Source organism: Melospiza melodia, chromosome 9, assembly GCF_035770615.1.
Source record: "Melospiza melodia melodia isolate bMelMel2 chromosome 9, bMelMel2.pri, whole genome shotgun sequence".
In the NCBI taxonomy this organism is placed as follows: Eukaryota; Metazoa; Chordata; class Aves; order Passeriformes; family Passerellidae; genus Melospiza; species Melospiza melodia.
Genome location: NC_086202.1, coordinates 24833437 through 25069358, shown reverse-complemented (window position 1 = coordinate 25069358; position 235922 = coordinate 24833437). Strand labels below are relative to the sequence as shown.

At 40.4% G+C, this 235922-nt stretch overlaps 9 protein-coding genes and 1 long non-coding RNA gene across 17 annotated transcripts; 4 read left to right on the top strand and 6 right to left on the bottom strand.

The window, feature by feature from the left end:
• The first annotated feature begins 19726 nt into the window (after nucleotides 1-19726).
• LOC134422108 (rap1 GTPase-GDP dissociation stimulator 1-like) lies at nucleotides 19727-52569 on the top strand. Its single transcript, XM_063163925.1, is given in 14 exon segments — nucleotides 19727-19813; nucleotides 19816-19867; nucleotides 31516-31626; nucleotides 32483-32605; nucleotides 32740-32865; nucleotides 34442-34570; nucleotides 35695-35820; nucleotides 36548-36691; nucleotides 40711-40845; nucleotides 43553-43678; nucleotides 46718-46857; nucleotides 47737-47863; nucleotides 48861-48989; nucleotides 50192-52569. Coding segments are annotated over 14 exon segments (1689 nt in total). The 3' UTR covers nucleotides 50326-52569.
• TSPAN14 (tetraspanin 14) lies at nucleotides 52031-84111 on the bottom strand. Its single transcript, XM_063163924.1, has 9 exons — nucleotides 84000-84111; nucleotides 70003-70100; nucleotides 63318-63368; nucleotides 59424-59570; nucleotides 58446-58616; nucleotides 57753-57878; nucleotides 56496-56540; nucleotides 55859-55978; nucleotides 52031-55648 (listed from the first exon to the last, which is right to left on the bottom strand). Exons 2-9 carry the CDS (start codon nucleotides 70081-70083, stop codon nucleotides 55577-55579), a joined length of 813 nt encoding a protein of 270 aa, XP_063019994.1. The 5' UTR covers nucleotides 70084-70100; nucleotides 84000-84111; the 3' UTR covers nucleotides 52031-55576.
• Nucleotides 84112-89700: 5589 nt separating this feature from the next.
• On the bottom strand, nucleotides 89701-100058 carry PRXL2A (peroxiredoxin like 2A). 4 transcript variants are annotated; one of them, XM_063163921.1, is made up of 6 exons: nucleotides 99985-100058; nucleotides 93720-93899; nucleotides 93259-93350; nucleotides 91282-91422; nucleotides 90340-90504; nucleotides 89701-90180 (listed from the first exon to the last, which is right to left on the bottom strand). In XM_063163921.1, the coding sequence occupies exons 2-6, from the start codon at nucleotides 93895-93897 to the stop codon at nucleotides 90082-90084; spliced, it is 675 nt and encodes a 224-aa protein (XP_063019991.1). In that variant the 5' UTR covers nucleotides 93898-93899; nucleotides 99985-100058; the 3' UTR covers nucleotides 89701-90081. The 4 variants fall into 4 exon arrangements, with proteins under 4 accessions (XP_063019991.1, XP_063019992.1, XP_063019993.1 ...); XM_063163922.1 differs by lacking the exon at nucleotides 99985-100058 and adding an exon at nucleotides 99920-99973; XM_063163923.1 differs by lacking the exon at nucleotides 99985-100058 and adding an exon at nucleotides 99887-99908.
• A 7034-nt stretch (nucleotides 100059-107092) lies between these two features.
• EXOSC3 (exosome component 3) lies at nucleotides 107093-110044 on the bottom strand. Its single transcript, XM_063163913.1, has 4 exons — nucleotides 109778-110044; nucleotides 109526-109675; nucleotides 108821-108972; nucleotides 107093-107390 (listed from the first exon to the last, which is right to left on the bottom strand). Exons 1-4 carry the CDS (start codon nucleotides 110042-110044, stop codon nucleotides 107189-107191), a joined length of 771 nt encoding a protein of 256 aa, XP_063019983.1. The 3' UTR covers nucleotides 107093-107188.
• Nucleotides 109537-116284, top strand: LOC134422105 (DPY30 domain-containing protein 1-like). Of its 5 annotated transcripts, none has more exons than XM_063163919.1 (7): nucleotides 109537-109700; nucleotides 112172-112258; nucleotides 112373-112528; nucleotides 112648-112755; nucleotides 114160-114228; nucleotides 115125-115175; nucleotides 115828-116284. In XM_063163919.1, exons 3-7 carry the CDS (start codon nucleotides 112382-112384, stop codon nucleotides 115900-115902), a joined length of 450 nt encoding a protein of 149 aa, XP_063019989.1. In that variant the 5' UTR covers nucleotides 109537-109700; nucleotides 112172-112258; nucleotides 112373-112381; the 3' UTR covers nucleotides 115903-116284. The 5 variants fall into 5 exon arrangements, with proteins under 5 accessions (XP_063019989.1, XP_063019986.1, XP_063019984.1 ...); XM_063163916.1 differs by having other exon boundaries at nucleotides 109540-109700; nucleotides 112376-112528; XM_063163918.1 differs by lacking the exon at nucleotides 109537-109700 and adding an exon at nucleotides 111430-111604 and having other exon boundaries at nucleotides 112376-112528.
• A 13567-nt stretch (nucleotides 116285-129851) lies between these two features.
• On the top strand, nucleotides 129852-146591 carry MAT1A (methionine adenosyltransferase 1A). The gene is made up of 9 exons (XM_063163912.1): nucleotides 129852-130209; nucleotides 136652-136729; nucleotides 137225-137347; nucleotides 139040-139152; nucleotides 140711-140854; nucleotides 141519-141737; nucleotides 144719-144901; nucleotides 145423-145556; nucleotides 145835-146591. The coding sequence occupies exons 1-9, from the start codon at nucleotides 130116-130118 to the stop codon at nucleotides 145935-145937; spliced, it is 1191 nt and encodes a 396-aa protein (XP_063019982.1). The 5' UTR covers nucleotides 129852-130115; the 3' UTR covers nucleotides 145938-146591.
• A 1828-nt stretch (nucleotides 146592-148419) lies between these two features.
• LOC134422102 (uncharacterized) lies at nucleotides 148420-152325 on the top strand. The gene is made up of 6 exons (XM_063163911.1): nucleotides 148420-148637; nucleotides 148944-149023; nucleotides 149432-149546; nucleotides 150209-150315; nucleotides 150533-150647; nucleotides 151489-152325. The coding sequence occupies exons 1-6, from the start codon at nucleotides 148574-148576 to the stop codon at nucleotides 151674-151676; spliced, it is 669 nt and encodes a 222-aa protein (XP_063019981.1). The 5' UTR covers nucleotides 148420-148573; the 3' UTR covers nucleotides 151677-152325.
• A 12751-nt stretch (nucleotides 152326-165076) lies between these two features.
• Nucleotides 165077-167207, bottom strand: SFTPD (surfactant protein D). Its single transcript, XM_063162856.1, has 3 exons — nucleotides 166974-167207; nucleotides 166265-166342; nucleotides 165077-165565 (listed from the first exon to the last, which is right to left on the bottom strand). The coding sequence occupies exons 1-3, from the start codon at nucleotides 167128-167130 to the stop codon at nucleotides 165189-165191; spliced, it is 612 nt and encodes a 203-aa protein (XP_063018926.1). The 5' UTR covers nucleotides 167131-167207; the 3' UTR covers nucleotides 165077-165188.
• A 4845-nt stretch (nucleotides 167208-172052) lies between these two features.
• On the bottom strand, nucleotides 172053-200237 carry LOC134422267 (uncharacterized). Its single transcript, XM_063164257.1, has 14 exons — nucleotides 200115-200237; nucleotides 198665-198769; nucleotides 195332-195431; nucleotides 193939-194189; nucleotides 193511-193651; nucleotides 190003-190162; nucleotides 188749-188786; nucleotides 187960-188043; nucleotides 185854-185908; nucleotides 181505-181682; nucleotides 174900-174987; nucleotides 174417-174545; nucleotides 173334-173405; nucleotides 172053-172613 (listed from the first exon to the last, which is right to left on the bottom strand). Exons 5-14 carry the CDS (start codon nucleotides 193566-193568, stop codon nucleotides 172237-172239), a joined length of 1239 nt encoding a protein of 412 aa, XP_063020327.1. The 5' UTR covers nucleotides 193569-193651; nucleotides 193939-194189; nucleotides 195332-195431; nucleotides 198665-198769; nucleotides 200115-200237; the 3' UTR covers nucleotides 172053-172236.
• Nucleotides 200238-208830: 8593 nt separating this feature from the next.
• LOC134421674 (uncharacterized) lies at nucleotides 208831-221849 on the bottom strand. Its single transcript, XR_010028658.1, has 4 exons — nucleotides 221689-221849; nucleotides 217403-217470; nucleotides 211536-211595; nucleotides 208831-208911 (listed from the first exon to the last, which is right to left on the bottom strand). It is a non-coding gene; the product is annotated as an uncharacterized LOC134421674 (long non-coding RNA).
• Nucleotides 221850-235922: the final 14073 nt, after the last annotated feature.

Below are 235922 nucleotides of genomic sequence, written 5' to 3'. Positions count from 1 at the left end.
TTTTCTTATCTCATCCTCCAAATGTAGGGACAGGTGTCAAGTGAATGTAAGAAAAATGAACAGAAAAGGCTACGGAAAAAACATAAAATGAAAAGGCTGGGAAAAAAGAGTAAAAGGCATTTGAGTGCTCCTGACTGCAAGCCAGTAAAAATAAGGGATTCTTGATTGAACCCAGCAGCTTTGCTCCCTTGAGCAGAAGGAAATTCAACATAGAGAGTCTCAGAGTTTCAGGTCAAGCAGTTCCCTTCAGCAGCAATACACTCCCAAGGGCATGAGCGTTGCCCAGGGGTTTGAAGTGATGTCATGGTTAAAGGTATCACCTACACCAACAATATCCATGTCACTTTGGGAACCGATCTCCCCTGATAAGAGAGGAGTTTGCATATTATTTCTCAGTCTAGCCTGTTAACTAGTCTCAACAGAGTAAAGCATGTTAGAGGTCATAGTTACCTGGTGTTGACAAATACTGTCATGCAGTAAACTGACTAAAATGCTTCTAAAATTAAAGCAGATGTTACAAAAGCCACAAGAATCTTTTTATCGCTTAATAAATAAATCAATATGAATTAAAACAAGACCAAGTTCTCAGCAATTCACGCAGGCTATGCAAGCCCTGATGTTAATTCATTTTCCACTTGGTGACAGGAGAAAGTTACAATGCTGCTCTTCCAGGAGATTATAGCTCTTCACTATGTCGCAGTTTTATCAAAAACAGCAAAAATAATATTTCAGCACTAGGCCCAACAGCCACTTGATTATGTAAAAAACCCAAACCAAACCAAAGCAAATACACTAGAAAGCAAACCCTCTGGATTCAGGAGCCTGTTTCCACTGGGCAGGGGCTCAGCTCCTCTGGGGAGGGAGGGCACGCTGTGGGAGGGGGCTGCTTTGTGAGACAAACCAAAGTGTGGCCACTAAAAGGCACAACAAAACACAGGCTGAGCCACATCCCACTGCTTGATTTTTATACAACAAGGAAGAGAAAGAGCAGGTCTATGTTTTCTCACGAGAAACCTGCTTTACAGATAAGGAGCTATCAAAGCCCTGTATGACTTCCAAGACCTCATATTCGAAAACATCTTGCTAATGCACCCATGCCCTTCATTTGAGGAATGTAAAATACTATTGCCCTAATTTAGATGGAAAATCAAACTGATAGAAACCAAAATTCTGATGAAGCCATTTTATCACCTGGAACCACAATGCCAAATATGCTGGAATGAGGCCTTCAGCTGAAACAGGATTTCAGAACCTGTCATGTATGGGCTGTAAGGAGTGTAGTCCACATGCTGCTCTGAAATTCAGGATTGGTCCTATGGACAGATTTTGTCTCCTAAAACAAAATGCTTTTATTATTACTATTATTTTTTAAGAAATTCAGCTTGGAAAGAAAAAACCTAGAGTAAGAAAGATTTTGTTGTGCTTCTCTATTTTACTTAGGTATAGAAAGGGGAGACCCTGAGGGGGTTGGCTTTTTTTTCTTTGCTTCTATTCAATTATATTAGAGCTGTGCCTCCACATTTTGGCACTAATTGAAAAAGACTCACTTTTGCAAAGGCTTCAGGGCAAGCACTTTCACTGTTTTACTCATTTGTCATCATTCTTTATTTTATTTTCCTTGACTTCACAGACCAGAAATTAAATCCTGATCAGAAGCTATCATGGTGCAGAAAACAAACTCTTCATCACGGATTATGTGTATCTGAGCATGACAAGTAGCACCCTCTCTGAACAGCATTCAGCTGCAGAAGCAGCTCGGGATGGAGATATAAGACAGAATGCAAACAAATAGGCAATGTTCAATGTTGAACATTGTAATGTTCAATGAGCAACCACACAAGAAAAACAGCAAGAGCAAGTAGATGAAATGACACTTCACGAATAACCCATTGCCTGAAGATTATTCAACTAAAATATTTGAAGATGGTAACCAAATGATCAAGTAGAAATCATCTGTGTGAGAATTTTTTTTTTTAACAAAGTAAAAAGTCACATGTGGAAGAGTTATCATCTAATCACAGCAGCAAACCTGATCAACTTCCTTCTCATAGATTCTCTTTGGGTTGCAACAATCCCAAAATAAAAAACTGGAAATATAAAGGAGAAGAAAGATAAAAAAACTTGCCACTTGATGTAAGCCAACATCCAACAGAAGTAGAAACAAACATCATAACTTTTGCCATTAATTTTTAACCTATTAGACACTGATTCTCATTGTAGTTCATGTTTCCACAAATATTCCAAATACATAGATGGAATTATCACAAAGAAATTATCATGATCTCTCCTGACTGCTCAGAAAATTAAGCAAATCTATGAAATCCAAAATAACCTTGAGGAAACACCAAATCTACTGTAACTCTTTCTATTTCTAGGATTAGCTCGTATTTTGCAAAGTGATGAGCTTTGCATCTCCAACCCATGTAGAGTCAAAAAACTCGGGGATAGGAAATAACTCAGGCAAAACAAAATATAAACATTTTATTGCAAAATAATTATTCTCTCTCCCATTCCTTTCCCAGGCCAAATTAATATATAGATAAATTAATGACTGAGGAGAGCAGGGAAATTTATATTAAGGATGCCTGTTTCCTGATTTTGGCCATCCCTCATCTTTCCACCCTTCTGAGAAGTATTTTGAGTAGTTTAGGAGGACAATGAACTCTCCATTGCTTTTCCACCTTGGTTACCCCTAGTTCCATGGCCCAAGCCAAGCTAAAATCATTACAGAAACATCACAACTCAACAGCCTAAGCACAAAATAAAAGTGGCTATTAATGGAATTCTTTGTTGGCAGTTATTACCTTACAATAAGTGCCACAAAACTTGATGCTCTAATTAGTAGCAGTCTCTGCAAGGAGCCCAGAGGTGTTTAAAATTTAAGCTTGGAGTTTCCTTTCATCTTAAATGGCATCTTCTGGGACTAGACACATTCTGCCCCACCTCTGGTGTAGCATCTTTCTGGCTAAGCACTTCTCAACATTGCCACTAGAATCATCTGTTGGGGGAAGGGGAGGGAGGGAGAGGAAAAGGTACAGAAAAACATTTTCATTTCATTTTTTAAGGGGAAGTCCTTTATTGACTAAGGGCTGCAAATCTCTTCATCCATTTTCCTCTGAGCATGTGCACCTTCCATTCCCTGAACTGAACAGCTCACTGGCAATGCTGATTATTGCTGAGCCAGGAGAGCAGCATTTGTGTTTTATGACACAGCCATATAATCTAGTCACGTAATTTACATAAAAATATTGTGCTATAACCTACACATTACAGAGGAAGAGAGGGCAGTAATGCATCTCTCTCCTTAAAGATTTATGTCATTAAGAAAACATTAATTTTAAAAAATATTTTCTTAATATGATTAAGAAAAAAAAACAGTAAAGAAAAAGATGTGGCAGTCATGTTTTCCAGACTCTGAACTTCATGGTCTTAATCAATTTCTTGTTGTTTATGTCTTAAAATTTTTAATTTTTTAGGAGGAAGGAGCATGCAGTATCCTAATTTTTCAAGTCCTGCTGTGTCAGCATCAGAAGAAGAACAGTAGAACCTGGAACAGAATGGTGCAGGAGGGAGCTGACCATGCAAAGAGGAAAGGTAAAATTAACATTTGGTTGAGGTCTCCAAAACCCTACAAATCTGTCACTACAAAAGCAAATGTGCTTTGGCATTCCCCACGAACTAGCCTTATGTCTGATTTGAAGTTGCTGTTAATTAAAAGCTAGAAAAAACCAAAAACCAATCGAGAGCCATCCCTTCCCCACCTCCTCTATCACAGATGGGCACAAGAAAACCTGCCTGGTTTTCCTCCGTTTCCATAGTCAAGTCTATGGCTCCCTCTAAGGGCTGAAATGAGTTTCTCAGCAGCACAATCTGCAGCTGGGTCAGAATGATTGCTTTCCTGAAGCTGCTATTCCATTACAAAGCACCACATAAAGCAAAGATGAGTGTATGTTTTTCCAGACCTTCCTCTTCAATAGAGCTCCAGCATCAGTAAATCAGACTGCAGTATGTTTTGGAACATGGGCAGGCTTTGCATGCTCATCATCTTCTCTGTACTCATTTAAGATTGCTGTTTCTGCAAGGCACTATGTTAACGACAAAGAAAAGGAAAATTTAAAAAATTAAGATATGCATAGCAAAATAAGAATTAAATAGATAGATTAAAACCTCATCTTAACAAAATTAAATGCAGCAAGAGTGCTACAAACCAATCCACGAGAAAATACATCTTGTACTGTCAGTCTTACAGCTGCAAGTAAAACGATGCTAACAGGGGATTTGAATAGTGCAGTGAAGATTTACAGTGGCAGGAGTCTCATCAGGTAGATGGGTTTTGCTTGGTTTTATTTTAATTCAAATCTGTTATTCCTCAGTTCCACACAGAAATCAGACAATCACAGTTATAGAGAGCACTGACCGTAAGGAAAGAAAAGGGATGGGCACTAACTCAGGGAAAACAGTATTTGCAGTCCAGGGCTGCAGAGAGCAGAGCCATCTGTCATTACTCCAGTCTCCCAAGGTTAGTTTTGTACTCTACAACACCACCTGCCCTTCAGAAGAAGTCCCATCAGTGATTATTTTTGCCTGGCACTGTGGCAATCCTACCCAGCAAGATTACTTTAGGGCTATGCCTTTGTGTTCCGTGCCACAGCTGTCACACACACAATTACACTGGAGCCTGTGATGCCTTCAAGGTTCAGCACAATTTATTAGAGATTTGGGAACCTGAGTGGAAAGGACAGTCCTTTTGATTTTTCTGCAATTTTATAATAGATAGTCCAAATTCTGACCTGCATTACAAAGGTCTGACAAGTATGTAGAACAATATGTACTTGATGTTTATTGCTACTAATACACTAACAACAGCAAGACAACAACAAAGAGCTGGCAAGTCCCATCATAATTTTTCAAATGAAGAATAAAGCATCCACTATTAAAATAATTCAGAATGATAGTGAGTGAAGTAAATCAAACAGGAAAAAAAAGCCAAGGTTCCTTGACAGAGTTGATCTGAGAAAACATGGTAAAAAGGCTACAACCAGTGTTCCCTAAGTCAGCCACTGAAGAGAGACACTTTGCAGAGGAAGGGCAGAAGATGATGACAGAACACTCCCACACACTGCAGTTAACTAGAACAGAGTTCTTGGTACTTCACCATCCTCTCCCTGGGATTGTGCTGTCTAATTCAATTGGAGTATATCTCATTGACAAAACAGTAATCAAGCTCTTCAGGTTGGGCTTTCAGCTACAAACAGGGTATACTTGGTTGGCAGGCAGCAGGCTCAACCTGGGAAGCAATTACAGCTCACTGAGTGTCTGCAGGGATCTAACCTTATCAGATTAAAAGGCACACTGCTAGCAGCCTCCAAGAACTTCCTTTGTTTAAAAAGATATGCAGAATGCACTGCCTCCTGCTCTGCTATTTACGCTTCCTTGCTCACATCAGGACATTATATTGCACTGTATGGAACACAGCCTGTTCTTACACTGCACACTGCAGGCCAGCTTTGTGCTGGCTAAGTACAAAACACATCAGCCCATCTGTTTCTCAGCAGAAGTCTCCAATGGAGACTGAAGGAGGCCCTCCATGACCCTTCAAAGCAAATGGTTGCATTTCAACTCTGGAGTGATAGGCTTTTCTTAAGGGTCTATACACCTTTTCTTTTTATTGATTTACCTTTATCTGATCTTTATAATGATCTGTTAACCAAGGAGGAAACTAAGTGCAGACAGCTGCCTGAAGAATATTGCTGTGGTCTGCTCTTCTTTCCCTGCCCCTCAGCACACACCTTCCCAGACCCAGCTGTCTGCATAGCAACAGCACACTTATCTTCAAGAAGGAATTCAGCATTCTCCTCCATATGAATTACTTGCTTTGTACATCCACAAAGCCCAAAGAGACCTTTGAATTCCATGACCTAATTGCTACATGAAATTATTCCAGCATTTGGTATGTTTTCAGTCAAGTTCATTACAATGAGCTACCCAAGAGATATCGTGCTCTACATTATGCGAGTTTCTCCTCTCAGATATATATTAACTTATGATAATGCTCAGTAAGTTCACTTTTTTCCATCTCACCATAAGTGCATCAGAACATATCATATAAGAGCTAATTTTCTTTAATATACTCCCTGGTACCATTCAGCTGCATTTTACATATTGCAACAGTTGTAGCATATCAACTTCACATCATATCAGACACTGCATTATGGCAGCTGAATTGATTACTTGTGTAATTGAAGGGCACCAATAGGAAAAATTTTAATCATTAGGTGGCTCATCAGCTTTATATACAAAATATCTTGCTTTAGTGGTACCATGCAAGTGACTTACTCTCAGACCATAGCATTTTAAGCCACTTCTTATTCTTGTCATTTTTGTTTGCAGTACAATCCTACAAGTTTACAAAAGGAAGAGCATAAACGGAATGCTGACTGTAAAGGATTTCTTTTGACTATCAGACTCCTGTTTGCAAGACCTAGTAAAAATCCAGCTAGACAAAAGTAGTTTTGATTCTGATGGGAGTTTTTGTGGGTCAGTTTTTGTTCTGTTGCTCTTTTTTTAAATTGTAACATTTCACCGTAAGAAGCCAGCCTTTTCTTTGTTTTCAAGGGCGAGATGGAAAAGTCCACAAACACTTATATTGTTCTATTATATTATTGTTCTATATATTGTACTATTATATTGTTCTTTTATTTTCAGCTTCACTTGCTGTCCACCTCCTAAGGTAGCAAAACCTCTGCTGCAAAAAAGTGCCTAACTTGCTGCTGCAGATCACATTCAGCACTTTCCACGTCCTGACACTGAGGTGCTGTTCAAAAGTTTAAAAAGCAGCACCTAAAGGATTTTGAAAATCCTTCCCTTTTACTTGAAGTCTTATTAAGACCTTCTCCACTGCTGTCACATACCATAGAACAAAGAGCAGCTCAGGACATTCATGAAACTTACTTGATTTTTATTTTTTTTTTGAACTTTAATCATCTTCACAGTTTCAAACCACAAAACCTGGATTAAGCCTACTGGCTCATTTTCACAATACAAGCCTGCATAGCTTTGGCATTCATGTCTTTGCTCCATTCACCTGACAGAAAATACCATTTTCAAAGCTATTTGCAAAATTATGACAGATCCAAGTTTCACAATAGGGATGTGTCCCTATCAATCCCTTATGGCAGACTTTTGAAGTAAGAGCAGCTCTATTTCATTCTCTCTGCCCTTGTCATATCCTCAGTCGTGAGAGTCACCTCCTCATTCTTTTCCAACAGTACCATGCACTACACTTCTCCAGGCTTTTATTTTCTAAGTTTCTTCTTGTTTATATTTTTATGTTGCTTCCTGCACTAAGCCTCTGCCCACACCCAGTAGCTCCTGCCTGAGGATGACCAGCTCAAGAAATTTCATCCCTGCTCCTCTCATTGCCACAGAGGACTGCAGTGTTTTCATGGCATCCCAACTTTTCCCTCTCCTAACACAAAGATGAGCCCCTCTACAATCCCTGTGACCCAAATATGCAGAGGCAATAAATGCCATTATATTAAATATATTATACAGTATGACCACAAAATGACTAAATATAAATATTTATGACTAAATACTCAGAGTTAATTGAGGAATTTCTTCCTACAGAAACTCTTGCTTTAACTGACACTACCATACAAGCTAGCTCATGCAAAGAGACATTACATGAATTGGGTAAATATTCTAGCCACTCCTCAGTAACAACAAATTCAAGAAGGTTATGTCTACTGCTTCAGGTCTTTCTATCCTTTTAGTAAGTCATCTTAAGCCACCTTCATGCCCTCAGTTAAAAAAAAAAAAGTATGATTTCTAATTGACAAACAAGCATCACGTTCATGTGCTCATCTTAAGTACCTCCTTATTTTACCACGGTGCAATGAGCAAGCTGCCCAGGGGGCAGATGATGTACCCCTACTACTGTTTTGTATTTTTCTACTCTCTTATTGCTATCCACATGGATCATCAGCAGTGGGGATCTCTCCAATTGCCTGCAAAGCATTAGAAGACAGAACCTGCTGTCAGCTGCCCTCAGAAATCTGCAGTAGGGTTCAGATCCAGCCACCAAAGTATGCTCTGGTCACAGGGCTGTAATGGTTAGAGTTTCCAGGTGAAAGCCACTCCCAAGTGGCTGCAGCTGCCCATAGATCCACTTCTATCACAGCTGGAATAACCTTGAAGTTTGTTAGCACAGCACTGATTCAGCTCCTGTGATATTTTAGAGTTCTGCTATCTCATACCAAGCTTTAATCACCACACTCCACACCAGCGTCTGCCTTCCGGACAGGCCCTGTCATCTCTTCCACAGAGCCCTCAGCCCGACTGCACAACTCAAGAGCTCTGAGTCCTGCTCCTCTCACACCAGCAGAAGCCTTGAGCACTGCTCTGCTCCAAACTCCAGAGCAGCTCACTGTTCTTCATCCTCAGCCTCCTCTCAGTGCTCTCCTCACACACCCAAAGCCAGGCCAGGCTGGCATACCATGCCATGGCTGCTGTCAGCATGGCCTGAGAGCCAGCTCTCCATGCCATGGCCACTGTCAATGCAACCCAAGGCCCAGCTCTCTGTGCCATGGCTACTGTTGATGCGACCTGAGGCTCTCCGTGCCATGGCCGCTCTGTGCAGCCCAAGGCCCAGCTCTCTGTGCCATGGCTGCTGTTGATGTAGCCTGAGGCTCTCCGTGCCATGGCCGCTCTGTGCAGCCCAAGGCCCAGCTCTCCATGCCATCGCCACGGTCAGTGAGGCCTGAAGCTCTCCATGCCATGGCCGCTGTCCGAAAACCACAAAGCCCAGAGCTCCAGGCACACTGCAGTGACAACAAGCATGCCAAGGGGAAACAAAACCTGCCACAACGTGGCTTCCTCCATAGGTTTCTCCTTTGAAGCAGCCTTAGCCCTAGGCTCTGGTTTTAGTGCTCTGCCCAGGGTTAAGGTTAGGCCTAGGGTTAGGGTTGTGAAAACCCAAAGGCCCAGAGCTCCAGGCACACTGCAGCTGCAAAAGGCACCCCAAGGGGAACACAGAACTGAGCCCGAGCCCCAGCTCTCCGTGCTGCTCACAAACCTCCCAGAGAAGCTGGGCTGATGGTGCCCTGGAGGGTGCTGCTACCTCCCTGCTACCCCTGCAGGAAGAAAACATAACTTACTCCTCATGAGAGCCAGCAAGCGGGTCAGCTTCTGAAAGTAAAGGTGAGCTCAGGGAATTCATCTCACAGTCACCATAAACTGCACTGTGGCTCCAAGGGTGAACAATGGAGGAAGACCTGGTCCCTCTGATTTGACAGGTAAAATGTGATCAATTTAGTAGAGGTGGGAGTTTTTACATTCTCAGGAGTTTCAACTCACTCATCCAGTAGGTTATATCTTATGGATACAAGCAGTTCCTTTGATTAAATTGCACTGATAATCATCAGTCTCTCAGTGAGATGAGTCGTTCACTGACATGAAACAGTTTAGCGAGAACTTTTAATTTTTCACTACTGGCACCACAAATAATTCTTTGTAAACTAAATTAACCATCAATTCTGAGCACCAGGGTCCTCCAGTGAGCCACATGAAGCCACCCCATTTTCTCCTGTGAAATTCAGAAAGGTCACAGATCTGCTACATTCAGCCTTAAGAACAAACGCTACAGGGATAACTGGGTGAAGGTATAATGGCTTGTGATGATCAAAATGATCCAATAGTCCCTGCAGGTTTATTTACTATGAATCTATAAACTCACCCAAGAGTGACACAGACTGCTCCTAAGTGGAGCTGTCATCGAGCAGATCAAAGAAGTCAGCACTTAAAAAGTATAAATGCCAGAATGCACTGGAGCAATGCTGGACTTGAACTGAAAATTTTATTTTTAGTCTTTAATTTATTAATTAAAGTAATAATCCCTATAAGCATAATTATTATAGAAGAGAAAGCAGACTTTTATATCCCTCTCTAAATTTTATTGGAATTGCCTGCAGATTTGTCACCAGCAGAGATCCTACTTTGTTAGCCCAGCTGTCAAAGAAAATATAGACTGAAGCAAGCATCTAAGTTTATGCTGTATAGTCAACTTTAGTGAAATCAATGGGACTACCTAGACTGTGCAATATTAAAGAGCTTTGTAGGTCACTGAAGAAATGGGATCAGATGTTGCATTTTCCCTGAAAAAGCACAGTAACTACCAGGGACCATTATGTGATATGTGTGGAAGTAGGATAATGCAGGCCAAATTCTTATCCCAGAAATAACCCTTTGGAAGCCACAGGGAAGCTCACAAAATGAAGCAAACATTCGGCTGAAAGGCCAGAAAGCTACAAAGGCCCTCTAGAACAGGGGGATCATTTGGAGAAAAGAAGCATACAGGCAGGTGGGGGATTGTTTGGAGAAAAGATGGACACATGCAGGTCCCTTTGGGCCAAGGAAAAGCAGGTAGAGCACTCTAACAACCTTGAGGCTTCTCTAGGCTGCACAGGAGTTTGAACTGCCCCAACTCCACTCCTGGCCCTTCCCACAGACTCCAAAGCTAGGCAAAGAGTTTGGCTCAGCTAAACACAAAACTGGTCCTGATTATTATATTTTACTGAATTTTCTCCCTTTCTAATCAACCTCTCCTCCTACAATCCTTCAGAAATACTCAGAGACTGCATTTCATTGGTTGTTGTCGTTCCATTACAAAAATTCTACATTAAAACTTATTTTCTGGAAATAAAAGCCATTGTAGAGCAAGATGGTCAATACTTGCATTCTTTAGGAGGGATACTGCAGACATTCAGTATGTAGAACAGGGACTAAATATCTAGAAAAAAAAGATCAAGCTGCAGGAGGATGCAGATGGTTGATACAGGAAGTCAGTTTAAGGTCACAGCTCAATTTAAGGTCAGAGCTGACTTTAAAAAAAGAAGGAGAAACAAAAACTGTTACAGACTAAAAATAAAATAAACAGACTACACTGTTTCAATAAAGCAAGAGCCTCTATTTTAACCACTAATACTTCATTGTAATCTAGATCTTCAAACAGAAACTATGCTGGACAGGTGGAAATTGTGAAATTGCAATCAAATACAGATTTCCATGATGTTTGCCTCCCAGAAATTCATTAGGTTCTGGACTTATTATGATACATTTTCCATTGTGAACAAACATCCTTTTCTTAAATTCAGTAGCAGGTTGAACTCAAAGATGCCTCTCTGCAACTGGTATATCACTGTATCTTGCAGCTCTTATATATAACAAAATAGTTTGTACCTTTAATGTACCAAATGTGATCTCCTAGTGAGTAAAGATATTTTATGATTTTTTTTCTAAATATTCAATAAACAAAATTATATATAAAGATATTTACACACTCTATCACACAAGGATTGCAAAAAATAATATATGCAACTCCATTGTAAAGATCAATCCTAATTTCATAACTTTTTATATCTAATAATGTATTGTCATCACCAAAGTGGATGAGATGAAGAAAATTCACAACAATTTCAGAAGAACACGCTCAGTTCTGAGCATCATAAATAGTTGCACATATCCTTCCCTTGTCATTTCTCTTTCTAAGTTCATGTGTATCAGCAACAAGTCTTTTTTGTGGATTTTACAGGCTCTTCTATGCCCTACAAAGTCAGAATTTCAGGTAGTTTCAATCATTTATGGTTTTCTTAGGAAAGAAAAAAAAGGAAGCAATTGTTTTACCTTTCAAGCAATTTTATAATACTATGAGCAAAATGCATAAGACTTTTCTCTGAACAACAAGGGTGCTGGATTGCTTTGCTGCTCTTCAGAACAGGGAATTCTCCACTCAAATGATGAAGAGCATTTCATTTCAGGAATCTCTCACAAGGAACAAGTCTGGGTTTGTTTGGGTTCTCTGTATGTTCTGGGGTCCCTCCAAAGGTCAGCTGGAATGACCTTCCAATATCCCTAAGTGAGGACTCTGGTCATTTTTTACACAGCTGAGCTGTAGGACCCACCTGCTTCTTTCTCTTTGTATTACAATTTTCACTGCCTCAGGAGACAGAGAGCTGGAAATAGAGCAGCTCAAGTCAGAATTCATTCACTGGGCTTTGAATCTGTCTCTTGAGCCTCAGCATGTGCAACTGAAGGAGAACCAGCCTAAAAAAACCTCTAGCTATTAATGAAAACTATTGGAAGCAAGCCCTCAAATACTCAGAGGGCCTTAGAAAGAACTGACACCAAAAATTAATCTCAGCAGTGAAATTCCTCTGATCTCCATTATAAACTGAAAAAGAACAGCAGGATTTATATAACAATAGGTAATTAAAAAGTGGCATAGAAGATAGTGACTATTTCACTAATGTTAGTTCTTGCAGTGTTGCTTGAATTTTGCAGTCAAATACATGAGTTCTGTGAGCCTGACAGAGATAAAGCACAAATAACTGAATCTAATAGCTGCTTCTAAGCCTTATCCCTGAGCAATAAATGTACTAATTGCAGAAAGCAGGATCTAGCTTTCCTTTTGTGCTCAACATGTTGTCACACATGGATGGAAATAATTAGCATTTATCAGAAGGGTTTTCACTCAAAAAAGGTCAGTGAAAGCCTAAGTATTTTGGAGACAAATCAATAAACATTTCATTAAGAAAGGCTGGTTGGGGCTAGGTCTGTCTATGCCAGGGAGACATTCTTATTGCTCAGGCCCTAATACTAAAATCCTGGATGTACCTGAATGAATCCTCTTCTAAACCCACACTCAGCAGACTGTAGACAGAACAGAGGTGTGTGCAACACAGCCCATTCCCGAACCAGCTTTATGAGCCTAGCTGGGTATCTCTGCAGCCTTCTAATTGAAATACCAAGGTTTCAATTCCAGAGATGATACCCCAGCACAACTCTGGTTGTGGAAGCATAAAAATGAAGCTAAAATCTTCCAATGTAGAAGAAAATGAAATATCAAAACATCAAAAAACTTTTCTGAAACCAAGTTTCTGTTGTGTAGCCAGCCTCTATTGTGACACATGTTATGAAGCAAATTATCTTTTTACTGAACCAGACAGGAAGAATGAAAAATCTATAGCTAATTTAAAATCTGCCTGCTCCACACACTATCTAAAATATTTTCCAAATGCATAGTGGCAGAACAGTTCTCCTAAACAAGGGATTTGCTCATTTGCCCTCCAGATCATCATTGATACTCCCTTAACCATGGCTTAGTGTCTAAAAAAAGTTTATTAATTTTCTTTCACAAAGTTTCTTACCAAGGTCCTGAGGAAAAAAAACCCAGGATTTGAAAGTAAGTTACATGAAAGGACATGACATCTCTGAACCTCAACTAAATGAGGGAACCCATAGCAAAGTTCTCTTTTTCCCCCCTTTCTTTTTTCACAAGAGAGTTAACCTCTGACAGGCTAGGATTTCTAATTTTCTAACATTACAGTGAGAGAACCAAGGAATGGAAAATTGTCCTGTACTCATGATAATAAAGGCTTCCCAGGTAAAAGAGGGTGGCAATGGTCTGTAATTATACTGTCCTTTGGTCACACAGATCCCCAGCTCCTGCCCCACAGAGCAGAGCTCAGGAATGTGCACTGAGATTGCTTAGGCTTTACTGCCTTCATGCAATTCACAGATTTCTAATTCACCACAGGGACTCACTACCTAATTACTAAGGCCTCAGTGCTCCAGTGAGAAAGAAAAGTATTAGCTCTGCTTTAACCTCTATGACAAAAACCTGCAAAGACCAAAATCTTCACACACAGCATTCAGACACAGCTGTGCATGTGCAAGTCTGTGCCACAGCCTCTCAAGCAGCCTGAGGACTTCTGTGAGCAGCAGTCTCTGCACAAACCCACCCCACTGCCACAAACACACAGCAGCAGTGTCTGCACAAACCCACCCCACTGCCACAAACACACAGCAGCAGTGTCTGCACAAACCCACCCCACTGCCACAAACAGAGCAGCCTCTGCACAAACCCACCCCACTGCCACAAACACACAGCAGCAGCATCTGCACAAACCCACCCCACTGCCACAAACACACAGCAGCAGCCTCTGCACAAACCCACCCCACTGCCACAAACACACAGCAGCAGCCTCTGCACAAACCCACCCCACTGTCACAAACACACAGCAGCAGTGTCTGCACAAACCCACCCCACTGCCACAAACACACAGCAGCCTCTGCACAAACCCACCCCACTGTCACAAACACACAGCAGTGTCTGCACAAACCCACCCCACTGCCACAAACACAGAGCAGCCTCTGCACAAACCTACCCCACTGCCACAAACACAGAACAGCATCTGCACAAACCCACCCCACTGCCACAAACACACACCAGCCTCTGCACAAACCCACCCCACTGCCACAAACACAGAACAGCATCTGCACAAACCCACCCCACTGCCACAAACACACAGCAGCAGTGTCTGCACAAACCCACCCCACTGCCACAAACACACAGCAGCCTCTGCACAAACCCACCCCACTGCCACAAACACAGAACAGCATCTGCACAAACCCACCCCACTGCCACAAACACACAGCAGCAGCATCTGCACAAACCCACCCCACTGCCACAAACACACAGCAGCAGTATCTGCACAAACCCACCAGACTGCCACAAACACACAGCAGTGTCTGCACAAACCCACCCCACTGCCACAAACACACAGCAGCCTCTGCACAAACCCACCCCACTGCCACAAACACACAGCAGTGTCTGCACAAACCCACCCCACTGCCACAAACACAGAGCAGCCTCTGCACAAACCCACCCCACTGCCACAAACACACAGCAGCAGCATCTGCACAAACCCACCCCACTGCCACAAACACAGAGCAGCCTCAGCACAAACCCACCCCACTGCCACAAACACAGAGCAGCCTCAGCACAAACCCACCCCACTGCCACAAACACACAGCAGCAGCTGCATCACAGCAGAGGTGGCTGTTCGTCCACTAGGACTGAAGTGCAAGACTGGCAAAGTAGAAGTGAAACTCAAGAGGGTGAATGACCTCCTGGACTGAGCTCACAGAAACCACTTGTCCCAACAGCACTCCTTAAAATGTTGAAGAACTGAAGGATAGTCAGCCCAAATCCATTGCACACAGGACTCTTATTCCTCAGCACAGAGTGATTTGGCCATCCTCCTGAGAGTAATGGTGCTCATGCCTTGGAGCTAACCTGACTTTCTTCCATGACACTGGTCCAGCACCAAACAAGATTAAGAATAGTGTTTTGAAAACTCTGAGAAACATTAGCATGTGGGACTCATAAAAGTGACTCTCACAGAGTAGAAACCAGAGCATTGCAGCCTTACCAACAACTTGAATCATCACATGCAAGCTTCCAGACTAAAGCTAAATTCTGCCAGGATCACATCTATTCCTGTTAGTCCTTTCTTTGCTTTCCAGAAGCATCTCTTCATAATGAGGACTGAAATGACATCTTTTCTACCTTCCCCCTTTCCTTAGAAAGGGTAGCTTCTTTCTGGTTCCTAAAATCACAGACTTCAATTTCATCAAGTCTCTGACCATTACAAGGATCTCCAGATAAGCTTTGAAATGTGAGTCAAGGGAAAGGCAGGATATGGTGGTAGTTTTTCCCACAGCTGAAGATACTCAGGCTGACAGGCTTTTGATGCTTTCCATTTAGTATTTTTATTCTGTACTAAAAAACATAAAAATCTGTGGGTGTACGCATATTTTTAGTGCACCAGCACGAAACAAAACAGAAAGCAAGAACTGGTGCATAAAAACTGCAGTAGGGGAGAGCAGAGACAGACAGAACTATTGAAAAATAAATAGATTTGCAGGACACTTTATGGATGTACAGAAAAGGACACCTGAAGTGAGTGTCACTATAAATGCTGCTGCTTTTAATTAATTAGGAATACCAAGCTAAGCCAGTCTGAAGGTGAAAGAAGAGTGACAGTAGCAATTCATGCACTTATTGAACAAGCCTTTTTTCACCATCTGGAAATGTTCAATTTGGGAATATGACCATTAGGTATACCCCATTTAAAAAACCCTGACCAAACTGCCAGAACTCCAAACATGGTCCCTGGATATGCATAAATTCTGTCTCCAGTGAGTATATAGGGACCAGAATGCTACATGTTCATAGTGGCAATTTGCCCTGGATTTGGTGATATCTGTAGCCTACTCTAGCCTGGAGTTACTGGAGAATTTTAAAACACCAAAAAATACAGGAGAAACAGCATGCTCAGATCAAATCCAACATGCACAAGAACATGCAGAGTAAATCCAGTGCACAATAGAGGTGTGTGCTTCTTTTCAGGAAATCTTGGACAGAACTCTGGCTGTAATTACATGTTTTTACCTATAAAAATATATAGAGATTTTCATAATAAATCAGACATGTAAACTCAATAATGGCATTTGCTAACATGGATTCCCCACCAAAGTACTTCAGAGAAACCTGAATTGCAGAGAGCAATAAATGTCTGATGCCCTGCACACAGCTGCAGCAGCATGCAGGGAGGTACAGCCACACCTTTTGGAGTGCTGTGATGTTGGGCACTGCTCCCTGTGTCCCCATGAAAAGGATGGCACTTGCTGTGCATCTTAATGTGCTGCTGTAGATCAGCCTATTCCCAATTCATTCCCCAAAGCAGTTCACTGAAGCACGACCACAGGCTCCATCTTGCTTCTCCTCTCAGATATTCTCACCCTCTGCTCTAACTCCTCCACTCTCCCTTCTGTTCTGTTAGGTTTATTTTCATCACAGTTACAGAAGTTTCGTGCTGAGCAAGTGAAATGATAGTTCCTGTTCTAAAAATCTTTTGATGTTTCCCAAAATAACTTCATCTACCAGACCTGTGAACCAGACCAAAATACCCTTTCACTAGTATTCAAAGGCAGAGAAGATAAACAGTGCTATATAAATCAGATCATATTCCCCAGTGCAGAAATTCCTTTCCAATAAGTCTTTTCCTGGTATTTTACTGCTCAGATCAACACAGATACACACTGACCACTTTTTTCCTCCAGGGAAGAGGACAGTTTACTTGAAGCCACAATCAAATGAATCACATTTCCACCTTGTAAAAAATTAAAGCAGCAAATTAAGCTGCAGATGAGAGATACATCACACTGTAGAATATTAGATTAACTTAACTTGAAGCAATCCATCAGCTAAGAAAGGAAGAACGACTCATCCATTTATTCTAGATAATTTCTTTTGCTGAAAGGAAGGTTTTTCATTGATATCTGCAGAGAAAATAGTTCCTGCCCGCCTATCAGTCCTGGGATGTGTCTCCAAGAAGAGGCATAAATCCAGCTCAGGACCCCAAGTGGAGGCTCAGCTTTACCTCAGAAGCTGTGGAGGCACAGAGCCTGCCTGAGACCCAAGCACATTGTCCCTCTCAGCAGTGCTGACCAGTTAATGCTTCACCAGAGCTGAGCTTGTTCCTCACCTGAGGAGCAGGGACACTGCTGGTTCCTCTCACTGCCTCTGCCACTGACCCTCTACCAGGTTACTGATGAGATAGCTTTTGATTTTTCAGTTTGGTGTAAACCTTTCCAGTGCAAAAATTGGTCCGTGTGCATTTGTACAGCACCCAGCTCAATCAGTACCTGATGTTGGTAAGAACCTTGTGCAGTATCTCTTACAGAGATTTCCAGGATTATGTGCAAACAAAAAAAGCATTTTAGCTTGACAGGGCTGTTCTATAAATTTGGATTCCCAAACCATCTTATTTTGTCAATCTTTGAAACAGATTAGTTTGCATATAAAATCACAGTTCATTTGGCACAGCATTTCCATACCTGGCTGCTTGTCAGTGCTTTGTGCAGTGTTATGAACCTCTGTTCCCCCATTAGTATTCACTGCAGCAAGATGATGAACAACACTGAAGATGTGTTTATCTGATGTGATTTCTTACTTGTCTTCACCCATTTACTATATACCTCATTTTGTTTCCTTTGTTGTCTTCAGTCTTTTACCAAGGAAAACTGCTAATTTTTTTTTCATGATTACCATTTTCTGCATATCCATGAGCCTGATCCAGCTTCTTTGAAAAAATTCCTGTTGACTTCAGAACACCCTGGAACTGGCCTCTATGGAGAACGAATGTGTCTGGCATGCCTAATGCTGCAGTACCACCACCTACTCTTTCTCTCTGGTTCTTGTCTCTTGGGGCTTCACGCTTTGTCAGCTCCGCCAATAAAATGGTAACATTTACCCCCTTGCTTGCATTTCAGAAATACCCCAACCTCTGGCCATGCTGGCAGCATGTGGCAATCCTGCCTAAGCCTCAGCCTGCACTGTGACCTCAATAAACAGTGGTACCTTTGATACCCAAAAGCCAACAAGAACCAGCTCATCTTGTCTATCTCAGAACCAGCAGGAGGGTCTCATCATTTTGTGACATGCAGCTTAATCCATGACTGATCTTGGTCCCTTTTAAGCAGTGAAGCATACATGCTCTACTTCTCTATTATCTGTAAAAAGCATTTTTTTCCTGGATGTGACAATGCAAATGTAATGCAATACACTCAAGAATTTTCCCCATTACAGGCTGTAAGGTAGCAACCTTTACCTTAGGACTTTTATTTTCCAATTCATACACAACTTTGCAGGACATGTAATTTCAATTGGAAAAAACAAATTATGCCAGAAAGAATTCAGCTCATCCTCCCTCTCCCTAAGCCCAGCCAAAGGGACCAGCTTTTTAATTATCGAGCAAGAGCATCAGTAAAACATCTCCACCTCCTTCACAGGATCCTCAGGCTCCAAACTCATTATCAGATTGCTTTTTAAGAGTCAGCAAATTAAACTCCCTCCAGTGTTCTAATCACCACAGTGATTATAATTCCATGGTGCAGTGAAGTTTTAGGTCGCTACAGACTTGGAGCCAGTGTTACAACCACAGACTGCACCACACAGCCCCCACCAAGCAGCACCACACTGGGAAGCTCAATCTGCTTACTGGAACAATCTTTAAATAGTATTAACTGGCAGACAGCATTTCCTCTAGCTCAGACTGCAGCAACACTAGGGGGTTGTAATGCATCCCAAATAGAACACAGCACATGCTTCGTAAGCTGTCCTATAACTGGCTCTTATTTATTAGAGATTCAACTCCCATAAAGTGGGATTGGAAAGGCAACAGGAAGAAAAAAAACAACTGTATTTTTTTTCAAACCATTATGTTCAAACTATTGCTTCAAAACCAGCAATTTTTTGCCAACCATTTTTTTTAAAGCCATGTTTTTAATAACCATTTCAAAATGATAATTGAGAATATTTCAGAAGGCATTCACTTGATCAAAAAGAATAAGCCAGAGATGGTACCTTCAGACTCCAAAGATTCATTTACAGGAAAAGAAAAAATCCTCTTTTATATTTTAGTCACAGACTTGAAAGATGAATGTAAAGGGCTTGGACCATTTCTCAAACACTTAGTACCTCCCGGGTGAGGTCCAGGTATGGACAAAATTTGGCTAGAGAACACTCTTAAAACCGGCTGTAAGTAGATGCCAACAGTAATCTAGTCTCTTTTGGAACTCTGTCCTTTATTAGATTCAGTAACCACTCTGCTGAATGACAGCAAAAGGAAATTCACTAAAAATTGTTTTGGAGATCTTAAAGTATCTCTTCCCAGTGTGATAATTACTATGTTTCCATTTCTGTTAATGACATCTAAGAACTGGAAACAAAAGTAGTGGCGGAGGATTAAGTAATTATGGAGTATTAGATGCATTTGAAGAGCAGGGTCACAGAAAAAGGCAGGAGGAGGAAAGAGTGAGCATGCTGTGGGCTGCTCATCAGCTTGAAAGCTATAAAATATTCCCCATTACTCACAGCGTGGTAGCTGTAAAGGACACAGACTCACAGTACAGATCAGCTGCTCTTTGTTGTCCCCATTCTGGAGAGCTACAGCTTTTATGGGTAAGTAAAGCTCTTGTTAACTATAGATAGATACAATCTCTAGTCTGGGCTTAATTTTCTCTCATCTACAAATTGCAGATGTATGCGACAGAAATAGAAAACTAATTTAGGCTAGTTTAAATATACAAGTGTAGTTCTATGATAAATGCAATACTACAGGTGACCTAAAATTCTTGTGTCTTCTATTTCAAACAATACTTAACACTTGAAGTCACATGAAAATTAAGGCTGGTTTAAAGAAAACTAGTAAATTATAAGAATGGGAATGAAAAGGGAACTTAAAGCACTGGAAAATGATGACTTCTTATGAAAGTTAAGCATTTGAAAACTAGCTGAAATTCATTCCTCTGTATTGACAGTACAACATCCATCAAAGCAAATATGCTCACATGTGCCCCTGCATACATGCTGCACTCTGCCAAGCACTACTGGCAGCACTGGAGCTGCATTTAGGTGGTCCAGCCTTTGAATACACTTCTTTATGACTCAACCCTCAGCACAGGGAAAGCTGGAGTACAAGCCCTTAGCTCTGACCTTTCCATGTGAAAGGAAAATCTTTCATACTGGATTTAAAATATACCTTTGAGACTTTAATTTCCAGATCATTCCAAGGTATTGCCTAACTGGATCAAAGGGCTCAGCCTTCCACTTTCATTCATGTGATGAACTCACGTCACAGCTGGGTCTCGTGACATCAGCAGAACTAATCTTAGTAATACTCAATATGTTTAAGGGTGAAATAATCTCTCTTTAAGAGCAGTCTGACAACTGAGCTGCCATTTATAGTAGTTACCTTCCTAGTCAATTAAATGATTATTCAAGTCAAGCTAAACATTTCAGTAGTTTTGGGACACTGATAAAAAAAGCAGGTCAAAATTTAACGTAAAAGCACTTTAAATGTCAGAGAGATGGGCACAAAACATAAGTGGACTAAACTAGTACTAGACAATATTGCTTCTGGCTAAATGATCTAATGTACAGATCATTTCTATAGGACTGACTTCCTATTGCAATTCAGGTGGAGACAGCTGAGCCTGGGGGATTGTTTCTTCTACTGCTACATCATTTATGTCTACCTGTCCTACTTTCTGAATGTTCTGCTCAGAAGGCTTATCCTTTTGATATATTTGCTGGTCGTGGCTCAAAGTTTTTATGCCCACTTTTGTTCCTGCTCTTTCCTTCCAGCCTGATTTTACTCACACATCACTGTTTCTGCTGCCCAAGTCCAAAACTCTGGGCAGGATAATTTAAAAAATGACAAACAGAAACCCACACACTTTTAAGTACAGGTTTGTCAAACTTATCTTTAAAAAAAAAAAAAAAAAAAACAAAAAAACAAAACCAAACCATTAATTCCTGTAAAATCATATAACAATTTAGATCATTTTTAGGTGTAGGCTGTGCTACCTTCCTTACAACTAAAAACACTAAAGCCAGCCTGGAAAATATTATAAATTCCTTGTGTGTGCAGTTTTCAGCATTCCCCAGCACCTTGCCATTTGCTTCAACAGCATTATAAACACATAATACATCAATACCATAGGGAAAACCCACAGCTGCTGCTTTTAATACAAGTTGCTTTTCCTTCTCTATTTTAAAGCATTGTATCAGATGCACTTAAATAAATCAGAGTCAGCAAACTTATTGCTGTCTAGAACCTAATGAAAATGCAGCTACTCTTCTTCTTTAGAACTAGGAACAGACTGCACCAAAGGCAATAAAGCCATCCTGACCTGCCCAGGCGGCAGGAGGGCAGACAGGGCCCCAAAAGCAGTTTTGAACCAACTCCTCAAAGGCTCTCAGCCTCATTTCTGAGGTGCTTTGTGAAAGAAAGCTCTTGCACTTAAGGATGAGATTGTGTCTGAAGGCTCATACCTGGTACATGTCCATCTTTTCTGTTTCTAGGACTTGTTTGTACCACACAGTCTCCAACAATCTGGAGAAAAAAAAAAAAAAAAACAAAAAAAAAAACAATCCCCATCGTCTTGCTCTGTTGCAATCCCAGTAGCTTAATATCCATTTGCCTGAACTTATCATTCTTGTGCTTTGGGATCTCTCCACATGCATTTAAAAAAAACTAAATTAAGTAAAATACAGTGCTGCTTGGAAAGAGCTAAATTACCTTATTACCTTTTCACTATTCTAATATCAAAATCAAATTTTCAGGGGAAGCTGTTTTCTAATGGAGTTACAATTTAAATTAAATCTATACAGAAAAAGCACTTTAGTCAGGGCCCAGTCCAGGTAAGGACAGTGACAGTATATTGCTGTTTATAAACTGGAATGGGGACTTTGCTATGGTCCTTTGTAGTTAAGAGTACAAAACTATATCCTGTCAAGTCTAAAAACATTTGGGAATAAAAGCAGCTCAGCTTTACTGAAAGATCTGTAGAAACTCCTTCAAAAACACCAATTCCAGACAAGAAACACAAATATCCATTTAAAAGAAATTACCCCATGTTACAAATTAGAGAATATTTTAAGACTATTAGAAATATCAGAAGTATTTGGAATCAGTGCTGTTCAATGCAGATGTTGAATCTAGCATACCAAAACTATTTTATCCAAATAATTTTATCATTATTTAACTTATTTGTGCAAAAAAAAAAAAAAAGAGTAGACCAATAGGAAGAACTCTAGCCGCAAAGAAATTCAGCCAAGGCAAGCTCAGCAAAAGAATCTTAGGACTTACTCAGACACAGTCCCTCCCTCCCTTTATTAAATGTTTCTTTTTCTGAAAAGCTCCTCCCACCCACTTAACTAATTTTGATATTAATACAATTATTTAAATAATTTCTAATGATTGCAAGCATTTCTTCCAGACAAACAAAATTGAGAGAAACCTGCCAAGAATCTTAAACCAGATAGTTCTAGGTAATATCAGAAAAGCCTTGCACAGCATTATGTAAACAATGAATTTGTGCAGGAAAATCTTATTGCAACCTTCAATTCCCAGGCAACACCAACCCACTTGTGCAGTAGAGCTCAAATCTACTCACATAGCACAAGTAACCAGGTCAACATCATTAAAAATGTTGTTTCAAGTAATTAAATTAAGTTAATTAATTAATTAAATTAAAACAAACAAGAAATTAGCCAGCAAAAAAAAAAAAATTAAATCGGATTTTCAAAATTACTAAAACTCCTGTGTCCACCTGCATACACTTAAAATCTGATCCTTTTTGCACTGCTGGGAACAAGCATAAAAGTAACAGGATAGGTATTGAAAAAGTGTTGCACAAGTAAGCAGATTCTGCTGAGCAACTTGGGTTTGAAGCAGAGCTCTAAATTGTAGGTCACATCTTATAGAATTGTGTTACTTGCATTAAGCACCAACAGAGCTTATAAGGCCATAGCTTTTAAAATATGTGTCAGAACTGAGAATGAACTTTTTTTATGGCACAAAGTCTCTCATACTGCATAAAAATATCCAAACACACACACCCACTAAGCAAGAAAAAATATTCCTGACAGGTCCATTATGCAACCAACTTCAATCCTGTCTTCCAAGGATCCTCTTCACATCTCTCATTATGAAATAGGTCAAATGCACATGTCAGGATCAAAGTCATAATACTCAGCACTACAAAATTTCAGACAGTGCCACAAAATAATTTTACATTTAACAGAATTTAAGCAAATTCCCACTACTGTCCACTTTATTCTGGAGATGTCTGAGATCAATAAGGTACCTCACTCCATATCATGCAATGCCCATATCTTCAACAGTGCAGGAACAAAATCCTCCTCTCTCAATGGCTTTCTCCGGATCTTGACTGGAGTCAAACAAGCAATTAGCAAGAACAAGACAGGCACAAGTTGCAGACAAAATACACTTTTTAGGCATAGTACCAGAGAAGAAAAAGAGAAATGAAAGCCCTTTCCAGGCCTACAATATATCTTTGTACTATAGCTCTTCAAACAACATTTGTCACACACAAGAACAGACAAATGCTCAGGCCCATGAATTAACTTGCAGAGAAGCCATCATTAATTAAACCCTAGAAATTCAGGAATTTTAATCTGGACAGTGGAACCTTTGTGCTATGCCTGTTTAGATGGAGTCAAGGCACAAAAGGCCAATAATTGCATTTGCTTTGTTATTTCCCATCCTTCCCATAGGTCTCCTGGCTCTGGGTCCCTGGTGGGGCCTCCTTGCTCTGCCAGCATGTCCAACATCCACCTCCTCTCCCAGCAGATTGTTTAGCAGGCAGAGCTGAGGGCTGGGCTGGTGCGTTCATAGCAGAAAAAAGGCTTCTGCTTTTTCACAGCTGTTCTTTTGCTTGGCCAAAAAGCCCCTTGTAGGAGTTGTCAGCCAAAGGAAATTAGTGTTTTCTCTGCCATGGAGTCTAATTGGTTTTTTCTCCAATGACAGCTCTTCAAGCTAAATTTAGGGAGCCAGGAAAATTAGACTGAATGTTATTTGGCTGAGACTATGGCCCACTTCCCATACACACATGATAACCATAGGGAAGGGTTCCTTTAATTCACTGTATGGTGCAAAACTTAAGGTGTATATTAACTGCATCATCAAAGGTATCTTTTGAGACCAACATCACTCAACAAATGCAGAAAACTAGAACTCCAGTGAGCAAGGCAGAAATTTCATTCATTTCCATAAATGAAGACAATTTATCCCCAACTGTCACAATTTGATTGCTTATCTGCTCACATGTAGCTTTGCTGCTCTGACAATTTACTCCGCTTTCACAATGAAATCAACACCTCCTGGAACCAAACAACTGTGAAAGAAGTTCAACTTTGATTTAAGCCATCAAGTATCCTGACCCCTTGTTTATTAAAAAAACTTACTTGAAAATAGTACCCAAACACAAATTGTGCTGATGGTGCTGTACTCATTGCTTTTGAGCACAGCACATTTGTGGCTATTTCTGCAAGCATGACTTCCAGCCTTTGGCTCTGGAATTTCCTTATCTTACATAATAAATTGGAATATCTGGGAGCTCAGACTCAGTGAAGCTGGGGTATGTCCAACAGACCTATTCCCTAAGCACCAAGTCAGTTAAATTATCAGGCATGTAAAAAGGCACATACTGGTACACAAGTTTACACCACTGTGATACCTTTACACTAAAGTGAATTTTACCCCTATTCTCCATCCCTCAGAAAAGGAACAGGTTTAATGGAATACAATTAAGCAGCTTTTCATGCTCTTTAACACACACGTTCTCCCTGACTGCACTTGGCTGGCTTTATTTTGACTTATCTCACTGACCTTTTTTAGGTTATCATATTTTTCCTCTTATCTGCTTTCAGTCAGGGTTCTGCAGCCATTTTTCTTGTTGACTCCACAGGGCATAACATCAGCCACAAGCCAAGAGGATCTGCTGCTTTCCACCCACAGCTTTCCCCAGACACACTTTTTGCTGTACTTCCTCCTTGGTGGAATTCAATTACCCAAGAATAAAGCCAAAAGTTATAAAAATATAGAGTTGCTTCCCCCCTCCCAAACAATCTCAATTTCACAATCAATTGCCATTTTTTTTTCACCATCACAATCTATTAATTTGGGTTACCACAAGAATATCAGTATCTCCTTTTACCAGGGCCTCCTCTGAGCCTGCATTTCTCTACTAGTTTTCTGAAAACTTCTGTCCATCTCAGTTTCTACTTTACTGCTATGTGATTTCTTTACCTCATTTTCAAATTTAAAAAAGCCATGCATGACACCACATCAAAGAGAACTTTTGTGGCTGTCCTACCTGATTTGTGACAATTAAGAGAATTTTAGACATGGATTATAGAAAATTTTTTAAATCCTTGTGATTAATAGAGAACATTACTGTAAGTACTAGCCAGTCAGGCTTAAATTCCTGTCTTCATCAGCCCTTCCACCTATGACTCAGGCTAAACAGTGAAAATCTCCTTTAAAACCTGCTGCTTTCTCATGTTCTGTGAATACTAAAATGTTCAAAGGTCCAGCCGATGGGATCATAGGCTTTGAATACTTTAAGGAGCTCAGGATGGGCCGATGCAGTCCAGAAAGGCTGCAAAAGCAATAAGCAAAGGTTAGATTTTGGAGACAACACAGTGGCCTGTCCCCTGTTTTCCAGTTCTATGCAAGAAGTACTTTTAGAGCACATTTAAGTATTTGGCCATTAACATTGAGAAAAATTACCCATAGCCTAGACCAGAAGAAAAGAATATTGGGGAAAATATGGGCCTTTTCAGATTCTGAAAGTGGGTGGAAGGAGATATTTCAATTCCCAGGTAATGACAGGGTTCCAGCCTTCAGTTCAAAGAAAAACTATACTCATACATTCCTACTCCTTTCCTCCTTGAAGAGAGCTGCTGAAGAATACAGAGGAACAAGAGTTAAAAACCAGCCAGGTCAGGACTTGTTCATAATTATATCCCTTTCATCCTCAGGATATTAGTTTTAAATTCTCTCCCCAGGTCCTTTTTAATCCTGTGATTTTTCTCCTACATCTCATCACCCGAGTGCAGCGACAAAGACACAAAATGTATCTTTTAACATGGCCATAAGTGGCTTTCCATGGAGACATAGATAATAGCTTATCTGATTTATAGGACAATTTCCTTGCCATGGGTTTGAAAGTCTGAAGAGATGGAGGATCTTTTCCTCCAATACTCTACTTCATGTACCAAGATAAGATAGCTCTATTGGAAAGAATGTAAGTCAGCCCAGTCCCAAAACAGTTGCATGACTTTCTAGAGATGAAATACAATAATTCACCACTGGAGAAATTAAAAAAAAATCTTGCCTTGGATTGAATTGTATCTTTCTCCTCCCTTCCCTGGTAACAAAATCAAAAGCAGCAGCTTCTGCTACCCTCGGTTACAGCAAAATGCTGTAATCATGGAGCTGCAGCACTCACAGCCAGCAGAAATGTGTTTGACCTTACAGGCTTTATTTGCTCTTAACACACACTCACCAGCCCTCCTGGACTTCTCCATCCCCAATTTACACCTTTATGTTTCATTTGAAACAAATTTAGTATCACATTTCCAGGCAAGGAGACCTGGAGCTTTATTTTGACTACTATACAGTAATACTTCTACTCAGCACACAGGTACATTTATTACCATAACTTCATTTAGGACATGCCACAACAAACCAGGAATTATTTTATCTATTTCAGGGAAGAGCATTAAAAAAATACTGTGAGAAAACGGAGACTTTCAGCTACATGATTTTGCGGGTTGCCACACAAACATGAATACAGGTCAACTATTATTTTTGCTTTAATTATATTGCTAGACAGACCTATCAGCTATTTTGCAGTATTATGAGTTGAAATTTAGTTTCTTCAGGCTACATCTTAGGCTTTTCAGCTATTCTTGAGCTGCAGAACTCTAGGAGCTTCTCAACCCTAACCCTCATCCCTCAGCTGTTACACAGGATACCTCAAAATAGAGACTTATGTTTCCTGCCCTGGTGATACAATAAATTTACCAAAAACTACATTCAAGAGAAGATGACAATTTAAACAAGAAAAAAAAATAATGAGTTATTTTCTCTCTATATCCAAAGTTATTTTGTGGCACTTATCTCTAGTCCATGTTCTGCAAGTTAAACTACAAACAAATTTAACATAAATACTTTAATGAATTTAAGTGTAATTAAACAACATGAAACTTCTACCAAAGAAGATCCCTGTGGAGTTGATGACTCTAAGTCAAGAAAGCATACCTGGGAAAGGGTATATAGTGTCTGCTTTTACTGTTCTTTAATCATCTATTACCAGAGACATTAGACAAGCTAAATAGACCTCTATTGTGAGTAACTTCATCTTTATACTCTGGAAAAACACATTATCTTGTTTTTCTGTTTTGAATAATGCTGATGATAATAATCCATGGAAGAACCCTCTAAAGTATACTAAAACTAAGTGACAGAACAATAAGTTCAGTATGTGAAATTACTGAAGGATGAGGCAGCAAAACACAAGGAATTTGACTGGATTAAGTTGTTTCAAGCCCTCAAATTGGCTCATACTGACCTCACACTGCTCAAGACCCAAATAACAATAAGTAATACCATGAGGAACATTTATGTTGAAGTATAGAATCTATACTTCCTCTAGAAAAAAAGAGAAAATCATTTCTACACATGTGAGCAGCTATAAAAAGGAAAATAATCAGAAGGCTTTGCTGTTTCAGAAGGGGCAAAATCAGATGCTGAAAGCGAGAGATGTATGGGATTCTCTCACTCCCTGAGGACTTTATAGGTCAAAACTAGCACTGGGAATTGACACAGCAGTGGTTCAAGGGATTCAAAGGGTTCACTTCAGAAACCTCCTGAAGTTGCTGTGCTATAGCACGTTTTCGGCACTATTGCCTCTGCTCACATCAGGATGAAAAAAAGCCAACTCCCACAGCAAAAGCCTGGTTCCTATGTCTCTTACTCAGTATCTTATGTACAGATTTATGTGTGAATTAATAATCTGTGCCTTCAGCTCAGGAAAAAGGCCTTTTGTACCTCAGTCTCAAGAGATTTCTAAACTCAGGCCCTGCAGGCAAAGAGTGCCCATTTCCCTCTCTCCTACAGTGAGTCACTACAGCTGATGAGAGATATTCTAGCAGAAATGCTGACTCAAGAGAACGCTCCATGTTCCTTCAGAAGATGTTTATTCTGCTAAAAGCCTCCTCAGGGGCCAGGGGGCGGGCAGTGCCTGCTGTGTGACCAGCTGGCTGGCCTGGCTGGCACCCTCCCAGCCTGGCTCCCTGCCACGCAGCCCCGGCTGGCCAAGAACCACTGCTGCAAAAACCTGAAACAAATCCTTCTGGTTTGCCTCTAGCTCCACTGTGCCAACAAGCTATTCCAGCACGGGATGAAACAAGATGTCAGCACCCCAGAATTTTTCACAAAGTAGAAATACCCTTTTCTGGTCAGTTTTAGTCACAAGCTGTATATGTTGTACTGCTTTTTCACATAAATAACTGCGTTAAGTGTCTGCTTCACTGCCCCTGCAGAAGCATTGATTTAAACACAAGGAGTATTGAGGAATCAGTCCCAAGCTGGTTATGTTAATCAAGTTTTTATGAATAACAAGCATGATAAAATTCTGAATCCCTGAGAAAAGGGTTCAGTATTTTAATACTGTTATAGTTAAATGCTGCTTTCTGTGAGCCTTTCAGAAGTAACTCTTCAGTCAGCTACTGCTCATAATACTCATTTTAAAGTACTACAGACTGAAATCAGAGGGGTGTTGTACAAGGACTTTGTCATCATGCATATGGTGCTATTCAACTATCTATTCCCTGGAGAAATGACAAAGCATCCAGATTTATAGTTAGCACTGTACTGACCCAATGAGACACCAGTATAGACTGTCCCCTGTTATTTGTAAAACAACCTCCTCCAACTTAAGAAATCCTGCCTTTCCATAGCTTTATAGATCCTAATTAGAAACATTTTAGAAACGTATTTGCAAACATCGCTATTGCTCTAATCAGAGAACACAGTACTAGGAGTCAAGTGCCAACACATTTTGGGTCTCGATAAGATGATAGCAGAATTCAGTAGATAATTCAGTCTCACAGGTTTCTAATTTATTTCATGTTGCTCAACCAGGAGCCCACTCCCACTAGATCTTTAAGATCAAACCTGATTCAACTGCCATGTTGCTCAGGTGGTTTGGGCTTTTTTTCTGTTTTTTTTTTGTTTTGTTTTTTTTTTTTTTGCGTAAAAAAGCTGCATTCTACTGTACTTCATTTACACAAAATGATTTATTCAGCAAATTTTGGCAAGTGAGCTGGACCTGATGAATTCAGCTATTTTTCTGGAGATGGCAGCTTCTTTAAAGCACAAAAGTAAATATTTTTTTAAGTAACTGCTTTTAATTTTTTAAACCAAATAATTTCTCCTCCTAATAGGCAGTAACAGCTTTTAATTATGTTCTACTTCAACTCCCTTTACCTCATCCTCTTTTCAAAACAGCTCAGGACACTTCTGATCCTCAGAGGTAAATTCCTGTATGCAGTGAATTCATGTGCTTTCATTTAAAAAAATCTCACATGAATTAATGGATAGATGAGGGACAGAGTGAGTTCATCAAACAAAAACAAGTGATCAATTATTAATCCTCATAAAATAATTTCTGAGGCATGATTGATGAGTCAGCATTTTCAATGAAAGCATTTGTAAAGCAGAAATGCTATTTTACTACAGTTTTGTTAACATTCTACATTATATCCTAAATATTAACTGCTTAAGACATCAGATTTCCAGCAATATTTCTTACATTAATTGCAGCCACTTTAGGTCTTTTTGTTTTAGTAAGCAGATGGAGGAATCTTCATATTAAAAGGACAGAAAATTCCTAACAAAACAATAAAATAAATGGTAACCAACTGTCAGAACTGGATGCTATACTACAGAGCTTATAAGAGATTAAAAGATGATTCATTACATCATTAACTGTGACATGCAGAGCAGCACTGAGATCAACAACAGCATTAATGAAGATGGAAGCAGTAAAAGTGGGCTGAATTTACAAAAACACTTCCAAGGAATGTGGGAAATTAAAACGCAGAAGTTTGATCTCTGCACAGGTAAATTGTAGGATTATAGTAAAGCACAGAGATGCAAAACACAGACATCATGAAAAAGGATATGCTCTCTGACTTTCATGGAGGTGAACTTCCACAACCTGTTTCAACCTGCCTCTGAACATATTTTTAAGGAGCCAGTAAAAAGGTCAATCAAGGAGAAATTGTTAATGCATTTCAATTTCTACAAACCTTTCAATAACCTTTATCTAAGTTATCTTGGGATATGAGAGATGATTATTTGATGAAGTCTGAAGAGCTGAATAAAGGCTGCTTTTACAAGAGAAAGGCAAAATTATTAGAGGTTACCTTTGCTGGAACCTGTGAAATTCAATATATGCATAAATGACCTAGAAATAGCAGATTTTCTGTAAATACTAAGCATATAGACAGAGGAATTACAAAGGAGGACTACAATCAAAATCCATCTGATTATGACAGACATGGAAGATTTAATAGTGAAGGATAATTCCTTTCTCTTACAACAGCAACTCAAAGGACATGAACTTTGACCTTTTTGATAAATATTTTAAAACAAAGGGAAGTATCTTCATCTTACAACAGTGAAACTGTGTGATGTGGAGATAAAAATTATGATTTATATAGGTAAAAAAAAATCCAAACAAAAGTTCATCAACATCTATTAGATATATATTGGTGTAAATACTAGGTATGTTTACCTAGTAAAGGCCAGAGTTGCCAGAAACAAAGGGAGAAGTAATTTACCCCATCTGTTTCTTGCATCCTTTCAGGGGCTGCTACTGGCCACTGCCACAGTAGATAGCTGAGCTGTCTTTATGATAAACAGGTATTTAGAAATGACAGGCTTGATGTGGGTCCTGTAATTATTCCTCTCTCCTCCCCACCTCAAACTCTGCCACAGTTATTATACAATAATTTCTGTTTGCAGATAGAGTTTATCCCTGCACAAGAGCTGTCTGAGAAGCGACCCCACCTTTGACCTCATGCTCTTGGAATAAATGAGCATATTTAGATCTTTACCCCACAGGAAATTTTTTTATATTAAGACATTAGCACTGAAAAGAACTACCACAAGGAACCCAGTATTTTCCATGCTGGCTCACCAAAGTTTTCTATCCCATTCTATTTAGAAACCCTGAATAAGCACCTGGAATACCTTGGGCTTTGTGGAGACGACACAGAAGCTGAAGATCAGACCCTTGAAAGTTTGAATGGGATTCTCCTGGCTATTACTGAAGATAGTTAAGTATCACTCTGGATCACCAATTAACCATTTGCACAATTCAAAAGAACTCATGGCAGGTTTTGTTTATTGTGATATTCTCTATTTCAAGAAGTGATTGCTGCTGGAACTAGAGCTTTCCTCAGGCTGTGTTGCTTTCTTTTCTCTCTGTATAAAACTCACAAAATTACCTGTGACCAGATAAAGTTTCTGGTCACTAAAATACCAAAAGCTCCAGAGAAATTCCAAGTTTAATATTCTATTTATTACAAACTCCTAGGATTAATTTAGAGTGACCCTATCAGGTCAGGCATTTTAAAAGCAGTTTCTAGTCTACTTATACAAGAGTCCCTTAAGCCCTTGCACATTGTCCTAAAATGACATAAACCCTGCATTTATTTGAGTCTCCTGGCAGATGGTGATTTACTATCTTCAGGCCAGCTGGCCATATTTTTGATGAAAAAAGGCTGAGGGAATTGTCTGTTCTAATTGCTAGTCTAATAAAAGATATTGTGCCTACCTACAGAATTAATTGCTAGGCCATGCCTCAGGAATAGCATCTTAATCCCTGACTTCCCATGCCTTATGCAGGCATCCTTTTATAGTCAGAGAAGATGAAACTGTTTTCTTCTCTGCCTGGCCACCCCCTGCTTCAATTCAGCATGAAGCAGAGTAATCAGCTGGAACCACACTTGCTGCAATTCAAGCAGATGACTGTGCCCATACATTCAGACTCAGACAGCCTTTAAGGACCTTGTTAAATTGGAAGCTTGGATCCCACAGATAGCTACTCAGAACTCTAGGAAACAAAGGAACATGTGAATAAAACAGCTGCAAACCTACTGCAGGTACTGCTAACACTCTTATCACTGCAGAGCAGAGGTCCTTCCACCTACTCAGAGGGAGTGGGATCTTCCCAACTTTGGCAAAAATCCTGAAGGGCAATCCACGATGTGCAGTGAAAGCAGCCCACGTGCTCTCAGAGATAGCCAAAAATGGTAAGTCATGCTCAAATATTACTGCGAGGCATCTTACAGCACATTAGCTTCATCTTTTCACTCTTTAACTTTGTTTCACAGCTACCAGCTGTTGCTATTGCAATTGTTTCATTCCCTCTCTCTTACCTACACAGAGGAAATGAAGATACCATGTATTGAAGCAGATTTGGTTCTAGCACTGATACCTTTGCTGGAGAGCACAGACCAAGAGATGCTGCTGCACGCTGGGAGGGCCATCGGCCGCATCTGTTACGATAACCGTAGGTATCCTCTGAAGGGAACCTGCTCTTCCCTGCCTCTAAGGCATCATTTTACAAGGCATTGCAACATGGAACTCATAATAACTTCATCAGACCTGAGCACATCGTGCACCTCAGCCTCCAGTTAGGCATGCCATTCACAGAGCTCACAGACACCTGGCTGAATGCACCCCAAGCACTGCCTGAACTCTGGGATTCCCCCCTACAATTTTGACTTCAAGTGGCACATCTCTGTTAGAACTGCTTTGAAATCACAAGAGGAGCAGAGCCTCACACATATCTTCACCAATTTTGCACAGTTGCCTTGGGTCCAAATCCTGAATGGCTTGGACTTCTTCCAAAGTAATAAGAACATCTATAAAGCAAAGCACTTGTTTAAAAAGTGTGATAGTAAAAAAGAGATTAAAAAATACTGAGTTATTTATCTATGCAAGGAATAGTCTTCTCTGAGAACCACTGCTTGCATGCAGGAGATCTTTGTGCTCCAAATTCCCTGGATACCACCTTGCTAGCTGGGCTCAAAAGTTCAACAATTTTCATTTACTTGCCCAAAACAGTTTAAGATTTTTTTATCTTTATCTCCCAGACTGCCCAAAATATTTACTGTATACTGAAAGTAATATGGAAATTCTCACGCAGTATCTCATACCCATTACTCTCTCCCTTCAACCTATTTTCTCTAATCCTTCTGGTGTGGATTTGTACAACTTCACTTAGAAATTGGTGGGTTTGCCTCCATCAGCATTCATATGGAATCCAAACATATTAGGTACCTGGAATAGATTCCACTAAGCTCCCTGCAAGTTACGTGTATTTGTCAGGGAATGACACAATAGTTTAAAAGAGCTGTTCCCTAAAATTCCATTCCCAGCTCATGTAACTCCTGTGCACAGCACTGCTGCAGCATATGGCCATGCTGCACATCTGCTTCCCTTCTGGCAGAGCACAGGCCCAGCACAGATTTGCCAAGATGATTGTGACATGCTTTAATAAATCCTATTACTAACACTGCAATAAATGCACCAAAGAGAAGAAAAATTAACTTCACCAATTCCTTATTTGAATTCAAATTGCCTGTGCTGCAATAGCACCAGAGCCTTCCTGGTGTCTGCCATGCACTCTGTCACCCAAGCAGCAGCCCAGCTCTCAGCAAGACACTGCTGCAAAACCAGTGCTATTGTGCTGTTAAGCAACCATCACTGTCCAATTTTGCATCTTACACTTCTTGGCACCCTCAAAATCATTTCAGGTATTAACCTTTCATTAATTACAAAACAAGCTACAAACAGAAAGGAAACAGTTATCAAGGTTTTCCTCAGCAAGCCCACGTGGATGGAGATAGTGGCTTGATACCTTTAGTCAAAGTCAAACCAGGATGTTTAGCAAAAATCTGTCCCAAACTTGCATTTCCTCCACACTCATATCAGCCTGGAGGCACCACCAAAAGCTCTACAAATTCTAACAGTGTGAGAAAGAACCGGAGTACCTTGGTGCTAAGCATCTCAGTTGTACCCTTTCCACTGATTTCATCAGTTCCTGATTTAGCCACCTCTAACACCTTTGATTCACTGACCAGGCAGCCTTCAGGAAGAGCTGGTGAAGGTTGGAGTGATCCCATCACTAGTCCGAATATTAACTGACTATGCAGAGAGTGAACCCCTCGTCCACGTTGCTCTGTTGGCCTTGTACAATCTGGCAGACCTTGGTAAGTAAGGTATTCTTTAAAGGTTTTTTAAGTTTCTGCATGTTAGAGCAAAATATCTCCACACTGTCACTGCCTTTTCATGCCCACAGCTTTGTGGGCTTTGTTTGTTTTCTCCTTTGTTTTTGGGGTGGGGTAGGGCTGGTGTTTGGGCTTTGTTTTTAAAACATTACTGATATCTAATGAGAAACTGGCCACAGTATCTGGATTGGAGAAATAACTACTCTTTTATGGAGTCCTCGCAATTACTTATATTACATTAAAACAATTAAGTTTAACAGCCAGCTTTTGACCCAAATGAAGAGATGGCATAACTTCACATGATAAATTGTCAGTTTCAATTACTTTAGATTTGGTACATTAAAAGCTTGTTTATTAAAATTTAATTTCTATTTAATAATTAAATTTCTATACCATACTCAAACAGCTTCCATTTTCATTTACACAATTTTGGAAGCAAGAGCATCTCCCGTAATTTAAAATATATTTGCCCTATTTTACCCAAGTTGTGAGTACTAATGGAAGAAAAAGACCAAGTACAAAGTTATTACCACTCTCTATATATGGTCTGGCTAAAATTTCATCTACTTCTTCCAGCATTTAGGGGGGATATGCAGGGAAGGGGACATGATATCACACTGTCACATTATTCTCTAAGGAGGTCTGTCCTTGTTATACCTGTTATATCATTTAATACCATATTCAATTGAAATGTATTCTATGTCAAACAGTGGCAAGCTTTGCTAACATACATTTTGCAGATATGCCAGCAAGGCTAGAATCACCTAATCAAGGCAAAAAATATACTGCTACAGCAAACTGACATGTGCCAATTGTTCTATTAAATAATCATACTACAGATGAACTTGTACGAGTCAGTGAAATTTAGCCAGGATAGATTTGACACCTGTGAGGTCTACAGAAATTACACAGAAAGAGCTAAAAAAACTTGTGGGGGAGAAGGGGTAGAGTTCTGCTGTCTCAGTGCTGTCCAAAGAAACAGAAGAGTCTACAAGAACAGGAAAAGCCTTCAAAGACAGTGTCTAATCACTTCAGATCGTAGGGAGATATCTTTAAACATTTAATCAAAAAAAAAAATTTAAATCCTGACTTTATCACATACACAGATTCAGCCAAGGAAGCCCTAAGCATGACAAAAGTTGCTGAACAACTGGTGAAGCAGCTGAGGAGAGCAGAGAGCCATGAGAGGTTAGAAATTGTCTTTGAAGTCCTGCAAGCACTTGCAGAAAATGGTAAGCTCCTTTTGGTCTGGGTGGAACAAGGGGAGACTGGGTATTGTACTGTTTTAAGCTCTGGGTCCCAAGTTTGCCATGGGATCCTGCTAACACAACCAGCAACCCTTTCAGGAGAAATAAGTCCCAAGAACACGCGAGAACCAGGCCCAAACAACATGTGAACAGGTGAGAAAACAAAGAAAGGGAGAGAGGACCATTCCACTGCATTTCAGTACATCCAAAAGACAGCTGATTCACACTTACTTACATGGTGGCCAAGAGGAAAGCAGCAACACAGAAGATTTTTTTCATTTTAAAGATCAGAACGACCAGTACAAGTACCAGTTCAATCCCTGTTTGGGCCACTTAATGTTGGACTCACTGCTCCTTACGGATCCCTTCCAGCTCAGAATATTCTGAGACTCTGTGAAGATGGATAATCTAAGCAGCAGCACAACCAGCACTGACACTGCTCCACTAAAAATACCTAGATATCTGGCACAGATTTTAAAGGCATGAGAACTCATGACTGGCAACACAAGACATGTCAAAGACCAATGCAGAAAGCTTTGCTCATTGTGCCTTGGTGTTATCCTAACTCCAGAAAGCTGTTACAAACAAAACCAAACCAGTGACTGCACCTGAAAAACAACTGGCTAAAGTTCAAAGCTTCAGCTTTCTAGTTTGAAATGCCTCCACAAAGAGCCAAAAACCTGTTAATGTGCTTTTACTGTGATCTCCACAGATGCTCTGAAAGTGCAGTTGGTGGATGCAGGTGTGCCAGAGGCGCTGTCTGACATCCTGCTGAGGCTCCAAGGCAGTTCCCAAGCTGAAGACACATGCATTGTGAAGGCTGCATCAGATCTCATTGTCTCTCTGCTCCTTGGAGGTAAAAAGGGGAGGAATACTACAGGCCAGGAACATAAAGAATCAACATCCAAAAGTCCCTGTAGCAGAAGAGTTTCTGTTTCTGTTGGTTTCTTTTACTTAAACAGGGACCTACTCACAATCCCTTTTATCATCCTTGCGGGAATTCTTCTGAGGCATGACACTTTCCATTTCTATAGCCCATAGCCCAGTGCTTGTGCCTAGCAGCAACTTAGGTTATATTACCGCTATGCTGTATTTTGGGCAATATGGATTAAAAAATAAAATATCAAAAACTGGCCACTTGACTGCATGCCACTCTCAACACCAAGGCAAACAACATCATAAAGGTCTTAAATTATTAACCTTAACAACAAACTAAGTCTGACAGAACAGCTCAGTTTGGGAGCTAATTATAATCAGATATGAGATATTCCTATTTCTCATAACACAAATAAGTACATAGAGCAGGATTTTGCTAAGGGCTGTGGCATCATCTCTTAGAACACAGATACTTGCACCACATCGAGACACTTGCAGGTACCAAGACACAGGCAAGCCTTATTGCTAATTTTACAAAAGAAATTCTAAGATTGGTTATTCTCTATCCTTGAAAGATGGAAAGCTACTGTTTGTGAGTGCAGAGAAACCCAACACTATCAGATTTCACTACTCCCTGGTACTGAAATAATTACTTTCTGTTCTGCAGACTAGAGACTTGGATACTTTTAAGTTACAGATGCTACTGATACTATAATAAATGTGGGGGGGGCATAATTGTAAAGAAAGGGGTGATCAAGTATGCAAGCCTTTGCAATTTTATTTTTTTTTTTCTGAACCACACTTTATTAGAGAGAAGACTCTGAAAATACTTAATGGCAAATATATTTGATAGAAATAAAAAATACAAAAAAACCCCAACACCACTCCAAAAAAAAAACCTACCAAAAATCCACAAAAACACAAGAAAAACCTCCAAACAAAAAGCCCAAACTAAAAAATCCACAGAGTTGCTGCTGTTTTATGTTTTAAATCACTTTAAGGAAGGGAGGGTTACTCAGACATTGAGATGGGAAGAAATCTCAAGATAAGCCCTTTTATCTTTCAATTCCTATTATAGAAAGCAATGAGCCTTTATACTCTGCAGAGAGAAAGAGATTCTTCTGAGCAGACCCCTGGAAAGCATGCTGTGCTCTATCAGTCAGCAAAAGTTGCCCCTCCCACACTTCCTGTCCTATCTCACTGATAGCTACTGTACTGGCTTCAAACTCAATTAACAAAATTGCTCAACTTTCTGCACTAATAGGTGCTTAATCATTAGAAAAAACTCCCTCACATCTGAATGCTGGGGTTTGGTTTGGTTTTTTTTTTTTTAAAGCAAACTATCATCCACACATCTCTTCACCTCCACCTCACAACCTTTGTAGAGCCCCTTTCTTCCTTGCCTCATCCCTTGCTCTGAATCAGCCATTGTGCATCAGGGCTCTCCAAAGGCCACAGAAGTGCCCCCAGTGCCTTGAACTGGCTATTTCAATTTACTCAGCTCAATGGCTTGCTTTGTCACTCACTCTTCTCCCCCCATCTTCCCCACAACAGCATGAGATGTTTCATATGGAAGAAGTGAATAATCCCTCTCATGCCTCAGTGTGTGCCACTGATGTATGCACAGCTTTTAATCTGAGAGAAAAAAAATCCTATGGAAATCTGTTCTCAGCATCAAATGACTTCCAGGCAGTGAAAAGATGACAGACAGCTTTTGCAGCTATGAAAGTGACTGTTCCTATCAGACTTTAACTATGAGCCATTAAATTGAATGTTCTGCTGCTATCCAAGCAAAAACTCCATAGGAGAGAAAAGCAATTTGGAGCTTTGTGACAATCAAAGCAAGGCAACCACTAAGGGGCTCTGCCTATTTGCACTTTACTACATGAGAGGAAAAAAATAAAATGTTCTGACCTTCTTCAGTTTGAGAGGTGGGGGGGAGGAGAGAAATTAAGTTCAATTAAGGTTAGTGTATATGAAGATCAAAATATTTTCCCTGTAGAATTTTATCAGACCAAATGAGGTGACCTATTTCTATGGAACCTGTTTTTAAAGGGGACTGGGCAATTTTCCTCATATACTCTGATCTCCAAAGATTAGGACTAGGCAAGAGAACTTTGCTTGAATGACAAGCAAAACCATCAGAATGTCTGCATAAAAAGGTATCAAAAGATTTCTGTGTGAGTAGAATCCTAACTATTTCACAGACTGACAGTTCCCTCATGAAAATTTCCAACTCCATTTTACAAGCATTTGATAAATTCTGATCTAACATATGTAAGAATACAGAGGAAAAACAGGCTACTAAGTGAAATATTGAGATTAAAAGAATCATAGGCACTAATTCAAAAGACAACAGAAGTGTCTATGACTTTGAGGTGGAAATAACATCCAAACCAGTAGAAATGTTAAAATTACTAAGGCCCTTTTTACATGCTATACATACAAAAATTAAAAGTTGGTACACCTCAGTCTGTAAATTCAGTTAGAACCATGAGAAGTACTGTTGCATACAACAAGAGAAATTACAAAAGAAAGGCCTTATAAAATCCGGCCTTGCTCTGCTGAATTATCACCTAAGCCTCTAAGTTCCCATAAGAAAGAATCAGAGGAATGAGAAGCTGTTAGCAAAACTAACTGTTCTGGTAAGAGAACCATTTGCACCTGCCAAAAACAAAGAGTCTGTCCCATGAGAATCCACAAAGGAAATATGTAAACACCTGGGTAAAGAGAGAGTCTTATACATACACACACACAGGCATTTTCTAACTAATTAACTGAGGGGAAAGAAAGTCATGAACCAATTAGACTTATACATGAGCTCTTGAAAACTGTACCAAAACAAGCTGTAACATTTGGCTTTTCTGCATGAAGAAACTGAGTCCCATCTGCTTATTCTTGCAGCAAAGTACTAGAGCTACTTTTGGCCAGACCATGTATTTGCATGAGACATGTACAGTTCCATGGATAACATTTTATTCCAGGTGAATGTCTTTCTATTTAGTGTTCACACTGTTTTGCCATTTTTAACAAACAGCTTTCACAAGGTAAAAGCACACAATAAGGAGATGTTCACATATGTCAGGTATATACTTCTCTTGAGGCATAAACTGCATAAAGCAAAATACAAAAAGTTATTTTCCAAATGGCATGTTCAAAAAACTTCCTTCAGAAAGGATGTCATCTGCAGCGCAGAGGGCTTCCTTTTGCTCTTTGGCCGAACCTTCTCATTTCCCAACAAGGTGAGTTAAGCAGCTTCTGAAAACAAAGCTGCCACCTGTACAGAGCAAGTTCTCAGACAGGAGGAGAGATCCAGAAATGCACTGACAAAATACTGCAGAGCATTGCTGGGCAAAAGTGGTAGTTGTTTCGGAATGTACAAATCTGCTCTTTCACTGGGATTTAATAAACCAGATCTCTCCAGGTCAACTCATTTTCCGAACTTCATGTGAGTGCACCACAAATAGATTTCTCATTTCAGAAAATGGGTTTCTCAAAAGAGGCAAGAAAAATCTAGCTCTAATTCTTTCAAGGAGTCATTAATGACAATTTATTTCATGGAAAACAGCAGTACAGAACTAGTAATCAGATTTACCATTGGTGGGTAAGATCCCTGGTTTCACAATAGTGTCTTAAATCAGTAGAATAGCAAAATTAAAAGAGCATTAAAACTGTCCTGGTGAGAAATGGAAAATGCCACTGGTATTCTACTACATGTATAATGGGAAATGCAGCAGCACTGAGGGAAAGAAAGGGACTGGGGAACCTATGACAGTGATTGTCCCTTAAAAGCTCTCCACTGGAGTGTCTCAGCATCAGTTTACAGGTAGCTGATGTTCACTTCTCTATAGAGAGCTGAAGGTTGCAAAACACAATGCAAAAGCCATAGTCTTGATCATAGCAAGACATGACAATAGTCAAGGTGAGACTCCCTGAATTCTGCATTTGCATCACTGTGTTTCTTACTTCTCTCACCTGCTTGGTTCTGCCTCTCTCCAGATGGGAACTGCCTGCGGCTGTTCCAGCTGGGGGTGATCCACCAGCTGCTGGACCTGCTGGAGAAACACGTGCGGAGCGGGGACGCCTCTGTCCAACAGGCTGCGCTCAGCGCCCTGCAGAGCCTCGCTGTTCCAGGTGCACAGCTGGCACCCCTGACCCCCCCACTGCCACCCTCTGCACACACAGGGCATCCCTGGTGCCCAGCTGACACCCCTGACTCCCCCACTGCCACCCTCTGCACACATGGAGCATCCCTGGTGCACAGCTGACACCCCTGACTCCCCCACTGCCACCCTCTGCACACACAGGGCATCCCTGGTGCACAGCTGACACCCCTGACTCCCCCACTGCCACCCTCTGCACACACAGGGCATCCCTGCTGCCCAGCTGCACACCCCTGACTCCCCCACTGGCACCCTCTGCACACACAGGGCATCCCTGGTGCCCAGCTGACACCCCTGACTCACCCCACTGCCACCCTTCATACACAAAGGGCATCCCTGCAGACCTGGCCCATCACCAGGGCCAGTCCCTTGTGGTTTGAGGGACAACTGACCTTCCCCCCTCCCCTGCAGAAACATATATTGGAATAATTCACCAGGAATTCCTTGCCATAAAAACATTTTATGAAAAATCTTTTCCTTAGGATTTTTTCTCCTGACAAGCTGAGAGGCCACAGGAACAAAATGTAAACAATGATTATCTACTGCTGTGGAATGCAACAGGTGCATCTGTGATTGGTCTCATGGGGTTGTTTCTAACTAATGGCCAATCACAGTCAGCTGGCTCAGATTTTGTGAGAGTCACAAGCTTTTGTTATCATTCCATTCCACTTCTATTCTTTGCAAGTCTTCTGATTAAATCCTTTCTTCTATTCTTTTAGTATAGTTTTAACATAATATATATCATAAAATACTAAACCAGACTTCTCAAACACAAAGTCAGATCCTCACCTCTTCACTCTTCCTGGGACCCCTGTGAACACTACCACAATTCCTCATCTACATAAAGAGTTTAAATATTATAAAGTGTAATCTCATTACCTGCTGCTGAAGTAGTTTCATTAGTTTCATATTAATAGCACATAGCAGCTCAAGAAAAAAAAAATAAAATCAGAACAGGATTCACAGCCCAAAGTACAGAGAATGGGGTGGAGACACCTGGCAGGGATGTCTAAGTTTCTCTTCTATAAAGCTAATATTCATATTATACAGAACCAGTAAATCTTAATGTTCTTTGAAGTTGGATTTTAAAAGGCTCAACTCAATTGTAAAATACCAGTATATAGTGGATTTTTTCACCCCCCAATGAAGGGGAGAGAATGATGCATCTGACTCCATCTTATCAGAAGGCTAATTAATTACTTTATTATACTATATTATTCTATATTATATCTAAACTGAATCTGCCAAGCAATAAACTGTACTCCACTGCACAGCACCCATTGACTGTCAGCCAACAGTCCCGACATACACACACACATACTTGGCCCTGATAGGCAAAGGAAACAAAACAACATCACTTTGGGTAAACAATCCCCATATTGCATTCTACTTTTGCACAAGCACAGGCACAGCAAATGAGATAAGCATTGCTTTTCCTTTCCCTGAGGTTCAGAGAATGTGAATCTCAGAAATATTCTTGGGAAGATTGCCTGGCTTTTCTCTGTGAGGAGAAATGTGGCTACACCAACATACAGCATTTTGATTGTCTCTTCTGTTCAAGTTATAACAAACCATTTTAGATGTTTCCAAGTGTGTGGACACATAAAATGCTCTCCCTATAATATACTTTTCATTATTAATTCATAAAAATATCTGTAATTTATCTGTAATATCTGCTAGGTATTCTTTAACAAAAACACTTCTAGAAACACAAACTCTATCACTTTCAACAATATAATCTGCTACCTGAAAAAGAAAAACAAAAGACACTGAGTGCAAATCCATAAACATGAATTAAATATGGGTGAACACTTGGAAATAGACATAGAAAACTCTTCAATTCAAGCATTGATCTTAAAAGATAGCAGATGCTTATAAAAAATTAAAAAGTCAGTATGATCTAGTAAAAGGAGTCAGTCTGTGCCACTGAGGAACAAGAACATTAAGAGCAAGTTACCTAATAGGCTGTGCTTTTCAATTTGCCCAATAAAAGGATGAGGGATACAACAGTTAATCCCCTCATTTCACTGTCCAATCTTCCTCACCACTCCCCCAAAAATATATGCAGAAGATAGAAAAAAAATTGCTCTGAAGGAAGCAGCTTTTGGTGGCACAGTTAAGCAGTATTAAGACTCCTTGCAGACAAGCTTCTGTTATTACAAGGGATTTACTGCACCAAGCACTCGAGCAAAGACGCAAAAATGAGAGGAAAGCACAGAAACAAAGGCATGAACAACAGGGCATCAGTGAGCTCAAATACTAAAAGAAAATAATTTTCCAGGAATTGTGGCTGAGTAAATCACTTCTGCCCCCCAGTTCACTTAAAGTGAGCTAGCACAAGAGGCTTCCTCCAGCGAATGCACAAGTGGATGGATAATCTATTACAACTAGAAAAGGGAAGAGAAACAACAATGCTGTGCTTTATGTACTTTGTTCTAGGCAGGGCTAAGACCAAAAGTGACCAAAACTACCCAAGAGCAGTTCCTATGAAAGCTTTAGCCCAAAAGAGAAATCCAAGTAATCAGGTAGCCCTGACCTAATTTCTGAGCTCACTAACAAGTTGGACTTTTCACCAGAATCCTAGCACAGCACACAATTCAGAACAGTTGTCATCTCTACATTTTCAGATGTTTGTGCCATTACTGAGCCTCACTGAACCCCTCTCTCCCATTTTGTAGTTGTCAGCAAGGTTCAGATGCTGGAGGAAGGCGTTGCCGAGCGGATCGAGGCGCTGCTGAGGTCAGAGAGCCCTCCTGTGCAGTTCAAACTCCTGGGGACACTACGCACACTAGCAGACGGCCAAGGTAGGCACCTGCCAGTGCTCACTGACATCAGCCCCAAGCTCCCTCCTCCCTGCCCTGCCAAACAGGCTGTGCCAGACTGCAGGCTGAGTGTCCTGCTAACCCAGTTCCACTCCATCTGCAGAGCTTCCAGCAGAGATTATTGCCAGAGGCTGCATGCTTTCCAGACTGCCCCAGTCAGCCTCAGAGTGGTTGAGAAATAAACCACATGGAACAAATCTACAGCAGTCAGTGAGAACAGGCAAAGGCCTAAAAAGATGATATTTTTCACCAGAAATAGAGCAGCAAGGCATGAGTCTGATGAAAAAGAGACAGGTTTTAATGTCAAATCACAGGACAGCAAATCAATAAAGAACTAGAGAATACAAAAGGAATAAAGGGAGCTGGAGTGGAATAAGGCAGAAGAAATTAATTTCTACCAGTCTTTCTATATATGTTGCCAGTTTTATCTTGCTCATGTGGCTCAAATGTTGAATTTATTTTCATGTTAATGTATTAGATTATCTACTTGTACTTCACTCAGTTTAACACAGAGGGGGTTATGCAAAACTAACAATAATCTTTCTGTGCACATCATTGTGCATATTTCTCAAAATGCAATGTTGGAATTACATTAAGATATACTTCAATATCTTAATTAATCCTTAGGCTTACTTAGCTCTTACCAGACAGTGACACAAAACAAGTGTGCAGTTTGGTATGGTCTTTCCCATTGCCAGAGCAGCTGCTCTAGAGCACTAATCAGTACTGATTCCTTGATATGCAGGAATAACATAAGTTAAAACTAGAATAGTTAGAATAGACCATTTTGTGATGGGAAGTCATAACTGACATAGGACAATTACAGACATACTTCATTAGTTATAAGGAAGAGGATAAAACCTCACAATGCTAGATTCCATGCTGCACTCCATTGCACTACTGCAGACACCACTTAATACGAGAATTATTTGCATCATTTATCAAATTAACATGAATGATAGAAAATTTCAATTTAGTCCTTCTATTAATTTGCACTACTTCCAGTCCAGTGAAAAGCTGCTCTCACTTACATTTCACTGTGGTAGGAAATGAACACTGCAAGACACATAGAAACCTAGCATCTTCTTGTTCTGAGGCTTTGAAGAAGTCATTGTAAGGTCATTTCTCCAAAGTTATATCTCAATTGTGACAAGGCATTTAACATTTAAAATTGAGACATCACAGTAACATAGATCTAAATTATCAAACACTAAATTATCTCTTTAAATTTTATTTACCAGCCCTAATACAAAGTCAGAATTTGGCACAAGGTACAACTTCTGAATCTGAAACAAATTAATTATCAAAATGCAAAGTAGAATAAAATATGTAGGAGATTCAATGTTTATCCATTCCCACCTATGAACACAAAATTCTCCCACTTTTAATTACCTTCTATTCTGTTTACCCATGAGCTAACATTGCCTTTAATTAACTCAGCCTGAAACTCTTATGAACACATATCTACTAAGAAGTCCACACTAAATTAGTTAATTGCCTTATCTAGGATAAATTCATTACTCTGACTATCAGCAGGCATGCTGAGGCTTACAGACTAGAAGAGGCAGGTTTCTTCCTAACCACAGAAAACTGCAGGCAGATCTGTCAGCTTCATTACTCTAAAGAGATGTTAACTCCTGCTTCTTCCACCATTCGGCTTCAGAGGAGCAGAATAATTTGTGCACTTCAGTAGCCAAAGGACTTTCAGCACAACTCAAAGTTCAACCTTATAAAATGACAAATTTGAATAAATTGTAAGTTAAAAGGTCTTCCTGTTAAGAGTAACTAACTGGAGTTTATCTCAAAGAGCTCTATTGCCTGTCAAACTGAGTAAAGAACCTGCCTCTGCCACAAATGTCTTAAACTGGTTCCATCCTCCAGCCTCTTACTTCACCTTCCTGTACTAAGCTGGATTACTGTGATCTCTGCAGACTAACAAGGAACATCTGACTAGAAACAAGAGTCTTGTGTTACAGGAGACAACATGCAGGTGGCTCTGCAATGCCCAGTAACTCTTGTCTCAAAACCAAGTATGCCAGCTAGGCTACCAGCTCCCACATTCCTTGTGGGATTTTGAAATGTGGATTGTTCCTTAGCATACTGGACAAATTAAAAAGCAAGTGTGTGTACTTCCCCATCTCCCTCCCCCCAAAACAGACAGAGCATGGGCTGACTTACAGCTTCTGGAAAATATCCAGAGCCATCATGGGTTTACTGACACTGACCTTCTGGTGCGTGCTCCATCTGATTCTACCAGCCTGTCTCAAAAGAAATGCAGTGCATGGAGAAAGGGGCAGGTAAAGGAACAGGAGCAGGGTGATGCCTCTATCAAACCTATCCCTTCTGTTACAGATGTTCAGATAATTAGAGTTCCACTTCCTAGGACAAGTTATCTAGTGAGGTTTTTTCAAATGTCAACCACAGACACTAGTATTTCTAGCAAGTCTTGAGATAGGGTTCCTGAAACGCAGGGAAATGCAAATTAAAAGGCTCTTCCACAGTAAGGGGAAGTTCTGATAATGCCTTATACATGGTTCAACACACATTCTTAAGACTCAGGTCATCCAATTACTGACATGCTGCCATTCTGTACTAAGCCTTGGCTTCCCACACTACCAACAGTAATGAATTATCACTGAAACAGCATGAACAGGCTCCTCAGATTTGTGCAGGGCTCAAAGTGCAAGTGCCAAAAGCCAGGTGGGAAAGGAATGGGCCTCCTGAAGTATCAAAACAGAATATTTGTTTTCAAAGACAGAAAGCCGCTTATTCTAAGTCCAACTTCAGCAGCCCCTTTAAAATGATAGATCTATTGACACAGCTTATTTTGTCCTTCCCCCGCATGATTCCTTTGGAAAATATTTCCAAGATCTTTTAAAAGCAGCTCAGTGCTTCAATTAGAGTTCTTGAAGGCTGCTGAGCACAGGTCCACCGCCCCACTTACTCTACATTGGCATTCCTGTGGCAGACAGACTGAGGGCTCTGATTTTGAATGCCTCTTGGTGATGCTCTTCTCCGCAGCGGATGCAGCTGAGCTCCTGGGGCAGGACCCGCTGCTGCTCGACCGGCTGGTGCAGTGGTGCAGCGGCAGCGACCACAGCGGCATCTGCGGGGAGGCCAACCGGCTGCTGGCATCCATCCTGCACCACAACAGATCCCAGGTACCAGAACCCTGCTCTGACACGTTTCCACCTCACCCTTCTCAAGTGTTCTTCAAGCTTGTAGGCAGAGCTAGGGATTAAACAGCACACGCAGCCCTATAATGAAAGCCAGGAAGGTTCACAGTGAGAACCTCTCCGTTCTGCCTCAATACCAGTAAGGGGGAGACCCAAGCACTCCATAAGCACAGACACCTCACAGAATGAGCACCATGGCCACTGACTGTCACTTGTCAACACTGACCCTGCTCCAGTAAGGCTTGACAAATGGTAATGAGCAGGTAAAGTTTTCTATGGTCATAAATACATGGCAATATTTCAAATTAAAATGGTAAAAGTAACCCAGAGCTGTCCTAAATGTCAGTCCTCAGGAAAATCCAAAGAGCCCATTTATCCGTGATGGATGAATCTGGCATGATCTTTACGTGCTGGCATTTTCAAACAGACTTCTTTTTTGTAAATTGTGCTATTACACACAAGCATCCCAGCCATGCTTTACTATGAGGTAGTGACTAAAAAAGTAGATACTCTCTGCACAGGCTTTGATAAAGCAAAACTAATCCTTGCTAGTTTGATGGCTTGAAATGGAAGAGTGGAATAAGGACAAATTGAAATGAAACAGAATATATATTTATCTTACAGATATACATCTATAGTTAATTCTAAGTATTGATATTCCAGGTATATTAGACCAGCTCTAAGCAGACATGTATGATCAGTGCCAAAAGCAATGTTGTCCCTAGCCTTTGAATATTGTCAGTTTGCACTGCAGCAAACAGAATTTCCCTCTATTCAGAAGCTGAAGGGTGCAATCTCATTTCCCTCTTCATTCTACTCCATTCCTATATTAGATTTCCATCTGCTTTACCTTTGCTTTCACAGGAAGTGGTCAAAGCCATCCAGGCAGCACAAGGAGTGAAGCATCTGGTTTCCATGACAACAAGTGAACAAGCTGCCATGCAGAATGAGGCTCTGAAAGCCTTGGCAATAGCATCTGCCATTGATTTAGGTATTTTTCCCCTAAAATCTGTGCAAGATCCTTAATTATTAAGAAATACTGTCATGCTGTTAATTCTAGGTAACATGTACGAAAAAGCACATTTCTTGTCTAGATTTAGCTCTTCAGCATGAAATAAAGGTTGTCACCATTCAGATCATAAAATCAATAGGCTTTGGGAATGGCCTGAAGGATTTTTTACATTAAGGATAGAGTCAAATTATCATGCTGTGTGGACAGGCACTATTTGAGTAGCATAATATGATGCTAGAAACCTAGAAAAAAAGGGGAAAGTGAAGGTGATGGAGATTAAAAAAGATGATAAAGGTCAAATGAAGGACAAATAATATACTCAAATGGACAATGAAGACTAAGTAGCAGAAATAATCTTCAAACAGACATGAGGAAAGAACAAAGATGCATAAATAAAAAGGCATTGTAGAAGCTGCAAATAAAACAAGTGAAAAAATGGTAAAGATTCAAACGACTTTTCCTGAGCTAATTTTCAGAGTCAGGTACAAATGTTTTCAGGCTTTTCCTGTATAACTTGAAAATAGGTCTGAATTTATTACAATAAAGAGACACCACAGAAACCTACGTACCTAAAAAGGTAAACTGAAAAGAAAAATAACCTTAAAATTTGCAATTTTCTTTACCAACACATAAGACTGAAGAGCCCATTTTAGTGCTTGTCTATCATTAAAACTCTCAAACTCATTTAGGCAACCTTTCTAGCACTGAACATTGCAGGTTTTAATTTACTGCAAGGTTAATTATATACAGTCAATAGTAGACTGTTCCTGTCTTCAAGAATAAGGCCAGTAAAGAAATTCTGTACAGAAAGGAGCATAGAAATTCTTCAGTGCAGAAGAGATGCTCAAGACATTCCTGTATAGCCAGTTTGAAATTAAGCCAGTGCAGAACTTTCTTTAAAAAAGGAAACATATTCACTTTATAGTTTCTTTTCAGATAACAGCTCAGGGTTACCATTTCTTTGCTTATTTTTCAGATACTCTTGAAGAATCTTTTAAAGAATCACAGCTAGTTCAGAGCTTACACAAACTTCTACGAGATGACAACACAAGTCCTGAGGTGAAATACAATTCAATGGGCCTTTTGTGCAGACTTCTTAATTCAGGTAACCTCATTTTACGTTGTCTGTGACAGAAGGGTGAATATTTGTGAAGAAGACATGTAGGTTTTGTTACCAAAATATGCTGCCTGCAATGCTCTAGTGAATGAGAAAAGGATATTAGAGGTTCATTCTGTATTGATCACCAAAAATCAGAGTCAAGTAGTCTCCTTCTCTGCGAAAAGCTGATTAAACCATTAGTTGAATAAAATAAAACAGAGAGGAAGGCTTCATTCCTCTCAGTGGCATAACCAAGTCTCAAAATAGCAAAACTAGTCCTGGAGTAAAAGCATCTTTGTCCAACTTCACCATGCACAAATACCTGGCAGACCCAGAGCATTTCTGTGTCCAAAGAGTCTGTACCATGCTCATAGGCAGGCAGACATTTGCTCTGCCCGTGCTGTGAGCAAACCAGAAGCTGAGATAAAGCAGCCATTTTAGCAAAGCTGCCTTCACACAGAGACTTTGAGTAAAGCATCTGAAGGGCACCATTTCAGTTTCACTCCATGGTCAGGGAAAACTTCAAATGCTTCCAGCAGGATTGGACTATCCCAGATGTGTAGCACTAAACGAAAACAAATCACCTTGAAACCAAGAATCCAAAAATCTTGTAGCAGTTTCTCACATCTTAACACAAAAATTACACAAATTCAAAATAACAATTTTACTTGGGCAAGGATGGATCACAAGGTGAACTGCCTTTTAAGTCCTGTATTGATAGACAAGCTGGATTTGCAGTATTCTCTATTTTATCCCTGTAGCCATACAGATATTGGAATAAGGATAAAGAACTTGCAGCTTTCAGTGCTACTTTGAAGTACTGACATAACAGATACAATCTATAGGACTTTTTCCTAGAGATGTATATACTTAGCATTTTATAGACTAACTGTAAGGCTAAGAGCTGAGTCTAACTAATATGGAATGGTAGCAAAAAGCAGACAGGCAAAAAAGTGCCAGAAATTGTCCTGTATTAGAATTTCAAAATCTCCTTTTATATTCTAATTAGTTCTTAGATTTCAAGTAAAAGGAAAAAACTTTAATCTGGCCAATACTTCTAATGGCTGAAAGGGTATCTACTGAAACAAATGTTTTAATTGAAGCAGCTTATTACAAACAGCAAGTACTCCAAACTTTTATCTTACGATTGTTGGGAGCCACTACACCATGGCAGGTAACTAAAAGTCATCATTCCATCTCCCATTCAGGTGATCTGAGACAAGAAATAGAAGAGGACAAGATCAAAGACACCCTCGAGCAGCTCTGCAGTCACAGCAATGCAGACGTGGTCAAGGGAGCCATCACTACATTACAGGTTCTGAGAGGAGACACACCCCACTGATGTCCCTTCTCCCACAAGGCAGGGCAGCTCTGCTGCTGAGGCACACACCACCAGCTCTGCAACCCTTGCATTTGTCATGCTGCTGCAGAACCAGCACTGCTGAAGCCCAGGTGCAGCTCCTGCTTTGAAAGCTGTGTATAAAAACCTCCTCATTAGCACATCTCTTTGGCCTGATACTTGCACCACTGCTGCTCCTCACTGAGCCACTACACACAGCAGCAGGAAAAAGTCCTGTCAAGCAAATGGGGTTAAGAAACAGGACAGACATCAGGCAATTACCACTTGTTATACATTTTTCAGTGGCTTGGTCTTGTGAGATTAGGATACACACTTGCAATTTTTCTTGTATCAATGGGACTATAAAATAATTATATAAAAGCCTTAAGCTTTTATCATGCAACCTGAAAACATGTATTAGATTAAAGCTGTAGCTTAAACAATGCAAAGGGATAACTGGCACAAATTCAACATCTGCACATTGTGAATGACACTGTGAGCCCAACTGTTAGGTGGACATGTCAAAACCAAAACTGTCTTTAAGTTACCTCTCCCTCCAATCTCCAATTGTAAAGCCCATCTCTGAAACTGTACCTGCTGCTGTCACAAGTTATATTCCTAAATACTTCAGGCTACAGTCCTGTCCTGACTTCAGAGTTGCACCTACTGGGATGAGACTCTGCAGAAGCAAAGTTTACAAGAAAGCAGAGTCAGTGAACACACAGTGCTTGGACAAGCCAGTCAGAAATTACAAGTGGGCAGGGGTGAGGATGTAGAGGCAGCCAGCATTCCACTACCACCCATAAGAGAACCTGGGTTTAACTTTAGATAATGGAAAAACAGAAATGTAGTAAAACAAATGTCTCTGAACATTTCTGTGGAATCCTTTTGTGATTAAAAAGGTCACTAGATGAGAAGGTAACAGATTTATTCCACAACTTGTTCTTATGGGAAATTTTTGAAGCAGTTGAAGGTACATTGCAGTCATGCTGCCCAGACCTAAAAGATCAAATTCAAAACAATGAAGTGGTAGAGACTGAAAAGCTTGGGAGCAATTACTTTTTTTTTTAGCCAGCAGAAAAGCTATTGGGAAAAAATAAACAAGTACTGATCTTCAGAAACCTATTATAAAGCAGACTGTATTTAGAAGTCAACAAGGCTTCATGTTCTCAGTTTCAGAACAACTGGCTTGTGTCTGCAAACAAACACAACAACTTTGTTCCTGAAAAAGCTTTTCCACTTGCAAAACCCAGTAGCACTACTTAGCCCATGACACTCATCACCAAATATCACTCTCAGGAGTGGCCTTGAGAAAGGGAATTTCATAAAACCACCCAAGAGAAGTGACACTTGTTGAGTAACACATAAGCAAGTTTTGATCACATAATAGGAGAAAAGAAAAACAGCACTGTTAACTTTTTTTGATGTCCAGAGATTGAATAGTTAACTCTACACCATTCTGCAGCTCTTCACTTGTTCATGGCTTCCCATTAAAAATGCAGAGAAAAACATCAGTCTCATCTATTATTCAACAACTTGAACTGAAAAGAAAAAAATATAAATAATTAGTTTCAGCAAAATACAAAAATAAGCACCCCTGGACTTCCACCATTTCTGGATTACCCACAAACTGCAGCCTCAGCAGCCAGTCTAAACCTTCAAGAGTGAAATATTAGTGACTGTAAGCAACAAATCTCAGGAATCAAACTCCAGGAGTAGAAAATATTGAATTTTATTTAATCAAATTTAAGGCTTGAGAAAAAAATATATTGAAAGTCACTCAGAAAAGCCATCTCAGAAGAGGAGACAAGAGCTCCCCTCCCAGTGGCTGAACAATGTTCAAGCTGCATGACAATGCACAGGCAGTAAGGGGAAGAAAGAGGGAAGGATGGGATGGGGATACAAAACCCAAGGCAGTTCTACACCTAAATCAATGGCCACATCCAGCTCCATGGACTGGGAGCACAAGGTCTGTCCACATGGCACTGCATGAGCTCACCAAAGCTAAAGATCTCTTGGGAAGAAACATTCAGGCTTTCACAAGGCAACCCAAGGTCCTTTGGTCACTGCACTTTTTTCAGTGCTTATATTCATCCTCCTCTTCATGTACAGGGAAACTGGGTCCAAATGCAGTTATATCAATAACACCAGAGGCAGCTGCACTGTCAAACACACTGACACATACATACATTGCTTAACGGAAATACGTTGTGCTCATTTCTGAGAAATAAAAGATAACACATTGAAGTTTGCTTCTCTTAGTCCAGTTCTTCAAGTCTGGCCTCTTTTGACATCTTCATGAAAAACCTTGGTTCCACTGTAGTGTTGGTGAACTTGTTCCAAATGCACCCGCTGAAATCTCAACATCAACAATGTATCAGACCTCTCCTTGAGATCACTGAATTAATTTTCCTTTGAGGCTTCAGAGGCAGGCTCACACCCAGCTGCTTTTGCTGACAAGACTTTTTTTAGACCATAACCTAAATCTTTAGCCATGAAGTCACTGCAGGTCCACAGAGAAGGTGCTAAATAAAACTAAGCAGAAAGTGTTCCCATTACAAGTCTGAAATTACACCAGCCACCTATGGGTGTACTTCAGCACACAGAGGGCCAAAATAACCTAGAGCCCCAGGATTTAAAAAATTATACTGAATAAGCACAGAGAAGTTTATCCACAGTGGCAAAAAAGGCAACTCACTCCATAAATTTAAAGGTCCTCAAATAAGTTGAACTTCTCTCAAATTCAGTTCCAAATAACTGAAACATTGATATAAAAGCTGGTGTTAATATGGCCAAAGCCATTAAGAATGAACTGTGGAAATACAATACTTCAGTTAAATTCTGGTTTACATACAAACAGTGCTTCAAAAAAACCCAAGTATTAATTAGTCTTCAGGTAACCTGGCAAGATTTGCAGACCCTGGAATCCTGATCTGTAATGCTGGCTCTTGTCAGCAGCTGGTTTCAGTGCATGAGCTCCACAGCCATCTTTGACTCCAGAAGGATTTTTACCAAATCGCTGGAATTCCTTCCTAGCATTAGGAGCTGGCTGTGTCAGAAACTGGCAAAGGGAAATGTACTCCCTAGCTGGTGTTTTCAATGACTAAAAACTTCCAGATAGGAATCTGCCTCCTCCAGTTTTACATACATCAGATTATCACACACAACCTTAACCAAGTTAATTGGCTGATGAGGTGTTACAAAGTTTCAAGCACCAGAATTTAAAGCACAGTTTGCTGGCCACTGCTCTGCTGCTTACCAAGTTGTAAATCGTAGTACAATCACACAATTTTGGCTGCTCCTCGTGGATCAGATTCAACTAACAGGTAACACAGACCTCAAATTCATGGCTTTACAGAAGAAATGCCTCTTGCTCTCCCCTCAGTGATCTACTGCTATTGTTTCCTCGTTGTATACCAAATTTCAAAAGTCACAGTGTACTTCCAGCCATTTTACTTTCAGGTCTTCAGATGAGTTAATAGCAGACTATTCTCTGCTACTGTAAGGAAATCAGCCATGCTTAGACAAGCTTCCTTTTCCTGTTGTGTCTCAATCACTGGCCAGAAAAAGAACTATGAAAGCTGAAGTACACATGAGCACCGTCTGAAGTGCTTCAAGATTACAAGCTAGAAGGATGTCTGGACAATCCACCAGACAAAGATTCTTACTGTTGATCAACTTTTGCCAGTGAAATGTTTGTTAATACATGCATAATAGAAAAAAGAATATATTTAAAAGCTTGGCTTCCAAAGAAAGCCATATACTTTAGAAAGACAAGTATTAAATCCTTCAGGCACACTACATATAGTAAAATATCATTATAAAAATAGATAGTTTTCTAAAATTTACACTGTGTTAGGCACTGTAAGTGAACCTGCTCTCCCTGAAAACCCTGGTGTCACTGGAAGCAGTAAATGATGTTAGTTATACGGCCCACAGTAAGACTGATAGCTACTTCCAAAAACACTTCAGCCACAGACTTTCACCTTACAGCTAAGGATACAACACCAAAGTCTTACAGAAGACACTGGAACTCCTACTGACCTACAGATCCATCCACAACCCCCACAAAGGGAGGACTGGAAGAAGAGTTTACTTTTCTCTTGATTAAAATGAAAACCCTGACATAAGAAGGACTAGTTCAGCTTCATGTAGAAAATGACTGAAGAAATTATTCTGCTTCACTGCATTTTGATTCACACTTGAACCACGAACCAGGCAGAACTGATGGCTCAATAGCTTTATACAAGACTTTAAAATTCAACAACTTTATAATATTTTGCTAAATCTGTACTTCCCTATTTAAAAACCTATTCCAGTAAGGATTAACACTGAATTTGTAAGTCTTTCATCAGTCCTGGTAGTGGCACTTAAGACTTGTGAAGATCAACATAGCAGTTGTGACGGAAACTAGAGGAATAACAAAAGCCATCAACAGCTAGCACAGCATGCTTGCTACCTACTGAAACAAGCTGTATTCTGAAGTGTATGCAGGCAGCACTTTTTAAAGCTATTACTGATCATTGAAAGGATAAGCATTTTTAAAGAGGTTTTTCTTCTATAAATAAAGAATATTTACATTTTTCTCAGACAGGAAACAGCATCAGGGTTTACACCCTCTTGCCTGAAATGGAGATTTCTAAGACTTAATGCTACAGATAGTCAGATTTTTCCCATCCTGGGAGCTGGCTTGCATTTTTCAGAATAGCGTGGAATTTGCACAACCTAAAATCAACTAAAGATCTAGACATTTTGTGACTGTTTTTCCCAATTTCCAATTATGGTTGCTGGGTATGTTGCCAAAAACATCTGGATAAGTCTACTGGAGAGATTAACATGATTGCAAGGTTCTGAAGAAATCAGCATTTGACAAGATTACATTTTAAGACAGAAGACAGGAGTGAAGACAGAACAATCTCCTTAGCAATCCTTCAAGGAGAGGGTTTACAGCAGTTTGATGGCTCCTTCCTACAGTCTTAAAAATCTGCTCTGCCAATGTCTTGGGAAATTCCATTTCTTCCTCAGAGACCAACGCTGGTGCGCTGAGTTGTCTTGCCAGAAAAAAGGTAGACAGCAGGTGTTTAGTGATTGTTTTTTGTAACAGCTTCTAACAAAAACCATGAGCAGGAAAAAAAAAATCCACATAAGGCTTTTAATAACAGGAGTATTTCATGGTCTGTGCATTTCTTCTGCCTTGGTGTCCAATCAATCATCTTAACATACACTGTCTTGCAACGTGGGTCTGCTTTCATATTCAGAAGGCATTACTTGCCTTTACAGCTTCAATATCAGAAATCAATGTCCTGGCTAGGAAAATCCCAAAAATCTAAAAAGATAAAAAATACACCATTTTGTGAGATAAAACACTTGTAATGCACCTCTGCAAGATGTTTGTTGGCAGGTTCAGATATTTCATAGCCAAGATCATCCATCAAAGCATAGCTATTACTAAAAGATAATAAAGGTAACTGAATCCTGCAGGTCTTTATCTGCAAACATGATGATTTTCCAAAGAATCAAAACAATAACAACTAACCTGGAGCAGTGAGATAGCTATGAAGACACCTGCAACAATGTAGATATTTCGGGGTAACCAAGCTTCAAGTGCATGGATACATCCTTTGACAAAAATCTGATCATCCCATTGACTTTTGCTCTAATGGTAGAAAGGAAGAATAAGAACATTACTTTTCTGCTCAAGTTTACTATAAGATCAATCACATGATCTAGCTAGGCTAATGTTTTGTCACTTTTGCTGTAAAGTTTTTAACCACACTTCAAAAATACACATGTGAATCAGGGAATGTCAGACATTGATATTTGCATCTTCCTTGTTAGAAACACAGCAGAATTAGCAGACGATAGATGGTCAAATTAGCAAAAAACAGATAAGCAGATTCAGACTGTTACAACTGGTAATTGAAATGCACACTTGAAATCCAAGTCCTATCCCTTCTTGAAACCCCTTCCCCTCACCTGTTCCAAATTTGTTTTCTCTCCCCTTCCACAGTAGAAGGTTACTTTAAACAAAGGACAATGTCTACCCTGCTCTACCTGTAGTATGATGCAGCACAGGTATTAGCTCCTAGAATTTTGAGCTGACACATTTATCTGCAATCCCACCGGTTTTAGTCTTGTCTATGCAGGCACAGAACATGACACACATCCCTTACCTTCTTTCTGATATCATAGCCACACTGTGTATTCACAACTTTTTGCTGCAAAGCAAAAGAGATTTCAAATAAACAAATCAATTTACTTGTGCTCACTCCTGTTCACAGTAAGTTTTTCTATCTTTTATAGACATAAACAAATCAATTGTCAGAGCCAAACATTTTTAAAAGCATTTTTAGCAAGAACAAGCAAAGCCCAAGCAGAACAGAAGAAAACTAATGACAAAGCAAAGGTGTGTACCACAGATGATGATATCAGATGATATCCTGCACCAGAAATCTCAGCTGCTTCTATCACTTAGCATTCAACTAGCAACGTTTTAACATGAAAACTGCACTGCCAGCACACAGATGAGACATGTGCATTTACAAAACTGATAGTAAGTTTTATTGAAATAATAATAGAATCTCATATTAAACAGACTTAAGCATCCTTCTGCCTCCTTAAATATAGCACCAGCAACAGAGAAATGTGCAGTTGAACAGTACTGCTCCAAACTAAGCTAGACAATAATTACTGGGGAATCTGAATATGGCCCTGACAAAGGCTCTCCTCAGCCGATTTCCAATACAATCAGAAGCTTTTCTGGTATTAAATATAACTTAGCAATGGCTCTCTCAGCACAAGGATTGCTGGATGAATTTTAAGCTCCAAGTATTCCCAGTGATACCATAGAGCACTATAAGTTAGCCCCTACCTCCACATTTTGGCATCTACTGCAAGGCTTAAAAGTTTCACAAAGTTTAGTAAAACAAGTTAACCAAGAAGCACCTAAGCCTTGCCAAAACCAAGGACTGACTCAGAAGCTTTAAACTTCATACATGAGTACTCCACTAATTACTGACAAAGCAGCAAATGGAGTTACTCCTGCCTGTCCGGCAAAGGGGTGGTGAAACATTAATTCCATTTGGGGTAAACACACTCTTAGAGGTCTCAGCTCTTTACAAGCCTGAAAAAGGCCCGGGATCCAAGGAAACAACACACTGGGAATAAAAAAAAGCCAGCCACCAGTGCTTCAAATCCAAACCATACCAAAACGGCTTGAATTCCTGGTGACAACACATTTTCAGTTAACAGGTCGCCACATTTGGACTCTAAAAAGAATGCAACAGAAACACAAAAAAAAAGTCTGTCTGCACAAAAGTAATTTTTGGTCATTTAGGACACCTCAAAGCCCTTCAACACCTTATTCAGGAAGTACTTCCTGTGATAACTTGACAATCTCAGGGCAACAACAAAGCCAGGAAACAACTTACAGCAGGATCAGGTATACAACAGGAAAAAGGAACTCCGCACTTCTCACGACTTTTGCTTTCACTCTTGCAGTCAAAGTAGATGTTGAAATCCCAGTCTTCTGGACCTTGGGCACCACAGCAATGGTTCTGCAGCAGATAAACACATTCCAGAAGCTTGTTCAGTGGATAAATTATCTCTAAAATACCTCCAAACAGTGTTTGCTTACAAATCTTCACTATCCCTAAGTCAGTGCAGAATCAATGACAACAGCAAAATGAATAGACGTGAAATCAAAGCTCTGTGAAATCAAAGCAATACATCTGGAATATTGCTCCTGGAAACAGATGTCAGCATGTCAAGAAAAATCATAAAAATTATCACTTTAGATGTAATTGTCATACAATCAGTTCCATAGCAAAATTTTTTAAGAGAAAGCTTTTTCTTAGGAAGCAAGGGAAAGGGGAGGGGAGCAAGTGACAAAGGTGAAAGACAGATGCATCCCTGAGAGAGCTTCCACAGCAGACATCAGAACAAGCCTGGATCTCAGGGTACCTTCCCTCCCTGCTGCTTTCAATATAGAAGGAAGGAAACCAGCACATCTGTAACACAGTACTATTAGCTACAAATTATTATAATTCTATTTAAAAAAAGAAAAACTTTAAAATCTATATTCTCCTAGAAGGCATCAAAGAAGTGACAGGACATGAACTTACGATTCTCTGTAGTGAATCAATGATGTTCTGGAGGTCAATGTCGTCTCGGTAGGATTTAATGTTATTCTCAAAGAATTCTTTTACCCTGTCCCTCACCCAGTCCTGGAACAGGAAGGCCATAACTGCTACTGCCAGCTCCAACAGGAATATAAACACAATTGTTCCACAGAACTGTAAAAAACAAAAGTCCTAAATTAGAAAATAATTAATTCATTTTGAATGCATCCCTATACCACCAGAAACAGACACAGAATTGGGGGGGTTCTAATTTTGATCCAGTACAGACACTGAGCACAGTGAGTATACAAGGTAAAGAAACCCCAAGAGGCAGAGTTATCCTTTTCTTTTTGTCACCTGAACTTGACAGTAAAAAGACCATCAGACAGTCATTATTCAGAGCAACCAAAACAATAATAAATGAGAATTGGTAAAACACGGGGCTAAAGAAGTCTTGATTACCTCTTGGATTGTTTCTAATTTTATAATTTTTTTTTTCAATTTTTTGTCTAGCTTAGCTGTTTTCAGCTCTAAAGCAAAGAAGAAGCCTCAGTATAAAAAGAACCGTTTAAGAAATTTTACATCACTCTCTGAAGTCTCAAAGTTTTGCCAACATGTACAAGAAACTTTAAAGTTTTTAAGAGATTTTGTTGCATTATATTATACTCTCTCAGTGATTCCTAACTGACTAAGCATATTCCATAACAACACAATATCAGATTGATATACTTACTATAACATCACTGCAGAGCAGAACAAATTAAAAAAAGGCAGGGAAGAACATGTTCCACAAAGAGGAGAATAGATAAGCTGGAACCACCCTGCTTTCAATGCCATTACTCAGAGGTTTATCAAGGCAGGAAGTTTACCATATATTTTGCCACAAACCAAATTCTATCATTAATTGTGTTTACTCCCAGTTATTCATTATCTGCAGCTTTCACACACACAACAATTCCCTCATGTAATGATGTTACTTACAAACTTCAGCAGGCAGATGTTTTCTCTCAGTGCTCCCACACAACCAGCAAATCCCAAAGTAAACATCACTATGCCCACCACCAAGACAAGCACCACTGGGTCCAGACCGTGAAGACCAGTCACCTTTGTCAGATCAGACAATACACCCTGCAAGAAAAAACCAGAACAGAATGTGACCACTGTAAGCATCTCATTCACTCAGCATTCCTTCTGGATGATTTCCACATGATTCCCAATGAACTGGTTGCAAACCCTTGAACTTTCCAACAGTGACACCAACAAAACTGTCTTGTTGTGAAATGGCCATTGACATTACCAGTTCTCTTCACCCCAGTGGAGGAAGTATTAAAGTTATAGCTAGCAATACTTTTAGTAAGTCAGTTTCTTGGGCTACATCCTCCTACATCTACTTGCCAAACAAAATTCCACAAGATGGTGCCAAAAGCTCAATTCTACCACTGACTGTTCATTTAGTTTCCAGGTAAAAGAATTAATGTTTTATATCAACTTGAAATGCATCAATCACAAGGGCACTCCAATATCATGGCCTAAAAAATATATGAAGAAAACTTTTCCAATCCTAATGTTTAAGTGGGAGAAAGGGAAAGACATTCTAAGGACAAAGCACCTTATGGATAACATTTGAAAGAGGGAAATCTTTTTTTTTGTTTTCAAGGGAAGCATATTTTTCCTCTCTTTTGGTTACAATCCTTCTAGTGCCAGAGAGTCTTACTAGTGCTACTCCAAACTCTTTCAGAAATATAACAGTATAGCCTAAACGCTCCCCTTTGACCCCTGATATTCTTACACAAAAAGCAGTTATCTGTTCTCTATATTTGCAATTTGCCTAACATAGAAGCAACATTTTCTTTTTTGTTAACTATCCAGAAACCACCCATCTTGACTATAATCTTTGCTATGAAGTCTGTGTGCTATATTGCTAAATCTATGTGAACGCAATGCTAACACAGTGAAAACCTTCCTTTTACTTTCTAGATTAGGTTTAAAAAAGTTATTACAACAGCTACCATTAAAATTCCATCAAATACACAGGATTAGAAATAGCAGGATTCTCAGGGTATGTGGAAGAATAAGATGGAACCTGCAGAAGACAGAAGGGACAAACTCTTCATGAGAATGATTTGTAGGGACACCCAGGCAGCCCTACAGTAGTCTGAGTGTTCATCATACAACCATCAACAATACACAGAACATTTTAGTAAGTAAATATTTTCACTTTTGAAACAAAGAAATAAAAAATCATCACATGCTCACTATTTCTTTTTCTTTATAGAGTATATTCTCAAGCTAACCATGTTTAGTGTATGAGAAAAATACCAGAGACACTTGGAATAGGCTGCCGAATTCTTTCAATAAAATGCAAATTAACATCTTTCTACCAGGTATACATTCTAGAATAAAGTGCAAAGGATATACATCCCAAGACAAGACCTTGGAAAAATCTCTATCACTTCTTATTCAACTGCTTACTTAACAAAATAAAATCTACAGCATTAGAAGAAAATGTGCCCTTGGAGGAACTCCATCAGCTGAGGACATTGATTAACAGTACTGCAGTGTTCCACAAGACTCCATCTTCTTTCATAGCATGTTCCTTAACAGATTCTGTCAGAGCTGTTAATTTGGCAACAGCAAGACACAGTTGTTTATAACAAAACTGGCTGATGGGATGAAAAGGAAAAAAATTAATTAAACTGAAGGACTCAGAATTGCCTTGCAACAGCTGGTGACTAACAGCTGAAACAGACTATTACAAAATGGTCCTAGTTTGTTGATAATGTTTTACCAGTCACACACTTTCATTTTTAAAAACTGTTACACCTAACAGCTTCCAAACTTGGTCTTGGAAATTCTAACAAAAACTGTTTTCCTGATAAGAGGGCTCAGTGTTATTCATCTTGTTTCTACCAACACTTTACAATAATTCACTCTTTGTGACTTTTGCAGTATCTGTTGTTTGACAGATACTGACTCTTAAAATTTTATGGAAGTTAACTTTTATGTGCCTGTTCAGAATAACCAAAGTCAGTTACAAAATCATAAGGATAGGCCAATTAGATACACCAGTTAGAGAGACTGGATCTTAAACAACAGGAGTCACAATGGTAACACTCTCCCACGTAGTATTTTCAACACTTCCCACAAATCAGCAGTCTCATTTCAGCACATTACCAGCCAAAAGAGAAGCACAGGATTTATACCCAGAGAACAAGACTGCTGAGGAATTAATCTGTACTCCTAATGCACAAAGAAGAGAGACAAAGTCAGAGAAATGAAATGGACCTAATGTACTTCATGTTGTGGTAAGAGACAGGATGTTCAGAACTCTTCCACCACCTGTAGTTTATCTTTGGGTTTACCACTGCAGCTCAGTTTCTGCAAAGTTTTTCTCTTACTTCCCATCTATTGTTCACCAAGATGCTTATCTGTGAAATACAGGCACGATTGGCTGAAGAATGGCACTGCTCTGAAAGACTGAAAACAGCACAGAACTGACATAAAAATAACCAACAGATTTCATGAACCATTCAGAAGTTCAAAAGCACAGGAAAGGCTTTGAAGCATTTATTTGCAAGATAGCACAGAGAACAGAAAGAACTCAGGAAAAGTTCAAAAAAGAAAGACAGAAAGAGTCTGCCTTTGCCTTTTAGTCCCTTCAGTGTACCATAAAGTCAATTTGGTAAATGGAGACATTAGTCTCCAGCCACACAGATCCTATGTGCTTGTATAAAAAAAAAAATAGAAGAATGAACATTACAGAACATAAATTCAAGGCAAGTTTAACATCCTCCTTAAAGGGTTGGAAACAAAATTCTTTTGTACCAACAAAATAGGAGGCAAATAAATTTGTGTGCCAAGATAGGTTTTCATATAGCAATGACAGCAGTAATCTAGTTATGAGAATGTGTGCAAGCACATGGGGAGCAGGGAGGAGGAGAATAAATACCTCAGAATTAAAAGTACCGTAAAACTCACTTCCAAAAAGCAGAGGACTCAGAACCCCTCTGCATGTAGACAGCTGCTGTTTGGAACCACTTCAATCAAGGAAAAGTGAACATATGATGGTAATTGAAGTCTTACTAGTTTGTGGCACAACTGAACAGGGAGGGCACCTGCCTTCCACTCCTGCCTGAGATGCAGATCAGTGAATCTGGAAATGGTCACTTTCTCTTAGTGCTTGGATTCATTAACTCATACTTTTACAGCCATTCAGTGGGGGAACCATTCATTGCCATACCTGTATCATTCTGTTCTCTTGCAACAGGAGAACTAATGTGTGTAACATGTGTTACACATGTGTTTAACTTCCTTCAGCTGAGGAAGTCTCTTAGCTACAAGAAACCTTTACTAAAAATAAGAGTTATTCAGCTACATCATGTTCCCCAGCGTTGTTCCTCTACAGGGAAACAATCACTTAAGCACTCCTTGGGGAATAAAGTGGACAAAAGATGGCCAACAGATAGGGAGCATCTTTCTCAAGTATTTCAAAGATACACATTTAGATTTAGTGGTGTTTTTTAACATATAAGGACAGCTCATACCCCTCACAAATATTTGTTTGTAATGAAAGGAGGTGAGTGGAGAAATACAGATTTTAGAAAACATGCTTTTGAAAGAGAACCTGTTCATAAAGGCTAAATTCTCCCCAGCATCCTGCTCTTACAAGTTCATAAGAAAGCTCTGAATGACAAGGGTCACAGCTTAAATCCTGATCAAGGACAAGAAGTAAATTCCAACTAAACTCAGTTTAGATTATTTGAACATGCTCCTGAGTTGTGCTACATTTAACTTCTGCTGCTTCCTGAGGAAGTAGTTTTACTGGAGCAGGAGGAGGCAGCCACTGAAATAAGACCAGTCATCTCTTATCCTTACCTTTTCACTCCATGCCCACAGACCAGCTGCAAGGAAGGCCACTCCAGCTAGCTAAAATTAAAAACAAAAATTAGATGTAATAATCAACGACATTATCAAAAAAACTTAGCTAGTAGCACTACTGCTCAAATATAACAAATACTGCCTCTAATTTGAGACAACAGTAATGGGATCTCACTCCCTATGAGTCCATCTCTTATAAAAATATTTGAAGGGCATTTATTCCACAACATTTATACATTTTATAAATTACTTTTTTAAAAGTATTTTAATTTGATTCTTCATGATTACTGGAGAAGCACATTACTCAAGAAGAAGAGACAGTTAACAGACAGCCCCACAGAGCAGCATGCAAATGGGAGTAACCCTTATCCCAAGGACCTGCTATAAAGTGTCTGCCTGCCCACTAATGAAGATGTCAGAATATTTAATGCATTTTGAGGTTGTTCCCTATTTAGTCACTTAATAGTCACCAATATTATGGCCATGACAGTAGCTTTGCCTGCTCCTTGTGACTTCAGTGCCAAGGCTCTCTATATTAGCCTCTCCTCTGATTGGACACAGGTTGTCTTCTGAACCCTTACTTTGTTTAAGCCCATGTGAATCAAGCTGGATTCATGGTCCATTTTATTACCTTCCATAAACACCAAATCTAACAATAAACCCACCACTAATTCATATGCTTGTATAATTAATACTGTTGAATTACAGTCACTCAAAAGAAGCAAGAGTTACTTGTTCTAATATTTTATTCCCTTTCTTCAATGCTCAGGCAACTTGTTTTTAATACCCAATTTCAACAATCAAACTAAAATGACCTCTTATAATTTTCCTGTCTATGCAGGAATTATTATATGCCATAATCTGGATTAAGCAACCAAAACCACCACTGACACATGGAGCTAGAACTGAACAAAGCAGTACTAAATTAATTGCCAGAAGCAATAGCACAATGAGTACTCACCTTGGACTCTGAATCAGCTAAGAACATCTAAAGTGATCATTTGGATCAAAACATAACTTGAAAAATACTATCAAAAACCACATCAATATAAACAGAATATTGACCCAGATCAACCCTAGATCTTAACCCAGTGATGTTCAGATCAAAAAAAAAGGAGGGGAAATAGTCAGTAATCAAACTTATATGTCATTAAGTTGCACCGTGCATGTAATTGATGCATCCTTCATCCTTTTCACTCCAAATGCTCCAGGAATGCAGGGAGACAGATGAAGACAGCTGGTATAATTTGCAGTAATCAAGGTAAATTATACAGACAGCTGGATCTTTGGAAATTTTTTCTACAGAAAACAAGGTGGAAAAAAATTACTGGGAAGAACATATTCCACTCTCTGTATACAAATTAAGGGTACTAGAATACTAATATTGTGCTATTGAATTTATAAATAGGGTGACCTCTTCAGACTGTCTGCCTTCTTATAATTACCTTCTTAATTAAATTTTAACGAATTTTTGATTAAGTAGATTTTTCACTAGCATGCATTATTTTCACCTTTGAACATGAACTTCGCTCTCATGTTTTTATAAAACATTCAGTTTCAAGAAAATATACTACTTTTGCAAATTTATTTCCATAAGCATATGTGTGAACTAGCTACAAGTAAAATAGAGTTTATCAGAAGAAAAATAAACTTAATCTCATTAAAACAATGTGGATAAATCTAAACTTAATTCAGCTAAGACAACCAACTCAAAAATTTCACTAGAAGCAACCGAACCAGACACATTAAAAAATACTTTTGCAGAAATCTAGTAAAGTATGAGGTACTTGCACAAGAAACAAAGCCATCAGCATTGACAGGTGCAATGACCAAAACAAGCAATCTGCAACAATGTAAAATAGTAGTGAAATGAAAAATGAAAATAAATCCTTTTGTTTCAAAGACTATGCCTAAGATACTTTAAAGTATCTCACTGAAAGCCACTGTAAAAGCAGACCATGCTGATCAAACTAGCTCAGGAGCTGGTGTGATTGAGCATGCCCAGAGTTCTACAGGAAAATCCCCTCTCTAACACACCTGCACAGGGGCACCCAAGGGATGGCTGCAAGGCAGGCAGGGAACTGATCCTGCCTAAACTAAAGGCCAGGTTTTAACCTCCTCCAGCTCACTGAGATAAATGGCTGAGTGAATGGGACAAGAGGCAGCTGAGAAGAAGCAAGGAAAACCAAAACTGTTCCCAGGGTGAGAGTAGGCTAGTCAGCTATTTCAAAAAGCACAGCATTTTGCAATCTGCCTTTCACCAGAATCTGAACAACATGTAAACAAGAACAAACTGGATTTCCCAATTCACTGCTGCGCTGCAGAGCCCTTCAAGACATTTACTCCATGAAAGATTTGATGGAAACATACACAAAGCAGCTCAATTGTGCCCAGAAACTGAAACACTCTTTACCAGCATTTGCTTATTTCCTGCTTTAGAACTGATAAATCCACTTTTTAAACATATTGCATCAAACTGTAGGCACTGCTCAGATGTACAATACTGATGTCAACTGAGCGACACCGTGCCCAAATCATCACTTTTAAGCATCACCCATTTACCCATTCCCAATCACACTTTGAATTCCTATGATTCCTACGACTGTGCTGCCAGAATCACACTACCAACTGAGCAAAGAAGGCTAATCTGTTTCTCAGATGTAGGCAGCTCTTGCAACACAAAGTGATTGTGGGTCAGTCTGTCCCTAGGTCTGATGAGAAGCAATAGGAATTGCATGCAGTTTTTGTGCATTCTCACAGAGAATCCATTTCCCACTCCCTGGATAATCCTATTTTACACTGCAGCTCCACCCATGCTAGAGCAATCAGCAGCCTGCAGCCCTTCCTTCCTATCCTTTACTCTTCAGAGACTCTTCCTCTCAGGGCCAGGAAACCACCTGCTGGTGCATTCTCTCCTCTTCCTGGCACAGCATTGCTGTTACAGAAGTTCCTGGAAAACAACATACACTGGAAAAGCCAAGAAAATCTTATGCTAACCTGGGTCTTCTCTTATTTTTCAAAGAGACAAACTCAGAATTCTTTTCCAGACCTGAAGAGAATTTTTGACCTTCCTCACCACGTGCAGGGCAAAATGCCAAATCTCCTATAGGATGAGTGACAAGTTCTGGTTTTGCCTCCAATAACACTTAAGAGTCACAAACAGCTACTGACCTTTAGAAGATAAACCCAGGTGATGGGAGCTAAAAGCTATTTTACCCTTCTCTCTCAATTCATGTGAGAGACAGTGAGCTCATATACAACATAAAAGGCTTTGGCAGAGCACACGTGCAATCCTTCACTTCACTGAACCAGCCATGGCCCAGTGAGGTGCAAATCTACCCCAAAAAACACCCTTTCCACTGGAGGCAAAGCAGCAAGCACCAGAGCTCTCACAGAAGAGCTCACTCAATTGCAGAACGACTCAGAACAGAAAGGTGCCAAAACCAAGCTCCTCATTTGGCATTGTTGCAATCTTTAAATTGCACCATGACAAATGAAGTGATTTGACAAAAAACCCCAAAAAACAAAAAGCTTGCAAGCATAAAAAGGTCCGGGCTTCTTATCTCGCTCTCTGCAGGGATATCTTAATGGCTGCAGCACTGCCTTATCACCACTCATTAACAAGAGTGTATTTGGACAGGCCAAGTCTTGTGAGCATGCCTAAAAAGCAGGATGGAAACAAAGTAATCACACATGAAAATCAGGCCTAGGCAGAGCCTTCCTCTGGCCTCCATTCCCTTTCTTAAAATAATAGAGAAGTGGTATTACAAGCCAGCAGTGCACAACTAAAAGCCAGAACTTTCTATTCCCAAGTCACTCACCTGAAAAAAAGAGACTTCCAAAGAATGAAGATTTACAGATTTCTAAAGGGTGATTACACTGAGCTTGCTTTTGTTAGTCATATTTGCCCTCCCGGAGTTCAATATTTTGTTTAATCCCAACCTATGTGAACTGCATCCGAAGCATGACACAAATTGCAGTAACCATGTGGAAGGGGCTAGCAGTGGGCCTGTTAGCTAAAGGAGCGAGAAGAAAGAAGAAGAAGAAGCTGATAAGGAGCTTTCTCCAAGGCCGTAACCAAGGAGATCGAGAGAAGGAAGGTAAGAACATTCTGCAGCTGGATGAAGCATTTTTAGAAAGTTAGGTGGAGTCAGAGTAACTTTTCACCAATGGCATGGTATTGAATTATTGCGGCCAACAGCTAAGGTAGAGGAAGGGTAAACAACTGTAAAATGTATAAAAGATCAGCCATTTTCATTAATAAACTGTTGCCAAGTGTTACCAACTGAGACTGCTTGTGGTCTCTGCTTTATGTCGTGACCACCTCGACTGCGACACCCTCCTGGAGTTCAATATTTTGTTTAATCCCAATCTATGTGAACTGCATCTGAAGCATGACACAAATTACAGTAACCATATCCAGTGAAAAGTCTAAAACTTCTGGGAATTACTACATCAGCACATGCTTTAAAGTTTATACAGTCAATGATATCTTTAGAGCTACAATGGGAAAGTCAACATTTACCTTTGATAAGGATGACAGAAGAACAAATGCAAATATTTTCCCGCAACTATTTATTATTACCTGGTGCATCAACACAGGAGAGCTCTAACAGCTTATATGGCCAAAAGGCCCTCTGACATCCAGCTAAATCCATCCCTCATCCACCTCTAGAGCAGCCAGGCTCACTAACAAATGCTCACAAAAAAGTTCCCAGAAGCACCTGTCCTGCAACCCAAGGAAAGTGAATCAAAACTAACATTCCCTCTTTAAATGCTACTTGTGGATTACGGTTACATTTCCCCTTCTGGTAGTCCTTTGGTTTTTTTAAGAAAATTGACTCTGTTTCACAAATGGTGAATTTGCAGTCATTCCAGACAGCAAGATTTCACAGGCTCCTGAATCTTTGTGTCAGCTAAATGATTCATGGATTGCCTATAGGGGTGTCTACCTTCAACATTTACATAGCTTGTTCTACAACTAAAGGTGCCAAAAATCCTATCCAAAGAGCTGTAGCTGCACATCATTTACTAGGTCAGCCTGATAACGTCAACAGAAGCATCAGATCCTTTTGTTGAGGAAGCTACCAGGACTACAAGTACCTGCTCAGAAAGCTAATTCCTCCAGCCAACAGATCAGCTGGAACACACAGGTACTATTATCAATTCTCCTCAAGGTTTTGGCATCTCTGTAAAAGTTTTTCTCTAAAGAACAGAAAAATCTTTAGATCTTCATCATTCATCTCAAGAGAACATAGTTTTTAAATAGTGAAAAAATGTAGTGACTGTGGAAAAGAAAAAGATACAAAAGTTATTCTTGTGAAAAAACAGAGGCAGAAAAACAGGGGAGGAAGACTGTCAAGAATTTTTCTTACAGAGAAGACAAAAAATTTCAGTTTAAAAGATTGTCAGAAACAGTCACTCATAGACCCCACTTCATGAGACACTCACTAGAAAAAAGTAGAGGTCTAGAGGAATCCTAATATTTTCATGAACAAGAGTGTTGATTTTCACATATCCCACCACGAACTTCTGAAGAGCATCCACACAGTTATGAAGTGATTTCTCTGAAAACCAGAACAGTTTGACAAGCATCACTTCTCGCTGTGCCACACTCCACCACGGGTACATGGGAATTGCACAACACAGAAGAAAAGGAACTGCAGAGCTGGTGGCTTGTAAACACAATTTCTGACCTGTTGAAAGCATCCTCAATTGAAAAACCGAAAATATCATGCCTAATGAACACTTGTACTATGCAATATTGTAGCAAATCAACCCCTAATGGAACAAAAGTTTCTGCAAATCTTTTCTGCCCAGGTATCCACAGGAGGGTAACTCCCCTGTGGTTTAATGCTACAGTATCACGCTGGAGCATTGCACTAGTAAACAAAAGGTGGCGACAGTGGCAAGAAGTTCTGAGGTTATCAGCAACTTTACTGCTAGCACTGGACATGTCACTGTATCTGCACTTTTCCAGGACTACATATGCCTTTCCATGACTGCAGTTCTAGGACTTCAGGTGCAAACTTGTGTTAACCTGAATTTGACCTGAAAGTTCTCCAAAAGGAACTACTGAGTTTGTCTGAATTGCTTCCTCATCTTCCCCTCACAGGCATCTTAACTCTTTCTGGTGCAACATTATGCTCTAACCTTTAAAGGCCTTTCTTTTCCAAGGCAGGTGCTTCATTAACCTCTAAATCCACTTATGTATTGTTGTACCTTCTCACACTGACAATTCTAATCATTATAGGCAGATTAGTCCATAGCTGAGTATTTCAAGACTGTATCAGACAATTCAGCAGCCCACAGAGCATGACATGTGCTGCCAGCTGTTGACACATCCCTGAGGAAGCTCCTTTCTTCTCTTCTGCATAGTGTATTTACAGCTACACCACCCAACAATGATCAAAGATGATCTGAAAGGAAACATTACAAGAGGATTCTTTAAATAGGGAAACAACTTAACGTGGATAATATGGATACTGAGTCCTCACACTTTCAATAACAATTTATTTCTCATAAGGGATAAGCTTCTTCAATTACACAACACCTGGGGCATACTATACATCAGTTTCCTGCTTTAACACAACTATTTCAGCTTGTTCTCTTGACCAGAGTAATGAAGTTAATAAAACTTAGCTAAGCCTCAGCTATTTCAGCCTCTACATTCTGTACTCACCCAAAAGACAATGTTGTAGCTGAAGAGCAAGTATTTGTACCAACAGCTGACTTCTGCATTAGAATATCGGTAATAGTGCATCTTCTATGGCACAGCCTCTGCACAGAAGAGAAAGAATGACAGGATTAGGAAAAGATTTCGTGAATAAGTGTTTCTTCCCCAGTCTCTCTTGCCCTGTTGAGAAAGAGAGTACAGTAATCTGTACCATATGCCATCAAAAGGCATTTTCAAAGTCAGCTCACACTTCCACTGACCCTACATTTCCTTTCAGTATCTTTTGCTTAATAATCTTATCTTTAAGCACTCTAATGTTTTAACAGGGCAGGCACACCCACAAAGGAAACTCACTATACAGTTAGCCTAGGAAGATCAACATAAGCAAGGTGACACTCATCTGCCTTCTCACTCCTTCAAAACCATTTTACTTCTGCAAAAGGCTGCTTGGACTCATCCACAAACCCTGAGCATTGTACATCCAGCAATCTAAAGATATCCAAAGTGGTTACCTGGAATCTCTCAGACTCTCTGGACTGCTAAATACAAAAGGTAATTGTACCCAGCTCTTCCATATGTGCATGTTCCTTTACCACACCATCTCCTGTAAGAGGTTTTATTGTCAAGAACCAAAGTCCCACCATTTAAAACCCTCTGCTCTGTGGAGTTTGGTTTGCTTCCTTACACACACTAGAGAGATAAGGTTCAACCACAACTCTTGCTCAAGTATTTCAGACAACTACAGCTGTTCAGAGAATCATAACTAAACCACCTCTGCAGAAATGCCACGCATAAGAAAAACAGAACAAGCTGTGAATTCAGAGCAGGAATAAGCACTTGCACAGCCCTCACATTCTGGACAGCTGAGTGCTGCCTAAGACAGATGAGCAGCATTTCAATCCTCCACTTCCTTGAGGTAAATGTCAGTAAAAGGTTTGCAAAGGCAAGGAAACAAGAATGCAGAATTTTCAAACACCTCCTAACTAAAAAAACATCCTGCGCCACACTGGTCATTCACAGGCAGTGTGCAAAAATCAAGCCTATCCAGTAAAGTCTGAAATCCAGACCGTGGAATGGACAAGTGAACTGCACCACATCCACAGCTATAAGAAGGTAAACTAGGTTTTTTGGGGTTGTTTGGTTTTGGAGTTTCTTTTCCTAGAAAGGAATCTGCACCTCAGTATAAAACACTCCCACTTACAAAAGAAACAGAAGTTGGCTTTGAGAATCCCATCCAGTACAGACTAGTGTCAATTCATATTTCAGCTTGCTATTTCTAGAGTTCAGATGTTGATTTCCATATAACTTTAACCAAACACTGAAAACAGGTTTTCTTCCTTCACCTTATAACTTCTAATGTGCACAGTCCATTTATAGCAAAAAACATTTAATTTTCATTAAAGCAAAGGAAATTGCCCTTTTTGGCAGTATGGGCAGTGACTGGAAAGGACCTTCCTCCATTTGGCCAGCTGTACCACATAAAATGAGTTTTGTAATTTAGTTACTGACCTTTGCAACCCATCCAATGTTACAGACAAAATTTAGGAACCTTTACAACTGTTATGACTCATAGCAAAGAACTCTTGCTTAAGCACCATCCTCTTGCTTATCTAAGTCCACAACTGTGATTATAAGAAAAGGAACAAAGACTGGTTTTCCCAACTTAATTTCAGTTTCTAGCTCCAAATGGCAATTTGTATGTCAACAATCAATATGCACACACTTGTCCAAGGCAGTCAGTCTGATGTGCCTGGGCAAGAGAGGAAAGGGAGGGTACAAGAACAGATTCCCACTAATCTGAGCAGGGTGCAAGGCTCATTTGCATGAGTGCAATCCCATTTTGCAGCAGTACACTGGCTGCCAGTGCAAATACATTCCCCAGAGGCTGACACACTGAGGCCTCCATCACTGCTGTGCCACCTCCCTCTGAAAATCAGGAACCTCGTAGGAGACAGGAGCAGCAACTGCAAAATGCACATAAGGGGCATTGCTTTTGATGCTGCTACATCTACAAAAGAGAAAGCAGCAGGTTGCATTTAGCTAGCACATCATTAAATTCCACAAAAATAAGGTTCTGCTAGACAAAGAGGCTTAAAATATAACCTGAGGCAAAAAGGCAAGCACATCACTTCACAACCTTAAGTACAAATATCTGAAGACTTACTTTTTGTTAGGTTACCCTCCCTGGCACTGGACTTACATGCAACTGTTCAGCCCCAGCTTCACTGAAACTATTCACAGCAATAAGAGGATTAAAAGTATCCTTATTGACAAGCACTAGTCCCACTCACCTCAATGTTTCCACCACCACCTTGCAAGACATTTCTCCATACTTCAAACAACTGCTAAAATGCCCCAGTCAACACCAAGCACAGTATTTTAGCAGAATGAAGGAGCAAAACACTTTTTCAACATACACATTTCTAAATGCTCAGAAATGATGGGGGGTGTATTACCAGCACCAGCAAGAGGCTGTTCTGTAACAGCACACAGCTCCTCAGACAGATATTAGCTTCCAAACCACTATCTTAAGAGCTGATTTGGCCTGCTCTGTGCTTACTTCCATCAGAACTCTTTTGGTGGCTCTTGACAGACCACTGAACACAGTATGGGTGCTATGGGAGTAGCATAACCAATGTGAAGTGCAGGTATGTGATTTTTTTTTTCCACTAACACTACAAACAAATGAAGCAGTCCACACAAGACTACACAGCCACCCTCCCCGTGTTTATACTAAGAGCAATCATGTTTCCTAACACAGAAGGCATCTGTAACCAGTCCAGAAATCTGCTTGTCAGTAATTCACTTTGTTCACAGCACAGGCTGCATAGCTATGGTTAGGCAATACTAAAAACACTTGGAAGATTAAAGCAGTATGTGGGCAGCACACACTAATAACGTTCTCTACTGTGTTTCAGACAAAGCAAGTCACATTGAGTCAGCTGACAGTTATCACCCACTCACAGCAACAGGAATTTCTAAAAATCAAATGCAGAGCCCTGCTGCTTTGGTAGAATATAATTTTGTCTTGGTGTTTACAGCTTTAGTGAGAGGGGGAAAAATGTAGTCATTCATCAAGAGGACACTGCCATTCCCAAAGCTTTTCAACACCCACAATTCCACTCTTACCTTCTAAATGCTACAGCAGTGATACTCCTAATCTATGCTCCTAACTCTCATAAAAAAGGATGTGAACTGTTAACTAATCTAATGTAGATATAGAGAGAAATCCTCATGGATAAGATGTTAAGTCTAGAACAACTGCAACAAAGTAATTTTCTAGATTTAGATCCAAAAATTATTTTAATCCTCCAGAGATGTTTACTTTACAAGACAAACCTAAGTCACACTAAAATTCCAAGTTCAGCCAATACTTCCACCATATAGAGTCCTGATCCCCTTCCCTGCCCCTCCTAAAACCCACAACCATTAATCAACCTATCCAGTGGAGCAAACATCCACACAGCAAACCACCAGCAAATCTTCAACTCAATCCTGTAATCTTGTACCACACACCAAGAAGTAAACAGGTTTAAGCCTTCAATCCACCTCGACAGAGCATGCACAAATGCCAGCGTGGGGGCAGGCAGGAGGTGGCAGAACAAGGGAGGGAAAGCAAAAGCTTTCCATGAGTGTGCCCATGGAAACACAGCACCCCTCCAGCGCCAGCCTGTACCAGCAGCACACCTGAATCCAACACACTGAAAGATGAGGGGAACGGGGCACAACTGAGGCCAGAGGAAAAAAAATAATGTCATTTGCCAAGCTGTTGGCTTCTCCACCACTGTTCATCAATGAAAAGCACCTGTACGAAGCTGGTGAAGCAAATGGATGCAGAATCATTTGCTGAGGAGCAAGAATTTTTAAAAACATCAAGAGATGTGCTTTGGTCTATGATTTGTTTTGATATGACTCAATTTCACTCTATCAAGATCAAATATATATCAAAAAGCATCAGTTCATTCAAGATATGGTGCCATTAAAAACAACTGCCATTCTTTGAAGGGTGCTCAATCATTAGGGGTTTTTTGTGAAGGTAAAAAGCAGCCTAATCCCTGGCAGGAAAAATTCAGAGATATTCTTAGGGCCTTCTAAAAATGGAACAACTAAGAGGCACCTATAGATTGCTCTTTCCACATCCTAGAGAGAAGCTGACCCCCAAAGGGGTGCTAATGTTCAGAGCAGTATCTGGATGCCAGCCATCAAATATTCACCTGAGGGGGCTGAGCTGGTACTGCCAAAAAGCAAAATACACTGACAGGATGTGATGCTCTTACAGGTTAATCTGGTCCTGGAAACAGACAGTCCTGCTGATGACTCAGGAGCTCCAAGCAAGCATGTGTCATTTTGAAATTTTGTCTCCAAGAAACTCAGACTAGGGCCTCAAAAAGAACAGACAAGCTTCTCTTAAGGAGCACAAGTATAGTTTATTTAGTTCTGCCACAGTTCAAATGGGCAGAGGAATATTTGCTCATTCTCAAAAGAAACCTGAGGATTAGTCAACAAAAAGGGTATTTTTTTTAACCTGAAAGACTTATGATGAAAGGCAAATTAATAGGCTATCCCTGTTTCACCAGAAAAATAATGGAAGTAACAAATCTCAGAACTCAATGGAATACATGGCCAAAGCCAGAAAGAATTCTTAAGACATCATCTTTTGGGACCCTTATTTTGTACTCTGCTGAAGACTCAAAGACCTCAAAGAATATTTCAAGCAGAAGTTGCTCCACTGTAAGCACTAAAAACCAATCCCTCAGGGAATAGCAAATCCCCAAACTATTGGGAAGGGTTTCGGGTTTCAGTGACCAGGGTTTAGTCTATTACTGCATCACAAACTACAACTTAGGAGAACTTGTCAGAAACACACACCAGTGTTTCCAAACCCCAAACAAGGAAGCAGTAATTCAAACGAGCTCCACTCCAGGTCTCTCTACCTCACACTCATCATGCTGCACTTTTGGCCAAGCCACCACTTGTGTGGTTGAGTTGCATCCAAAACACCATGTAAGTGCTCAGAACTCAGAAAAAGTGGACACTGCACAATTTTGGGAATAAGCTACATGGTCATCAAGAGCCTCTTCTGAACTCCCCACATGACTAACATCACCAATCCTTTGGCACAAAGGCTCTACACTGCTGTAATTCAAGGAGTTATTCATGTTATGATTCATGGAATATTTTCAGCTTGATTTCTTAAACCAACAATACTACACTAAAGACTTGCAATACTACACTAAAGACCTGCAAAAGACAAGCAGAATTCAGTACTGCTCCCACAGCAAGTCAAAAGCTGCAACAGAGGACAACAGCAGTTCTACCTATTTCACTTTTTGCTGTTCTTCATACAGAAGCTACAAAAGATACAGTTGGCTGGCCCTGCTTACATGTGAGGTATTTATTCCTACTCAGCAAAAAAAGCTGCTAATACCATTTTAAAGAAATCAGCAAAACAGAAGACGCTCCAAAGAGTCTATATTTTCATTTATACAAACCAATCAGAACGCCAGTCAATGACACTGTACAATGGAAGTCTTAACATTGTAAATTCAAACTACAAATATTTTTAGTTATTGACACTGAGGAGAGACACAACTCAATTATCCAGAGAATTTCAGTACATTTATGCTAGCTCTGCCCCACTGACCTCACTGAGGAAGTAACTGAACAGCTGAGGTGGTTTCTGCTTCACATGCAGAGGTGCTCTACAGAGGTATCAACTGAAAGGCAAGGATCTCTTACCCTAGCTCAATGAAAATCTGCTCAAAGTAGCTGAGTGCAAAGCATCTGCTCCACATTCTGACTTAAAGCAAGAGAGAGCACAGGAAACAGAGAGAAAAGGAAATGTTGCACATAAATTTCATGCAAAAGACAGCAATTTTGCAAACATAAGGAGAAGGCAGTAGAAGAGAGACAGATCCTTTTGCAAGATATCCATCTCTTCACTAATATTTAAGAAATGCAGAGAAGAGCAGGAGCACAGGATGTGGGGCCTTGACTGACCTAATCCTATTGGTTAAAGCTCTGGAGTTAAAACTCAGTTGGATTACCCCAAAATAAGTGAAAACAGCACTAGATACTATCACAACAGTTCAATAGATGCCTCATTAACATCTAAGAAAAGTTTAGAGAAATATTCTGTGCCTATGAAAGCTTTCTTTAATAAAGTTATTGGCCAGTTTCATCTGAATAGGACCTGGCCTGCGCTGAATTTATTCACTATACACAACAAGCCACAAGTCATGCTTTCCTTTTACTTCACAGCAAGTTCTAGTATTGGACAACACATAGAAGCCAGTTAGTCATTCTGAGCAAGAATTTATCCACCCCAGGCTGCAAAACCTGTCAGGACAAGTTAACCAGAATAATCTTAGCTGACCCAAACTTCTCAGCTGCTTTCCACTGCCTCTCATGAGAGCAGATACACACCAACTCTCTGTAACATCAACAATTGCAAGGCAAAACTCAAAAGTCTTAATTTAAAAGAAGCATGTAAGTTGATTTTTTTTTCCCTCCTTCTAACAGAAGGTTTTGGAAGCTTTACAAAGCAAATATCTTATCTGAGGAGCCAGAACTTCCACTCTGGTTAATATTTTTACTTCTGTTTAGTAATCCAAGAATAACAGAACCTATTTCATACACTCTGGCAGCTCCTTCCCATACCTCCACACAGACCAAAAGGTTTCAAGAACAGAATGGGTCCCTCCATTTGCGATATCATTTCATATCATAAAAAAGACAGGAAGCCACCACCTTTCTTTGCTGACAAATACACTTTCTTCAGAGAACATCCTATACTTTTATACATATTGTGACTTTTCACCACTTCCAGGAATGCCACTTGTTCAGTCTCCAGTTATATTTCAGTCTGAAAGAATATATCTTTATTTTCTCTTTTCATAAGAAAAAAACCCCTAGAGACTGATTATAGCAATATACAACAAAGAAGTGATGAGCATATAATTTGCTTTGGGTTTTGTGGTTTCTTTCCTTAAAAATGTTCCTTGCTTTGGATATAATGTGCAGTCTGTCTACATCCACACCATATTTCTTAGCCTTCACACTGAATATTCCTATATATAAATTTATATATATAATATATATATATTACATATAATAAAACAGATATTTATTTTAACAGTTTAAACCAGATCAAGGTATTTCTTAGTTTAAAAAAATTTAAAATTCCAGGGTTGAAATCTAATCTCCAGAAAAGAGCACGCTAAGTAAGGACTGCAATATCTGGATAATGCTAGCTACATTCATCACTCATTCTGTTTAAACAATGCTGACTCCATGTCACAGAAACAAGAAGTGGGGTTTAATCCACAAAACCTCCTTTTTTTTCCTCCCCTCCCACCTCAATTAGCAGGGCCTATGCTTTCAGCATCAGAGCAACACTCATTTCACACGAGGCACCAGGGAACGCTTCTTTTTGGGGAAAGGCATGGGGGGTTTGGGGACAATGCCCCCAAAGCTTCCTTTTGCTGCAGCTGCATTCATAACAGCCAGAACAGCCTCATTTCACTTGCCAAGGATGACAATCACCAGCTTCCAAGCCACAAGAGAAAATGGCTCTTTGTGGCCACGTAGGCAGCTCAACCACTGTGAAATTCATCTCTTTACCTCCTTTCTGGTAAAGAAACACACTCGTGAAACTTGCAAAACCCAACTAGAAGATGAACCCATAAGGCAGCACTGGAAAATCTTAAAGGCGTGACAAAACAGCCTTCACCAGTGTCTCACAATCCTAGCCACTTCAGCAGAGTCAGTCTCAGCCCAAACACACAGCAGCCATTAATGCCCCAGGAGCTCCAGCAAGGAGGCTTGCAGAGCACCCTGCACATGCTACCACACCACAGGGAAAAGATTAAAAAGACAAAAACCAATGCTGCTTCAGGACAAGCCCATGCTTGAACAGCTCCAGCCCTTCCCCCAAAGCCAGTGCTCTGGCAGGTCGTGAGAAAGGCTCGACTGTCTCGCCCAAAGTCTCTGCATCCGCCCCAGGGAAGGAGGAAAAACAGGCTTTCCACCTCTCAGGATGATGCCAAGAACAACACGTGCCATTTAGAGATCAGGGCAACAAAGGCTGTGAAGGGACACAGCCAGTGCTCCTTCCAACACAGACCTCAGTCTGCAACAGCTAATCACAAACACCAGCAGAATTAGTAGGTGCAGAGCTTGGACACAAACATTTCCTAACCTGTGCCTCCAGTAAAATGAGAAACACAGCTCCTGATGGAAAAAAATGTGACAACACAGGAAGCTGCCACCTGAATGGGCTGACAGTACACTGAGTGTGACTGGCTACACCAGCAGCACAGCTCAGATAAAACACCACCACAGAGCTGAACTGCACCCTCCCTTCTCACTTGCCCCAGCTGGACAGGCCCTGTGACAATGTTCACAGGGGTTTTCAGGATGAGAGAAGAGATGAAGATCTGATTTTATACTTCATAAGTCTTGATTTATTATTTTATTATATATATATTACATTAAAACTATACTAAAAAGAATAGAAGGAAAAGTTTTATCTCAGAAGGCTAGCTAAGGTAAGAATAGAATGGAATGAAAACAAAGGTCTGTGGCTCAGACAGAGAGAGAGCCAGCTCTGCCATGAGTGGTCACCAATTCTAAACATCTACACGAGACCAATCACAGATCTACCTATTGCATTCCACAGCAGCAGATAACTATTGCTTACATTTTGTTTCTGAGATTTCTTAGCTTCTCAGAAGGGAAAAAATCCTAAGAAAGGATTTTCACAAAGAGAGGTCTATGACATTCCCTTTCAGCTGAACCCTCTCCTGTTTTGCAGGAGCAGAGCGCTGCTATGACCACTCAGTCAAAATATCCTTGGCAAGCTCAGCATGATGGACACTTGGCAAAGAAAGCTGCCTTGCTGTATTCCAAGAGCCATCTCACCAACTGCTTTCCAAGAGTCATCTCACTAATTGCCTTCCATTAGTTTCAAGTCAGACAACTTTTTTGATGAACCTTCCTGCTCCACAGGCTCACCATGCAGCCAAACAAAGTAAACTCAGGGCAGGGTGGAAAGCTTTGCTGTTGTTACCCTTTATTAGGTGCACCTCCACCACTGCAGGCATATTTCACCCTCAAGAAGTCCCTCCCTGAGCCCCATCTAACAAACTGTTGAGGGAAAAGCAATATGCATCCAAAGAATCAGCTCCATACCCCAGCAGCCAGAAGGCTGCTGTCCCATAAAAACCAGAGTCCAAGCTCTCAGGTGTCTCCCTTCAAATCCGAGTTACTTGAGGATATTCCCTTTGTTTTCTATTCCAGAAGTTTCTGGATGGCAGCAAACTTATTTCAGCATCCATTCTATGCCCCAAAGCAAGAGTACGCAGCTTGCCAAGCTGAACAAATGAGGTTTTAAAAAATTTTAAAATTCACAGCGTTCAGCTGCCTCCAAATACTCTGTTTCATCCTGTAGCTGCAAGGGCAGCAACTCAAACACCTGACTTTGTTACCTTCAAGTCCATCAATTATTTAGACAAAGCTCCTTTCCAGAGAGACTCAAGTATCAATTATTTAGTCTTTGAGCAGGAAACAAAAACTGTTAAGAGAGGAAAACAGATTTCTGGAAAGGGCTGTTGGGACACTTGAACACATCTGAGGTTGTAGACAAACAACCTGCCTGAATCAGAAGGAGAATGCCAAAATAAAACAACCCCTAAAGCCAAAAGCTCACATGCACACACAGGCTCATCAAGTGCCAGAGCCAATTAGTGCCAAAGAGCCCCAACTACATCAGGGGGTTTCAGGACAGCTCTTCCCATGGAGGACCTTTATCAGTTTGGTATAAATGCCTGTTCTCTGGCCCAGGAGCACAAAATAAAGCCAAGGTTTTTTCTAACACCCCAGAAGCTCTTTTACAACACCAAGACAACATTCAACAAGGCTCACTACAAAGGTCAAGGGGAAGCAGAGCTCTGGGTTTATTATACCCTTGCCTTCCCACTCAGGTTCAGATTAAGGATGAAGACAGGCCTAAGATTTTCCGATTTTGCATAACTTCTAAAGACAATGACACAGCAAGAGCTCTCAGAGGAAGCACAGATAAAGCATTCACCTTAGATAAGAGCAGAAATTCTTCCACTCACACATATCACACATAAGCTGTGGTGGTACAATGAAAAGGACAAAACACTGTTGCTTGGCTCCAAAAGAGTTGAAGAAAGGCCAGAAACACTGGAGCAAAACAAGTGCTGATCCCTCCCCCCGCCAAACGGGGGTTGAGGCACACTTTGGATCAGAAAAGAAAATATACCTATTTTTAAACCCAGTTGAGAGCCCTGGGTTTGGATATAGTTCCTATTGTGGCCAGCACGTTTTATTTTCATTTGTTAAAGATTTTCTGCACAAGTGATAACAGAGTTCACATGTGAATAACCAAGCAGACTGGTTCTATCTGAGGGCTTCAGTTTCAAGGGTTATGTCAGATTGGTCAAAAAGCTTCACAAAAGCCTGGCCATTCAAGGCAGCTGTTTTAACATTTAAAACATCACAATCTCTTATGCAGTCAATTTTTAAGGGTCACCACTTTTGCAGGTGATCCTCAACACCTGCAATTTGCTATTATCTTCACCTATGACATTCCCAAAATAGAAGAATTTGCCCAACAATGATTTTTCAGCTGACTGACCATCTGAAAGCAGATTTTGTCCAGAATAAAGTTTTTTACAACACAAAAAGAAATTCAAATATGACATTCAACTATAGTTAAGTAGTTATATTGTACATATAAAATTAAGTCATCAGAACTTAGACATTTCAGCCCTTCCCCTTCGTTCTAGGTTGCTGAATCAAAACTCAGATTCCCGTATTCTTGGGAAGATCCAAACTGTTACTGTTTAAAACCACACATACCTAACCTTGATAAGCTTTAGTCTGACTATCTCTGACGTTGTTCTTAACCTTCATGAGCTACTGTTGAGTGCACATGAGCAAAGGAAAGGAAGGAGCATGTTCCTGTCCAAACTGCGCTGGGGGCTGAGGGCAGCATCAGTAGCTGCACCCAAGCCACCAACAGCAGAGCTTTGCAAGAGCCTTTAGGACTGGGCAATACCAGAGAGGAAGACACATGACCATCCTTTGGATCTAGAATATAACCTCTGCATCTAGAAATAACTTCTGCTTAATTCCCTTTTAGTAACAGCCTGCACCATTTGCTGTTTGAGGGTGTAATTTACTTTATCTGAGCTACTTCATCTTGAAGCAAAACGCAAACCACAGCACGTTCATGGATTTTGTGAATTGCAGCCCTCTTAGCCTTAGAAATGTACCACAGGTGGCAAAGTGTGAAAGTCTGTTCTACCAAAAAACAGGAAGTTTTGACACAGGAAGCCACAATGCAAAGCAACATGGCACAGAGAGCTCACAAGTGTGTCCAAAATCCACACATTTTTTCCATACCCTGCCCAGGTCAAATTTTTTGTAAAAGCAAAAAAATAAAGGGAGGATCTGTGGAACAGTTTTGACAATTGCTCTGTGAACTCCACTTCCCCTCACACACATCCCAATGAGAATTCTGAACTAACACAGGGACATCAAAACAAGAGTTTAATTTATTCACACTTATCAGTGCTCAAACTGTGCCACACCTAATCCACAATGAGAAACCTAACAGACTAAGAGAATCAATTTTAACAGTTCATCAGCAGAAAAATTCCTCTTTTTTCCAAACACCCATTTACAGGTAATGGCACATTAGTAGCCACCCAATAAAGCTTTATAAACTAAATAAAAATACCCTCTAAGATAAACAGAGGTCAGCCTCAAAACAATCCAATATTTCTCAGTTATTCATTAGAAACATACAATAAACTCATTCATCATCCAAATTCATAAGACACCATGCCAACAATTTTTTTGCTACACCCAAGGGCAATAAGTTATGCCTTGAATACCAAGGAAAGTATCCCAATTAAACAGCATCTTAAGGCTGAGAGCAAGGACTTTTTATGGTCCTTTCATTAAGTATTACAAGGCCTAAGGCCAGTAAAAGGCAGCCCAGAACACAGCCCCTTGCAGTGCTGTTAGCTGTGTTACCCATGGGAAGGCTCTGCACAGACACTCTCCAAGCACAACATCACACGTTTTCCATCTTTTCTGCCACCCTCCCATCCCCACAAGGTGGCAGGAAGGACAAGAAAGAGACTTTAAATAGCAAAGTTTGTCTACAATGCGCTAAATGTAAGACAAAGCCTGTGCCCAGAAACAAGAACAAGACTTAGATGGGTCTTCTCCTGATTCGGGGACTGGAGATAATGCTACAACACAAAGGGAGCTAACTGGATCAACTTACACTAAAAAAATAATCACACAGAGCACACACCACCCAGAAAATCAGCTTTCCATGATTGTGATTTAGACCCAGACTGCACCTTCAGCAAGTTCACCTAGGAACAAGAGTAACAAACATAAAACTAAATGCCAACTGTGAAACTGACTTGTTTTTACTTGTAACTTACATAGGTCTTTTTCAATATAAACACACTTACAAACTTTTGGAAAGCCATTCTAAAAATTCCTGTTTCAGTGGCATTATAGTTTTGAACAACACAACCTTCTAAGGACAGGCAACAACACTATATTCCATCCTCCAAGAAAAGAGCTAAAAGGATACAGATCACACCCTAAAAGTGCTTTCTTCCAGTGTCATCAACCAAAGGATAAAGAACACCATTCTACAAACACAAGTGTCCTGAATTCCTCTAAAAAACTCAAACACACAATCCAAATCAAAAGTTACAAAGCAGTTTGCACCACAGCTCGTTCCTACTTCACACCAACGACTAGACTTGAATTCCCACCCCATCCCTTCTCTCTGCACACAATTCTTCGGCCAAGCAGATAGCGCTAGCACCTCAACCTTCCACACCAAAAGCTTCCCCCGTTTACTGTGAGTACAAAGTGTCCCAGTACTGACGCCTTACTCCCTGCTGCAGACAGCCAGAAAAGAGATGGATCATCTCACCAGAGAGCACTTGGGAACAAGACACACCCTGTGCTTCCATTCTCTAGGAACTGCTCTCCTTCCATTTCATCCAGAGTTCTAGGTAACAAGGCTTGTGTCACTGTAACAAACAAAAACCCAACCAAACTAAAAAGCAGTGATGGAAGAATTCTATCTGGCCAGTTATTTTAAAATATCCTTCACACCTCCACCACCACCTGCCTGAAAGATCCACTAAAGAAAGGAAAAACAACCAAAACAAGTAGCTTCTTTTACAGCATGGGATAGGTTTCTTTGTGAGTTGTGTTTTTTTGTTTTTTTTTTTTTTTTTAATTCAGAATGTCTCAAAATGCTAAATCCACATAGTGCATGGAAGATAAAGCAAGAGCCAAAACAGAACTGAGCACGGAGCATCACCTCTGGTACGCCGCGCTCCACGGCCGGGTCTATTACAGGAGGCAGGAGGCTGAAAGGGGGGCAGAGAGGTCGATCACTACCACAGCCGACAGCCAATTAAAGTTAAAATATTTTTAAAATTAAGTTACGGGCCTCAATCCTTACACCCACTGCGCCGCTGCTCCCTGTACACAGCCTGGGCTCAGGGCAGGGTCTGGAAGCCGCCGGGGCGACGGCGGAGAACAGAGAGGGCAAACTCTGGCTGCAGCACTCCGAAAGGCCTGTTTCTGTAATTGTAATTTTTATTATTATTATTACTATTTTTCTCCCTCGTGGCACCTCAACGAGACACGCTAGCGCGAACTCCCAGGGGAAGCCTCGCCCGGCCTCTCGGGCTTCCTTTAATGGGAAGGACAATGGCAGGGGCTCGCCCCAGCCCCGCGCCGCCGGGAGGCTCGGGCAGCCGGGGCTGCTCCCGCCCGGCCCCGGGGATGCCGCAGGGAGCGCACTGCTCCGGGGAGAGGGGCAGAAATGCCGGAGCTCCAAATACTCGGGGAGAGCAAGGGGCGCTCCGGACGGCGCGACCCCCGGGGCAGAGAGCGGGCGGGTGCCCGGGCCGGGCAGCACTCACCGGGGCAGGAGCCCGCTCGCTAAGTTTCGCCGAGCTGGGCGGAGGGCGAGGCGGCGGTCGGCGCAGGTCCCTCGGCTAGTCCATGGGCACGGCGGCGCTGCCGGAGCCTCCTCCCCGCGTCAGCTCGGCCGGAGCGCCAGGCGTGCCGTGCCCGCCGGGCGTGCCCTTGCGCCGAGCCGCCCCGCCGCTCTCCCGCCGGGCCCGGCAGCGCGGAAATGAACGGCCCGGCCACGCCCGCTCCGCGCTCCACACAAAGGGGGCGTGCAGGAAGCCCGGCTCTGCCTCCGGGCCCCGCGGCTCCCGCCGGGACCGCCCGGCAGCGCCCCCCCGAACAGCCCCGGGGCCGGGCGGAGGCTGAGGGCGGATCCCGGCCCTGGCGGTCCCTCCCCCGCAGCCCTGCGAGCGCGGCCCCTCGGCGGGGCCCGCGGCTTTGTTGTCTCGGGCTCGTTCGTGGCCGGGTGACGGCGGCCCCCGCCCGGGCACTGCGTACGGGGCTCGGCCCGGCCCGGCCTCAGCCCGCGGGGCTCCGGAGCGGGAGCCGGCGTGTCGGAGACAGCACATGCCGAGCGATACTGCAGGCACGGCCGAGCCTACCTGGGGAGCCGGAAGGCGAAGGAAACATACATGAAATAAAATGATCCTGAAGAGTATTTTGAGTCTTCGGGCGTCCCAAGGTTTTTACACCTCCCGAGACAGACGCCGAGAAGAAAGGAGGGAGGGGAAGGGAGGGCTGAGCTGTTTAGAGCCGGGTAGTTAGCGGGTGATAGCTCCCACCTGAGGCAGGTGGGAAATGCTCCCCTGCAGTCTCGCTTGGCTCCTGACCTTCCGTTCCCTTTCCACACCTTGTGATCTCCCTTGACACAGCTAAACATTTCTGTCTTCAGTGCTTCGCTATGAAAATACATTTGTGGCAGGGAGGCAAAGCCAAGGGAGGTCGTGCAGCACCACTGTGTTCTTACAGGCTGCCTCATGTTGTCTACACTGTGTTCTTCACCTGCTCCAGCCCTTGGACTTGGAGGAATTCCTTATTCCCCCAGTCAGGAGCAAGGCTGCTTCTGCTCACAAAGACAGCAGCAATCTCACAGAAGCGAAAGGAACTGTTGAGCAATCAAATGGTGTGTGAGCCCAGCACTTCTCTAGTGTGCTAACTCTCCACTCATCAAAGCTGACAACCAAAAGTGGGGTGGAATTCATAGTAAATGCACAGTTCTCATCCAACCCCTTCTGATGTCTGACAAAGCAGATACACACCCGTCTGTCACCCACTCACCGCTCACACAATCAACATTGCTTCTCATTTTCCACACACAGTTGTTTAAATAAATGGGGGGTTTGGTTTGAGTTTTTGTTTGTTTGGGGGTTTTTTTAAAGGTAGGGAGAGTATTTACCAGCCTCCCCCAAGCTTGCTCAAGCCTTCTTAGAAACCAAAGCAAAATTGAACTGAGTGTTAAATATGGCAGAAGGTGCTAGAAGAACTACCTGAATTTTGAGCAGAATCTAAGAGGGGAAGGGAGCTCGGAGAGGTCACTGGATAATCAGATGGTAAGAAGAACTAGAAGAGATCCTTTCTCCATCTCAGAAGTACTGAAGTAATCTCACAGAGCACTGAGTCACGTCACCAGAAAGTCCAGAGCCAAGGCAGAAAGCTCTAGCATGCTGATTCTGTAAGAGACAGGAAGATGGTGCAATAGTAACTTCTAAGATTCAGTGGGGAAAATGGGAAATTTCAGGGAAATTCAGCAGCTTTAGGATGTAAGGACTGTGGAATTAGGAAGGGCATTTGTCGATAAAATAAGGTTCTCTTGCAATTTACTATTTGTAAAATGGTTAGTGTTAGCAGTTCACAGCATAGTTGAATTGACTGTGCTTGCTGTTAGCATGGAGCTGGTTCCAACAGCCTCTGTGTGTCCCATTTATTTGCCTTTGACATTATCTCTGCACAGTGCTTCACTGTGTTGCCAGGAAAATTGGAGTAAAAATCCCATCCATCACAGAAACCATTAACTAAGTGCTAGGGCAAATTGGAACACTTTTAAAAGACAGTCACTTCGGCAGTGAGAGGTGTAATAATCCTGCAGGAATGAAAATAGGAAATCTGATTTTTTAAGTGAATATGTGCAGGCCGATGTTCATGTGTGGTTTGTTAATCTTGTTTCCCTCTGACTACTACAAAACGTTTTCTATAAAAAATGAAATCTTCATGAGGAGTAGCTGGTGGAAAATAGCCTGACCAGAGCTGTTCACCACTGTGTATGTTCAACATTATCACCAAATACCATTTTTCAGTGTAAAAACAGTCTATTTATGGAGGGAGGCATCCAGAAATCAGAGTTACAGTTGGAATTGTCATGTGGTTTTGATAATTCTGAGGTTAAGAGAGAGGGCTGTGCAAGGAAACAAAGCCCACAGAAGCTGCTGAGAGACCTTAAGCAATTTCAAATACAAAGAAATCAGTCGCTGGATCTAAAAGAGAAAGCAGAAACATTGTAGGGAAAGCCTTTGTAACACGTTCGAGATCGATTAGAAGAGTAATAAATTAGGATGGAACTGGTCAGACACCCAGCGAAATTCGAGGGGATCAGGCTGAATCAGTGATTTGAGTTTGTCCTCATTGCCAGAGCGTTTCCCCACGTCCCCCTGCTGTCAGCGGCGGCTGTCGCAGCTCTCTCTGCTCCGGTCCCCCCGATCGGCCCCGGACAGTCCCTGCGACAAAGGAGAGGAAATCAGTACCACAAAACCGCAATGGGTTAAATGCTGTATCGCAGTGAGTCTGTTAACAATTTATTCCCTCCACTTAGAAATATCTAGACACCACAGACAGTGTCCGCCAATATAGTATATCCTTCCTCCAAGTTTTTGAAAGGAAAGTGTCCATACAAGTGAAAAGATGGCAGGAATAGGTGTCTGTTCCAACAGCTTCCTTCCAGCCGAATCGGACCCTGCAGCGGTGTGCTCCTGGAACCTGTTCAGCAAATCTTCCGCTGCAGAAACCCCTCGGGTTCCTCTCTCCCTGCGCTTCGGCTGGGTAGCAGTGACATCCAGCGGCGCGGAGAGAAACAGAAACTTGCTCGGGGCTTTTTGTTTTGGTTTGCTTTTTTTTTTTTTTTTTCCCTACCACGGTGCATCGCAGGAAACGCATCAGAAAATGGCAGGGATCCCTTGGCGTTCGCGTCTCGTTGTGGATGTTCGCGGATGGCAGCAAGGACAGGCTGTTTGACAGATGACGCGCACGGGGAAACAAAGATGCAGAGCCAAAAACATCCTCTGGGGCAGACAATCTTTCTAATGGCCCTAAAAAAAACCACTGCAAATAGGAAATGCAATTTGGGATCTCTAAAGTTCAAATAAAAAGCATTTTCCTATATTACACCTATATCAATGACTTCACAGCATTTTCATTCATGAAATATTTTCATTAAACCCAGTTATGTGCAGAAGAAAAGATAAATGAGCTGACAAACAAGGAAAAGTTGATTGAAAAAAAAATTACTACAGCAGAGTTGTGTATCTCAAGCCCTACCCTTGCACTTTGTGCGCTTTTCTACTGACCTGACCAATCTTCAACCTTAAAGGTGAAAACAAATAGAATATCATTCTGCATGGGTGCAAAATGCACATCTCAGAATAACAAACTTTTTTTTTTTTTTAGTTTTCAGCAACCAGCGCAGTGGTAAAGTATGATGTGATGTTTGATGTGCTGAGAAGTGACTTAGATTTTGGGTACATGCCAGGTTAAAAGAAAAAAAAAATCACAACATTAAATGCATACAAGGAACTGGGCCAGCAGAGGTAGCTGTTAGCACAATAAAATTAACAACTGTAATATTTTTTTTTCCAGTGGACATTCTGAATTCAGTCTGCAGTATTGGAAATTCACTTAGATATAATTTTTTCCTGCTTTACTATTTTGCTCTAATTTTAGTTATTTGGTTTAGCCCATTTACAATGGTAATTATCTGTTCCTAGTTCCTATGTTCCACCTATTGTCTATTATTCCCACTTTTATTTTGTCAGTGTGCGTTCAGAAAGGATGAGTCGACTCCAAGTAATCCCAAGGTTGTCTTAAAAAAAAAAAATCTGATTTATTGATACCAATTTTTCAGAACAATTTCAAATGTCATTTTGACCTTCTAGGGCTCCAGATTTTTACTTGATTTTTGAAAGACAGGGTAAGAATACTTTAAAATGCACATAAGCTTATATAACTCTCAGATCAAAAAGTGCACTAACTGTTTGTGGGAAATAATACTGTTTAGAGCAGGAAAATACTTTAGTCTGATGTGGTTTCTGTATTCATCCCTCTGGGGAATCTGCCAAAGCAGAGAACTTTCAGTTTCCATAAGTACTTTAATAAACTTATAAAGGCTTCATGGCTCTTTCTAAATCTGTTTTTACATTACAGGAACACTTCAGTATGTTGTAGTGTTAGTGATTTATACATTTGAGAGCCATTATCCTTCCAGATGCTGGACAGCATAGCTCCCTGCTTGTGTTTCCACTCCCTTTGGGTAGGCTGAGAGCAGGGCTGCAGCCCCATGTCATCATCCTTGTCATCATCTAAGGCTCCCTGCAGTCCCAGCTCTGACAGAGTGGGTGGAATTCAGTTGCTTGTACACAAAATTGTAAGGACATGCTTTGCAGATTCAGCAGGTTCTACAGGCACTTCACTTTATCTTCAGTTTACAGGAATTTATCTGGCTTCCATCCCATTCTCCAAGGACTGTTTATGCCTTTCACATTTCATGTTTATGTGAAATGCACAAACAGCCCTTGGGACAAGGCCTGAAACGCAGGTCTAAGATCAGTAGCTCCTTTGCTGGTCTTTGTGCAAGACCAATTCTCTGCCAATGGCAAAGCTTTCTATTTCCCATGAGAAAGAAAACTCAGAACTCTAGAGAAGCCAGAACACTCCTGCTAAAAGTCTTTGTTATTCATAGCCCCTTGCACACCAACTGCTTTTAGCACCTCTTGTGTTCCCTGCCCCTTGCACTCCCAGGTATCCATGTGCTGGCTGCAGACAAATGACACTTACACAATGCTTTCAACTTCTCAGGGCTTGTGTCAGCACACCATACCAGTACTGCCTTGCTGCAGGAAAACCCAGGAAAAGAATCCCTCGGGCACAATTCTTTATTTCATGGCTCCCTGCACCTGTCCATGGCTCCAAGGAGTGCCTTTATAGAGAAAGTTCATATCACAGAGTCAATTTGCTGCTGTACTCTTCAAATCCTGTTCCTTCCTTCATCCCCAAGTTTCAGCTGATAGCAGCATATATGAGTCCATTTCCTATTTAGTTTCCAAATGAAACATATGAATCACTCAAAATTCTCACTGCTAGTGCTGGTTCTGGGAACTGTGAAGAACAGACTCTGAAGAGCATAGAAAAGTTTTTTGCTAAAATCAGTTTTACCTGGACATAAATACTAAGGAAAAAAAAGTCAGAATTTCATCCATAAGGATGCAAATTTTTTAAAAAGAATCTTAAATACAAAAAGGAACCTGCCCTTGAGCCACAATTATCTTCCTTGCCGGGAATCATGTGGACTTAGAAGATCTACAACCAGTAGTGAACTAACAAGAAATTCACTGTGAGACATAGTGGCATGTCTTGAATGCAAAATCTGAGTTAGACTGACAGGGTGTAGTCTTCTAGAAATATAGATGTATTAATAAGTCAATGAAAAAGCAAAAACCAAAGGCATTTCATTTATGTAAAGTTTTATTATATTTTCCCCTCAGCTGGTGCTCCATTACTACAGCCTTAGAAGAGTTTTGTTTCCCTAGGTAGACAGGTTTTCAAGCGACTGTCTCTGACTGGGAACATCTAGGCTAGGTCAGATTTTAGACTCAGCCTTTCATTAATACAGCCAGATACAAAGGACCAGTGGAAATCCTGACCACCTGGAAGGCTGCAAGGGAACCAAAAACAACAAGAGGATTTTCATCATTTTCTATGTTTGAATAGAGAACCTTTCCTGTGCTTTGATCACTAAAGAGTTAAGCAATTACACCACACATTCAAGACATGGATACATTCTACATTTCAAGCTCTAATCAGAAACATGTGCAACTGTTTTTCCACTTATGAAGCTTGTGGTTTTATCTTCTCAGCAGCTTCAAGGACAGATGGAAGGCTGACTTTGTCTCCAAATTCTTTCTCACGATGCTCCAGTAAAACACCCTAATCAAAGACACAAGAGAGAAATTCAGACGTGTCTCCATGCAAAAGATCCACTGCCCAACCGAACAATTCCAGGAAACAAATTTCTGCTTTTATATATTTATTATTATTATTTTTATAATTATTTTTATAAAAAACCTCCTAGACAGCCTGCAGTACCTGTGTTCCTGCCCCAATCACATATACACCTCCCAGGGTGAATCCTTCTCCTTCCAGATTTCCACTATATCCACTTCTCCAAGCACGGATGAAATTTTGCCAAACTCCCAAGCGGAAGAAGCCGGACAACATCATTTTTCGTCTGCGTGGACCATAAAAGCCTTTCTGCAGGGGAACAGAAAAATATGTCAGCAAACAAAGGGAAAAGGACTTCTCATTCATGTGGATTTTAAGCTCATCCCAAAGTATTTAAGCCGCATGTACACCTACATCCCTACTGCTGACAAAAGCAGTGCTTTGTGATAAACATATTTTTTTGGTTGGTTGGTGGTTGGGGTTTTTTTAATTCAGTCTGATTCTCTCACATAGGCAGAGGAGAGAGAGAAAATAAAAGGATCCTCTAGTAGATTTTGAGTATTACATAGTCTTTTTTCTTCAGAACCCAAATGATTTTTAAATGTGTCTCCTGATTTAGGGAGAAAGCAGGGCGGTGGCTCTGTAGGACATGAGATTGGCAATCCAGCACGTGCTCTGGTGTACTGGAACAAGCCATATCACTGCAATCTGGCTCGTACATCATGAATTAATTATATGTGTCACCATCAAACCTTGATTCACACATCATAAACATCACCAGGCCACAGAGCCAGTGAAAAAAAAGAATAAATATTAACAGGCCATATTGTTTACCTGCTGAAGGGGAGGAATAATCCTGCCACAGCACCTTATCAGTGCATTGCTACACTGCAGTTTGTAAGCTCAGCAGGATATATAAATATAGAAAAACAAAGCCAATTAACTTCTTAAACTACAGTGCTACTAAATCCTTCTTCAATCAGACTACATTCTACTTATTACTACATTCTACTTATTTATACAAGCTCCTCCAAGAGGGCATTCATAGAGTTGTTTTTAGACAAAAGAACACCAGCTTCACTATACCTTTTCATCCAGAAAGATTTCTCCTTTGAAGTAATGCTGAAAATCCTCCACTTCAGTCCCTATCTTCTCTTTGACAACAGCATAGAGAGGGACACCCAGCTTGGACAGCTGGGGTTTCAGAGAGGAGAGCTCAGAAGCCTCCTAAGCAAAGGAAAAAACCCCAAACATTTCAGTCAATAAATAGAGGCTGGAAAGATTCACCTTGAATTTCAAGACCATCAGAAACACACAACTTCTAGCCTGAGGCACAAGCCAGAAACAGACCTGTAACATTTAAACTTGTTGTACTCCTAGGCAGCTCTTCATCAGATTTATTACAATTTTTCTTTGTTAAACATGGAGGAAGCAGATTCTTCTGAGTATTCACTGGATAAAACATATTTTTAATTTAAAGCTGCAGAGATACTTTGCCTATAATAGGGCTTTGATTATCTTCTGAAGTATTTGAGAATGGTAGAAATATAATGCCTGCACATCACTTTTTCAGAATTTTCAATCCTTTTTTCCAAGCTGACATCCATCATTTTCAGTCCTTCTGCAAAGTATTTTGAGGGGTTCTGTGCAAAAGCAGGCTATACAAGTTTGGAGTAAGTAATGAAGATACACTCTTCTTCCTAATTCCCCCAGTAAAAAAAAAAATCAGGGAATTTCTTCATAGACTTTCAGGATCTCAGAAGCAAACCTGCTTTTTCTGGTGTGTAAGAGTGTAAGGTGTTACCACTCATCTGCTGGGGTTTTTGGTCTCCTAAAGGAATCTAAATTCACACAGTTTATATAAAGATCCCTGAGATTTTGAACAGGGATCACTGAGCACTGAAAATGTTTGCTATCTCCCATGGAGAAAGGTCATTTTTACTGAACAGAACTCCCACATAAAAAATCAACTCCACACTTTGAAAACATGGTCACAGTTTGCATGATCACTCTCAGTCACCTCACTGAAATACCTTAACTGAAAGGCTAGCAGGATATCTAGAATTCACTGAGTACCAAGGAGCAAACAGGGATGAACAGAGAGGAAAATTTGAAACTTTCAGTAATATTACTGCTGCTAATAATAAACAATCACTCTGGGATTCCTGACTGAGTGTGTGAGAGTTACAGAGACAGGCACCAGAGTGCATTCTCCTCCTGCCTACGCTACACCTGTTCAGAGAGCAGAGCACTTGGACCTTCCACGAACTCTACACGCATTTAAACACTTACTACTGATGGGAGCAGATGCCTTAATGAAGAGGTTGCAATGTTAATTACTCCATGTTATAGAGCACTGAGTAACAACATAATAACTATTTTTCCCTATAGCTATGAGAAACATAATGTCCGAGGTGCAATGGCTGTTCCCAGGCACTGGGTACATTCAAATAGTGTTTTAGGTGTCTGCTTCCAAGGAGCTCCACCCAAGGAGCCTAATGTCAACTTAAGGATCAAAATTTGTTTTCCAACCCACCTTGTTATGGAACAGAAACTCCTTATCTTCAGAGTCTGTACCTTCCTGCCTCACATTTAGTACCCAGAACCAAGAGGTACTCCCTCTATGCACACCTCTTTTTTTGCAGATGAGCTTTATCTGATGGCTTTCTGCCAATCCAGTCTTGGGCTGTATTTGACCAGACACTACCTGGCCCACAGAGACTTATTTTGGACTACATATATAAAAATAGCTCATAAGACTCATTATCAACTGAATCTTGTGCAATCTCCCCTTCTAATTACCATGGGCTAGGTCCCTGGCAGATGTAAAATCACGTAACCATCACCTGCAGAAGGAAAAAGCTCAGGGCCTGGACCATACAAACCAGCTTCAAAGGAAACTAAGTATGCTGGTAGCTGGTGACCAGTTTTAACCATGAAACAAAACCTTTCAGATACTTTAGATGTATTTGATGACTGTGCTATTCATCCCCTCCCCTTATTTACAGACTGTCTATGCAAGCAGACCTCAACCCTTAATGAACTCCCAAGCCCAGCAAGTACCTCTCTGCACAAAAATCATCCAGGTCTTCGTACAGCCATGATCACTGCACCATTCTCCTTCCATAGTTCACGTGCTTTGAATGTCCTTTGTTCTGTTTGCACAGGAGAAACAACACCAACAATAATATCAGTCGGTCTTGTTTATAATAATTAATACTTTATGGACCAACACAAAGCACTGCAGAGAATTCCACATTCAAACACAATTCTAACAGAAAAAAAATTCTACATGTATAAGAGGAGATTATTGCATTATTGATTTTTAGAAGTGTGTCTTGTTTCATCCAGAAATAACGGTTTTGGTTGTTTTTCCTTCACCACAAGTATTGGATATCAAGGACACTCAACTACAAGTCACAACTAGGAAAGACTTGAAAAACTGCTTCCAACCCTGGCCTGAGAAAGGTTCTTATAAAAGCCCAATTGTTGAAGAATGTGATCTGAAATAGCCAGAATCTTACCTGATCCCAAAGTCTTTAGCTCTATCTCCTCTAAAAACTCCAATGTAGCCTTTTCTGGCTTGGACAAAAATAAGTCAGTGTTAGCAAGGACAATCCCTGTCACAGCTGCACCAATGGCTCCCAGGCCAACAGACCACATGCCCATGGTGAAGGCCCCCAGGTCAGGCAGGAAGGACATTTCTGGAAAGAGAAAGGAAGAACAGCTCTAAAACTGAACATCAATGATGCTAGAGGATGAGGAACTAAAACTCATGCAGGTATTTTTGGTTTAACGGAGATGATCTGTATATTTATTAATGTACTGAAAAGGGTTTTAAAAGACAGAGATTACATTCCAGTTCTGTGCCTGACCCACATCAAAACCAGATATTGACAAGATGGTCTTATCCTTCCCTGCCACCAGACAAAAATATCAATAATTAAGTGCTCAGACACAATGAGGAGAAAGATGATCAAGGTGTAATAAAGAGCCTCTAACAATATGACCTGTACATTAGCCAGTAACCTAAATTATTTCAGTAAGACAGCAGTTTCTTTCAAATAAAAGGGAAGGATTTGTAAATTAAATGTTTTACACACACTAATCTATATTAAACAGTGAAGTTTACAAATATACTATAGAAGACTTGGGAAAAAAAATCTAAACCTGCTCTATCTGGTTCATCACAACTGGTAACCTTTCACATTCCTTACAGTTCCCCACTGAGAACCAAAGCAGGCACAAAGCCAAACTTGGAGCTCATGCCTGCAGATAGAAAAATGTAGACTTGCAACCATTTTATTACCCAATGACTCTGCAAACATGCCTGGGACAGCACCTTATTCCTCTGTGCTAGCTCACTGCCACTCTTGCTAAAGCAGAAAGGACAGCAGGAACAAACAGCCTGCACTCACACACACCACTGGGAACCAACAGCATTGCAGGGGGAACCATCACATACAAATATTCCAGCATTAAAGTACAAACCCTGATGGTGGTGGCTCAAGTTAGAAGGTAATTCTGTTTAACCACCTTCCACAAGCCCCCACAGCCCAGTGCTGACCCTTGCAAGTGTTTCACAAGCCTGGAAAGGGCACCCACTGGGGCAGTATCAGTTAATGAGGATGCTGGAAATCACAACAGCCCTGCCTCACGGACAAAGTTCAAGATCCAGCTCTGTAATAACTGGTGCAAGAGTCACTGGAGTTTTGGCAGCACAAGAAGTCACTATGCACTTACATCTCAAGGGCTGTGTATTTGCACTCACACAACTGTAGCATTACATATCATGGAGAATCAAATTTTTTTCACAAAACCCCTATTTCCTATAGAATATTTTAGTAAATACTGCTGTCCATATATCCTTTTGTATGGATGAGGTACCCACCTCAATAAATGTAAGAAAATATTACTTTTTTGAATTGTGACTGCTAATAAACCAGACATACACACCACCTTTATGCCCACAGCTAGCTGCTGCCAGAATTCAGAAACAATTAGGAGTAGCTCCTCAATTTTGTGCTCAGAATTCTCTGTGAGAAACCCCCTTTCTATCCTTAAATCCAGCTCCAGAATCAAAATACTACTGATAAACAAATGCAACATTGGGAAACAAAAAGTAAAAAAAGAACACATTGTTCTTTTAACAGCATACTTGGTTTCAAGGGAGGCAGTATCATGGTATCTAAAAATGTAAGTGACCCATGATCCTGAGCAAGAAACAAGGCCAGTTTACACAAACATCATGCAGATAAGAGAACAGATCCCACCCTATCTCACCACTTGTTCCTAACCAAGGCAAAACTTCCTTGACTCCATCTGCTTTCTTTACATATGTCTTTCAAACATGAAGTCATGTTGTAAAGACATTTTTTTATATCTGCCTCTGACACCTATCAGAGACCATCCTGACCCCAGCCTTTGGAATTATGCAAATGTAACTCGAAATATATGTAATGCAGCAATATCCATATGTTAAGACTTAAAATCTCTGTAGCATGCTCAATTGGATAAAGCCCTGCTCCCTCCCAGAGTTGGATTACCCAATTATTTGGATTTCAATCTCATCAGGTCAAGAAGTGTGTTTTTTTTTTTTTTTTTTAATTTATAGTTACCGGCAGTGGAGGGGGAACCCAACTATTAAGGCCTTGTGCACATCATTTGTGTACAAAAATGTTACAAAATTTGTGGCAAGTGATTATTGAGTAGTTCTCACATAGCTTTTCATTTTTATTAGCATAAAGAGCATCTCTAAAAGTCAGCTTCCAATCAGTAGTCATTGATCCAGGAGATCATTAAGTGTAGTTGGACTCTTTGTCACTCTCCACACAGTAACAAAAAACCCAGCCTTACATATATGGGAAATTTTTGCTATTTATATAAATAGGAAAAAGGAAAATGCAGCTCTGCAGGGTGATACTTCAATTTCTCCCCTGCTAAGCAAATACCATAATGAGCCACTTTGAAAAATATGCATGGGAAGCAGCAGGCAGGATTATTAAACCATTTGCTAACGAGACAGGCTGAGCCCTGCCGCATCATGTCATTGAACCCCAAGTGCCGGGACTGACTGGAAAACAGCTCAGCACTTGCAGCTAGCAGCTCCATTTCTGGCAGGCTGCTGTTTATGAAGGCCATCTGAAGCTCCAAAGGACTTCACAACCCTCCCCCTCCCGCATTAAAATACAAACAGATCAGGATCCTAAACACAAGAAAGAAGACACAGGAAAGCATCCCACAAGCCATAAGCCACGAGAGGAGACGGGAGAGCATCCCGCAAGGGGTGCAGCACTCACCAGAACCCATGCAGGCTGCTGAGCGCCCCGCGGGAGCGCAGCCCCAGGAGCGGAGCCCGGCTGTGCTGCAGGGCTGGGCAGGGCTGGGCAGGGCTGGGCTGGGCTGGGGAGGAGCCCGCAGCTCTCCGGGACCGGCCCGGCCACTCCCGGTCTGGTCACTCCCCGCCCGGTCACACTCCGGGACCGGTCACTCCCCGCCCGGTCACACTCCGGGACCGGTCACTCCCTGCCCGGTCACTCCCGGTCTGGACACACTCCGGGACCGGTCACTCCCTGCCCGGTCACTCCCGGTCTGGACACACTCCGGGACCGGTCACTCCCGGTCTGGACACACTCCGGGACCGGTCACTCTCCCGGCCCGGTCACTCCCTGCCCAGTCACACTCCGGGACCGGTCACTCTCCCGGCCCCAGCACCGCTGCCCAACCCAGGGCAAGGCTCAGTTAAAGGGATCCCCACCGTTCATCCTCCTGGTTTGCTTTTTCTCTGAACACATGGTCAGCCTTTCCAAGGCACAGGGATTACAAAAAAGCCTTTCTGAAGCTGGGAACGCGGCACAAAACTTTTAGATCTGCATGCTAAACCACGCTGTTCTGTAGAGCTGGGCGTTTTTACAAGTAACTTTTCCCCTGCGTTTCAGCCTATTCTACATCTAATCCTTTTAAAAATGCACGCAGAATGCCAAAACAATACAAACAACTCTGGAAAAAATTAAAAAGTCATCACAATGGAAATCACAGTCATCACAAGTCATCACAATATTAGGAAAAAAATTATTAGTATAGCGGCTGTACCTCTATAGAGAATTACCCCAGTGTTTCTATAGTCAGTTACCTTTAGTGACAACATCCCTTTGCTAAAACACATCATTTTCTCTGAGACTATCGGATCTTCAACTTCTCAACTCTGTTAAAACTTCCAGAAAAAAAAAATGAACACTCCTCTTTAAACAGTACAGGCCAAAGAAAAAAAGGAAAAACATCTTTTTGTGTGTGTGTTTTCGTGGTGACCACAAGAGATCTACAAAATAACAGTGAGTTATTTTATGACCTGTCAGTTAACCAGAATTTGAACAAGCTTAACCTTATTAATCCTGTTTTAAGTGCTAGTGGAGGGTCTTCACTTTTGTCAAGACCACTTAAAACGTTGTTTTCTAGATGCCTCATTTCCCTCCCACCCACAACCAAAGAAAAAATTGTCATTCAAAGGACAGCTATCCTTAAACATTTATTTTAGGTATAAACAGGACCCATTGCAGCTGTGTCCCTCTGTTTTCAAGATGCCAGTAAGACTCAGAGTAGCAAACAGATTTCCCCACATACTTTTCCTAAAAAGAAAACTGTCTTGCAAGTTGGACAGCACTAGCAAATACTCTCTAGCCTCAAGTGGTTTTGACCATTGCATGTTCTTCCTTCCACCCCCACTCCAGCTTCCCCAAGCCGTTCCATATCAAGCCTAAAAATGCTTCAAAGCTTTGTCAGAACTTGCGTATCCCAAACAAGTTGAGCTGATTTTTTTATGAGACATTTCCCACCTCCCCCCCACCCCCCAAAAATGAGTCATGGTTACAAATAGCTTTGTAAGTTACCTCCTATAAAGAAAATTTACAATTCTCAATAACCTGGTAACATGCTCATCAAGATTTCACGAGCTTTTAAATACCATTAGGGATTGCAAAATACATCATCCTGACAGACCTTCAAACTTAGCCCTGCTTGAAGCAGGGATCTGACTGGAGAAACCTAGAAATACTCTTCCAACTTAAATTGGTCTGTAAACACCAAAATCAGTGCACAGAGAAGCCTCCTGGCATTTCTTGTGGCATAAATGTGATTTTCACAACACAAGGGATTATTTTTCTTTCTTTTTAGCATTGCAAAGCCCTAACAAACAGCATATTGTGTCAAGAACAACAATAATCTTTTTTAGGTTTTTCCCAGTTTGGGCATGGTTCACTACTGAATTTTGTGGCCGTAGCTGTAGAGAAAGTTGCTGTGTCAAGCAAACAAACCATACTCCTTCCATTGAAACAAGCCATAACTCCTTCCTTTGTGACCCCCATTCTTGGGCTGTTTTAAAGAAACCCAACATGTCAACAAGCCTCTTCTTTAGAGCAAGGAAGAGAAAAGAGCTCTGGCACATGGCTTTGGAAACCTTCCAGCTCTCTTGTATTGAGAGGGAACAGGCAGCTAGACACTGAATGGAAAACTTCAGATCTCTAATGAGTCAGTGAATGGATGCCATGAAGATGTGAGATATTTCATGGAGCACAGAACTGCAAAAAGTACCTGTCTGAAGATAATACAGGATGAACTCACAGCTTGGTCTGCTGGTGATGCAGAACAGGAAGGCTGCGCTCTGTGTCAGTCTGAACAGGTGGTGGAGGAAAGGGAAAACCAACAGACCCACTAATACAAGTCAGCATTTACTGAAAGCACAGCCGTGCTAGGCAGCAAGTGATCCCCCCTGTTCCCACACAGTGGATCCATGAATTCTAAGACCTGCAGATTCAAGGTTAAATAAAGATTTTCCCACCCTTTTGGGTTCTTAGGCCTTGCTTATATTTTCACTTTCTATATTTTAACTCTCACATTTCTCACACTATACAATTCATAACAGCAAAATTGCTAATACAAGCAAAGACACAAGAAAACAGACACGTTTCAACTGCACCCCATAAGGCAGAGGGGCTCTATAGATGAAGGAGGCTGTAACACTATACCCATCCAGTGCAGAATAATTCCCACACAACCTCGTTTCCCCTTGTCTGCTATGAACCAGCTTTCATGGGAACAGTGCCCCTCTGGTTATAAAAGAAAAGGCCGGGAGACCTCCAAGCTGGTCAAGCCAAGGTGGATTTCCCGAGCAGAGCGATTGCACCCAGAACCCAACCAGCGCATCGCTAATGAAATGAGAAACGAAGCTCTGTCCTTCACGGATCCTGCTGTGCGTACTCACACACAGGATAAGACTGCCTGGCAAGCAGGGATCTCTCAAAACGTCAAACCACGAGGGCAGGATTTCAAACCTCGGGATGGCGAGAGCCGCGGGGGTGCCCGGCCGCCCCTCGGTGCTCAGCGCTCGCCTCCCCGCCAGAGCGCTGCGGCCGCGACCCGGGGCCAGCGGGGAGGAGAGAGCAGCCCAGGGCAGGGACAGCCCGGCACAACGGGACCCGTAACCCCGCCACCCGCCGGACGCGCACCCTGCGGCCCCGCACTCACTGTCCCGCCCAAACCCGGTGCGCCGCACGCACACGCGGCCCCGCACTCACCGCGCACTCACACTCAGCCCGCACTCGCATCCCAGCCCCTGGGCCCCGCACTCACACTCACCCCGGCCTCTGGGCCCCGCAATCACACTCACTCCGCTCTCCGCACCCGCACTCACACTCACCCTGCCGTCCCCGGGCCCCGCAGTCACACTCACCCCGCGGTCCCCGGGCCCCGCACTCGCACTCACCCTGCGGTCCCGGGCCCCGCACTCACACTCACCCCGCGGTCCCCGGGCCCCGCACTCACAGCTCCGCCGCTCCCGGGCCGCCGCGGCCGGCACCGCCCCCGGCGCCCTCCGCGCACGCCCCGCTGCCAGGCGCGCTCGGTGCCCTTCGGCCCGCGGCTGTGGCCGGTGCGGCCAGCGGGATGAGCCCTGCGTTAGCGGCTGGAGAGGATGAAAGCCTTCTGCTGCCTCTCCGAACCCATTGTCCCCTCTCGGGGGCTACTGCAGCTTCTGGCTAAGCGAAGAAATGAAATACATTATGGGATACGGTGCTTAAATAGGCAAGGCAAAAAAAAGCACCCAACCCACAACGACCTGAGTCCAAGAATGTAGTGAGCTTATCATTCAACTAATCTGATTAATGGGGCACTTAAAATGTTTGCATATATATTGCATTCAAGAATATACTTGCTCAGATAAGCCAGCCAATAACATGTCACAACATCGTTTAACAAACATGCTCTTCAGATGCTTGTGGTCATTGGGCACTGCTCCAACCACAAACTCAGAGAACTTGTCTTCACTACATTGGGACTATTTCCTGAGATCTCCTCTTAACCCAGTAGCTAAAATCCCAAAAAACAACAACAACAAGGTAGTAGCAATGACAGAACAGTCTGGTCTGTCTGGTAACACAACAGTACCTCGGGAGAATGAACATAACCCACTTGATGCTACTGGCACATCTACATTCCATCAACCACTGTCTCACTGTTTTTCACCGTGTTCCAAACTTAACTAGACAAAATGGCCTTTCCTTATCACTCTGCTCCTACAGCAGAGCACAGCAGAGCCATGTGCTGCCAGTAAGCCACATGGAATAGCACGTTCTGCCAAACAGCCTATTGCACCATGTTGCAGTGCACACGTCAGAATGGCATGGGCTCAGGCAGTTGAAGGAAAAGATTTTGAGTCTTTTTGCCCAAAATTGTGGTAGTTATGCTTTTATCTACACACATTATTTTAGAAATAAATGGATTGTAAAAAGCACTAAAGCTTAGCAGCAGTAAAAAAATAACCTAAGCAAACCTCATGGCAGAAACAGCATTACCAGATTGCCTGAAAGAGATGGGGAATTTGGAAGGATTAAGGATTAATTTGTGGCTGCTTTTTTCCTGGGAAGTACATGAAACAATATCTCTGCTTTGTCTCCTTAATCAGTGTGGGTTGGTTCTCTGTCAACACCAAACATAATATGCTGAAGTGACTTTGTCATTTTTTAAAAATTTAATCAGCATTGAATCAGAATATCAGAATATATGTATCTGCCATGCTGACACTGCAATCTTTAGAAAAACATTATGAGCAAAAAAATGATTGGCAAATTTTGTCAGCCATCATTGCATAATTGAAACCCTAATTTCTGCCGGCTGTCAAGATTCCTTTCTTCTGAATTTGACTATGATTGTGGACCAAGCTGACAACATTTGGCAATGGCAGAATGGCAGCTCCATTATTTTTGTTTCCATGGTAAGTACACAAAATGAACTTTTTTCTTAATGATACTTCTGCACATTACACCTCTAACAGCCTGGTAGCTGGCCTGTCACAATTCTATGGTAGCCAATATTGCTGAGGAGCAAAAAAACCCACCTATCACAAAATGAAAATATCTATCTGTTCTTTCTCTGGGCAGGAGTCCATGACAAGGCACCAGGCGAGAGCAACAGGCAGTTCCTCTCTGAAGGGACTCCGATTTCATTTGTCTCTATTGTAAAAATGTTGCAAAAAATGCAGCAAAATCTGAGCCCACACATCTGGATTCCATCCAGGAATAGCCCCCTACCTCACAAAGCAGCAAAATCCTTTGAATGCATGCACACATCTAATAGACGCAGAATCCAAAGAAATATGGTGTCATGAAAATCTACTGGAATCTAACCTTCCTTACCCACACCTCCAGAAAAGCTTGCTTTCCTTGAAAAGCTACTGTATTGCATTAATGGAGTTACAGCAAAAATTACTTTGTCTTGATTAAAATATCTTTGCCTTCATTGCTTAAAAAAAGCCGTGAAATTCTGGCAGGAAAACAGGAATTTAACTCCTTTTGTTTTCTGGTTTTCCCTCTTAATAAAATCATATTAAGATTGATCTATTATAAGTTAAGTTTTTCCATGCACCTATTCACATGTTATTCATATATTTTTCCTCTTTAAAAAAGAGAGTAATAAACTCTTTAACACATACACACACACACTTCACAAAGCAAGAGACACCAATATTTAATCTTCAAGTTCCAAAGGTTTTGAACAGTGTTCTTAAAAAACACATTCAGCCTTTTACTTCCTGCCTTCATAATTCAGTTTTATAACAGTGAATGAGGAGAATCAGTCTGTAAACTGCTTGTACATCAGTTAATTAAATTTCCCTGGCATGCCTGTAAGTCAGAATACAGTGTATCAGTAGCTGTGCTAAAACATGATCTAGTATTACGAAACTTTCAATTCATGTACAGAATGACAAAGCTGTGCGTTATTTCAGGAGTTTTTTTCTTGTTGGATCATGCTTCTATGGATCAGCCTTAGACCAAGGGTATTGTTAGACAAATGGCTTATATTAAACAAACAGTCTTTTCTATGAAGAAACAGGAGATCTCCAAAGCAACAAGGAAAGCCAGTGGTGAGATCTAGGCCCCAGGTCTGTAAAAGGACTTCCAGACTTTCAATACCAAGCCAGTAAGATTAGATGTAGATATAAAAAAAAAATACAGCTTGAACTTTTCACCTATGTGCTACTAAAGGCAAAGCCACACAGATTCAGACTGATGTAGATCTCCAGAAGGCCAGGCAGAAGCTCTCTCTCGTTTGAAGGCTGTCCAGTGACATGTACCTGTGTAGGGGTGTTCTCAACCACATCCTGATTGTCAGGAAATAAACACACAGTCAGCCTAGACACAGAATCTCAGCTTAGCTCAGATCAGGGTGTTGAAGTCAGAAGAAACCAAAGGAAATACAGGTCTTTTGAAATTAGTTCATTCACATAAGCAGTTCACAGTGGGACACCAAGAAGGGATTGGTGCAATACCCTCCATCTGGTCAAGAACAGGAAGAAAGAATTAATAAGTCTTTTCAGTGGGTACACAGACTCTTGCAACAAATCTCTTTTGCAATAGCCTAATAAACACTGAATCACAGAAAAGCCTACCATTTACAAGACAAAAGATAACCAAGGCATCTGGAAAGTGCAGATGAGGTCACTGGTCCTCCCACTGTCCTTCAGTCTTTAAATATCCTTGTGTCAGGTAAGTGTAATTACTAAGTATAAGCAAAATGGAATCTGTAATTTGTCTGTCTCCTGTTTACTGCAGTGCTACAAATAAAGTTACTCTGATTTTTTAGTATTCTCATAGTAGGTAGGACACTGAAGACCAGTAAAACAAAGTTATATTTAATCACTGTTCAAGCCATTAGAATAGTGATCAAGCCTCAGGCTCTACAAGCAAAACCAGGCTCTTCAACATCTCAAATTACCCACAAAGATAGCACTAAAAAGTCAGAAACTGCACTTCTGCAAGATCAGGACATCAGAGCAAAACAAGTAATTTTGCAGTGATCCTAGTTCATCACCTGCAACTACTGTGTAGCTTCTATTAAAATCCAGGCACTCAGCATGTTTCCAGGCTATTTGTCTTACAAGTTACTGTGATAAAACTGGCATGTTTATTTTTTGCTATGGACTTCAAGAGTAGCTAAGCATCTTACAATCTACAGAAGTCATGAGTAAGGCCAAGAGTGCTTGTGTTATTGATGCAACTGAAGCACCCTACACTGTCTTTTGGACAACTTTCAGTCAAATAATGTATCTCACCAAGGTGGTTGTATGTAGCTAGAAAAACTGATGTAAACACTTCCCATGTAAGCATTGGAGGTGATCGGTTTTTAAGGTTTAAAACAACCTGTTGATTTAGCTGTTACTAGAAGCATTTGTCCAAGATCTAAGGCAGAAAACTGGGCTTCCCATAAAAAATTTGACCTTCTAGAGTAGAAGATGAGCTGTTCTTAATATTTAAAATCTGGGAGAAAAATTCCACAACCTCTTTTGCTAAAGAACATCCATGTGATAAACCCAAAATAACCCTGGTATTAGAAGTGCTGGTGCCAATGTGGGTCATTTTGACAGAACCTGGCTGGGAATCAAATACACATGCCAGCAAGCTCAGTTCCAGCTCCTGGTGGCAAGGTTGTAATGAGTAGTTAGGCACAGTAAACTTCTAATCTAGCAGAACTACAGCCACACTCTAACCATAGCCTTAGAGCTGAGCTCTTAATCCTCTTATTACACTGAGCTATTTGTCTGTGTAGCTTTCTTCTGCTAGAGGAAAACACAAATGTGTCACTTTCAAACTGAATTTCAACACTGCATTTCTGTATTTTGTGATAGTATTTGTTTTTTATACATCAACCTAGGAAGGACTACAAACTATGTATTTCATTTTCAATGCACAGTTTCTCTTTAACTCTTGGTGAACTTTCTTTTTGAGAGGTTATGCTCATCTCTCACGGGCATATAAACAATTTCCATGTTGACATCTACCATTTTTACATAACTTGATCACAACAGCTTGAAAGAAAAGCAATATAACAAAGTATCCAATGCACAATCATAGGGTATCTGAAATTAACAACTCTAAACAATGACTTAACCTGGTAAGGGTGAACATCATGGAGAAATGCAACAGAAAGATGTTCTACTTACCTAGCAAGGTACATTTCAAGCCCACAGCATCCCTTCTGCAAGTCCTATTTCTGAAAACATATGGGTTCATGTGCCTTTAATGGGAATGTGGGAGACTCCCAGCAGAACACAATTAAATCACCATCAGCCTTTCTTCCGAGCGCCAAATTACACTCCATAACCTTTCCTTGTGACTGGTTTAGTCACCAACATAGAATGAAAAGTTTGCAAAGATATTGTTTAGACTTTGCCTGAATGGCTGCTTTGTTAGATAAAGCCTGTCAAATTGTAATTGGTTTGAGGAATGTTGATAACGTTTTTTTTTGCTCAAGTTAAAAAACAGAAAACACAAATATAGTCTTCTGTTAGTAATATGTTTAAGTGTACTTTCTTTCAAGCATTTCTCCCCACACCCATTTTGTTCACATCCACTGAAATTTTTTTCCACTCTATAAACTGTCAAGCAAATTTAAGTATAGCACATAATTAAAATGGTTGTGTAGGGGGTAAAAGCCAGGAACTATTCTGTTAATTTTGCTAAATTAATAGCAAGCATAATTTTAATGCATTTTGTATCCTATTCTTGATTTAACTAAATTTGTATTTGGGTGACAAGTGGGTGAGAATGGACAGCATGCTGTGTGGTAGGAAATAGTGTGTAGATGGAGAACTGTCAAGGTTGCCATTTGTGTGCTGCACTACCAAGCCAGCATTTTAACAGGGGTTGTTCATTTGTATCTTGCAGGTTAAGCCTGGAACACAGGCTTTTGGGAAGGAAAGGAGTAAAGGGCAGTGGTAAGGCTAATGGCATTTCAAGCCACAGCTACCCAGGAAATGATCCATGTCATTGCCCATTCCTGTAGTTTTACTACTATGATCCAAGAACAATTCAGCAAAAAAAAGTTAGCACCCTGAGATAATTTGGCAAATGCTCTTCTGCCTATGCCAGCTATTGTTCCAGTAACAGACAACCTGCAGAGGCCCTGCTTAGCTGAAGTGGAAAAAGCTCTAGAGAAGAAGAGTTATGAAAATGTGATTAATTTACAGCTTCTCATGTGTAGTAAGAGAGACTACAGACCCAAAAGGTTTATGGGATATGCATGAAAGTCACTTCACCTGGGAGATGACAGGTGAAGAAAGATGACTAAAGACCTACCAAGCCCAATGAGCAATGCCCTAGATGCTAAATAGGGAGACAGTGAAATTCCCAAGAATTCTGAATTGTAGCCATTTGACTCACATGGAAACCATCAGTGTTGTGTTCTTGCTGAACCAGGGGAAGCCCTAGGTAAGCACATTACAGATGACTCAGAGGAGCTGGCTCTAGACTGAGGCAATTTCTAAAAGGCAGAGATGCCAAAGACAACCCTATCATCAAATGCCATAGGTTAAGCTTTGGATGAAATACAGAATAAACAGGAAAAATTATATTTCCACTTTAATTAAGATGGTATTCACACTCACTCTAATTAGTTAATTTTTAGTAATTTCCTTTAACTCTTGCTATTAAACTATTCAGCTCATTAAGAGCCACAGAACATCACAGATGTAAATGACTGCCTAAGAGCTGCAAGCAGTTCATTAGGTGCCTACAATCAAGCTTTTCTCCCAAAGGAAGAAGGCATCAGTAACTACCCTTCCATTAATCCAGGGTTCTCTTCCTCTCTCAAAACAGCAGCAAATGACTCACATGCTAAAATCCACTGAGAGCTTACCCTTCCCAGGACAGCATCTCCTCTACGTGCATCAAGGGACTGTTACACAAAGAAGCCAAAGTCTTTTTCAGAAATGCTGATTTTGTTAAATATTAGCAAAGCTCTATGGCATCTTTATGCTATTACTAAAGAAAACAGTGTCTTGAACCAAGAAACACATGGCTGTTATTGTGAAATCCTAATCACTATGTCCTTAATACTACCAAGGCAGGTCATCACTTAGGGAAAGTGACAATGTCCCTGTGTGAACATATTTTTTGCCTTATCTGATCATTTGCCTTAACCACCCTGTGACTGCTTCATGCTACACCTTGCAATTATTATCTGGTATTCTCTATTTGCTTTTGTATTCCCAAATTTCATAATATTTTAATTACTTCATGTCACTGTATAAATAGAGCACCCAACCAAAATTCATGACCTATGGAATACTTTTTGCTATGCCAAGTAAACATGGATGGTTTGCAATTTTAATAACTATAAAAACAAATATATGCAGCTCAAAAAATGACCAATTTTTTAAAGAAGATCTAGGTAGTTACGCTTCAAAATTCAGAGCTAATGAAAACTTATAGGGTCCATCTTCCCATTAGTCAGAAAATTCATGAACATAAATAGGGCTTCATAACCACAAAGGTGAGTCAAACTCCTTAAACAACACTAAATCAAGCTGAGTGGATAAAGAAGGGAAATGAAGAATGACCAAAGTCTAGTATTTAATTTAAAAAAAGGCTTTTAATATAAATCTGAATACAAAAATAACCAAAACACCCTACAATCATCACAAACAAATCTTCAAGGTTTTCTCCTATTAGTTCCCTGACAGTTTGGCAAGGGCTTGTTTTCTCTGTTGTGCAGTCATATGCTCACAGGCTTCCAAAATATTTACTACAATTAAAGTCTGTTGAACTGTTTTTGCTTTTACCCATATTCTTCCATTCATTCCCAGCACCATCTCAAATGGGTACAATTGTGACAACTCTTGAATTATTTCACATTTGGGAGCCAAGAGCCTGTGGACAAGAGCAAAAACAAAAACGTCAGAGGAAGGAGTGCCCACACTTACAAACACCACATTATTATTGACCAGTAACTCCAGCAGTCCTGCTATTGTGGGAGCTATTTAAGAAACAGTGAAAGATTATAAAGTTGCATATACATCCAAAACAGCAATACAGTATCAGATTTTCAAGGCTCCTGTCATATAAAATAGATGCACCTAAAAAGAAAACATCGTAATTTCAGTTTTTTTCTCATTAGATTCAGAAGCAACCCCTGAGTAGTTTAAAGTGAATTGATACTTTTACAACTATTCTATGAGTTAATAAATTCTAAAAGTACACTGTTTGACCAAATGACATTTTTGAAATGCTATTTATTTCACACCCCAGAAGTGTCTTTCAAAACAGGACTTCCCTTCTACTTCAGGAAACAGTATTAAGAGCAATAAACAGACTACTTCATTTTTATTAGATGACAGCATACTAAATACTGTAACGTGTCTAGGATTAAATCAAGACTGAACAAGTATTCACAAAAGCTAAAATCATATCAGGATTTAGCAGTTTACTTGTAACGTGCTGTTATTTTTTTACTTGCATACATTGAAAATTTGGAAAACAGAATGGCCGCAAAAAGCTTTTGTATCAGTTCACACTGACTTCTCATTGGACCTATAAATCAGACAATGACAGGAATGAAAAAGCTGCTCTGCAATGCCAGATTGCTTATCCAAAGAATGATAAAACAAACAAAGAGCTCCACCCACAAAGCAACAACAAAGTTTGACTATTGTTTATCCACATAACCTGGTATTCTTTGACAGTCACAAAAAAATTCTGTATCTACATCAGCATAAGCAACTCCAAAGTTCATGATACATTTAAAAGCTTATGAAACAGTTCCTGGACTAATATGTCAGTTTTAAACTAAAGATCCTACATTTTTAAAATCTGTATCTTTATTTCAGTGTTATTTATTTTTCTTTGGAAGTTAGAAAATAACGTGTACTGATGTGCAAAGATCCCTTTTGTCAGGGAAAGCTGTCAGCAAACATACACCTCTACTACCCCATGACACACAAAAAGGACAACAAGCCAAGTTTTGCCAAGTTTTAAACTCCAAGGCAATATGTACATACTTGAAACATTACCCTGAATGTTTGACTTCCCCAGGTCACTACTTTTATTTTCCATACTGCCTTGGCAACCACATCGCTTATTTTAAACAGGTGATGCAACACCATACAAAAGAGCTTCTAAGTCTCTTAAGAGGAAAAATAAACTTTCCTTCTAGATCAAGCCATACTCTATTCAGTAAATCTGGTTTCAATGCACTACAAGAATCACACAGGCTGGTTTACCAAACTGCCCACACCACTCAGAAGAAACAGCTATGGGAATCTTACACATGAGAGTGGCTACTTACATTTTTTAGTACTTACTTTCTTATTAGACCTAAGGAAACTTTAAAGAGGAAGCCATCTTGTCCAATTATTCCCATGCCACTTGACTTTCCACTGCTGTCTATACAGACCATCTCAGGTTCCATGTCTTTATTTGCTACAACGAACTGACCATAAATAAGATCTCCCACCTAAACAAAATAAGGTCAAAGAACAAAGGTGTAATCTCTTATAATGATTTAGTAGGACAACAATAAAAAGAAAAATCACACATGCCTGTTTGTTTTTTCTTTACAGCTCCTTTTACATTCTGGTAATGGCATTTCATCTGTGTGCAGAAACTGCGGCATGCATGTGCTACCCAACCATTCATAGCAGTGTTGTTAAAAGAAGACATACAACTAACAGTTTCTACCAGCATCACATATTTTAAAACTTTAACATCAGAGTGCCCTTTCAGATGCACCTTACTCATGAGCTGCATCTGCTCCTGGGAGCACTATGAGCAAACGAAGAGTGAAGCACCCAGCCAGCTGAGAGAGAGCAGAGCACGCCAGTTACAGTCCTCCTTAGAAACCCCAGAAAGGCGGCGGCCTAAAGGTGCAAAATCCGAGGAGGACCAAGGTGAAACCATCACAACCAGAGCTGCCCATCTCCTCTAACACGGGCTTATGAAAACACTTCCCCTAAGAAAAGCTACTGAAATGCAACACAAGCGCCACCCCCGGCTAACAGGGCACCCACCTGCACGTTCGGCCTGTTCCTCTTCGTGGCGCCTTCGAAGGCCAGGTAGGACAGGGAGGCCGGCTCGCTGCCGCCCACGTCCAGCCTGAACACGTCCCCCGCCTTGGCCGTCACGATCCCTATGACGTGGTCACCCTTCACCGGCACATACTGCAGCGGGAGAGGCGGACAGAAGGTCAGGGGAGCGCGGGCAGACGGGGGCTAACACACAAACACACACACACACACATATGGACACCGCCGCGCTCGTACCCGCTTCTGCTGCGAGTCCACCCAGTAGGCGCCGCCGCCCCCGGGCCGGTGCCGCAGCAGCCCGCACTTGGTCACCAGCAGCCCGGCCCCGCTGCGCCGCAGCCCCGGCCCGCACAGCAGCCGCCCCTGCGGCGCGGTGCCCGCGCTCAGCCGCAGCCGCTCGCCCTCCGCGTCCTCGTCGTAGTGCGCGGGGAGCAGCAGCAGGTCCCCGGGCAGCACCACCTGCCCCACGAGGGCCTCGGCCGCCGTGCCGCGCTCCGCCGCCATGGCCGCCATGGTGCACGGCCCCTCAGGCCGGGGAGGGCGGCTGCGCCTGCGGCCTGCACGCGGCGTTCGCGGGGAGCCAGCGACACCTCCCGGCCGGAACGGCCCGGACCGCCACAGCCGGGCCCGCTCGATCCCCGAGCTGCTGCAGCGGCTCCTCGCCCCTCACGGCACCTCCGGCAGCTGCCGGTCCGTCAGGGAGGCAGCCCGCCTTCCATTTCTGCCGGGGAGCGGCCAAGAGAATGTGAGTGCACTTAGGCGTTGGAATTAACATCATACAGAGGCAATTCTTCCAGCTGCAGTTGTTTGTAAGGTTTTTTTTAATACCCTATTAGAAGCTGACAGTAAAACATAGAGCTGGTCAAATCTGAGGTGAAAGACAGCCGGTGAGTTTTGCAGGGACCAGAAAAAATCGCATCTGTTGTGAAGGGAAACTGCTCACAGAGAGATAGCATTAAAACAGTCGGAAAGCATCACAGTGGGTCACCTGGTCCATCCTCCCTGTCCTAGAGCACATTGCACAGAACTGCATCCAGACAGCTTCCAATATCTCTAGATGAAGGGATTCCACAACCTCTCTGGGCAATCTGTTCCAGTATGGGGTCACCCGCACAAAGTTCTGCCTCCTATTTAAATGGAGCTTCCTATGCATCAATTTCTGCCCATTCAGTGGTGTCCTAGTGGTTGGCACCACAAAGCAGAGCCTGGCACCTCCCCTTTAGGTATTTATACATATTAATGAGGCCCCTATCAATCATCTCTTCTCAAGGCTGAACAGGCTCACCTGTCTCAGCTTTTCCTTGTAAGAGAGATGCCCGATCCCTTAATCATCTTCATAGCCCCGTGCTGGACCCGCTCCAGGATCTCCCTGTCTCTGACACTGGGGAGCCCAGACCCGGACACAGCACTCCAAGCAGAGCCTCAGCGGGGCTGAGCAGAGGGGCAGGATCACTTCCCTGGCCCTGCTGGCAATGCTCCTCCTAAGGCACCCCGGGATACCATTGGCCTTCTCGGCCACAAGCGCACTGCTGCAAAACCTTGCTGTCCTTCAGCCCCCCAGGTCCTTCTCCACAGAGCTGCTCTCCGGCAGATCACCCCAGCTCGCCCCGGTGGTGGGGCTATTCCTCCCCAGCTGCAGGACCCTGAATTTCAGGCTTTTCTCTGCCATTCCTCCAGCCTGTCGAGGTCTCTCTTAAGGGCGACAAAACCCTCTGAGGGCTCGGCCACTCCTGCCCGTTTTGTGCCATCGGTCACCTCTCCGAGCAGGCCCTCCACCCCTCCGTCAGCTCCGGCGGCCGGCGCTGTTGCGGAGCAACCCCGCGCCTTCGGGGCCGGGCCGGGCGGCAGGAGCGGGGCGGGCCCGGGGCTGCTGTCCCGGGGCTCTGGGAGCTGCTGCCGGCAAGGAGCCGGAGCGGGGCTGCTCTCCGAGGGAAGGCGAGCGGCCACAGCGCATCCCGCGGCACCAGAAGCAGGGCAGACACTACGGGCTGCCGAGGACTCTCTCGGAGCGTGAGGCGAGGCGGGGTAGCGGGCCAGGCCCTCCCAGGAGCCCCAACAGCCGGCGTAGGGATGGGGAGCGGGCCCGCCCGGCCTGCAGCCTAGGGGAAAGGGAGGGGCCAGCCCGGGCTTAAAGGGAGCCCGGAGCAGGGGACGTGGGCGGCCTCATTAGGGTCACCTGGGGCCGCTATGACAGCGGATAATGGGAATGGATTTGCTGTTGTGCTAAGTGTCCGGGCTCTCTGCCCCGGCATGGATTCAGCCCCCTTGACAGCAAAGAAAGGCTCGTGTTTACTTAAAAGCTTGTGTTTACTGGGCTGGTAAAGCGTGTGCACTGAGATCTGTGCCTTTCCTAACTGTGGAGTGACTGCTTTAGCTCCTTGCCTCGCATACACGTGTAAAAGATAACTCTGATAGATCAAACAAAAATCATCCCTTAATTGTCCTCAGAACTACTTGCCTGTTCTTTGAGTATCTGTGTAGAAGTTTTCTACGTCGTGTTGTGGTTTTCAGGGTTTGTGTTTTTTTATTGTTATCATACAGACCTAGAATTGGCAGCATGTTTTAAGTGGTTTATGAATTATACATGTCCAAACAGTAAGGTGGAGTTTAAACACTTTTTTTTTTCTGCAGTGATTGTTATAACTGACCTGTCCACTGGAGCTTTTAAGCACTAAACCACTGCCAAGCAACTTGTATGAATTGCAAGCTTAGTAAAAGGTAATGTCATAGTCAGTGTCACTGACTATGTGTCACTGCACTTTAAGCACAAATTCTTAAAGCCCCTAACTCAATTCTGACATTGATGTCTAATATCTGTCTGTTCATTGTCAGCAGATTTGGATGGAGTCTCAGTATCTGAAGCAATGCCTGGGAGATTGCTTGAAGAAAGGACTGGCAGAGGTTGTAGAGCATCGGCCAGCAGATCCAATAGAGTATCTTGCACACTGGATTTACAAATACAGAAGAAACTTAGATGAAGAAGAAAAGGTGGATCCAACTTAGGCAAAAAAAAAAAAAAAAGAAAAAGATTACTATAATATAATTGATGCTATTTAATATATATTCCATTTTTATATTTAATTGATTCTGTGTTACCTCTGAAATAGAGAATACTGGAGAGAGCTGAGCTGGAAGAAGAACGGGTGGCAGCCCAAGCAGAACTTGAAAGGTTAAAAATCGAGGAAGAGCAGCAGAAACTGGAGGAGCAACGGCAGGTTATTAATACTTAATAATAGATCATTCCAAGCAGCATATTGTGCTGTGGCATCTTGGGGCTCTAGGTATACTTCTAATAGCTGTATAATGATTTTGATAAAGGTGACATAAAGCAGGCATTTTAATTTCCCTTTTCTGATTAACTGAAGTTATTAGTCAGCACATGGGTAGGAAAAGTTACATATTATGCAGTAAAATGTTATTAAAAAGTGATGGCTGTTAAGTTAAAAGTCAGCCAGTTTAGGAGTTATGTGAGAAGTAACTGAAAGTACTGTTTGGGCTTATAATATGAAATTAATATAACATCTGTGTTTCTAGCCATTTTTTGTAAAGGAGTTATGTGAACCCAGGGTTGCCATGGTGATGTTGATGTGACCTGACTGGATTTTTTTTGTATGGATGACTTCCATGATGTTAAAATCAAATTTTAACTTATTTTAATAAGTTAAATTTTAATTTAAGCTTATTTTAAGAAGCTTAATTTTAAATTTATGCTGATCACATTAAGCCCAGCTCTAGTGTAAGATGCATTCATTTTATTTCACTTGCAGTTTTAAAATTTGGAGTTTAGTAATTTGCAAACCAAAAGTAATGTGCTTAAGGGTTTCATGAGTGATGTAAAATAGTAAATGAAAATAAAGAGAATGTGTCTAGAGATAATTCACTGAGAATTAAATAAATCATTTCACCTAAGCTATGGGAAAGATGTTGAACAATACTCACATTAGATGCATTTTTTTAACCTAACTCAGTTTTGTAGTCAAATACTGAGGTAAGTTTTGCATTTATCTACCAAAAAGAAATAGAAAATTATGACCATGTTTGTAACTGCTCACAAAATGCAAGAGCAAACAGTATTCTCTAAGGTTGTTGAATATAAATAGATTATGCAGTTTCTGAAGTTTTGATGTAATAAGACTTGTGTTCCCAATTAATAAACACTTCCTGTTTGATATTTCCAGTTGTAAATACTGAAAGTTGCTGATGGACATGATTAATGTTAATGACATTGCCTGCCAAATTTTTCTATAGGTTTGATTCTACATTGATTCCTCAGTGTATTCTAGGTACTACACAAAGCATCAAAGAACTTAATCCAGGAGATAACTAATACAAACTGGGAAAGAGCTTGTGTAATGAGACAGTATCTGAAGCGTGTACTAACTTCAGTTAACTGTTTTTTCTTCCTCTTGGTAGTAAAGCTTCTTTATCAAATACCTTTCTGAAACCTTTGAAAATGATGATAATGAAAGGATCTTGTTATGAGCATAACATAGAAATTATGTTTTATGCTTACTTTTTGTTTATTATTTCAATATAAAATACATTGTAAACAATGTGGTGGAAAAGATACATGTGAGGTTTTTTTCTTTCTAATTTGTCCTTTCTTGTACTGATTTCAGGCTGAGTTGGAGAAAGAACTTGCAGAGTTGGAAGCACAGAAAAAGGAAGCTGAAAGGCAGTTGCAGCAGGTAGATCAAGAAGTTTAAGCCAATGCTTAGTTGGTGGTTTGAAAATACCATTTATCAGCCATTTTTTCCAGATGCAGGCATCAATTACAAAACACAAAGCAGAAGTTTTGAACTAATACATAATTAAAGAAACAGGAGTGGAGATAGGGGGGAATGTTTAACACATGGCTTCTGCAGTCTGGGTTTTATACTTGAATTTTGGTCAGAGCAGAACAGAAATTTACTCCAAAAATCCAGCATAAGGTCAGCTTACCTGATGCTTCCACATTTCTTGATGGTATTTATTAGAAAGTTTTATAAAATAAGCATGTCTAATTGAAGTACCAATATAGTAATATTTTACAGGGGGTTAGCACAAAATCCATTTACTGTATCTGGAAAAAGAGCTGTGGTTTGGACTTGCAGTGCATCTGGATTCTGCTATCTTAGTGGTGCATGGGAATTTACACTAACAGAAGAGTGTCTATACAGATATCCATGTTTATGGTCTTTTAATGCTGCTTCAGTAAAAACATACAGGGATCATTGGCATGCTTATCTCCCTAAAGCTTTTAAAACTCTGTGGGGCACAGAGTATTTTAGAAATAACTAAGTTTTTAGAAAACTCTGCTAAAATACTGACAAAACATAATTGTTAGAAGATGAACATATGAAAGTGACAAAAAATAATATATAAAAACTTTAAATCGCTGTTAATTAAAAAAATCTATTTAAAAATAGGGCTAAGCATACCAAGACATATTCCCATACTACTAAACTTGTATAGCACTTATCTAAAGTGTTCTCTTTACATTGATACATAATGTCATTTTAACACACCTGAAATGTGATTTCATGGCATGGGACATTTGACATGAGCTGAAAACTGGTTTTCTTTACCACATGAAAATGAACAGGCAATAGCTGAAGTTACAGATGAACCTGAGGAGCCAGATGAGAGTGAACCTGTAAGTGTTTAGAAACAGATTATAAATTATTGATTCTTAAAAATTTGCTTTTCTGTGCTGACAATAGATTTATGAAAATTTAACTTATGACTGTTCTTAGGGTCAGCTTTTCACAGGTGTTTTTTCCACTGAGGTAAATCAGGTGTGTATGCAAGATCCCATATAGCCCCAGTTTTTATCATTTTCTGATAATTACATATTTTAAAATATTCTTGAGGCTTTGGGCATATTTTATGGGTTCTTTAATAAGAAAATTGTAAAACCAGAAGGGAAAATGAGTCTTAAGTGCCTGCTACTTTCTACATGTGCCAAGTTTTCATGCCTAAAGGTGTTAGATTCCATTGGCTTTTGGGGATGTTATTTCAGGTTTTACAGTGACATGTTTGCTACAAATTACAAACAGATTGATAAAATAAGGCATATATGCTTGTACTATTGATTCTGCCCTCAAAATCACAATGCATCATTCAAATTTGCTGGATTTTATAATAAAATGATGATATTAATTGTATTCATTCTATTGAATGGAAGAATACATGATTATACTGATAAATACCAACTTGTCTGCCATGGGCAGGTTTTTCTATTTTCCTTTTTACAAAGCTCAGTGAATGCTGGTAAGTGGTAGAATATTTTTGTTGTTGTTTTCCAGGGTCAAACAGACCTCCCAACAGTAATAGAAGAAGAAGAAGAAGAGGAAGAAGAAGAAGGAGAAGAAGAAAGTTAGAACTGACCTGAGAGCAGTAAATATATTTTCTACTCATTACTTGCTATCCTGAAGTGTAGTATCTTGATTTATGTGTTTTATAAATATAACTGATTTATGTAACTTTTTTCTGGTGTGTGTTTTCAAGGTCTTTCTATAAAGTCTGTTATTTCTGATATCTATTCTTCCTTTTTGTTCTTAAAGCATTGTAACTAGCGTGGCTGACTTATAGGAAGAAAATTGCAGCTGAAATGAAAGCAACAAATATATTTTCTACTTGTTGCGTATTGAAGTAACCATAATAAATAACAATATAACTAAAGTGTCAATATGATTTGAGGATGGATGCTACAATATGATAATTTGAATAAATGTTAAAAGAATAAAATATTACTGAAAATTATTTTCAAGAATTTGAATGGTTTCTGACAGAAAAAGGGAATGCTCTGCAGATTAGAAGATGGAGAGACTATTCTGGACTTCAAACTTGGTGCAAAAATCCAATCAGAATTCCCAAATGTATTTGAAAGAGGTAAATTTAACTCTGACTCAGTAGATACTAGAAGATCTTGTCTCCTAGAAGTCATGAGGTGATCTAGGTCTTTATCATTGGAAGATATATTTATTATTATATTTATTATTAGAACCTTTTTTGGGTATTGTGTGGTACTAGGTAAGCTGCAAGTGTCTGCATGTTAGTCTTGATTAATCAAGTTTTTAAGACTTTACTGCATTTTTCTTGAATTTGTAAATCAAGAAATTAAATATGTTCTCTACTAAATACCATCATTATTTCTAAAACTTTACTTCTAAAAATTTAGAAAAATATTTCATTTGATCCATGGTTATCTATAAAAATAAGTTAAATAATACTTAAAGATTGCATTTTTAAAAGAACAGATGTTTGTAATCTTGGTATAGGTTGTCAAGAATGTTCTATGTCTCTTTGTTATAAATGGAAAAACTTCAGCATCAAGAAATCCTGCTGTTCTTCTATAAAATGTGCCTTTGCATCTATGCCTTCTACTACAGCTTAGATGGTCGTGGCCAATATTGTGTAATGAAAATAGCTTTCATTAGAAAATCAGTGCATAGTTAATGCATTCACTGCATTCTTCAGTCTTGGGATGAAAGAGATTTTTCTGATAATTTCACTTCAATTTTTTTTAATAGTATTGCTGAGTCTAAGTGGTTTGCTGTCTTTGGCAAACTGTTAAAAATATCTGTACACCCAACAGACAAGGGTCAATCACATAATAAATGTTTTCCTGCTCTGAATAACTTGGCTTGATCATGTAGATCAGACTAAGAATAATCCTACAAAATTTTAAAAACATGAGCACTATTGATATTTCTATATATTAATATATTATTTTTTCCCTTAAAGTATCTCTATTAAAAAAAATCCTGTGCCCATCTTATTGCTACACTGCTTTTTGAATGCTGCTAACAACCATGTCTTATATGAGCATCCTTAAAGTCATTTACTGGGTATAAATACTTAGAAATGTTTCTGAAACTTTTGGAGTCATGAAAAGTAGAACTATTTCTTGTGTCTAGTCTAAGTGGTCAGGCTTTGCTATCTACAATAATTCTGATTGGTTTGCAGTTTCTGTGATAGTCAAAACTTTTCCAGTGACATGAATACACCCTTGTGGTTGATGTTCCAGATTTTGACACAGTTTACAATTATATTTGTTACAAACAGTTACAATGGAATCATTCAAGGACACACTGTGATACCACAGTTTTAATTACACCTGTTAACACTGAATACACAGCAGCCTCTTGTGCCAATCTCAAAGGGATGGAGTAAATAGATAAACAGATGGGATTTGTTTTTTAAACAACATCTATAACTGATTCATAATATTTAGATTAACACTTCCAAAAATTGGTAACTGATGTTCGTTTTCAACACTTAATGTCCAGCCATGTTGACCATGAAAATTTCAACCTTCATACAGCCTTCAGAAAGTAAGATACTATTTTAAAACATGCTAGAAATTAATTCTGATGACATGTTGCTTTCATTTTTTTATCCTTTAATCTGTTTGTATCTTTGTTTGATTTTGTTATATGTGTGTCCACTAGAGTGCATCCTAAATAAGCACACTGGAAGCTCTGTCAATTACAGCCTATGAAAACTGCAACTTCTGTTTGTCATTCTGTTTCAGCTTATTTTTAACTATGACTTTTTCTTTGTGATGCTGCAGTTCATATTCCTCACTTTATTTCAAGGAAGGAAGTTTTGGATGGAAACTTTTATCAGAAAATTACTAAGCAAGGGTCAAAACAAAATGGTAGATTCCAATTTACCTGTTTCTTTATTGTTAGGTACAGAAAACTTTTCTTGTTAAAATGTTATTTATAGGAATTCCCATTTTTTTCAGGATCTGATGTGCACAGACCTGGTGCATTACAGCTTTATAGGAATTCTTATCTTGGATATGTGACAAGAGGTAAACAGTTCTTGGCTCCATGCTTTCTTGAGGTGCAAACCTGCCTGTAGGTCACTTGAAAATGTAGTTCACAACAAAGATGACTTCTCCTTGGGTGTCTAAACCTGGAGGGAAATTAAGGCAGCTTAAAATAATTTTTGCCTTCTCTTTCTGAACTTACACCTTCTTTGGAATTTAGCAAGCTAGAGCCTGGAGGAGGATGGATTACTCTTTTAATTACTGCACATGATGTGATTTCAGAAGTGTTAGCACAATTTAACCGCTGCATAAAATGTAAAATTGTACATTTGAAAGAAAAAAAATAAGCAATTACATAAGGTAGCTTCATCTGCAGCTTACACTCCCTTTGAATAAATTTTTGTGAAATTTAGGAAAGAAGGATAAAATTCATAGACAGATGATGCAAACTATCACTGAAAATAAGGTTCTAAACACTGACAGAAAATTTATGAAATTGTCATTTTTCCTTTCTTCAGAGTAAGAGCAGTCTTGTTTAGGGTGAGCAGGCCATGTGCAGATCCTTCAGAGAGCATGCTGATAGTAACATGCCCATTCACAGCTGTTCTCATTCCTGCAATACTGAAGCACAAGGATGAAAACAGATATGAAGCCCAGAATAGGACAAAATGATCCAGATTAATTGTCACTCTGCTCACAGAGGTGAAAACAGCTCTGCAGTGTGAGAACCTTCTCCTGCATGGAGAAATGCATGTTGCAGAAAACACATTTATTTTAAAGTTATCTTTTAATGGAATAGGTTTTATTCAGTTTGCAGTCCCTTTTATGATGAATGATTTTCCTTCAGAGTCTAAAGGAACTAACTTATCTTTTTGTAAGATAAAGTTTTATACAGTAATTTGTTAATGGTAATGGGAGCCATATGAATTAGTGTGGATTAAATGTTAAATTGAATTTCTCTGAATTTTGCTAATACAGCTTACTCATATTTGAAGTCAGCTATTAATTGCTTTACTTCTTTGAAGAATTTCCTGTACTTAGGTTAGAAAAAGAGAAGTGTTGTCTATTGACTACAGCTAGAAATGAGAGTCTAAGCCTGTTATTTGCTGATAAGGACTGATATACATTTTAAAATATCTTGCCAGTGTATTTGTTTGCTTTTACAGTTTTGTTTTTGAGTTGTTGCTTTTTTGGAGTTTCTGTTTGGGTTTCCTTGTGGGGGAGTTGTTTGCTTGGTTTTATTACTTTTGTTTGTTTTCTGGTGCTGCCATTATAGACCTTCATGCAGTCGTGTTTTACACTTGAGTATTTGTTACAATTCATACAGTGCAAGAAGTTATACTATTGCAAGCATTTGTACAGGCATTGGGCTAATAGTAATGAAAGAAAGGCCAGGTAGAGGAAGGTGCCTTTTTTTTTGAGCTGGCACAGTGTAGGAGATTTTTAACAAGTTAAGCAGAAGACTCATTCTCAGAATTGGAGAGTTCTCAGATGTATATGCAACTTCAGTACTGTGGGTCTTCCCAGTTACTTGTACATCATAGAATCATTATCATTAACCAAAATTAGTGTTTAATTTAGATCAGAATTTTTGTAATCTACACTGTTTTTTATTTAAATACATTAGAAGATACTATATCATGAAAAATTACATGTATGAGAGGCTGTCTGAGATAGGTCATCCAAAATCAATGCCCAAAAATTCAAACCCTATTAATACATTTATACTGGGCATGTTTGTTTTAGCACCTGAAAGTAAATGCACATTCATACTGTCAGGTAATGGAATGAGCAGAGAAGTTTGCCATTTGGTCCTTGTTGATTAATCTTTCTTGAGTTATCTATTTCAAAGGCTGTATTGACATTTCTGTACTGCTACAGAAATATATGCTTCACTAAAAATTCCAGATTTCCCCCCATTACTTTCATCCATCACAATTTAAAACTTCAGTGTACTTTAAATGATGATATGAAGATTGGATTTGACTTAGAAATAAAAATTGATATTTAGGCATATTGCACCAAAGCTATCTGAATAATTTTAGCTTCTCTAAGGGTATGTAAAAGATTTAAGAATTTTTAAATTAACTTCCCAAGGGAATTCTGCCATTTTCTCCATGTAGTCACTCATGGATCTCAATAGAAGTTGATATAATAAAAATTTTGGGGTTTTCTTCCAAAAATTTTGGGAAAGTACTTGTGGAAAATGTGACTTTAGTTTGATGCAAGAACCAATTGGTGTTTAAGTTCAGTGAATTAGTTTGTTCAGTGGTTCCTTCACAGTTTAGATGTTGTCTAGTAGATGCCAGATAAAGAAATTGGCTTTTCCTTGTGGAGGAGGTGGATGTATGTTTGAACTTGATCAGTATTTTGGTTAGTCTGTTTTTCTTAATGAACTGAGTCATATTTTCAGCTCCATTATAGAGATGATTGTTATTATTTGGTTTCAAAAAAATTGAGGCAAACCCTTTTTTGGTGTACTGAAGATGCATTCCAGGGATCTCAGTCTTGGTCTCATTGAAGTTGCTGAAAAAGTTGTGGTTGAAACAAAAGAGGATTGAACTCTCAACTAACACAGACTTCTACTCCTGAGAAACCATCTCCTAGTTATTAAATTTTTAATGCACTTAATATTAAAACAAGAGAGAAATGATTGCCTCAAACTGTATCTGCAAGGCAGCACAGAAATAAAAAGAGCTTAATTGTGGGGAGGGTTGGAAAGAGGAAACATTCAGATAATAAATCATTTCCCTTTCAGCAGAGGGGCACTGCAGCTCTCTTTTGCTGTGTTTCTAGTCACATTCCTGGGAGTGTGTTAGGCTTCTCCAATCACACTGCCCAATTTCTGCTCCACCCCTTGGATGTCCTTTCTTGCAGAAATGACTGGCTGCACACAGACACACCTGTATTTGCTTCATTATCGTAAGCAATTGCGGTTTTGCCACTGATGTGTTTAGTAGATAAGTGAAAAAAATTCTGTTTATTTAGCTGATAATTGTAACCTGGGAAACAGGATCTGTTTGTTTGATTGTAAGCCAGGCTGCACTGAAAAGTTACCCTTAGGCCCTGACAGCTGAAGATTTCTAGGGCTGGGACTGGGGTGCAGTTCTGAGGCAGCTGTTCCTCAACATTTTTTCTGTGGGCATATGTGTCTAAGTGGAGCCTATAGCAAAAATGCACCAGTATTTTGTTTTTCACTTGAACTTGGGTTAAATGTTTTTGTATTTGCTTGTATTTTAAAACTATAGAGTCAGATTTATTGGTAAGAATCATGAACCCTATAAAAACTACCACTGATGATATACTAAAGGACTATACTGAAACACTGACTATTCTCTTATCTCAAAAGTTTGTGTTTATAGGCACCTGCCTCTTAGTATCTTTAGGATAAATGGTTTTGCCACTGCTCACATGTAGGTTGCTGTTAAGTGTAGCATGTTTTCCCCTTACCCTCCTTATGTGACTTCTCTAGGTTGTTTTTTTTTTAGCTATCACTTAAATTCTCAGCATAGTTACAGTGTGTGAATCTGTCTATGAATTTGCTCAGGCTTTGCATGGCACAAAAAGTCAGTAAATACAGCCAGACCTATGTATTTCTATTTCTATACATTTGGCTTGTGTCTTGACAGAGTAAAGTCAGGCTTCTTTATTTTGGTGCAGTTTCTTCAAAAGTCTCTCCAGCAGCTACAACTCTTTCATTATTTTGTGACTACAAGAAAGTCACCACTTTTGTGTGTGGTGAGCTCATGCAGCTGGCATCCATATACCAATATTCTTTTCCATATTCTTTAAATCAAAGGACCATCTAAGCTTTAGAGAAAGGTCCACTGAATTCTCTCAACTTTTCTTTGTTTGGTAGGACAAGTAAATTCCTAATTTAAGTTTAAAAAAAATTGCTTACAGTATTTCGTTGTTATAAACACCATAAAAATGAAACCCACAGATTTGAATAGGTTTGCATATTTGTACACTCAAAAATCTGTAAATTAATTTCATATTTTAGTTTCTAAGGAGATCAGGTCTGTGCTTACTGAATTTGCTGGCAGGAATCCAACCTGAGTCCTAGTAAAACACTCATGCCAACTGCGTGGGAATATCTGTATGTGTCTTAAAAATAATTACACATTGAAATGACCTGGCTGACCTTGCCTCTAAAGACTTGCAGAATCCCAGTGATGTGTTTTATGGTACTGCACAGGGGGAGAGGGAACAAACAAGAGCTGATTACCCACAACCTCTGACTGGTGCTCTTGGGATTCTAAGCCATTGGTAGCAATTGGGAAGAATTTAACAATTAAGCTGGAGTATAAACTTGCCATTAGTTTTCATTTTAGCCAAGATTTCTGAAAACACTGAAAAGATACCTTGGAGGAGTTGGCTTATGCCAGGTGCTGATTTCAATACCAATTTTCAAAAGCAGAATATGAGATGCTTCACTTCACTGGCTAAACCTTCTAATATGTATGAGTCAAATGTTTTTTCTTCTCAGGGTCAATAGGAGTAGTTGATAGGTTTTGATTGTAGCAGGTCTGCTCTGATCTCCGTTTTCTGGCTGATTTACCAAACTGTTGAGAGGCCAAAGGCAACACTGGTGTTTAATTACAAGCAACACAGATTATGGACGTAAAAAAGAAGCAGCAGCAGGAAACCTATAAGCTGTCAACCTCCTGTGAGGAAACAGGAAAGAATCCTCTGCATAGAAATCAAGTAATTGATGTGAATGTAGGAAATTTAGGTGCTCCTTAAATTTATTAATAGGAAAACCTGGAAGAGGGAAAAAAGAAGAATCGATGGGTAAGAAAATATTGGAGAAGAAAGATAGAGATATACCCTAAGATCAACTCTTTCACATGTTTAGCTATGAGCTGCTACCTGTGGGGAGTCTCTACACCTATGTAGGGTAGGGTTTAAGATGGTAAAGGGATTAGGTTTGTCCTTCTCTTTCCCTGCCTAGTAGAGCTGCAGGCTTCAGTTTCCACTTAAAGCACTAAAACTGTCTTCTTCCTTGAGATGATCTAGTGTGGCTGGTTTATTTTCTGGAGTTCTGAGATTTGTGCATAACTTGAATACTCTCCATTGCAAAAATGAAAAAGCTGTTGATCTTAAACCTTAAGAATAAAATTTTGAAGTTTATAGTCTTAATTCACATTGCAAACACTAATCATATTCAGGAGGTTTTTGGGGGGCTTTTTTTGTTCATTTGAATAATTTTTCATGTTTTAGTACAACAAGTAAGACGTAACATTCCAGGTACTGATATTTCTCATTGCTACAAGTGTTCTTGTTGCTAAGGATCAAAGCAAGATTGTAACACATTATAATTCTTGAGCTTTTTAGTTTGTTTCAGGGTAAAGGACTTGAAGAAAAAGAAAAGAGTGTCGTAATGACACTCTGAGAAGGCAACTATGTCTATAAGCATAAAGATCTTTTGGTGAGATCCATTTCCCATTCCATATTCTATTAACTGGAATCTAGAAACATTGATGTGTTGTGATTGCTGTGTGGATTTTTGTATAGTACTGTTTATATACTTGTGTTAGGTGATCCTGCATACCCTTCTTCCATTACTTAATGGATGTTTAGACAGATATCAAAGAGTAGCTTTGGCTTTGTTTTAGTTCAGACCTGCTTATCTGAAACTGCTAAATGACTAACTGCAGTGAAATCTGTCAGACATAGATAAAAGATAATAATCTTTGCTGGTTGTATTATATTTGCCCAGGTGAAATATGTGAAATTGCTACCTAAGTGGCAACCTTCCCAGTCTGGATCAGCTGTAGTAGCAAGGTCAGGTTGGAAGATTTCTGAAAGTTGTCACCAGTCAGTTGATTTAGTTTAGAGTGTCCTGCAGACCTCATAGCACCAGTAGAGCATTTGAGCTCTGTAGCAGTGACAGTGAGAGAATTTCTGAAAAGACTCTGAATAACCACAGATAGGAACCATGGCTAAAATGGATGTTGGATGTGTGCAGTATCTTTTTCTCCTGATAGCCATAAAAGTCTAATTCTTGAGATCACAACATTGTGTAGTTATTTATATTGCATTATTTTCAATAATGCAAAATGCATGTAAAATTATGCTATGCATTATTTACTAGATTAGTATTGAGTGTTTGAATAGGTGTTTGCCTGTATCAAGCAGTTCAAGTATGTAAATATTTTCATTGCAAGCATAGAAGAGTAGGAAAACATACGCTAGTAGGGTAGGAAACATACACTACTTCCCTATGTGTAGTGTATGTGAAACAGAATACTTATGAAGGGTTTTGGTCCAGAGAAGTAGCCACAGTTTTATACCAGATGAAGGAAAAGTATGTTCCTGCATTGTTTCAAGAAAAAGTAAAATGTGTCTGAATTTAACCTAACGTTCCTTGTCAGGAAGCCAGAATTAATGAATTCCACAACTGTTCTTGCAGATAGGTTTCTGAAATCTGACTTCATGCACTAAAGTCAATATTTGTTTCAAAGTCCAAAGACCACCTGTACTCTAAACATCTATGAAACACTGCAGCAGAAACTCTTGGGTAATAGATAAATGCATCAGTCTCTTTCCTAAGGTACTGAGGAAATCCTAATGGTTTGCACTGATAATGTCACAGGACACAGGAGCATCTGGAGCCCAAGCTGCTGGAAGCCAGCTGAGTTCCCCAACCAAGCTGAGATAAAGATCTATGGCTGTAATGGGGTTTAGTCTGGGCAGGTGAGCAGAGCTGTCATTCACAGCTAAGAGCCCTAACTACTCCCACAGAAAGAAACTGTGGCTGCTGTGGATCTCATGTGTGATCACACCCCGTGCAATTGAAATTAGGGCTTGTGCTTTGTTACATGTCAGATGACAGTCTTTCCCTAGCCAAAAAACTGACCATAGCAGCTGGAAAAAAACATCCAGTAAAATACATAGATGGCTTTTTGTAAGGTTTAAGGGAGATGATTTCTAATTGAAGACTCTTCCATACCTTCTAAGGCATCATTTTAATTACTAATGGGTAAATTTACTACATTTACTATGGTGGCTTATGATTAAAATGCTAAATATGTATGTTGTACACTGCTACATTTGCAAACTGAAACTTTTAATTGTGTGAGGTGAGTGTGGAACATGGCTCTATTTTTTCCTTTCTAGCCTCTCATCATTTGTGAAGGATACAAAGAACTTGTCATTCTGTTGTAATAGGCCTTCACATAAGTATGTAACACAAACAAAAGCTTGTGCATTGCTCTACAGAGCTTATAACTTAAACAGAAAAACTGCTGAAGACTAAAGGCAGAACTGATTATATGTCAGTGTGGTTTAATGCTGTTTAAATGAAGCAAGAGTAACCTTATCAGCAAATGGAAAACTTTAACTAATCTAGCTATTTTTGCACCATTTTTGTATGACAAGGGTTATTTATGAAAAATGATTACAAAAAAAGACTTTAATTTATTGTCATCTTGGGGTTGAGATTGCTAGTACTTTTATTAGGTGAATAAATAAAAAAATAATTTGTATTAATTTCTGCTAATTTTAAAGAAATAATGCTCCCAGTGTAATTAACACCAAAATATATTTTAACAAAAGCCCAATTTAACCCCAATGTAGATTTAATTATTTCCTAAGAAACTTAAAGTTGCCACTTCATGTATAAAGGCCTGGCACATATTACTTTATAAAATGGCCATGAACTACCTGTTCAAGTTAGTCCTGCTTTGAGCAGAAGGTTGGAGTAGAGACTGTCCAGCTTTAAATATTGTGATTCAGTGAGGCATTGGAATAGAGAGTTTGAGGTCAAACAGATGCAAAAAGGACAAGCACAGGGGAAAGAAGCAAAATTAATTATTTTTTCTGGTATTGGCTATAGAAAAACCTGGAAACACTTATTAGGAAATGGCAGGGATGGCAGTTGGGAGATGCAACAGAGGACCCCTCTGAAGCTGAAGTTACTGTGGAGTTAGATAGAGTGCACGCCAAGAAATTGCTCTGGCTGTAATTGGTATTTACTCAAAAAGTCATAAAAGCCTTCCAGAATGAAAGGGGTGAATCGCTCATGGTCATGTGCAGGAGGTCCCATTGTCCAGTCTGGAGAAGGTGAAAGGTGAGATGGAAGAATGAATGCTGGGTGATAGACACCCATCTCAGGGCACACTACCTTCTTTCCTGCTACAACCACAACCTTTTTTTTCTGCTCTGCACTATTTATTTTACCCTGAATGTTTATGGGCCAGTGAAATCTACACCTGCATGTTTGGGAGGCCTTGAGCCACTCTCATTTTCAGATAATACTAGATAGAGGCAAGAGTTTTGAAGCAGGTGGGAAGCAAATTTTGATTTCCCCATGTTCAAACTCTATTGCTTTGATCAGGTTTGTCATTCTTCATGCAAAGGAAATAAACACATATTAACCAATCTTCCTTATGTTAACTCTAAAAATAAACCAAAACAGTTACCTTCCCCTAACCAAAATGGCTAAGTCAAGGCTTTTCACCAACCAACCAACCAACCAAGAAGCCCTAGAGGATATTCCCATGAGGCTTGCAAAATTTATTGTTCATTTCCAATTGGAAAAAAAAAGATGGACTGCAGTAACTCCTTGAAAACACATTATTTGTATAATAGAAACTAGTAATAGTAAACAGCAAAAATGAATCTAGTATTAAAGTAGTTTTTGTAAACACCTGAAAAATTGTTTCCACAGGCATTAATTAGGAGTAAATTCCTTGCATGAAGTGAGAATAAAATGGCCAAGTAAGAAATTTAAACTATTAGCCTGTTAAACAGTTAACTTGGTAAAAATCAAATCTGAAGAAAAAGTGAGAGAACAAAACAGAAGTATTTAGGAAAACACTTTCCTACATGTTATTTGTATCCATGAAGTATTCCTGTATATTGCTACACTTGAACATGTTTTGGTTCTTTAATGTAGTGGAATTGTAATTTTAAGTTACTGTAGTAAAAGTGTGTGATCTCTACATATCAAGTCATTACCCTAAACATTTGAAAGCTGTGATAAGAGAGAGAAATTTCACAGCTTAAGAAATGGTTTCCCTATAACTGATACTAGTAATACAATAATGGGCAATACATGAATTATAAAGAGATTTCCAGAGAAACTTTATTAGGGCTCAGTCCAGGTGAGAATGGCAATAAAGTTAATAGAAAATTTGGAATCCTGTTACATTGAGTGCTGAGTCATTATCAATAAAATGGAATAAGGAAAAATGCTGATGTCAATCATTCTCTTAGTGTCATCCTTTTTCTTTATTTTCATAGACAGGAGTGCTATGCCAAAAAGACATGATGGTAAAGCACTATCTTACCTTTTTTCAAATATTTAAAAAGTCAAATTGTCTGGGAAGAGAAGCCAAATTAAACATTACATAATCCTACAATGCATTAGCATTGGTCATAGATGTCCTAGAAGAGAACATGCTGAGGTGCCTCATGACCATAAAGCAGATGTCCTGCTCTTGGTAGTAAAAGTACAGCTGGAAGAAACTCACATTGGAGGTGTTACACAAGTTAATGTGAAATGCAGCTTGGCAACATTTCTGGAGTACTAGTACCAGGGAGGCTTTTTAATGAAGGGTGACCCTCCAAAGGTCACAAGGACCAATGCATTTCACTACACAGCAGCAAGTACAAAAAGAACTGTAAAAGCAAAATATACAATGGTCCTGCAAACTCATTCCTCATGTATGTCAAATACTTGTGCTCTTCAGCATTTTTAGAGCTTGTGGGTTTTTTATTTTTACATGTGGTAAGAGAATTGTGTGAGTCCTGCATTCTCCTGAAGTGTTGCCTTAAACCCATGAATGCTGATTCCCAAACTACACTTTCTCTCCTTAAGCGGCATTGAAAACCAAGGAAAAGCAAAACCAGAAGCAAGAGATAGTAGAATTCACAGGCTAATGATAATCAGTCCTGTCTGCTTTTGTTGGATGATTGTAGAATCAGAAAGAAAACTCTTTAATACCCACAAAATCATTTTTTGTTTCATCCATTCCCATTTTGTCTTTTGGTGCCTCCATAAGGAAGAAGAAAATATTTGCATTTAAGAATGATTGCTTATCAATGATGCTATTTTACTTTAAAAGTTAATATAATTTTTGAATGTTACAGATTAACTAGGTTTAATATGGTTAGTTACTCTTTGGTCTTATTTGTTGTGGTTTTTTTTACAAATTCTATTTTTCTGCATGGTGTTAATGTGTAATTTATTCAGGCTGGGGTAGTATCTTCACATCAGTGGGGTGACCACAGTTTACTCCAGAGAAATCTGTGCCTCATAATGTGTATCTGATGTGTCAATTTGTGGGATTTAAGTGCAACCAGTGCTCATCATTCCATGAAATGAATTCTGTACAATAGAAAACCAAGGAAGAGTGTTTGAAACGAACGATTCCGTGTCGATGATTATGGGAGAGGGGCCAATGCTGCAGCAGATTCCTGATGAACATTCACAGGCATTGGTTATTGTTTTCAGGAATGTAGGCAGAAAGTGAAAATTCTAGTGAGTTCTTACATAAATATGTAGCAGTGAGAAATCTGAATCTAAGGAATCATCTTGGGGATTTTCTAATAATGATATTAATAATAATAGTAATAATAATGGCTGAGGGTTTGAAGTAAACTAAGTTTTTAAACTGAAGAGTGGTAAGAAATTAATTTTTTTAATAGACCAGTGCTTTGGTCAGAGATTGAGAATATAGTGGTTTCTGTAAAGGAAATAAGGAAAAGTACACTTACTTATAATGGTGCAGTAGTGGTGGGCATTTTGTGAATATGTCCCATGGATATGTTTACTTGTTTTTTATATACTTACTTAAAGACACGAATACCCACAAAATGCCCTCTGCCTTCATACCTGACATACCTTCAGCATATTCCAGACATGAGCCATTTGACTAGAAGAAATTCTCTGCAGCAGAACCCATCACTGAGCTCTGAGATTCAGCAGTTATTGTAATTATAAGGTTTATGGAATATAGTATGGGAATATGATACAAAAATATAATTAAAATTGACCCGTATCAATAGAAGAAAGGGCAGGGGAAAAGAAAAGCAAAGGCTGAAGGGTAAGCTCTGTGTAGCAGACTGTGAAGCAGCGTGGTGCTAGATCTTATCAGATGTTTTGTCTCAAATGTGCACGAAAAATGAATGAAAATTAAAAAAACAGTTCATGAGAGAATTCTAGTTTTCTAGAGATGAAAAAGTAAAAGGAAAGTAGGATTATATGATGCAAAGCAATCTTCTTCTAGTCCTTCGTTAGGAAAGACGTGAGTTTACACATTTTGTATATATCCCTGCAAAACCACAACACAGAGCTGGAAGCACACCATAGATCCCAGAATCAGGGGAGAGCCAAAGAGAAAAGCAGCTGACCTGAACTGTCACTAGCACTCCTGCCTTGCTTCATGCTCAGTGGAGCTGCTAAGATAACCAATCTTGCACAGGTTGAATCCAGAGTGTTTCCAAGAACTGAGTTAATTAGTGAAGTATCCTAAAGTTAACTAACTCCCCTGCCAAGAAATGGGCTCTTCCATTTTCCTCACATGATTATCTGGGCACTTTCACTTTTCCGTATATAGGAGCAGCCCAGGGACTGACAGATCAGGCTAGGTAGGGATACAGACTTCAGGCACATGCATACTCCTTGCATGCAGGCACGGATGCAAGCACATGCTGCTTTCACACACTGAAATTCAGGTTAGCCCAAGAGGTAATAAGTGAAGACAGCAATAGTCCTGCTGTTAGAGCCTTCTTGAACAGAAGGCACTGAAGGTAGAGCTCTCCAAGCCCCGTTTGTAGCAGCCCATCAGGAGCAGCATCAGAGCCATGAATGGGCCGGTGGATGGTTTATGTGATTACACGCTTGATGATGAGGGGGCTTTCATGTTCACATCGGAGTCCGTGGGAGAAGGACATCCAGGTAAGAAGCCAGCTCTGCTAAAAGTCTAAAAAGTGTAATATTTTCATTTGAGGTGTTTTAAAAGCCTAAAGAAGAATTCACCTGGTGTTAGTCTTACTAGAGAAGTTATTTGTAACAGTGTGCTTTTTCTACTTTATTTCTACTGGACTTTGTCCATACAGACTGTAGAACTGCTATAACTAGAGTGCTTCCAAGAGGAGTTCATGTGCTTTTTGCAGGGTGTGTGTTCAGCTGAGGCAGGCAGTAAGGTTTATGGGTGCTGTTCCTTCCTTTTCATCTAACTTTCTTTCAGTATTCCTGTGGAGACACTACTGTATCTCTGACAGGCTCAAGTTTCACATATGGGTAAGAATGCATAGCTTGCTTCTCGAGTTCCATATCTTTATGGGCCCTGTGAAACTGTCCTGCATATATGGAGTGGTCTAAGACTCTGACCCATGACAGGAATATCCCTAAGCAGCCTATATTGGAGCCTTTTTTTAGTGGTCCTAGCAGCTGTACATGGCAAAGCCACCAATTTGCCCCCCGCCTCTCACCCCTTTCCATCATCTGATGCAATATATGGAATTGCTTAAGCAAATAGTGGACAGTTATTTGCTAAACTTTATGTATGGTCAGCAGAGATTAGTTCAATTTTATTGAAAACAAATATTCATCCACCATAAACATACACCTTATGTCAACAACAACTGTTCCCTCAAGTGAGGCCAGGGGACAATGGGCTATTTGAGGTCCTGAAAAGTGTATTTGTTTTAGAAGCTGATTTGGTGGCCTGTGCTTTTTACTGTAATAAGGCTTTTCAGGTCTGTATTAATGTATGTGAGTGAATCATAGATGGGTAGGATGATTTTATAGCACAGGATAAAAAGGTCAGCAATGAGAACTATATGTCTATATTTTGATACTCTTCTAGATTAACTTATTACTGCAGATCAAATCCATGGCTGAGGCAATTGAGTACCTCTCCATCAATGTGAAGGCAACTACATCAGGTTAAACCAGTTGGGGTTCTTTCTGATGTAACACAGTCAGAAAATAACAGCCACATTTGTCCTTGGAACCTATGTCCCATGTCAAATTTATGTATACTTTCATCCAGTGTCTGAAGTGCTATGGAGTTTCATGGGAAAAATCACATAATACAGTGTGGTCATTTTACATGGATGATATTATTTCCAAAGACAACTGGTCACGATTTATGCTACTCTAATCATTATTTTTTAATCATCTTGGGGCATAAATAGGCAAGTCTCAGAGCAGAGAGAGTTCAACTGAGTCCCCAGATTCAACTGAGTCCCTTAGCTTCTTTCTTTTACCAGTCCTCTCTTTATCTCATTTCTTGTTTTAGCATTTGGCCAACTTTTTAGTTCTTATTCACATTCCCTCCTTTATTTCCAAACCCTCTATTGGGTTTAAGCCCCACGAATATAATTTTTCTCCTGTGCTGAAGTACAAGGCAGGCCCTTGAGAAACACAGTTACCACTTGGATATCCCTGCAGCTTCCCTCGCCTTGCAGAGCTTGCTGGGTCTCTGGGTGCTATGAGATACAAAGTACCAACCTGGGATGTTTATTTTAGAGTGAGTGGAAACTGAAATTTACCTGGGCGTTTTCAAGGCTGTGATGCTTTCTTAAACAGCCTACTTCTTCACTTAGGGTACTGAAAACCCCCGTGCCTATGGCAAAGGGAAGGTAGAGATTTTCCAGATCAAAGGAGGACAGGCTGGCAGTAACTCTGGGTTGTCTTGCAAATTCTTTTTCCTGAGCATCAGGATCTTAATCATCTCAGTGACAGCTCTGGCTCCTGACAGCAAATTGATCACCCCTGCATCTGGCCAAGGCCCCCTTTCCCCTCTGTGGTTTTGCACAAGAGGTGTAGACATGCCATTAGGATTTTATCACCCAGGAAAATCTTGGCTATTTCTTAAAATGAGGCCCAGTGCCTGAGGCTGCAGTTGGGCTTCTGATGTTATCTGTAGCAATAGAATTTTATTGTGAGTTTTGATTTCCTCTGTTTATACAAAATGGATAATTTGCGTGTTCTTGATTATTTCTCTTCCGTATGTGATAGTATAATTTTGCTAGAGGGCATTATGTGCAGTAAAGATCCTGAATCAGATCTTTGTCTGGTGGAAATTTGAGTTGTTCTGATTGTATTAGCTGAGTATTGACTGCTTTAATGGAGACCTTCTTAATGCACAAAGCAGGAGAAATAACATGCTTATTTATTTGAGTGTACAGAGAGCTGCCTTGTATCTGTGCAATGCCTAGAGCTGGGTGTCACTGAGAAGTCCAGATTCCACAGAAGCAAGTAATAGCTGTCAATAATTAACCTACAGGTATCACCTGTGCTCCCCAAAGACATCACAGAAGACTGTTTATGCCATCTTCTCCCTCCAGATCCTTCAAAATCCCCTGGGCATAACATTTGGGAATTCCTTTCAGATCTTTAATCATTTAGTGATGTAAATTCCAAACTTTCTGAAGACTTACACGACTTCCTCCTTTCAATATAATAATAAAAGCACACAGAGGCATGAAAAAAATAACTTTTTGGTTTTTTGTCTCTATTTTGTCACTGCTCCATTTTCCTACGTCCTGTAGTGTCTGTCATGCTGCACAGGTTTCGTGGTGCTTTGAAAAGCATTGTGTGTTTCTGTGCCCCATAATGTCCAACAGATGTCAAACCACCAAGGAGTAATTCCCTCGCCCAGCTGGAGTGGCTTCAGGTGGAACTGCCTGCAAACTGGCTGCCATTCAGTTTTCCAGAAAGCACTAAGGAATCTCTTTAAAAATATAAGACCAAACATCTTCTAAAAGTACCCTCAGGTTTTCAATCATATTAAAAGCATGTGTTTATCTTGTAGATGTTCACAGGGGAAAAAAAATCATGAAGGAAAAAACCCCCAGAAAATGCAGATCTGTCCAACACGTCTTATATCTAAGATTATATATACTTAATGATATGCATGATCCTTCAGTAAACTGCACTGAATAAGGAGAGCAGCTGTACATGATATTTGGACACTGCTAATATTGCAGTACCACTGCACTTATCAACTAGCACTCCTCAAGGGTTCTTTTAGATAGGAAAAATGTACAGCACAATGCCTGCATTTGAAGTCTTTCTAGTGAAAGTCTTTTGTAGGAAAGCTGATTTTTTGATGAAATGCTTATGATAAGTATCTGCATTTCTTCCATTTATTTTTTTTACCAGAAAACTAACAATGGCTCTGTTTGCCGTACTTTTAATATAAAAATTCACATTCTAGTTTATTTTTTTTTCTGTTGATAGAAATAACATATCATTAAAAATACTGAATTTAATGTTGATGATTATAGGTTTTGAAGAAAACCAACCTTGCAATTTCAAATGTTCAATGTTTATTATATTTACTACACCATCAAAGCCAGTAGTTTGGCTGTACCACTTTGTTGTATTTTGTGGAGTTTTCTTGAATAAAATTTTCAGGTTTTACTGCTGTTCATAGTTTATTTTTCCTCTGTGTGGTGAGTCTGTGAAACTGAATTCCTATGAAGGTTCTGAGAACTTTTGTTAGGCTCTTATATACTCTAATGTAACAAACTTATGTGTAACTATCTGGAAAACTCTGAAGTTTCTTCTGATTTTCAGAGATCACCTTTGTTGTTGAACACCTCCTTTACTTCCTGGTATTACAGCTGGGATTTTGAGTAGGCTTTATCATCAGCCTCCCCAGACTCATTTTATGGTTAGCAAGAGCTGTTCCATGGCTTGTTGGCATTTCTGCCATAAGGCTGGGCCTGTGGGATGACTGGATTTCACAAAAAGAGTCATGGCTGTCTAATATTTTTCTGCTCAGTCATTTTTGATACCTCTTTTGAATATTCATTTTACTGGATGGTAATTCATGACAGGAAAGTAAGCATGGACTGAATTCTGAACTATTAAAGGGTTTTTAAAAGATTATAGTGTCTCACCAGAGGTGTTTCCTTATGCTTTCTCTGTTTCTAAAAAAGAAGGGAAAATAAAAAGAAAAAAAAATTAATAGACAAGCCTCTCACACTTAGCAGATAATAAGAGAAATGGGCCAGCTGAGATGAGAAATTTAAATAACATAATGGAGGGTGCACAAAACCTGCTAAGCTTTGCTAAAAATAGAATGCCTGGTTTTATTTTACACCAGAGACCTTTACTAATAGACATGCCTTTAATGCATTAATCAGCCAATCATCCAGCTGGATTTCTCTTTCCTGTCTTGACAGACATATCTGTGTCTGGATTTGGATCTAGTTGCACTAGAACTGCTGGTTGTTGCACCAACAATCAGATATGACATGTATTATCCAACTGATTTGTCTCAGACTATTTTAATGTAAAGGTATGCTCCAAATTATTCTAATCTGTTATTTTAATTTATTAGTGTCTCACATAGATGTCAAAGATCAGAAGAGATCTCTAAAATGTAATCTGATCTGACCTTCATACACAGATAATAATATTTCATGCAAGAGCTCTTCAAACAAGCTAGTAAATGGTATTTGAAATTCATTCATACCTTTTAAAAAGATAATTCTATTTTCATGTAGACATTTGAAGGATAGGGAATCCTACATGCCTCTAGATGGTTTCGCTGGTTCTCACTCTTTTCAGATTCTCCTTTTTGAATCTTTATCTGTCTCTTGATTGATTTCATCCTGTAAGACAGACTTTTCTGATTTAGGGCATTTTTCTCATTCCGTCCTAAACCTTCCCACAGCTTCTTAACACCCTTTTGAGTGTTTTGGCAAGAATGTATATAACATCACAATGAGTGCCATGCAGGGAACTTAGGCATGTGGGACAGAAGCATCTAATGCAGGTGAGACATGCTTCATGTGGAGCAAGGGCAGCAATAAAGGTTCTTCACTGAAACTCTGGGAGCTGAAAAAATGACTACAAAGCAGTCCCAGTCACTACAGTTTGCTACTGGGTATTGGACCATTCTAACCCCAATTGCTCTGTTGTCTCATCCATAATGATTACATAATTACATATTGCAATATGCAATAAATTGCATATTGTTGTCAATATTTCTTGCTTTTATGCTTGAAAATGTGGATATATTTCCTTATAAAATTAAAACTTTGAAGAGAGCAAGCAAAGATACATTTTAATCACTCCTGCCACCTTTGTACCCAGGTTTGCTAAACAAGGTTCAGTTGGACATCTAATTAAATTGCAAGTCTGATTCCTGTTTGGTAATAATTGTCCCAAATTTAGTAATCCATGTACAATTCTTGCTAGGCTGAAAGTTCTAACGCAGTCTACATTTGCTAATTGTCTTTTGTGTTCATTCTTTTTGTGTTGAAGTGGTGAGATGGGAGTGAATATGGGAGATAAGAGTGTCAGAATCACATTAGTTCTCCAGTCCTTGATTTGTCCCTCTTAGCTAAATGTACACCTTCTTCACGAAAATAAGTGAGAATTTATTTTGACTTGAGCTTAAGTGTATTAAAAGCCTCTAATGACAGATTCTCCACAAAACATTGCTTTCCAACAGATTGAGTTGCACACAGCAAGGCAGGAGATTAATTTATTTTGCCACACAGCTTGTTCAGTGAAAATCTAAAAGCAATACTAGACCTTTTTTAAAAGAACAATAAAATTAAATTATATAAGAATATTTACCATTTTCACATGGAAAACCTTGCTATGGGTGCTGCCCTTTTGTGTCCATTAGATTAGCTAGATTATTTGATTAAGATTCAATATTTGTTTTAAAGATTAGAAAAGAAACAAAGAAAAAGATAAAATATTATTATGAAAAGCTTCAGCTGAAACATCTGTACTTGGTATGTGACTAAAAGTTTACCTCAGACAAACTCCATCTGGTAACCCCTTCTTTGCTGATGTGTGTGTATTCCCTGTGCTGCCTTAGGTGGGTTGCAGGGATTATTAGGAGGTGACATTGCCAGATGGTAGGAAGCAATGATAAAAAGCAACCCAAAACCCAGCCCTCCACTGAGCTGTGCATTATCTCTATTACTCTAGACACTTTCTCAGGCTTTACCACCAGTGTAGGTCAGGTACATTGCACCTTTCTGTTGAGATGATGGAAGTTGTGGTGGAACATCCCCATTCCATTAGAGCACCACTGCTTTGCAGAGCTGGTGGTCCTGGAGAAGGTGAAAGCTGCAAGTAAAACCTCTTAACCTCTCAGGTTATTCTGTGCATTAAACACTTGTTTCACATCTAAGTGCAGAAAACTACAGATGAAGTTCTAGTTAGTTTACACCGGTAGGTAAATGCCCCACTGTGTCTACTGAGTTTGCTGAAAGGATGTTTAACGTGTCTTTCTTTTTAGCTACCTTACATATGCCAGTAATAAGCAATAAAAGAATTCCTTTCTGAAAGTGATGCAAACAGTCCATGTTCTGTATGGAGTGCTGTGGTTTTGAATCACAGCTTTGATGTCTTGCAGATAAAATCTGTGATCAGATCAGCGATGCTGTGCTAGACGCCCACCTCAAACAGGACCCAAATGCCAAGGTTGCTTGTGGTGAGTTGTTTGCTGCTTTGCTTTAAGTCATCACACAATCACATTCTTTTTTTAGGATGTTTGCAAAGACCTAGCTCATTTCACCCTCAAAAAATGACATAAGAATTTCAGTTTTCAAAAGGAGAGATGAGAAGAAACAGTAAAAGTTATTGTAAAGATTGAAGAGCAAGCAGGCTGTAGAAGAGGAGGGCCATTGATTTTGTGTGTGGACTGAATTGTCCTGGAAGGAACAAGTTTGCATATCACTGAATCATGCCCAGTGTTACGATTTTCCCATTTGTAAATTGGACATGTTAGTTTTTTCCTTGCTTTTGGACAGACGGTGAATATGAAAAGAATTTTTTATAGATGGAGTTATAATGCTAAAAATATGGACAGAAAGGATTTATACTGTATACATCCAATAGATCTCTCAAAATCAACATCATCACAAACACAGTTCTTTGTCTTAGTGGCTGGCTTGTTCTGCTACTCTGCTCTCATCTCTCTTTTCAGAGACAGTATGCAAGACAGGAATGGTGCTGCTCTGTGGGGAGATCACTTCTCGTGCTATTGTGGATTACCAGCGAGTTGTCCGAGATGCAATTAGACATATTGGCTATGATGATTCAGCTAAAGGTTGGTGGAAAAACTCATGAAATTGTGGAAGAGCAAGCAATAGGCAACTGCAGACCAGGTCTGTCACCACTTCCATACAGGGGCTTTAACAAGCCTGACACAAAATGAGTATACTGTGGGAAAGCTGCTTACATGGTGCTACATGATACATTTTCTGGCTTTACCTCAGTAAATAAAAACCTTCTGTTAGTTATAACTGAATTTGGAGTAGGCAGACTATACTTTGAACTGTGGTATTTGGCCACAATAGTTAACTGCAACTTGAACCATAGAACATAGCACTCCTCCAAACTTGCAAGAACTTGACTCTTGGTTTTCATTTGGCAAGCTAGTTGTTGCACCTTGGTGCGAAAGAGAGAGAAGAAACTTAGTTCATTTCATTGAACTTTTGTATTTTTGTACTGCAGGAGCATTTAGAATTCCCAGATGTAAAGGTGGTTGTCACTGCAGGGTGTTTTGTCAGCTCTGAATATCTCCTTTTACACTGAGCAGTGTGTGGTCCATACCTAGATAGTGAGATATGAAAATGATACAAAAGACAAAATGTTCTGTGCACCAGACACATTTCACTTTCTGATTTGCATGTATCTGTTTATACAGTAGAAATATTCCAAGTATTCTGTTACAGTGAAGTGTATCTTTTAAGAGCTTTTGGTTTACAAGTTGTTTACTGCACTCCTTTGATTGCAATCAAATTTGCAGGAGGTTGTGATGGGAGAATATTACAGCAGCTCAGCTGCAGGTTGCCTGCACTGTCAAACAACAGCAATGCTTCCACAACACAGAGGCAAATCTAGGAAATAATAAATCTCCTTTTAACCCAAACTGCCAACAGTGATGAGGGCAGATTTGGCGACCCAGTAAAAAACAATTCTATTTTTTTTCCTTTTATTTTTTTTTCTTTAGCATAGCAAAAATTCAGTGAGGAAATAGCAATTATGTACAGAAATATAATTTTCTTCTCTACATAGCCTACCGAAAAGAGGGTGAGGAGCATTCAAGTGGATCATATGCATATGGACATGTATATATGTTGTACTGGCTGAACATGAGTTTGGTCAGCAGCTGTCAGTAGCTACTGTACTAGAAAATGTTGGATTTGGAGAGAAGCAAGTTACTATTAATATACCTAGGAACAGGTGGGAAATTTTGTCACAATCTTCTGTAAGTCTTTCAATTTCTTTTTAAAACCTTACTTTTGGTGTTCGAAAGCCATATAAGTTCCCATTTCCAGATTTGTTGTGAGACCTGAATCTGGTGTTTTTCTGTTTGTGGTTCATGCAAAGTCCCATGAGAGATTTAAGTACGGACACTGCTTTGTATGTATTACAAATAATGTGGAGAGAGCAGAGTCTTCACTCACTGAAAAACTCAGCTTCAGGGAATTCATGTACAGGGCTTCATTAGTATTCATTTGGGAGAGGCTCATAATCTGAATTGGCTTGGCACAGGGAGTCAGTGCAAGAAAAAATCACAAGTAACAAGCAAGAAAGGCAGCCCTGTATGATCCACCCCATCCAAAAAATGTTTCAAGTGTGATATTGACAAAAAATTTTACAAAAGAATAGCAGTTTGGTTTTGAGTTCTGAATATGGTATCCTTCAGAATAAAAATTTTGTCCTCTGGGTCCAGATTACTTTCCTTAATTGTGACAGAAAAAGTTAATTCACTGCTATTATTTTTCCTTAATAGGCTTTGACTACAAGACTTGTAATGTTTTAGTGGCACTGGAACAGCAGTCACCTGATATTGCCCAAGGTGTTCATCTACACAGGAATGAGGAGGATGTTGGTGCTGGAGATCAGGTACACATAGCATCACATCTAAAACATCAAAGCTGTTTCAATGGAAAAAGTTTACTCCATATTAATGCCCTCTTTTTTATGCCAAAAGCCATGTCAAAGTATTGCCACACTTTCCTTTACCCCAGAATAAACCCATAATTTTACTAAAACAGTTGGAGGTTCCTTGAGGGCAGACTTTTGTCTGGTGTTATTTTAGCACTCCAGGCAAATCAGTAGAGCCCTGGCAGTTTGTAGTAGCTAAGGAGGTTCTCTTTAGAACTCAGCAAAGGTTTTTTGCTGTATTTAATGTTTTTATTGTATAGTTTTAGGCTCATCAGACCATTCATCTTGCAGTCAGACTCGCCATATAATATGGAATAAACAAAGGATCTTTTCACATTCAAGGAGCTGTTGAGCAGCAAAACATTAGGTGATGTTTCACCTGCCCTTGGCATTAGTACAATAAAAACCAGAGTACATTTAATTCTCACTTATTCCCAGAGGCAGCTCTTGTAATAGGTGGTCCATGTAATTAAGGCTGTCCAAACTGAGTTTCTCTGAGCTAAAGAATGCATGTAGGCATTTATGGTGTGTTCTCAAGACAGAGATACTAGCATAAAAACTGCATAATGTGACTGATGCCATATGAGTTAATTCAACATTTACTAGTTATCATTAGAAGTAATATCTAGTTTATATGAGTGCTGTTGAGATCTGTAAGTGCAAGTATCAGAGTTCAGAAGCCAAGCTAATATCGTTAAAAAGTCCCTTGAGGACTAAATTAAAATTATTTTCTGCGGTCATGGGAACATAATACTACATAAGATGAAGAGATTTGACTTTCTTTGACACTTTGATGGCCTCACTTTCCATTTCATCCAAGTGCCTTCCTGTCTTTTTTTCCCCTTTTTCCCCCCCACAACATACACTGCATGAGGAAAAAGAAAATGCTGCTAATTCTATTTAGCAAACAATAATCTGATGCAGGGAACATGACAGAATAATAAAATTAATATATAACAGTATGAATATAATATATAACAGTAGAAGCTGCGACTCTAAGCATGTGGCATTGAAAAATCTGAGGCAGGTGCCTTAAACTGTTTGAAGGGTATGTCCTTCATGGAGTGCTCACACCCCATTCCACTGAAATTTCAGATGTGAGCTGCAGTAAGTATAAGTGTGTCTGTATTCATACATAAAAGTCTCTGGAACATTTCCAGGGTACTGAAAACATCTTCCCCATGACAGAATAGTCCTAAAATATTTTCTACAGTGGATTTTTTTTTTCTGTGAAAGAACCTATTGGTTTTTTTGCAGATATGTCTTCATTTTTGTTGAGGCTTCTAGCTCAACATGTAAGCCTTCAGGCTAGTGAAAAATTCTAGGAACATGGGAGCTTCTCATTACACTGTAACATGTTGGAGCCTGATCTGAGTTTTGGCTTCTTGCACTGTGATGTAAAACAGCAGGAAGTAAACCTGGAGGATGCTGCTGACTCTTTGCTTCAGATGAAATCTCATTGCCTTTGATTGTGGTGCCTTTAGCAGTGATTGAATTATGTTCTCTCCTCCTGCAGGGTTTGATGTTTGGCTATGCAACAGATGAGACAGAGGAATGCATGCCCCTGACGATTATTCTTGCTCACAAGCTGAACGCCAGGTTAGCAGAGCTGAGGCGCAGCGGGGAGCTCCCTTGGCTGAGGCCTGACTCTAAGACACAGGTAAACACTGCAGGGGATTGTCCACAACGTTGGAAACCAGCACCCTTTCTTTCCAGAAATACTGAAGGTTCTTTGAAAACAGCAGGTGATGTGTTTCAGCCTATCAGGATTAGTACAAAGAGCAGATAAAGCTTTTCCACTGCTTGTGACATTGACTCTTGGCTGTTGGAAAATGGTTAACTTGTCTCAGAGCACACCACCAATGTCCTGCCACTGAAGGGACATTTAACCCTTCAGAACTAAAGTGGTTTTTGCTTGTTGGAAAAGGGACATACAAAGGATTTATTTGAATTTAGGGGTTCAGGCTGACATGAAGATGCACTAAGAACATAAATTTCTGAGGCTTGAGAGTTTTGTAGGAAACCACACCTGAAAGACATATTTTGGATGATTTCATAGAGAATCAATGGGTTTTATTGAGTTGGATTTTTTCTATTTTTTTTCCTTTTATTTTTTTTTCTTTAGCATAGCAAAAATTCAGTGAGGAAATAGGATATAAGCTTCATTTTTTATACCTTGGCATCACTGTGAGCAGTGATCACTCTAACATCAGCACTGACATTTCGCTACAGTCTTTGGGATAGCCTGGGTGACATTTGATGGGTGCCACTAACACATTTGCAGCAGCTCTGTTGTTTGTTCCCTCTGTGCCTATGTCCCCCAGGTGACAGTCCAGTACATCCAGAAGAACGGGGCAGTGATCCCTGTGCGTGTTCACACCATCGTGATCTCGGTGCAGCACGACGAGGGCATTTCCCTGGAGAACATGCGCAGGACCCTCAAGGAACGCGTCATCCAGGTCGTCGTCCCTGCCAAATACTTGGATGACAAAACTGTTTATCACCTTCAGCCCAGCGGACGTTTTGTTATTGGAGGGCCTCAGGTTTGTGTTGTATTATTTTGGTGGTCTTATGAGGTTGCCTTTCACTGTATGTGTGTCTTCAATGCTCAGGTTTTAGCCTCTCTGTCCCAGGGTAAGGAGCAAGCTGCCCAGTGGAAGACTTTTGCTGCAGCTGGGTGTGGGAGAAGGGCTCAGGGTTTCACATGTCCTATGCCAAAGTAACCTTTGAGGGCCTGGTGATACTGTACATGTGTTGTGACTAGGCAGGCAAGTCTGCATTCAAACTTCCATTGCATGAAGAGTGTAGAGCCCAGTTCTGAATTTTCTCAAACCCTCTGGGAGCCAGCACTGAGTGAGACCTGCAGTCCTTCCTCATGGGAAGCACTTCTTACAGAGAGATGGACAAGAGATGCTTTACCTCTCTTGCTGTGAAACTGCTTTTCAGATCTGCATAGCTCTCACTGTTCTGTCTGACACCAGTAAGAGCAGAAGGTGTTCATTTTCATTCCTGAAAATCAGCCCAAATAAGGCTTCTTCTGGTGAGAAAAATAAATGTTCCTTTTACTTTTAGGCAGTGCAGGAGATGGGATTTATAATTTGATCCTGTTCTCACCAAAGTCAGGAAGAACTTCCACTATCTGTAGGATCAGCAGTTCTGAGATTAAGTTTTTGAAAACAAATTTACCATTATTAATGTTTTAATCTTCAGATGCCTTCAGAAATATCACAACAAAACTTCAAAACTCCTTCCTGAAATTAGGTTCAATTTTAAAACAAATCCAAGTAGACAGTGTTTTCCCTTTGTTTTACAAATTCATTCACTTACCAGAATTTTCTAGAATTATTTCTAAGGCACTCTTTTTTATATTAGTGCCATGCAACAGGTAGGAAGATGTTGAGACTTATCATTATAATTATTGATTCTACAAAAAAAATGTATTTTTATGCAGCTGAATGGGTTGTATCACTGTAATTTTGTGTATCATTGATATCCTAGACTATGCACAAAAGGAGAGTCAAACTTGAGCTGTAACTTGGAGTGAATGAACCAAGGCATCAATCATAGCTACATAGAAAAGAAGGCTACACACAGGAAAATTTTTATGTGTGCAGTGAAGTGCACCCATTAAAAATGTAAATCTTTCAGATGTGTACTGAACTGCATCCATTTTAAAATGTACTGTAGTTACAAGTGATAAGCCAGCCAGGTACCCCTTGCTACTCTTGCGCTGGAGCTGTGTTGCATATGTTTGCACATACAAACTGAGAAAAGTCTCAGTGTCGTTTTACAGCTGTTTAAACTTGGGCTGAGTTTACTCAGTATGGGTCAATCTGCCTATGTGTCCATGACCTTCCAACTGCTATCATCGCTTGTGCAATTTACAATGGCATTGCAGCATAGAAATAACTATTTCTCCTCTTGACTTTGCCAGCTTTAGCTTTCTGCTTATTTCTCAGAAGAGCTTTACTCAGTTTTATTTTTAACAAAGCTAGCTGCAGGAGGCTGTCTTACCCCCAGCTCAATTCATCTAAGGAAAATACAGATATTTCACTTGGGATTTTCATCTCATGTTTTTGAATGTGGTGGGACCTTGAATTCTGGCTATGGCAAAATGAGTAGGTTTGCTGCTGTCATCATTTTCCTATCAGCAGTACCTGCTGGTGTGATGAGGAAAGACCTTACAGCTCATCACAATGATGACTTCCCCACCCTTTACAAGTGCATTTCAGCACCTCTGAAACAAGGGGTGGGGGTTTTTTTGCCTTTCACATGTCCATTTATTCTTCCTCTCACTCAGTTCTGCAGTCAAGTCATGGTGGCATGCAAGTTGTTCTCATTGCAACTGTCTGCACCATCAAAAATTGAGGCTTGAGGCAAGCAGAAAAACTCAAGAACAGGATCCTTTAATGCATGCTCAGCTATCCAAAATCCAGATTCATGTCTCAGTGCTCTCTTAGCAGAATGGAAAAAACAGTGCCAAAAGTTCACTTCTGTGTATATGCAGTCTTTCTAAGAAAAACCTTGACTCCCCACTTGTGTTTGCCATGCAAACATTCCAGCAGTTGAATTTTAGTGACATGATGTTCTGAGGCAAAGAATTTCAAATCTGCCTGCACAGGTGGCAGCAGAATTTAAAATGTGAACATGTTTTCTTTCACACCAGAAAGCTTAAAGATTTGGTAAATTGCAGGGGTCAGATAGTCTGGTGCTGATTAGCTAACCCAGATCAAATGAAAGTATGAAGCACTTGTGAGGAGCAGTCAGGATAGCTGTAGGCCACTAGAATATTATCTGTGCTTCTTTATTTAATATTTTAGAATATTCATCTATAAGTATCTGTTCTTAGAAATAAGTAATCCTTTCTCGATTACCTATGACTGCCTAGTACTCCATACACATTGTGCACGGTTCAAATTAGACTACAAATATTTTGGGGTAGGAAATGCAGTTTTTAGTCCATATATGACACTCTCTGATACTGCAATGCTGGGTGCCACTGTCTATGTGACCATCTATAAGGTACCACTGACATACATTTGACTGTAAATAAAAAAAGAATCTACAATTTAATATTCACACAATTTGTGATTTTGACTAAAAGATATGAAATTTTTTTCATATTTTAAGCCGTGTGAAATCTCTCAATAGTTCCTTTATGGCGCACAGTTTTAGCAATATTCCATTCTAGGTTTGGACGCTTAGTAATTTCTAAACCGATGGTAATTTCTAAACCAAAGCTTCCATATTTCCAATTAAAACAGGCAGGGCATGCTGCAATTATCTGGGTGCAAGCCTGTTGGCTTGATTAACCAAACAAATTTGTGAATGGCTTATCTTGAGAAGCTGGCTTTAAAGAACACCTTCAGCCAGTGTTGTACCTTGGTGCGACAAGCTCATTCCTTCAGCCACCCCCAGCAATGCCCGTGTGGGGCAGCACACATTGCTGCAGCTCTCTGAGGGCGGGCATAGCCTTGTTTGGGAGTGAGTGGGAGTGACATGGAGCCCTTGTGTCCCTGCTCAGGGTGACGCCGGTGTCACGGGCAGGAAGATCATCGTGGACACGTACGGCGGCTGGGGCGCGCACGGCGGCGGCGCCTTCTCGGGCAAGGACTACACCAAGGTGGACAGGTCGGCCGCCTACGCCGCCCGCTGGGTGGCCAAGTCCCTGGTGAAAGCTGGGCTCTGCCGCCGTGTCCTGGTCCAGGTATGCTTTGCTGAGGGCGTTGCTGCTCTCAAACCATTTTCCCTCTCTAGATTCTCTTTGAATGCCCATGGTACGAGCCACCGTAGTAGAAGGGGTGTTGGTGATGGTTTTGTGGAGAAAGGAAGACTCGATGCTTTGTTCAAGCCCACTGTAATGTCACTAATAACCAGTTGGCTTCTTGAAACTGCAACTTTGCATTTAGCTTTTTGGCTATTTTTTGGCTATTTTTTGGTTATTTTATTGGCTATTTTTCTAGATATTTGTTGAGCCCTCAACCCTTTGACACTCAGTCATTGAAATGAGCATGAGGTGACTGGATAAAGAGGGAGAAAGTAATCCAGAGGCCTCTCATTTTCAAAGTCTTCTTTTTTCTACAAATACAGATAGTGCAAATATGAGAAGTGAAGGAGGAGCCTTAGTTTTCATAAGATGATTCATAAATTAATGCTTTCCTCTGCTGCCCACTGTTGCCCCAAGGTGCTGTGTTTATTGGCTGACTAAGGCACCTTTTTTCCCCACAGGTTTCTTATGCCATTGGGGTTGCTCATCCACTGTCTATTTCACTGTTCACTTATGGAACTTCCCAAAAAACAGAGAAAGAGCTGCTGGACATTGTGCACAAAAACTTTGATCTTCGTCCTGGAGTCATTGTCAGGTAAAGAAACACACAGAAAGGAAAATATCCCAGTAGTTGCATCCAATAAACGATTTCTTGCAAAATCTTCAGCTGTTACTGAAGGCCTTGTATAGTATATGGAAGTCAAATAAGACAGCTCTTGCATTCCAAGAACTTTAAGTTACTTTGCTCGGATAAAAAGGTATCTTTTGGTTTACCAAAGGAATTTAAAATTATTTCATCTTTTCCGTTTAATAGTAGTTATCATGAAGTATCTTAATATGAAAAATTTTTCCTTCTTTTTATTATACACACAGGGATCTGGATTTGAAAAAGCCCATTTACCAGAAGACTGCATGCTATGGTCACTTTGGAAGACAGGAATTCTCATGGGAAGTGCCTAAAAAACTTGTGTTTTAACATAAGTGACATGTCACCTTTTGAAACCAGAAAGGAAGACACTAATGATGAGGATGCTTCTGAAAATCAAATTTGACAGCTTTATATTCAACATAAGGAATTTTAGATTTTAAAAGGAAAGAAAGAAAAGTTTATTTTCTTGGGAATTGATTTTTTTTTAACCCTCAGTGTCTTTCATTACCTAAGATATAATGGACAGGGTCTGTTTTTTTTAATCAGCATAAGACAGCAAAATACAGTTTAACTGCTGCTCTGTTGGTTCTTTGGATAAAGACAAAGTGTGACTCAGGTACTCAAACCAAAAGCTGAACCTCAAACCTTTGATGGGCAAAGGTGAAGATGACTTTCCCAACTCTGACTAAGGATCAGCAGATCTGTTGCTTCTGATTAGACAATGGGAAATTCTGGGGTCCAATTTCCTTACTGGAGTTAGCAATGCATACAGCTGGGGGCTGCTTTCATGGGAGAAGGCTGAATAGCATCTAACAGTATCTTTGCCTCTTTTATAAAAGATGTTAACATATGTGTAATATTTAAATCACCTTCAGTGCATATGTGCTGTTACTGTTGCGTTTCAATCACTGTGTTTTTGAAACATAAGCGCTCTCCTACAACACAACAATCATAGAATAAAAAGCTTTTTCCTACCATGTATGTAAAGGTGTATCTTTTTCTATGTTGCTTTTTTTTTTTTTTAATGCTGCTGTAAAACGGTCCATCTGAACTCAGCTGCTTCTACTCTTGTAGGAATTTAGTTCACCAACATAATTGAATTTTTTTTTTAATTGTTATATGCATTTCCCTGTTAATAGGTGTATGATCACTCTTAAGTCCTTGTGATTAATGGAAACTCAGTGGAAAAGTATTAGATTTTTATTTGTAACTCTTAGGTTGTGGGATCACGTTTGTCTTCTGTGATAGTTTTGTTTGTCAGTAAGCCACAAAATCCTCCAATGCAAGGGCTTAATCCTCCAATCCTTAATCCTCCAATGCAAGGGTTGCCTGTGTATGGCCCAAAGAGGGACTTAATGCTTTCAGCTAGCCTTCTGAGAAATCGGGGCTGGACAAGTGCTGCCACCCCGTGTTTATCTCCTAAATAAATGTCTTCATGCAGCGCCTCCCGAACTGATGTGGTGGTGGAAAGGAAGTGCTTGTGATGAGCATTAAAGAATAAGCAGCCATTTATTCCTTTCAAGTACGTCACAAACACAATTTCTATCTAGTCAAGCCAGAGGTCTCTCCACTTTTATTAATTATGCTAATGTGCTCTGTGTTCTGTGTTAGTTGAGATAAACACGTTTGTGTGTACCTTCTGATCTCCCAAGGACTTACCACATTAATCAGTGGGCCTCCTTGGGTACCCACCTGGTACATTTTGGCAGGAAAGTATCTTAAAGACCACCTGCATCTTAGAGAATGAGTTGGCAAAGATTTCCTAGGGACCGCTTTCCTGGCTGCATATTGCTTATCTTCCAAGGAGTATGGAATATGTGTGTGCCAGCCTCAGCAAGGTAAGCTGTTTGGAGCTCCAGGTCATAATGTAGTACACTACAGCCAGCAAAAGTAAGTGAATTAAAAACTAATAAAAACAAATTAATAAAAAACAACAACAAAAAAATAGCTTAAAATTAATTAAGAAATAAAAAATTCGTTTCATACCGTGACATGAAAACAGAAGGTCTGTGCTCAACAACAAGAAACAGCTGCAGACAAAAGGAACAGTTCTGCTCAGGTGGCGACAATAACAACCATTAAAGGTTTGTTGGAGAGGAGGGGGGTGTGTGTGCCCAGCTGGTTGGCAGGAAGGTGAGGCTGTCCCAAAGCCTGGCAGTGTGTGCAGATGTGTGACAGGCTGTGACTCTGAACCCTGCATTTCACACAAGAGTCAGGCACACCTCTACGACAATTTGATTAATCTGCTAGTAAATGTGCAGGGTAGAAAAGGTGGAACCTTTGTGGCAATTTTGCTACCTATTCAGCTCTTCCCATAAATGGATTTAAGCACATAAGGTTCATGGCTTCATCAAAAAAAAAAAAAAAAAAAAAAAAAGAAAAAAAAGAAAAAAAAAAAAAAAGAAAAAAAAAAAAGAAAAGAAAAAAGAAATTAGCCAAACTCTGGATGCTGTAGGATACAGACCATAACCCATTGGTTCACATTTGATGTTCTGAGCTTTCTCTTGTAGCATGACATACAATTAAGGCATTATTATGTCTTCTTAATCAAAGTATGTGTTTGTGTGTGTGTGTGTGTGTGTGTGTGTGGCAAACACAGACAGATGGGAAGGTGGTGAGAGCCAGAGCATGCAAGAAAGTGCATACACTAAACATGTTTACAGTAACCAGTTCATCTGAACATTTCCCGGTGGAGCTGGCAGCAGCAGAGCCAGTGTGCCCCAGTGCCCCAACGAGGACGTGCCCTTGCCCTCCCCTGACTGTTCTGGCAAGCTCTCCTTGTGCTTCCCACAAGTGGGGCAGTGTGTGCCTCCCCCTAATCCTTGATCCAGCAGTGCTGGGCACTGAGCACAGGGTGAGCAGCTAGGCACACACAGGCACACAGCTCTGTGCCTGACTGCAGGCCTTTGGCTCTGGGGCACCACAAGCAACGAGTAATCACCCGTGGTCTCCTGCAGGGAGAAATGTTCGGCTTCTGCCTCCCCTGGAAAACACTGTTGGTTCTATGTTTAGCAGTTCTTCTTGCAGGTAAGATGGTCTTGAATATAACTAACAATTATTTAAATAGGGTTGTTTTAGAGAAATGAAGGGCCTGCTTGGGAAGCCAGCCCTGAGTGGCCCCAAACAGGCGCTCACATGGCTGTTTCCAACAAATCAATATTTGTACAGATTATTCAGAATTGAGCCGTGATCACCTCAGATATACAAGCTGTTACTAGGACTGTGGGATAGGATACAGGCAGGGTAGAAGGAGAGTTCCTCTGCACCAGTGGGATTTGGGGTTTGTTCATGTGTCATGACCTAGCTAAGTACCTGCTTCTGCTTGTCCTTTAGATTTTACCAAAATCCGAGCTTTTGCCGGTCAAAGTGAATGCAAAAGTACAACCATAGATGATGTGAATGGGTTTCTCAAGGTAAGAGGTTGGCTGACCCAGGGTCTGTTCTGCACCCACCTCCTGTGCTGATGGGCTCCTGCTGTGTCTGCCTGCCCTGGCTGGGCAAGCACAACTCGTGTACTGCTTTGGCAATGTACAAAGTACACGCTGGGGAGGGGAGGCACACACAAGAGCAGAAAAACATCAGTGTCATCTGACTTACCACAGCTTTGCTCCTGATACTGCTCGTCCAGAAAGTGTCCTTGTAGATATATTTTCCAGTTTGGCCCTGCTCCAGATACATAAAGTGGCTTGAACATAAACAGTGAGATAAATAACAGTAGCTACCTAGAAATACATGAGCTTCTTTATGTTCACAGATATGTTAATTCTAAGGCTCCAACGTTTTCCTTTTCAACTTAGACTTTTTCTCCCCTATCTCCACAGAAATTTTCAAAATGCATGCCTGAAATCATTGCCAAGGGTGAAAAAGCTTCAGTCAATTTCCTGGCATGGACACTGCAAGGAACTCTTGATCTGCTGCGCCCTGTTCAGGAGCAATGTGAGGCCCCTCCTGAACCAACCCCTTTCCCCTTTGCTGGGCGTTGAACAAAGGGGCAGAGCAGAAGCACAGAGGAAATTTTTTTCTACTACAGAATGAACCAAGAGTCTGCATTTCTTTAGGGGAGGAGGGGCAAAATATAAAAGATGTCTCAGCAAGAGGAAGCACTGGGGTTGGGGAGGCAGAGCAGCACAAACAGGGGGTCCTGCTGTCCCTGCAGCCCCAGCACTGGTGCTCAGCAGCAGCACAGTCGCAGGGCCAGCAGGGCAGGCTCTGCCCTCCAGCCAGAGCTTCTGTGCTGTCATGGAGCTGGCATGCCAGTCATATTTCTTCAAGAAATATTTGGATAGTTTTGGCTACAATAGCACTGAATGTCAGTGCTGTGAATGCAAATGCCACAGTGAGCTGCCTCTAAAGTGTAACTGGGGCTGATCCTGTAGTCATAGTGAAAGTGAGGGGAAAATTCAGTGGATGTGGCCAAAAAAAATAAAAGTGGGGGCATGAAAAAATGTTAAATAAAAAAAAGAACAGCTTGCTTTGATGATGCCAGCTGGTGGAGACAGGCCAATGAATTTACTTGGGAAGGGGAAGATTTTATGCCCATTTTCACTCTGGTGTTGTTTTCTTGCTCTCTTTCTTTTTTCTTTTTATCCACCAAAAAGTTTGCAAGCAGCTACCTCCATGCCCACGCCCAGTGGCCCCAAAAAACGGGGGGCTGGTGTGTGTGACCATTGACAACACTCAGTACTGCAAACCCATGTGCAACCAGGTAACATTCCTGCCTTATATAATGCTGCAACTATTCCTTCCTTTACAACTGCTTATTTGGTAAAACCTAATTTTCTTGCTATACTTGGTTTTATATCCCTCAGGGCTGGGAGAGGTTGTAGTGTTTGTGTTTACCTGCCCTGTTTCTTCCCCTTGCAGCTACCATGTCATGCCCTAAGACAGTGTTTGTTTATTTTCTCCCCTCCCTGTTTCCCAAGGGTTATGACTTCCAGTTCCTCAGGAGCAGCAGGCTGTATGAGGAGTGTGGCAATGCCACAGGCTTCTCCTGGACCACGCAGCTGCTTGGGGAAAAGGTGCTGGCAGTCTGCAGCCGTGAGTGCTCCTCAGATATATCTGTTCACACGAGGCTTCCTCACTTCTGTTCAAAAAAATAGGAGGAAGGAAAAGTTTCTCTTTTGGTGACAGCCTTCCCATGTGTGACATTGTGAGAGCCAGTGCTGAGCTGGCAAATTTATGAGCAAGAAAACACATTAGCTATAATACTCTCATGAAGGCACTGCTGTTTCATCTTGGGGTACCAAATGTGGCATTTATGCAAATGTTTGTGGGAGGATGGACCTGTTTTTTTAAAAAAACAGTGAATTGGTATCACCCTAACACAAACCCCATGTTGCACAAGGGTTGTGTGACCCACTGAACAGACAGCAATAGGACATAAAACTGCTTATCTTGCAACAATAGTTGAAGAATCTCAGCAAATTGGCCAACACCTGTATGTACACCCAATAAAGCCCAGCAGTTGGGCCCCAGCCAGCAGTGCTGCCATCTCCATGGCAGCTCTGTATGGGACTGTAAGACTGCTCCCATTGCATCCATTGCTCAATCTGTGACCCAAAGCAGGCTCTATGACTCTGTTGTTATTGCCTTAATTTAAAAACAAATGTGCATATAGATACACAAAAAGCCCACCCTACCTCTCCTATGCTTAATGGAAAGCATTTTACTGTTGACAGTGGCTAGCTGCTAGGGCAGTTGCTAGTTATTTTCCAAGGCTTAATAGAAGCAAGCATGCATCTGGGCACTTTTATTCCAAGCTGGAGACTTTAGTTTAGAAAATTGGAATGCCAGCACGTGAGCAAAGATCAGGACAAAGCTAAGTGAATTCAGCTGCTTATTTATTTATTTATTTATTTATATCTTTGATCTTTTCCAGCCTCTGAGGTGGCCATCAGTGGAGCTAAATCTGCCTATTTCCCCAGCAACAGCACCTGTGTGCACACGGCTGCCTTCCCTGAGGCTCAGGCAGAGCAGCTGAACACCTTCCTGCGGGAGCTGGCCGAGCGCGGCATCGACGGCTCCAGCCGGGACCTGGGGGCTGACTGTGTCACCTGTGGCTACTGACAGCAGCCTGGGCACAGCCAGCCTCTCGCAGCATCACAGAGCACTGAAATCACGGCTAGCACCTGTGAACACACAGCTTTTATTTTGTTTAAAGGTCTGGAGATCGTAGTCATGACCTCAGCTTTGGGTATGGATATACAGGCGAAATCTAATCCCGCAGCTCATGGCAAGACTGTCAAAGAGAGAAGACAACTTTTATGGCTTTAATTTGTCTAGCTGGAATTAAGCAAGATTTTTTAAACAGTTTATTAATAGATACCTTCCTATTGGCTTAAATTCTTCTGGATCTCGGCAGATAGTAACCCTGATTGTTGTCAGAAATTGTCCTGTGTCAGGGGTCCTCTTTACTGAGAAAAGGCCATACTTCCACTCACTTTTACAGCTGCCAGTTAATCACTATTATTGCTCTGATGACCATTACAGCTGTGTAAGTGACAAGAGTTCCTGGCTGTAGGGATATAAAACTTTATTCCTTTCTTGTTTGTCTGGGGCCTAGAGCAACAGCAGAAAACCTGTCCATTGTCCCCCAGGCACTAAGTGAAAGTGAAGATCAGAGGCAACTTATCACTGGAGATCCAGCTTATTTGTGGAGATGTAGCTACCAAACAGTATGCATGTGAATTATTGTGAAATATAAACAAGAAATGTAGATACTGCTTGCTTGGTTTTCAGTGGAATCTGTGCTTGAGGTAATATTTGAATTTTCTTCTGTTGAGCAAACAGTGAAGCTGTAGATCTGAAGACAGACTCATCTGTTTGTGTTTCCTTTCCCTTCTTTACCTTTCTCCTCTTTCTGTTGATCTCTCAGACACATAGTTTTGTGGTACATGATGTAAAATTGGCCTTTACCTCATTTATCAGATAAATGATTCAAATATATATATTTACATACTTATATTTCAGGCTCAGAATTGAGTCACTACAAGCAAAAAAACCCCATAAATAACCCCAGCTGCTTTAGGGCCCAGAGGCAGACAGTCATATGACAGTGAATGGAACAGATAATTACACCAGAAAAGGGATGAGTTGGCTGCTTTGGCTGCTTATAAACCATGTGGCAATAAATTAAGTCATTGTCTTGGAGACAAAAGTGCTGTAGTCTTAAAGAAAAACAATGAGTTTTGAGTCACTGGGTTTTGGTTTTATTTATTTATTTATGGCAAACAAATGATCTCTATCAAATGAAATTATAATGTTTTTAAGTCTTTCCAGCCAAATCATTATCAACCAATGCTCAGATAAAATATCTGGAGTACTTTTCAGTATCATTTTTCTACTGGTGCTAAACCCCATTTTTTTCCTCTCAATTTTGTTATTCTATTCTAATGACTTTCCAAACCAATCAACAAAAGAAAAGCCACTCATATTTTATTTCATGAGGAAATAAAACATGTAAACTAGCAGAAACTTTCATTTTTGGGTCATAAATCCTCATAGTGTCACACAGTGTGGAAGAATTAGGCTGGAAAGCTTTAATTATCACTTGTCATGAAACTGATATTAAGCTGGAGATTGGGTTGCTGGGGTGTTTTTCAAAAACTTGCAGAGAAGTTTTGTTCTATTCCCACCACCTGAGTTATTATTTATAATGAGACAGGGAGTTGACTCAATAAGCCAATATAACACAGTTAAAAACTAAAGTAAATTTAATCATGTTATTTCCCAGAGTACATTTGCATAATTTCATTCATGTAAATGGTTGCTGTGTGTTTGCATTAACTTCTTGTTGGTGTCTGGCCTGTCTGAGCATAGGACCATTCCTCATGCTCCTGCTCTAGCCCCAGGATGGGGTTTGTTCTGGCACTAGGGGGTTGAGGAAAGAGGAAAATTCATACAGAATGAAAGAACTTAATACCATTTTAAACCATTAAGTTTCCAGATCAAACAACAGAAGCAGGAGAGGCTTACTTCTTGAAACATTCTCTGAAATTTTATTTTTTTTTTAGGTTTTGCAATACAACCAGACTAAACCACTGCCTCCCCAGAGCATCTTACATGCTTTGGATAAATCCACCTGCACAAGTGTCAGTCAGCTAAAGGCTTACTATAGAGAGGGATATTAATTATTCCTGATATTAATTAAGGGAATACAGTGCTGCATTATCCTTACTTCTCTTTCAGTCCATTATAACACAAGAGAAGAACTCAGTGCAGAGGCTGAGCCAAGAGCAGTAATTACAAAACATGGAAGGCAAAGTGTGGAGAACTGCAGCTCATGGCCACAAAATCACACAGAAAACTCTTCTCACAGGAACTTAGCAGCAGCAGACTGGCAGAGGCAGTGCTCTGGGGCGGCTCACAGGTGGTGAGAGTGACCTGAGAGGTGCTGTCAGTGTGAGCCATGCTGCCAGGGCAGTGCTGGAGCAGGGCTGCTCACACGGAGCCCTGCAGCGAGATCTGTGGCACACGTCTCATCCTCCAGATCACCACCGCAGCTGGGGGCAGCAGCATCAGCACACTCATCACCAGCACTGCAGCAAAAATCACCAGCAGGATCTGCCACGGGGCCAGGATTGTTTCCACCATGATTTCCTCCATGTCAGGAGTCTGAAGCTGTAAAGCAAAAAATATGCTGCGTTATTTACTTGCAGATAGGAATTAATTCTGGATAGATGTGTTTGTTTCAGCCAGCATAGGGGGTGTCAGCCTCTTTGGCCTATTCCTTTCTCAGCCTAAAAAATAATCCCATTTCCTGGGCTGCAGACCCCAGAAGAGCTCCTGCTCTTTCTCTCTCTCTCTGTGCCCTCAGGATCCTCCATAGAGCATCAGCCTGCCTTTCCCCCTTGGCTCAGCTGCAGTTGTTGATGCTGGTGTAAGACACTCTGTCCACCCTAAAGCACTTTTCCTAACCCTTGGATAAGTCTTTTTCTTTACAATTTCGAGTTTTAAGGCCCTCCTCTCCCACTCAGAGCATCATTACACAAAATGATTACTGCACTGATATACAGCAAAACTAAAGCTGAAAAGAATATGATGGAAAGGAGAACTGGAAATTGAACTGCCATCAGAATGCATATTTCATCTTTTTCCATGTACAATGCTTTAGAAAGAGCAGGGTGCTTAGGAAGGAGTTAATGTGTGTTGATTCTGTTAAGTGCTAACAGGTGTGTCCTAGGGAATGCAGTTTCAATGCCATTCCTGCCACAGGACCCGCACACCTGAAAGTCATCAGGGTGACCAGTCCTGTTCCTGGACCCACACACCTGAAAGCTGTGCAGTGGGTGATTACATGAGGTGCCAGGGCCTGAAGAGGTTTTTTTCTCCAGTCCCTAGTGCCAGTAGTGAGGAGGTTTCCTGGGGGGCTGCAGTGCTGCCTGTGCCGTCGGCATTGGGACTGCAGCTCACCAGAGGTTTGTCTCCAAGCATGTGCTACTGGGGTTTTCTTACTAAATCCTGACCTTTATGCAAAGGTGAAGATGGAAACTGGGTTGATAGAGTATTTATGTCTAAGGAGAATAGAAAATTTGAATAATTTCCAGCAATTGTGTACGTGACAATGTTAAAATTGCCATTAGCTCAATTTTTTTTCTGTGGCTTGTAAGGAGAGTTTGTGTTACCAGTGTATGTCTAGTAACAAATCTTGGCGGATTGAGGCCATGATATCCTTAATGAAACCCAGCTATCCATCAGCAGATCTTGGATTAATTTCAAATCTTACAAGCACAGGAAAAGTTCAGAGGAGGCAGCTGGAGCTGCCCGGCTCAGGGCCTGGAGCACTTTCTCCCTTCTCCCCAGTGAAGCCACACAGCCATTGCAGGAGGGTGGCAGGAGCTGGGATGCTGCCCACAGACCCATTCCCTGCAGTGGGCTGTGCTCTGTGTCTGTTTCCTACAGAGCAGCTCCTTGATTTTGTGTGTGTTCATCTGCTCTGGCCTCTGGCTCTGCTGCTGTGGGCTGTGCTGCAGGGCCCTTCAGGCTGGGTGATATTCTCACTTTTCCTGTGGCAACTTTTGGTGTTATTCCTCTCTTCCCACTGGCTGCTGGGTGAAGATAGGTGTGAGGCTGTTTTTAATCTGGAGAGGGATTTTTTTTTTTTTTTTTTTTTGCTCAGGGAGTTTCCTTGTGCTGCTTCACTGCTGCCTTTAGCTGCTGCCCAGGGAATGTCACAGGTTGTGGGGTGTTAGTAAAGGTGTCTTAAGGAATGCAGTGCTCAGTGTAATTCCTGCCACAGGATCCACACACCTGAAAGCCATAAGGGCTGCAAGTCCTTTGCCAGAACCCACACACTCGAAAGCTGTATTAGCCTCCTGTCTGCTAATTTCAATGTCCTTGTTAGTTAACTCCTTTAAATATCTGAGTTTCTGAGTTGCTTTGTGGTATTTTTTCCTCCTTTTTCTCTCTAATCTTGTTTCCCCCTACCCGGCCAAATTACACAAATGGACATCTTGAGTTTGGAGAAGTAAGAGTAGGGAAAACCTTACAAACCCCCAGATATATTTATCTCACTATTGCATCTGGGAAGGGGGAACTGCACTTCCTCAATGTACAATGAAGACAAATGCAGAAGGCAGAAATACTATAAGAAAAAAAAAAAAAAAAGCTTATTTGCAGTCTACAGAAATGGTGTGAAGGTTCAAGCCAGCCCTGTGAATCTTACAGTAACTTTATCTATGGTAACTTGAGAAGTTCCCTTGAGCAAGATGCTTGTGGGAGGTGGTGGCCTCCCTGTCTGTAACTTGCTCTCACTTGAGATTTCTTTGAAAATGCATTGCATGGGCTGAAAGAGGAACTGGTATCTGAATTAGCAAGTATTTAAATTATAATTTATTTGCTTCCAAACTACAGAATTATTGCCTATCATATAATAATTTTTACTCTGTGCCTGGAAAGTCGCAGATCTGGTACTGCTGGCTAAACTCTGGGAACAGAAAAACAAGTTTTAAAACTTTGGGAGCCCAGTAAATTTGTAAATGCAGTCACCAAATGGGGGAAGGGATTGAAGTCTGCAAGGTCTCTTTTATATCAGTGAATATTCATATTTTCTTTTGTTTCTAGGAAGATATTCTGATTGGTAGCTAGAGCACTTAATGTCACTCAGACTTGTCTCTGTGAAATCAAGTGACAAGTTCTTACTTTGGTGGAGATGAATACAGTCGAATTGGATAAAAAACCACAATTAATATTACAAAACAATATAAAATTTGTATAAAATACAAAACAATATATCGGCAATATTAAAGATTATTAGTGATATCTTTATGCAATTTTAATATTTTATAATATTTCAGAAATTCTGCTAGATTCTGCTTTTAATGACATCAGATAAAACCACATGGGCTATATTGAATTTCCAGTGTCTTCTACAAGCAGGTGTAGAAGATTATGTGGGGAGGGGTTTATTACCTACACCTGAGAGCTGCTCAGTCACACACAAAGAAGGGCACAACCAGAGGTGTGAAACACTGCCCACCCTGCGGGGCTGTGACCACTCTCCTCCCAGGCACGCACTTATTCCAAAGGCAGAACAAGCTGAAAGAGGTAAACCAACAACAACAATGAGCTTGTGCCACTCAGTCAGTGATATAAATATTTGCCCTTCAAGTGGGGAGAACAAGTGCTCCTGGGTGCCCTGGGTGAGCTGCCAGCTTCCTGTTAGCACTCCAGGATAATCACCCAGGCTGGCTCTCTGAGGAGGTCACTGAGCTGTGCCCTGGAGCCCTGGGCAGCTGCAGGAGGGTGAATGCATTCCTCTGCCACCTCCCTGGCTCTGGGCTGCAAACACAGGCACCAAATGGTAGGAACGGGAAAAATTCTCACACCTGGGTGTCTGGCGCAGGGATGGACTCGAAAAGAGGGTGATGATCGAGAGATAACTACACTGCAAGTTGAAATTGTCACTTAGAACTCCTGTAAGAACCAGAAATCAAATTAATGAGTTTGGTACCTTAGAGAAAAGGCTGCTTTACAATTATGTAAAACCTTAGAAAGATCTAATAATGCTGCTTTGGCAGAGGTCCAAACCTTTTAAACAAAGAGTGTATAAAAACGCTCAGAATCATTAAAATATTAACAGAAATTTCACTGCATATGGTTGTTATAAATATCTCCCTCTACAAGTAACTAAACTATTAATGAAAATATTTCAGTAGTAATTTTTTAAAATATTTCAGCCTTTATAATACATGAAGCAGATTAGTCTGATTATTTTAAAGTCAAATCTGTATGTATTTATCTTTCAGTGAGTAAAGACGCTGCAGGCTACGAATCAAACTTAAAATCTCTTAATGTGAAAATCGAGTGCAGAAATTAAATGTATGAAACACTGAGGAAGATCTTTTAAAACAAAAATTATGATGAAGACAGACTATTTAATAGACAAAACTAGCATAGCAAACTGTTGTGATTAAACTGATCAAGGCCTTAGTTTCACCTCAATTCCAAAGGTAATTGTAATCAGGAGGCTACAATGAAAGTTAAAATGCAAGAGGAGTTTCTCGGTTGTTATTTAAATCACATTTTTCTGGACATATAAATTCAGATTTTTGTATTTTGTCTAAAAAGATGATTTTGTGCTTTCATAGATAACACATTGTGGCATATATCTGTTAAGTTTCTGATTCTTGAATGCACAGCAGTGAGGACATACCTACATCTGAGTCACAGACATTTCCTCTCCTGAAATATTTAGATTTTAAACACTTTTGAATAAACTTATACAAACTGGAGTTGTGCTTACTGTAAAAGAAGAATAAGGGATTGCCTTATGCAGTCCACTCACAGACATAATTCTAACCTTTTAGCAAACTATTTTGCACTTAAAATTAATTATGTGAATAGGAATATATATATATGTGACTACATTATTCTACTCTTCCCTGCCGACAACCATTTACCGGAATTAGAAATAATTTAGTTATCACCCTTTCTAAATAATTTAGTTATCCCCCTTACTTATATACTGTAAAGTATGCCCCCTTTCTATAGAAAGGCATCAAATCCTGAATTAGCAGGATTTTTTTTTGTCTTTCCCTGCTGGCAGCAGGCCCCTGGCTGTGTCCTGGGCACCCTTACCTGCTCAGTGCCCCCTGGGCTGTGTCCTGAGCACCCTTACCTGCTCAGTGTCCTGGGCTGTGTCCTGGGCACCCTCACCTGCTCAGTGTCCTGGGCACCCTCACCTGCTCAGTGCCCTGGTCACCCTTACCTGCTCAGTGCCCTGGCTGTGTCCTGGGCACCCTCACCTGCTCAGTGCCCCCTGGGCTGTGTCCTGGGCACCCTCACCTGCTCAGTGCCCCCTGGGCTGTGTCCTGGGCACCCTCACCTGCTCAGTGCCCCCTGGGCTGTGTCCTGGGCACCCTCACCTGCTCAGTGCCCCCTGGGCTGTGTCCTGGGCACCCTCACCTGCTCAGTGCCCCCTGGGCTGTGTCCTGGGCACCCTCACCTGCTCAGTGCCCCCTGGGCTGTGTCCTGGGCACCCTCACCTGCTCAGTGCCCTGACTGTGTCCTGGGCACCCTCACCTGCTCAGTGCCCCCTGGGCTGTGTCCTGGGCACCCTCACCTGCTCAGTGCCCTGGCTGTGTCCTGGGCACCCTCACCTGCTCAGTGCCCCCTGGGCTGTGTCCTGGGCACCCTCACCTGCTCAGTGCTCCCTGACTGTGTCCTGGGCACCCTCACCTGCTCAGTGCCCTGACTGTGTCCTGGGCACCCTTACCTGCTCAGTGCCCCCTGGGCTGTGTCCTGGGCACCCTCACCTGCTCAGTGCCCTGACTGTGTCCTGGGCACCCTCACCTGCTCAGTGCCCCCTGGGCTGTGTCCTGGGCACCCTTACCTGCACAGTGACCTGTGTCCTGGGCACCCTCACCTGCTCAGTGCCCTGTGTCCTGGGCACCCTTACCTGCTCAGTGCTCCCTGACTGTGTCCTGGGCACCCTCACCTGCTCAGTGCCCTGACTGTGTCCTGGGCACCCTCACCTGCTCAGTGCCCTGGCTGTGTCCTGGGCACCCTTACCTGCTCAGTGCCCCCTGGGCTGTGTCCAGGGCACCCTTACCTGCTCAGTGCCCTGTGCCTGGGCACCCTCACCTGCTCAGTGCCCCCTGGGCTGTGTCCTGGGCACCCTTACCTGCTCAGTGCCCTGTGTCCTGGGCACCCTCACCTGCTCAGTGCCCTGACTGTGTCCTGGGCACCCTCACCTGCTCAGTGCCCCCTGGGCTGTGTCCAGGGCACCCTCACCTGCTCAGTGCCCCCTGGCTGTGTCCAGGGCACCCTTACCTGCTCAGTGCCCCCTGGGCTGCGTCCTGGGCACCCTTACCTGCTCAGTGCTCCCTGACTGTGTCCTGGGCACCCTCACCTGCTCAGTGTCCTGGGCACCCTTACCTGCTCAGTGCTCCCTGACTGTGTCCTGGGCACCCTTACCTGCTCAGTGTCCTGGGCACCCTCACCTGCTCAGTGCCCGGGCTGTGTCCAGGGCACCCTCACCTGCTCAGTGTCCAGGGCACCCTTACCTGCTCAGTGCCCGGGCTGTGTCCAGGGCACCCTCACCTGCTCAGTGCCCCCTGGGCTGTGTCCAGGGCACCCTCACCTGCTCAGTGCCCTGGGCACCCTTACCTGCTCAGTGCCCCTCACTGCGCTGCCGGGGCTGCTCAGCTGGACAGGACAGACAGGGCAGGGCAGGACAGACAGGCTGCCGGGCTGTGCCGGCCCCAGGGCAGCCTGCAGGAGCGCAGGGCCGTGTTTGTGCCTCCATCGCCTCCCCCTGCGCTCTTAAAGCGGCACAAACCCGCCCGAGGCAGCCGCACTGCCTTGCCCGCTGTTTGCTCGGAACAGCCGAGCAAGAGCCGGCTCCTCACCCTGCGCAGCCTGCTGTAGGACACAGCCACTCAGTGAAAAATGAGAACCCGTTTTTCACCAGAAAACCACTTGGGCTTTCCTTGTAAATCCTCTTATTTGCTCACGAGTGAGTAATCTGATTAAGTAACTCATTCTGACTGATTATTGTGAACTACATGTGCAGCCTTCAGAGTATGAATGCTGATGCCCCTCAGTTTGTTGGCATTCACACACCCAACTCTCTTCCACCTATATATATATTCAACAGCCCACTTGCTACTTACCAGCTTAGCTTTACTTCAGTGTGAAAAATGTGTATTTGATGATTGGCTTTTTGCAAATATTAAAATGAATATTATATGTGTTGTGTTAGAAAGTAATGCTATGTTAATTATCTTAAGTAGTGTGTTAAATATAGTTACTGGGTTATTAAAAAAAGTTAAAATAGAAACTATGCTATGTAGGATACTTTTTTAAAAGAAAGGACGCCCAGCGAGATAGCAGCCACGGGACACCTAAATATTTCAGAGAAAAATAATTTATTGCCCTCTTATCAGAAGAAATTAACTTCTTCCCACCTCAAAGGTGCTGTTAGGATTCAGAGGAAGAAGCTGAAGATGACCAGACAAAATCCTGTATTTGAATGGAATTTATGCATCATGTATGAGGTGTAGGAATATGCAACAGGCAGTTTTTAAGTGTAAATCCTCTGTTAACGTGGGTCCTTTTTCAGGCTTGTGCCGCCCAGAAAAAGGTACCCAGACATCTATAACTCTTTGTCTCTATTGTCTCATATTGTCCTAATTCAAATTGTCCAAATTATTATTACTCTAATTGTATCACTATTTTTATAACCATTTTATTACTATTAAACTTTTAAAATTTTAAAAACAAGTGATTGGCATTTTTCACATTCCATATTAGAAAAACCAGAGCTATGCTCAGGCAAACCACAATCAATAGTACAAAACAATATAAAAATTTGTATAAAATACAAAACAATATATCTGAAATATTAAATATTGATTATTAGTGATATCTTTATACAATTTTTAGTATTTTATTAGGTAAGGAATTCCACTGGATTCTGCTATAAATGATATCAGATAAAACCACATGGACTATATTGAATTTCCAGTGTCTTCTACAAACAGATGTAGAAGATAAGTGTTTATGTGGGGAGGGGTTTTATTATCTACACCTGAAAGCTGCTCAGTCACACACAAAGATGCTACTGCTGCATTATTTATTACATAAAGTGCATGTAAGAACCTCTTCAGAGGCTTTGCTAAGCCAGCTCTGGCTCCTCTCCACGCTGCTGTGGCGGTGGCGCTGCACAGTCCCTGAGAAGTGGCCCTGCTGCCTGAACACACTGCTGCATCTGCCTTTTGCCTCTTGACAGGAGAAGATGTGAAGGCCAAGCTGCAGCCTGCCTTAAAAACTCAACAAGGAAATCTGTGGAGTGATCTGTGCTAGAGTGGATGCATCCAAAGGGATGCACAGAGCTTCAGATTGCAAGGATGTCCCTTGAGACCACAAAGCCACACAACCAGCAATAGGCTCTTCAGTTTCTTACAAAGCAGAGAAAAATATTAACTAGGGTATTTCCACAGAAAATAAAAGCTGTTAATAGTTCTCACAAGGGATATTTTCATAGATTCAAAACTATTTTCTGAACAATTCTTGGCAGGGGGAGGGGTGGAATAATTTCGTAGTATTTTCCACTATACAAGGCAGAATCAGAATCACTTTTCCCTGCAGAACTTGACAAGTGACTTCCACGTCTCTCAATATGTGACACTAATATTTCATCTTGCTAAAATCAAATTCCTTGCTAAGTTGCTTTCTGAGGAACCTGTTTATCCTGTTTTTTTACTAAGTCTTCAGATTAATACAATTTTAACTTCACTTAATCCTAGTGGTGGTACTAGTAGTCCTACAGTCAGAAGTGGGAAAGTGCATACCATGGACTGAAAATTGAACATCACAGAGTATGGCTTGTCAGCATGCTGGATGGTCCAGAATATCCACAAGTACTAGCAAATACAAGTCCAATAGTGGCAGTTTTTACAAGCACAACTAATATTTAGAGTTAGGATAGGGTGGATTAAGCTTTTAAAATAAATTCACAAATAATTCAGAAAACAGCTCTTGAAATAAATGCTTGCTAGCTTTGGAAAATCCTGTCTTCCTACAAATCAGAGGATGCTGTTCAGCCACCTCATTCAGATTTAGGAAATAAATTTGGCGCCCAAATGCTGAGCCAATCTGCTTTTCAGGCCAAGCCTGCTGTTTCCAGACCTGCCTGCTGTCAGGGCTGTTGGAGGTGGCAGCTTCAGGCAGGGTGACAAACATTTGCTTTGAGGTTCTGTGTCCTCATCCCAGTACCTACTGAAGGCAGCTGCTTTCTTTCACACCACCTGCAAATAGCTTTAATTTGAGATAACTCTGTGACCCCCAGGAGATTAGCAGAATAGAATAAAAAACTTACCATGGCATTAAATGTTTGCTGATGGTGGGCTGTGTGTCCAACTTCATTCTCAGGCTGATGTTAATCGCTGTACATTTCTTAAACTTTACTGGAATGTGATGAGTGGAAAATTACTACTTGAGGTGATGCTTGTGATCCTGTTTCCTTGTGCTCGTGGCAGAGTTAATTTCACAACTGGAGTCATGCAAGGCTGCAGACTGGGCAGGTGAGCTGATGGGTGCAGGCATACTCTGGTGAGCTGAAAAGTGTTTGTGAATAAAAACAGAGTTTGAAAGTGAAACAGAGCCATGCAGGCTCCTGAGTCCTCATTTCCCCTCTACATACCTGTTTCCACTGGGTTAACAGAGAAGTCTATCTGATATGGGATTCAGTAGTTTTTATTTTGGCAGTGCTGTCCAGAAATAAGTCATTTGTTAACACCTTGTAGCTCTCCTTACATGCCAAAGAGATGCATGGATAAAAAGGACTTTGCTCACAAAAGTTTTATCTTTGCATATATTGAGATTACTTTATAGCTCTTGGAAACAGGGTGCTATGTGTAAATACTGCTGGAGTGAATAACAGCCTACCTGTGGAGGGGAACCTCCTGCAGGCACCAGGCTGCTCAAGCAGAAAGGCATCTTGGTTTGACACCAACCTTGTTGCATTAATTTTCCTAATCCCTAAAAGACAAGCAGCTTGGTTTGCAGAGAACAACAGCAAGAATGATTCACAGGCCCTGACATCAAGCAGAGGGCTGAAAGGGGCCAGGAAGACCCATTCCTTGTCACACAGCATGTGCCCAAAATAATCCTGTAATGGAATTTAAGCCAGCGCAGGAATGTTGTGCATGGCAGGCTGCTGCTCTGGAATTACAGTGATTTGTACAGTTACAGGGTCCCAAGCAGCCTCTTTGCTGGCCCCCAGGTTCACATGAGCTGTGAGCACACCTTCCCTCCCCTGTTACCTTCCACACTTTGGCTGTTCTGTCTCCCTGTCATGCACAGGGGAGTGAGAGGAGCTGATCTGGCTCTAGAGCTGGATGTGTCCTTGCTCAGGTTTCTGTGACCAAGCTGAGACTAACACAGTGGGAATGAGTGTGGCTCATAGTCAGGAATTTGGCTTTATAAAGGCACCCCCAGATGCTCAGCCAGCCTTTGCACCATGCCATGGAGCTGATGAAGAGCCTTAGTTGCCTCATGTTGAAGTCAACTGCCCTGGAGAAAGGAAAAATCCAAATCAGACATCTCTGAGTATGCAGCTATGCTGCACAACTGTAAATCTAAACTTGGGGAATTATCACCTTCAGGAGATGAACAGACCCAAGCTGAGAAAGATTTCTCTTAATCCTTTAGCTTAAGCTGGATGGTGAGATGGTGAGCTGGATGAGACTGAGCAGCTTCTGCAATGAGTGCTCAGTCACTTGGCATCCTCCAACCCTGGCCCTGTGGGAATCCCAGTGAGGGTCTGACAAGCACCTTTGTGGTGCCCAAAATTAGTTATATCTGAATCTCATGACAATATAGCCTAAAAAAATTGGTCATGTCATGGCTCTGCTGACTTTCCCTAAATCACAATGGCCCAGTAATTTTCCTGCTGTCTCCTATGTGTTTTCTTCCACACACATCCCATGTGCCAGGGGACCTTGGTCTTCTTGTGCTCCTTGAGTCAGGAAAGGCATTAGGAATTCTGAACAGCTGGCTTCTGGTCACCACCTTTGAGCTGCATGAAGGCTAAAGCCCTGCTGACTTTGAAGTTTTCCCATGGGAAATGTAAGGAGGGTGGTTCTCTGCCACCCCAGCTGCACTGCTTGTGCTTTCTTTAGGGCACCTGTTGGGGGTGAGGGTGGCCAAAGCACTGTGGGCTGAGCAGAGAGTCTGAATGGGGAGTTTTGGTGAGAGAAACTTACAGAAAGGGATCAAAATACGCACAAGTAGAAGGTTCATGGGTAAAGGAGTACTGGAAGATCTTGTGGCTGCAAGTCACTTTAGATATGCAGCCAAGAACTCTAATTTTTGTTCTTGTAATAAGTCAGCAGGCTAACAACAGTAGGAACCCATAGGCAGCAGTATTAACACTGGGCAATGATTATCAAACAGACAAAATGGCCCTGCTTTCCTTATACAGTTTCCTCTTTATGGCTGGCATTTGTTTAAAAGACAAATCAGACAGGGAAAGAATGCATTTTATTTTTTCATGCTGCTTTATCTAAGTTCACTAGCTACAAAGGCGGACACAAGTGACAGGGAAGCACATTCCAGAGAGCAGCAAGGGAAGCACTAAAACTGGCAGACAATAAGGTGATTCTTGTTACACTTCTTGTCATTCCAAGTGCCATCAGTGTACATCTCCACACATTCCTCCTCCCCTTTGCCAGAAGGTTCATTTGGATACCAGTTAGTATAGCTGAGCTGAGCACCGTTCAGGAGCTGGAATCTTCCTGGAATAAGGGATTGTTTTATCCCCAGGTAGGCGTAGGTGTTAAAATATTTCACAAAGTACAGAATGGCATCATTCTCTCCAGGGCTCTTTGGAGTGGCAATAGAGCCTCCAGCCTCTTTACATTTTTCCACAGTACCATCAAAATCAGCTTTTTTTCCATTGGTAGCAAAGATTTTTCCTCCAGACTCTGTTATCATCTTGTTCAAGCGAAGGACTGCAAGAGGAGGGAGAAGCTGTTAAAAGTGTGCATTCTTGTGTGCTCATTTTGCTGTCAATTTTAGCTCCTGCTACTTTGCTCCATAACTTTAGATTAAACCCAGGAAAGGGTAAAGGAAAGGAGAACTTGAAATCAAAGAAATTTGAAAATGGAGAAGGGGGAAAAGGGAAGAAACACACAGATGATGAAACAGGAGAATCACATAAGAATTTGGAGGAGGAAAGGAAATGAGGAATCCTTTTATTTCTAAAAAAGCATATGATTTTATTTGAGACTCTCTATAAGACTCTGAGGTAGTTTGCAGCATACCAATGTTCTGGAGTGAGAGGAATCTTAGATTTGATCTGGTCTTGATTCTCTTAGTAGGTTTTTAGTGTTCTGTTTGTCTGTTGGGGCACGAAGTGTGCATGGAGCAGCTCTGCATAGGCAGGGATTTTAATATGCCACATCCCTGCCTTGCTTGCACTCATATTTCAGAGCTGTTACCCAGGTGTCTCCCACCAGATATGAAAATCTAATTCCCACTCCCCCACCCCCATTTGAAAGTTTTCACTCTGATATACCAGTGAAGAAGATATAAAAAGGAAGGCTATAAAACTGCAGAAAATTCTGCCTTCTTCCTAAGAAGCAATTTTTGCCCACCTGGTCTATCCCCACTAACCCAGGAGCAGCAGAAAGTAAAGGCAGATGAAATACCTCCTTCCAGTCTGGAAATCCGATATTCCAATTGATGGATGGGGTCCCCATGTTCATTGCCAGCCAGAGCTGTGAGATCTGTGAACAAAACCAGCTATTATGCACTTGGCTTTACAGTGTCAGTCGTGACTTTCAAATAAAGCATAGCTCATCATATGAAATTAATACGAACTTTTGAAATGTTTGCTTGACAAGTTTTAGCTTACTGCTGTGTTTTAAACAGGTGATATCTTCACACATTAATCTTTGTAAGGGTAGGGGATAAGTTCCTGGAAGTCACCTGCAGAGCACGGATGTGTATAGAAAACTGGAACTGGCAAACTGAGATAATTTTCTGTCTAAGTGACTGAGCGAATCCAGGCAAAACTCTGGCACCTGTGCAGTAGGTTTAGCTGATTTTTAACTGTGTCTGAAGGGACTGAATCCTTGATAGAATCCTTCAGGCTGTTCAAGCACTTGCTTATAGCTACAACCTAGGACTCAGCAACAAGTTTCTTGTCTATGGAAAATTCTAAACTTTTCTCTGTGAGTTGAACCACTGCGTCATTAAATAAAGATTTAAGCATCTTACTTCATATAAGGAAATTAATATTAAGTCCTGATTATTTTATTTCAAGTAGATCACATAGCAGATTATGGTAGATAGCATTGAGTTTTCAAAGCATAAAAATAGAACACAACAGATAAAAATGGAGATAACTTCACATACCTGGTATTTGTTGCTCTTCTGCACTGTTGCTCCTACCTCCAAACAAAGGCTTGAAAGGGAACGATGGAAGAAATCCTGCAAGTTTACCTTGAGCACACAATGGGAGCAGGAAAAAAGCTACTGCTAAGATTTTGTGCAGCTGTGGAGACAGCATCATTTAAAGCTGAAGGTAAACCAGACTGGTTTAGTCTCCAGGGTAGAGTCCTGCATTTAAATAAAAAAAAAAGAATTGTTTAGAATTTTTCTGAGTGTGAAGTCTTATGCATATTACACTTTGCCTGCAGGGACATGAATGTCATTCATGTAGTTGCAAAGTTATCCTATTTCAGACAATTAAGATATTTTCCCAAAAGACAGACTGCTAAGTCTACAAAAGTCTACAGAGCAAACACCCAAAAAATCCCTTCAAAGCTCTTTCCTGTACATCAGATACCATTATATGCCATTTTTCCCCATAAAATAGTTATAATTTCATTTTAAAGGAGAGCAATAGACACATGGCTGCTTTAGCAAGAGAATGTTTAAAACAAAGTGGGACATGCTGTCTTTGTGAATTGGTTTAAGAGCAAAACAACTGCTAATACTTATTCTTCTATTGCAGCATCCATTTTTTAACATCTCTTCCCCTCAGGTGACATGGTCTATAAAAAGAGGTGAAATTGTTACTAAAAATGTTGATACACACATTGAAATTTGAAAGTTTTGTGATACAGTTTAATAGATTCAACATAGTTGAAACAGCAACCTATCTAAAGATATGCAACTTACCTAGCAGCTCCAGTGTGAATTAAGAAAGACTCATTAAATGGTCCAATTTATAGGGCATGTAATTTGAGATTCATCTTCTTATCTACAGAGAGCACAAAGAATACATCATATGATATGAATTGGCATATAAATGGAAATTGAATGAACTTTTACTTGAATGATAGGGGCAATGTTTTCTTCAAGAGGCAAACATACTTAAAACATGAGGAAAGTATTTGAAGGTACTTTTGTAACTTGTAGAAACACTTTCACAAGTTTTAAAACACCAACCCTAGAACAGAACGAATTTCTCAATTCATATTTGAAATACCTAATGTTTCCACAGAGTGGGTGTGGAAATGTCACAGAAGATAAGCAATTAAAAGTTCACCTGAAATATAAAATGCACCAGGAACACCACCATCATTTTTTAACAGACCGAGGACTTACCAGTGATAATGACCAAAGTCTCATAACTAAACAGAATCTCACAATTGTAGCAGCAAAGGCAAATGACAAATCTGCAACACATGTAGAGGAGATAGCTGTAGAGACACATGCTGAAATAACTTACAGAATGCTCCAGGGGAGGTTTATGTGTCAAAAAGAGCAGTTTTCTCTAGTGGTGCAAGAACCTCTCAGTAAAGAAAAAAAAGATGCTTTATGCCAGTCCTGTAAGAACAGAGGCCCAAGATGAGAAGCATCACTGAAATGGAGATGGCCTTGCCAAGTATTTTACAGATGTTCTCAGCTCTGTGCAGTGGAGGCTTTGAGGAAAGGTGTTTGAGTCTGTGTTCCAGTTCAACCAAGTCAGATGTGGCCACATCATGCTTGTGGTGCCAGGCCAGCATCTTGGTGCTGCAGCAAGGCCAACAGCCAGGACAGCAGGGGAATGAGGTGCTTTGGGACTGGAAGGGGAATGTCAGCAGTGTCTGTATTATTCTGACCTATGCTACTGGGTCTGGGCTAGGCCAGATCACCTCCACAGACACTGTGCACCCTCACCTCAGCCTCTGATGTGTGCTTCAAGGCCTTTGTCCTTGGTGGTGTGCTCACAGATGCTGGATTAAATCCTGCTGCATTGTTTATTGAGTGCCCTTGAGTGCACTAGTCCTGTGAAAAACAAATAGGCAGTACCCAGCTGTGTGCACGCTGACAGAAGAGGGCTGTTTTAAATTTGCACAAGTTACCTTTGTTTCAAGCTTCTTGTCAAACTTCAGGTTTCTTAGCTTTTGAGTGTTTGATGTAATGCTTTCAACATTCTTCTGGCAGAGATTTTTTACTTTTTATTTTTGGGGAAAAAGCCCCACCAATATCAAACAGAGAACGTGAGACAAGGCAGTACCTGGGTTCTAGATGAGCCCTGGAAAAGGTCACTGGCAGAGCCTGGCCCTTTGCATCCATGGTGAGAACAACTTGAACATTTAACTGTGCCTGGAAGAAACCACAAGTTGGGCAAGGGTGAGAAGAGGAGGAGGCTTGGCCTGCAGTTGTGGGTTTCACATGGTGATTCAGGGCCTGGGAAACCAGGAGGGGGACAAAAGGTTCCTTGTGATAGACTCCTGAGGAAAAACTGATGTAGGTTGGATAAACTGTAAAGCTTTCTTGTTTTGAGTTTCATCAGCGTATTAATAAGATGGTGCAAGTTAGATATTTAAATACACCTTCATTTCTAATATGCTTGTTTATGATTACCTAATAGAGTATTTTATATAACCACCATAGCTTGTAAACTATTTTCTGATCTTTCCTTGAACCACATATCACAGAGGTCTAGCAAGATTCAAAGACATCTGAGAAAGAAGAAACTCTTTTTGAGTATTGAGGTAACTTTTCTTTGGTTTCCACATCAATCAGTAAGAGGTTTCCTAGTTTCACTGGCAGTGAAGTAAATGATGGATGTTCTGAGTAGGTTTTGTTGTGCAGTGTATGTAGGCAAAGGCAAAACCTGCTAAGGACAGAGGCTGGTCAGTGCTGCTCTCTTAGCTGCTCTGAGAAACACAGGCAGAGTTGAATGGCTGTGTGCTCCTTCCATAAGCCTGTTTGTTACCCTTGCCTTGGTATATTCAGTCTCTTGAGAGTTAGGTTTTTCCTTCCATAGTGCTATTCACAGGTAACCTTAAAAATTATTTTCTTATTCTCTGTTTGTATTTAAATGCCCGCAACCCTTGCAATATTTTCTGTTAAAGTTGATTTTGTTCTGTTCTGCTGTTGTTTCCACCCTACCTTGTTTCCACCTTGTCCTGTGTTTTCTGCATCTCAGAATAATTCTCAAAATGTCTCCAGCCACTCTCTCATGCCTGGGAATAGCAGGAAGAGCACAGAGCATGGGGAGACACGAGGTCCCATTTCTCAGAGGAGGGCTGAGGCTATTTTTGCTGAGCACTAAAAGCAATTCAGCAAGATGTAGACACTTGAGATAGCAGACTTCAACAGGCATTTTTAAAAAATAAATTTTAGAGCACGAAGTGTTCATTTTACCTGTGATCAGTGCACATGAATGCCATCTTGCCCTATGGGCTAAGGTGAAGGATCCAAGAGGAGGGCTCAGGATGTCTCTGATGTGTCAGTTGGTGCAGCTTAGCTGAGAAAAACCACAGAAGCTGTAAAGCAAGACTATATCTCATTTCTTTAACAGTTAAACAGTTCCCATTGCCACAGCCTCCTCAAGGGTTAAGGTACCTTTGCCCTGCAGTGTTGTTCAGCTCCTGAGCCACAAGGGCAGAGATGGGTGAAAGCTTCATTCCAGGTTTCAGTTGGCATCACCTGGGTTACAGCCCTTGAGGCAGATTCTGCCAAACCCTAACAGGGACTTCAAAAAAACAACCCAGACCTCTTATCATTTTTTTTTAAGGTGCTACTCTAATTTCCAAGAATCCTGTATCCATTGTGTTTTGGAATCAGCTGTGTTTGTGTAGCTGTTGGCTAACAGGATTTTATAAAAGTGTGCTTCAGCTTCCCATAATGAAAGATCACTTGCAACCTGATACTCTGAGCTACAGCTCACAATTTATACAAGATAAGGCAGCCCTGCCAGCCTGTGTCACATCCTGCCAGTTGGGTTCACAAGAGGTTGAACAGGAACTCTGTTTTCTCAAGAACCATGGGCCATGGGGTTTTTTTAAATCAAGTTTCTACAAAAATCAGAAAAATTTGTGTTTGCTGGAATCAATGGTCAGTTTCTTCACATGCGGTAAGGATTGATGGGGGCAGGTGTGAGGTTTTTGAATGCTCAAAATTGATACCTTTTCCATTTCAGAGTCCCAGTCTGCTCTCTTATATCAGTTGGAGTGCTGGATGAACCTTGGGGATTAATCATCCCTTGCCAAAGTTTTGGCAGGGCTTGCAGTGAATGGGAATAGACCCTACCCCTCTTCCTCCCCATGGGAGGCTTGGGAACATCTGGGACTGCCCAGAGTCAGGCCCAGCTCCCAGGGGCTCCTGCACAGAGCCACATGTGGGTGAGGAGATTGTGTTTCATGCCTGAAGTTTAAAGCTGGTGCTTTCTTTTTTTACCCCCCTCAGGTAGTGTGGAAATGAGGATGGATGAGCCCAGGGCTTCCTCACTGCAAGGTAAGAATGTGAGAATTGGCTGCTGTGGTAACTCTGCCCAGCTGCCCCTGCTGCTCACCAGCTGCCCAAACAGAGTAGCAGGGAGAATATTCTGTGAAATTTTGCTTCTTGGTCTTACCAGATTTGAGTAGAAGTCTGTCTGTGCTGTTGCTTGGTATATAACATCAGCAGAGATGTTTGTGTTTGAACTGATTGAACTTCCACTCTTAGCTGCCTTCCCAAAATATTATCTGCTTTGGGAAAAGACAGGTGGCCTTCCAACACTGCAGTCCCATGGTTTTCTGAGGGAATCTGCTATTTTAGCAACAAAATGCAATCTTCGGCATTTTATACACTCTATCTACTTGAACTGAGTGCAATATTTATCTTTGTCTTTTATAGAGAGTAGCCTCTGAAATTAGAAAAATTAATTGTAACTAGTACTGTTGATATTTTTATAAAACAAAAGGTGGATGCTAATGAATCAGTGAGTGGTTCAATGTGACACAGGCTCTGTGATTGAAAGTGATGTCCACAACCTGAAACCATAATTTCTCCAGTGAAGTTAACCTCTGTGCATCTCTTTTGAGGCAGACACTATTAATTACTTCAAAATGCTTCCAACTATGACACCATGGGCAATTTTAACTTCAGCATTTCCAATCTCCCAAACCTTGGAATTTTCCTCTAGCCTTCACAAAGGTATGGAGACAATCTGCCATGAGAAATGAATTCTGAGGTATTCCCAACCCTCCAAAAGGGAGAAACACACCAAGCACATCAGTTCAGGCACATTTTAATCATGTTAATCACCTAGAAAATTTGGCATTTTCCTAAGGCTAAAAAATATCACAATATGATTCATCTTATATTTTAGGATACAGAGAAATTGCAGGAATTTAATCAACCTGAAACACAGATACTTCATTATCTCCATTCTCTGAGGTGGCTGAAAGGCCATTCTCTAAAATTCACAGATTGTGAGACGGTACATATTGCATTTTTTGTCATTCCAGGTGCCATCAGTGTACATCTCCACACATTTCTCTTTCTCTTTGCCATTGGGCTCATGCTGGTGCCAGTTGCTATAACTCAGAGGCATGCCATTTAAATACTTAACCTGACCTGAAATCTCCCCCTTTCTAATGCCCAGGTAAGCATATTGGTTATACTGCTTCACAATGTCCATAATAGCTTTATTCTCCTCCTCATTCTTGGGAGCTGCAAGAGTTCCTCCAACCTCTTCACAGGATTGCAGTGCAGACACAAAGTCAGTTTTCTTCCCATTGCTAGCAAGTATTTTCTCTCCTACTTTTCTTATTTTCCCATTCAAAGCAAGCGCTGAAACATGAAAAGAGTTAGCTTTGTAAATTCTCTATGGCATACTGAAGTAAAAGCAAATAAAAAGAAATCAAGAGATGAAAACTAAAAGTGTTAAAAGGAACAGAGGGAAAAATTGAGCTAAGGAAGAAGAGAAATAAAGATCCTTAATTTTATCCATTCACTAACTGCCCACTAAATATATTTTTCTGCTTGTGACCACTTGGCCTTGTCTCCAAGACAAGGATGTCCCACCAACATCTGCTAAATATCAGCCCTATTATATTTTGTGTACTTTTTAAAGATGATCAGTGGTACTTTCTAAAGGTGATCAGTATGCTTCAGATTGGATCGAGGGAAACAGAAAAATGATAATTATTTTGTGAATCTCTTTCAGTACAAAACAATTTAGAACCTTTAACAATCTGGTCGCTGATAGACAAAAGTGGTACAAGATATCCATGAATCCATGTGGAAAGTGCAATATCAGGTAGTTGAAATATTTTTAAAAAGAAACCAAATTTGAATAAAAGTGCATTATGACTGCCAAGAGGAATCTGCTTCCCTCCAGAGAAATAAGAACGCTGACTTCCCCTCCTTTGAGTGAGAAAATGGAGTTTTGGGGTGTAACACCCATTCCAAATGCAGTTTCTTTCCTGCAAGTCATGGTTCTGTAACTAACTTTGCCTATTGCACTTAAAATTGATTGTGAGCTGAAAAAGCAACAAGGGGAAGAATTACCAGCCTCAAGTTGGCAAAGTCGGTGCTTCAAATTTGCTAAAGCAAATTTGCTGGCCAGAGAATCAGGCAGACCTACACAGATAAAAACAAAAGTTAAACAGTTATACTAGGCTGTGCTGCTAGGAACAATCCCCTGGATAACAGCAATTACTTTCCAGAACTAACTTGCAAATGCATTTTTTAACATCAGCAAGAGTAAAATAAATATTTTCACAGTATTTTTTCACATTGTTGTTAATATATATTAAAGCAAACTAACAAAAACATCCAATCCACTGAAATGATGGTAATTCTCCTCTGCAGAAAAGAAATTGAAGTTGTACAGGTTGAAGCCTTTTGTTAGTTTACCTATGAAACTGGCTTTGCCTAAGACAGGTTTCATTGGTAATGGCAGGCATGAGGAACACTCTGAGGAGGAAACGGTTTCTATGGCACCGTGTGACTTTCTTTTTCAAGTGCTGGGTGTTTATCTTGCTTTAATGGGAGCCATAAACAGTGGTAGTGGAAGGTTTCTGAATAGCATAAAATAAATCCAGCACTGCTTGCTAAAGATGGGAACCCACTGCAAAGGTAGATTCTTTTTTTCCTACCATTCTCCACAGGTAACGAGGGTCCTATGTGTAGAATAAAGTCACTAATGTACTCTCATGATCACAATCCACAATTCACAGCTAAAATAAACAGCAATGGAGAAGCACAAAACATTGCTGCATCCCCAGCAACACTGCAGCTCCTACTGCACTTCACAATCCATTAAAATCCCCCCATATTTGACCTAATGCAGGGAGACTGGGAATAATTCTAATAGTGCTTTAGCCTTGCCAGCAGACCTGCAGAAAACATTTCTACATATATATAAGATATTTATATGTTAGAGTGTTGATAACTGGTTCAATTCCTCTCTTCCCCCAGAAGAGAGAGGAGACCCATTTTTTAGAAAAAAATAAACTGCCCATTTCCTCCATTCTCTTTTCCTTCCTGTGCTTAACACATCTACTTCCTTGAGAGCACGTATCCTTCTGTGTTATCTGTTCATGCAGCCTTTGTGAGGTGGGTCTCTTGCAAAAGAGGAAGTTTGCTTACCTTTCAGACCATTCCTTCCAGGGATACCAGGCAGCCCAGAAATTTCTGGGCGTTTACTCAATGCATGGCAAGTCACTAACAAAGCAGCCAGTGCTATGAGGGTGTAGGATGAGTAAGACAACATGATTTCTCAGGCCAGCTGTAAAAAAAACCATCACACATTTGTCAGGTAATTCTGTAAGAAATTGTAGACATTGGTTTACACAGCTGCACACTCTACCCCCGCCCCATTACCCCTTCTTGAAATTTACATTATTTCCTTGTTTAAATAAAGTTTATATTTCAGATGTAAAAGATTTATTTTGCAAACATTGTGTAGTTTATACACAAAACTCTTTCTAGACTGATAAACTTGGAGTAGTGAAGATAAATTAGCCCTTTCACTGTCGCTGACTCTTTGTTGGATTAATCTTTGAGAAATGATAAGCTCAGAGGTAACTGATCACACTTAAGCCATTAGCTGTCTGCAAGGACTGTAATCACCCGATGATGCATAGGATATTAACCTGAAAGGCAGATCTGTCACCGTGGCACTGGTCATGTTTGGGAGCTCGTTACAGCACATCACTATCTAAGCACATTTATTTGGCATAAACAGATACTGTTTTACACATGGGCAAAACTTCACAGCTCAATTGACATTCCTATCCTGTTTTGAACAAAATTCCACGAGCTTGAAAATGTCAGTTAATCTTGTAGAAAATAAACTTTTGCTGGTTGGCAAAAGGCTTATTCATCTTATTTTATCCCCACAGATAAAACAACAACTAGGGTTATAATCTGAGTGCTGAGCTATCATGACTAAAAAGCATTTTAAAACCATACATTGTGGGTTGTTTACAGCAGAGTGAGTGGGTGTGCTGTGCAGCTGTGAAACCTGAAGGACTGTAAGATACTATGGCATTCAAATATACAGTTATTGACATCTTTCAGTTAAACTAACAGGAGATATAAAGAAAGGTTCAAGATGCCAGAATGTGTGCCTGCGTCCAATGGGGTGATGCTCATGGGTTGACTCATACAAAACAAATAATATCCATTACTTCACTTTTTTAATTGGCACAAATCAAAGAGGATCCTGTACCTGCTCTCTCTTAAAAACTTCCATCTTTTAAAAAAAATCAGCATTTACACATACTAGGTTCTAAGTCTAGCTCCACTTAAAATTTGAAATAAAAGCTTGGTTGGCTTGAATGTGGTAAGATTATTAACATCTAGGTTCATCAAGCTATAACAAGGTATTTGTTATTACATTTCAAATTATATATGCCAAGCAGAATAAAAATATCGTCTAGTGTCATTTATTAAGTGAAGTAAGATTTTAAAAGAAAAAGCATTGTTTAGATCTTCCATATTGACTCTGTTATAGGTGGTTATTTTTAATCTGCATCAACAGCAACTGGTTTTTCTAGGGGAATGTCTCATCAACATCAATCTGATGCGACATACCCTTGAATATACAAATATTCAATTTTGTCATAAATTTGCAGCATATAGGATCTGTTTAACTAGCAGCAGTATGGTCAAGAATGTGCACTTTAAACAATGTAAAATCAAATCCACCTGAGAGCAGATGTGCAGTATTAAAGGTGCTGTTGAGTTTGGTTTGTTGAATTTGGAGCATCTCGAGTTGTTTGCCCTTTACTGAAGGCCAGCAGAGCCCTCTGGAAACACTGGCCAGTGACTCAGAGAGAGCAGGTTAGTAAAGACCCTAACAGAAACCTACCTTAGGTGATAGGAATACTTACATCCTTGAGATAAGGAAATGCAATTACAACATGTACCCTTTGCCTGGTGATGATCATTCAGGGAATTACATTTCAATGGGCCACTGCATCCAGCTCATAATTGGATTATGATGCAGAGTCAGGCCCCTGATCAGTTATATAGCAAAACTGAAAAAACACAGCCCTTCAGTTTTAATCCAGTTTTAATGACCTTCATCAGTCATTTCTATCTAGTGTCCTTCAGGCACCTCCTTATCTACCAAAATTGCTAGTATAAGCAAAGCAAAAAAATTACTAATAAAGGGAAATTTAATTTTAGAATGTAAATATGACCACAGCAATCAAAAGGAACAGATTTGCCTTCTAGCTGAAATTCTTTGTGATTTATTAAAAGGAAATTCAACTTACCCTTCTGCTTCAAAATGAAATGAAAAATCAGTTCATGCCAATTCCCTTTATATAGTGTGGTGTTTGTTAAATGATATGGCTGAAGTGGATACTGAGGCCACGAATGAGCTTTTTCAGTTTTGCTCATATATTTGTTATGCAAATACTGAGGCAAGTTTTAAGGGCTGAGAAATTTCTTTTTTTTTTAACAAAATAAAGCCAAAGTTGTAGAAAATACAACCCAGAACTAACAGATAACCCCAGATTTGTAGACACAAAAGATATAAAACCGTAAAGTAACTTTCAGCAATTTTAGGCCATATTTTAAAATGGTTTGTTGTGTTATAAAAGCAAAAAATGGCAGATAGCCACCAGTGGCTCTTGTGAAAGGAAAGATACTCTTGTGATTAATCTTGGGGAAGCCTAGTACCTTCCAAATAGTCTGACCCAGTAATCAGAATTCTAAACTTTCCTCCCTCTCTGTATCTGATGTTTTTATTTTACCTTAATATAATTTTCTAGCTATGTGCTAGAATGCTCATTCTGGTCTCTCTTGCACAAGACAGCTGCTCCTCTCTTGGTCAGAGATGGATCTTGGAAAAAATCTGTATACATACACAAAATTCTCAATTGGATTAAAAAAAATAAAAGAAACCAGAGCTTTTGCTCCTACTGTTTCCCAGAAATAAATATTGGGATTTTGTAACTCCCTTCTGGTTCTGATGCATTCTACTCTAAAATGATTAAATGATTGATCCTAGATGGGGTTTGTTTTATAAACCCCAGCAAGACAACACATCAATGTTTCACCTGAGAGACAAAAATACCTCAGCTTCACAGATTTTCTGTGTTTTGTCAGTTTATACTGTGGTCTCTATTTTTCATTTGCATTTCACTGAAACTATTTAAGTTTTGTCATCATCCCTAATAATAGTGTTATTCTTTCTGAATGATTCCAGCAGGATTCACAGCTGCAATCTAACATCTTTAGGCTCCCTGTCCAGCAATTAGAAATGTTTAATATCAACTGGCCGACCTAGCCAAGATAAAATATCAAAGCAGAAGATGCATTTAGGATTCCCCTTAGATAGAGTGCAGGCACTTAAATACAATTCCATTCACAACTGTGAGCCTTTTCCTGCAGTTAAACTGCCCAGCATGGCCTGTTCTCCATCTCACAAACCCCTACAAATAGCAAACTGAGGATGCAGCAGGTTTCTTAGCAAATGATCAGTTAACACTCACAGATGGATGCTCCAGATAATCTATCTTCAGTCCTTCCTCTGCCAGATGGGCAGCAGAGCTCTGAATGCACATTAGTCCTTTTGCACCACCAATGGAAACTCTTTCTCTCTGTAGTCCAGATGAGGTAGATGTAAAAAAATGGTGTTGAGTGGATAAGATGTGGGTTAGACAGTACCCAACAGATAAGATATTTTTCCCATTCCTTTTGCAGTTTGGAAATAGCACAGATACCAGACAATTGACCACAAAGACACAGGTAATTCTGTTCCTGGATGGCAGCAGACCTCTGGGGCACATAGGAAATTTCTTCAATTCCAGAATAAGATGAGACTTAATGGATCCCGATTATGAGAAGCAATATTTTAAATATTGCTAGGTGCCCAATTTCTTGGGAATGTTACCAGAATAAAATCTCAACAGATCTAATTTCTAGGTAACTCTGCAACATTTGTAAGGGCTGGTTTTTCTGCTGCATCACTGCATATATGTGCAGCTCTAACACATGAACAGGATAAGTCTCTGGAGATTTGTACTGTTTCTTCCACCTAACACAGTTCGTATTAAAAGAGAATTAAAGAATTGAAATCATTAAACAGGGAGATCAGTAAAGCTCCAGTAGCTTATCTCTATTCATTTATGAAAGTGTGACATGAGCAAAACATGGCTTATGATCTAGGAAAATGTTATCAATTCTTATCTTTTGGTAGAACTTTTGAAGAAAGATACATTTGATAACAGTTGTTCTCCCATGAGTCAGATCATACACAATGGAATCTGATAAGAAATCTAAAACATGATGCAATGTGAGAGATTACTTAGTCATTAGATTTACTTTCCTTAGTTATGCAGCAGAGAATGAGGGAAAACAAAGATACTCAACAAGGAAGAAAGAAAGAAAGTAAATATTTTTTCTGCAACCTAGCATCCCTGTAGAATAGCTGGGATAGGAATTCTGAAATTTGCAGGTAAACCTGTGTGGTAATGGTGAAGGCCTTTAGCTGGGAAACACCCACAAAACTCAGCCAGGGAATTTTAATGGTTTCAGAGGAGCCCAGGTGCTGCATGCCTCCTTCTAGCATTAGGAAAACCCATAAGAATATTAAATATGATCTTCTGACAGTGGATTAAACCCAAACCCTGCTCAACTCTCAGCAAAGGAGAACTCGGGGGAAAAATGGAATCTGATTTTCAAGATGTCATGTGGCCAAAATAACAGCTTTCTATAACAGCTCTGCATGCTACCCTCAAAAAACTAATTACCAAGGAAGTTTCAGAACCAGAACTAATTTTATACAGCTTTCAAGCCTCTCAATTTCAGAACACAAGGTAAACTCCTCATTTTGCTGTTTTGAAGTGAGCTGATCACTAACTGATTATGATAACAGCATATCCTGATCTGTGTAAAGCTATGTTGTGCTCTTTCACACAAAATAGTGATGCACAGCCTTGCTAGTTTATAGTAGCAATTTGTGAGACAATAATTTAAAGTGTGTCACTGTGCTGCAAGTTCCTGATATTGACTCTCTGAGCGAGTCCTGGTACAGCATCTGTGTGGTAAGCAGGTGTGGTCAATTCTCCATGTTTACCTCCTTCCAAACAATAGTCATTTTCATATTTGTATTCTAGCATTTCCACTGCAATTTATTTGCTGAGCTTTAAATCATACAGAGTTAAGTGTCTATAGTTAGCTTTAAGAGGGCTTGTTGGCATCAGCTCAAGACTTCACCAGAAATACAGGGCACTAAGCATATGTCACCTCTTATGTCATGAAACAACCCAGTAGGTGAAGTGTTACCTCCTCCCCTCCTGCAATTCAATTTTATTGACACAAAACCAAACAAAAATATGGGAAGTTCAACAGTCCCCGCCTTTGGAAAATAAGAAGCACTGATAAAATAATTTGTATGCTAATTCACAGTGCACTGATGCAGAAATGGGAACAAAAAAATGTAGACAGTGAGGCACTTAACCACACTGCTAATACTGAAAGAAAACTCTGCTCTGTGTGCCCTAGACCTTAACTTGAGGATAAACACATTATAGGAAGAATGTAATTGCTGATGAGACCTGTTTATATTTATGAAAAAAGCATGGCATCAGAGAAATACTGTTATTTTGGGGAAACACTGTTATTTTGGGGAGTGGATCCCAGGGAGATTTCTATGTTTCTATGTACACAGGTAGATGTAGGAGGAGAATGAATATTGAATATAGATAATGAGTTTCCAAGCTGAGATGGGGAGCAGAGCTTGGAGCATTGGATTTTAAAGAGCTGGCTTCACCAGACTGAACTGAACCTTAACTCTAACCCAAATTCCTTTCAATCTATCAATTTTCTATTCTAGGAAAAACAATTCAAACTTTGCTATCAAGAAAAGAGGTGACCAGATTTCAATTTCTTTTTTTTTAAAGTCATGGTTCTCTCCTGCCAAAGAACTTTCAAGTTAAATCTATGTTAACAGAAGCACCTGGCCTTTGCTTTCAGATTACATTAGATTCCTTCTCTCTCATATACTTCAAATAATTGATTTAAAGTACAGATATCAAAGTGGTCTCCAGGGTTTTGTGAAAATGGTAGGCAAGTTGCTAGATTAAAGTAATTTTGACTGAACTATTGTTTCTATGCCTTGAATTAAAAAAGGAGAAAGTCACACAGCACATTAAAACAAAGGCATCAGCAGCTCTTGCTTTGACAATAAAATTTCTAGACAGAGCTCTCTTCCTTCCTTTGGGCAGGCCAAGTGCTCTTCCCTTCCCATACTCATTATCTAGGTTTAGTAAAAGTTTGGACCACACTCTAATCAGCTTCTGTCTTGTCTTTTCATAGACAGACAGAAACATTTCACTCTAAATTCACAACCTAGTAATGTTTTCAAGTCTGTTTCTTACCTGTTTCAGAGCTAGCTAAACTAAAGTTTAGAGAGATGTTATTCCTAGGATCACTGAGGAATCCTGTTATTTTCCCCTCAGATCATCAATTCACCTTTTTATCCTGTAGGACACATCACCAACTCTAATTCCTCCTTCCATCTCCTGCAGCAAGCAGCCCCCTTACAGGAATACTGCATAACAGCCTGGGGCATGACTCCTAATCTTTGTTCAACAGCACAAGGAAACTACTCACTGCAATGTCACTTGGGTGTGTCACAGAGGAGTAAACATCGCCCTCTTTCACTGGGAACAGTGCAAGGAGTAATGCTGGAGGTGTCCTGCCACTTTGTGTTCCCATAGAGATGGGAGCACCACTTACCTCCCATCAAAAGGGGTAATACGAAGCAATTTATGCTTGAACAGCCACTGGCCAGCATTGCCTTGGAAACGTGTGCTTGCAATTCATATCTTGCCCTTATGAATGGCCACCTGGCTCTTGTTGTCAATTTAAAATAATCTAGCCTGCTGATGGGAAAAAAATTCTGCCAAGCTCTTATTATGTTGTTATTGCTGGGAAATGGCTGTGTAATGTCTCACTGACAAGTGTTAGAACATATGTATCCAAAAGCACTGTCAAAGTCTTATTTGCAATAGAAATTCAAAGTCCTTGGGAGAAACTTGTGGTTGAAAACACATGGCAGAAAATACAGAGTAGCAAAGGAAAATAATAAACTCACCAAGATGCTGTTAAGGTCTGATGATCACAGTGAAATGAAGCTGCATTGTATTTTACTGAAGGGACACAACCATTAATGAATTCTCAGCAAGCATCACCTATTGCAGTTTTTATGGCTATTATGAGCTGAAAATTAAGATAACAGTTATTACAGAATTCCATTTCCCACAGATTTTTCCAGGACAGTGAACACAAAGTTGAAAGAAAGCAACCTTTGATTGATACATCTCAGCTGATTTGAAGCTAGTTAAGGTGCAGTTTTTGCAGAGGCTTTGGTGCAGAAATATTCTTGGAAGGTTCCTGCAAGGGTAAAAGAGAAAAGCTCTATTTAAAGCCCCTTGAAATTCAGCTAATGGATAAAAACAAGGAACAGATGAAGACTCAAGGAAGTAGAAATAAAACAAATGGGAATGAACAGAGTTCTACCCCCTCAGATTCTCTCTCAAGAGAGGGGAAGATCTTGAATGTTGCTTGAGGCCAAAATGATTCAAAGTGAAAAGGTTTAGTAGGTTATTAAAACACAGCAGACTTAACTTGAATGACAAATCAAAGAGAATGTTTAATAACTCTGAGAAATGTAATAACCAGAATGTCAACTACTTAACTAATAAAATATCATTTTGTTATTCCATGGGGGTCACCCCTTACAGCCTTTAAGGAAGATTAAACATCATTTTTGTTAGTAAGACAAAAGAAACTCGATACAATTATTGAAAATCATTTCAGCTACCTATTCTAGTATAAAATATACCTTTTATAGTATAAGGAAAGTATTATATTTATTTATAAATTCGTTTTGGCACTCTTACTTGGATTTGAGGACTCATTCTAGGCAGACAGGAACATGCTTGTTTCCCAGGAGTGGGAATCTACACAAGAGCTCCTCAAACATTCTCATTTTTCAAGAAGTCTCATTGTTTGTCTGCCTTACCAGAACACCTCAGGGACCCAAGCTAGAGACCAGGTTTTCCCCAGCTCTGTGCACAGCCCAGCCTGCTGGGTACAGCAGAGTGCCTCTTGCTCAGGCTCAGCCATTGCCACTGCTCCTGTGGGCAGTCCCCTGAAACTGGAGTGATTTGAAGTATTAACTTATAAAATTTAGTTTTCAAAACCTTGAGAACTGTGCTCCTGCTTTGGTACCAGTGTCGCCATGCCAGTAGTACATTGCATTTCTCTAGAATCTATTTTCCTACACAAATGGGGCCCAACTGTTTAATAATTGCCATCTTTTATGGGTTTTTTACCTTTCCTGAGGAACATACTTTGTTATTGTTACAGACATAAATAATGTAAACTATAATATTTTCAACAACTCACAGTTTGCCAGAATAAAGACCAAATTCAGAACTATTTTGAGAATATTTGACAAAAATAAACATTAGGACTGCATCATTCAAAACCACTGGAGAGCTCCCAGTAACTTGAGACAAAGAGTAATACACAATTTTTAGTGAAGTGATATACATAATAATATGTATCTCTTAAATCTAATATACTTAAGTATATCTAATATATACTTAAGCACTGCAGATACATTTGAACTATTTCTTAAATAACTTTTTAAACTGCTAGTATATGAGAAACTGAAAACTTTTCTTGTCATCCAGTCCTGTCATATTGTTGCCAACACTTAATCCCCACTTATTGAAAATACAGGTTTTGCTTTAAGATAGTATTTAAAACATGGTATTATAGAGAAACAGGAATAGAAATATTTTCACTTTGCTTTGGAAAAGTGTAGAACTTTTCCATTGAAAGGCTTTTAACTTCTTTTCACCACTAGTCATGAAACCTAGAAATGCACTTCACTCATGAAAATGACAGATGAGATGCTCCAGAGGGAGGCAATTGCAGCTTGAAGCTAAAGACCATGTAGTAGAAAATATAACAGCCCACAGAGGACAGTCAGAGGCTTCAAGATAATATTTGCTCCACTAGTTTTTGTTGCATAAATAAAAGATCTACTTAACAGGCTTAGGAAGTCCAATAAATACACCCCTTTTTCCATTTTAGCTGCAGCTCTAGAATAAAAAGGTAAAAGGGTTTAAAAAGTACACAATTTCCTCCTGTCTTTAGTTTCTGTGAATACTATGTATGGTTGCTTAGGCAGGGTGGAGAGGGTGTAAGGGGATAGAGAAGTTAATAGCTTCTGATTTGTAGGCAATGCAGCGCTGGTCAAGCCACTTCTGCATGGGACAACCTCACAGGAGTGTCATTGGACACATAAAGTGCAAGACAGGAGATAAACAAGAGAGTAACTAATGTAGACAATATGATTCTGCTGAAGGGGTTTCAGGATTTCCAGCTAAATCTGGTGAAACTCTGTGTCTGTCCATCTCAGCTAAAGAAACTTGCATGGTTTAACTTCTCTTACATCAAAAGAAAACTTTGAATTATAAATGTGCTTGATATAATTGTTGGGGCAGGATGGAAATTTGCACAGAACTTTTTTCCTACACGGCTGAAGCACAAGGCAAAGGCAGCCAAGTTTTGTAGCACAGCTGTGCAGGAGGGAAGAAAGGGAAAAGATTCTGTTCAGGATCCTCCCAGGTAAGCCCAGAAAGCCTGATGAGGAAAGGAAACAGTGAAGTTCAGGCTGCTGCACTACTGAGCAGGTGCAGGTGTGCTTGCATGAAGCCCAACACAGCAATCTCAGCCTCTGAAATCAGACACCTAAACATGGGTTGACTGCTGCTCTCACATTCTCTGTACTTAGTCCAGCTGCTTGAAATTTTATCTGAATTTAAACACCCTGGAAGAGGATGCCAGCCAGTTGCACACAGTAGAGTCTTCCTCCCACTGCAAATATGCCAGAACTTTCTTTGCAGGATGAGCACAGCAGCTCAGCTCAGAGGGACACGCTGTGCCACCAGCTGAAGTCATAAACAAAGCAGAGCTCACAGAAAGCCAGGAAAAAGCTCTTACAAGTGTCTGCCCTGAAGCACTGATCTAAACAGCTCAACTGATGTCTGGATCTTCACTGGGGTCACAGGCCATAAAAAGAGATTTTAACTGCAGGTGCCTCAGGACAAAGTCATTTGTGCTAGAGAGAGCACAGAGTATCCAGTGATGCTGCTGGTGGTGAGAGGTTTAGCAGAGCTTAAAAGAGACACAAGGCCATGCCTGGCTTTCCAGGCAATCTTGCATTATTTATTCCCCTGAGCATTTTTGGCCAAACTGCAACCCAGGAATCGTTTTTCACTCCTTAGCTCTCCAGAGCAGATCAATTTGGCAGTGCTCAAGTCACAGGCCCTGCATAAAGCTTCTCCTCTGCATGTTTAAACTGAAGAGTTTGATGCCTTCACAACAGGAAACCAGCCACAGCAAAGAACACACCTCTCCTATGCTCTAACTGTGCATTAGTCACTTGCTCCCCCATATTTATGTGTTATAAGTAAAAAGTAAAGCAGTAAGTATGAGCTGCTACTGGCTTCCTGTTTGCACCTTGTAGCTTCCACTAAAAATTGCCACTTGAAAACTAAAGAGAATGAAAAGAGCCTTTCAATGATTGTGTTTTTTCACATGTGACAGGATAGCTCCTCTTGAGTATGTACTTAACCTGAAATTGTGTTTTAGAAAGATAAACCCAGCAGCTGATTAACAAATGCTGCTTTCATCCTGAATTACTTATAAGCTCTGTGGAGGTCATATTAGCACTATATGATTTGGTTCTAATCAGGGATATAACAGCAAATACAGATTAGTTTATAATTAATGCAAAATTAAGTGGTCATCAGGAGTGCTGATTTAAGCCTTCTGGAAGACAATAGACTACAATTTCAAACTCCTTCTTTTTAGCATCTACTGAAGAAAGGTATTCCTCAAGGAAGAAAAGGTGTCCCTGATGTAAATGATGAAAAAGGTCAGAACTTAGGGCACATCTGATAACACCTTGCTGAAATTTAAAATTTCAAGTAATATGACTTAGCAAGAGCTCATTTTCTATTTCTAGGTGTGGCTTCTGCTCTGTGGACTTTTGTCCAGCTGAGATCAGCCTGCTCCTGCATGATGGCCTTGCAGGCTGTCAGATTGCAGCATCACTGTTCTGCTCCTCTGGGCACTGCCTCAGGACAGGAGAGTTGACCAGGTAACAAAAGGAAGGGAAGCTGGCAGCTCCCCTTCTGCTGCTCCCCTTCTGCACAGGAGGTGTTAGAGCTGGGGGAGCATTTCCCTTGAGACGGTTACACCAGGGTAAACCGACAGGACAGGAAATGCTGGAAATGAGAAGTGACACCAGAAGGAATCGAAAAGCTCAAGGACTGGAGGTTTATTGCAAGAAATGCAGCTCAGATGTTCTATAGATCCAATACTTGCTGAGGCCAAATATGCCTTTCCTGTACACAGTCTGGTTTAAAAGTTAATTATCTGATAACTCTGGGCCATAGGAAACTAGGCATGCAATAGGAATGCTTTCCCATTCTGCTTTTGAGAACTTCCAGTGCGTTTAGCACAGGAGAACTTTTGCACTTACCTGCAAACCAATTTGTGGTTTGTACAGATGCCATTTGAATGAAGCACAGTCCTCTCTGAAAATAAACATTAACTTAAGGTTACAAGAAGCTTCATAAATTTCTCAACTCTAATGGAGATTTGCTGGGAAAAGTAATGTAAAAATCAGTCTAAATCACACTTAAGAAGTGAACTCTTGAGAATGTGGCTGATAGGGCAGCAGGAATAATATTTCTAAAAAAACCCCCACAAAACGGTTGAGAGAAAGCAACCATTCACATCTTCAAAATACTACTCCAGATTTTTTTGTTGTTGTTGTTTTTGTGTTTTTTAAATCAGTGGTTTAGTCATTGCAACCTACTGGCTGATGCACTGGGAGAAAAATCTATTACTACCCTTAGTCCAGCTCCAGATGAAATGGTCTCAAACCAGTTCACAGTGGTTTTTGGAGACAGTCTCAAAATAGACTTGCATAATCATTCCAAATGAATGCATTGGAGACTGAGCTATTTCTGATCCCTAAACCCAAATACATCTTTTAAATATTGCACCATTTCCTATGTTTTTAGGTAATAACTATTGATTAAAAATTCCCAGGCAAAATTTTAAGCGTTCTGTTTTTCATAGCTGCAGGACACCAATTAATGCAGAAAAGGAATGCAGTTCACTTAAGAACTGCAAAGATACTTTGCCAGTAATGACAAGGAAGGCATGAAGCAGATCAGCAGATAAATCATACTCTGGAAAATTCATATCCTTTACCAATTTCAGTAATTGCTTTTTTGCTCTACCTGTATAACCTAGTGCAGAGAAAATAAATGTCATTACTTATAAAGGTAGACAGGGAATTAGGCAATGAAAATAACAGCTATAAAACAGATGAGCTGGGCATCAATGGCTCCTCTGTACAGACACATTTTTATGTTCCCATGGGTCCATAACTTGCCAGTGAAGCCACAATCCTTCTCTCCTTAGAGGCACTTAGCTCAGTCTTAAACTAAGTGGAAGACAAATTGAAAATCTGCTCCTCCATGGTTAAACACTTTCAGCCTTCAATGGAAACATTTTTCTTAATTGTCAAAGTTGTAGTACTGGGCTTTGTTGTCGTGATATCCACCCATTCCTAGTGAATACAGTCCAGAATTTTGTAGTTCACCTGAGGTGAAAGAAGCTCCCATCAAGAAAATCACAAAAGCTTATAGGATCACTTCTCTCACATTAAGGACATATCAAACAAGCAGGGCCTTTTGCTTTTTTTTCTGCATGAGCTAAATTCCACTTTGAGAACATTTCAGTAGCAGGCTTTTGGATTTAATTTGACAAAAAAATATTTCTGCTTTCCGCTGCATCTAAATCTTGATTTATATCTCCTGTACCTCAGCTGATGCCTATAGATTGCCAGAACACATCATTTTATTCTCTTCTCATGATTTTGTACTGCACACAAAGCAGCTTGCCTGCCTGGTTTACTGTTTTATTCCTCTTTGTAGTTACAGCACAATTCATTTTCCAATCACATGGGAAGAGCTGCATTAAAATAGCTGAAACTTCAAAAAAGAAATTATTTCCATGTCAGCAGCTGCTGCAGTGGACTTCTGTAGTCACAGGATAAATACCACTCTAGGCTCTAAGTGATCATTATCAGTCAATTTTAGACCCAGAATAAAAGTGCCCCAGGAGCAAAGGCATCACTAAATACTGATGAAACATAGGGCTGTATGCACTGTCCATTATTTACATCATAAAAGAATGTATCAGAAGCTGCATTTAGAGAGCAATCTCTCCAAGTTTACAGCTCAGCTCCAAGATGAAATAGAGACAAATTTTTCATTTGTTTCAAGATTATTAGCAAGTGTTTCTCTCACGCTGTATTTATGAAGAACTCAGGCAGAAAGAACCACCAGCCTGCTGAGCATGCAATAACTTATTACCCTTGAACCACACATTTAACACATAATGATTGAAAATATGAAATCTGTATTTTACTAGGAGATTCAAAACTGAATCTCCAAGAGAGAACAATTATAAATACACCCTTTATCTTGGTATTCCAGGCCCCTTTTAGGGGCACAGCACAAGCACATGCATCATTTTACCAGGCCAAAAATTATACTTACCTTTACCTTACCTTTTCTGTGTCTATTTAATTCAGCCTCCAAAATCCGTGCTTCTGTTTCCAAAGCAGTTACTTGTCTCTGCAAGTCATCAGTTACTATAAGTGGGACTCAAGGCTGTTATTAAATAATTTATACCAAAATGACTGCACAACACCTGTCTCCAAGATGCTCAGCTCTCCTGTAATCTGATGCCACGTGAAAGAGATATTTGGTTTCCAGAGCAGAAATCACAGGCCACACTGCAGATTTGTTCAGGGAGTTTATCCAACTGGGAGTGCCTTATCCCTGACCAAAGTGAACATTTGGATAAGCTTTGAATTCTCAGGGCTGCCAAAGTCATCTTCTGTTCAGAGGGAAAAGCCCAGTTCTCACAGGCAAAACACATGTAAACATTGTAAAATTAATTAAAGTTGGAGCAAAACTCATGAACAGGCAAAGAATGAGAGAAGAAAAAATGCTGTTTATAACATGAGATAGAGGGCTTGGTATTTCACCCACAGAAAACAACAAGCTGGTGACTCATTCCAGACAATTTCCCCCTCCAGTTCTGTTGGGCAGCTCATCTCCTATGTAACAGATGGTTTCTTTTTCTGCTCCTCACACTTCTGGAACTCACACCTTTCCTGAAATGGTGCTATAGGAATACCAGACACTAACACAAATATTTTTTGGAGAATATAGTAAAAGTTTGAAAACCAGACTATAGAAACATGAGAAATTAATTTCTTACCTCCATATTCTACCTTTATTCCACTCTCTCCTTGTAGTTCTAAAGTTCCTTTTATTCCTGAATGTCTCACTTTTCCAGGGAAACTCTATAGGTCTCTCAATTCTTCTCCTAGAATTTAACTTAAAATAAAAAATGATTCAAATGCTTCCTAAATTTTTCTCCCACTATGTTTCCTTAGTGCTTTAAGAGAGCATCTAACACCAACTCCTTCCCCCTTGGTGTTCCACCTGCTCACCCCCAGGAAAATAAAAACATCTCAGGAAAATTGAATTCTTCCCATGGAAATCTTCATTTCCTAGGAAATGCATTACTTTGAAGAAAAAGCCTTTACTACCCCTACATATGGCACTGAAAATCCATGAAATAAATGCCCTCATGTTGTTCCATCCTCTTAAACAAGAAAGCCAATCTTGTTCAGCTGTAATCCAATCCCACATCACAGGGTATGATCTAGAAAATCACAGCATGAGCTAAATCACAGCATTATTAAGGATTCCTCTCTGGAGTAGTTTGTTGAAAGATACTGCTGGCTTTGCTTGTTTCAACCATGGAACTGAGGAGGGGCACAGAGGAGTAGTGGACCAGAAGATGTCTGTACAGAATCTCAGTGCATGCCACTGGAATTTTGTGTCGCAGTTCATATGAAGAGGTGACATTGAGAATTTCCTTTGTGGATGGAAGGCAAGCACCTCATTCCAAGGTGGGTGGGTTGCACATGATAACACAGATGTGATATAGTAAGAAAATATACAATTTCATGCCTACTTGTAAAGAGTTTGGGCAGAAGCTGATTTGGTCACTTGGCAGAGAGCGTGACTGGGTTCTGCCACATGACAGAAAGCATTTTGGAGCCATTTGCTGCTTGCAGCAGCACATGAAAAAAATTACCTGACAAATCACACCTTGGGGGAATTCTGCTTTTGATGAAGCAATCAAGTTATGACCATCAGATTAGGAGGCAAATCTAGCAAGCATGATTTCTGGTTTTGAGAACTGGCCCCTGGAAAGAAGGAGCAGTAATAATTTAGTAGGAGATAATAGGAAGTGATTCAGAGTACAAATGGTACGATCAGATTAAAATCTCATTACATCTCTATTTTATGGGCTGCTGTGAAAATTTACAATATTATTTTTTTATTTATTAAAAGCCAAGTATCTAGAGTAGTATTATAAATGCAGAAAGCATGTTCAGCTTCCTGAAATTGTGCAGAGCCTACAAAAGGCTAGTGGGGCAGAAGAAAATGAGAGAAGTAAAGAGACAAAATGAAAGACTGAAGGAGGCATGAAACAAGACTAAAGGGATGATAGGGAGTGTCAAAATTGCAGTATTGCTAAGTGGTCATGGCTCTGTTCCTGCTCACCCTTTGCACCTTTGGGACCATCTCTAGCTGGTAAGACACTGGCTGCAGACGTGCTGCACTGAACTTCTGGGCAGGAATAAATTGTCTTTGCAGGTTCTTCTGTGCTAACTGAACTTCTTACTCCTAGCAGGGAAAGCCAAGGCATTGAAAGGATGAAAAAGAGTCATTGCTAAGTCCACAGATCCGTGACAAATCAGTCATTTAATAAATTTCTCCATTTGCATAATTCTGAGGTGTTACCTGGGAAACACACTCCTGTCTTCAGGCAAAAGGGATAGTGTCTGAATCATAGCATATAGCCCCTGATGGTATCTGTGCATATTGAAAAGAAACAACCAAACTTAAAACAGTCTGAAAGTCTTGAGGTCTAATGAAAATACCTTATATCACAACAGTCATTAATCTCACTGTGCTACAGATTAATTTCGGTGTTTTGTTCATTATATGTTGAAATGTACAGCCTTTATCTTCATGCCAAATGAATCATACAATATTCCAGTTGAGGATGAATCCTCAGCAGCTCATTGTGTTTCTGCAGGGACTCCACACCTATCAGGAAATGCCTAAGCTCAAAGTGATTAAGTGCTTCTCTTATCAGAATCTCCACTAATTGCATACACCCACACCTTAAAGGACAAAAAGCTCAAGTATCTTTGAGCAACAATGATCTGAATGCCTCCCCTATTTCTCCTTTGTATATTAAAAAACCACATTTTTCCTCAGCATTACATCTCAGAGCTGAGCTCCTTTTGGATTCCAAAAGATCTGCAATCCTTTGCTGCCCTCTCTGAGCAGAACAGCAGTAACAGATAGAAACATCATAAGGTAAAAGCTCTGACTGGCTGCACCACAGTGATTGCCCTTGTTTGCAATATGAGTGTCAAATGTGAGGCAATCACACCCATGTATTCTTTTTAACTGAAACACCCCCCAAATTAAACTACCACAGACTTGTGACAAACTTATAGTACATAAGCTACTTATTAAAGGCAAGTGGCCTTAATTTCTCTTAATTTTCCCAGTTCTACCAGTCAAAAAAAGAGAAGCCTCAGGAAACACCATTTGGTTGACAGATTTGGGTAAAAAGAGAAAAATCTAATCCAGAATGAATTCTGCTCTTCACCTCAATTATTTCTCTTTATTTTAAGCTTCAGAAAAGATTTCCCACAGAGAGCAGCTTCCCCTGTCAGGTTTCATCTGATAAAGTACCATATAGAGTATAATCATTAGAATATTACAGTAGGAACATTATAATTAGGATAAAAAGCAGAGGTTAAGAAGCACCATTTTTCTATATTCTTCTTTGTGCTTCCTCCATTAGGCTCCCATCAAAGTTTTGAGCAATGGCATATATTAAAATAAAAGAAGGAAGGTATTTAGCTAACTAGTATAACAAACTTGAATCCTGGTTTATATTTCTTATCCAATTCCATGGACTCCAGACAGTTCTTAACACCCTGTAAGGATTTTCTTCTGCTGATTTTCTGTACTGTGTTAATTATACAATACTAGGGAAGTTGGCATTGCTGGTGTCTTCCTTGAAGGTAACAAGACAAAGCTCAAAATAAAAGAAAACTTGAAAACAAAATGTAAGCCTTCAGATAAGTTCACTCCCTGCAGGGATTCAACCTCACACAAATCTCTGTTGGTTTTGCCAGCCAGGAGCTAAAATCTATTTACATCCTTAGTTTTCCAGGGTGCTTCAATCCTTTATTCTAGAAGAGCCCAAGTGCCTGTTTACACTTTGACAAAATGGTGGCAGGTTTTCCCAGCAATTGCATCACTTTCCAAGGCAACTGATGACAATTAGCTCCAAGAACAGCTTAGATAAAAAAAACCCCAACAAATGCACCAAATTTCTCACAAAAAATGGAATAAATCTTTGGAATCTGAAAAAGAAAAGAACAGATTTTGCAATCTACACTTATGGTTATAGAAGGACAGAGAATTCCACGTAGAGAATCACATTGTGTGGATTTAATGGCAGTCTTCAGGTCCCAAAGCTTACACAGTTTGAGATTTCTCAGCAGAGATCAGAATTAGGCTTTGAAAGATGCTCTGAAATTTGTATTTAGGAGGTAGCTAGTTTGCAAAGTCCTTTTTGAAGGCAGGTAATTAATTTTTTCCTCCTTAAAATATGCTTTAAGCCATGATTGACCCAATGCAGGTAATGGCAGAGAGGGGAACCTGGTGAGGCAGCAGGTGGTCAAGACCACCAGATGTGGCCTTGGAGGTGACAACTCTTGGGTCATCAGCCCAAAAGCCCAAAACCTGGCAGCAGAGGACAGGCCTGTTGAATTAAAGTCCTAGGAAACCTGTATTTACGCACAGACTACTCAGGGGCAGAACGCTCTTAGTGAGGTTCCACCCTCCTGACCGCTCTCCTTGTCAGCCCACAAAAGTCCCTCCAAACCATCGTGTCTGCATCAACCTGCAAAGGCTGCAAGGCCCCAGCACAAACACTCATCCCAGCAAGGGAACTCTTCCCTTCCCACACCTCTGCCACAGCAGTACACAGGGAAGCTTGGCTTGCCTGGCAGCCAGCTCAACAGAGAGCTGGAGAAAAAAGTGAAACAGAAACCGGCTGGATTTTTAGCATGAGGACAAGGCTGCCAAAAGAAAAAGGTATATCCTCTGCATTTCTACCAAAAGCTGTTATTTTATGCTCTGTTTTGGCAAGGGGTTGCTCATTTATCTCTGCCTTGCACAATCCTGGTGATTGCCTACCTCATTCTCCCACCCCTATTTACAGGGGCCGCATGTGGCATCCCGGGGGTGAGCCCTTTGCTCTTTGCCTGGCCTTGGGCTGTGGCACGTTGCAAATGAACAACTCAGGAATCAGCACAGCTGCAGGCACTGGGTTTTGACTGTAAGGTTTTTCCCCTTTTTCAGTCAGTGGATCCAGTTTTCAGTGACCTAGGAGAAGGAGGGCTCTTTCAGACCTGCTTTACTGCAGTGACTGCCTCTCCTGCGACAGAGCTGGCACTGCCCAGCTGGCCAAGGTACCATTGTGTGGACACAGAAACTACATTGTGTGCTAGGTGGCTCTGTAACATTAATAACATAAAAGTTAATCCTGAGGAAGAGACATTTCAGCAATTTTGCTTGCAGAAAATTTTCTTACTAAGGCTAAGGTCTGTTAGATGTTTCCATCTGCAAAAGTTCAAGCTCTCAATCCCTGCAGCAGTGTCAGGAGGAGTTTTGTTCCCAGGATCCCATTCTGAAGCTATTATGTGGTGGCATCAGATAGAGAAGTTATAGGCTGTCAGTTAATGCCTTGTATCTTTCCTATTCAAGAGCTAGGATAAATTTAGTGTCTGTAAAAATATAATGAACAATCAGTTCAGTGCAGTGCTACTTGTCATACATGATTTGATAAAAACATTGTAGAGCCAACATCTTTAAAAAGAGATTTGGAATTAGAGATCTGTCAGGTTTTTTTAAATAAGAAGCAGAAATTTCCAGGCTGACCTTTGCTGTTTTGGCCAAGAAGCAGACATGGGATCTCTATGCTGTCAACACTGGGCATTCACGGCTCAACTCGTAACCTTGTAACCCACAAAAATGTCTGGTTTGTTGTACAGCTGTTGAACTTCCCTGGAGGTTTCTTGCCTGCAAAAGCAGAAGTATGAAGCAGACAGGATTGTCAGCAATTTCCCCACCCCTAGGTTCTCACTAGGTCAAGACACTATCTTGCTTAAGCATAGTTCTTCCACGTAGCAGAAATTTCACTAAACTCTGCCAAACCCAGCATGTTTATATGAAGAACAGAATTTACACGACTATTGTAAATATCTGCATTAAGCAACAAATAAAAAATAATAAGGGCAGGTGGCTTAGTATTCACAAACTATTAAATGTTTTTCTTAGCTGAGTTTGTAATTTCTTTATCTGCTTACCGCTACATCTTTCTCCAGAATTACTTGGTTGTGGTTCCACATTTGCATAGAGAGCTCCTCACTATTTGGATCCTTGAATGTACCTTCTTTCTGCAGACCATTATTTTGGGGGAGTGGTCTTATGTCTGTGCATTCTTGAATATCAAGTGAAACTCTGCAGATTTCCTTGGAGAAGGAAGCAGATCAGCACAGGAGAGCACTTGGCTTTTGAAGCTTCAAACTTTCCTTTGGAGCCATCACTTTTGAGTATTCTTCACCAGCAGCAATATCATGTGGGAATAACAGAAGTGAGAACTATACCCAATTATTTTCATCACAACATAGCAGGGTGACAGCTCCCAGACACTTGCAAAAGAAAAAAAGGTTAAAGCACTGGGTAGGAATGCACAGCTACCTCACTGATTCTCTTTGATGTCAGACCATCAGAGTGCTTTTATTCTGAAACCAGGAGTTCACAGAGTGTTTCACACTTTTCATTGAGACAATTAGAGACAGGATTAAAGACTTTTGAAGAACAAAACTCTAGGAATAACCTTGCCTTAAAAAAACCTCAGAGCAGGCATCATGGAGCACGATTCCTAATAGGTGCTCATACAGTGAGCATAATTAGAGCTCTTAGAAATATATAAAATGGAAGCTGTCCTATGCAGAATTATTTTCTTGGGAATTAATAGTGATTTATCCCTTGTCTGTGTATCCTACCATGCATCCATGCTTCTGCACAATCAGAAGGATGGAGCAGAGCTGAAGTTCTTTATTTCTCTTGACTTGTCAGCCTGCCAAAGGGACTGTGCACATGAACAGTTGTTCTCTGTTTTGTTTTCTATCCTGAAATAGTCAAGCCTCATTAGCGATATAATCTTCAAGTGTCGTGTGACTGCTTGGTATATTAAGAACAAGGTAAAAGCATCAACTTCTTGTGAGGGAGAAGGGAATTTCTACAGTAGGACACACTAGGAACAGTGGCACAGGAAAAACACAGCTTGCAAGGCTGAGCATAATCTTGGCAGAGGCTGTTAAGAGAGTGAGACAGTTCTGAAGCAGACCAGACCAAAAAACCCAAACAACCTGCTTAATTCAGAGGAAGTTCTGTTTGACATTCAAAGTTGATGATTCCCAAAGGATCTCTCAGTTATTAAGAACACCTGTATTGAGCTTCTCCTCTTCTGAAAATCTACTGAGTTTCCTGTCATCTGAGGTTAAAGACATGTGAGCTTTAAAACATGAGATTCTGAATGAAGATAAATAACATCAAGATGCTGTTCTTACCATCCCAAGTCAGCTCTTCTACTTCAATTACATTATAAAAGTTTGACTATGAAGTCAAAAAAAGTTTGACTATAAAGTCAAAAAATTTCTCTCTTCAGCTTCATGGAGCTTTAAGGGATCTTACCTTACATATTTGGAATGCATCTGCAGATGGGACACCCATGACTCCATAATAGTTTTTATCCAGCACCAGGCCACATTGCATCCAGCTTTCTGTTTGACCCCTGCAAAGAATTCATTGTTTAGTGCAACTATAAAACTAAGCACAGTGTAAATCTGTGCATATTTATATCTTTATCCTTGAGAATAGCTATGGTTTTATACCAGCATTAAAGGAATGTTTAGGGAGCTAGAGAGACAGAATATTACAGGTTTTTGTCTGCTCCAGTACACCTGGATACAGAGGTAAACAACAGTGCTTCATGGTTAAACCTGAGTTTACACCCTAATACGTACTCAACTGAATCAAACAAAAATATTTTGATGCTGATACACCTGAATGATGCTGAACTGTTCAGTACTATATGCTCTGAGCAAGTGGTTAAATGTTGCCATCAAACAGTAACAAAACAAAAACAAATGCCATCCATACAAAGCTCAGAACACATTATCTAATTGTTGGGCTAAAGGGGTCTATATACTCTACTGGGAAATTTCTGTCCTTCATTCAACTTGGAGGAACAGGAATATTCCCACTCTGTTCCTTTGCCTTTCCTTCATCTACTATAAATGAAATGTAAGAGGAAGGACATTCTTTTCTGCTGAGACTCCTTCAAACACAGACCATGAACAGGTGATCTTGATGCTTAAGGGCTCACAAAACACCATGGCAGATTTCCAACTCTTCACTCTGGCTGCAATAGAAGATGCTGAATGGCAGCTTTTGCCAAAGCTGGATGAGCTGTTCCGATTTGACAACTGATCTGTCAAATAAAGATTTCTCAAGGGTTTTCATCATTTTGCAGCAAAAGTTTATGAAGCTCAACCTACACTAGCATACAAGAGCTGACATTCACATACAGTTGAAGTATCAGAAGCTGTAAACGCATTTTGCTTCTCAACTAAGTGCACACTGAGAATGGTATTGAGCTGATAAGAATCCAGATAAGGATCCCATATAGATTTACTAATACAGGGTATAGAGTTGTCTCACACTCAAGATCCTTTAATATGCACAACAATACTTGTGAATCATGGTGTAAATACTGAGATTGCCTACCAAGGTTATGGGATCAGCGAAGTCCCTACAGTTCTTCATGATTTTTATTATGTTTCAGCAGGATTTTTCCTTTCTTCTTCTTAAAGTTAATGACTCTGGAAACGATTCAAAGTCATTATAGGGTCTTCAGGACCTGCATTTCAAGAGCTGATCCAAAAGTACTCCATAGGGAAGTAAACAGAAGCTAACCAGGCAAGTGAAAGCACAGCCACCAATGAATAAAGTGGCCTGTAAGGGACCTCTGGTGGACAAGAAGAGTGTTAAATTTCTTTGTATTAACAGAGGAGTTTATCCATTTAACTAACTTACAGCCATTCAGTTGAATGCTATCTCATGTTATAGAATAATCAAAACCATTTTCTACTTGAACAAAAAGAATTTCATGCAAAAAGAAATGGAAATGAATACAGTTGAATCACGAACTCTAATATCATCTGTAACAATGGGATTCTTTATTGCTGTGTATGTACCACTGACAAAGTGAAGCTAAGGCAATCTTTCAGGTGATATAAAACTCACAAGCAGTGATTTTCCAAGGGAAAAGAGTGATCCTTTGAGAACATATCAGTCATTAAAAAAACATTTCCCAGGTTGGGTGAGGTGATGGTACCTGCTGCTTCCAGCAGATGCAGAGGTTGATCAGAGCCATGGTACTCAATAACAAGAGCTTATATTCATGATCAGAGCCATGGTACTTAATCACAAGAGCTATTTATTACAGTGCAGAATATCCCCAAGGACCTTATCCTATTCCAAACTAAATATTTTTAAAAACCATTACAAGCTTGGGAATTTATTTTGATCTCATGGCTTGAAGAGGCTCCCAGCTCTGGGCTTTGGGACGTCTGTTTTCAGAGTGCATGTATAGTCTGACAGACCACAACGTTTGTGCAGATCCCTCTAGGATCACAAATTCTCCTTTGGTAACTGGACTTGTCTTCCCTTGCTGCTCTTTCCCAATCTCCACATGGAGCTAAAACTCTGATAGCTTCTCACGTGGGTGTAACAATAGACATGGGAGATGGTTTGCTGTACAGAAATAACACTCTGAAATGGTTCCCTAGGAAAAGCAGCATGTCTTGGCAACAGTTGTCCTGGCAACTCAGTCCCCTGGCAGAGGGTGGTGGCCACTGATCTGTGGAAACCGATCCATGATTCATTTTTTCTCAGAGACCTGAGTGGAAAGGGAATAGAATTGGAAAGCCCCCACATGTGGCTTCCCCCTATCCCTTGCATTGACAGGAAACTCTCACCAGTCAGAGAGGTTATTTGAATGGTTATGGAATTCTGCCTCTTGAACACAGGTACAGGACAAACTAATTATAAAGTATATTAATGGACAGCATCATTTCAAACACCATTGTTTTGAAATGTTTTTTCAACAAAAACACGTTGTTTTTGTTTTTTCTTTTTTTATCTAGTCACATTAAGAACTGTCTTAACTCTCTACCAGGAAGGAAAATTGCACTGGAAAATCACAGCAGAATATGTCAGCACAGCCATAACAGTATTAAACAGAGCTCAGATAAAAATGACAAAGCACATTTTTGTCTAAGCAAGTATCTTTTCAGAAGACTGTGAAAGCTTTGGTGGCCTGTATAGCTTTTGATTTCATGTCTTATGTGGAGTGTGGCACAGGTGCCCATCAAGGCTAGCAGAAAGACTGTCCTGCACTTGTAACTGCACAGCCAGACCTGAGCCTGAATGAAGCTTGAGGCTCATAACCAGGAGCTCAAATGGTGATCCTTGGCCCATGTTCAGCAATTCCTGATTGCCTGTTATGACCTGATTGCTCTTCCTGCTAGAGTGGCCTCACTGCAAGTTGCCCTGACTTGGGGAAAAGCACACAATCCATTGCTGCACCTGCTCCAAGGCATTTATTGGCCTGGCCAATAAATGTGGACTCAAATGGACAATGTAGAAAAAGGTCTGCTTGCACACATGCATCAGGTATGAGAGAACAGCACACAGAGTGTCCTTTCCCAGCCACAGCACACTGGGATTGCAAATCTCCCTCACAGGGAGAGCAAGCAGCCCTTTGGCCACAGAGTTTCTGGTTCCCAGGAAAAGCAGTGCCACAGAAAAAAGCCATTTCGTTTTCATGGGCTTGTCACCCCTGAGCTGTCCCTTCCAAAGCACAAGTGTGACTGGAGCCTTGGCGTGACTGAATGACCAGCAAGGGGTTGAGTGGGGAGCAGGAGCTTTAGAAATGGATCAGCTGAAAGAAATGAGAAGTACCTGAGTCTTTGCAAGCTCTGAAGGGTCAGTGTGAGCTGAATGGGGCTACACCAGGACATCGGGGTCCAGAACAGCAACACTTCCAGCAGGTGCTCAGAAGCTGATCTGAAAGAAACATTTCTGTTTCAGCAAACAGGACTTGGCAACAAAATTATTTCCTCTTGAAGTATTTCTCAGGGTTTATTCCACTGCTTTAATCTGAATTATGATAATTCATGCATAGGATGATTCTATTTAGCCATGAATATTTGGACAGATATATTTTCATATAGGAGGAATGCAAAAGAGTTTATTAGATGATAGCACAACCATTGCATGAATTCAATATTTGCATAAGAAGCAGAGAAGTGTTTTTCATCAGTTTATGCTTCCCCTTCCATTACCTGCACAGTAAACCCAAACACAATAAATGTTTCAGGATGCTATTAGGCAGGTGGACTCCCAGAGATTTTCAAGGAGATGAAAAAAAGCACCTCAAGCAGTAAATCACACATCTTGAAAATTGCATAGTAAACACTTGGAGACATATAAAATCCCACTTCTAACCTAAACGAGTGAACAACTTGAAAAAATGGGCTTAGACATAAAAATTGTGAGCTGACTACAAATGATCTGCAAATACATTGAAGGCCTATATTTGTTCAAATACATTATTCATAAGAAATAATTTGAGTTTTAGTTATATGCAATTTATGTTGCATAAACTTAAGCAAATACTTGTAACCAAAAGCTGTTTTAAAGAATTAATGAGCAATCTCTAAATAAAATTCTATTACTAAATAAAATCCTCCCTGATTTGCAAAGCCATATGCTTCCTTTAGCATATACATTAATAAGCATATCTATTAAGAGCTGAGGCCTGAAATGCTGTAATAGAGAACTTAGATCTGATTGAGCTCTCACTAAGCAGGAGGGATGTGAGGTGAAATCACTGCTTTTGAAGTGTTCTTAAAATATTTAGGATTCAACAGCAACAAAGTCAACTGAATTCTTGTGCTAAAGGGCTACTAAAAGAAACTACTAGAGTTTCTTCTCTAGAATCAACATGTCTGAATTTTTAGTCAACAGATAAAGAGAAAGAGGAATGTAGCTTTTCACCTCTAGTAAAACACTTCCACTGTCCATTGCTGCACTCCCTTGTTCACTGAAAGTGCCAGTGAACATTTCAGGCTAAGAGTACTGCAGTACAGGGTGGCACAGTTTGAACTGCTGTACCAGAGCTTCCTATGGAACATCATCAGGGGTGGCTCGACTTACATTATCTGCAGTAACTCCATACTCCTCTGAACTAAACAAGTGTACTATGTGAAGCAATATTGATATTATTATTGTGTTAATTTTCATATTATATAGAAGTCTTAATCAACCAGAGGCTTTTACACAATTGGAGATTAAAGGGAATGTCCACAAATTAACACCTCCCCCAGTTATTACCCTCAAAAGTTATTACCCAAATAGATGAAAGAACTAGTCTGGCTTCCACAAATAGCTGTTTCTTAAATTTCAATTTAATGAAAGTACTCAGGCTGCTTGACCAACACTTGAGACACTGCAAAGCTTTCCTCTGACAGGGATAATGCTGAACTACAAGGAAAAAAAAAGAACAGACAATATTTACAAAAAAATTAAACACAATTACTCAAGCAGAGTAGCTGCTACTTGTCACAGACATCTTTTTATGAAAAATCCTTTCCTTAGGATTTTTTCCTCCTGAGAAGCTGAGAGGCCTCAGGAACAAAATGTAAACAATGATTATCTGCTGCTGTGGAATGCAACAGGTGGCATTGGCCCATCTTGGATGTTGATAATTAATGGCCAATCACAGCCCAGCTGGCTCAGAGAGGCCGAGACAGCTGCCTTTGTTATCAATCTTTCCTTTCTGTTCTTTGCTTAGCTAGACTTCTGAGACGAAACCTTTTCTTCTATTCTTTTAGTATAGTTTTAATATAATATATATCATAAAATAATAAATCAAGCCTTCTGAAACATGGAGTCAGATCCTCATCTCTTCCTTCAACATAAGACCCCTCTAAACACCATCACAGCTATCTACTTTCCACTAATATCTACCAGTCCTCTTGTATTCACTTCAGCCAAAAAATGTGAGTTGTACAAAAACTTCCTATTCTGTCTTCACTTACTCATCCTCTTTATTTCAAAACCACTTTTAAAGTTCTGAATAGTTTTGGAGCAGTTTCCCAGCTTAGTCACAGGGCAGAGGCTGTTGTGCAGACCGACCTCCCTTACAGGAATGCTCCAAGGCTTTGCTGCTTCCCTGCAATGCAGCCACAGTGGATGGGCAGCAATGCCCAAAAAGCTGTTTGTCTCCAGTGCCTCCTCTGGATCTGACTATTTTGAATACAAGGACAACAGAGATGAAATTTTGCCTTTTGTAATTGTCATGCGCAATTTCCTCACATTACGGACTAAACCAAAATGGACTCTTAAAATTTTGTTTGATTTGAACCCCTTCCTCTCTGGTTTGGCTAATTTATGGAATTAACCAAACAGCTAGCTGTTGTCATTAACCTTATAGCATTGCTTCTCATTAGAAACCAAAGCTGCTGCATTTCTACAACAGCTTTCCACAAAATATGTCTTGGTATCTGAAAAAATATTAGGCAATGAATCTTAATTGCTCTTAAAAAGTAGCTGCCAAAAATATGAAAGTCACAAAGATTATTCAGACCCAGGATTTTGAAACACTAGGTCTTTCCAAAGAGAGTGAGCCAAAGATATCTTGATGTGATGACAGAAATGCAGAAATGGGTTTGTTAATGTGTTCTGACAGCACCCCTGGAGTCTCCAATGTCTCTCAGTCACATTGTGTCTGACAGGAACTTTGCAGCTCCAGCGCACTGAGAATGACTGTGACTCTGCAGTCACTTCTCCTGGACAGGCTGAATAATCCTTAAATGGCCCCTGCTTTAAATACAATTTAGACCACCAGCTCTAGTGTATAACAGAACAGGATCTTCTGGCACAGACTGCTTCTGTTAGGAATTGCTCCAGTAGCTGGGCAATAACTAAGTTTCTGGAGAGCCTTTCTGCTACAGCTCAAACACAGTTATCATCTTTTTGGAAAGTTTGGTGCCCCAAAGTTTTCAATTACCACAATGAAGGCTGTGAGTTTTCAGAATTTTTGAAAGCCTACCATTTTTTCTTAAATGAAATCTAATTTCAATATGTTAGTTTAAATAGGTAGGATTCTGAAAAATATGAAATCGATCCCCAACATCTTTCATGCATACAAGAAAAGACCTGAAAAATAATCATCATTTGCACACAACCTTTTCTAATCTTATTTTGATAACCATAGGCTACATTACTGCTCTTCAGACACAGGAATTGCCTAGCAAAAGACAGCTAACTAAGGTCACAGGAAGATTTACTGTCATTAATATCACCTCACAGTAAGAGGGAATGTTCTCTTCCTGTAAGTGAGTCACCAAACAGTTTCTGTTTGTCTAAAAGTGATAAGAGCAGCGTACAAGAAAGTTAATTTTCACTGATGACAGAGTGAATGAAGACTCATGTAGCTGACAAACCTCAATGTGAAATCCAAGCAGGAATGCTAAAGTAGTGAATTTATTACTGAGATGCAGTACAGGCATAGTGGGGACATCATTTATGCAATATAATAAAAAACATTACATATGATATATTGGCAATATATGAAGCCATGTGCACATTTATACCAAGTGGCAGCCCAGGGACAGGTAGATTAGAGTCTGAAATTACGAGCAGGATCCATCTTTTCACTTTCACCTTTGTCCACTGTCTCTCTTTACCACTCTGTTTCTATTGATCTCACTTTGAACATTAGGATGCTAAAGCAATTCTCTTGCCTGCATATCATGCATTTCAGGTGATGGTTATGCTGAGCTGCTATTTATTCTATAGCACCACTCTCTGCTGACTTCCTTGGAGAAGCAAGCAGCCCAGCAACTTGCCAATGAAGTGCTTTTGATGTCTCAAGTCACCTTCAAAAATATCAGGTTTTAATAATTTTCCACTAGCACTCCTGCCTTTTGGGAACAGGAGGATGAAGAGGACCCAGAAACACAATACATCTAAATTACTTTCAGCACAGCAGAGCAGAGTGGCAGCTTCTGGGAGCCTGCTAGCAAGGCCACCTCATTTCCCAAAGTGCCCCACGTGTTGAGAACACTGCATGGCTAATTTGCCAATTTGCTTTGATGTCAGTGCAGCTGAGGGCTGCTGTTCCAAATGAAGAGTTTATAAAGGGGTTTCCAGCTCTGTAGCTCTCAAAGATCTAGGGGGTGCAGGATCAAATGGGTCTTGGTACCAGATACCCCATGAGATGGCCTTTGCATCAAAACTCTTGTTACTAAGATCCTGAAGAATTACTTCTGTCAGATCTCTGAGAAAGCTGCAGTAACTCTGGGAAATGTTATTTTTTTCCAGGAGGAATAGTGCATTTCTTGTACACAATAATTTGCTGTTGTTTATGCCATCAGGAATCACCACTGGGCATGCAACAGCTTGGCTGCATCCCTCAGCTGAGGGCAAAACAAAACCTGTCCAAACCACCTCCCAACCCAAGCCTGGTGTGGTTCTGCTTTCAAAAGGCAGCTGCATGAGGGGAGCATCTAGCAGAATGCCCTGTCTATGCTTCATCAGTCCCTCCTGTCTAAACAAGGATCTTATCTCAACCTGGAAAGAGGAATTGAGGAATTGAGCCTTTCTTCCCTTTATATCAGGTTTGTTTACTTTACCTTGTCTGCCTACACTCTTTATGGGCCTTTTGCTTCCTGTAAGGAAAGGCTGACCCCTGCCACCCAGCTCTTGTAATGTCTGTGGCTGCTGTGCTTTGTGCTCCACACAGTCCATGTTTTCTAAAGAGAGCCTCAACACTTCGTTCAGCTTTTGTGATTCAACCCAATGAGTTGAATCACAAAAGCTGAAGAGAAAGAGTGTGTCCAAATGAAGCAAATAATTAATTCACAACTTTGTAAACATTTGCAGCTTCCTCTTAAAACTACTAGGGTGCAGGTTATAACTAATAAAATGAGACTAATGGTCTCTTATTACAAATGCAAAGTATAATATTTGATACCTATGGATCTTAAATGGAATTCCAGAACTGAATATATTCAAGAAGTTCAGACATTTGCATTTAGATCCTGCTTGAATAAATTCCTATGATTGCTGAGTGGCCCTTTAAGTCTTCCTTTTGGCCTCAGCAAAATTATTTAAGTGCAAATGAGGCATTGCTTTCTTTGCAGTTTTCCCAGACAGATTTTGGAAAGTTACCTGATGGAAAGAGGTAAAACAGTGAAAAGACTTCAGTGCTACGCAGTTGATTTCTTCTTTCCTCACAGAATAATATACACAGACATCAATTTTCCACATGCACCAAACAACTGACCAATCACTAACCTAGATATACCAGAAATAAATTATCATTTCAGAAGAAAATTCAGTCTCTCTTCTGAAATAAAATTAACCCCTAATACTACATTTGTTTAGGGGGTTTCTGTGGTAAATAGCACCTTCTATATGTCACTATTTGGAATCACAGATTTTATTACCTTATTTCAGAATGTATTGAGTTTATTGGAAAATGTGAAGTGATGATATTCTATTTATAGCTGTGCCATGATGATGAAGTGGCATTACTGTAAGGTATAATTATGGTGAGTTACTACCGGCCTTATTAGAAGCATGTCTTGACTTTAATCTCTATTACTAGCTGAGCTTGGAGGTTCCTCTGACTGCAAAATGCCTGTTTTATCTTGATCTGCCTATCCTTATTATCCTCCTCACCTTTTCTGCTGTTCTCAAGAATTCTGCCAGGTGCAAACATTTATTTCCTTTTTTCCTTATATTTGTATGAAATGGCATTAGATGGTCTTGAAATGGCATTAGATGGTGACATTTTAAAAGAGAAAAACAGAAAAGCAAGACAAGAAAAAAAAATTATTGCTGAAATACCTGTCTTGAGAGGATAATGGCAGGATTAAGAACTGGGTGCAAGAGTGGAATATTTGATAGGCATTTCCTCCATCCTCCCCAGGCTGCTTACAAGGGAACCACAAGTACTGATGTGAAGCCATAACTGAGGTAGAATTTGTAATTATGAAAGGCTTTTGGGAAGGGCTTATGCAGTGACTGATTTGTGAGGCAGAAGGGCAAATTTGCCTTCTCTTCTGCCACTGAAGCTGCAGTGGTGCTGCATGAGACTTGCAACACTTGTCTGTGACCAGATATTGGGGCTCCCTCCAGCTGCCTGCCAGCATGGATGGACAGATGTGCCACCATCAGTGTCCAGGGCTGGGGCAGGGGTGGAAAGTCCTGCTCGCTTGAATCAGAAAGGTTTAAATTTTCCAGCGTAATTAGCTTCAGTGGATCTGTAAAGCACAGTGCCTCAAGGCTGGCTTTGAAGGCACTACTCTTCCAGCCTTCCTTCAGGCAGGGGGATGGATTATGTGACTTTTCATAACCCTTAGTAACCCTCTCTTCTACACTTTTTCCCCCACTGGTTTAATGCCTTAATAGTACTTTCTTGCAAGCAGCTTCATTTCATGAGTACTCAATCTCTTATGATACATATATTTGCATTAGAGTTCTATTTTTTCCTCAACTTGGTAGTGGGAAATTTTCAGACTTTCTCTGAAGTTAAATTTCCTTCTTCTAGCCCTCTAGAAATATAAGATTTCTGCGGAATTTAACAGGAGTCAAAATAATGTTTTTTATGGGTCCAGAAAGATGTAATTGTCCAAGTAGCTTCTTTTAGTTTTAACACAGGCATTTCTAATTACCTTAATCATGAGCAGAAATCCTTTAACTGTAGGTCATTTTGAGCATGCTTGATAAGGATGTTGCCTGAGCATTCCCAAATAGCTAATGAATTGTTAGTTACAATTTAGAGTAAAAACCATTCTTAAGTCTATAGAATTTCCCTCCTTTTTGGCCTTTAATTTCCTTCTGGCTTGTATTCTAGGAAAAAAAAACCAATTGAAATGCTCATAGATTCTTCCCATCTTAGTGTAAAATATTGAACTGTATGTTACAGCACTATGTTTGCCTTAGAAAAAGGTATGAAGGATTCATGAAAAACCTTCTGAAACAACAGCACTGCTAACAGATTTAATTCACTACCAGACCAGAGCCCATTTAATCATGGTAATCTAGGACTGAAGGAACCATAAAAGAATAATTACCTGTGGAATATTCCACCCTCATTTTACATGCTGCCCTATGTTTATCTAGTCCTTTACCACATAATCACATGAAATCGGGAGATTTTATAAACCTTCAGATCAGCAATGGTCACAAACATTCCTTCCATGTTTGGCAGGTTGAGGACTGTACTAAACATCATTTTAATGAAAAATAGCTGAACACAGTTACCAGTGAGATAAATTGTAGGAAAGCCACTTTACTGTACCTGGGTGCATTTTGACCCCCATTTCCTTTCTATTTCTGTTGTCTTTGTCTGGAGTTTCATTCTGAGCAGGGCCACAGCCTGGAACATGTTTGCAGTGCTGGACATGTCACTTGTTCCTGGGACTGAAGTGCTCAACATTGGCTCAGTCTGGCCTGCAAGGGTTAATGACCAAATTGTTGTCAGAGCTGTTGGCTCTCTTTGGCTGCCCATGCTCCATAAGGGAACTGTATTACATCCAAGTGGGTTGATCACCTCTTTTTATTCTGAATTTCTGCCTTTTAACTCATAAAATGAGTGCTCCTGCACCACTCTTAAACAACACCTTTAAAAAGGAGCCTTTAAAACAGGCATTAATTGTGAAAATTGACTAAAATGGAAGTAGTAAGCTAAGGCTCCCTCACATGACACTGAGAGCCCTGGTAGGAAAGTAACCCCCAAACTGTTTGCCCCTTGCTCAGAGTTAAGGGTTTGTCATGTCCCCAAAGAACAGGACAGCTTCAGAGATGGGGCAGATGTCCCACATGCTTGGGAGCCTTTATTCATTGAGTGATGAGCTTTTGAGGGCTTTAGCTGATAATTTTGGGGTTATTTCTGCTAAGCCACTGAAGTTCCTGTGAAAGCAAAATTCAGCCCTTATAACCCTGTCTCAACATCCTTTTTGCTGTTTTACTCATTAGCTATAGGTAATGCCCAATTGCACCTGAGCTCACAGTTGCTCTGGATTCACTGAGTTTGTTCAAACAGAACTGCACTAAAATCCAATTTCCAAGCTTATGATTTTGTAGCTAGCAGCCCAAACCCATACAGACTGGATCTTTCAAATATAGATTTATTTTCCTGACTGTAAAAAGAGGTAAATATGCACAGGCAAGCTGCTTTGTGTGAATGACTCCAATGTCAAGAACAGAATTTTAAAATTTCAATAACAAGATGGTGAACATTAACATACCCTCTGTAAATCATGAGACCAGAAATTAGACTTACTTCAGACATGCTTAATGGGTGCCACCTATTCTGTTAAATTTAACATTATTACACCAGGTATGCCATCAGAATTTCATCTATATAAATACAATTCTGAATTTTCAAGCAACCTTTTTTGAATGCAGCTCCATTGAAAGAAGACAAAATGGAAATCAGAGGCAGAGAGTGCACTCAGTTATTTATCCCATGATTTTTGTTGCTTTGAGAAGTTTCAAGCAGAAATAATTTTGGAGTTCAACCTCCCATTAGCCACTAAGCAATTAGTAGAATGATCTCAAATTCCTCCCCCATGCCACTTTATTGTATTTAAATTTACCTAATTAATCTAAACAAATAATCTATTTTTTTATGGTAAATAAATACATTGTACAAACAAAGGAACAGCAGCTGATAACTAATTAACTGATATGTCTAATTCATGGCATAATAGAGACCAAATGTGTATCATAATCAGGCTTCTGGAGTATTTGATAATACCAGCAACAATGCTTGTGACAATTCTGCCCACACACATCCTACGTTTAGGAGATATTAAAAATATAATGAAAGCAAGAAAAATATTTCTGTGGAATGCAAGAACTCTGGCTCATGCCTCTGTCAGAATCAATTTGCATGATGCTGAACTTAGCACTAAATACAAAATCTGAAATACAAACAGAAAAGATTTTTTTCTCTTGCAACATATTCTGCTCAAGCTCATGGCCTTCAGATTCCATCTGGATTTCCCAGCATTTTTTACCCACTCCCAGCTGTCACGTTATCATCTATTGTATAAAGCAGATATTTAATTATGGGCTGCTGTGGAAGGCATTCAACAGAGATATCCCTACCTACAGCAGAGTAGTGAAAGAATTAATGATGCTTCTTTTCAGTTTCATACACCATTTTTCCCTGATCAAAATATCAGGTTTCATGATTTCACTAATTGATAGCGCAGTACTCAGAAATATCAGAGCTAAATAATCAAAATATTATTAGGGCTTTATAAGGCTGTCTACCATAACTAGTCATTAGAGGACTTCAGCTGTGTCTTCCAACTATTTCCACATACATCTAAATTGCAATGATTTAGTCCTTGAGCCCTGATTAATAAAAGCAGGATGTGCCAAGTTACTCACTCAGTTTCAGTAATTATGAGGCCTAAGAGAAAGATTTTGAAAAATGACAGAGAAGCTGATTTTTCTTAACCCAGTTTAAAAGGAATAAAAATCTTGGCAGTATATGAAGCTAGCACTACTCAAGCACTGAAAAATCAGATTTTATACTGTTTATCAGAGGAGAATATTGACACCAAGTCATTCCTGTGGCCTCAGGGGAGACAGTATTTTACAGGCTGCCCTCCTATATCTGGTTACAGAGAGTCTAAGCACAAGAATTTCTACCTTCTAAAATCTGACAGAAATGACAAGCCTGACTTTATTTTTAACTTGTTTGTTAGTATTGGGTGTAGATTAGATCTTAACCTCTTTCTATTTCTTCCTTATATTAGTCTCATATCTGATTTAGGGTTAAAATCATCTTCTCATCAGGGATTGTATTTTCAGGGAAACCTGGAATGTTTCTAATTTTGCTTTAACATGTTCAAAGACCTTGCAAGAGTAGGTTAGCATTCTAATAAAAATGGCTCTGGGTTTCCCTCCTCTGTTGTGCCATTGTAAAGTCACTGACTTTAAGAAACACTATGGAGACTCTGGTTTAAAGAAACGCACCTCAGCCTCTAAGCAGCTACAACACCACCAGGATGACAAGGCTGAATTCTGTACTTACTTGAGTTTTTTAGCAGGTTAGAAGACACTAAAGCTTGGGCAGCCAGCTTTACATTAGCCAGAAATTGTTCTCAAATAAAAATCTGCAAAGAATATTAATGATGGGATCAGAAATATGCCAGCAACGTAATTTTCTATTTATGTATTCTTGAGCAAAAGATTTAAACAGATTTATAGCACTACATAATTTAAATAGCAATCATTTGGATCCACTTAAGAAGTTAGAGCCATGAATAAACATAAAATAAATAATTGCATATCCAAACACATCTTTTCTCCTTTAAAGCAACCATGTTTTCATCAGTACACAAACACTGGGCTGCTTGAAAGTCTGAGCAGGATCAGGGCTGGCAGTTTTCCTTCAGGGCCTGCACCAGGACAGGAGGATGTGAGGCTGGTGGCAGCAGCATCATCCAGCTGCTGCTTGAGTTGGGTATCTGGGTGCAACATAAGGCACATGCATCTTTCAAAATGCCCAAGGGCCAGCTAAACATCTACACTAGGAATTATTTTATCACATGCATACAAACAGAACTTTCACCACTCATACAGCTTTTATTCTTTGCACTTTCAGACGGGTCCTGCTAAATTTTAAATGTTTGAACACTTCCTCAGATCTGGACATTGCCACTTTATGTCTGTAGAAAGAGCCACTTCATTGGATTTGCCCTCTAATTAATTCACAGTTTGTACTAAAATGGGGGCACATTTTTAACTCTGGAACATCCTTTTCCTGTCCTGCCATTTCCATGGTACAGAGCTATCTGTACAACCACAATCTTTAGGTAGACAGTAATTTTTAAGAAAATGAATTGCTGTATTTGCAGCCTCACGCTACACAATTTAAAACCAAGATTTTAGCAATATTTATGCTTGGCAGTCACAATTGCATACTTGTCCAATGAAAAATTTTGTATCAGCTCTAACAGTCATTTATGCCTCAGGTTTTCTCTTTCAATAGCACATATACAGAAAATTAGAAGAATTAAAAACCAGTGCTAGTGCTCAAAACAAGGTATGAACACATACGGCATAAAAAGTTTCATTATTAATATCTAAAATACAAATGTTTGAAGAAACAAAATTTTGGGAAATTATGTACTGCTTTATCTTTAATAAACTTAATTTAGTGAGAGATAAAAGAAGTAATTTCTAAATTTTGTATTAAAAGATTCTCAGAATAACCCCTTTCCGTAGAATAAGGCTTTTCATTCTTGCACATGAACACCACGGCTGAATTAACAGGAGCTTTGGTGGTGTCCTAGCTGTACCAGTCTAGAGAAAGCAGGAATGGCTCCTGCCATACATGAAATTATGACAAGGGAGACCAAAACTAATGTAAAGCTTAGTGTTGACACAGGAAGGAAGGAAAAGCACCCTGCACTGATTGCTGCTTCGTTGCTGCAGGTTGTTCTGTATGACACCTGGCTTTTCAACAACGAGGAGCAATTATTTACAAAGGTCACAGAATCTCCTAAAAATTCTCCTCAAAGTACTTCAATTGGTGTGGGATTGCTGCTCTATTTTAAATTAGTTGTTTTGTTACTACCCTCTTACTGTATAAAACACAGACTAGGCTGGGATTGAATAGGGCCATCTCTTGCCTGTCCTCCCTCCTTCCCTTCACACTCTCCTCTAAAGATGCACAAAGATTAAAAAAAGGAAAATTATGGATATATATAAAAATGCATATAGACATTAAAATAAGCTGCTAGGAGGCAATTTATGCTTTGACACCATCTCGTTACCCTGGGATTTCACAAGGGCTGACCCTTAAGAACAGACTTTAACACTGCTCTTGTCAAATGTTTCCCACTGGAAATGTTTCTTTATTTTTAAGCCTCTGACAGCCTTTAAGAAATCTAAATTCTATAGCTTTTCAGATATCAAACTAGGCTACAACCTGACCTCACTAAGAGCAGTAATTAGGAAGTGAGAAAGCTGAGTTTATGGTAACAGGAAGTTTTTTAGGAGGAACCCAGGAGGACAAACATTAGTACCAAGAGTTAATCTTGTCACTCCAGCACCTTTCTTTAAACTCAAAGAGAAAGACCACCCTATTTCTATTTCCAGTTACCAATACATTTCAAATAGAGATTACAGGATTTTTGCTACCTGTTCCATAGAAAGGACACTGCTTTTCAATTCTTTGTTTTCTCTTACAGCAGTGACTGGAAAAGCTAAAAGATCACACAGGGCAACTAAAATAGTGCTTTTTCTTGCAGGCAGAGAATGAGGAAGAAAGAGAGAGAGATATCTGTGCAGGACAGTTTATAAGACTGAAATACCTCAGCAATGTTGGCTCTCTGAGCTATATTGAGGCCAAGACCTTTTGAGCAGGGCCCATAATCCTTGGGTCATTGACCAGTTTTACCTCCCACAGCTTATAAACACTCTCTTGATCCCCCCTCTCTGATCAAGGCCTCAGACTCAGTAAAATCCTTTCCACCAAATCTTTTCCACTGTTTCTTTTCCCTCCCCTGCATTTGCCCAAAATTCCCCCTTACCCTACACAGCCTGTACAGAGTTGGTACATTGCAGTATTTTGTTCAATCTGTTTTAAGTAATGCATATGATATTGCTGACTTAAATCAAAATTACATGTACTGCTCAGTTACTCCATGAAGTCATGCTTCCTACAGGTATTTGGTACTCAGCAGAACATTTGTTATGATTCAGTCCATTCTACCCTCAGGCTTTTACTCACAGGATAGACAGCATTTCACTCAGTACTCCTATAATACTCTATGAAATGAATCCTTTTATCCTAAAAAAAAAAAGAAGGACAGCATTAATATTTTGAGCTTAACACATCATTTCTTTTTCCTATGGCTGCAAGTTAAGGAAAGTCCTAGTGGACTTGGATGGACCATTAACTATAAAAAGTCACCACCAGGGTTCTATTTCAAGCCAAAACTGAAAGATCAAGTGGATAAAATCATCCCCCAGGTGAAACACTTCAATACAAATGAGGAGAAGCAGGGCATTCTGCTGCCCAAACATCTGATGACTGTAACTTCCACCTGTGCCTTGCTGAATTCTGGCAGAGGGCTGGACTGCTCAGCCTATTATTGCTCAGGCAGCAGGATGACTTTGTTATGGCAGGGCATGTGGGGCAGCTTCTCCAACAAAGGCAGGATCAGAGCAAATTGGTAACTGAAGAAACAGAACCTGAATGAGTTTATGACCTGCTTGTCTATAGGCAGACAATGCATCAAATAGGGATTGGAGTAATTTGGTCTGTAGGATATTTAGATTTTTATTCAGCGCATATCACTGCCTCATGAATCAGCTGTGGTTTCTTACCTTGATGTACTGGGAAAATGAAGCCTTTTCTGTCTAATAAGAAAGAAAGGTATTTCTACTGCCATATAAAAATAGTAGGGATGAATTAAACATTACACCTTAAATAAAGTGTATTCCAGACAAAGCATGCTATACAACATTCATGCTTAGATGGTATGTCATGAATCAGCAGCTTGAAATCCTTTCTTTGAAAATATTTGCTGGTGCTTTGTTTCTTTGAGTGAAACATGCTTTTAGATGTAATTTAATGGTAGAAGATTGTACATGTCTCTTCACTATAAGCAAGCCAGAATTTTATTATTTAACTATGTCCTTTAATTATAGGATTAATCTTCAAAGCATTGTGAAGTACATTTGCAAAGTCACAGAGAGAATAAAAGGCTTACAGAGGATAAAAACCCCACAGAGCATGAGGTAGCAATGGTATAAGTGAATGGTGATAATGAAAAGATACACATATGCTCCAGCTATACTTTTACACTGAGATTACAAGGCATGGGGATGAAGGAACAGCGATGCTTTTGTCCTTTTCCACTGGCAAAGCTACCGTGACAGCTGTCTGCACAAGGCTACAGGAACATTTTACAATCAGCTCTTTCCCCAAACTGCTTGCTGTGCATCAGCTGCCCGGGGTCATCCTCACTGGGGCAGCTGTGGTGCATCACAAACCTCGAGTACAGTTCCTTTTCAATAGACTCAGGAGGCAGGAACTGATTTACTGTAGTTAACCCCACCATTATTTCAGACTATTAAGCTAAAATCTCATAATTTTCCTTCACTTTTCAATGAGACATCCCAAATGACACTTTGTCACCCTGTACCCTCTGATTCCTCCAGTGGAGGGAAGAACATATTACAAGCTAACGTCAAAACCAGTTTGAAATTGGAACAAAACTATGAGATGCTGGAATATTTGTTCCAACATCTGTTGCCATTTTGCATAAAAAGAATATATTTAAAATCAACTGAATTTTTACTTGACCAACTAAGAAAAGAAACAAGTCACTACTAGACTCCCTAAATGACATGTCATTAATAAATTATCTACCTTGAAAGGAAACAAGACAGTAATTTCTTTCAAATAAAGATATCAGATCTCTTCCTTTGTCTGTCATACTGCAGGTGTTTGAGCTCAGCACCTGTGATTACATTATGTAGGATTCTTTTTGATGGTATTTTTTGCTTCATTAAAAATTCTTCATTGATTCATAACAATCAATCTTTTGACAAGAGATCTAACCTAGTGATATCAGGAACACTGAGCATAAGTTATCTGAGGATTCTGGTTAATTAGTCTCTGATGGATTAATATCTGTGCAAATAATTAGCATAAAATATATGCAGTACTTATCTAAAATAAGTGGCTTATTGGCCATATGTCTAGCTATGTACCTCATGCAGGATATACTTCTAGACACTAATGTTTCTTTTAGGTACAAAAATCAGTTAATTATTTTCCCTTTTAGGCATTAAAAAATTGTGACTAATGCCCAGAAGCTCACAGTATTATTTTTAAAATGTAAAAAATTTTCTAAACACAATACAAAAAATCTGCATTGGTTCATTTTCTGTAAGCTCCCAGAGTGCTCTGAAGTTCAATTGTCATAGTTACATGCTTCATAAAACAATAGAAATCTTGGGAGAAAAAAATCAGTGTAGGAGGGTGAATGGATCCAAACAATTTGGTCAAACATCGTGGGGAATTCAGAGAGGCAGCCAGGGCAGGCAGGAGAGCATCTCTTGTGTTTAAAGCAATGCTACCTGCTCCCTTCATCCTAACACCACCGGAACGTGTGGTACCAACACCCCCACCCCTCCCTGAGCTCAGCAGCTCCTGGCTGGAGCCCTGCCTCTCTCCACACCCTGCTGCAGCCTCCAAACACCCTGAGGAGGGGCAGGGACTACCAGCAGTGACAGCTGCATGAGCTGCTTGGTGCCACAGAGAGAAACCCAAACGCGCCCAATCTATCCCAGCATCAGTGATCCTACCCAAATGTGCCTGATGCATCCCAGCATCAGTGCTCCAAACCCAAAATGTGCCTGATGTATCCCAACACCAGTGCTCCAAACCCAAAATGTGCGCCTGATGTATCCCAGCACCAGTGTTCCAGCCCAAAATGTGCGCCTGATGTATCCCAACACCAGTGCTCCAGCCCAAAATGTGCCTGATGTATCCCAACACCAGTGTTCCAGCCCAAAATGTGTGCCTGATGTATCCCAGCATCAGTGATCCTACCCAAATGTGCCTGATGCATCCCAGCATCAGCCTTCCAAACCCAAAATGTGCCTGATGCATCCCAGCATCACTGTTCCAACCCAAAACGTGCTTATGTATCCCAGCACCAGAGTTCCAACCCAAAAGTGCTTGATGTATCCCAGCATTCCAGACCCAAATGTGCCTGATCTATCCCAGCATCAGCCTTCCAAACCCATAATGTGCCTGATGTATCCCAGCCCCAGTGATCCTACCCAAACGTTCCTGGATGTATCCCGGAATCGACATTCCAAACCCAAACGTTCCTGATGTACCCAGCGCCGGGAGCGGGGCCGGCGGGGCCGCGAGGGGGAGCGGCAGCGCCGCGGTTCCGCAGCCCCGGGGAGCTCCGCATCGCTCAGCCCGCACCGCGATCCCTCCCGGAGCTGCAGCCCTGCCGGTCCCGCAATCCCTCCCGGAGCTGCAGCCCTGGGGCTGTCCCGCGATCCCTCCCGGAGCTGCAGCTCTGGGGCTGTCCCGCGATCCCTCCCGGAGCTGCAGCCCTGCCGGTCCCGCGATCCCTCCCGGAGCTGCAGCCCTGCCGGTCCCGCGATCCCTCCCGGAGCTGCAGCCCTGGGGCTGTCCCGCGATCCCTCCCGGAGCTGCAGCCCTGGGGCTGCCCGCGATCCCTCCGGAGCTGCAGCCCTGCCGGTCCCGCGATCCCTCCCGGAGCTGCAGCCCTGGGGCTGTCCCGCGATCCCTCCCGGAGCTGCAGCCCTGCCGGTCCCCATGTTTGGGAGGCCGGGCCGTGCCGCTGCCCTGCGGTGCCAGGGCCGCTCCCGGCTGGAAGAGCCGCCGTGCTGACAGCGGGAGAATCCAGCGGGGCACACGGGGCTGGCAAGGGATTAATTAATTGTCTGTGTGCACCTGCTTCCCCTGCCATGAGTGGGTATATGTGTGTTATATTTAATGTCATTACTACTAGGTTTGGTGACAGTCAGAAAAACTGTGATTTCTCCCTCGCTTGCTAATACTTTGATTTCTTGGCTCCAAATCACGCTGTGCTTTCTAGCCTCAACAATACAGACTAAAGGCATGAAACACCCACACTGCTGTCCTGCCCTCACCGGTGTTCCCTCAGACACAGTCATGCTGCTGCAAAGAAATCTGTTCCAGACCCACTTGTGACAGCTGAGTGTCAGAGTTAAAGCACATTGCTGGGGACAGGGCAAAGCTTGTCTCCATTAGCACATCCCTGCTCTGTGGCTCCAGCACTGCTGCTTTGATTAAATGTACCCCTGGTACACTTCAAATAGATTTTCACACAGAACATTGTGGTCTCTCTGAAGGACTGTTTGACATCTGAGTTGCTCATCTGAATGTGGCACACATTCTGTCATTCCCATTTCATTTTGGAAGCCAAATTTCACTGGGTTCCATACAAGTATTGCGCACTGTGAATTTTCAGCTCGAGCAGTGCAGAGTCATGAAACTGTAACTAAAGATGGTTTTCCTTATGGCAACAAAGTGTGAGGCTATCAGATGACTCAGAGCCTTTCCTTCTCTTATGCTGTCTTTATGTCATATTTAGTTGTTAATTAATTAGAAGATAGGAATTGAAATGTCTTCCCTCTCTTAGCAATACTTCTGTATGAATTTTAATCATAATGCAGCACAGAGCTCCAAACTGTGCCTGACATACAAGGGTTATGTTGTTACATTTAAGTCCTAATCCCTTTTCTTCTTAAGTACAGACAGATGTGTTTAATCTATTTAAATTTGCCTTAATTGTTTGAGTCTATAGAAAGCTGACTGTACTTTCTGCTTTGAGTGATTCCAAGAAATTAATATGCACTAAGCTGTTTCCCTAGATATTGCAGAGTTCTGTTAGCAGTTACAGTGACTAAGCAGACACAAAGTACATTCCCTGGTGATGTAAAGAGGCCCCACGGTTTTGCCACTGCCTGTTTTTACCTTGATATCCAGAGACAGATGAGGCTCTCTCATGGTTTTAGGATGCAAGCAGCCATCTAACTCCTCTATTCCCCTGTGTCACTTGTTCCCACTGACATCAGTCCCTTCCCAAGGGTGGGATTGATGCCAAGCTCCCTGTACCTGATTTTCAGCCTGGACACCACATGAGGAAAACTGGCTGCCCTTCCTTACACAGTTGCAGTGAATCAAGTAATGCCATTTGTCATCTGTCACCTGGACATTTACCCCTTCACATGCAACACTGAGCTCAGTGAAAGAACTTTATTCTGTGTTAAAAATAAAGGCAATGAAAATAAATGAAAGAAAATGCTAAATTGCCTACAAGGTAGCCAGATGGGCAGCCTACTTTAATGTTCTCATCTGATCCTGCACAAAAGAGAATTTTTATTTATGTCCTCTTGCATTTCCTTTAAACTAAAACTTAAACAATTATTTTTGGCCCTATTCTGTATGACAAATAATTCCCAAGATAATTCTTTTTCCATCAAAGCATTAATTTTTCACTGTGACATTACCCAGATTAAAATTTAAACACCAAAGTCTGATATTGTTTCTGTTACCTAATTAAGTGTGAAATATTTTAAATGGAACATTAATGGAATAACATCCTTAAGTGTTTTCTGCAAATCTTCTGGGATTCAAACTCTTCATCACAAATACATAAAGGCTACTAAAAAACTCTCATATATTAAGAGCTCAAGACAAACCACTGTGAACTGACGTATCACTTCTGCCATATTTGCAAAAAAATTTCCTTACATTTATATGTTTTATACAAGTAATATTGTTCCTGGAACTGTAGCCAGTTTTGGAAGTGGACACAAATTTTAAAGTCAAAGGCTACTGAATACATAAAAAGTTCTGAGTCCATAGCTCTGCTCCTCTCACCTCATGAAATCAACTTCTTTTGTTCTCCAGTGCCAGAGAACTGTCATGTTGAAATAAACAGATGAGAAGCTACTATTTTTCACTCTTGCTGGCTACTGCACTTGTATTCAGTATCCTGCATTTCAGTGCATTCTTTAGCCTGGAACCCAGTGAACGCTTCCCAGCCTGATTGCCATGAGGTAAATCCTTACCTGCAGGACAATGTCAGACTCCTGGGAAATGGAACAGAATGCACAACTTCCTCCTCCATCCTCGGTCACTAGGAAAAAAAGAACAGATTTGGGTCTTTCTAAGCAATTGATCATGTTTCCTGAACCTTTTTTTACATTATTTTTATTGCCACAAGCATTTTCTCTCCGCTTTTGACTGTCTCCCTGGTTCAGGGAGTTCTGTTTTCAGGAGGAAAATGTAGAATTGAGGGAAGAGCGAAAATCTTAAGTCCTATATAAAATCCAGGTTTGATCCTATTTTCCTGATCTGTCAAACTGTCTCTTCTGTTTTGTCAGGCATTCATGTGCATGATCCTGGTCTCAGTGCCATGAAATAAATCTTTAACAATGTAACTTAATGGAAATATCCAAGTATGTACAAAGGTGCAAATAAAGTCAGAATCTGCCCTAGAGCTAGTACTTTACCAGGTGTTTGTATCTATCTCATTTGAGTTCCAGACTTGGTTTTTTTCCTTCCCTACAACACTCCAAATAGAAATTTTTGGAATAGAAACTTCTCCAGTTTCAATGAATGGGTTTTTTTTAAGTGAGAAAAATCCATTTGGCTGTATTCCAACTTTATAAATAAAATCTTTACTGACTTTGATTTGTTTCTATGTATGTATTTCCTTTCACAGGTGTCACAGAGATTTTATTCATGAAATTTATCATGCAAAGAATATATGCTTAAACTCAAATATTGTGACACAATTAAAAAATTTTGTATGCAAAAAATAACTTTGCTTACATGCACTTAGATAAGAATATATTTCAAATTGAGGAAAAAGAATAGCCATCTCAAGAAGTAAAAAAAGCAAAACCATATTTTCATTTTAAGATCCCTCTATCACACCCTATATTTGGGGATACACATGGAGATGGGGAAAAATTGTTGGTTTTTTTTCAGATGTTTTTTAAAGGAGTCTTTCTAGTATTGAGTGGCTTTTTTATTCATTTTATTTGGAATAGGACCAGGTCTAAATGGTGTTTTGCTTCATTGATGTCTGATGTGTATAAATATTCATGAGTCAACACCTGGGGTTGGCTATTTTCTAAAATTTCTATAACTGTTATTGCAGTTTTATCTGTGGACTGTGATGTCTCATTTGAATTCATGAGACCTATTATAAATTTAAAATATATATGAATGGAAATTAAAGTCTAATGAAGAACAAGAGTCCCACCTGCTACCTGCAATTTAGTTCTACCTGCATGGGAGGGAAATAGGAATCTAAGCAGTGAAGATGGAAACTTGATTGTTTATTAAAATTTCAGATTTGTTTTGATCATTCCTTCTAATCCCTGTTGATAAAAATCATGTTCCAAAATGGCTCCTTTCCAGGTTTCTGCAGAGATCTTGGAGCTTTAAGCCACTGAAAGTTTGGCAGAGCATCTAACTGTCATATTTTTGTTAAAGAGGAAAGCTACTTAAATTCCCTGAGATGAGTCTATTTTACAGGCAACTCTGCTCACATATCAGACTCTCTTTTAAGCTTTCTTATTTCTGAGATCTGCAAAACAAATTTTATTTACAGTTTTCAGCTTAGTTTTGTGTCATGAGAATTGCAAACCAATTTACTTGCACATTCATACCACCTAAAAGATGAAAGGTATTTGTCATGGTACCAAGCAATATATTTATTCTCACTTTTAAATACTTTTCAGAACTGCTTTTTCCACCAAATTCCACGAAGAATTATTTCTGAGCTCACACAGAGAGGAAGATTCAGCTCTCCAGAGTGACCACAGAGAGGCTGTGAGTATCAGGAGCTTTAGAACATGATGGTACCTTTGGTAGGATCCTGGTGTCCCCTGCCTAGGGATAAGAGCACATCACAAGATACTTTTATAGTGCATTTTTAATTGCTCTTTAAGATTGTGGTGAAGGGAGGGAGGTTCAACCCTGATTGCAGCAAGGCTGGTGCTTCACAGAGTGGCATCTGAAATCTGCTATGAGCTCTCTGCATGAGAACAAACTCAATGGGCTGGGACTGCAACAGTTCATAATCATCACCATGTTCCCTGCAAAGGCATGAAAACACAGGGCTGAAGTCTGGTCCTTGGCTATTATCAATGTTCTCACACAGCCATTTTCCATGTTTTTTACCAAAGGAGAAAGTACTTGAATTCATTCATTCTTTCTTTCTTTCTTTCTTGCAGAAATCTGTAGTAAGACTATAGAGTACTACAGAAAAGCTGGGGTAACAGGGAGTCAGACACAGAAGATTTTTTTTTTTTAATTCAGATTGAAAGCAGAATATGATAATGAGCCAAAACTGTTTAATTTTTCCCTAGGTGCATCAATCTCCTTTACTAAAGACAGTTGTAAACTGTCAATATTGGCCCCTTGTTCCAGCCTCCATCATGCACCAGAATTAAAGAACTACTGTCTCCATATCACCAAAAAAGTCTGGAATCAGCTGGAGTATTTCCCTTGGCAGACACATTAAAGTGATTTCTCCCTGCAGCAGCAGGAAGGATGCACCTCTCCAGAGGTGGGAAGAAGAGGCAGCAGCAAAGCTGACTTGTTACAGCTCCTGCCACTTGCACAGAAGAAAAACTTTTGCTGTGCTAATAGCGATCTGAGTGTTTTACAAATGGCACAGCAGATGCTGTGCACTGATGAGAACAATACAGACAGTGATGCTGCAGAAACTCTTCAGGCAGAAACGTCATGTACTGAACATCTCACATGTGAATGGCCACAGCAATGATTTTGGGAAGGTTTGGCCATGCCCTAAGCTAAGCTCCTGCTCTGTCTGAAATATTCCTTGGGGTTTTCATTTCCAGATGGAGAAACAATAGCTCTGAGTTCATCATGTCATGTTCAGGATGACATCTTCCTCAGTGAAACACCCCCTGTCACCAAAAGACAGTGCCAAGCATTGGGTGTGAGCCCAGTACATGAGGTGGAAATGGAAACCACAGCCTTCTGCTGCTGAGGCAGCAGCCAAGAGTTGACTCATCCCAAGACCTTCCCACAAATCCTTGTACACTGCTTTTTACATTAGAAAACTGATACTGATACAAATATGTGCTGCCAGGACGAGGGTGGCAAGATGGGAATAAGGAGAACTACCACAGAAATAAGCATCCAGATAATTTTCTGCATCATGAGTGCTCTTTGAGCATTCCTGGAAGTTTACAAGACAATAACAAATCTTAATTAAAACTGAGTTCAAAATAATATTTAGAACTAGAAGTAAAGATCAATACTACCTGAAAGATAAATCAGGACCCTTTGGCAAATGGGTTGCCAGAGGAATGACTGGCCAAGAATTCATTCAGAGCTAATCTGTGCTAGACATACTGTTTAGCTGCATTATCTGATACTACCTCTTCTTCTGATTCAAGGTCTGCCTCATTTGTCAGGTCCTGTCCTTTAATCTCCAAACACAATGGCAAAGTGATTGCCAGTGATTTTTATGCTTTTCTGTGCCCAGGACAATGGGACTGTTCAGCTGTCTGAAAGAGCTAATACATACTTTATGATGAGAAAGGAACAGCCAGAGCCACCAAGGAAAGGTGGGATTCTTTTCATCATTCTATCTTCAGCAGCATCTTCAGCAGCAAACAGCATTTTTAATACCACAGCTTTAAAGTGCCTGTGGTTTTCTTAAAGTAGAAAAGCGTGGCACATTGAGACAAAAAGATTCTCGGGCATTTAACCCAGTTAAAATATTCAAGATTCATTCTGAATTGTATTAGTCCACTGTGATTCAAAATGTTAAATGCTTCATCAAACACTATCAGACAGAATGATTTCAGTAGCCATCTGTGACAATCAAAGTGAAGTAATTGAACTGTGGGCTTCTATAACAGCATATAATCTCCTCAAGTTTTAGAGGGACCAGTTCAACACTTGCCTGGCCTTTTGCAGGCAGCCTCTGATATGTTGATGCCTTTCAGACTCATTAGAAGCTATATCATAGACTTCAAATAAAGGAAATCCTTATTGCAACAAGCTTCGAAAAGAAAAGAGGATCTTTGCAGAAAAAGAAATTAACTTGGAAAAAATTAAAATGGAACCACTATTGTCAGGGAGCACTAAAGACTGAGGCACAAACCTCATCCACCATCCTTCCAAGAGATGGCTGCTGGTCAATCATGTCTGAGGGACAGCTTTAGTAAAAACTAAGTAAAATTTTTAGTCTCTGTCGTTTCTTTTGATTTCAAAAGCTGTAGAATGTAAGGGGTGAAATACACTGCATTAAAGCAAAAAGAATACCTCCTGCTTATTTCTAAGTAAGCTTATAATTTCAACCAACCTTGCATTTTCATGGCAGGAAAGCAAATCCCTTCTGCTCTGGGAGGAGCTCACACAGTTTGCTGATGCTATTGAAGATCATGCTCAGAGGCTGCAACACTCCATGGACGTGGTCAGCATTTGACTCTGGTAGTGAATGGCCAGCACAGTCCTTGAACTGAAACCCTGCAAAAGGCAGAAATGAAATTACTGAGTGCCCCCTGCAAGGGCAGCAGGCCAGGCCAAGATCAGCATCCACAGAGCATTGCTACACCTTCTGTGAGCACAGAAAATCATCACCTACCTGCAGGAGAAACTCAATAAAAAAGAGTTAAACCACTGTAGGAAAAACTTAGAAAAATGTGTTAATGGCACACAGACACGTAGCTATAGGCTCTATTTATAATTTATGGTTTACTGATTTATAGTGTGAAACTGCAGTATTATGCGGTATCATTTACAGTGTGAAACTGCTGTTCATACTGTCAAGTATGAAAAAAAACAAGTTTCTAGGTCTTTTTTTTCTTATTAAACAATAAAATTACATAAGTGTGAATAGCATCTTCTACAGTGAAACTAACATTTTCACTTTGAATATGGGAATATTTTAAAAGAGATAAATATACTCACTGTAGTTAATGAGCTGTTCAGTCATATTCTGCTCCTAAAATACCAGCTTGAACTCCAGCTCCACTGGGATCAAATCCCACTTAGGAAAAAATAAAATAGGGAGAAAAGTGAAGCAAAGAGCATCCAGATTTTAAAAAATCTTAAAAAAATTGAGAGAATAAAGAGTGAAGAAAAAAAAGAGGATGGAGATACAGCATTTTACTGGAAAATACAATGTTTTCTCAAGCTGAAATATGTTAGAGCTGATGCAAAGTCTCTTTTGTTGTACACAGGATTTGCAGTGAGCCCTGTAAAAATGTAGAGTGAATTTAAATCCTAGTATTTTAGGATCCATCTTCCCCAGTATATGTCTGGAAAATGTGACTTTAAAATGTACTTTGCATTGGCAGGGGAACAAAAAAGTAATAAAAGAGAAGAGAAAGAGGGAAGAAGAATAATCACGACAGAAAATAAGAAAAGAGAGTCAAGAGCTTCAGAGAGGTTTGCAAGCAATTCACAAAAACTCAGTTACCACAGTAGAAATTACATCTGAGCATCTCTAGAATGGTTTAAGAATTTCTAGGATCACAGTGTGATAGGTGTTCTTCCTTTTGTAGAACAGAGAAATCTGCAGTTAAAACACACAATTCCAATCACAGTTATCTCAATGTTTGTGCCAAGGCAAAAGGAAGTCAACTGAGACTCCAATATGCTTGGCTTCAAAATTCTGGTAAATTACTTGAAGGTGCACTGGTCCTCCTGAGTGTCTGGACACAGCCCCAATTCACAAAAGAGAAAGTGACATTTAAAAAACGCTTACAATTAAAACTTACAATTAAAGAAATCTTTCATGTGATCACTTTTTTTGTGATCCTGCTGTTTCAATAGCACAACTGAGAGCCCACAGAAAGGCCTTCCATATTAGCAACTATTATTTTCACTTGCAAATAGCATTGAAAGCACATGGATTTTAAACCATAAATCACTATAAATCAAATATCTCATGTTCAAAGAGGGCATCATTCACTTCTCTTTCAATGAACTGTTTTCCTGAGTATCTGTTTTTCCTGCTGTTCCTTCTACTGCTCTGTGATTGTAGGTATAGGTTTAATCAGACTTGATGCAATGTCAAATTTTAGGCAAACAGATCCAATGATGCTCGTTAAGAGAGTCTGGCCCTGTAAGTGCACAATGGGGGTGAACTCACATGGCTCACATGATGGTGACATTTAGAATGGTGTCTAGAGGCTGTAAACACAGGGATAGATATTTTTCCTCATAAATAACAAAAGAAACAAAACTACTTGGAAGTCTAGAGTATCTGGAAGAAAGAGAGTAAATGATTCATGGGGAGACATCACATTTTCAAGATCATGCTGTGGACAAACTCACTTCCAACCACATTCACGGAAATGTTGTTCTTGGCTTAACCTTAATCTGCACAGTGTGTTCATCTTTCTGCTCAGCCTAACGCCAGACTCACAGCCAAGACACACCAATTATCTCACACAGCAGATGCTGAGATTAGATTGTCTACAGTATTCTGAGGCTCAGATCACAAATACTGTCACCTCAGCGTGGCCCTGGATTTACAGATTCTAAGCATTTGAGGCAACACATCCAGTTTGGATAACTTGGAGCTCATGAAGAAAGGGGCCCGATCAAGGAGCTCTTAGCAAAGAGCAATTGCAGCTGGGGAAGAGGGGAGGGAGCCAGGCTCCTGCTTCCAGCAGCCCACCACACCCTGACCACAGACCCTTTGCTGGCCTTACTGGGTGCTAGTTCCTCAATTAGGGCTTCACGTTTCTCACATTAGAGCTGGGTGAAGAATGCAGTGCAGCCACATAGGAATTTTGACATCCCGACTTTGACTTTCTGAGCAGCTGCCTGTTTTCTGCTTAGTCATTCCCCACTGCCAACTCTTGGTCTGCTTGCACGGCCCATTCCCAAGGCAGGAATAAAATAAAGAGCGAGGCTCTCAGCTGTTGGTATCCTGTATCTCAAGATATCTGATATCTTCCTCCCACAGGCGGACTTTCCATGGTCTAGCTAAGTCAAGTTTGTTTAAGCTTCAGAAGTAGGCTAAAAAGAGCAGGGAAAACTCTCTGTATGCCAGGTATAATGTGTTTTGCAGGCCATAAACAGTCTCTGCCTTCCTAAGCAACTCACAGAGTGGGTCTTTGTTTAGCCATCCCTGATGGGAAGGCACTCTGCACAAGCCCTTGCAAAATCACTCCCCTGGGTCCAGGCCCCAGCTGCAGGGTGGAGGAGGAGCTGCTGCTGCTGCAGGCGAGGCTCAGCATCTTCAGGTTGTGAAAGCAGCCAGGCCAGGGCCAGAAGCAGCAATGATCCTCCCCTGCCTACTCCAGTCTCCCAGTCACTAATGGCAGCACTGAATGGAACAGATTTTTTTTTATCCACTGAAAAATAAAACCACTGCACCTACCAATCCCTGTGTACTGCTTATGAGAGAATGATAAAATGCAGCTATGATCTGTGTTCTACAAATAAAGCTCCATGAGAACTATTTACTTCCCCCCCTTTCAAAATCTACTGAGCAATCGGCATTTCACATGTGTTTCCAACTATTGTGTTGATCAGCTAACACAAAGATCTGAAGGAGGAGATGGATTGGAACAATATAATAAACAGTTCACAGGAATGGATGCAAACATCAGCTTTGTAGCTCTCCTGTGAATTGAATGGATTCCTGTAAGCTTTTATTTAACAAACAAGTAGCATGAGTGGAGAGAAAAACTATACAGGCCCTAAATGATTTAACATACTTCTGAAATACCAACACTACTCCAAATGCTTCTTTTTCCCAACTGTTTTTCCTTAGTGAGCAGATTTCAATCGGGTGGATTACCTGGTTTAGCTGTGATTATATTTCAAGCTGTTGTCAGCAGGAAAAGCAGAAAACGCCCAGGATGACATTGCTGCACCAAAGAGGTGCCGGGGCTGTAATGCCCTCCCATTGTAATGGCCCATTAGTGCTGAAACCTTACCCACTTCTGATGGCAATCAGCCTCTACCTGCTAATTTCTGCACATATGGGTGTCATGCTGGCTTTTGCTACTTGATTTAGTTAGATCTATATGTAGGGCTATGAAAGGATCCTTAGAGGAACACAGCAAAGGAGTAAATAAGATAGTTTGTAAATATTATTGTTCTTTTCTATTATAGCTCATTGGCATAACACAATTCTCGTACGTGAGATACATATTGGAGGTGTAAAAATGGGAGAGGGACAAAATTAAAAGCCAAGAAAGGCTTAATGCATTAAAAAGGAGGAAAAAAATAACAACAGTGAGAAACAGCTTTAGTTTCATTGTATTATGTCAATTGTGCCAGCTTTCTTCCCCTCACAGGGCATCATTCATAGCTGGAAAAGTCTTTGGTGAATAGTCCTATATTTACATCACAGAGAACCTGTAAGACACAGCACCCCTGCCTCAATTTCACACGTTTCCTGAATCATCAGATGAAAAGAACAAAACATTAAAAAAATGTGTGAATCCTACCACAATAAGAAAATATCACAGGACCTCTGGCACTAGAATTATTACAGCTGCAACACTTGCTGCTGTCTGTTTACATTGGCAACAAAAAAGGACAGTAAAAAGGAAGTTTTATGTGGTTTAGGTGCTGTTTAGATTTAGGCATGAAGGCTTTTCAGTTGTCATCTCTTTAGAAATGGCATGTCCTAGAGACTGACACATTTCACTGGAATACAAGGCAGGCCAAGACTATTTATGCTTCCAAGGTGCCACAATAGCACACTGAAAGTAAAGCCATGCAGAAATGGTAATGTTAAATACAGCTTACTGCAAATGCAGGAAATATTTTTGGGTTTTATTATCATCTATGCCTCTGAGGATTTCTACCAGAAACCTACTGCTAGGAAAAGAGAAAAAACTTGCTGATATATCACAGCATTAGAATTGTGTTAGTTTGTGAAACGTGTTTGGTAACCATGGGTACTAAACAATTTCATAAGGATTTCACATAATCTAGGAACTATAAATAGACTTGGAAACAAAGTAGGAGCTTAATGCAATATCCACAGGTTGGGAGGCAAAATGTTCTTTGTAACATAATTTATTTCTCTGTGCTCCAACGAGCATTTTTAAGGCATTTCTGGCAATAACATAATTTCTTTTTTTGTGCATATCTTCTTTTCTAGCTTATCCTGCCCATCACTTGTGCCTTGATCAAGCTGAGCCTGGGTGATAATGAACCAGGGAGTAATAATAAAGCCCCACTCAATTTATTTAAATTTTAGAGGAAAGTGTGCAAAGTAATGTGTATCAGCCAATGCTAAGGAAATTTAACCAGGTGAAAGATCCATGGAATAGAGTATTTGTTCCATGTTATGAGGTTTTTAACTCTTTGCACACTTACATAAAAAAGAACTGAATTTCTCATGAAGACAAAACAACAAACATAGTAGGCAGTTCACTACCCAAATTTTGGATGACTCAATATGAAGACAACTCAGTTAATCAAATAATTAAACTCATTATCTAAAGCATTTTACAACAAAGCTAACAATAAATTAGTCTTAGTGTTTCAGCTCCTAAAGAGAGCTTAGAAATCCATGGTAATACAGAGAACACTGTTTAATAGAATAGTGGCTGCTATAATTAAAATCTCTATTAATATTTTAGCATTCTCCTTCATCACCTTCACCTCTCCTTTCAGTGTGTGTGCTTTAAGAAGAAAAAGCACTTTTAGATTTTTGGGGAGATTTTCCTAGTGCCAACAAAAAAAAGTAAAGCAGCACCTGGTTTCAGGGTTACTCTGACACCCCATAATGAAAGAGCTTCAGCCTCAAGTCAATCTGTTTCAGCTCTGTGAACATTTTTCATGAGCTGCTTACTCACATCTTTATTCAGCTTTCCTTCACTGCAGTATAGCAAAAGCTGCACACATCTATATTTTCTGTGAATAAACTCCTATCCAATCACAGATGCCTCAGACTTAATTTTAATACAGGCTTCCAGTCCAGCCAAGCCAAGCTAATGGGGTCTGTGGCATGATGTTCAGACTCAGCTGAGAACCAAAGCACAAATGCAGTGGAACTTCAACCACAAGCCACAGCTCAAGTTCTCATAATTCATCAGCTGTTAATCAAATCACTCAGGGCTCCAGGGCTGTGGCCAGGCTGGGTGAAATAGCTGGCAGCAACACTTGCAGTGAAGACAAAGGCTGGGAACACACAGAGCCAAATCCAAGCAAATGCTCCAGCAGTTCTTCCCTGTCAAGCTAATTCATGTGTGCTCAGTTTTTAATGAGAAATTCTTGATGAATTTAACACAAATGGCTATTTTCTAAAGGCTAACTAGCACATGGATTTATACTTGTAAAGCTGGAGCTAATTATAGATTTTTTTCATGTTTTTTGGCTAAACTTGTTAAAGTGGAAAAATATGCACAATACAACATTAAGGCAAAGAAGTGTTTTTCTCATCCTAGCAAGAAGTTTCAGTTATTAGATTTCTTATATTAAAATAAAAGTCACCAGCAATATTTTTTAGCGCTGGCTGGACACCATCATCCATGTAGCATTTTAATTGTCTAAAGAGGATTTTCATTACTAACTTGTTAGTATATTAAAAGTTTATCTTTTTTGAGGGTTTACTTGGCCAGAGCCAGCCCAGTGGATGCCCCAGGGGTTCCAAGGTGCACACTGGGACTCTCCAACCTCAGCATGTCAGCAGCTAGCCCAGCTGCAGGGACCCTGCCAACCTGCCCCAAGAAATCCACTCAGCCTCTGAGAGGGACAGTGGGACTTTGCCAGGAGAGACACAGAGTGAAACCTGAGCTCCAGGGACAGGCCAGGAGCACCACGGCCATCCCACTCCAGAGGCGAGCAGGTCATTCCCCAGCTGCCTTAGTGCTTCCCCAGATGTGCCTGGCAATGCAATTTGGATCAGCAGCCAGAAATTACTTTTTCATGCAACAACATCTTTGTGACCATAAAGAAAACTCCTGAGAAAAAAGGTGTTTAAGCAAAACTTAAAATGTCCTTATTTTATCCTAAAATTGTGCTTGGCTTTGTATTTATTAGTAAGCATCCTCAGCAAGGATCAAGCTTGTTTTTCAAGGTATTATTGTAGTCTAGTTCCAGGACTGAAGTCTATTGCATATAGGGTTAAAAAGAATTTTTCATAAATTTTCTCTCCCTCCACCACTCTGATACTGCACACAGGAATTCTTGCAAAGGACAGGAGAAAGAGAAGAGTATTCTCTCATTGTGGATCTTGCCTTGACAGCCTCTTGGGTTTGACAGGCTATGCCACGACTCCACACCTCAGAAAACCATTCCTTATACATCAACAGAAGTGCAGATTTTAAGGCTGACTTCAAGATGTGAATTACTATGAAATCCAAACATTGTTTAGAAGGAAGTACGTAAACAGCACAGCTTCCAGTACCATGAAAATCTGCATTTCACAGAGCTAAGGTAACAAACTGCAAAATGGAAGGAAAGAGATTCCTCTCTCAGTTCTTCCTTGGGAAGCCATTTCACCAGGTACATACAAGACACTGACTGTGGGGAAAGTTAGGATTCTCTATTAAAACTTGGGTTTCTATTAAAATTCAAAATCAGAGTTTTCTCTTGCCCATTATCATCCTTGGGGTCTGTTTTTTCTTTTCCAAAGGACAAGAAAAAATTTCACCACTGCTCTACTGAATTCCTGTTGCAAGGATGAATAACTCACAAGGCTGGATCTGCCTACTGTTACTGTGGTTACCAAAGTTTCCTTCCCACTGAATCTGGATATCAGTTCTGTTCCAGTTTGCATATTTCAAGCTTCTGCTACTGAGAAGTGTTTTTTTCTTTTCTATCTGCTGTAATGCAAACAACAAAGTAGTGTTTACCTGTGAAGCAGTCTTTGGCTTCCATCCTGTGTGCAGTGTCCCAGGCTGGGCTCACTTCTCGGCAGTTATTAATTTTGGGTGTTTCCATTGATTCCATCTGACTCCAAACCCTACAGGAAAAAAACCCAACATTTCTTGCAGTGGAAGGAAGGTAATTACACCAAGCAGAGGACATGGAACAATTTACAACCACACATTTCCAAGGATGCAAACTGTGCACCCTTGCAGGAATGCCATAGCAGAGAAGCCTGATATACTGAGCATGTACATATTAACTGTGCAAAACTTGTAGGGCTCGTGCTTTAAAGAAGCACCAGATATTGTAAGCACAGATGATAATTAACTCTGGAATGGGCACACTTTTTCTTCCACCTTCTAAAAATGTTTTTGGTGGACACCAATACCAGCAGAGGATGGCACTGCTCCTCTGCACTGTTTTGGTAACAAAACTGGACATTGTTCTATAGAATTCAAATTGGCAGCTTTACTCCAGGGTGAATGTGGGCTTGGACCAAGATACAAAGAAGTTATTGATGCAAAACCATACCATAAGGTCATTCCTAGGTTCCATTTCTCCACAGATGATAGCAAAACCAGTACAGCAAGATTTTGATGATATCAAATAGCATCTTTGATTCTGTATATGCTTTACAATTCCTGACTTTTGAAAAATGCACTGCCAGCCCCACTGGGAAACACACACAAATTTTCATCTAATATAAAAGTGCAACAGCTTGAAGACATACAATGTTTGAACAGCAGTTCCTTGCCTGCATTCCCCCTTGTATTTTTTTCTCTGTAGGGCATATACACTATCTGAATCACTTTCTATGGTTCCTTTAAGATTAGCAACAATGGTCCAGAGCCTTTAAAGTGAAGCAAACTCTTGAATCTTGTCAGGGTTTAATCAAAAGTCATCTTATTTAATTTTAAAATAGTGGTTTTTAATTTTCCTTTTAAATTTAAGGTTTTAAACCCACAGGATTTTGTTTAAATATTTTGAATATATTAATTCAAAGGGAAATTGGTTGACCTTGGGTTTTTTAATTTGGCAGAGATGAAATAATTTAACTGTCTTAGTGTAAAACCCATGTAGATTAACTTTGGTACCATATGCAGAGGTCAGCAAAATGCATTTCTGAATTTGGAACACAGATATGCAAGATATACAGATATCCCCTCTGCCCACAAAAAACACAAACCCAAACAAAACAAGCCCAAAAAGAAGCCCCCAAATAAGGAATATATTTTCACCACAAAATTAGAGGTTATTAAAACACAGAACAGAAGCAAGCCAAAGAATTGCTGAAGACCTCGGTTTCCAGCACAGCTGCCACAATAGAGAATGAACCCAGCTGATAAACTCCCAGGAAACTTTAATGGATGAATTAGAGCCCTTAAGGTTGACACTGTGTATAAATTAATGATAAAATATAAATGAATGATGTATAGATTAATGATAAAATATAAATTAATGATATTTGACTATATATAAATTAATGGGGTGTATATATTGTGATGAAGGATTGGCCTCTGTTTGCCTTCTGTTGACTGACAGTGCTGAGTGTTTTCAGAAGCCGCTGAGAAACAGCACATCCATGTTTTTAGGAACACACCACAGGACATCCTGGAGCTTCAGGGTCCCTGCCAGGACATCAGAGGAAGACATTCTCAAGCAAAGGGGAATGTGAGACCCCTCAGTGACAGTGCTGCTGCCCATGTGCCCCCTGACAATCAGATCTATTTATTACATCATGGTGAAGGCTGGGGCTTCTGCAAAGCTTGGCCTGGTGGATTCCTGTGAGCCTGCCCTTTCACATGATGCACTGCCAGATTATTGGTACAAAGCTGGAACAACATTGTAATTTCCCTACTGAATAACTGATACTCTGAATACCAAAGTGATGGGCAAAAGACATGGGGACTGGTCCCAGGCAGTGAGTGGGACAATCACAGAGAGCTACTGAATAGCAATGGTGCAACACAAAAGGATTTCCAAATTTTTGAGGCTTTCTAAACTGCAAAGGCAATGAAACACAAGATGAAAGAGGTCTGGTTTGGAAAATTATGCTGCTGTCATTATGCTACAAGTCCACAAGATGCTCCTTCCACCTACTTCCCAGCCCTGTGGAATATATAAACCTCTATAAATTTTAAAAAATATGTAGAAGAATTAGCAAGGGTCAGTAGTTATACAAAAAACAGAAGAGACCAAGTCCAGCTTTCCCAAATTTTCCTAATTATGCCTTGATTAGATGTTCACTGTATTCAAAGAACAAGTCTCTACTGAAAATTAATGATTTTTGACGTCATATCTGCCACTGTATGTTATTTCACTGTTTATAAACCAATGCATTTAAGGTGGCATTAGCAGAAGATTTATTTTTAATTTCTGTTTCAAAGAAAAATATGCAATTTTAATTCCATTTATTTTTGCAGTGCCTTTTTAGCTCAGCTCTGACAGAAAGGAAATCAGACATTTGGAAAAATGAGCTAGGTTGATTGAATATTGATAAGCCAATTTTTAATTTATCAAGGTTATCTAGAGGAGCTAACACGACGGTGCATGCTAACAAGAAATATCAACACACTAAGTGGTGTGTACAGTGAAATATTTCTTTGGGGAAAGAGCTCTGGAAGGACTGGGATTATTAAAATTAGAACCATACAATGGGGATAAGAAGGGACTTCCTAGGAGGAAATTAAAAGCAGGTGACAAATGTGACAAAGAGGCTGAGATGAATAAATGGCAAATTTTGTATTTTGCACTGGCTGCAACACAAAACCCACATCAAATGAGTCTGGATAAGAGAGACATCCTCTTTTGAGGTAAAATGGCACAAGTAATGCTAATGTTTAACTCCTCCAAAATTTCACAGCAAGTCAGGTAATTGTTACAGACCTTACAATACACAACCCACACTGTCAAAAACCTGCTAGGCTTGGCAGCCCTCTGTCAAAGACAGTGCCCAAACAGCTGAGAAGAAGCAAGTGAGCATTAGTTTTTATTTGGGGGATGCAAAAATGAGCAAAATGTACTGCAACAAGAATAATGCCAGAGCAATATGTAAGATTTTGGAAAAAGTGCACTGATTCCTCTCTTGACTCATAGCAGCAATTTAATAAAATTACATTTTATAGCAGTACCGGGCCAATAGCAGATGTCTGCACTTGTTCATTGGAGACAAACCATTAGAATCCTTCATTTCATAGATTTATCAATAATTTAAAAGCTGTGTGAGACTCCATTGAACATCAGTGTGGTCAGAAAATGCTAGAAATAAAGCTTTTTACAGGATTCCTCCCTCTCATGAAGCTAAAATTACTGAAGCCTTACTTAAGATCTGTGTGTTTTATCTTCTGCTCTGTCCCTGTGTCAGCAGCAGCAGCAGAGGAGCTGTGGCACCTGACCCTGACCCAGCCAGGACAGGCCCAGCCCAGGTGTCTCCACCCTGGCTGCTGCAGCACCAACAGGGAATTCTCACCACAGCTGCATCAAGAGCTGATTTCACAGATAACTTGCCTTACTGCTGTCCTGCATAAAAGAAGAGTCTCTGATGTAAATTGCCTTTGTTAATACTCATTTTTACATCTTTTCCAGCCCTGCAAGACCTTTCTTTCCACAACCTTTCATCTACAGCCATAAACACACATGGCAGTTGGATACGGATAGCATCCTCCAGGTATGAACCTTGCAATTTACTCTTTTCAAAAATTCCTATGAAACTCCCAGTTGCATAGTTTGCAGCAGATTAATGCTGTAGTTGATTTGTACTTCAGAGATAGGTGCAAAAAATGTTCTTAGAATTTTCCCCCACATGGGAACACCATTAGGCAGGCTCCAGAGAATCTCTGGACCTCCCAATTCCAGTCATGTGCTGTTCATGTTTTCACTTTCCCACGTGCTCCTGTCAGAGCTACTCCCCAGCCTGATGTACATGCTTCATTCACTGTTTGTTTGATTCTTCACTGATCTAAAACAATGTCTCCATCCCTGTTCACTTGGTTTATCTCTCGTTAGGGATATCCCATTCACCTTCCAGGAGCAAATTATTTTACACTTTGTCATTTGTTCTTGGCAAGTTTGGAATGGAATTCTTTCATCCACAACTGGTCACAATTCAGCACAAGTGATACTTATCTACGTGTACTTTGTCCTCCTTTTAGGAGGACTTATCACCACCATCATTTGTAGTAACTGCTCTTTAATTCCCCTCTCCCTTTCATTTAGGGGACCCTTCCAGTAGGATGGCACCCAGCCACTATTTCCAAAACAAGTGACAATAGACTTACAAATCTGCTACTATTTTTAAAAACCTACCTTTATATTTGCATAAAGAAAAATTTCTTATTTTTTCTGAAAACACTGATATTTCAGAGGGTTACAAAGAAACAATCTGGTATGTTTAGCCCAAAAAGCCTCAGTCCACCCCAAAACTCCAAACCAAATATTCGTAATCAAATTCTCACCTTTCAGCAAATAATTATCAAACAGGTTATTAATGTAGAGGGTCTAAAGCCACAAATTTGAGACAGATTATAATTTGTTGCATTCAATGCATTATGAATATACCCAAAGTAGAGATAAAGGAAAAAGAAACTATTGTAATTTAATAATAAAAAAGGCCAAAAAACTGTTAAAATTTTTTTTTAGATTCTGTAAACGATTTTATATTGCCATAATTTTGTGCTTGCATAGGATATATCTTTTTAACTTTTCAGCTGTGAGACTTCATTGGTATAAGTTTGCATTGTCTCATACCTTTCAGAGAGAAAGCAGTGAGCATAATGAAGCTGGAACTGACAGAGGAATAATCTGCATTTGATCTCTTCTGAATGACCCATAGTTCGGCTGTGGTTCAATTCCTCCTATCTCTTAGGCCATATTAATTGGAAACAGAAATCTGAAATATTAAATTGATAACGGACGGCTTTTAATTTCCTTCAGACCTTATCATGCTGCATCAATGTGCACAGCTCTGAGGATCTGAGAATCTCTGTGAGAATTAATGATGCATCTCCATATCTGCATGATAAAGATGGACTGCTCTGACAACATTTACATCTGATACTATTAGAGCCTCTCCAATGATAGCCATTAACAAGTCCATTAATGAGAGCATATTTCCCTGAGGCCCTATGGCCATTCGACATTGTAATCTAAATCTATACTCTCCAGAAACTCCATTAGAAAGCAATGAAGTAAGTCCCTGAACTGTTCAAAGGTTATCAGCCACATTATCTCACTGAGCAAAAAACATGAGGGAGGCTTCTTTCAGTACTGGCAGTATAGAAGATTAAAATGTACAATGGTATTTTCTCTTAACAAGGAACTATATTACAAATACATTGGCTGAAAGCCATATTGCTGTGGCTTCAAGCAACTCATACTCAAACCCTTAACTTTCAGAAGATTGTATTCAAGTGGAATAACACAGTCCAGAAATTCATCATACAGATAAATATAATAAACTAATAATGATGTTAAAACCCCAGTCCTGTTGGCTTGAAGTCTGTATGCCAATTTACACAGATTTCATTGAAATAAGAGTTATTGCAATATGCAATTCCTTATTTGCCAGTAGATAAAATTGTAGTTCAAGAAACAGAAGAATTACTTTCATTTCAAGATGATTTTATTATAAAAATACACTCATCAATCTGTTTTCTGAGAAACTGGTTTCACCTCAAACCTAACAGTGATAATCATTCACCATACAACAGGCATCTGAGGTGGCAGCTTCAGAACAGCAAATATTGCTGACAAAAATAGACAGTTGTTCTCAAGTCCTAATTCTTACAACAAGAATTAAATGAGAGGGCATTGCTGCTCCAACCTCTTCCTGATCTAATCTGGGAGTAAGCACAATTTCAGACTCCTGGACCATGTACTTGGTATCCTTCATCCATTTTAAATCAGAAGTTTGCTGGAATCAACAAAATGGGAAGTCCTAATGTAAATGTGCTTTTGAGGAGAGATATTTTATTTCTTAAACTATAGGAAAAAGCCCATAGTTAACTATTCAGTGCTATCATTTAAAGGTTCTTCATCAAGGCAAATTTTTCCAGAATGTCAGCGTTAAGTAAAGCAAAATAAATTATGCCCAAAATAAAAAGGAGAAATATTGATCAGTGTATTGAAGCCATGGGTAGACACTGATGAGAAACATCCCTATAGTCTTCAAGTTCATTACTAAACTGGCCTCATTTTACCACAAATCTTCCCTGGCCATGATGGATTTTGGTTTTGCAGAAAAGCATGCATTTGTCTTAAGGCATTACAGAAGCTGAAAAACATCTCTCTGTAAATTACTTGATTATGTTGCAATGCAAATATAAATACCCCAAGAGTCATCATTGATCAGTCAATGTTTTTAGGATTATGGCCTTTTTGGTCCCAGCAATAAAAATCTATTGATATTTAGGAGCTATTTATGTTGTTCACTTTATGTACCATGAGAAAATCTGACAGGAGATTGTTAGCACAGGCATTGAACACTAATACCTCTTCATATTGGTGTCATACTCATAACAAGCTCTGTGCTTTCTTAGCAAATTGAGATGAGAAAGACAATTATGTAAAATTCTTTGATCTTTTTTTTCTATGTAGCCTCTGTTAGAAATAGAAGAGTGAACTAGGTGAACTTTCAGTTCAACACCATATAGAAATTTCTATCTCTATAAATAGTATTTAATTTAGAAGATCTTTAAAACAGCTTCTGCCTCCTCTTAAGTCTCTCTCAGATGACCTGGGAGATGA

Bases quoted from the DNA above. Each gene is read 5' to 3' on its own strand.
- LOC134422105 (XM_063163914.1), top strand. From the start codon at position 109,647: ATGACGTGGTCACCCTTCACCGGCACATACTGCAGCGGGAGAGGCGGA. The intron at 114,229-115,124 runs GTAGATCAAGAA...GAAAATGAACAG, and splicing joins CTGAAAGGCAGTTGCAGCAG to GCAATAGCTGAAGTTACAGA. The intron at 115,176-115,827 runs GTAAGTGTTTAG...GTTGTTTTCCAG, and splicing joins AGCCAGATGAGAGTGAACCT to GGTCAAACAGACCTCCCAAC.
- TSPAN14 (XM_063163924.1), bottom strand. From the start codon at position 70,083: ATGCACTATTACCGATATTCTAATGCAGAAGTCAGCTGTTGGTACAAA. The intron at 63,369-70,002 runs GTGAGTACAGAA...TTTTAATTTTAG, and splicing joins GCTACAACATTGTCTTTTGG to CTAGCTGGAGTGGCCTTCCT. The intron at 57,879-58,445 runs GTAAGTTCATGT...TATCTGCTGCAG, and splicing joins TTGATTCACTACAGAGAATC to AACCATTGCTGTGGTGCCCA.
- LOC134422267 (XM_063164257.1), bottom strand. From the start codon at position 193,568: ATGCCCAGTGTTGACAGCATAGAGATCCCATGTCTGCTTCTTGGCCAA. The intron at 188,044-188,748 runs GTGAGACATTCA...TCCCACTTATAG, and splicing joins TATAGAGTTTCCCTGGAAAA to TAACTGATGACTTGCAGAGA. The intron at 174,988-181,504 runs TAATAGCCATAA...AAATGTGCTTAG, and splicing joins TTATCTTAATTTTCAGCTCA to ATAGTGATGTGCTGTAACGA.
- MAT1A (XM_063163912.1), top strand. From the start codon at position 130,116: ATGAATGGGCCGGTGGATGGTTTATGTGATTACACGCTTGATGATGAG. The intron at 141,738-144,718 runs GTTTGTGTTGTA...GTCCCTGCTCAG, and splicing joins TTGTTATTGGAGGGCCTCAG to GGTGACGCCGGTGTCACGGG. The intron at 144,902-145,422 runs GTATGCTTTGCT...TTTTCCCCACAG, and splicing joins GCCGCCGTGTCCTGGTCCAG to GTTTCTTATGCCATTGGGGT.
- EXOSC3 (XM_063163913.1), bottom strand. From the start codon at position 110,044: ATGGCGGCGGAGCGCGGCACGGCGGCCGAGGCCCTCGTGGGGCAGGTG. The intron at 109,676-109,777 runs GTACGAGCGCGG...CTCCCGCTGCAG, and splicing joins TGGACTCGCAGCAGAAGCGG to TATGTGCCGGTGAAGGGTGA. The intron at 107,391-108,820 runs GTAAGTACTAAA...TCTTGTCCACAG, and splicing joins TCCTTAGGTCTAATAAGAAA to GCTCTTGGCTCCCAAATGTG.
- LOC134422102 (XM_063163911.1), top strand. From the start codon at position 148,574: ATGTTCGGCTTCTGCCTCCCCTGGAAAACACTGTTGGTTCTATGTTTA. The intron at 149,024-149,431 runs GTAAGAGGTTGG...CTATCTCCACAG, and splicing joins ATGTGAATGGGTTTCTCAAG to AAATTTTCAAAATGCATGCC. The intron at 149,547-150,208 runs GTGAGGCCCCTC...TCCACCAAAAAG, and splicing joins GCGCCCTGTTCAGGAGCAAT to TTTGCAAGCAGCTACCTCCA.
- SFTPD (XM_063162856.1), bottom strand. From the start codon at position 167,130: ATGATGCTGTCTCCACAGCTGCACAAAATCTTAGCAGTAGCTTTTTTC. The intron at 166,343-166,973 runs GTATGTGAAGTT...TTTTGTTCACAG, and splicing joins AGAAGAGCAACAAATACCAG to ATCTCACAGCTCTGGCTGGC. The intron at 165,566-166,264 runs GTATTTCATCTG...CTCCTCTTGCAG, and splicing joins GATTTCCAGACTGGAAGGAG to TCCTTCGCTTGAACAAGATG.